This window comes from Cnephaeus nilssonii (genome assembly GCF_951640355.1).
Source record: "Cnephaeus nilssonii genome assembly, chromosome: 6".
NCBI classification, from domain to species: Eukaryota; Metazoa; Chordata; class Mammalia; order Chiroptera; family Vespertilionidae; genus Cnephaeus; species Cnephaeus nilssonii.
This window is the reverse complement of record NC_137077.1, coordinates 96151363-96439720: the sequence shown is the minus strand read 5'-3', so window position 1 is coordinate 96439720 and position 288358 is coordinate 96151363. Positions and strand designations below refer to the sequence as shown.

At 44.4% G+C, this 288358-nt stretch overlaps 6 protein-coding genes and 1 pseudogene across 15 annotated transcripts in view; 4 read left to right on the top strand and 3 right to left on the bottom strand.

The window, feature by feature from the left end:
* The window catches only part of PAN3 (poly(A) specific ribonuclease subunit PAN3), a 161990-nt gene extending 153773 nt beyond the window's left edge, over positions 1-8217 (bottom strand). For 3 of the 7 annotated variants that reach the window (XR_013813711.1, XM_079775195.1, XM_079775196.1), the window contains exon 1: positions 7009-8217. Coding sequence is in view for 6 of the 7 variants with exons in the window: in XM_079775195.1 (XP_079631321.1) it covers positions 7009-7432 (424 nt within the window). In the remaining variant the exon portion in view is untranslated. The remainder of the gene's footprint in view (positions 1-7008) is intronic. The other 4 variants (XM_079775197.1, XM_079775199.1, XM_079775198.1 and 1 more) reach the window with 3 other exon arrangements.
* A 63885-nt stretch (positions 8218-72102) lies between these two features.
* FLT3 (fms related receptor tyrosine kinase 3) lies at positions 72103-151118 on the top strand. Of its 2 annotated transcripts, XM_079775792.1 has the most exons (24): positions 72103-72252; positions 93123-93226; positions 99615-99817; positions 102564-102679; positions 109305-109434; positions 111968-112095; positions 113318-113457; positions 113553-113706; positions 114876-115044; positions 121456-121559; positions 122287-122395; positions 122672-122850; positions 123605-123711; positions 123809-123941; positions 124031-124135; positions 128006-128116; positions 128980-129133; positions 131364-131446; positions 132055-132182; positions 136339-136461; positions 138555-138666; positions 139395-139494; positions 139964-140069; positions 150578-151118. In XM_079775792.1, exons 1-24 carry the CDS (start codon positions 72210-72212, stop codon positions 150698-150700), a joined length of 2964 nt encoding a protein of 987 aa, XP_079631918.1. In that variant the 5' UTR covers positions 72103-72209; the 3' UTR covers positions 150701-151118. The 2 variants fall into 2 exon arrangements, with proteins under 2 accessions (XP_079631918.1, XP_079631919.1); XM_079775793.1 differs by lacking the exons at positions 72103-72252; positions 93123-93226 and having other exon boundaries at positions 99689-99830.
* An 11540-nt stretch (positions 151119-162658) lies between these two features.
* Positions 162659-171873, top strand: URAD (ureidoimidazoline (2-oxo-4-hydroxy-4-carboxy-5-) decarboxylase). Its single transcript, XM_079775942.1, has 2 exons — positions 162659-162863; positions 171265-171873. The coding sequence occupies exons 1-2, from the start codon at positions 162689-162691 to the stop codon at positions 171609-171611; spliced, it is 522 nt and encodes a 173-aa protein (XP_079632068.1). The 5' UTR covers positions 162659-162688; the 3' UTR covers positions 171612-171873.
* An 8038-nt stretch (positions 171874-179911) lies between these two features.
* Positions 179912-187483, top strand: CDX2 (caudal type homeobox 2). Of its 2 annotated transcripts, none has more exons than XM_079775412.1 (3): positions 179912-180617; positions 183835-183976; positions 184865-187483. In XM_079775412.1, exons 1-3 carry the CDS (start codon positions 180077-180079, stop codon positions 184986-184988), a joined length of 807 nt encoding a protein of 268 aa, XP_079631538.1. In that variant the 5' UTR covers positions 179912-180076; the 3' UTR covers positions 184989-187483. The 2 variants fall into 2 exon arrangements, with proteins under 2 accessions (XP_079631538.1, XP_079631537.1); XM_079775411.1 differs by having other exon boundaries at positions 183835-183980; positions 184865-187477.
* Positions 187484-204181: 16698 nt separating this feature from the next.
* Positions 204182-204961, top strand: LOC307101124 (small ribosomal subunit protein eS25-like; annotated as a pseudogene). The gene is made up of 2 exons: positions 204182-204204; positions 204576-204961. The product of its transcript is annotated as a small ribosomal subunit protein eS25-like (transcript).
* A 14279-nt stretch (positions 204962-219240) lies between these two features.
* Positions 219241-224765, bottom strand: PDX1 (pancreatic and duodenal homeobox 1). The gene is made up of 2 exons (XM_079775292.1): positions 224043-224765; positions 219241-220722 (listed from the first exon to the last, which is right to left on the bottom strand). The coding sequence occupies exons 1-2, from the start codon at positions 224443-224445 to the stop codon at positions 220277-220279; spliced, it is 849 nt and encodes a 282-aa protein (XP_079631418.1). The 5' UTR covers positions 224446-224765; the 3' UTR covers positions 219241-220276.
* A 47052-nt stretch (positions 224766-271817) lies between these two features.
* On the bottom strand, positions 271818-272174 carry LOC307101123 (large ribosomal subunit protein eL42-like; the record flags this gene model as incomplete). The annotated part of the gene is made up of 1 exon (XM_079773811.1): positions 271818-272174. The coding sequence occupies one exon, from the start codon at positions 272172-272174 to the stop codon at positions 271818-271820; it is 357 nt and encodes a 118-aa protein (XP_079629937.1).
* Positions 272175-288358: the final 16184 nt, after the last annotated feature.

The following is a 288358-nucleotide window of genomic DNA, read 5'->3' as shown; positions in this document are numbered from 1 at the left end:
ACGCAAAGATTCCCAAACTATTTCTACAGGCAGATCCAGCTAATCAAAACAGATCAGTTTATGACCTCTCAGCTAAAGAAACACTGTACAATCTTATATTTAAAGAGCAAACAAATAAAAGCAAAACAAAATTGTTTCAGGCTATATGACCAGGTCAGCAACTAACATTTAAATTTCTTCTAATAACAATACCTCTTAGAATGTGCCATTTTAATTGCCTCATATCCTTTTGTGTGTGTGTGGAGGGGGGGCGGGTACTGAAAGGCAAGTCTTTTTTTTTTTCTTTTTTGTATGTTTGTTGTTTTTCATCCATTCCTCACGCACCACCTCCCCTCATCAGCTTGTTCTCTATTTCTACGAGTCTGTTTTTGTTTTGTTTAATCATTTGTTTATTTAGATTCCACATATAAATAAAATCACATGGTATTTGTCTTTCTGTTTAACTTATTTCACTTAGCATAACCTCTAGGTCCATCCATGTTGTCATAAATGGCGAGGTTTCCTTCTTTTTTATTGCTGTGTAATATGCCATTCTATATAACTTATTCTTTATCCATTCAGCTACTGATAGATACCTAGGTTACTTACATATCTTTGCTATTGTAAATAATGCTGCAATGAACATAGGAATACATATCTTTTTTAATTAGTATTTTCATTTTCTTCAGATAAATACCCATAAGTGGAGTATCTGGGTTGTATGGCAGTTCTACTTTTAACTTTTTGAAGGACCTCCATACTATTTTCCATAGTGGCTACACCATTTTACAGATATAAGGTGATAACTCACAGTGGCTTTCATTTGCATTTCCCTGATTAGACAGGTTGAGCATCTTTTCATATGGCTGTTTGCCATCTATATGTCTTCTTGATAGAAATATCTATTCATGTCCTCTGTTCATTTTTTAATTGGATTGTTTGTATTTTTTATGTTGAGTTGTATGAGGTTTTCATATATTTTGGATATTAACCCTTAATGGATGTATCACTTGCAAATATATTCCCCCATTCAGTGGGCTTTTTGTGTTGTTGATGATTTCTTTCACTGTGCAGAAGTTTTTAAGTCTGATGTAGTCCCATTTGTTTAGTTTTGCTTTGGCTTCCTTTGCTTAAGGAGATTTATCCAGAAAGATATTGTGAAGACCCATGTCAAGGAGTTTACTACCTACATTTTCTTTTAGGAGTTTGTTTCAGGTCTTAAATTTAAATCTACTTTGAGTTACTTTTTGTATATGGTGTAAGAGGGTGGTCCAGTTTCATTTTTGTATGTATCTCTGCCAGTTTTCTCAACACCACTTTACTGAAGAGACTGTCATTTCTCCATTTTATAATCTTGCTTCCTTTGTCATAGATTAATTGACCATATAAGCAAGGTTTACATATGGGCTCTCTATTCTGTTCCAATGACCTACATATATGGTATTTTTATGCCTTCACTTGTGCGTGTGTGTGTTTTTCTGAAATCTGAAATCTTGAATCAGTCTCTTGTAGGCAGCATATAGATGGGTCTTGTTTTTGTTTTTGTTTTTTTTCTCCATTTAGTCACCCTAAGTCTTTATATTGAGGCATTTAGTCCATTTACATTTAAAGTAATTACTGGTAGGTATGTACAATGAACATTTTGTTCATTGTTTTTTTGGCTGTTTTGTAGTTCTCTGTTCATTTCCTCTTTCCTTTTGGTTTGCTTGTTTTCTTTAGTGTTTTGTTTGGGTTCCTTACTCTTTGGTTTTTTTTGTGTATTTTTTGTAGGTTTTTGTTTTGTGGTTACCATGAGGTTCCTATATATCCATCTATAGCTATAGCAGCCTATTTTAAGGAGACAGGAATTTAAATTCAAACACATTCTAAAAGCATTACATTTTTATTTTCCCCTCCACACTTTTGTCTTTGATATCATATTTTAAATCTTTTTGTTTTGTGTATCTCTATTTATTATAGTTAGAGTTAATCCTCATACTTTTTTAAGTAGCTGATTCACAAGTACCTATGAAATACCTGTGAGATTTTTTTCTTTCATGTGTTTTCTTATTTCTGGCCTTTTCTGATTAAAGAACCTCTAACATTTCTCGTAAAGCCAACTGAGTAGTAATAAACTCCTTTAGTTTTTGTCTGGGAAACTCTTTATCTCTCCTTCAAGTCTAAATGAAATATTTGCTGGGTAGAGTACGTTATAGATTCCTTTCTTTCAGCACTTTAAATATTTCCTACCACACCCTTCTGGTCATAAAATTTCTGCTGAGAAATCAGCTAGTAGCTTTATGGGGTTTGGGAGAGGATGGAGTTCCTTTGTTTATGAAATGCTGTTTTCTTCTTGTGGCTTAAAGATTATCTCTTTATCTTTAACTTTTGTCATTTTAATTACAATATCTTGGTGTGGGCCTCTTTGGGTTCATGTTGTTTGGAACTGTGCTTCCTGGAACTAGATGTCTGCTTCCTTCCCCAGATTAGGAAAGTTTTCAGTCATATTTCCTCAAATATTTTCTCCTTCTCTCTTCTCCTTCTGGGGTCCCTACAATGCATATGTTAGTGCACTTGATGTTGTCACAGATATTCCTTAAATTATTCTCTTTTTTCTTATTGCTGTTCTGATTTGGCAATTCCCACGATTCTATCCTCCATGTGGTTAATCTGTTCTTCTGTATTATCCAATCTGCTATTGATTCCTTCTAGTGTATTTTTCATTTCAGTTATTCTTCAGCTGATTGGTTATTAATTTTTTAAATCTTCTTTGTTGAAGTTCTGAGTTCCCCTATTCTACACATAATTTTGGTAAGCATACTTCTGACTGTTACTTGAAAATTTTGAAATGTTTTCAGCCTGGTTGGTTTGGCTCAATGGTTAGAGCGTCAGCCCGAGGACTGAAGGGTCTTGGGCTCAATTCCCAGTCAAGGGCACATGGATGGGTTGCAGGCTTGACTCCTAGCTGAGGCAACCAATCATTGTCTCTCTCTCACATTGGGGTCTCTCTCTCTCTCTCTCTCTCTCTCTCTCTCTCTCTCTCTCTAGCTATCTCTCCCCTCCACTCCCTCTCTCTTTCCCCGCCCTCCTCCCTCCCTTCCATTCTCTCTAAAAGGAAAATTATGTTTTTACTCATTTTAGAGAGAGGGAGGGAGAGGAGGGGAAGAAAGAAGAAAGGGAGAGAGGGGGGAGAGAGAGAAACACTGATGTGAGAGAGAAACATTGATCAGTTGCCTCCCATACACAGCCCAACTAGGGATTAAACCCACAACTGGGAATCGAACCAGCAACCTTTCGGTGCATGGGACGATGCTGAACCACCTGAGCTACATGGGCAGGGCTATTTGAATTCTTTTTTTTTTTTTAATATATTTTATTGATTTTTTACAGAGAGGAAGAGAGAGGGATAGAGAGTCAGAAACATCGATGAGAGAGAAACATCGATCAGCTGCCTCTTGCACACCCCCCACTGGGGATGTGCCCGCAACCAAGGTACATGCCCTTGACCGGAATCGAACCTGGGACCCTTGAGTCCGCAGGCCGACGCTCTATCCACTGAGCCAAATCGGTTTCGGCTATTTGAATTCTTTATCAAGCAAATTACTTACCTTTGTTTCATTAGGATATTTTTAAAGATATTTTTATTGATTTCAGAGAGGAAGGGAAAGGGAGAGATAGAAACATCAATGATGAAAGAAAATCATTGACTGACTGCCTCCTGCACACCCTGTACTGGGGACCAAGCCCACAAGCTGGGCATGTGCCCTGACAGGCAATCGAACCGTGACCACCTGGCTCACAGATCAATGCTCAACCACTGAGTCTCAACAGCCAAGCTATTAGGGTGTTTTTCTTGTTCCTTCATTTGGAGTATATTCCTCTGTCTTCTCATTTTGACTATCTGTATCTGTTCCTATGAATTAGATAAAATAACTTTCTCTCCCAATCTTAAAAAAGTGGTCCTATAACAAAGTAGCCTTTGTGTAGACTGTACCAGGTGGTTTTAGCAGGCCAGTTGGAATAAGAGTGTGAAGCCTGAGGTGCTGCCTGGCCGGAAAAAGCAGGTTCAGGGCAGGGCAGTCTGGTGTGCATGCACATGTGGTAGCTCCCTTTTGTTCTGGCTATCCACAGCTGGAATGGGGTTTAGTCGAGGCAGATTGGTGTCCCACCACTTCAGCATCCTGCTGATCTGAGTGAGGCAGCCTGGTGCACACACTGCAGTGTCCTGTTTGACCCACTGGGTCAATCTCCAGGTGGGATGACCCTATATATACACACCCTACAGCACCGTTGTGGCTGGTGAAGCTGGCTCCAGGAGTGGCCAGGAAGGCACTACTGCTGCCTTGCAGACTGGACAGTGCACCTGAATAGAACTCCTGCTGCACTATCCAAGTGGAGGGAGAATGTAAACAATGGCACTCACTGGCCTCTCTGATCCTGAAAAGTTACCTCAGATCCCAGAGAGCTCTAGCAGTTCCCCAATCCAACCCCTTCTCTCTCTCCTTTGGTGTGCAGCAGCTGTAGAAGCTGTTCAATTGGCCCTCAGTTGCCTCTCAGAAAAGACTGTCCTATATATAGGTATAAATTCAGCATGTTCATGGGAGGTGAGCTCAGCATCTTCCTGAACTGCCACCTTGGTCCCTCTCTTTCTATTGCCTCACACAGTATACTACATTAAGGTACAGTATAACATATTAACCTTTTGCACTCGGATGTTGAGTGTGACTCGACGCGGTTAGCATTGGTAGCAGCTCTTTTTATACTCTTTGAATGTATCAATAATTTGAAATATAAAAAAATCCAAATAAATAAGTTTGTATGAAAAGAAACTCCAGTTTTTTATTCTACTGCCGCGCTTTGTAAAATCTGGGGTATTTAAAAAATTAAATCCCGAGTAGAATAAAGGAATCGAGAAAAAAGCAAGCGAGTGCAAAGGGTTAAAGGAAGAAAGTAAAATAAAAATAATCAATTAATTGCAAAAATTTAAAGCAGTTAGCCATTAAATCAACAATACAATCCTCTTCCCTGATTTCCTGAGCAACTTGACTTACTACTTACTGATATGAAGCAATTTTCTTACCCATAAGAAGTCACAACCTAGGTACAACTGAGGATTATAAAAAAAAAATCTACAGCAAAAAAGAGAAGCCTCAGGTTTTACCCAGTCAAGTTAAAGCAAGCCTACTGAATCCAAATACACCATTCAGCTATTTAAGTAAATAACTGTTACATGACTAAATATTAATTTTTAAATGCTTTCTTAGCATTAACTGCCTGTCCTCTCAAGACCCTATATCCCAGGCAATTACATTCCCTTTTTGAGATATGAAGTGATCCCTCACCTTTGAACCATTGCTAGTATTTTTCTCCAACTCCCATCTTCACCTAGCATTCATGTCCCAAATCCACTACTTCTATGAAAACCCTAGAAAGGTCACAGATTAAATCAAACACTAGCATTTTTAAAGTCTCTCTTTTTGTAGGTGACAAAACTACTGTTCATTGCTTACTAAACATTACTCTTAAATAAATTTGAGCCACAATTTACACATCCAGCAAAGATTTATCCTGAAATTGTACAGTTTCTTCTCAAAAGTGATAAAATTCCACCAATAAAAAGTAACTATTTCTTACAAAACATTTTAAGTTACAAATTAATTTCTTAGCATATCAACCTTACCAAATAAGTTTCTGTTAAAGTCAAGACCATCCCAGCAAAAGAAATATGACTAGCCAGGCACAGTGCTTGAGCCTGGGCCTAAGAACCAGGAGGTCACATGTCCTGGTTGTGGACTTGATCCCCAAATAGGGGGCGTGCAGGAGGCAGCAGATCAATGATTCTCATCATTGATATTTATCTCTCCCCACACCCCCCTTCTTCCTCTCTGAAAGCAATAAGAAAAAGAAAAGAAAACAATCTTTCACACACACAAATCTCTGGGAAGACAATAATCCTTACAGGGCCAATAAGTGCTACAACATCAAGTTCATTTGCAGTCTTACAAAAAAAGACAAAAATGTTCTGACATCCAAGTTAAGTTACCTATCAAATTATCTGAAGATCCAAAAACTGTCTAGAAATACCAAAAAAAGCAGGACTTTCCCATTTGGTTTAGAAATGCTCAGTATATTCAGAAACAGAAAAGGAAAGTCTGACACCTGTTCTACTTCTTCCTTTAGGGCAACATTCTGTAAAATAGGTTACACTTAAACACTTATTACAATTCTAAATTCTACTCACAAACAACTAACAAGTTGTGAGTCAACAGAGAATAACAGATGATTTTAAAAGATATAACAACCCTAAAATTTCTGAACCCAAATCCCTACACAAGACATGCTTTCAAGGCTCCATGCTGAGAGCTCACTGGATACAAAGCTGTAGAAGGCACAATCCCCCTACTGACACCCAGCAAACTTACTCCAAAAACGATGCTGAAATGCAAGTCTCGTGAAATTCCTCCTCTACGTTCTCAACTAAACCTAAACACACGAAGAGCTGCTCTTGATTCACTCCCAATCCTTCGAAAGCGTTTTCTGCCTGGAAAACTTTTCTCCCATGAACCTTACACAAACTTTCCCGTTCTTTCAACCTACTCCAGGGAGCCTGAGCCCCGCCCCACTACCGACACACACCCACTAGGGAACCTCAACACGCTGCAGACACCACCCCACACGGACACGCACAACACAGGTGCCTGCGAACCCAGCCCCGGTCCACACACCCCGGAAACGACACCCCCTCTCTCACACACCGCACTCCACAGCCTATCCCCCTCCTTCCCCGCCCCCACTCCCACCACCCAGTCCACCCACCCACCCACGTTCCCGGGAACCCAGCCTCCCCTCGCTCCTCGGCTCGCCCGCGGCCGTGGGAAGGGGAAGCACGGAGGAGGAAGGAAGAAGCAGGCCCAACCCAGGCCGCTCAGACCGCCTAGGGAGGCAGGGCGAGAACCCGCGGGCCAGGCGCGTCTGCAGGGCCTCATCCGGCCTCCCCCGGCCCCTAGGCCTTCCGTCCGCCGCCACCCTCCCGGCCCCGACCACACTCACTTGCCAGCCGCGGTCCATCGAGTCCTCCGCCGCCGCCGCCAGCTGCGGCTCCTGCCCCCGGGGTCCCCAGGTCCGGCTTCTTGGACCCCGGGGGCGGCCCGGCCCCCCCGCCCGGGACCGCTCCGGGCGGAAAGCCTGCCACGGGCGCGCCCGCCAGCGCCAGGGGGACGCTGTTGCTATGGAGGCCGAGGCCCGCGGCCGCCCCGGCGGGGTCCTCGTGCAGGAACTGACACTCCTCCCCGTAGAAGCAAGTCTTGTCTTTAGCGTAGTAGCGGCAGTACTTGAGCTTCACTCCCGCCGCCGCCCCGCCGGGGACGCCCCCGACCCCCGGCGGGGCCACCACCGCCACCGCCGCCGCCAGTGCGGAGGAGGAGGAAGAGGAGGCGGCGGCCGGAGGGGGCGGGAGGCCGCCGCCACTGTTCATGGCAACGCCGCAGCCTCGTCTTCCGCTGCTGCCCGAGGAGCCGTCGCCGCCGCCACCATAGACTGGGAGGGAAGGAGGACGCCGCCGGTGCCGGAGGAAAGCCGGGCGGGTGGGTCTGTCCCGCTGCGGGAGCCCTGGCCGCCCGGGGAGAGGGGGAGGGGAGAGGGGAGGGAGGACGGGGTAGGAGGGCGCGGAGGGGAGGGGGAGTTGGGATTCTCTCACTCACTCTCTCCTTCTCTTTTCTTAAAGGGGCCGTGCGGGACGACGGGGTGGGCGCGAGGGCCCCGGCAGGGATTTCGAGAGCGCGGGCTCGGGGAGGGGGAGCGGCAGCCGCGAACAGGTGGGGAGGGCGGAGGTGCCGGTTTATTTTTAAATTCTGCCTCCACTCTCTCGCTCGCGCTCTGGTTCCTCCGAGTTGTTTATTCCATTTTCCTCTTCCTGAGACGGCCGTCGGCGCTGCGCATGCGCGGCGAGGCGCGGGGCCTTGTGGGTAGCGGGAACGCTAGGGGAAGCCCCGCCAGGCGTCCGGCCCCCGGGCGCCCGCGAGCCTGCGTCAGTGAGGCGGGCGGTCCGCAATGGCGTTCCCACACGCTCCTCCGGCTGGTGAAGTTCTCACGAGACGAACTGTTTTGGATACCCTCTTACTTGTAGAGCCAGATGTTATTTTTTGATGGAAAGGACAAAAGTTACTGCAAAACCGCGCTTTGGAGGGCCCGCACCTGGAGAGGGAGCCCAAGCCCTTGCTCCATTTGAAGAATAGTTTTATCCTGTTTGCCATACTTCCTCTCCCTGTTTTTTTTTACCACCCTACTTGTTTTCCTTCCCCTTGAAGGAGATGACAGCTACAGGACTGATTAAATTCTGGCGTTCTATTAAAAAAAAAAAAAGGTTGATTTAGGCAAACCCCCTGCTCGGTGCTGCACCTGTTTTCTCTGCGTCTATGTTACTGAAAGCCTTCAGCCAAATATGAAAAATAAGATGCTTCCTGGTGACAACACTGTCTAGGCAGCAACGGAAGATTTCATTTATAAATATATTAGGTTTTGTTTTTTTCAGCCTAGCCTTGACTTGAAATTCATTTTATAAAAGATACTTTTTCCCCTCAGAGCTCTCTGATGTTTTGGTCTGCTATATTAAAAAGTTTTCAGTAATTTTAAAGAATTTCTATGAAGGGAAAAGTAATTTTTAGCATTTTAATTTTTCTTCTCTGTAAAAGATTTTCTCAAAAAGCAGTATGGCAGTTATTAAGGGGGACGAGGGATGTTTGTTGGTAGTATTTAAGGAATTATGGCAAACAGAAGAGATCACAAAAGAACAGATATAAACAAGTGTGCCACAAGGCAAAAAAGGGGGAAAGTGGATTCCATAGACCATAAACTGGTTAGCCTGGTGATGTTCCTTAGCTAAATTTGAAAATAATTACATTGTGTTATGTCTTTGTTTTAAAACATTTTCCCATATTTATTCACCATATTTATTAATGCCTATTACATGTACAAGGAACTGTGCTAGTAGCTAGAGAAGTAAAAGTAAACAAGATGCAGTCCTGTCTGAGTTAAATGTTTTGTTTATCCTCTAGTTGAGAGGCAGTAAGTACACGGGCAATTATAAACCAGTGTCTTAAGTGCTAACCTTATCACATTGGCTGATAGGGGATCTTACAGATGTTATACTTCTTGGAGAAAGTTGATACCTTAATAGTAAGAGTTGAGAACATCTATTTTTAATTCAGAGAGAGCTGAGTTTGTAACCCAGTACTTACAATAGCTGTGTTACGCCCTAGCCGGTTTGGCTCAGTGGAAGGAGTGTTGGCCTGTGGACTAAAGGGTCCCGGGTTTGATTCCAGTCAAGGGCACATGCTGGGATTGCGGGCTCAATCCCCAGTGGGGTGCGTGCAGGAGGCAGCTGATCAATGATTCTCTCTCATCATTGATGTTTCTATCTCTCTCTTCCTCTTTCTGAAATCAATAAAGAAATATATTTTTTTAAAAAATTTAAAAAACAATAGCTGTGTTACTCTGGGTAAGTTGCTTCACTTTTCTATGCCTTATCTATAAAGCAGATAAGAATAGTACCTACTCCATAGAGTATAAAGGAATGTATATAAAGTATCCCATGCTTAGTAATAATTAAGTATGTTGCATCTATTGCTATTAGTAATATCGATAGTAGTAGTCAACCTATGGGAATACAGGAAAAAGCATTCCAGGCAAAACAAACAGCTTGTACAAAAGGCCCTGAGGAGAAAGAGAGATTAGACTGTTAGAATAGTGATCATGCAGGATTGAGCAGGGACCATATTACAGAAGTCCTTATAAAGCATGTTAAAGGATTAGATTTTTTCTTGAGGACAATAGAAAGCTATTAAAGGATTTTAAAAAGTCAAGTAATGACATGATCAGATGTCCCTTTAGAAAATAGCATTTGATCCATCTAAGAACCCTAGGAGAAAAGGAGAGTAGGTGGGTTACCACCATTTTGTCGATGAACAAACTAAGACCTGGAGTTAGACAAAATTACCAGCTGTAAATTGCAAAGCCAGAACTTAAACTCAGAGCTTCTAATTACAAAATATGTACTTTTCCCATTCATTACACATTTTGCCATTTCTAAGTGAAAGTATATGCCTATTGATGGCTTAGAAAGTGGTGTCTTATGGAGAGACAACAGAGGTTCATTAAGTTCATGCCAAATTAAGCATGTCATTCAAACCTTTATTGAGAATCTACTATATACTATGTACCAATCAAGTTCTGTTCTAGACTCTAATATACAAAAATGTGTAAGATATAGACTGTCATCAAGAATTACTGAGAATCATGAGGGAAACGCCAAAGATAAGTAACTCGTCCCTAAAAACCATATTTGACAAAGTTTTCTATTAAATCCTGTGAACAAGATGAGAGAAAGTAGACTGAGATACTAGAGCTAGGTGACTTCAGTACTCTGATAAGTCATTATCGACATGTTGATAAAACTAGCTTTGGAGCTCCTTGAACAATATCCATAGAGTATTGATAAATTGGTATATTTCAACATGGTCTTTACAATCTTCCTTTAGACAATCCTTAGCCTACTTTTTTGTGGGGGGAAAAATGGTATCTACTGCCTAGATGAAGAAATATATAGCATATTTAGTATGTTGCAAAAACAATGGGGATAAATAATTCAATAAATGACAGGATTTGTAAATCTCCATCAGCTAGAAAAATTTGCCACGGCTAACGAACAAAACCTGAATTAAATTGGGGAAAACAGAGCCAACAGTCACTTATTTTGTTATTAATCCTCGCCCAAGGATATTTTTCCATTGGTTTTTAGAGAGAGTGGGAGAGGGAAAGACAGAGAGAAACATCGATCTGAGAGAAACACATCGATTGGTTGCCTCCTGCCGGAGCCCCTACCAGGGCCCAGGATGGGGAAGAGCTGCAACCAAGGCACGTGCCCTTGATCAAAATCGAACCCAGGACCCTTTAGTCCGCAGGCGGACACTCTATCCATTGAGCCAAACTGGCTAGGGCCAAACAGTCACTTTAATACATTTTTGATGATACAATCTCTTATCCCACCCCACCCCAGGCAAGTTAGCAGTGTTTTTTCCAAAGCCCTTTAAAATGTACATTGCCACCCCCCAAAAAAATAAATAAAATGTACATTGCCTTTAAAATATTATTATTCTATTTAAATAATTCCTAAAAAATAACTATAGGTGTTATGCTCCAGTGTGGTCAATGCAAAAGAGAAAAGTTGTGAACAATCTAAATTCTGAAAACCAAGGGGAATGGTTAAATAATGGACTATCCACTTGTAATATTGTGCAGCCATTAAAAAAAGCATCAAGCCTGGCCAGAGTAGCTCAGTGGTTAAGTATCGATCTATGAACCAAGGAGGTCACAGATTGATTCCTGGTAAGGGCACAAGCCCGGGTTGCAGGCTTGATCCCCAGTGTGGGGTGTGCAGTGGGCAGCTGATCAATGATTCTCTCTCATCATTGATGTTTCTATCTCTCCCTCTCTGTTCCTCTCTGAAGTCAATAAAAAATATATGTTTTTTATATGATAGCATCAAAATGTACAACAATGCTTATGACACATTGTAAATATTTAACAAAAAATTATGCTGCATTGTTATAGTGATGTAAACAATTAAAATAAAGATTAACTCTCTCAAAACATTGTGTTTTTACTAAGATGGGAAGATAGAGTAGATTTTTCCTATACTTTCCAAATTTGTATCATAAACATTGTTTCTATAATAGAATAATAAGCATTAAAATTTACTGTAACTTAATCTTAACCTTTTAATTCTGAGGAGTACATGGATGTATATTAAATTGTTCTCTGTATTTTGGGGGTTTTTTTCCCAAATAAATTAATTTGAATACAAGTGGACACTCATTATTAGCATTTCTTCAAATTTTCATTAGTCTAGTGTTTCTCAAGATATATTTCATGGAAGACAGTTCGACAGTATATTAATTGGTACTACACAAAGAAAAACCTCCTATTGTTGAGAATGTTTGGGAAACATTTAAGTAAATAACTTTATTTACTTCAAGTTTTTTTCTACCCTTGAATATGTTCATGATGTGTTGTAATTCTCTAAAAGCAGGATATAATATGCAGAATTTACAAAAAAGTTTTGCCACAGGACACTTTTTTCTCTAGTCACTTTGTGGAGTTAGTGTTCCTGGATTTTTGAGAAATACTGTCCTAATCACATGCCTTCTCATTTTCCTGTTATAACCTACTAGAGGCCAGGTGCACGAAATTCGTGCACGGAGGGGGGGTGTCCCTCAGCCCAGCCTGCACCCTCTCCAATCTGGGACCCCTCGAGGGATGTCCAACTGCCCGGTGGGATTGGGCCTAACTGGGCAGTTGGACATCCCTCTCACAATCCAGAACTGCTGGCTCCCAACCGCTCGCCTGCCTGCCTTCCTAATTGCCCCTAACCACTTCTGCCTTCCAGCTTGATCACCCCCTAACCACTCCCTGCCAGCCTGATTGATGCCTAACTGCTCCCCTGCCAGCCTGTTTGCCCCCAACTTCCCTCCTCTGCCGGCCTGGTCACCCCTAACTGCCCTCCCCTGCAGGGTTGATCGCCTCCAACTGCCCTCTCTTGCAGGCCTGGCCCCTCTCAACTGCCCTCCCTTGCAGGCCTGGTGCCTCCCAACTGCCCTCCCCTGCTGGCCATCTTGTGGTGGCCATCTTGTGTCCACATGGGGGCGGGATCTTTGACCACATGGGGGCAGCCATATTGTGTGTTGGAGTGATGGTCAATCTGTATATTACTCTTTTATTAGATAGGATTTTAAAATTTGTCCACATTTTAAAAAATATTTTTTTATTGATTTCAGAGAGGAAGGGAGAGAGAGAGAGAAACATCAATGATGAGAGAGAATCATTGATTGGCTGCCCCTTGCACATCACACACTGGGGATCAAGCCTGCAAACCAGGCATGTGCCCTGACCAGGAATCACACCATGACCTCCCTAGTTTATAGGTCAATGCTCAACCACTGAGCCACACCCGCCGGGCTGTCCATATTTTTAAATTGATTTGAGAGAGAGAGAGAGAGAGAGAGAGAGAGAGAGAGAGAGATAGGGAAACATGGATATATTTTTCCACTTATTTATGCCTTCATTGGTTGAGTCTTGTATGTGCCCTGAGCAGGGATTGAACCCACAATCTTGGTATATCCAGGCAGACACTCTAATCCACGGAGCTACCCTACCAGGGCTGTCTGCATTCTTTAATCCACCCCATCCCAACCCTTCTAATGTGTTTTCTGATTTATACATCTATTTTAAAACAAAAACAAAACACTGTCCTAGCTTATTAGAACAGGAGCCCATTCTATCTAGAACTAACCTTTCCTCTCATGCTCTGAACTTCCCCTAACATTTCCTCAGGAATCTAGTCATTCTCCATCTTATCTTTTCTGACTCTTCTTTAAGTATATGTGCTGCTAAAGGAAGGCGCACTCTGACTCGCCTTTTAGTACATGAATACGAAAAGTCTCATATTTAAATAAATTTTAAGGCTGTCATTCTATTGTGAACCTTCCCTAGCCGGTTTGGCCTGTAGACTGAAGGGTCCCCGGTGTCATTCCGCTCAAGGTTACATACCTCAGTTGTAGGCTCGATCCCCTACCCTGGTTGGGGCACTTGTGGGAGGCCACCAATCGATGTGTTTCTCTCACATCGGTGTTTCTCTTCCTCACCCTCCCTTCCACTCTCTCTAAAAAAATCCATGGAAAAAATATCCTCGAGTGAGGATTAACAAAACAAAACAAAAAGAAAGAAAAATCCCAGGAACACACACTGCTGGTAGGAGGGCTAACTGATATAGCCACTTTGGAGGGCAATTGGTAACAAGTATAAAATTTTTAAATATTCATGCCTTATTACCCAACAATGCCACTGTTGGTATCTACTCTAGACGAACACTTGTGCACAAGGAGGCATGCAGAACGATGATCGTTTGAGACATTGTTGATAATAATCAAATAACCTAAATGTTCATAGAGAGATGGAATTACATGTGCCATTATTCTCTAAAATTTATTCTTGAATAAAAAAGTCATGATGCAGCCTGGTCAGTGTGGCTGTGGCTCAGTGTTTGAACCACCCATGCATGAACCTGGAGATCAATTCCCAGTCAGGGCCCATGCCCAGGTAGGGGTGATACAGGAGGCAGCTGATTGATGATTATCTCTCATCGTTGATATTTCTATCTCTCCCTCTACCTTCCTCTCTCTGAAATCAATAAAAACATTTTTTAAAAATGGTATGATGCAGATAAAAATTATCTAGTCTCTTCTCACATTTTGTATCTCCTAAAAACACATTTTGTAGGCAACTGCCTACCTCTATAATAGAATTGTCTCTTTAGGTAGGGTTCATTCTTGAGTATCCTAAACTAAAAATAAATCTTGAGTCAACTCTAAGTCACTCTTATGATAATGAAGATTGCATCCAAACCTGCAAATAATCCATCAATTATATTTACTTTGGGATATAGTGTGAGAACTATTTTTTGTCTGGGTGGCCTCCAGCAACATTCCCCTAGCAACAGATTGCTAAAAGCTAACGTTAGTATTCATTTGTATTAAGTACCAATAATTGGGAAGAAAACTTCACATTTTCTCAATGATTGATTATTGTGTTAGTGACAGTAACCTGAGTTTAAAAATTCTTCCCCAAGATAGTTTAGAGTGGAAATTACATGTGGATAAGGGATGGTTGACTATTTTCAAATCCCAGAAATGAAGTTTAAAACTTTTTATATATATATATCTATTGTATATTCATAAAGTTCTATGTCATCTTATGCTCTAAGTTCTGCTCTAAAATTCTATACAAGGTTATTTGCAGCTGCCTCGTGTTAATATAGGTTTTGGGTTTTTTTTGGGGGGGGAGGGTTGTTTTTGTTGTTTTTTTAATCCTCACCCAAAGATATTTTTCCATTGATTTTAGAGGGAGTGGAAGATAGAGGGAAAGACAAAGAGAAATATCAGCGTGAGAAAAACATCGATTGGTTGCCTCCTGACCAGGGCCCAGGAGAGGGAGGAGCCTACAACCAAGGTACATGCCTTTGACCCAAATCCAACAAATCCAATGCAGGTCCCTTCGGTCTGCAGGCCGACACTCTAACCACTGAGCCAGACCAGCTAGGGCTGACAAATTTTGGCTGCACCAAAAACAAAAACCTTCCTATTTGTGGTAATTATAAATAACTGTTACGTTGAAAGATTGCTTAGTGAATCTATGACACACTGCTAGACAAGATAGTCTGTTAGCACCATCATACTTCTATCCTTGTATATATTGTACAGATTGCTCATTCAGTCTTTGTGGTAGTAAAATGTGCTACCTTAAAGTTTCCAAAGGACTTAAAGAGTCTCATTTTTTTAGAGGATCACCCTCTACTGGGGATCAAGCCCGAAACCCGGGCATGTGCCCTTGGCCGGAATCGAACCTGGGACCCCTCAGTCCGCAGGCTGACGCTCTATCCATTGAGCCAAACCAGCTAGGGCGAGTCTCATTTTTTTAATTCCTTTGAGATTATATGATTTTAATATTAATTGCACTTTGGAAATAACCCTGATAATCAAGTATATCATTGTAATCCTCCCATACAGCTACCACCAACCTTACAGGAGTACCTTTAACTTAGCAAAGCCCACTGCCACCATTTCTGTTGGTTAAGCATGCTATTCCAGAAAACCACTTTAATATTTCCACTATGTATAATATGCTGTAATGTTATATTTTATAATTTAATTTTAAATCTGATATTTCAATATAGTTCAGCATTAATAATTGATTTTACTATTTCAAAAATCATATATTTGCTTCAGTTCAGATTTTCTAGTTTATACTCTTTGATGAAAAGCTTTAAATCAGAAGACTTACTGAAAAAAATATGTATTAAAGCAAGAATCTTAATAAGATATGCCATTAATAAAATTAAAATGATGCTCCTGGAAGCAAGAAATGTCTTTTACAGTCTGTTACTGACTTCATATTACCTAGTATAGAGCAAGGGTCTGGGTAATACAGTTTATTTAGGATTTTTGAAGTTTGCTTAAATGCAAGCAAAACTCAATCATGAAGGCATCCTGGTGTCCTCTACACCTACTCAGCAGTTCCCTGCTAAAGACTGGAGCACTTAGCCTGCCACGGGAGACTGGTCTGCAGCTCCCACTGAATGGGTAGGAACAACCACTGACTGGTCTTAAGCTGTCCAACAGACCCTCAAACAGGAAATGGAATAAAGGATTGTGGAAAATTAAACAATTTCTTATTTTTTTAAAAAAAAAAAAACAACTTTCAGGTTAGATTAAGGAAAAAAGACTATATTTGTATCAGGATTCAATCAGAGAAGTGCAACCACTCTGAGTGGTGTCTGTGCAGAGCTGGGCTGGCCTATTTAATAATGTAAAAGGAGTGCTGGATGTGAATAAGAATAGGACAAACTGGAGCCTCAAAGGACAACTGGAATTGTTTAGGATGAACTGGAATCCCCATCTGTTTCTCGCTGAGTTCAGAGGTTGTCATGGTGTTGCACATGCACTTGGCCCAGGAATCATAAAAGCTGAAAGAAACTGAAGCAACTTCAGGTCCTGGTGCTTCCCCACACCAATAAGGGCAGCTTGCAGATCAGCGGCCTTAATGCCTGGTGCCCCTCACCTTCCAGATTACATGCACATTCCTCTGTGCTCAGCATTAATTAAGAACCATATAGGAAATAAATTATGCTAATTACAACTTCCAGTATAGCTAATTTGACATAGTCCTTGACTTGCCAACTTGGTGTCTCTGTATGCTTTAAATATTTTAACATGAAAATAAAAATGATAGCAAAGTATGGTTCCAGCTAGGTTAATAGCTAATCTTCATAAACTTAAAAGAAACAACCCTACCCCCAAAGAAGGATGCAAAGTTTCTTTGTCCATGTTTGGGTGATATTCACACCTAATGGAATTACTCTCCTATTGATATCCTATCACTTACTATTAACGCAAATTGTATTAAATGGTAGGGGAATCAGAGAGGAGAGGAAAAGGTTGTTTAATATACACAAAGATATTCAAATCAAAAGAAGAAATTGCTATTCCAACTCTGTTTCTTCAACTTAACCACATAGTCATGGCTGTTTATATTACTACCTTCTTGTCCTGGCCGGTGTGGCTCAGTTGGTTGGAGTGTTGTCAGGTACACCAAAAGGTGGCAAGTTCAATTACCAGTCAGGGCACAGACCCAGGTTGTGGGTTCAATCCCCAGTCAGGGCACCTGCAGGAGGCAATGGATCAATGTTTCTCTCTCTCTTTCTCTTTCCCTCCCTCCCTTTCTTTCTTTAAAATCAATTAAATGGCCCTAACTGGTTTGGCTCACTGGATAGAGCGTCGGCCTGTGGACTGAAAGGTCCCAGGTTCAATTCCGGTCAAGGGCATGTACCTTGGAGGGCATGTACCTTGGTTGCGGGCACATCCCCAGTAGGAGGTGTGCAAGAGGCAGCTGATCAATGTTTCTCTCTCATCAATGTTTCTCTATCCCTATCTCTCTATCCCTCTCCCTTCCTCTCTGTAAAAAAGCAATAAAATATATTTTTTAAAAATAAAAATAAAAAATAAAATCAATTAAATGGCCTGGTTACAATTCAATTCCCAGTCAGGGCACACGCCCAGGTTATGGGCTCGATTCCCAATAGGGGGAGGTACAAGAGGCAGCCGATTGATTATCTTCTCTCATCATTGATGTTTCTATCTCTCTCTCCCTCTCTCTTCTTCTCTGAAATCAATAAAAAGAATTTCTAAAAAATACACACACACACACACACACACACACACACACACACATACACATACACATACACACACGCACACAACTAACTACCTTCTTCAACTACCCATTCCTTCCTTATTCCTCTGGCATCAGCAGGCACCCTTGACTGTCTATGATTCCTTATCTGTTGAGGTGACCCAAACCTTAATTCCTGAGGAGTGTGGATTTTTAGCAGTCCTGCCAGTATTAGGTAGCTGTAGTTTGCTCTTGACTTTTTAATCACTGGGTAGGGGAGTACTATGAAATGCCCCAGCGTATCTCCTGCATTCCAGACATACTCCCAACCTGTTTGTGTAGTAGCAATGCCATTTTCTCTTGATAGTTAGGATCAGTCCCCCGAGCTACCACAGTAATTCCCTTCTTTGAGTTACAAGCATGAAAAGCAAATATGGCCAGATGCAGCCTCAACCCCTAATTCAACATATCAGTTAACATGTGCCCCGACAGTGGAAACAGTAATTAATATCTTGAAACTTAATCAGATCAGAGAACTAAATCCAAATACTATAATCCAAAACAATACAGCTGATCAATCCATAAGATTCCATTCCACTGCTGCTTGTCAAACCACACTCAAAACTTAGTGGCTGAAAACCATAGCAGTCACGGATTTCTCCGCATAATCCACAATTTTGGTAGTATTTGTAAGGAATGACTCACCTCTGCCCCATGTCATCCGCTGGGACAGCTTGTCTGGGAGCTGGGGATCCACTTTCAGGATATCTCACTCACCTTGGTGGCAAGTTGAATAGTTGTCACATGGAAACCACCCAAGACTATGGGCCAAGATTCTCCACTCTGCCCCACCTGATCTTCAATATAGGCTGTTTGGGCTTCCTCACAGCCCGGTGGCTGGGTTCTCAGAGTGTGTATCTGATGTGAATCAGGCAGAAACTTCATGGTCTTTTCTAACTGAGCCTAGGAAGTCACACAGCATCACTTCCACTACAGCCTAACCATGAAAGCAGGTGGGGAATTACTCTACTTTTTGATGAGAAGGTCATTTCTAAGAGCATGCAGGATGGGTGATATTGTTGAAGCCATCTTTGGGAAATATAATCTGCTATAATATGCTAATTTAAAAATCAGACGCAAAAATTTGCAAGTAAAAGTATAGTAAAGTATGTACAACAACATGGCAAGAAGTACTTCCAAAGATAAAGCAGGACATTTCATATTGAGAGTTAAAGTCACCAAAAAGATTTAATAGTTCCAAATTTCTATGTATACAATATATACTCAAAATGTGTAATGTAAAATTGTCCAAACCGAAAGGAGAAAATAGATAAATTCACATTCAAAATGGGAAGTTTTGAACACATACCTCAATAAATGATAGACTAAACAGACAGAATCAGTAAGGGTACAGAAAATGTAAATATGATGAACCAACTTTCCCTGTTAGGCACTTCACCTGCAATAGCAGAATATGTACATTTTTTCAAGTGCATACAGAACATTTATAAAACTGACCATATGATGAGCCATACAAGCAGGTTTCAATGAATTTCAAAGGATTGAAATAATCTATAGTCTCTAATCATAATGGAAGTAAACTAGAAATTAATCACAACATCTGTAATCGAGTAACCCAAATGTATACCTTCAGTCTGACCTCTCGATGTGTATGTCATTATTACTTGAATTTTCATAGATATTTCAACTGTACCATGTCTAAAACTGCATTCTCACTATTTTCTCAAACTTCTTCCTCTGCCAGCCTTTTTCATCTTAGTAAAAGACATGTCCAAATACCCCGTTTCTTAGGGCAGAAACCTAAGATCCTGAGCACTCCTCCCTAACTCCCTTCACCCTACCTTCAAAATACATCCACCATCTTCTCTTCTCCTCCACTACCATGGCCCTGCTCATCACCTCTCTCCTAGAGGATTGTGTTAGCCTCCTACTTTATCTTGTGCAATCCATTCTCCAAATAGCAGCCAATCAACATTTTAAAAACACAAATTGTCAAAGGATACAAACATCCAGTTATAAGATGAATAAGTTCTGGGGATCTAATATTCAACGTGGTAACTATACTAATAAAAGGGTAATATGCTAATTAGACCGGATAGACTGGACGTCTTCTGGACGTCCTTCAGACGTCCTTCCGGACAAAGCCATGGTGACGGGGACCTACAGAGCGGTTAGGAGCGGTCAGGCCAGCAGGGGAGAGCAGTTAGGGGTGATCAGGCAAGCAGGCTGGTGAGTGGTTAGGAGCCAGCGGTCCCAGATTGTGAGAGGGATGTCTGACTTCTTTTTTTTTTAAATATATTTTATTGATTTTTTTACAGAGAGGAAGGGAGAGGGATAGAGAGTTAGAAACATCGATGAGAGAGAAACATCGATTAGCTGCCTCCTGCACACTCCCCACCAGGTATGTGCCCGCAACCAAGGTACAAGCCCTTGACCGGAATCGAACCTGGGACCCTTCAGTCTGCAGACCAATGCTCTATCACTGAGCCAAACTGGTCAGGGCTCGACTTCTGGTTTAAAAATATATATGTTTTTATTGATTTCAGAGAGGAAGGGAGAGGGAGAGAGAGATAGAAACATCAATGATGAGAGAGAATGATTGATTGGTTGCCTCTTGTATGCCCATGACTGGGGATCAAGCCCGCAACCTGGGCATGTGCCTTGCCTGGGAATATAACTGTGACTTCCTGGTTCATAGGTTTAGGTTCAACCACTAAACCACGCAGCCAGGCATAAAATAATTTTATTAGTTTACTTAGCATTTACCATTTCATGCTCTCTCCCTTTTCATGTAGCTCATTGGTAGTCCAGAAAATATCACTGGCATGGCCATTATTACAACATCTGGTGTCCTGTCCTAGCTGTGTCATTTACACATGTATAACCTTAGTAGGCCACATCTTTTTATTTTTTTTCAATTTTTCCACCTATATGGCTACTTCTAGCTCTGAATATGTTTTTTAACTCTAAAAAGTCTATAATTCAATAGATAGTAATTATTATTAGGCTGAGAAAACACAAAATATTTGGCATTGAGATACCTCACAAACAATACTGACATGAACCATGCCAAAAGATAATAGTAGGAGCAGAGATTATTTTCTTTGAGTCCTATACCATAATTTTAGTAGGCTTGCTCTAATTTTAATTAGGCATTACATTGTTTACTCATTCATTCAACAAATATCTGAAAATTTTGTGCATCCAACACTGAGCTAAACAGTCCTTGCCCTTATAGAGCTTATAGCCCAGTATGACAGACAAACATTAAACAATTTATAACTACAAATTATGGTGTATGCTAAAAGTATAGGATGCTAATGAAAGACTATATAACAGAAACCTAATTTAAATTGGATGGTAAGAGAAGTGTCTCTGAGGAGATTTAAACTGAGACCTCAGATTTATACAAGCTAGTTAGCCAAAGTGTGTGTGTTGGGGTAGGGGTCGGAGGCTGCATTCCAGGCAGAGGAAATGGTGTGTACAAAGACCTTGAAGTATAAAAGAGTTTGGTGTGCCAAGGAACTTAAATAAGACCAGTGGGGCTGTACTAACAGGAAATGAGCTAGAGAGATACATTGTATCATTCAAGGCTTTGATGGTCATGCCAAGGAGTTTAGATATATACTGAATTCAATGGGAAATGAATGCAGATTTTAATGGGGGTAGGGGTGGGCTATGATTGATTCTCCAGGTATAATTTTTTTAAATATGTTTTTATTGACTTTAGGCCCTGTGGGATCGGGCCTAAACCAGAAGTCGGACATCCCCCAAGAGGTCCCGGATTGGAGAGGGTGCAGGCTGGGCTGAGGGACCCCCTCCCCCCGTGCATGAATTTCATGCACCGGACCTCTAGTCTATATAATAAAAGCCTAAGTGACCCTTACGGTGGAACGACCAGAATGACCGGTTGCTGTGATGCGCACTGACCACCAGGGGGCAGATGCTCAACGCAGGAGCTGCCTCCTGGTGGTTAGTGTGCTCCCACAGGGGGAGCACCGCTCAGCCAAAAGCCAGGCTCATGGCTGGCGAACACAGCAGCAGTGGCAGGAGCCTCTCCCACCTCCGTGGCAGTGCTACAGAGCAGCAAACCAAGTGATAAGGAGCAGCGAGCAGGCGGGTGGTACAGAGCAAGGGGTTCCAGACTGCGAGAGGGATGCCCTACTGCCGGCTTACGCCCATGGACATCCCCCGAGGGCTCCCAGACTGCGAGAGGAGGCAGCCCAGGCTGAGGGACGCCCCGGCCCCCAGTGCACTAATTTCTTGCACTGGGCCTCTAGTAGTTAATACTTTGTTACAGCCCTAGCTGGTTTGGCTCAGTGGATAGAGCATAAGCTTATGGACCAAAGGGTCCCAGGTTTGACCAGTCAAGGGTGCATACCTTGGTTGTAGGCACGTACCTTGGTTGCAGGCTCAATTCCCGCTCCTGGTTCAGGTGCGTGCAGGGGGCAACCAACCGATGTTTCTCTCTCTGTGTCTCTCCTCCTCCCACTCTCTCTAAAAATCTATGGAAAAATATACTTGGGTGAGGATTAACAAAAAATAATAATAATGATGCTTTGTTACATGCTTGAAAATTGCTAAGAAAATAGCTCTTAAATGTTCTCACAACACACAAAAAATGTAATTATGTGAGGTGATGAATGTGTTAACTAACCTAATTGTGGTAATCATTTTGCAATACTGTATATACATGTATCAAATCATCAGATTATATGCCTTACACAATCTTACATGTCAATTATATCTCAATTCAGCTGGGGGAAAATAAAAAGTAAAAATTGTAACTGGAGCCCAGGCCGTTGTGGCTCAGTTGGTTGGAGCCTTGGCCAATACACCAAAAGGTGGAGGATTTAATTCCTGGTCAGGGCACATACCTAGGTTTCTGATTAGATCCTGGTTAGGGCACCTATGGGAGGCAACCGATCAATGTTTCTCTCTCTCTCTCTCTCTCTCTCTCTCTCTCTCTCTCTCTCTCTCTTTCTCTCTCTCTCTCTCTCTCTCTCTCTCTCTCTCTCTCTTTTTCTCTCTCTCTCTCTGTCTCTCTCCCTCTCTCTCTCCCATTCCCTCTCTCTAAAATTAATGAAAAATATATTCTCAGTGAGGATTAAAAAAAAATTGTAGCCCAGCTGGTACAGCTCAGTGTTTGGGTGTCAACCCATGAACTAGGAGGTTTGATTCCAGGTCAGGCAAATGCCTGGGTTGTGGCTCCATCCCCAATAGGGGGTGTGCAGGAGGCAGCCAATTGATGACTCTCATCATTGATGTTTCTCTCTCTCTCCCTCTCCATTCCTCTCTCTAAAATCAATTAAAACATATATTTTTAAAATATATTTTATGACATACTTTTTAAATTTTTTATTTTGGTTAATCCTCACCTGAGAATATTTTTCCATTGATTTTTAGAGAGAGTGGAAGGGAGGAGGAGAGACAGAGAGAAACAATGATGTGAAAGAGACACATCGGTTGCTTGCCTCCCTTGTGCCCCAACTGGGGCTGGGGATTGAGCTTGCAACCAAGGGACGTGCCCTTGACCAGAATCCAGCTAGGGCTAGGACACAGTTTTTACACCTATAACATTTCAAACTATTTTCAAGTCTGTTTATCAACTTTCCAAATAAAAATCTGTAAGATATTATTCTATAATAATTTTTTAAAATATATTTTATTGATTTTTTACAGAGAGGAAGGGAGAGGAATAGAGAGTTAGAAATATTGATAAGAGAGAAACATCAATCAGCTGCCTCCTGCACACTCCCTACTGCAACCAATGTACATGCCCTTGACCGGAATCGAACCTGGGACCCTTCAGTCTGCAGGCTGACGCTCTATCCACTGAGCCAAACCGGTTAGGGCTATTCTATAATAATTGAGCATTTTAATATTTTTGAGCATTTTAATATTTTAAACTACCTATAGGAATATATTACAACTTCACATATTTTAGAATATTTTTGTATTCAAAAATTACTACATGGATTAGATTATTATATTCCATCAAATATAAGGCCCAATGGTTGTAAGATACACTGTTATTTTATGTAATTCTAAGATAAAAAGTCTTGCCCGGCTGGCAAGGATCAGTGGTTGAGTGTCGACCTATGAACCAGGAGATCATAGTTCAATTCTGAGTCAGGGCAAATGCCTACGTTGTGGGCTCAATCCCCAGTATAGGGCGTGCAGGAGGCAGCTGATCAATGATTCTCTCTCATCATTGATGTTTCTATCTCGCTTTCCCTCCAAAATCAATAAAAACATATTTTTAAAAAAGAAAAAAGTCTTCAATACCCAATTAGAGAGCAAAAAGCCCACAGCAAGTCTTCTATCTTGTGGGCTTTCTGAGGCCCATTAAGAGACTGAGAATAACAATTAGCCTGCAGGCAGAAGCAATTGCCACACCCTGTTTTAAAACCTCTCACCCCACCTCTGGACAATTGCTTGAGGCTACTCAAAACTGAATCCAATCAGTCTGCAGGTTGAGGCAGGTCTATGGAGGCTTCAGTCTTTACCTTATCTAGTTAGTCAGAAACAGCATTTGGGTCAGTGCCAAAGACACCACTCCAGACTGCACAGGGAGGCAAATGCCAGAAGGACATCACCTGTAGCTCCACCACCACCACCACCACAGACACCACCCAGACCACTCTGTGAAGCAAAAGCCAGAGGGACCTCAAGTACCTGCAGCTGGCACCTGAGGGACCAGATCTGTGGGGGGAAGGCAGTACAGCTCAGACCAAGGACAATCAAAGTGTGAGACTCAAAGCAGACCCGGCCTCTGGGCTAAGGAGTCCCCAACCATTGGACAACTCAGGTCTTCAACCTCTCAGACCTTAATCAAGTTACCCATGGCCAGAAAGGGACAGTGACTCATATGCAGCTTCACTAGAGAAGCTCCCAGGGGACCTAGGGTAGACACCCCAAGGGATCACATTCAACAACGTCAGAGCAAAATCCAGAGAGCCCCACTTGACCCAAAGCACTTGTATAACAGCTGGCATTACAGCACTGGGGTTGAACCTCACTGGTAGCAAGTTGGAGGGGAGATCCCTCCCACAAACAGGACATCAAAAATCAAGTTCCAATTACAATAGGGAGCCTAAATTACTCACACAAGGGACCTTCCTAGAGTAGCCAGCTCAGGTGAACAAAGAGACTGCATCACTGGACCCCTCAAGACACTTTCTACATAATGCCATCCCACAAATACTGGGAGGCATAACAGTTTTATCTAATACATAGAAGCAAATACAAAGATACAGCTAAAATGGGGAGACAAAGAAACCCCAAATTAGAGAAAAGAATCTCAAGGGGGAAAAAACACTAAATGAAATGGAGGCAAGCAACCTATCAGACTTAGAGTTCAAAGCAATGGTTATAAAGATAATTAAGGGTCTTAGTGAAAATTACAACAGCATGAAAAGGGAAACAGAGGCCATGAACAAGAACAAATGAAGAATGATATATCTGACATCAAGAACACACTGGAAGGTACTCAAGTAGATTGGATGAAACAGAGGATTGAATCAGCAATTTGAAAGACAAGGTAGAAATAAATACCTAATTATAGCATGAAAGAGAAAAAACAGAAAGCTGGCTTAAGGGAGCTCTGGGACAACATGAAATGTAACAACATCATCATTATAGGAATACCAGAAGGGGAAGAGGGTGAGCAAGGAACAGAGAACCTGTTTAAAGAAATAATGACAGAAAACTTCCCCAACTTGGTGAAGGAAAATGTCACACAAGTTCAGGAGGCACAGAGAGTCCCAATCAAGATGAACCCAAAAAGACCCACACCTAGACACATCACAATTAAATGGCAAAAGTTAAAAACAAATAAAAAAATCTTAAAGGCAGCAAGAGAGAGAGAGAAAATTACCTACAAAGGAGTTACCATTAGAATGTCAGCTGACTTCTCAATAGAAACACTTCAGGCCAGAAGGGTATGGCATGGAGTACTCAAAGTAATGAAAAGCAAGGGCCTAAATCCAAGACTACTGTATCAAGCTATGCTATCATTTAAAATCTAAGGTAAATAAAAAGCTTTCCAGACCAAAAAAAAAAAAAAAAAGATTAAAGGAGTACATTACCACTAAACTGGCAATGCAAGAAATGTTAAATAGACTGCTTTAAGAAGAAGAAAAGAACAGAGAGAGAGAGAGAGAGAGAGAGAGAGAGAGAGAATCATAGGCATAAAGAAAATAAAAATGGCAATAAAAAAATACTTATGAATAATAACCTTAAATGTAAATTAATTAAATGCGCCAGTCAAAAGACATAGGGTGACTGAATGGATAAGAAAATATGACCTATATATATGCTATCTACAAGAGACACACTTCAGAACAAAAGATACATTCAGACTGAGAGTGAAAGGATGGAAAAACATATTCCATGCAAATGGAAAAGGAAAAAAAGCTGGGTAACAATAATAATATCAGACAAAATAGACTTCAAAACAAAGGCCATAACAAGAGACAAAGAAGGCCACTTCATAATTCTAAAGGGAATGACTCAACAAGAAAATGTAACCTTGTAAACATATATGTACCCAATATAGGAGCACTCAAGTACTTAAAAAAACTCTTGATGAACTTTAAGGGAGAGATTGATATACAGTCATAGTAGAGGATTTTAACACCCCACTAACATCACTGGATAGATCTTCAGACAAAAAATGAACAAGGAAACAGAAGCCATAAATGAGATACTAGATCAGAAGGATCTAACTGATATTTACAGAAAATTTCACTCCACACCAACAGAATATACATTCTTTTCAAGTGCACATGGAACATTCTCAAAGATAAACCACATGTTAGGACATAAAACAAGTCTATACAAATTCAGGAAGGTTGATATAATACCAAGCATCTTCTCAGATCACAATGGCATAAAGTTAGAAATCAACTACAATAAAAACAACAACTCAAAAACACTCATATACATGGAGGCTAAACAGCATGTTATTAAACAATGAATGGATTATCAATGAGATCAATCAATAAATTAAAAACTTCCTGGAAACATGAAAATAAACATGCAACTACCCAAAACCTATGGGACATGCCTAAAGCAGCCCAGAGCAGGAAGTTCATAGCACTACAGGCCTACCTCAAGAAACAAGAAAAAGGACTAATAAACTATCTAACCTTACAACTAAAGGAATTATAAAGAGAATACAAGAAAAGTCCAGAGGCAGTAGAAGGAAGGAATTAATAAAGATCAGAGTGGAAATAAATGACATAGAGACTAAAAAACAGTACAAAAGATCAATAAATCCAGGAACTGGTTCTATGAAAAGATAAACAGGATTGATTAACCCCTAGCCAGACTCATCAAGATACAAAGAGAGAGGACCCACATAAATAAAATCAGAAATGAAACAGGTGATATAACAATGGACACCACAGAAAAACAAAGGATTGTAAGCAAATGCTATGATCGACTATATGCCAACAAACTGGACAACCTGGGCAAAATGGATAAATTCCTAGAAACATACAATCTTCCAAAACTCAATCAGGAAGAATCAGAAAACCTGAGTAGGCCAATAACAACTGATGAAATTCAAGCAGTAATTTTAAAAATTCCAGTAAACTAAAGTCCTGGACGAGGTGTATTTACATCAGAGCAATTTACAGGTGAATTTTAGCAAACATTCAAAGAAGAACTAACACCTATCCTCCTCAAACTATTCCAAAAAAATCAAGAAGAAGGAACAATTCCAAGCTCTTTTTACAAAGCAAGCATTATCCTAATTCCAAAACCAGATAAGGACACTACATAGAAATAAAATTACAGGTCAATATCCCTGATGAACACAGATGCTAAAGCCCTCAACAAAATATTAGCAAATCAGAGAGACCCAGCATTATGTTAAAAAGATCATACACCATGATCAAGTGGGATTTATTCTGGGGATGCAAGGATGGTACAGTAATCACAAATCAATAAATGTGATACATCACATAAATAAATTGAAAGATAAAAATCACATGATCATATCAATAAATGCAGAAAAAACATTTGACAAAATCAAGCACCCTTTTTTGATAAAAACTCTCAGTAAAGTGGGAATAGAGGGATCATAGATCAACATAATAAAGGCCATATATGACAAACCTACAGCCAACATAGTACTCAATGGGCAAAAATTAAAAGCATTTCCATTAAGAACAGGAGCAAGACAAGGATGTCTGCTTTCACTACTCTTGTTCAACATAGTACTGGAAGTCCTAGTCCAAGCAATCAGACAAGAAGAAGATATAAAAGGCATCCAAATTGGAAAGAACTAAGTAAAACTGTCATTATTCGCAGATGACATGATGTTGTATAGAAAACCCTAAAGATTCCACCAGGAAACTACTAGGCTTAATAAATGAAGTTGGCCAATGCGCAAGAAACAAAATCAACATCCAGAAATCAATGGCATTTTCATATACCAATAATGAACTCTCAGAAAAAGAAACTAGAAAAGCAATCCCATTTACCATTGCAACAAAAAAAAAATATAAGATACCTAGGAATAAACTTAACCAAGGAGGTAAAAGACCTGTACTTGAAAAACTATAGAACATTGAAAAAAGAAATAGAGGAAGATACATACAAATGGAAGTGTATACTAGGTTCATGGATTGGTAGAATTAACATCATTAAAATGTCTACACTACCCAAAGCAATCTATAGATTCAATGCAATCCCTATTAAAATACCAATGGCATACTTCATACAACTAGAACAAATACTCCAAAAAGTTATATGGAATCAAAAAAGACCCTGAATAGCTGCAGTAATCTTGAGAAAGAAGAACAAAGTAAGAGGGATCACAATACTGGATATAAAACTATACCACAAAGCCATTATAACCAAAACAGCCTGGTACTGGCACAAGAACAGGCATATAGATCAATGAATCAGAGCAGAGACCCCAGAAAGTGACCTACACCATTAGGGTCAATTAATATTTGACAAAGGAGGCAAGAACATACAATGGAGTAAAGACAGTCTCTTCAACAATAGGTGCTGATAAAACTGGACAAACACATGCAAAAAAAAAAAATGAAACTAGACCACCAACTTACACTATACACAAGAAGAAACTCAAGATGGATAAAAGACTTAAATGAAACCATAAAAATTGTAAGTAGGCAGTAAAATTAGACATCTCATATGGCAATATATTTACAAATACATATCCTAGGGCAAAGGAAACTAATGAGAAAATAAACAAATGGGACTACATCAAAATAAAAAGTTTCTGCGCGCGCGCGCGCACGCACGCACGCGCACACATACACACACACACACACACACACACACAACCATCAGAATAAAAAGGGAACTCACTGTATGGGAGAACATATTTGGCAATGATAGATCTGATAAGGGGTTAATATCCAAAATATATAAAGTACTCATACAACTCAACAAAAGGAAGACAAACAATCCAATTGAAAAATGGGCAGAAAGAGAAACCAAGATGGCGGCATAGGTAAACACCTAAACTGCTGCCTCGCACAACAATTTCAAAACTACAACTAAAAGACAAAATGGACATCATCCAGAACCACAGGAAGGCTGGCTGAGTGGAAATTCTACAACTAGAAGGAAAGAGAAAAACACACTGAGACTCAGAGGAGCTGCAGGAGGCAGAGGTACTCAGACGCGTGCACGGAGAGGCCTGGCAACTGAGTGCGTGGCTGGATTTCTCAAGTGGGAGGGAGACACAAGCTCCCAACTGCACTGAACTCCAGTTCCGGGTGAGACTCTGGGGACCCAGACTCATTTGGGGAGAAACTGGTCTGTCTGGCAGCAGACGGAACTCAAGGGCGGCTTTCTCTCACAGGTGCTTGCAGCGATTACCATGGGACACTGAGACACAGGGGCCTGTTAGGGCAGGGCTGACGGAAAACCAAGACTGTCTGCTCTGCCCTGAGACTCCGCCCCATCCAAGCTGAGAACAGAGGCTTTTGCAAGTCTTGTCTCATAAGGATGTCTCCAGCACAGAAGTTCCCCCAGCATAGACACAGCTGGTCCTCACAGCCAATTGGCCTGGAGGTCAATTCCTCCCAGTGATACCAACAGCAATCAAAGCTTAACTACAATAAGACTGTGCACACAGCCCACAAAGGGGTGCACCAAGAGTGTCCACCTCAGGTAACTGGGGAGGCTGAGCCACTGGACCCTATAGGACACCTAGCACACAAAGCCACTCTATCAACTCAGGGAAGCAGCCAAAATGCGGAGACAAAGAAACAGTTCACAAACGAAAGAAATGGAGGAAAGCAAACGACTGGATATAGAGTTCAAAACCACGGTTATAAGGCTTTTCAAGAATTTTCTACAAAAGGCCAATAAATTTAGCGAGACCCTCGAGGATATGAAAAAGGACCAACTAGAAATTAAGCATACACTGACTGAAATAAAAAAATATTATACAGAGATCTAACAGCTGACTAGAGGATCACAAGAATCAAGTCAAAGATTTGAAATACAAAGAAGCAAAAAACACCCAACTGGAAAAGCAAAAAGCAAAAAGAATCCAAAAATATGAAGATAGTGTAAGGAGCCTCTGGGACAACTTCAAGCGTACCAACATCCGAATTATGGGGGTGCCAGAAGAAGAGAGAGAGCAAGTTACTGAAAACCTATTTGAAGAAATAATGACAGAAAACTTCCCCTACCTGGTGAAAGAAATAGACTTACAAGTCCAGGAAGCGCAGAGAATCCCAAACAAAAGGAATCCAAAGAGGACCACACCAAGACACATCATAATTAAAATGCCAAGAGCAAAAGACAAAGAGAGAATATTAAAAGCAGCAAGAGAAAAACAGTTAGTTACCTACAAGGGAGCACCCATATGACTTTCAGCTGATTTCTCAACAGAAACTATGCAGGCCAGATGGGAGTGGCAAGAAATATTCAAAGTGATGAATAGCAAGAACCTACAACCAAGATTACTCTACCCAGCAAAGCTATCATTCAGAATTGAAGGTCAGATAAAGAGCTTCACATATAAGAAAAAGCTAAAGGAGTTCATCACCACCAAACCAGGATTACATGAAATGCTGAAAGGTATTCTTTAAGAAGAGGAAGAAGAAGAAAAAGGTAAAGATAAAAATTATGAACAACAAATACATATGTATCAACAAGTGAATCTAAAAACCAAGTGAATAAAAAAATCTGATGAACAGAAAAAGAAAAAAGAAAAGAAAAATGAGCAGAAGACCTGAATAGACATTTCTCCAAAGAGGACATACAAATGGCCAAGAGACTTATGAAAAAATGCTCAAAATCACAAATCATCAGAGAAATGGAAATTAAAACCACAATACGATATCACCTCACACCTGTCAGAATGGCTATCATCAAGAAATCAACAAACAACAAGTGCTGGTGAGGATGTGGAGGAAAGGTCACTGCTGGTGGGAATGCAGATCGGTGCAGCCGCTATGGAAAATAGTAAGGAGTTTTCTAAAAAAATTAACAATGAAACTTCCATTTGAGCTCTTGATCCCACTTCTGGGAATATATCCTAAAAACCCCAAAACACCAATCAGAAAGAATATATGCACCTCTATGTTCATAGCAGCATTATATACAACTAGTGCCCCAGTGCACGGATTCATGCACATTGAAAAGAAATTAATTAGAAGGTGGCCAACAGGGCAGGATTGAGTGAGACAGGCCAGAAATGCCCTGGAGCCAACCTCCTGGGGTCCCTTCCTGACCGGTCGCACCTGAGGCAGTGCCGCGGCTTGAAGGGCATCTGTGGAGTGAGCAGGGTTCCTCCAGCAGGTGGGGTCCCTCGGCCTGGCCTGCGGGGATTGGGCCAAAACTGGCTCTCCAACCCCCCCCCCCCCCCCCAAGGGGTCCCAGATTGCAAGAGGGTGGTTCTCAGATGACACACCCCAGAATCGGGCTCCCTCCTCTCTGGTTCCGGGGTGCATCACCCAAGAACCACCACTGCCAAGTCACCACAGCTTGGCACTCCTGCATTGAGCATCTGCCCCCTAGTGGTCAGTGCACATTATAGCTACCGGTCGGACAGTCAGATGGTCATTTAGCTTTATATATATATATATAGATAGCTAAGCTTTGGAAACAGCCCAATTGCCCATCAGTAGATGAATGGATAAAAAAAGCTATGGGATATATAGAAGCGTGAATAGACTATTGAATCTCAGAGGGAAGGCAAGGGAGTGTGGGTGGGAAGAGATCAACCAATAAACTTGTGTGCATACTAGTATATGTATAACCTGTGGGCTCAGACAATTGGGTAGTGAGGGTCTGGGGGCAGGGGCAGACGAGAGTGGGCTGGAAGAGATTAAAGGTGGGGGGGGGGAGGAGGACCTATGTAATACTTTCAACAATAAAGATTTTTTAAAAAGAAAGAAAAAAAGCTATGGGACATTTACACTATGGGATATTATGCAGATGTAAAAAAAAAAGTGGGGGGATCTCTTACCCTTTTGGACAGTGCCAAGGCTGACCAGCAGACCCTGAGCAATGGATGAACAGATTGCTCTGACACACGTTTCTGTGAAAAAGAGGCTAAGGGACTGTTTTACTTTAGAAGTAAAAAGCAGTCCTGTTCACTTGTCTTCTTAGGCTTTTATTGTCACAACAGCTTGAACTAAAATTAATCTCTAGATACAATCAGCAGGGTATCCTTGAGGAATATGCTTCTACGAGGTCAGGTCTTTAAAGACTAAATATTCTAACAAAACACCCAGGGGATCGGACTTATTTGGAAAAGTCAAGGTAGGGGCTGCTGCCTTTGGCAAGTTCCCCTCAGAGGCCCCCGACCTTTCGGAGAATCCTCCTTACGACATTCCAACCAAGTTCCGTGCTTCCCCACAGGACAGCATGGGTGGACCCAGCAAACATTATGATAAGTGAAATAAGCCAATATGAGAAAAACAAATATCACATTATCTTACTTGTTTGTGGAATCTAATGAACAAAATGAATTGACCAACAAAATAAGACCTGAAGCATGGAGGAATGTAACAGACTGACATACCTTGATGTGGGGTTGGGGGGATGAGAAGAGATAAACCAAGTAACTTATGTACTACAAGTATTCTCTCTTTTACTGCATCCAGCACGGCTAGAGAGTGGTCCACGAATCCTGGAAGGGGGCGGCTGGGGATTGAGAAAATGAAAGAAAGTGACAGACACAGAGACAGAAGGGAAAAGCTGGGGTTGGGTGGAATGCTATTCTCTCCGATGGAGAGACAGTGACCCAGAGCCGGCGCAGAATGTTTATTTTATACAATATGATACCAGGGAGTTTTACTAAAGTTTAAGATAAAGGAAATTATATGAAATCATGGTTAAAGATCAAGCTGTAATTCTTCATTCTTGTAGCTTCTTGTAATCGTCACTCTGGCTGGGCCCGGATAATTGTGTACATTCCTGGCAACTGGCTGAACTTAGATAATGAAACCAACCCCCTGGTGCCTGAGCTAAAGGTCAGGCTGACAACACACCTGCCTCTGGCAAGGTATGTTCCCAGGGCATAGCTCTGCCAGACTCCACTGGATTTAGGTAACAATCAGCTCAGGGGCCTTTTCCAGGCGCTTTCTACAAGGTACTTATATGCATAGCCCATGGACATGGGAAATAGGGTAGTGAAGACCTGGGGCAGGGAGAAATTAGGGGCTTGGAGAAGAGAATAAAGGGGGGTGGGGGATTGGGAGATATATGTAATACTATCAATAATAACAAATATTTTTTTAAAAAGTATTTAAAATTATTTTATACTCATCATAAAAGCTCTTTTATACCTATTTGAACACGTTTTTCTTTAAATTATATACACTCTTGGCCTACATAAAAAGGAAAATAAAAGCAAACTTAGCACCCATTTATGATAAAAACTCTGAGCAATGTGGAAAGAGGAATCATACCTCAACATAATAAAGTTCATATGTGACAAAACCACAGCCAACATCATACTCAATAGGCAAAACTAAAAGCATTTCCCCTAAGATCATGAACAAAACAGGGATGTTTGCTTTCACCACTCCTATTCAACACTAGAGACCCAGTGCACGAAATTTGTGCACTCGGGGGAGTCCCTCAGCCTGTTCTGTGCCCTCTTTCAGTCTGGGAGCCCTTGGGGGATGTCTGACTGCTGGGGAAGCAGGAGAGGCTCCCACCACCACCTCTGCACTCACCAGCCGTGAGCCTGGCTTCTGGCTGAGTGGCGCTACCCCTGTGGGAGCACACTGACCACCAGGGGGCAGCTCCTGCGTTGAGTGTCTGCCCCCTGGTGGTCAGTGGGCAACATAGCAACCAGTAGCTCCATCGTTCAGTCAATTTGCATATTACCCTTTTATTATATAGGACTAGAGGACCGGTGCACGAAATTCGTACACGGAGGGGGAATTCCCTCAACTCAGCCTGCACCCTCTTCAATTGGGGACCCCTTGTGGGATGTCTGACTGCCATGTTAGGCCTGATCCCAGGGACCGGGCCTAAACCAGCAGTCAGACGTCCTTCTCACAATCTGGGACCACTGGCTCCTAATTGCTCACCTGCCTGCCTGCCTGATTGCCCCTAACTGCTTCTGCCGGCCAGCCTGATCACCCCTAACTGCCCTCTCCTGCAGGCCTGATGTCGCCCCCAACTGCTCTCCTCTGCTGGCCAATTTGGTTCTAATTGGTCGGTTCCTATGCCCGTGTCAAAAGCTACACCTCCTAGGCAGCCATTGGCTCCCCACAGCACCCAGATTTGGTTCTCATTGTTCGGTTCCTATGCCAGTCAGCATCAAAAGCTCTGCTTCCTAGACAGCCATTGGCTCCCCACAGCACCAAGATTTGGTTCTCATTGGTCGGTTTCAATGCCAGTCAGTGTCAAAAGCTCCACCTCCTAGGCAGCCATTGGCTCCCCACAGCACCCACCTTTGGTTCTCACTGGTCAGTTCCTATGCTAGTCAGCATCAGAAGCTCCGCCTCCTAGGCAGCCATTGGTTACCCACAGCACCCACCTTTGGTTCTGATTGGTTGGTTTCTATGCCAATCAGCATCTCCAGGCTTATCTCTGGGCCTGATCAAAGAGGCGGGGCTTAACAGCAGCCCCCCCCTCGGACCCTCCCTCCCGTGGAGGCTGGGAGAGAAAGAAAAGCCTGGCTGCTGGCGAAGATCAGAAAGAAAGAGGGAGAGAAAGAAAGAGGTAAGTACACTGATCATCAGCTTCCACTGAGACTGCAGATCAGACCGTGACTCACTTTTTGGGTCTCAGCCACCTGAGCAGTCAGTGTTGGGTCACCAGGCTGCAGCTGGACAACCCAGCGCTGACTTCCGGATGGTCTGTGTTTGGTCGCAGGCTTGGCCCCTTCCCAAACCCCAGGCTTTAGGCTTGGGAAGCGCCCCTCCCCCCCCACCCCGCCCCTCCGATCGCAGGCTCGGCCCCTCCAATGGCTTTCTGGGAGTGACCTGGGTGCCAAGGAGGTTCCCGGGACCCAGGTATGTATGCAAATTAACCGCCATCTTCGTTGGATTAATTTGCATACTCACTCTGATTGGCTGTGAGCGTAGTGGATGTATGGTCAATTTACATGTTTCTCTATTATTAGGTAAGATAGTACTGAAAGTCCTAGCCACAGCAATGGGACAAGAAAAAATACCATAAAAGGTATCCAAATTAGAAGGGAAGAAGTAAAACTGACATTATTTCCAGATGACATGATACTGTGTATAGAAAATCCTAAAGATTCCACCAAAACCCGGGACCGGGTGAGGCCGCACACACCTGGGTCCGGGTGAGGCCACGTGCCCCGGGGCCTGGGTGATGCTGGGTCCCAGGTCCGGGTGAAGCCGTGCCCCTGCGTCCGGGCGAGACCAAACCAGAGGGAGTCAGACCTGCATTACCACCATTTGTCCACCATCCAGAGCTGAAAAGTCAGTGCCGACATGTACACATAAGGAACTGGTGGACGTTGAAATTGGGTCTCAAAAGAACTGTTGGTCCAGAAAGAAACTTACTACAGACTGATTCATTTGCCTGTCAGCATAACTATTATTGCTCGTCTCACATTCAGTTCTTATAAGTATATTTCTAGTGACACATGATCTCGCTCATGTCGGGCCTCAGAGGGAGGGTAGGAGAGGGTGGGGGTCGGGGGGAGAGATCAACCAAGGGACTTGTGTGCATGCATACGAGCCTAACCAATGGTTAAGGACAACAGGGGTGTGGGGGCATCCGTGGGGAGGGGTGGGGGATGGGAATGGGGGGATGAGGACAAATATGTGACACCTTAATCAATAAAGAAATTAAAAAAAAAGACTCCACCAAAAGATTACTGGAACTGATAAATGAATTTAGTAAAGTAACAGGATAAAAATTAATATTCAGAAATTGGTGGCATTTTTATACACCAACTAGAGGCCCAGTGCACAAAATTTGTGCCCGGGGGGGCGGGGTGTGTCCCTCAGCCCAGCCTGCACTCTCTCCAATCTGGGATCCCTCTCACAATCCAGGACTGCTGACTTCGAATCGCTCGCCTGCCTTCCTGAATGATTGCCCCTAACCTCTTCTGCCTGTCAGCCTGACCATCCCCTAACCACTTCCCTGCCAGCCTGATTAACACCTAACTGCTCCCCTGCTGGCTCAATTGCCTCTACCTGCCCTCCCCTGCTGACTCAGTCATCCATAACTGCTCTCCCCTGCTGGCCTGGTTGCCCCCAACTGCCCTCCCCTGAAGGCCTGGTCTCCCCCAACTGCCCTCCCCTGCTGGCCTGATGGACCACAACTGCCCTCCTCTGCCAGCTATCTTGTGGTGGCCATCTTGTGTCCACCTGGGGGCGGCCATCTTGTGTTGGAATGATGGTGAATTTGCATATTACCTCTTTATTATATAGGACTAGAGGCCCGGTGCACGAAATTTGTGCACGGGGGTCCCTCAGCCCAACCTGCACCCTCTATAATCCAGGAGCTCTCAGAGGATATCCTACTGATGGCTTAGGCCCACTCCCCATGGTTCTCTGCTCTCTGCGAGGCCTGGAGGTTTCCCTGCAGCCATGGAGATGAAGCCCCCATGCCCTGCTGTTGCTCTCTGCCTGCTGCCGCCATGTGCCATGTGAAGGAAGCCCCAATGCCCTGCAGTGTGCTCTGTCTGCCGGGCCTAGGGGCTTCCCAGACACGGACACACTAAGGAAGCCCCCATGCCCTGTTGTCCAGGCTCTGTCTGCAGGGCCTGGGGGTGTTCCCACTGCCACTGCCCACTAAGGAAGCCCCCAAGCCCTGCTGTCTGGGCTCTGTCTGCCATGTCTGGGGACTTCACTGCCACTGCCCCACTGAGGAAGCCGCCATGCCCGGCTTTGCAGGGCCTGGCGGCTTCCCGGCTGCTGAGATCAGGAAGCCACCATGCCCTGCTCTGCTGGCACTGGAGTCTTCCCGATCGCCTCAGCGACCATTGGGAAGATGCCATGCCCTGCTCCTCCACAGGCTACATGTGCACAGGGCCTGGCGTCTTCCCTATCGCCGTGGTGACAGGCCCTGCTCTTCCGCTGGCTCTGTGTGTGCAGGGCCTGGCGTCTTCCTGATCGTCCCAGCGACAGGCCCTGCTCCTCTGGCAGCTCCATGTGCGCAGGGCCTGGAGTCTTCCCGATCGCTGCAGCGACCATCGGGAAGAGACCATGCCCTGCTCCTCCACCGGCTCCGTGTGCGCAGGGCCTGGCAGCTTCCCGATCGCAGTGGCGACCAATGGGAACAATCCACGCCCTGCTTCTCCGCCAGCTCCGTGTGTGCAGGGCCTGGCGGCTTCCCGCTGCCGCAGCACTAAGGAAGCAACCATGCCCTGCTCTCAGTGCTCTGTTTGCTGGTGGGACAGGCCAGACACTCCAGCAGTGGGGCTGAGGGGACTGGGCGCCGCCATCTTGTGGGTATGGGGCCGCCATTTTGTCACGGAGTGACACCTAATTTGCATATTACTCTATTATTAGATAGGATGATAAGAAACAATCAGAAAAAGAAACTAAGAAAACAGTTCCTGGGGTGGAAAACAATAATACAACATACAGATGTTATATTATAGCATTGTACATGTGAAACCTGTATAATTTTATTAACCAATGTCACTCCAATAAGTTCAATTTTTAAAAAATTTTAAAGTGTTGAACAAAAAAGAAAATAATCCTATTTACAATTGCATTAAAAATAAGGTGCCTAGCCTGGCTGGTGAGGCTCAGTGGTTGAGCGTCAACCTATGAACCAGGAGGTCACAGTTCAATTCCAAGTCAGTGCACATTCCCAGATTGCAGGCTCAGTCCCCAGTGTGGGACATGCAGGAGGCAGCTGATCAATGATTCTCTCTCATCATTGATGTTTCTATCTCTCCTCTCTTCCTCTCTGAAATATATATATATATATATATATATATATATATATATATATATATACATATATATCCTATATGTATATATCTCCTATATAATAAAAGCCTAGGTGGCGTTGCACGATGCCCTCGCACAACATTGTCACAAGATGGCTGCCACAATGTCATCACAAGATGGCTGCCACAAGATGGCCACCAAAAGATGGTCACCACAACATGGCTGGCAGAGGAGGGCAGTTGTGGGTAATCAGGCTGGCAGGGGAGGTGCAATTGTGGGTGATCAGGCCAGCAGGGGAGGGCAGTTTTGGGCGATCAAACTAGCAGGGGAGGGCAGTTGTTGGCATTCTGGCTGGGAGGAGAGGGCAGTTGGGTGTGACCAGACTGGACGGGGAGGGCAGTTGGGGGGGACCAGGCCTGCAGGCGAGGGCAGCTGGGGGTGACCAGGCTTGCAGGGAGGGCAGTTGGGTGCAACCAGGCCAGCAGGGGAGGGCAGTGGGGTGTGAGATCAAGCTTGCAGTGGAGGGCATTTGGGAGCAAGATCAGGCCAGCAGGGGAGGGCAGATGGGGGCAAGATCAGGCCAGCAGGGGAGGGCAGTTGGGGGCAATCAGGTCAGCAGGGGATTGCAGTTGGGGGCAATCAGGCTGGCAAAGGAGGGTAGTTGGGGGAGATCGGGCTGGCAGGGGAGCAGTTAGGTGTCAATCAGGCTGGCAGGGAGCAATTAGGGGGTGATCAGGCTGGCAGGCAGAAGCGGTTAGGGACAATCAGGCAGGCAGGCAGGCGAGCAGTTAGGAGCCAGCAGTCCAGGATTGTGAAAGGGATGTCCAACATTAGAGAGGGTGCCAGCTGGGCTGAGGGATACTCCCAGTGCATGAATTTCGTGCACCAGGCCTCTAGTATATCTATATAATAAAAGCCTAAGTGACCATTACGGCAGAACGACCAAAATGACCGGTTGCTATGATGTTCACTGACCACCAGGGGGCAGACACTCAATGCAGGAGCTGCCCCCTGGTAGTCAGTGCACTCCCACTGGGGAGTGCCACTCAGCCAGAAGCTGGGCTCACAGCTGGTGAGCGCAGCAGTGGTGGCGGGAGCCTCTCCTGCCTCTGCGGCAGCGCTAAGGAGCAGCAACTCAAGTGGTAAGGAGCAGCGAGTAGGCGGGTGGTAAGGAGTGAAGGGTCTCGGACTGTGAGAGGGATGTCCCACTGCCGGGGAGTGGGCCTACGCCAGCAGGCGGACATCCCGCAAGGGGTCCCGGATTGTGAGAGGGTGCAGGCTGGGCTGAGGGACACCCCCACACACACCCCAGTGCATGAATTTCATGCACCAGGCCTGTAGTGTGTGTGTGTGTGTGTGTGTGTGTGTGTGTGTGTGTGTGTATGGTTCCTAGCCCCAGCTGGGTAGCTCAGTTGGTTGGGATGTATTCCCTACACCAAAAATGTTGCGTATTCCATTCCTGGTCAGAACACATATCTAGGTTGCGGGTTCAGTTCCCAATCAGGTCACATGTGAGGGGTAACCAATTGATGTTTCGCTCTCACATCGATGTTTCTCTCACTCTTTTCCTTCCTCTCTCTCTAAAAATCAATTAAAACAAAACAAAAAAAACATATCATTAGGTGAGGATTTAAAAAAACAAACAAACCCAGCCACTGTGGCTCAGTGCTTGAGCGTCAACCCATGAACTAGGGGGTTACAGTTTGATTCCTGGTCAGGGCACGAGCTGGGTTGTGGGCTTGATCCCAGTAGAGGGCATGCAGGAGACAGCTGGTCAATGTTTCTCATCAACGATGTTTCTATCTCTCTCTCTCTCCCTCTCCCTCCTCTCTCTAAAATCAGTAAAAGCTAAGAGAAACCAAGATGGCGGCATAGGTAAACACCTAAACTGCTGTCTCGCACAACAATTTCAAAACTACAACTAAAAGACAAAATGGACATCATCCAAAACCATAGGAAAGCTGGCTGAGTGGAAATTCTATAACTGGAAGGAAAGAGAAAAGCACACAAAGAATCAGAGGAGCTGCAAAAGGCTGAGGATCAGAGACACGCATGCGGAGAGGACGGGCGGCTGAGTGCCTGGATGGCTTTCTCTAGCGGGAAGGAAACAAAAGATCCCGACTGCGCTGAACCCCAGTTCCAGGCGAGACCCTGGGGACCCAGGCTCATATGGGGGGATTCTGAACTGTCAGGCGGAAACTCAGGGGAGCCGTGAAGGGCAGATGTCTGGAGGCGTGCGGGCAAGAGTGCACGCAGAGAGGACTGACTGCTGAGTGTGCCGCTGGCTTTTTCTAGCTGGAGGGAAATGGAAACTCCGGACTGCACTGAACTCCAGTTCTGGGCGAGAATCTGGGAATCCAGATTCATTGGCGGAGAAACTGGACTGTCTGGCAGTGGGCAAAACTTGAGGGTGGCTTTTTCTCAGAGGTGCTTGCAGTGATTACCGAGGGACATTGAGACCCAGGGGCCTCATAGGGCAGGGCTGACGGGAAGCCACGGCTGTCTGCTCCGCCCTGAGACTTCGCCCCATCCAAGCTGAGCACAGAGGCTTTTGCAATTTTGCAAATCTTGTCTCATAAGGCAGTCTCCAGCACAGAAGTTCTCCCAGCGTAGACACAGCTGATCCTCACAGCCAACTGGCCTGGAGGTCAATTCCTCCCAGTGATACCAATAACAATCAAGACTTAGCCGAAACCAGTTTGGCTCGGTGGATGGAGCGTCGGCCTGCAGACGCAAGGGTCCCAGGTTCGATTCCGGTCAAGGGCATGTATCTTGGTTGCGGGCACATCCCCAGTAAGGGGTGTTCAAGAGGCAGCTGATCGATGTTTCTCTCTCATCGATGTTTCTAACTCTCTATCCCTCTCTCTTCCTCTCTGTAAAAAATCAATAAAATATATTTTTAAAAAATCAAGACTTAACTACAACAATGCTGTACACACAGTCCATAAAGGGGTGCACCAAGAGTGTCCACCTCAGGTAACTGGGGAGGCTGAGCCACTGGGCCATATAGGACACCTAGCACACAAAGCTACCTTACCAACTCAGTGAAGCAGTGAAAATGCGTAGACAAAGAAACAGTTCACAAACGAAAAAAAATGGAGGAAAGCAAACGACTGGATATTAGAGTTCAAAACCACGGTTATAAGGCTTTTCAAGAATTTTCTACAAAAGGCCAATAAATTTAGCGAGACCCTCGAGGATATGAAAAAGGACCAACTAGAAATTAAGCATACACTGACTGAAATAAAAAATATTATACAGAGATCTAACAGCTGACTAGAGGATCACAAGAATCAAGTCAAAGATTTGAAATACAAAGAAGCAAAAAACACCCAACTGGAAAAGCAAAAAGCAAAAAGAATCCAAAAATATGAAGATAGTGTAAGAAGCCTCTGGGACAACCTCAAGCATACCAACATCCGAATTATGGGGGTGCCAGAAGAAGAGAGAGAGCAAGATACTGAAAACCTATTTGAAGAAATAATGACAGAAAACTTCCCCTACCTGGTGAAAGAAATAGACTTACAAGTCCAGGAAGCGCAGAGAACCCCAAACAAAAGGAATCCAAAGAGGACCACACCAAGACACATCATAATTAAAATGCCAAGAGCAAAAGACAAAGAGAGAATATTAAAAGCAGCAAGAGAAAAACAGTTAGTTACCTACAAGGGAGCACCCATATGACTTTCAGCTGATTTCTCAACAGAAACTATGCAGGCCAGATGGGAGTGGCAAGAAATATTCAAAGTGATGAATAGCAAGAACTTACAACCAAGAATACTCTACCCAGCAAAGCTATCATTCAGAATTGAAGGTCAGATAAAGAGCTTCACATATAAGAAAAAGCTAAAGGAGTTCATCACCACCAAACCAGTATTATATGAAATGCTGAAAGGTATTCTTTAAGAAGAGGAGGAAGAAGAAAAAGGTAAAGATAAAAATTATGAACAAGAAATACATATGTATCAACAAGTGAATCTAAAAATCAAGTGAATAAAAAAATCTGATGAACAGAAAAAGAAAAAAAAAAAGAAAAATGAGCAGAAGACCTGAATAGACATTTAGAATTTAAAATCTGAAGAACAGAATAAACTGGTGAATATAATAGAATCAGGGGCATAGAAAGGGAGTGGACTGACAATTCTCAGGGGAGAAGGGGTGTTGGGAGTGCGGAAAGAGACTGGACAAAAATCATACACCTATGGATGAGGACAGTGGGGGGGAGGTAAGGGCAGAGGGTGGGGTGGGAACCGAGTGGAGGGGAGTTATGGGGGGAAAAAAGAGTAACAATTGTAAGAATCTGAACAATAAATATTTATTAAATTAAAAAAATAAAATCAGTAAAAGCATCATTAAAAAAAATAAAGTACTAGGAATAAATTTAACTAAGAAAGTAAAAGGCCTATACTCATAAAATGTGTAAGATATTGAAGAAAGAAATTTAAAAAGCTACAAATAAGTGGAAGCGCGTTCATGGATAGGAAGAATTAATATCATTAAAATGTCCATACTACACAAAGCAATCTATAGATTCAACATAATTCCTATCAAAATACCAATGACATATTTCACAGAACTAGAGCAAATAATCTAAAAATGTATATGGAACCATAACAGACTCCAACTAGCCTCAGCAATCTTGAGAAAGAACAATAAAGTTGATGGTATCATGCTTCCTAATATCAAACTATACTACAACACCATAGTAATCAAAATATAATGGTACTTCCCTGCTGGTGTGGCTCAGTAGTGAGCATGAACCTATGAACCAGGAGTTTACACTTTAATTCCTCATCAGGGTACATGTCTGGGTTGCAGGCTCCATCCCCAGTAGGGGATGGGCAGGAGGCCACTGTTCAATGATTCTCTCTCATCATTGATGTTTCTATCTCTCCCTCTCCCTTCCTCTCTGAAATCAATAAAGAAAAACCCCAGCATGGTGCTGGTATAAAACACATTCATATAGGTCAATGGAATAGAATATAGAGCCCAGCAATAAACCCACACTTATATGGTCAGTATTTGACAAAGGAGACAAGAACATACAATAGAATAAAGATAGTATTCAATAAGTGGTGTTAGAAAAATTGGACAGATACATGCAAAATAAAATGAAACTAGACCACTAACTTATGCTATAGATAAGAATAAACCAAAATTGATTAAAGACTTGAATGTAGAGTCCTCGCTGTTTGGCCTAATGGATAGAGCATCGGACTGTGGACCAAAGCAGCAGTCACCAACCTTTCGGACCTCATGAACCACCAGTGGTCTGTGAACCACCAGTTGGTGACCACTGGACCAAAGGGTCCCAGGTTCAATTCCAGTCAAGGGCATGTACTTCAGTTGCAGGCTCCTCCCAGCCTGAGCCCTGGTCAGGGCACATGCAGGAGGCAACCAATCGATGTGTTTCTTTCACATTGATATTTCTTTCTGTCTTTCCCTTTCTCTTCTACTTTCTAAAATCAATGCAGCCCTAGCTGGTTTGTATCAGCAGACAGAACTTCAGCCTGCGAACTGAAGGGTCCTGGGTTGGATTCTGGTCAAGGGCATATGCCCGTTTGTAGGTTCGATCCCCAGTGTGGGGCATGCAGGAAGCAGCCAATCAATGATTTTCTCTCATCATGGATGTTTCTATCTCTCTCTCCCTCTCTCTTCCTCTCTGAAATCAATAAAAATATATTTTAAAAGTAAAATAAAATAAATGGAAAAAATATCATTGGGTGAAAATTTAAAAAAGAAAAAAGACTTGAATATAGAGGCAGAGAACAAAGATGGCAGCGTAGGTAAACGCCTATACTCACTGCTTCCCACAACCACATCAAAATTACAACTAAAATACAGAACAACCATCATTCAGAACTGCCTGAAAGCTAGCTAAATGGAAGTCCTACAACTAGAGAAGTCAAGAAGAAAGCTCATTGAGACTGGTGGGAGGGGTGACGTGGAACAGGCCAGTCTGACACCCACGAGTGCCATTATTTATTTATTTATTTATTTATTTATTTCATATATTTTATTGATTTTTTTACAGAGAGGAAGAAAGAGAGAGAGAGTTAGAAACATCAGAGAGAAACATTAATCAGCTGCCTCTTGCACACCACCTACTGGGGATGTGCCCGCAATCAAGGTACATGCCCTTGACTGGAATCGAACCTGGGACCCTTGACTCTGCAGGCCGACGCTTTATCCACTGAGCCAAACCAGCCAGGGCTGCCAGTTTTGTTTTTTTTTTAATCCGGAGGGAGATTGTCTTTTCAGAGGACACCTGTGAGGAGCAAGGGGTCACAGTCCCACACCAGACCCTCAGCTCAGGATTCCAGAGCTTTGAAGAGAAGTCCCCATAACTTAGGGATGTAAAAACCAGCCAGGATTGTGGCTGAGTGACATGGAGGCTGCTGGAGACCTAGGTGTTCCATTAAAATGGCTGGCACATGAACTTACTCGAACTCCCAGCAGGGGACAGCTTTGGGAGACCCAGACACATACAGGAAGAAACTAGATTATCTGGCATGGCGAGGAACTTTGGGGCAGCTTTCTCCCAAGCTGGGGTGCTTACAGGGGTCATTGTTCCTATGCTGTGACCTCCCCTGTTGCAGGGCTAACTGGCAACCATATATGAGTCTCGATCAGCCTGGAGCACACTGCTCTGCCCTGAGGATTCCTTGAGACCCCACCCATCCAAGATATTTGCAGCAGCTTTTTCATATGAATGGCCTATCCTGGCTCAGGCTGTAGACATTGCTAAAACCTCTCAAACAAGCTTCAGCTGGTGACAGCTTGTCCTAAACCTATCAGTTAAAGGCCCAAGACCTAGCACTAGCACCAGCTTCACAGCTGGGCCTTGCCTGGGCACCTCCAAGCCCAATACAAATAGCAAATAACAACCTTCAAGCCCAATAAAAATAGCAAACAATAGCCATCTGCAAATTCCTCTGTAGCTCCTGATGGGTGGCCCCAGGCAGTGGTTGACTTTGAACCTCCTGGGAGGATCTAGAACCAGTGAAGCCAGAGGACAGCTTCAGACTATAGCAGATTACAACTCTCCACATCCATAAGAGACACACTCAAGGGGCAGACTCAGTGAGCACCAAATCCCACTGAAGAAAGTCCTGTTCCATAGAGGTATTTCCTGTACAGAAGCTCTCCCACTGTAGTCACAGTTGGTCCTCACAGCCAATTGGCCTGGAGGTCAATTCCTCCCAGTGATGCCAATAGCAATCAAGGCTCAACTACAAGACTGTGCACACAACCCACACAGTGTGCCTAGAGTGCCCAGCTTAGGGAACTGGGGAGGCTGAGCCACTGGGCCCTACAGGATACCTGCTACTCAAGGCCACTCTACCAATTCCAGAAGACATAGTAGCTCTACCTAATACATAGAAATAAACACAGAGAAGCAGCCAAAATGTGGAGACAAAGAAACATGTCACAAATGAAAGAAACTGAAGTTAGCAAACTACTGGATACAGAGTTCAAAACCATGGTTATAAGGTTACTCAAGGATCTTCATGAGACTTTAAAGGATCTTAGTGACAATGACCAGTCAGAGATTAAGCCCACACTAACTGAAATCAAGAATAATTTACAGGGATTCATAGTAGAATAGAGGATTCCAAGAATCAAATCAATGATTTGAAATATGAGGAAGCAAAAAACACTCAATCAGAAAAGCAAAAAGAAGAAAGATTCTAAAAATATGACAATAGTGTAGGGAGCCTCTGGGACAACTTCAAGTGTACCAATATTTGCATTATGGGGGTGCCAGAGGAGAAGAGAGAGAGAGAAAGATATTGAAAACCTATTTGAAGAAATAATGACAGAAAACTTCCTGGCCTGGTGAAAGAAATAGACATACACATCCAGGAAGCACTGAGAGTCTCAAACAAGAGGAACCCAAAGAGGTCCACACCAAGATACATCATAAGTGAAACACCAAAGGTTAAAAACAAAGACAGAATCTTAAAAGAGAAAAGCAGTTAGTTACCTACAAGGGAGCACCCATATGACTTTCAGCTGATTTCTCAACAGAAACTTTTCAGGCCAGAGGGGAGTGGCAAGAAATATTTAGTGATGAATACTAAGGACCCACAACCAAGATTACTCTACCCAGCAAAGCTCTCATTTGGAATTGAAGGTCAGCTAAAGATCTTCCAAAACAAGAATAAGCTAAAGGAGTTCATCACCACCAAACCAGTATTACATGAAATGTTGAAAGGTATCTCTATTATAAAAACCCTGTGGCTGTGACACCGTCATGCCATCACAACCAAACACCAAAAGGCACCTGCTGAATGTTATATGATTTCTTCATGGGAACAAGTAAGTGTTGCTCTGTTCAACAAAGTAAGTGTTGCTCTCATCTTCCAACGAAGGTCAATTTAAGTGCTCCTGAGAAGGAAAGGTTAGGGAAAGAAACTATTTTTATCTCCATCCACAACTGTCTTCAAGGTGGGTGGGGCTCCATGCACGCCGAGGCATGCTCGGGTGGGTAGGGACTTGATGCTAGGTCCCACAGCTCACTGGGTCTGGGTCTCACACAATTTTGCACGGTGGGCCATTAGTTCTTTAATAAGAGAAAGAAGAAGGGGAAGGAGAGGAGAAGGAGAAGGAGAAGGAGAAGGAGAAGGAGAAGGAGAAGAAGGAGAAGAAGGCGAAGAAGGTGAAGAAGAAGAGATAAAAATCTATAAAAATAAAAGCATAATATGCTAATTAGACCAGACAGCTGAACAACCTTCCAGATGACCTTCCAGACGAAGCTGGGGCTGTGATGGCCAAGCCCCTTGCACGAATTTTGTTTCGTGCATTGGCCTCTAGTATGAACAATAAATACATATCTATCAACAAGTGAATCTAAAAATCAAAATAAACGAACAAGAAATCTAATGAACAAAATGAACTGGAGAATAGAATAGAATCAGAGGCATGGAAGCATAGAACAGACTGATGAATCTCAGAGGGAAGGGAAGGGGGGCTGGAAGAGATTAACCAAAGATCTTACCTATGAACATAGACAATAGGGTGGTGAAGGTCTGAACCAGTTGGAGGGGGACAATGGGGAGGGAGAAGGGGAACACCTGTAATACTCTCACCAGTAAAGATTAAAAATAAAAGACTTGAATGTCAAACGTGAAACCATAAAACTCCTAGAAGAAAATATAAGCAGTAAAATTTCATACATTTCTTGTAGTAATATTTTTTTCTGACATATAGCCTTGGGTAAGGGAAACAAAAGAAAAAATAAACAAATGGGACTACATAAAGTTAAAAAGTTTGTGCACAGCAAAGGAAACCAACAAAATGAAAAGGCAACTTATTGAATGAAGAACATATTCGTCAATGAAATCCTATCTAATAAAGATGGAATATGCAAATTGACTGTCACTGCACAACAAAGGTGTCAGTGCCCACAGCCAATAAGGAGGGAATATGCAAATTGACGTGACAAAGATGGCGGCGGCTGGGCTGGGACGTGTGCATCGTTGCCATGGCGATGATGCAGGCATTCCACCCAACCCTGGCCACTCCGAGCCTCTGGGCAGTGTTCACACACAGGCGCAGAGCAGCCGGGGCAGGGCATGATGCCTGCTCTGAGTGGGGGCTCAGGGGGTGGAGGGAGCTACAGGAAGGCGCCAGGGCCAGAGTGAAGGTGGAAGGCAGCTCCGGTCAGACTGAAGGCAGAAGGCGGCTCTGGCCAGAGTGAAGGCCTGGGTCCTGGGTGCCGGAGGGAAGCCGGTGCCGGCAGCCAGGAGAAGGAAGGCCTATTCTTGCATGAATCTTTGTACATCAGGCCTCTAGTATCTGATAAGAGGTTAATACCCAAAATTTATAAAGACCTTAGAAAATGTAATACCAGAAAAACAAACCAATTAAAAAGTGGGCAGAAGACCTAAATAAACACTTCTCCAAGGAAGACATATACTGTAGATGGCCAATAAACATATGAAAAGTTGTTCAACATCAGTAAACATCAGAGAAAGGCAAATTAAGACCACAAAAAGATACCACCTTACACCTGTCAGAATAGCTGTCACCAATAAAACAACAAACAAGTGTTGGTGAAGATGTGGAGAAAAGGGAACCCTTGTGTACTGTTGGTGGGATGCAGATTGGTAGAGAACAGTAGATGTTGTAGAGAACAGTGCAGATGTTTCTCAAAAAATTAAAAATGCAATTGAGTCAGTGATTCCACTCCTAGGAATATATCCTAAGAAACCTGAAACAGTAATTTGAAAGAATATATGCACCCCTGTGTTCATTGCAACATTATTTACAATAGTCAAGATATAGAAGCACCTTAAGTACCCATCAATAGATGAGTGGATAAAAAAGCTGTTGTACATTTACACAATGGAATACTACTCCACCATAAAAAAGAGAAAATTTTACTTTTTTTGTGACAGCATAGATGGACCTGGATAGTATTATGTTAAGTGAAATAAGCCAGTCAGAGAAAGATAAACGCCATATGATTTCATTTATATGTGGAACAAAATAAACTAATGAACAAAATAGAACCAGAGGCATGGATACATGGAACAGACTGACAGCTGTCAGAGGGGAGGGAGGTTAGAGGGCTGCGTAAAAATGGTGAAGGGATTAAGCAAAAAAAAAGAAGTCATAGATACAGACAACAGTATGGTGATTACCAGAGGGAAGGGATGGGGAGGGAAGATGGGAGGAGGTAGAAGAAGGTAAAGGGGGTATAAATGGTAATGGAAGGAGACTTGACTTTGGCTGGTGAACACAAAATACAATATACAGATGATGTATTATAGAATTGTATACTTGAAACCTATATAATTTAATTAACTGATGTCACCCCAATAAATTCAATAAAAATTTAAAAATAAATAAATGAAAATAAAAACAAACAAATAAAAATGAATTGCCTTATGACCCAGTGATTCCACTTCTGGTGATATATCTAAAGAAACCTAAAACACTAAGTTGAAAGATTACATTCACCCCTATGTTCATTGCAGCATTATTTACAATAGCCAAGATATGGAAGCTAGAGAAGATGTGGAAATAACCCAAGTGCCCATCAGTAGATGAGTGGTTAAAAAAGCTGTGGTACATTTACACATGGAATGATACTCAGCTATTAAAAAAAAGAATGAAATCCTTCCTTTTGTGGCAGCATGGATTGACCTAGAGGGTATTATGTAAAGTTAAATAAGTCAAACAGAGAAAGACAAATATATGTGATTTCATTTATACGTGACATCTAATGAACAAAATAAACAAAATAGAAACAGACTTATAGATACAGAGAACAGACTGATAGCTGTTAGAGGGGAGGAGCGTTGGGGGGGGGGGTGCTGGATAAAACGGTGAAGAGATTAAGCAGTACAAATTGGTAGTTACAGAATAGTCACAAAGATATAGATTGCAGCATCGGGAATATAATCAACTAGAGGACCGGTGCACAAAATTCATGCATGGGGGGGGGTGTCCCTCAGCCCGGTCTGCACCCTCTCCAATCTGGGACCCCACAGGGGACATCCCTCTCACAATCCAGGACTGCTGGCTACTAACCACTTGCCTGCCTGCCTGCCTGTGTGCCTGATTGCCCCTAACTGCTTATGCCTGCCAGCCTGATTGCCCCCTAACTGCTCCCCTGCTGGCCTGATTGACGCCTAACTGCTCCCCTGCTGACAAGTTCGCCCTCAACTGCCCTCCCCAGCCAGCCTGATAGCCCCCAACTGACATCATGTGAGGGCATCGCGCGACACCACCTAGGCTTTTATAGGATAACTAGAGGCCCGGTGCACGAAATTCGTGCACAGAGGAGGGGTGTCCCTCAGCCCAGCCTGTACCCTCTCCAATCTGGGACCCCTCGAGGGATGTCCGACTGCCCGTTTAGGCCCGATCCCAGTGGGACATCCCTCTCACAATCCAGGACTGCTGGCTCCCAACTGCTCACCTGCCTGTCTTCCTGATTGCCCCTAACTGCTTCTGCCTGCCAGCCTGATCACCCCCTAACCACTCCGCTGCCAGCCTGATTGATGCCTAACTGCTCCCCTGCCAGCCTGTTTGCCCCCAACTTCCCTCCTCTGCCTGCCCGGTCACCCCTAACTGCCCTCCCCTGCAGGGTTGATTGTCTCCAACTGCCCTCCCCTGCTGGCCATCTTGTGGTGGCCATCTTGTGTCCACATGGGGGCAGGATCTTTGACCACATGGGGAAAGCCATATTGTGTGTTAGAGTGATGGTCAATCTGCATATTACTCTTTTATTAGATAGGTAGAGGCCTGGTGCAGGAGTGGGGGGCAGCTGGTTTGCCCTGAAGGGTGTCCCGGATCAGGGTGGGGGTTCCCTTGGGGCGTGGGGCGGCCTGAGTAAGGGGCCTGTGGTGGTTTGCAGGCTGGCCATGCCCCCTGGCGACCCAAGGGGAGGCCCTGGTATCTGGAATTTATTTACCTTCTACAATTGAAACTTTGTTGCCTGGAGTGGAACCAAGCCTCCTGCATGCTCCACGGCCACAGCCATTTCTGTTTGGGTTAATTCACCTTCTATAATTGAAACTTTGTAGCCTTAAGCGGAGGCCTGGGCCTGGCCAGGATATGTGGAAAGGTTTGCTTTCTCCATTGCCGCGGGCAACCCTGGCCTGGTCTCTCCAGCTGTGTGGCTGCCGCCATTCTGTTTGAATTTGTTTACCTTCTATAATTGAAACTTTGTAGCTTGAGTGGAGGCTTAGGCCTGTCAAGGGCAGGCGGAAAGCTTGTTTCCCTCTGTTGCCTGGGAAACTTTGCTCTCTGTGGCTGTAGCCATCGTGGTTGGGTTAATTTGCATACTCGCTCCTGATTGGCTGTTGGGCGTGGCTTGGGCTGTTGGGCGTGGCTTGGGCGTAGCGAAGGTGCGGTCAATTTCCATATTACCATTTTATTAGATAGGATGTCAAGATAAATATGTATGGGGCCAGGTGGGTACTTAAAGCAGTGGAGGTGGGGGTTGGGGGGAACCATTCTATAAAGTACATGATTTTCTAACCACTTTGCTGTGTCTGAAACTAATACTGAATAATATTGAATGTAAACTGTAATAGAAAAAAAACATAAATAAAAAATAAAAAAGAGACTAAAAAAAAAGAAAAGAAAAGAAAAACTGGTTATTCAGACCTTAGTATGTTGCAAATTTTTTTCTAATGAATTAAAAAAGTCCATCACTGCAAGGAAAACAATTGACAGTATTTTTTGCTAAAGATAAAATTCAAGCTTTCAAGAAACTTTTTAGATGACTTGTTTGCCATTCACGATTCATTAGTCATTTTGAGTTTTATCCCCATATTTATTATCAAGAATAATATTGTATTTTATTTTTTTAACCACAGGCCCAATGCATGAAGATTCGTGCATGAACAGGCCTTCCTTCCCCTGGCTGCTGGCACCCAGGACCCAGGCCTTTGCTCTGGCCGCCACCTTCCGCCTTCGCTCTGGCTGGAGTTGCCTTCCGCCTTCACTTGGCCCTGCTGCCCTCCTGTAGCTCCCTCCACTCCCCCCACCCCCCGGCCCCCGCATAGCAGGCATCCCACCCCACCCATGCCACTCTGCGCCTGCACGCTCATGCACACGTGTACACATGTGCATGTGCGCATGCGCGCTGCCCAGAGGCCTGGAGCTGGGGCTGGGTGGGACCACTGTCCTCAGATGGAGAGACAGGGACCCAGAGCCAATACAGCGTGTTTATTTTAGACAGCAAAAAAAAAAACACACAAAAAAAACAGTAAGTTTTTCTAAAGGTCAAGACAAAGGAGGTTATGTGCATTCTTGGGTGGGCCAGAGTGGTATTCATTCCTGGTGCTTGGTTGGATTTAGAAAATGAAACCCACCCCCTGGCTCCTGGGCTGAAGGTCAAGCTGACAACACTCCTGCCTCTGGCAAGAAGTGTTTCCAGGACATGGCTCTGCCAACGCCACTGGATTCAGCTGACAATAATTAAAGAAATGCTCATGTGCCTTCCCAGGCGCTCTCTACAGTTATGTATTTTAAAGTAGTTTCTATCTTTCTAGAAATGCGTATGAAATTTTTAAAGATAAAATGATAAGAGATGAGAAGGTTGAGAGAGAAACATCTATCAGTTGCCTTCTATATGCACCCTGACCGATGATTGAACCTGCAACCTAGGTATGTGCCCTGACCGGGAATCGAACCTTTTGGTGTATGGGACAGCACTCCAACCAACTAAGCCACCCGGCCTGGGCAAGGATTATATTTGTGATTTAAGAGAAAAAAACACACAAAATATATGAAATATGGCCCATCCCTAAAATCATAATTGTGTCATGAATATTATCTGAAACTTGGGAGGTGGAAGAGGGCAAAGGCGGGGAAGTGGGGATGAAAAGACACTTAACTTTGGGCAGTGAATGCACAATGCAGTATTCAAGTTGTATACTTGAAAACTGTATGCTCCATTAATCAATGTCACCCCAATAAATTAAAATTTTTAAAAGTATCTGAAACTTATATTAAAAAATCCATACTTAGAAGTGCTGAGGAATAGTTTGGTTTGTAGGCAAGTGATGGCCAGTCACCCTTCAAGACTTTTCCTTGTAACTGGCAAGGTTTAAGCATTCCTGCTGCTTTTCTCCAGTGTGAAACTTGTGCTGTTCTGAGGATGACATCCAATTCCCCTTTCAAAGTAAAGCCCTCATATAAAACTAATCCCCTTCCTTTTGTTAACTAACTCATTTCTCACAATACCCCAACAGGAGGTTTCCACTATGATCTGACTTCTCCACTGAACTCTCACTATAGGGCTATCACATAGAAGTCATCTTGATTAATAATAGAGCCTTTCTATTTCTCTCTATCAATCCACACTTGACCTCCTCCTTCCTATAAAAGTCTGCTGAGGTTCACCTTCCAGACTAACCCAGCAGATGGTTAACCACACAAATCTAATTAGACTTGAATTAACGTGCAGAACCAAGGAAGGGTTGAGATTTGCTGTTAGGTTGGTGTATGAAATTTAAGATTTCATAGGTAAAAGATTTTCAAGATGTAACCATAGAAATGAACTGATAAATTGTGAAAAAAGTTTGGCAGTGGCTAAGAGGAATACATAATGTACTGGATTTTAATTTTCGCTAATCCTCGCCTGACGATATTTTTCCATTGATTTTTATTTTTATTTTTTTATTTCGTTATTGATTAGGTGTCACATATTTGTCCTCATCCCCCCATTCCCATCCCACACCCCTCCCCACGGATGCCCCCACCCCCCTGATGTCCTTAACCATTGGTTAGGCTCATATGCATGCACACAAGTCCTTTGGTTGATCTCTCCCCCCTACCCCCACCCTCCCCTCCCCTCCCTCTGAGGCACGACAGTCTGATCGATGCCTCCTTGTTTCTGGGTCTGTTCTTGTTCATCAGTCTATGTTGTTCATCATTTCCCCGAGATGAGTGGGATCATGTGTTACTAGCAATATACTTATAAGAACCAAATGTGAGATGAGCAATAATAGTTATGCTGACAGGCAAATGAATCAGTCTGTAGTGAGTTTCTTTCTAGACCAACAGTTCTTTTGAGACCCAATTTCAATGTCCACCAGTTCCTTATGTGTACATGTCGGCACTGACTTTTCAGCTCTGGATGGTGGACAAATGGTGGTAATGCAGGTCTGACTCCCTCTGGTTTGGTCTCGCCCGGACCCAGGGGCGCAGCTTCACCCGAACTCAGGGGCGCGCGGCCTCACCCGGACCCGGGACCCAGCATCACCCGGGCCCCAGGGCGCTTGGCCTCACCCGGACCCAGGGGCGTGTGGCCTCACCCGGTCCCGGGATCCAGCCTCACCCGGACCCAGGGGCGCACGGCCTCACCCGGACTCAGAGGCGCGTGGCCTCTCCCGGACCCAGGGGCACCGCCTCACCCGGACCCGGGACCCAGCCTCACCCGGACCCAGGGGCGCGCGGCCTCGCCCGGACCCAGGGGCGCGCGGCCTCGCCCGGACCCGGGGGCGCACGGCCTCTCCTGGACCTAGGGGTGCAGCCTCACCCAGACCCAGGACCCAGCCTCCCAGGACCCAGGGGCACGTGGCCTCACCCGGACCCAGGACCCAGCCTCACTCGGACCCAGGGGCGCGCGGCCTCTCCCGGACCCAGGTCCAGCCTCACCCGGACCCAGGGGCACGGCCTCACTCAGACCCGGGACCCAGCCTCACCCGGACCCAGGGGCGCGTGGCCTCGCCCGGACCCAGGGGCGCGTGGCCTCACCCGGACCCGGGACCCAGCGGGGCTTCGTCTTCTTGATCCCAACTCCCATCGGTCAATTCCTTCTCAGCAATTCCTCTGGCCATTTTCTCAAAGCGGCAGCCGCCCCGGAACTCGCTGGGCGGCGGGCTTGGCGAGGCTCCGGTGCGCCTGGTGCACGGCGGCGGGCTGGTCTGAGGTCGCTGCGACAGTGCTCGGGCCTGCAGCGGCGGCCGGTCGCCGGGCGTGCGCACCTGGCCACTTCTGGGGCGCAGAGATTCTCGAATGACTCGGAGGTCAGCAAGCACAGAGTTTCCCACCCCATGACCCCCAGGGGCTCGTCTGTCTGTGCTCGGCAGCGAGCGGAGCCGTTCCCTCAGCTGGAGACTGCCCGGGGAATCGCGCCGATCATGTTCCAGGCCGCCATTGTGTCGCCAGAGCCGTAGTTCTTAAAGTGTGATCTTTGGCTCATCAGCATCAGCATCATCCCGCGTCCCCCTCTCTTTTATTCTAGTTGTAGAGCATCCGCTCAGCCAGCCCTCCGGTGGTTCTGGATGGTGTCTGCTCTGTTTTCCAGTTGTAGTTTCAAAATTGTTGTGGTAGGCAACAATCAGGCGTCTGCCCTATACCGCCATCTTGGTCCTCCAGAAGATTCTTAAGTAACCTTATAAATGTGGTTCTGAACACTATGTCGTCCATTAGTTTACTTTCCTTCATCCCTTCTATTCGTGACCTGTTTTGGTGTCTCCACCTTTTGGCTGCCTCCCTATGTTGATGGAGTGGCTTTGTGTGGTCAGTGACCTATAGGGGCCGGTAGCTCAGCTTCCCCAATCTCCCTAGGTGGTCGCTCTTGGTACCCCCCTTTGTGGGCTGAGTGCAAAGTCTTGGTGTTGTTAAGCCTTGATTGCTGTTGGTACACTGGGAGGATTTGACCTCCAGTCCAATTGGCTGTGAGGATCGGCTGTGTCTACGCCGGGAGACAGCCTTATTCAACTAGACTTGCAAAATTGTAAAAGCCTCTGTGCTCAGCTTGGATGGGGCGGAGTTTCAGGGTGGAGCCTACAGCCTTGGCTTCCCATCAGCCCCGCCCTATGAGGTTCCTGCGTCTCAGTGTCCCTCTGTACTCCCTGCAAACACCTGGGAGAGAAAAGCGCCCTGGAGTTTCGCCCACTGCCAAACAGTCTAGTCTCTCCCCGAATGAATCTGGATTCCCAGATTCTCGCCCGGAACTGGGTTTCAGTGTAGTTGGAACTGGGGCTCAGTGCAGTCTGGCGCTTTTGTCTCCTTCCCACCAGAGCAATTCAGCGGCACAGTCAACAGACCATCCTCTGTGCGCATTCCTGTGCGCGCCTCCGGTGCTCTGCCTTTCGCCGCTCCTCTGCGTTTCCACCTTACAGCCCAGATTCCCCCAGTATGAGCCTGGCTTCCCAGGGTCTCGCCCGGAACTGGGGTTCAGTGCAGTCGGAGCTGGGGTTCAGTGCAATCTGGAGCTTTTATCTCCTTCCCGCTAGAGAACGCCTGCCAGGCAGTCAGCCGCCCCGTCCTCTCCGGCTCCGTCCAGATCATGGGTGTGGTGGCAGGTCTGGACTAATGTACAGCTGGCACTTCTGTGCTAGCATGGGGAAAATGAACGAGGCACCTGGTCAGGACATTGTTTGGCTTAGGGAGAAAGAAGATCCACTACTTTGGTAATTTATTTATTTAAGCTTTCTTGGGGGAAGGTGAGAGGAGCAAGTTGGGGATCTCATACTAAGTACAAGTGGAAAATCAGAGACAAGGAATTATGACCTCCATTTTCAAGGTTTGTACCCTATGTTGTGGGGAAATCCAACACCTTTCTTAATAGACTAGCCCAAACACAGAATATGAAAAGAGGCCAAAAAAAAAATCAAGCAAAAAATTAAATTCTAAAATTTGTAACCATAAGTGAATACTAAGTAAAATAAAAAGACCAATAAATTGACCAACAACATGGATTGGTTACATAAATTGTAATTTATCCATATGATAACATTTTAAAAATGTTTTTATTGATTTTTAGAGAGAGAGGAAGAGGGAAAGAGAGATAGAAACATCCATGAGAGAGAAACGTCATCGTCTCTTCAAATTCAAGAAGATAGAAATCATATCAAACATCTCAGACCACAATGGCATAAAACTAGAAATCGACTACAATAAAAACAATTTAAAAAATCAAACACCTGGAGGCTAAATAGCATGCTATTAAACAATGAATGGGTTATCAAAGAGATCAAAGAAGAAATAAAAAGCATCATGGCAACAAATGACAATGAAAACACAACAATCCAAAATCTATAGGACACAGTGAAAGCAGTCCTGAGAGGGAAGTTCATAGCTCTACAGGCCTACCTCAAAAAAACAAGAAACAATGGTAATAAATTATCTAAAAATGCAACTCAAAGAGTTAGAAAGAGAGTAACAAGAAAAGCCCAGCGTAAGCTGAAGGAAGGAAATAATGAAGATAAGAGCGGAAATAAACTACATAGAGACCAAAAAAACAATACAAAAGAGCAACAAAACCAAGAGCTGATTCTTTGAAAGGATAAACAAGATTGATGAACCTCTAGCCAGGCTCACCAAGAAGCAAAGAGAGAGGACCCCCAAATAAACAAAATGAGAAATGAAAGAGGTAAAGTAACAACTGATCCCACAGAAATACAAACAATTATGAAAAAATACTATGAACAACTCTATTCCAACAAAATGGACAACCTAGATGAAATGGATATATTCTTTTTTTTTTTGAAATGGATATATTCTTAAACAATACAAGCTCCCAAAACTTAACCAAGAAGAATCAAAAAACCTGAATAGGCCAATAACTACCGAAGAAATTGAAACAGCCATCAAAAATCTTCCAGCAAACAAAATCCCTGGTCCAATCGGCTTTAGAGAGGAGTTCTACCAAGCATTCAAAGAAAAACTAAAACCTATCCTCCTCAGACTATTCCAAAAAATTCAAGAGGAAGGCACACTTTCAAACTCTTTCTATGAAGCCAACATTACCTTAGTTCCAAAACCAGATAAGGACATCACAAAAAAAGAGAACTAGAGGCCCATATCCTTGATAAACATAGATGCTAAAATACTCAACAAAATTCTAGCAAATCAGATTCAGCAATACATTAGAAAGATCATACATCATGACCAAGTGGGATTTATTCTGGGGATGCAAGGATGGTACAATATCCGCAAATCAATAAATGTGATACATCACATAAACAAACTGAGAGACAAAAATCACATAATCATATCAATTGATGCAGGAAAAGCATTTGGCAAAATCCAACACCCTTTCTTGGTAAAAACTCTCAGAAAAGTGGGAATAGAGGGATCATACCTCAACATAATAAAAGCCCTATATGACAAACTTACAGCCAACATCATACTCAATGGGCAAAAACTAAACCCAATTCCCCTAAGAACAGGAACAAGACAAGGATGCCCACTTTCACCACTCCTGTTCGACATAATACTGGAAATACTAGCCATTGCGATCAGACAAGAAGAAGAAATAAAAGGCATCCAAATTGGAAAAGAAGTAAAACTGTCCTTATTCGCAAATGACATGATCTTTTGTTAACTAAGGACATAAAAGACCTGTACTCGGAAAACTACAGGACATTGAAAAAGGAGACAGAGGAAGACATAAACAAATAGAAGAACATACCATGTTCATGGATTGGTAGAATCAACATCATTAAAATGTCCATACAACCTAAAGCAATCTATAGATTCAATGCAATACCTACTAAAATACCAATGGCATATTTCAAAGATCTAGAGCAAACTCTCCAAAAATTCATCTGGAATAAAAAAAGACCCTGAATAGCCACAGCTATCCTGAGAAAGAAGAACAAAGTTGGAGGAATCACAATACCAGACATCAAGCTATATTACCAAGCCACAGTTCTCAAAACTGCCTGGTACTGGCACAAGAACAGACATAGACCAGTGGAACAGAATAGAGAACCCAGAAATTGACCCAAGCCATTATACTCAATTAGTATTTGACAAAGGAGGCAAGAGCATACAATGGAGTCCAAACAGTCTCTTTAATAAATGGTGCTGGGAAATTTGGTCAGATACATGCAAAAAAATGAAACTAGATCACCAATTTACACTATACACAAAAACAAACTCAAAATGGCTAAAGGACTTGAATGTAAGATGGGAAACCATAAAAATCCTACAAGACTCCATAGGCAGCAAAATTGCAGACATATGTCATAACAATATCTTGACAGACACAGATCCTAAGGCAGTGGTTCTCAACCTTTCTAACGCCGCGACCCTTTAATACAGTTCCTCATGTTGTGGTGACCCCCAACCATAAAATTATTTTTGTTGCTACTTTATAACTGTAATTTTGCTACTGTTATGAATCGTAATGTAAATATCTGAGTTTTCCGATGGTCTTAGGCTCTACAGCAGAGGTTCTCAACTTGTGGGTTGCGACCCACAGGTTGAGAACCACTAGCAGGGTCGCCTAAGACCATCGGAAAACACAGATATTTACATTATTATTCATAACAGTAGCAAAATTACAGTTATAAAGTAGCAATGAAAATAATTTTATGGTTGGGGGTCACCACAACATGAGGAACTGTATTAAAGGGTCGCGGCGTTAGAAAGGTTGAGAACCATTGTCCTAGGGCAAGAGAGATTAATGAGAAAATAAACAAATGGGACTATCCTATATAATAAAGAGGTAATCCTACATAATAAAGAGGTAATATGCAAATTGACCATCACTCCAACACACAAGATGGCCACACCCATGTGGTCAAAGATGGCCACCACAAGATGGTCAGCAGTGTAGGGCAGTTGTGGGCCATCAGGCCAGCAAGGGAGGGCAGTGGGGAGTGAGCAGGCCTGCAGGGGAGGACAGTTAGGGGTGACCAGGCTGGCAGGGGAGGGCAGTTAGGGGTGGCTAGGCTGGCAGTGGAGGACAGTTAGGGGCAATTGGGCTGGCAGGGAACAGTTAGGCATCTATCAGGCTGACAGGAGAGTGGTTAGGGGTGATCAGGCTGGCAGGCAGAAGCAATTAGGGGCAATCAGGCAGGCAGGCAAGTGGCTGGGAGCCAGCTGTTCTGGATTGTGAGAGGGATGTCCAACTGCCCGTTTAGGACCGATCCTGATCAGTCCTAAACGGGCAGTCGGACATCCCTCAAGGGGTCCCAGATTGGAGAGGGTGCAGGCTGGGCTGAGGGACATACACACACACACAACCCGTGCACGAATTTTGTGCACCGGCCCTGTAGTCTATATATATATATAAAGGCAGCTACCCTAACAGCTATAACAATCTAACAACTGGTACCTATGATGCCCACTGTGGCCAAAGAACCACCCGATCGGGGGTAGGGCTGGTGGCCAACCTTGCGGCCCCTCCCCCCTGCAGGCCTGCTCCTGAACACACTCTCCCACCCCAATCAAGAGTGGGGCTTGCCGACCAAATGGCTCCTCCTTTCCCCCCTAGCCAGCCACGCCCCTGATCAGCCCATCCCACCACAATAGGACTGCAGCCCCTCCTTCTGGCTGTCCCCTGATCATAACCCCCACCACAAATAGGGGGCGGGGCTGGCCAGCCAACCTCTTGCAGCTTCTCACCCTGGCCTGCCACACCCCCGATAGGCCCCCACCACCCTAATCGGTCCACAGCCCTTCCCCAAGGGCAGCCCCCAACTCTGATTGTCACCGCACCTCAATAGGGTGTGGGGCTGGCCTGCCAACATACTGAAGCCCGTCCCCCTGGCCAGCCCTGCCCCTGATCGCCACCCCACCTCAATAGAGGGCGAGGCTGGCCAGCCAACCTCCCGCCATTTCCTCCTCCTAACAGGCCCAGCCCCGATCTGCCCTGATTGGGGCTGGGCCGACTGGACCCCACCTGTGCACCAATATGTGCACTGGGCCTCTAGTATCAAAAGAAAAAGCTTCTGCACAGCAAAAGAAACCATCAACAAAACAACAAGAAAGCCTACTGCATGGGAGAACATATTTGCCAATGTTATCTTTGATAAGGGTTTAATATCCAACATCTACAGAGAACTCATACAACTTAACAAAAGGAAGATAAACAATCCAATCAAAAATGGGCAAAGGACCCAAATAGACACTTTTCGAAAGAGGACATTCAGAAAGCCAAGAGGCATATGAAAACATGCTCAAAGTCACTAATCATCTGAGAGATGCAAATCAAAACAACAATGAGGTACCACCTCACACCTGTCAGAATGACTATCATCAACAAATCAACAAATGACAAGTGCTGGCGAGGATGTGGAGAAAAAGGTACCCTCCTTCACTGCTGGTGGGAATGCAGACTGGTGTAGCCATTGTAGAAAACAGTATGGCGTTTCCTCAAAAATTTTAAATGGAACTGCCATCTGACCCAGTAATACAACTTCTAGGAATATATCCCAAGAAAACAGAAACACCAATCAGAAAGGATATATGCACCCCTATGTTCATAGCAGCACAATTTATAATAGCTAAGATTTGAAACAGCCTAAATGCCTATCAGCAGATGAGTAGATTAGAAAACTATGGTACATCTACACCAGTGATGGCGAACCTATGACACGCGTGTCAGCACTGGCACGCGTAGCCATTTCTGATGACACGCGGCCGCTGAGGTGGCAGCATGCCGAGGATGAAACATTTGCAAAATAATGTTTTTTCCTCAAAGTGACACACTACCCTAGTTATGTTCAGTTTTTTGGCGAAGTTTGACACACCAAGCTGAAAAGGTTGCCCATCACTGATCTACACAATGGAATACTACACTGCTATAAAAAAGAAGTAATTCTTACCATTTGCAGCAGCATGGATGGAACTGGAGAGCATTATGCTAAGTGAAATAAGCCAGTCAGTGAAAGAAAAATACCACATGATCTCACTCATTTATGGATAATAAAGAACATTGTAACCTGATGAACAAAAAGATAGAAACAGAGGCAGAGAAGCATCGAACAAACTGTCAAATTATAGCAGGAAGGGTGGGGCAGGTTGGTGGGGGGAGGTAAGAGATCAACCGAAGGACTTGTATGCATGCATATAAGCATAACCAATGGACGCAAGACACTGGTGGGGGGTGCGGGGAGAGTGAGGGCATGTGCAGGAGGTAGGGGAGGCTGGGGGAAGGTCAACAGGGGAAAAAAGGAGACATATGTACTACTATTTGTAATACTTTAAACAATAAAAAAACAAAAGCCAAGCTCAAACTGAAACAAAGAACTATAGACATCTGACCCAATAAATCTACTTCTAAGAATCTATATTACAGAAAAAATAAACCTAGCATGAAAAAAAAGAAATATGTATGCAAATGTTTTTTAAAGTATTATTTAGTCTACCTGGAGGCAATCTAAATATTGAACCTATATGGATCAATTAAATGAATTACAGCACACTTTCCTGATGGAATACTATACAGACATAAAAAGGATGGTTATGAAGACCATTCAGCAATCTGGAATGTTAGATGGAAAAATATGCAAAATTAACATTATTATGATGAATACTAGAGGCCCGGTGCATGAAATTCATGCATGGAGGGGGTTGTCCCTCAGCCCCGCCTGTACCCTCTCCAATCTGGGACCCCTCGAGGGATATCCAAAACGGGCAGTCGGACATCCCTCTCACAATCCAGGACTGCTGGCTCCCAATTACTTGCCTGCCTGCCTTCCTTATTGCTCCTAACCGCTTCTGCCTGCCAGCCTGATCACCCCCTAACCACTCTGCTGCCAGCCTGTTTGCCCCCAACTTCCCTCCTCTGCCAGCCTGGTTACCCCTAACTGCCCTCTCCTGCAGGGTTGATCACTTCCAACTGCCCTCCCTTGCAGGCCTGGTCCTTCTCAACTGCCCTCCCTTGCAGGCCGGGTGCCTCCCAACTGCCCTCTCCTGCTGGCCATCTTGTGGTGGCCATCTTATGTCCACATGGGGGCAGGATCTTTGACCACATGGGGGCAGCTATATTGTGTGTTGCAGTGATGATCAATCTGCATAGTACTCTTTTATTAGATAGAATAGAGGCCTGGTACAGGGGTGGGGGGCAGCTGGTTTGCCCTGAAGGGCGTCCCGGATCAGGTGGGAGTTCCCTAGGGGTGTGGGGCGGCCTGAGCGAGGGGCCTGTGGTGGTTTGCAGGCGGGCCACGCCCCCTGGCAATGCAAGAGGAGGCCCTGGTATCTGGAATTTATTTTCCTTCTACAATTGAAACTTTGTAGCCTGCAGCGGAGCCAAGCCTGGGGCTCCCTCCGAGGCTGGTAGCCATTTGTGTTGGGGATATAATTGAAACTTTGTTGCCTTAAGCGGGTGGGCCCGGCCAGGGTGTGCAGAAAGCTTTGCTTCCCCTGTTGCCGCCGGCAACCCTGGCCTGCTCTCTCAAGCTCCATTCTGCCGCCATTTGTTTTAATTTGTTTACCTTCTATAATTGAAACTTTGTAGCTTGAGTGGAGGCTTAGGCCTGGCCAGGGCAGGCAGAAAGCTTGGCTTCCTCTGTTACCTAGGAAACCTTGCTCTCTGTGGCTGTAGCCATCTTGGTTTGGGTTAATTTGCATGCTCGCTCTGATTGGATGGTGGGCGTGGCTTGTGGGTGTGTCGGAGATATGGTCAATTTGCATATTTGTCTATTATTAGATAGGATGTTTAAAAATAAGAATAGTAGAAAGAGAAAGAAATTACATCAAGGTGCTACCAGTAGTGTTACAAAGATGAGCTTTAGGTAATTTTTTTCACTATTGTACTTTCTAATTATAGTCTAGTTATCTAACTTTTTCTATTCTAAAATTAATATAATTTCAAAATTAGGCTGTAAACTGGGTTTTTGAGTAAGAGAAGTCAAGAAAATAAGAGAAGGGAGGGTGAGTGAAGGCTGACTGGGTCACTGGTAGCAATCAAATCATATGAAGCTGTGTGTAGGCTCTGGTTAACCATCAGTTGAATACAACAGTAGACTGTTCTCCCTTTAAAAAACTAGATGCCTGGTGCACAAAATTTGTGCACAGCGGCGGGGGGGGGGGCGGGGGTTCCCTCATCCAGCCTGCACTATCTCCAATTGGGGACCCCTTGGGGGATGTCTGACTGGTAGTTGGAAATCCCTCTCGCAATCTGGGACTGCTGGCTCCTAACCGCTCTACCTGCCTGCCTGCCTGATTGCCCCTAACTGCCTCTGCCTGCCAGCCTGATCACCCCTAACTGCCTTCCCCTGCCAGCCTGGTTGCCCCCAACTGTCCTCCCCTGGTGGCCTGATCTCGCCCTCAATGGCTCTCCCCTGGTGGCCTGATCTCACCCCCAACTGCCCTCCTCTGCTGGCCAATTTGGTTCTGATTGGTTGGTTTCTATGCCAGTCAGCGTTAAAAGCTCCACCTCCTAGGCAGCCATTGGCTCCCCACAGCACCCGGATTTGGTTCTGATTGGTCAGTTTCAATGCTAGTCAGCGTCAACAGCTCTGCCTGCTAGGCAGCCATTGGCTTCCCACAGCACACAGATTTGGTTCTGATTGGTCAGTGTCTATTAGTCAGTGTCAGAAGCTCCACCTCCTAGGCAGCCATTCGTTCTTCACAGCATCCACATTTGGTTCTGATTGGTCAGTTCCTATTCCAGTCAGGGTCTCTGGGCCTATCAATGGGGCCTGATCAGAAAGGTGGGGCTGATCAGCAGCCCTGAGGCCTGGAGAGAAATGGAGGCACGGCTGCTGGCCAGACTGGGAGAGAGAGAGAGATGCAAGTGCTGATCAAAAGCTGCCAAGAGGCAATGGTTCAGACCCTGCTTCTCTCTTCAGACCTCTCTCTTGCCCTGATTCACAGCCCCCTCAGCAGTCAGTGCTGGGGCACCATGCCTGCAGGGGAAGTTGGGTTGCCATGGCAACCCAGCACTGACTGCAGGACTGACTTCCCATTGGTCGAGCCTTGGTCATGACTGGTCCTTATGACCCAGGGTTTTTATATATTAGGATGGTGCTATATTCTGTGAATCTTTGTCTCTCTTCCCCCTCCCTCCCAATCCTATATTCTGTACTACAGGATAACACAGAAGGCAAAGATTTAATACCCAACTAAGTATAGTTTCTTCCTTATTTAAAAAAAAAAAGAAAAGAAAAAGAAACAACATGAAGTATCAAGACATGGAAACCAGGTAGAACATAATGAGTTTGGAGTTCTAGTTCACTATAATTCTAACTTCAAGATATATATGGAAGAATTTTGGAAATAAAAATAGGGTACAGGCTAAGCTGTTGCTACAAAGAGACCTTAAGATCCAGTGGATTGAATACAATCAAAGTTTATTTCTCCGAAGTAGCACAAGTAGCATTCACATATGGTCAATTTTGACTCCTCCACTCAAGCTCCCAACATCAAATTATTTTGAAGAAAATCTCAGGCTTTAAATCATTTTTAACAGAATCTAATCGACATACCATGGAGTGCACCTATGTAGTGTACAATTCAATGTTTTTAGTATATTTACTTATGCAACCATCACCATAACCTAATTTTAAACCATTTTCATCATCCCAAAAAGAAGCCTTGTGTTCATTAGTTACCTTTCCCTATTCTCCCCCCTCAACCTTCTCACTTCTTATAATTTTATCTGTAAAAATTTCATACGCATTTCTAGAAAGATAGAAACTACTTTAAAATACATAACTGTAGAGAGCGCCTGGGAAGGCACATGAGCATTTCTTTAATTATTGTCAGCTGAATCCAGTGGCGTTGGCAGAGCCACGTCCTGGAAACACTTCTTGCCAGAGGCAGGAGTGTTGTCAGCTTGACCTTCAGCCCAGGAGCCAGGGGGTGGGTTTCATTTTCTAAATCCAACCAAGCTCCAGGAATGAATACCACTCTGGCACACTCAAGAATGCACATAATCTCCTTTGTCTTGACCTTTAGTAAAACTTCCTGTTTTTTGCTGTCTAAAATAAACACGCTGTATTGGCTTTGGGTCCCTGTCTCTCCATCTGAGGACAGTGGTACCACCTGGCCTCAGCTTTTTCCTTCCATCTTTGTGTCTGTCTCTTTCTTTCATTTTCTCAATCCCCAGCAGCCCCTACTCAGGAACCAGACTGCTCTCTAGCCACGCTGGACGCGGAAAAGAGAGAAATATTTATACACTAGAGGCCCAGTGCATGAAAATTCATGCACTGGAGTGGGGGGGGGGGTCCCTCAGCCCAGCCTGCCCACTCTCACAGTCCAGGAGCCCTCAGGGGCAGGAGGTGAAAGTGACATCCCTATCACACCTCTGCTGCTGCCACTGCTGGCAGAGCAAGCCTCGGCCAGCCCTGGTTACCTGAGCTTGGTGGCCCTGGGCAGCAGGGCAGCTGCCATCCAAGGCTTGCCTGCGCCTCTGGCTGGCCCTGGGCGGCTGGGGGGCTGAGGGTAGATTTGGCTGCACTGTGTGCCTGCCGCCCAACCCCCTCCCCCACCCCTGGCAGGGCTGAAAGGACTGGGAGACTCCAGCTGGGCTGAGGGGACTGGGCACCGCCATATTGTGGCTATGAGCACCACCATCTTTGTGACCGTGTGACAGTCAATTTGCATATTCCCTCTTTATTAGATAGGATAACAATAGTATCATTGTTACACATAGAAATGTTTAAACAATTTAATGTCAAAGATAAAATCAGTGGTCACACACACACAAAATCAGTGGTCACATTTTTATAATTATATATTTTTTCCAGTATGCTTACATCAGTATCCAAGTAAAATCCTTTTGCACACTGCAATTGCTTGATATATCTGTTACTAGAGGCCCATTGCAGGAAGATTCTTGCAAGAATAGGGCTTCCTGCAGCGGTCTCCGCCACCCCGCCTGCTTCCCTCCCATCTCCACCTCCCTGCCTGCTTCCCTCCCTTCTCCGCCACCCCACTTGCTTGCTTCTCCACAGCTTCGCTCCCTTCTGCAGCGCTTGGCTTCCTTCTACGTTGTCTTCAGTCTTCCCTCTGCACCTGGATATGCAAATTAACCACCATCTTGGTTGGGTTAATTTGCATACTCGCTCCTGATTGGCTTGTGGGCATGGCTTGTGGGTGTAGCAGAGGTACAGTCAATTTGCATGTTTCTCTTTTATTAGATAGGATGTTTCTTTTGATCTATAGGCTCTCCCTCAATTGCTTTCTTTATTTCTTACAAAAAAATTTGTTAAAGAAATTAGGTTATTTATTATATGAAGTTTCCTGGGGTCTGGAATTTCTGATTCTATTATTGTGTCATTGTTGACAATGCTCCACTATTTCCTATAAATTAGTAGTTGGGTCTGGGATCTTAATCAGATTCAAATATTGTTTGTTTAGATAAGACTACCTCAGAAGTAGAAATATTATGTCAAACTTCTGCTTAAGTTTTCTCTTATTGTGAAATATATCATACTCACAGAAGTATATAAAACTAATTATATTTCCCTAACCAGTTTTGCTCAGTGGGTAGAGCATTGGCCTGCGGACTGAAGGGTCCCAGATTCGATTCTGGTCAAGGGCATATACCTTGGTTGCGGGCACATTCCCGGTAGGGGGTGTGCAGGAGGCAGCTGATCCATGTTTCTCTCTCATGGATGTTTCTAACACTCTAGTCCTCTCCCTTCCTCTCTGTAAAAAGTCAATAAAATATATTAAAAAAAAATAAATTCCTAGAAAAAAATAAATAAAATAAAACTAATTATATAGTTTAAAGACTAATAATAAAATTAACACCCAGTTCCCATCACAGAAGTTTAAAAAACAATAGAGTATTGCTAGTGCTTTAGAAATCCCTTTTGCCTTCTCTAACTAAATCTTCTGTTCCTACCCCATTCTAGAGGTAAGGTCTATCCTCAGTTTTGTGACAATTATTCCTTCACTTTCTTTATGTCTGTTATGAATATCTTCCTAAAGAGAATATTGTTTGGTTTTGCCTTTACCTCTATTATTCTATGATTTGCTTTTTGCACCCTCCACATTATATTTTTGATATTCACCCATGTTGTTTCAGTTAACTGTAGCCCATTCATTTTCATGGTTATATAGGATTTCATTATCTATAATAATAAAAGCATAATATGCTAATTAGACCGGATGTCCTTCCAGACGTTCTTCCAAATGACCTTCTGGATGACGCTGGGGCTGCGAGGGAAGCCCAGGTCCCAGGTGCAAGAGGGAAGCTGGTTCTGGCAGCCAGGGGAAGGAAGGTCTACTCATGCATGAATTTCGTGCATTGGGCCTCTCCTATGAATATACTACAGTTCATGTTAGTGGACATTTACTGTCCTCTATATTTTTAAAAATATATTTTTACAAGGGAGAGTGAGAGAGGGATAGAAACATCAATGATGAGAGAGAATCATTGATCGGCTGCCTCCTGCACACCCCCTACTGGGGATCAAGCCAGCAACCCAGGCATGTGCCCTGACCTGGAATTGAACCATGACCTCCTCGTTCATAGGTTGATGCTCAACCACGTTCAACCACACTGGCCGGGCTTTCCTTGATGTTTTGAAATTATAAACAATAATGCTATGAACACTCTGGTACATATCTCCTCATGCATAGGAATTTCACTAAGGTGCATGTATATATATGTGAAACTTCTGGGTGTAAATGCACATGTTTAAATTGTTTTTAATATATTTTTATTGAGGCTGCCTTCTGTACTACCTACCTGGGATTGAGCCCACAACTTGGGCCTGTGCCCCAACCCCCAATTGGGAATCAAACCATGACTTTCTGGTTCATAGGTCAAAACTCAACCACTGAACCACGCTGGCTGGGCACATGTTTAATTTTGAAGTAAGGTCAAATTATTTGTCAAAGTGCTCATACCAATTTAGAGCTCCACTAGCAGTGAATGAAAGTTACCCATTGCTCTGAATCCTTGCTAACACTTGGTATTGTCAGATCTTGCCAATTGGTGGGCTCAAGCTATTAGGAAAAGATGTGTGAAATTGTACTATAGAGTTGATATTTCAACTGAATTCACAGAACTCCTATTCAAATATTCCTTTTCCTTGCACCTTATTTTAAGAAAAATATAAAGCTTTGTATTTTAAAAAATGACATGAAGACATTTCACCTATGGGTTGCCATTGAAAATGTCACAATTTTTGGCCGAAACCGGTTTGGCTCAGTGGATAGAGCGTCGGCCTGCGGACTCAAGGGTCCCAGGTTCAATTCCGGTCAAGGGCATGTACCTTGGCTGCGGGCACATCCCCAGTAGGGGGTGTGCAAGAGGCAGCTGATCGATGTTTCTCTCTCATCTTCTCTCTCATCGATGTTTCTAACTCTCTATCCCTCTCTCTTCCTCTCTGTAAAAAATCAATAAAATGTATTTTAAAAAAAGAAAAAGAAAATGTCACAATTTTTGAAGGGAGAAAGGAGATATTTGTGTAATTTAAAGCCTAGAAAGATGTTCATAAGATGAATGGCCATGTTACTCGTGGCTATGTAGCCCCTAAACTTCATGGGGTAAGAATTTAGATAAAATGTGTCATTTGTAAGGCTAAAGCAAGACATTCCAATCCAGAAACAAACTTACTCTTTTCTCTTCTGACTTCTTCTTTCCTCTTATTCCTCCTGGTTGCTTCTTGCCCCTGTAGCAGCTTTTATAATAGTCCTCATCCATATCATGAGCTCTGGAAAAAAAATTTTACACCTGGGTGTTCATAACTACCTATGCAATCTAAGGCTCTGGATAACGTAAAGCTACCTTCCTCAGAGTCTTATCAAGGGGAATCAATTAGGTACCATAATAGGCATGACTCTTGGCATACTTCAAAGAATGATGGGCACTATCTCACCTTTTAAATTGTAGCCTATACCTCATACTCCAAAACTTTTCAATCCATAAAATTTGTTTTTTCTAAAATTATTTTCCCCCACCAATTTCTAGAGAAAATCAGGTGTGCTTAGAAACCATTCCTAATTTCTACCATCGCTTCTCAGAGACTTATGCCTTGGGTCTAAGATTCTTTGAAAAAGCAGCAATAGCTTCATGATTTTGTGTCCTTGAACAGTGCCTCATCCAAGCTGCTATTTTGCAAACTTGGAATCATCAGACTTATTTTTTTTTAAGCTTGCAATAATCAAGCTCTGAATGAAAGGTAATACATTAGATCTGGGTAATTGGAAGGCTCACTAGCTCACTTCTCTACCTATCACCAGCCTGCTTCATGTCTCACTTAACTCATGTCTCTTCCTCTAGTTCTGACTTAAGATAGACACTTTAAATCTTTTTTTGTTGTTGTAAAATGCGCACAGAATTTACCATCTTAACCATGTTTAAGTATACAGTTCAGTAGTGTTAAGTACATGCACCTTGTTGTGTAACCATCACCACCATCCATCTCCAGAACTCTTTTCATCTTGCAAAACTGAAACTCTATACCCATTAAACAACGCTTTAGCCTCTGAAAATCACTATTCTACTTTCTATCTCTACAAATTTGACTACTCTAGGCAACTAATATAAGTAGAATCATATGGTTTTTGTGACTGCCATACTTCATTAGCAAAATGTCCTCAAGGATAATCCATGTCATAGCATGTGTCAGAATTTCCTCCCTTTTAAAAAATAGTTTATTGATTTTAGAAAGAGCGGCAGAGAAACATCGATGTGAGAAACATGATTGCTTGCCTCCTGTATGCACCCTAAGGATCCAATCCACAACCTGGGTAGTGCCTGAGTGGGAATCAAACCAGTGACTTTCAATGCACAGAATGATAATCAACTGAGCCACAAACCTCAGGGCAGAATTTCCCCACTTTTAAGGCTGAACACTATCCTATATAATAAAGAGGTAATATGTAAATTGACTGTCATTCCAACACACAAGATGGCCACCCCCATGTGGTCAAAGATGGCTGCCCCCATGTGGCTACAAGATGACCGCCACAAGATGGCCAGCAGGGAAGGGCAGTTGTAGGCGATCAGGCCTGCAGGGGAGGGCAGTTATGGGTGACTGGGCCAGCAGAGGAGGACAGTTGGGGGGGGGGGGACCAGGCCTGCCAGGGAGGGCAGTTGGAGGTGACCAGGCCAGCAGGGGAGGGCAATTGGGGGCGACCAGGCCTGCAGGGGAGGGCAGTTGGGGGCGACCAGGCCAGCAGGGGAGGGCAGTTAGGGGTGACCAGGCCAGCAGGGGAGGGCAGTTAGGGGTGACCAGGCTGGCAGGGGAGGGCTGTTAGGGCAATTGGGCTGGCAAGGGAGCAGTTAGGCATCGATCAGGCTGGCAGGGGAGTGGTTGGGGGTGATCACGCTGGCAGGCAGAAGTGGTTAGGGGCAATCAGGCAGGCAGGCAGGCAGGTGAGTGGTTGGGAGCCAGCAGTCCTGGATAAGCATCACCCAGTGGGATCGGGCCTAAATGGGCAGCAATCAGATATCCCTCGAGGCGTCCCAGATTGGAGAGGGTACAGGCTGGACGGAGGAACACACACACACCCCGTGTACAAATTTTGTGCACCGGGCCTCTAGTTCTATATATAGGCATATATATATATATATATATATAGATATAGATATAGATATAGATATAGATATAGATATAGATATGCATGCATTTTGTTTATCCATTCATTCAATTTTCTTTATCCATTTATCTGTGGGTGGACATTTGGGTTGCTTGCACCTTTTGGCTATTGTGAATAATGTTGCTATGAATATGGGTGCACAAATATCTCTTCATGACCTTGCTTTTAATTCTTTTGGGTATATTCCTGGAAGTGCAACTGCTGGATCATAGGCAGTTTTATTTTTAATTTTTTGAGAAACTGCCATGCTGTTTTCCATAGTGGCTGCACCATAGTAGACACTTTTAAAGTTTCTGTCATGCCCTGCGAGGGGGGATTATTTTACTATCAACTACAGCCGAGGAAAAGGATTGTATGTCCAAGAATGAACATTGTCAATTATCATGCTTTATTAGAAAATTATTAAAAGCATGGAATTCCTAGAATTTGAAGACATTGTAAACCACTTGGTCCACTCCCCTCATTTGAAGGTAAGTAAAATAGGACTTGGAAAAGAAAAATGGCTTGTGAAGGTCAATGGCTTGTGAAGGTCAAAGGGCTAGTTAACTGAGGAGTCATAACTGGCACTCAGGGCTTTCCAACCTTCAACTTACTGCATATAAAATCATTTTCAACTTGAAATATTATGCAGTGAATAACAAGAATTATGGAGTGGATAATTCAAAACATCCTCTAGGATGCACTGTCTGTGTTTTGCTTTTGTATCTTGGGCTGGTTCTCAGCCTCCCGAATTGCCTGGGTTGACATGAAAACCGAGCCTGTTTTTCTTGCTGCCACTGCTGACTGGGTTCTGGGCATCCAACCTAGAAGATGGAGGGGAAGACCGAAGACCATTGGTCAGTCAGGACCCACCGAGCGTGGACCGCGACCCTCTGCTGGCCGGACCGCTGGCCGAGGCCGCAGGTGCAGCGCGGATTTAGCTCCCATTCTGGGGCCTCAAATACCCCGCGCGCGGAGGGCGCTTCTGGCTCTCTGGTGTCCCCACGCTCTGACATCCAAACGAAGGTGTTCAGGGACTCCGGGGAACGAGGCAGCTCTGGCCGTGCCTTCTCCCCAACCCCCGCGACTGCCCGGCGGCGCGGCAACCAATTCCCACCGCCCCCGCCGAGGAGCCCCGCGCCGCAGAGTGCGGGCTGCGGACACGGCAGGCACGTGGGCTCGCCCGCCGCGCTGCGCCAGGAGCCGCTCCCGGCTCGGCCCGGCCTCCGCGCCCGCAGCGGCCCCGCCAGCGCGGAGAGAGATCCTCCCCCTGTCACTTCGCACCAGTCGGAGGGAATTTGCGGTCGGTGACGCCGATCCTTCAGCGAGCCACCTGCAGCGCGAGGCTCGCCGCTCTGGGAGGTGCCGCAGGGCTGGGCCGGCGCGGCGCGGGGACCCTGGGCTCCGGAGGCCATGCAGGCGTTGGCGCGCCTCGGCGGCCGGCTGCCGCCGCTCGGTAAGGCCCCGCTCGCCCGCTCGCAGCCCCCCGCGCGGCCTCAGCCCCCAGCCCGCACCCTGGTCGGCGCGCGCCTCCCCGTCCTCGCCGCCGCGCTCCTCCCGGCGCCTTCCCCGGCTCCCGCGCCCCTCCCCTCTGTCGCGCCCTCCGGACTCGCCCCTGACTGGCCTGGGGACCCCGCCCTGCCCACCCCATGTTCGTTCTCCTGCCTCTTCTCTAAATTCCTTGCCCGGCTCGGGCCGCGATCCGACCGGCGGCCCGGACTCCCGCGGGCGGGCTCGCCGAGGCTCTGCCCGGGCCGGGCCGGGCCGGGCCGCCCGCTGCTTGCGCTCCCCCTCGCCGCCCGCTGGGCCCGCGCACCCGGTGCTGGGCCTCTGCCCGCGTCTGCCAGGTGGCTCCGGTCCTCGTCGGGACCGACCCTGGATACTGTAGGCTCCTGGGTGGCGTCTTTCACTCTTTTGGGGTTTTTATGGATGAACTCTGGCAAGTGCGCCCGCGTTCTCTCCCAAAGCGAGTCATTGCGAATAATGACCCCCCAACCCCGCCGGGTTTCGGTTGGATTAAGGAAAAAATTACTTTGGGAATATTATGCAAATAGGATTTACACATTAAAGCACTAGCTACCCCTTCCTTCTCTACTCAGTTTTTATCCCGACATTAAACCCTAACGGAGTTTTCAAGGTCTCACGCATGGTTCCCAAATAACCTAATAATCTGCTGGGTAGCATAGTTGTTACTTCAAAAAAAATTATATAGATCCCTTTTAATGCACTTTATCTGTTTGGAAAGATGAGAGGGTTGACTCGAGTTTCTGGTGAAAGAGACAGAATTCTGGGAGCCCAGGAGCCTCAGGTTCCAGTCCTCGTTCTGCAGTCTTGGAACCAGCACTGTGTTCCCAAATTCTAGGATTCCATCATGAAGTCTCTGTGGTATATAGAGAAAAGATTTCCAATATAGAGGTGCAGGAATTATGTCCAAGTGTTTTTGCTACAAATCTTTCAGAATTACAGAGTAAGAAATGTAACAAGGGAGAAAAGCTTGGGAATGCAAAGACAATTGCAAACATTTTTACTAGTTGGTAAATAAGTATACTGCAAATGTATAGTACAATATGTTTTTCAGTCTATGAATACAAAAAGTTCACTTTCTATTAAGTATGACACTAGTGAGTGTTTCAGTGGCATATAAAGGCTTTCAAAAAGTATAAAGACAGTATTTGCAACTTATTTAAGCTGTATTGAGTTCTTGAAGAAAGAGCCCCCAGATTTCTATATCTCTGCAGATTGTTGTAAATGAGATATCATTTGCACACAGCAAATATGCACAAGTCTTAATAGTGCAACTCCATTAACTTTTGTATATGGTCTATGTTGGGTCAAGATATAGACCAAGTCTACCTCAGCCCTTTCAGCCACTACCCCGCAAAAGTAGCCACTATTTTGATTTCTAATATCATTGGTTCACTTATTTTTAACTTCATGTAAACCAGACCATCATTATGTATTCTTCTGTGTCCAGCTTCTTTCACTCAGCATTGTGGGTATGGAATTCAACCTTGTTCTCAGCAGCAGTGGTCATTTTCCTTGAACTGCTGGGTGCTATTTCTTAGTATGAATATACTGTACAATTTGTTTATTCTATCGTTGAAGAACATGTAGGTTGTTTTCAATCTTGTGTAATATGAATAATACTGCTGTGAACTTTTTTACCTGTTTTTGGTGTACACAACACCCCATTTCTCCTAGGATGATACTCACGAGAGGAATTTCTGGATTATAGAGGAAGGAAAACATTCAGTTTTGCTAGATACTGTCCAACAGTTTTCCTCAGTGGTCATACCAATTTACATTCCTACTACCAGCATATGGGAGTTCCAGTTTCTTACATCTTTGCCAACACTCAGTCTTACAGATTTTCTTGAATAGGCACAGAGTGAGAAGCTGAAAAACGAGGGCTTTAAAATATTTAAAACCTTTAAATTCCTTGGATTATAAATTGCAATCCCCATTTCCCTTATATTCTAAACTCTACTTTTTATGAATAATGATAACTTTTTAATGTAATGTGTAAAGAATGGAACCATACTCACCATGGCCTCAACTGTATTGTGTGCTGATACTGGATAAGGAGGGGAGAAATTCAGTCTTTTAATAGCTATGATATGATTTCTTTCACTAGTGTCAGAAAATTCATATTCAGAGCATTGAATTACACATTTTAGTTGCCATCCTTTGTCCTTATTGCTTATCTTTCTTCATTTGCCTTCTTGTGAACTGCTAGCCTAAGGGAGGTTTAAAGTCATGAGGAGGGAGACCTGGTAGAGAGAGGAGATGCTAGTCAAAGATTGGTTTGGATTAGATAAGATACCAGTGACCTGATGCTAAAGCCCCTTCAATTCTAAAAGTCTAGTTTGAATTTTTGCCATCATACAAGTTTAGATGGCTATGCATTTCTCCCTAGGTACTTCACATCTGTCTATAGTAAATTATCCTCTTAAATTTAACTGTGAACTCTTGCCTTCCATTAGGGATTGGCTTTAATTTTTACAACTAAAAGTTACTTCCAGTAACTCTTAGGTATCAGTAAAGGTTTTGTTTTTGTTCTCAAATTTTCCAGTTGTTTAACTGAAAAACAGCTAGGTAATGAGATATTAAATGTGAAGAAGGACCACGAAGACTTCAGATAGGAAAGACAGGAGAGAGCTTGCATAAGGAAGACATTTTTTCTTTGACAAGTTTTCATTGAATACCTATTTCTGTGCTTGGCCCAAAGGGGTACAGTGATGAAAGGGATAGGGGTGGGGCAACTTACATAGAAATAACAAATTCCATTCTATTTAAGTAAATGCATGGAGATTGCCTCTCCCGAGGAAAAGCATTTGGGCCCAAAGCTTGCTTTTAGTTAGTTCAACCTTCCAACACAGACTTTGTGATCATTCAGTACCTATGGATGAAATATATCATGCTTCAGTGAAGGAAGCTTCAACCAGGTCAGCATAGGAATCCAGGTGTTTTGTGCCCTAAAACTACACACAAACATATCCTGTTTCAGTGGAGACTGTACTTGGTGGTTGTGGGAGAGAAGCTGCTCTTCCACTCCCTAATGAAACAAAGGGACTGTTCCAGAGTTAAGAATGACCATTTTTTAGGTTTTGGGAAGAAGTTTCTGAATGGTTCTTTGAACAAATTTGTTGACTACATTTTACTCCCAGAGGCATGTCTGCTCACTTGAGAAGCCCACAGGATGGCTTGGTCTTATCACTTTCTGCACAGCTCTTCTTGCTCCTCTTCTCTTCTCATTCTCTAATGAAACTCAGAAAGCATGCAAGCAAGCCACAAAAGCCCTGACAGTCAGTGTTGAAGATTACAATCTTGCTGACCGACTCCTCAGATACCCACCAGATATTGTCCTAACCTTTGGGTCAAGATTCTGATTTGACAAAAAGCAAATAACCTCAAAAGTATTGTATTTTATGATTTTTCTTGATGTTGAAAGGGACCATGCAGAGAATTGAAGTATGAGGAGGAAGAAATTGGAGAAGGGAAATTGAAGAAGGGAAATTGAAGGGTTTAAAATTAGCCTTGCCTGTTTTATCATTTAGTTTTGCCTCTATGCTGTATCTTTCATTCAAAAGATAATAGCAAACTCTTGTGAATCTCACCGTAGGTGGATTGTTTGAGGAGAGCTTCTGGTTTTATCAGGTGACTTTGTGATCTTAAGATGTTTACCCTGACTTCCAAAGCTTTCACCACTTCTCCGTTAGGTAGCCACAGTGCGTGGCTGAAGGTCTTGCTGGCTTTTTGGGGTCTGTGAGCTTTACACACAGGTGATTTCATTACCTTTGGTTGGTACCTTCTATAACGATGTCATTAGTGGTCCTCAAGGGATGAAAATGTTGGTTGCACTTGCTGATGGTCATTAATTTGAATCATGCAGTTCTGTTCTATGGGTACCAACACATGTGGAGGAAATTTAAAAATAATATAAAGTACACACACACACACACTGTTCTTTGTGGCTAGAGGAATTGCATAAGACCCTAAAAGAGGAACTATTGTTATTTTTTTTTAGCTTAAACAGTAAAAATATTTTTTCATTGCTGTCATTATGTCAATTGGTAGCCAAGAATTCTCCATAAAATTATTTACAGCCTCCACTAAAATAGGATATTGTTATTATTTTTTAAAAGCTTTGTGTTTTGCTTATAAGATATCCACTCAATTCAGTTGTCAAATGCCTTGCCGTTTGAGTTCAGAAATTCCCAATGTGAGGGATTCTGCTTTTGGAGGGCTGCAGGCAGGACCAACAACATGGAAACGTGCTCTTTCCTCTGGCAGGGGATTTCTCTGCACTCAATTTCCTCATTTGTGAAAAGAAGATAAGCAGTGCCTTAGTCTTTCATCAGATAATATCTATGAGGTACAGCTGCATTCCTCTTAAGATGGGTGCTTTGCAGAAAGAAAAATGTACCAAGTCTGGAGAAATCATTAGGATTGACAATCACAGGATTTTCCTTCTTCCCTTCTTAGACACTTTGTGAGCACCAACTATGTCCAGAACTTGTGTTAAGTGCCACATAGGACTGGTTCCTTCCCTCCAAGGACTCCCAGTCTGACGGGGGTGTCAGCAGGAAGGGTCAGGACTGTAACAGGAAAGTGGCAGTGCCATTTTAAATGTACACACAGAGGTGGCGTCTCTGACCCAGACTAGGAAAATAAGGCAAGGCTCCCAAGAGGAGGTGGTGAAGCACTAGAAAGGTAAGTAGGAGTTGGCAGGGGAAAGGAAGGAAAGGACATTCCAGGCAGATAGGACAGCAAAGAAAAGATACAGCGGTAACAAGGAAACATGGAACAGACAGAAACGGTAATTCCCTTCCGGTTGCTGGGACACTTGTTTTCCCGAACAGAGTAACTATCATTTACAAACTGGTAACACAGAAATCGTCTGAAGTCGCTCAGTGGTTAGTGTTTTAAAGAAGTCCAGGTTGCCAGAGGCTCAATGTGTCATGTGTAAGTATTGTAGTGATGTAATAAGGGACTTGGCCTTTATCATGTAGACCTAGAGTTTCTGGATGGAATTCAGGGTCCATTGTATCCCAAAGGGTGTGTGTGTGTGTGTGTGTGTGTGTGTGTGTGTGTGTACCTGGTATTTTTTTGGAAAGAGAGTTAATTGCTTTCATCAGATTTTCAAAAAGGCCTGTGACTCAAGAAAGGATAAGGACCATTGCTGTGGGTTGTGGAGAGGTTTTAAGCAGAGGAGTGACACTCCCCGATGTATTTTAGAAAGACAGTTCTGGTATCTGCATGGAGGCTGGATGCCAGGCAGACCAAGAAGTTGGTAGTATCCAGGCCAGAGAAGATGAGGGCGGAATTGGGGCCACGTAATAGTGAGGCAGGGCTGCATATAGAATTGGGAATCAGCAAGAGGTTAAAGTGTCCAGGCTTGGCAACTGACTGGATAATGAAAAGTGAAGAAGAGGGAGGAGATAATGAAAAGTGAAGAAGAGTCAAAATGGCATGGTTTCTGGCTTTGGTGGCAGTGGGTGTGCTGCCACTGACTGAGAGGAAGAGAAGATGGAGGAAGGAGGAGGCTTCAGAAGGAAAAAGGCAAGGTTAATCCAAGTTCCTGAGGGCCACTGATACATAATTATACACACTGCAGGTCCGAATCAGAAACTCATGAGCAAGTAGACAGTAGTTAACATCATGAGAATATATAGAGAATGAGACCTTAGGGCTTCCCCAATTCTAAGGCAAAACACTCAAGTGTCTCCTCTCTACACACGTCACTACTAACACTGAACACTTCTGGCCACCAATGTATGTGGGCGGTGATTTCCCCACACCCAGCAATCCTGTAACACCAGCTGAGTGTTCTGTGATTTAACTCTAGTCAGACACTACCCAACTGGAGAGAGTGTCAGATCCCACAGGTCAGTGGTCGGCAAACTCATTAGTCAACAGAGCCAAATATCAACAGTACAACGATTGAAATTTCTTTTGAGAGCCGAAAACTGACTTCTGAGCATGGGCCACGAAGTTTCAATCGCACTGTACGTGTGCGCCCGCACGTGGTATTTTGTGGAAGAGCCACACTCGAGGGGCCAAAGAGCCGCATGTGGCTCGCGAGCCGCAGTTTGCCGACCACTGCCATAGGTTAAGGATTCAGGGACGCCCCTCCCCCTCCACTTCGGATGCCAATCACAAGTCCAGGCGTCGCCTGGGCCATGACTGTTGCAGGCGGTCGGAAGGCACCAGGTGGGGTCAGACCGGACCTGGGTTCAGCAACCTCGGTACTTGAGTTCTGGCTAGGAAAGAATTCCGAGTCAGAACTCTAACGATAAGAAAACATTTATTTAGAAAATCTTAGGGTAGAAAAAGTGATTTGTGGAAAAATGGGCTTAGAAAACAAGTCAGAGTCAAAGGGAGGGCCCTCGGAGCTTGGGAGTGAGGAAGGGAATGGGAATGCGCCTGGGGCAGGGGGAGGAGGACCTCATGCTCCCAGGAGGGAGAGCGAGCAGGTCCTGGGTCCTAAAGGTTTTAAGGGTGGAGATTTTAGGGGAGGTCCCAGGGAAAGATCTCAATAGAACAGTCAGCAGCTTTCCAGGTGTGTCCTTTCAGGGTTGTGGTCTCCGCTGATGGATTGGCCAGTGCCAGGGCAGGGGGTCATTATTCAATGCAGCTGATCCTAGATCAGCTAGTGGGGCCACTTGTCTGGTTTTGCTGCTTTTGGTGCCTGGAGCTGAAATACCACCGAGACCTAGATGTCATCTCTAGGGAGGGGAGGTCAGGGCGCCCATACCACATGACCAGCCCTACGCAAGGGGAGGAAAGGTCATCCTGGGGATGAAGTCCCACCCTATAATTGTCCTTTGCTAGGCACCCAGGGCAGAAAGGTGACCTTCTGCACCTGGCTCATCAGCCTTGCTCTGCTCAGGTCTGTCTAACTGCTTACCACATCACGACAGGCTATAACCAGAGGTTCCCTTGACCTACTCCTAAGATTCGATTAATTTGCTAGAGCAGCTCACAGAACTCAGGGAAACATTTTATTTACTAAAATAGCAGTTTATTATAAAAGGACATAACTCAGGAACGGAAGAGCTGCATAAGGCGAGGTATGTAGGATGAGTGTGGAGTCTCCGTGCCCTCCAGGCAGCCACTCTCCCAGCACCTCTACATGTTCACCAACCCAGAAACTCATCACACCTTGCAGTTGAAGAATTTTTATAGAGCTTAATCTGCAGCTCCCTGCTCCTTTCCTGTGGTCAGTGGTTGGGGCTGAAAGCTCCCACTTTCTAATCACCTGGTCTTTCTGGTGACCAGTCCCAGCTTAAGGCTTTCTAGGGGCCCCTCCCTATGTCATTTCATTAGCATAAACTCCATTGTGTTAAAAAGGAGCCTCTTATGAATAACAAAAGATACTCCTATCACTCTGGAAGTTCCAAGGGTTTCTGGAGCTTTGTGCCAGGAATCAGGACTAAGACCCAAGGTACCAAACCCATGTAACTGCTCTCTTTTACCAGATGAGGAAAATGGGTCCCAAAGAAGTTAAATGACTTGCTGAAATTCCACGTTATCAAAACCGATAACCCTCAGCGGAAGGACTTGAGACTCAGGTCTTCACATCTTCTGCAGTTATTTTTGCCTCAGGGAAGACTTGGCTGGGAGGGTTTGTCAACGAGGAGCTGTGACATTCTGTGATTTGTTTCCTAATGTCTAAATCCATCACTTTTCAGTGGAGTAGATTTTACTTTTACCTGAAATTTTATTTTAAGTTCATGCCAAATATTTTTCTCCAACCTCATTCCTGTCCCTTCAAAGGAACAGGACTTAGTAAAAGATTAAATAGAGGGCCGGAGACCGTGGGATACCAGGATATAGGCTTTATTGGAGATCACCCTGCGGGGCCGTCTTCCAGAAGGGAAAAGGGCCGGGCCGGGGGTGAGAGCGCCTTTTAAGGGGAGGAAGGAGGGGACGGGGCTTAGGGTACTCAGCCCACGCTGATTGGTGGTTTCATGTAAGGTACATGGTTAGGGGCCTAGGGATTTAGAAATTGGGGGCTTAGGGTATATGGCAGGTGCTGATTGGTGGTTCAATGTACAGTCCATATAAGGTGTTCAGGAATGTCCGGCTGCAGGTGGAGTTTACCTCATGCCCCGTCCATCAGTTGGGGGAAGGGAGGATCTATCATTTAGGAAGTCCTTTTCCAGTTCCACAGTTGTCGTCTTGTTCAGAATGGATTTAGAACTGGACTCTGGGAAGTGTCATTAGGGTTTGGGAATAAATTCTTGGAAAGAACCTTACTATCAATGGTGGCAAATTCTTCATTTGGCTTTTTTAAAAGGCAGGTTTGTTGAGGTACAACTTTCACATAGCAAGTCTCGCATAGCAAGTGTATGGTTACATGTGTTTAACGAACACATCCACTTCCGACAAGGTACAGAACATTTCCATTCTCCCCTAAACCTCCCTTATGCCCTTTCTAGTCAACTCCAATGCTCACCCCCAACCCCGGACAGCCAGTAATCTTTTTTTCTGTCCCCAACACTTTTCTTTTTCCAGAATGTCTATAAGTGAAATTTTAAATATGTAGCCTTTTGAATATGTTTCTTTTACATAGCACAATTATTTGAGATTTATCCATGTTATTATATCTTTCAGTATATTTTATGTGTATCAACGTATTTTTCCTTTCTATCACTGAGTAGTATTTGATTGTATGGATATTTATCCATTAACCAGCTGATGTTCATTTGTTTGCTCCTAGTTTCTAGCAATTGAATAAAGCAGCTATAAATATTTTAATATTGGTTCAGGGGTGGGCTTTAATTTTTTTTGGGGGGGGTAAATATCCAGGAATAGTATTGTATTGCTGGGTCAGATGTTAACAGTATTCAACTTTATGTGAAACTGCCAGTTTTTCAAAGTGATTTTACCATTTTTCACCAATGTAGAGTTGCAGTTGCTCTGCATCATTGTGAGCACTTGGTAAGGTCAGTTTTTTTTAAAAAAATTATTTATTTTAGAGAAAGTGGGAGAGGGAAACGGAGAGATTTGTTGTTCCACTTATTTATGCATTCATTGGTTGATTCTTATATGTTCCCTGACAGGGGATTGAACCCACAACCTTGACATATTGGGACGATGCTCTAACCAACTAGGCTACCCGGGCAGGGCTGGTTTTGTTTTTTAACAATTCTAAAAGGAAGGTAGCAATATGTCATTGTGGCTTGTTTCTTTTTCACATTGATTTTTAGAGAGAGTAGAAGGGAGGGGGAGAGACAGAGAAAAAGAAACATGAAGGTGAGAGACACATGGACTGGTTGTCTCCATGGGGCTAGGGAGGAGCCTGCAACCAAGGTACATGCTCTTGACAGGAATCAAACCCAGGACCCTTACGGTCCATGGGCCTACACTCTATCCACTGAGCCAAATCAGCTAGGGCTCATTGTGGTTTTAATTTGCATTTTCACAATGACGAGTGATGTTGATCATCTTTAGATAGATAGATGGATAGATATAGATCAATATATACATACTAGAGGCCCGGTGCATGAAATTCGTGCACGGAGGGGGGTTGTCCCTCAGCCCAGCCTGTACCCTCTCCAATATGGGACCCCTTGAGGGATGTCCGACTGCCCGTTTAGGCCCAATCCCGGTGGGATTGGGCCTAAACGGGCAGTCGGACATCCCTCTCACAATCCAGGACTGCTCGCTCCCAACTGCTTGCCTGCCTGCCTTCCTGATTGCCCCTAACCACTTCTGCCTGACAGCCTGATCACCCCCTAACCATTCTGCTGCCAGCCTGTTTGCCCCCAACTTCCCTCCTCTGCCAGCCTGGTCACCCCTAACTGCCCTCTCCTGCAGGGTTGATCACCTCCAACTGCCTTCCCTTGCAGGCTTGGTCCCTCTCAACTGCCCTCCCTTGCAGGCTGGGTGCCTCCCAACTGCCTTCTCCTGCTGGCCATCTTGTGGTGGCCATCTTGTGTCCACATGGGGGCAGGATCTTTAACCACATGGGGGCAGCTATCTTGATCTTGTGTGTTGGAGTGATGGTCAATCTGTATATTATGCTTTTATTAGATAGGATAGAGGCCTGGTGCACGGGTGGGGGCCAGCTGGTTTGCCCTGAAGTAGTGTCCCAGATCAGGGTGGAGGTTCCCTTGGGGTGTGGGGTGGCCTGAGCGAGGGGCCTGTGGTGGTTTGCAGGCCGGCCATGCCCCCTGGCGACCCAAGCGGAGGCCCTGGTATCTGGAATTTATTTTCCTTCTACAATTGAAACTTTGTAGCCTGGAGCGGAGCCAAGCCTGGGGCTCCCTCCGAGGCCGGCAGCCATTTGTGTTGGGGTTATAATTGAAACTTTGTTGCCTTAAGCGGGTGGGCCCAGCCAGGGTGTGTGGAAAGCTTTGCTTCCCCAGTTGCCGGCGGCAACCCTGGCCTGCTCTCTCAAGCTCCATTCTGCTGCCATTTGTTTGAATTTGTTTACCTTCTATAATTGAAACTTTGTAGCTTGAGTGGAGGCTTAGGCCTGGCAAGGGCAGGCGGAAAGCTTGGCTTCCTCTGTTACCTAGGAAACCTTGCTCTCTGTGGCTGTAGCCATCTTGGTTTGGGTTAATTTGCATACTCGCTCTGATTGGATGGTGGGCGTGGCTTGTGGGTGTGTCGGAGGTATGGCCAATTTGCATATTTGTCTATTATTAGATAGGATATTGATTTCAGAGAGGAAAGGAGAGGGAGAGAAAGATAGAAACATCAATGATGAGAGAAAATCATTGATCGGCTGCCTCCTGCACACCCCCTAATGGGGATTGAGCCCGCAACTGGGCATGTGCCCTTGACCAGAATCGAACCTGTGACCCTTCAGTCTGCAGTCCGACGCTCTATTTGCTGAGCCAGACCAGAGGGCTGATCATTTATTTTTATTTTTATTTTTTTAAATATATTTTATTGATTTTTTACAGAGAGGAAGGGAGAGGGATAGAGAGTTAGAAACATCGATGAGAGAGAAACATCGATCAGCTGCCTCCTGCACACCCCCCACCGGGGATGTGCCCGCAACCAAGGTACATGCCCTTGACCGGAATCGAACCTGGGACCCTTCAGTCCGCAGGCCGACGCTCTATCCACTGAGCCAAACCGGTTTCGGCTATTTTTATTTTTTTTAAAAATATATTTTATTGATTTTTTACAGAGAGGAAGGGAGAGGGATAGAGAGTTAGAAACATCAATGAGAGAGAAACATCAATCAGCTGCCTCCTGCACACAACCCTACTGGGGATGTGCCCGCAATCAAGGTACATGCCCTTGACCGGAATCGAACCCGGGACCCTTCAGACCGCAGGCTGACACTCTATCCACTGAGATAAACCAGCTAGGGCTGATCATTTTTTTGGGAGCTTAATTGCCAGCCTATATTTTGTTTGGTCAAGTACTCCTAAAATCTTTTGCCCATTTTTTAAAATCAGGATGTTTGTTTTCTTATTAATAGGTTTTAAGTGTTCTTTGTATTTTCTGCAGGCAAGTCCTTTATCAGATATGTGTTTTGAAAATATTTTCTTCCAATCTGTGGGTTGTCTTTTCAATTTTTAAGTAGTATTTTTTGAAGAGCATAAATTATTAACTTTGATAAAGCCTGCTAGTGGGAAAACATTAGCTCTACATATTGCTCTGGTCCCACCTAACCAAGCTTAAAAGCAAGGAATAAAGTGTTTACAATGAACTTAACTGAATCTCAGAAAAAAAGGTTCAAGACTATTTAACAATACAAAAATGCCTTACACCAGGTAAAACTCACAATGTGATGTACAACATGCTGACTATAATTATGAATACTCTATTATATATTTGAAAGTTGCTAAAAGTAGTTCTTAAAAGTTCTCATCACAAGAAAAAAATGTAATTATGTAAAATGATAGATATTAATTAAACTTATTGTGTAACCATGTTGCAAATAAACATATCAAGTCATTATGTTTTACATGTTGATAATATCTCAATAAAACTGGGAGGGGGGACTATAAGAACTCAATAAAAAGAAAATAAACAACAGAATTTAAAAGGACTTGATTTGGGCAAAACATGTGAACAGGCACACTACCTAAGGATACATAGGATGTCATGTAAGCATCTGAAAGGATACTTAACATCATTAGTAGAAAAATGCAAATTGAAACCACAAGGAGATATAATACACCTATTAGAATTGCTAAAATTAAAAATTCTCATAATACCAAGTGTTGGTGAGGATGTGGCACCACTGGAATTCTAAGAAGTTGTCAAGAGAAATAGAAAATCATACAACCTCGTTGGAGGACTGTTTGGTACTTTCTTAAAAAGTTACAGATACCTTGCATATAACTTACATATTCTACCCCTTGGTATTTACTAAAAAAAAAAATAAAAATGTAAGCATATGTCCATACCAAGCAGCTTTATTTGTAAAAGCCCAAAAATAGAAACAATCCAAATTCCACCCACAGGTTAATGAATTAAAATATTGTGTTATGGTGCTATCATAATAGACTACTACTCAGCAATTGAAAGAATGAACTAGCCCTGATCGGTTTGGCTCAGTGGATAGAGCGTCAGCTTACGGACTCAAGGATCCCAGGTTCGATTCCGGTCAAGGGCATGTACCTTGGTTGCGGGCACATACCCAGTAGGGAGTGTGCAGGAGGCAGCTGACCAATGTTTCTAACTCTCTATCCCTCTCCCTTCCTCTCTGTAAAAAAATCAATAAAATACATTTTTTTTTAAAAAAAAGAAAGAAAAAATGAACTACAGACCCAAGCCATTATGCTCAATTAATATTTGACAAAGGAGGCAAGAGCATGTAATGGAGCCAAGACAGTCTCTTCAATAAATGGTATTGGAGAAATTGGACAGATACATGCAAAAAAAAAAAGAAACTAGACCCCCAACTTACACCATTCACAGAAATAAACTCAAAATGGATAAAGGACTTAAACTTAAGACAGGAAACCATAAAGATCTTAGAAGAATCCTTAAGCAGCAAAATATCAGATATATGTTGTATCAATATCTTTACCAATACAGCTCCTAGGGCAATGGAAACCAAGGAGAAAATAAACAAATGGGACTACATCAAAATAAAAAGCTTCTGAACATAACCAATGGATACAAGACACTGGGGAGGTGGGGGCAGGTGAAGGCATATGCTGGGGGCTGGGGGGAGGTCAAGGGGGGGGGAAAGGAGACATATGTACTACTATTTGTAATACTTCAAACAATAAAAATAAATAAATAAAAATAAAAAGCTTCTGCACAGCAAAAGAAACCATTAACAAAACAAGAGAGCCCACTGCATGGGAGAACATATTTGCCAATGTTATATCTGGTAAGGGCCTAATCTCCAAAATTTATTGGGAACTCATACAACTTAACAAAAGGAAGATAAACAATCCAATAAAAAAAAATGGACAAAACTTAGACACTTTCAAAAGTGGACATACAGTAGGCCAAGAGATATATGAAAACATGCTCAAAGTCACTAATCATCTGACAGATGCAAATCAAAACGACAATGAGATACCATCTCATATCTGTCAGAATGGCTATCATCACAAATCAACAAACGACAAGTACTATAGGTTTGTCATATAAGGCTTTTATTATGTTGAGGTATGATCCTTCTATTCCTTTTGCTGAGAGTTTTTATCAAGAAAGGGTGTTGGATTATGTCAAGTGCTTTTTCTGCATCAATTGATATGATTATGTGATTTTTGTCTCTCACTTTATGTGATGTATCATGTTTATTGATTTGCAGATATTGTACCAGCCTTGTATCCCCAGAATAAATCCCACTTGGTCATGGTGTATGATCTTTCGAATGTAATGCTGGATCCGATTTGCTAGAATTTTGTTGAGGATTTTAGCATCTATGTTCATCAGGGATAATGGTCTGCAATTCTCTTTCTTTGTAGTGTCTTTATCTGGTTTTGGGATTAGGGTAATGCTGGCTTCATAGAAAGAGCTTGGAAGTGTTCCTTCCTCTTGAATTTTTTTTGAATAGTCTGAGGAGGATAGGTTTTAGTTCTTCTTTGAATGTTTGGTAAAACTCCCCTGTGAAGCCATCTGGTCCAGGGCTTTTGTTTGCTGGAAGTTTTTTTTATTATTGCTTCAATTTCATAGTTAGTTATCAGCCTATTCAGGTTTTTTTTATTATTATTCTTCCTGATTGAGTTTTGGAAGATTTTATTTTTCTAGGAATATTTTCATTTTGTATAAGTTGTCCAGTTTGTTGGAGTAGAGTTGTTCATAGTATTTTTTTACAATCCTTTGGATGTTTGTGGGGTTGGTTGTTATTTCACCTCTTTCATTTCTGATTTTGTTTATTTGGGTCCTCTCTCTTTGTTTCTTGGTGAGCCTGGCTAGAGGTTCATCAACTTTGTTTAGCCTTTCAAAGAACCAGCTCTTGGTTTTATTTACCTTTTGTATTGTTTTTTTTTTTTTTTTTTTTTTTTTTTTTTTTTTTGTCTCTCTGTCATTTATTTCTGCTCTGATCTTTATGAGTTCCTTCCTTCTGATTACTCTGGGCTTTTCTTGTTGCTCTCTTTCTAATTCTTTAAGTTACAGGGTTAGATAATTAATTACCCTTTTTTTGTTTTTGTTTTTTTGAGGTAGGCCTGTAGAGCTATGAACTTCCCTCTCAAGACTGCTTTCACTGTGTCCCATAGATTTTGGATTGTTGTGTTTTCATTGTCATTTGTTGCCATGAAGCTTTTTATTTCTTCATTGATATCTTTGGTAACCCAATCATTGTTTAATAGCATGCATTTAGCCTACAAGTGCTTGATTTTTTTTTCGTTGTTTTTCTTGTAGTTGATTTCTAATTTTATGCCATTGTGATCTGAGAAGATGCTTGATATGATTTCTATCTTCTTGAATTTGAAGAGATTTTGCCTGTGTCCCAATATGTGGTCTATATTTGAAAATTCCCTGGTGCATTTGAGAAGAATGTATAATCTGTTGCTTTGAGACGAAATGTTCTGAAGATGTCAATTAATTCCACCTGATCCAGTGATTCATTTAGCATTGCTGTTTCTTTGTTGATTTTTTGTTTAGAGGATTTATCCAGTGGTGTCAATGGGGTATTAAGGTCCCCTACTATGACTGAATTGCTGTTGCTCTCTTCCTTGATATTTTCCAGAAGTTTTTTTTTTTTAAATGTATTTGGGTGCTCCTGTATTAGGTGCATATATGTTTACCAGAGTTATATCTTCTTGTTGAACTGCTCCCTTTAGTATTATGAAGTGACCTTCCTTATCTCTTGTTATGGCTTTCACTTTAATGTCTATTTTTTCAGATATAAGTATTGCTACCCAACTTATTTTTTTCATTTCCATTTTCCTGAAAATTTTTTTCCCATCCCTTCACTATCAATCTGTGTGAATCCTTTGTTCTGAGGTGAGTCTCTTATAGACAGCAAATGTATGGGTCATGTTTTCTTATCAATTCAGCTACCCTATGTCTTTTGATTGGAGCACTTAGTCTATTTACATTAAGGTTATTATTGAAAGGTACTTGTTTGTAGCCATTTTTATTCTTTTTTTAAAAATATATTTTATTGATTTTTTACAGAGAGAAAGGGAGAGGTATAGAGAGTTAGAAACATTGATGGGAGAGAAACATCGATCAGCTGCCTCCTGCACACCTCCCACAGGGGAGGTGCCCGCAACCAAGGCACATGCCCTTGACCGGAATCGAACCCGGGACCCTTTAGTCTGCAGGCCGACGCTCTATCCACTGAGCCAAACCAGTTAGGGCGCCATTTTTATTCTTTATGTCTGTGTTCCTTCTTCCCTTTCTACTTCTTCTTTTTATAGCAGTCTCTTTAGCATTTCTTGCATGCTGGCTTGGTGGTGATAAACTCCCTTAGCCTTTTTTTGTCTGTGAAGCTCCTGATTTCACCTTCAATTTTGAATGATAGCCTTGTTGGGCATAGTATTCTTGGATTCAGACCCTTGCTTTGCATCACTTTGTATATTTTATTACATTCCCTTATGGCCTGATGTGTTTCTGTTGAGAAATCAGTTGATAGTCTAATGGGAGATCCCTTGTATGTAACTTCCTGTCTCTCTCTGGCAACCTTTAATATACTTTGTCATTGTTGTTTGCCAATTTAATTATGATGTGTCTTGTTGTGGGTCTTTTCGGGTTCATCTTGTTTGGGACTCTGTGTGCTACTTGGAATTGTGTGACTTTTTTCTTCCCCAAATCAGGGGAGTTTTCTGTCATTATTTCTTCAAACAGTTTTTCTATTCCTTGCTCAGCTTCCTCTCCTTCTGAAACCCCTATTATGTGGATGTTATTTTGTTTTGTGTTGTCCCAAAGCTCCTATTTAGGCTCTCCTGCTTTTTAAGTTTTTTTTTTTTTTCCCCCAGTTAGTGCTCTGTGTGGGTGTTTTTTTCTACCTTGTCTTCTAATTCACTGATGAATAGTCCTCAGCTTATTCTAATCTACTGTTGAAGCCTTCCATTGTGTTCTTTATTGAAGCTATGTCATTCTTCATTTCCTCTTGATTCCTTTTCATGCTGGTGAAATTCTCATTCAGCTCCTTATAATTCTCATTGAGTTGTATGCATTTGTCATCCAGACGTTTGAGCATCCTTATAACCATTACTCTGAATTCTTTCTCTGACAAATTATTTGCCTTCATTTCATTTAATTCCTTTTCTGGTGATTCCCCTTTTTCTTTTATTTGGGGATTGTTTCTTTGTCTCCTCATTTTTTTCTGTAATGTTTTAATTATTTCTGTGTCTTAGATCCAACTGCTTTGTTACCCAGGTTCTTTTGGAGGTTGTCCTATGTAGTTGGTGATTTGGGGGACCTAGTGGTGCAGTCTCTCAGATCTCCTGAGCTTGGTGTTCTAGTGGAGCCCCCTACTTGAGTTATTTGGGTTCTCCTGATGTAGTTGGGTCTTGAATGTTAGTTTCTCGTTTGTGGATGAAGTCTTGTTATTGGTTGTCTGACAATGTGACTTATCCCCGGCCTCATCATGCAAGCTGTTGTGAATGTGCTTGTGGTTTTAGCTCTTGTGGAAAGGGTTGCCTGAGGTCTCACTGGTGTGCAATCACTGTGAGATCCTGGAGTTCATAGCCTGGGAGAAAGTGGTCTCAGGGCCTGAGGCTCAGGTAGTGTGACTCTTGCCAGTATTGTGTGACTCTTGCTGGGGTAGCATCACTCTGCAAATCACTGTGAAGGTCCTGGAGTCCGTGACAGTAGGAGGCAGCTGTCCTGTAGTCTGCGGATGAGGCAGTGGGTCTCTGGCCAGGGTGATTTCACTCTGTGAATCATGAGGGGGTCCAGGAGCCAATGTCTGGGGATGTGGGAATCTCAGAGTCTGTGGCTGAAATAGCGTGACCTTGCCTGGGTATGCGAGCCCTTGGTAGCTCACTGCAGTGTCTAGATGCTGGCCACCAGGGAATGGGGAGTTGTGGTTTCTCTTGAGGGAGTTGTGTGCCTTTGGTTGGAGAGGCACACGCCCAGTGGTGGCTCACAGAGGGTCCCAGGAGCCGCCTGCTGGGGAGGTGGGCTCACGGGGCCCGCATGCTGGAGCTGCGCTACTACAGTGTACAGATGCTGGCCACCGGGGAGCGGGGCGTTGTGGTTTCTGCTGAGGGAGCCGTGAGCTCTTGGAGGTGGACATCCTGGGGTCTGCAGGTCTGTGGGCCAGGCTGTATGACTTTGGCTGGAGTGGCTTCAGGGTCCCGGGCAGTGTTGAAGGCCAGTCTCGGTGGAGGCAAGGCTGGGTTCCTAGTGGAGGCCGCTCTCCCCTTCAAGATGGTGTGGGCTCTGTGCCCAAGCCCGCAGCCTTGGGAGTGCCTGCAGCAGTGGAAGGGGCTCCTCATCCAGGAGAGCCTGGTCTGCCAGCCCCTGATACTCCTGCAGAATCTAACTCCCTCCCTCACCCAGGCACACATACACCCCTTTCACTCCCTCCCTCACTCATAACCTCTCCCTCACCACTGTCCTGCCAGCTGCCATCTTGCGAATCTCTTAATGAAGTATTTTAAAAGACAAGGGGGAAATGGTCAAATGTGTAATAAGTAAGAGAATGGCTGGGTCATTTTATATCCACTAAAAGAATGCAAATCAATTCTATGTAGCATCCTAAGAAATGCTTATATTGTGTTCAAATTGGTATATAAAAGGATTTCTATCTACAATTAATTGAAGACTATATATACACAGACTAGAGGCCCGGTGCACGAAATTCGTGTACTGGGGGAGGGGGTGTCCTTCAGCCCAACCTGCACCCTCTCCAATCTGGGATCCCTCGGGGGATGTCTCACTGCCTGTTTAAACAGGCAGTCAGACATCCCTTTCACAATCTGGAACTGCTGGCTCTCAACTGCTTGCCTGCCAGCCTAATTGCCCCTTATCACTTCTGCCTGCAAACCTGATCACCCCCTAACCACTCCCCTGCAAGCCTGATCAATGCCTAACTGCTCCCCTGCCAGCCCGATCATCCCCAACTGCCCTCCCCTGACAACCCGGTCACCCCCAAATGCCCTACCCTGCATATTCCCTCTTTATTAGATAGGGTTTGTTCTTTAACATATTGGACAGCCCTAACTGGTTTGGCTCAGTGGATGGAGCATCGGCCTGCAGACTCAAGGGTCCCAGGTTCGATTCTGGTCAATGGCATATACCTTGGTTAGGAGTACATACCCAGTGGGGAGTGTGCAGGAGGCAGCTGATCAATGTTTCTCTCTCATAGATGTTTCTAGCTCTCTATCCCTTCCCCTTCCTCTCTGTAAGAAATCAATAAAATACATGTAACAACAACAACAAAAATTTAAGACTTCTCCATATCTGCTTGGCTGGTGTGACTCAGTGGTTGAGACCACAGGCTGCCGCCACTGGGAGGGGGCTCGTGCCATGGGGGTGCCCGCCCCTCACAGGCTTAGACTTAGCCCAGGCTGTGGCCGCTGGGAGGGGGATCGTGCCCTGGGGTGCGTGCCTCTCGCAGGCTGAGACCCCAGCCCAGGCTGTCGCCGCTGGGTGGGGATCACGGTGTTGGGGTGCGGGCGCCTCCCAGTCGGACACCCCAGGCTGCCGCCGCTTGTTGGGGATCGTGGTATAGGGCGCGGTAGCCTCTGAGCTGGCCGACCTGCGCTGCCAAGGCTGGGAAGACTGGGGGACTCCGGCGGGGATGAGAGGACTGGGCGCAGCCATCTTGTGGCCATGGGCGCCGCCATTTTTGTTGCGGAGTGATGGTTAATTTGCATATTACTCTTCTATAAGATAGGATGGCAAAAGTTCTAGAGAAATGAAAATTGTTTATTTGTTAGAATATAAGGATTTACAGTGAATTTTCACTTCTAGTTCTACTAGTATTGTATAATGTGAGTTCTTTAGCAAATAATCCTATATAATAAAACCGTAATATGTAAATTGACCACACTGCAGGATGACCAGTTGCTATGATGCTCACTGACCACCAGGGGGCAGACGCTCAATGCAGGAGCTGCCCCCTGATGGTCAATGCGCTCCCACAGGGGGAGCACTGCTCAGTCAGAAGCTGGGCTCACGGCTGGCAAGTACAGCGGCGGTGGCGGGAGCCTCTCCCACTTTCGCTGCAGGCAGGCAGTAAGAAGCGAGGGGTTCTGGATTGCGAGAGCCCCAGACTGCGAGGGGGATGTCTGCCTGCCTGCTTAGGGCCCCACAGGGATCGGGCCCTAAGCAGCCAGGCATACATCCCTCGAGGGGTCCCGGACTGTGAGAAGGTGCAGGCCAGGCTGAGGGGACCCCCCCCCCCCAAAGTGCATGAATTTTGTGCACAGGTCTTTAGTGAAATAATAAAGACAGAATAAAATAAACCAGTGAATGTGTCTTAATATGTACTTCCCATAGCTGCAATACTGACATTTTAAAGCAGATTACAAGGCACGAAGGTGGCTGAACACATACATTTACCTCCTGTCCATTAAATGACAGTAAACAAAATTAAGACATAAAGTATAAGGACAAAGATAATGGGGAAGCAGGAAATAAACTTTTGAGAGCTTTAAAGCATGTGAAGAAAGCTGAATCATAAGGTGAGGTGGAGAAAGCTGAGAAGCAACCTGATTTCCACTTCAGGACCCCTAATATGGGCACCAGCTTCACTCCCACAATATGGGCAGCAGACAAGCGAGAGAAAAGTCTCTCTGGAGAATCTGACCAGTCCATGAGAAAACCTAAAGATAACTATACAGAGGAGATCAGGCAGCAGGTCAAACCATGTGCACAGAGCTTACATGATCATTTTGTGCTTCATTTTATATATGAGCAAACTAGCAAGGATCATCACTTATTTGGGAAAAACATCTCAATAACAGGAGAATAGAATGTGAAAGAGAGAGAGAGAGAAGGAATCAAAGAAATAATTCAAGAAAACTCCTCCAGAGAAGACAATGAATTTCTAGATTGAAAAGGCCCACTGAGTATCTAACACCATGGATGGAAATAGATGATCAAAAAATCACATAATTTTGAAAGTTTTAATGCACCAAGAGAAGATTCTACAACCATCGATATAGAAGAAGAAATGGCTTGTATACCAATAATCACCTCTGTAGTTGCACTAGCTTCATTTCAAATGCTTAATAGTTACATGTAGCTAATGACTACCATATGGAACAGCACAGGGGAAGAATATCTCCATCACTGCAGAGCATTCTGGTGAACAGCACTGCTCTAAGTATCACTGCTCCTGATTTCTAGTAAGACTCACCCTTTATGAAGTTATATTTCCTGCTGGCCACTTTTCCATGATGACATTGGTTTTTTTGCAAGATGAATATGTGTTTTCTTTTAAAGATGTACATGTATCAATATCACTGTTTTTATTTTGTTTTACAGTTGTTTTTTCAGCAATGATATTTGAGACTATTACAAATCAAGATTTGCCTGTGATCAAGTGTGTTTTAATCAGTCATAAGAACAATGATTCATCATATCCCACGGTAAAGTAATATTAATAGTATAAGTTTAGCTATATTTTCTGTTGAGACCTACCATGGCTATATGGGCTTTTCTTTTTATGTTTTTAAGTATATTATGTACTCATATCTGGTACATATGAGCATCTGTACTCATTGCTACCCGACACTCCACTCCATTAAAAGTCATGTTCTCTTTGAGTTTAGTTTCAAGGAAGAAGTAAGGGCATCTCACTTTCTTCTTAGAGAGCATCCAGACTTCTCTCTCAAGCCCGAGTCCCCAATTTCTAACTACCTCCTGGATATAGATAGATGTTGTCCATTTTCTCATTAATATTTATATCCATAATTAATTCCACTTCTATTTCCTCAAACCTGTTCCCATTCTTGTATTAATTGATTTCTGTTTATGGCCCTGTCTTGTTCCCAGGCTTGAAAGCTCAGTGTCATTTTGGAGTACTTACTCTCTTTTAACCTTCACATGTGCTCAGTACCAAGTCTCATCAATTTCCTTTCTTGACTAGTTCTCATATAATCACCTCAGATTCTCTAGTCTCACTGTCACTTCCCTAATTCAAGCCCTCATTAACTCCATCAAAACCAACAATAATATCTTGTGTAGCTTCTTCCTTCTGCAGCTCAGCTCACATGGGCTGTCAGACTGTTCTTCTGGAAGCACAGCTCCAAGCCTTTACTGCCGGCCTTGAGACCTTCACTGACCTTAGTTAAACTGACATGCAAACTGCTCCATAATCTGGCTCTGACTCCTTCAGGTTCCAACCTTGATTTTCATTACTCTTCTCCTTCTTGCTGTGCATCTGATATAGCCTGGGTATTTACATAAATAAAGGAAGCTTAAACAATAGTGAACTGAGAATATTGGAAGCCTGTGTACAATGAAGAGTAAACCTAAATTAGCCAACTTCATGGACATTTTCATTTAAGGATTTATACAAATATATAGTCACTATTTTCTTTTGCATAGGTATAACACATAAACACATGACATGATAACCCATGTGTCCCCACAAATAAAGATATTAGGAATATTCTCAAATCTTAAAATCAGTATGAAATAAGTTTTAATGACAACATTCTACCTGAATGATAACACCTAATTTAATGCATGATTTTTTAATGCCAGAAGCATGTTTGGTTTGAATTTGTTAATCACTATTGGTATAATTACACATTGGCTTATTAATATGTATTTGCAAACATAGTATTTAAGTGCAGATGAAAAACTAAATATTATTCTTGTATGTGACCTGACCAGGGATCGAACCCACAACCTTGGCGTATTGGGACAATGCTCCAACCAACTGAGCTACCCAGCCAGGGCTTAGTGTCTTTTCAACATAAGAAAATAATTGCACACATTTAAGTGTTTTCTTATAAAACACAATCTTTAAAAAATTGATGATTAGTTTTGGTTCCTAGTATTAAGTCCTGCATCATTATTTTTTCAAGTAGTATAAATTATATTTTTAATCAATATTCAGGATTATATTAAGATCCAGTAGTTCTTAAACAGCATTAAACAAATAACCATAGGACTTCTAATTGTGGCAAAAGTGAGCATTCCTCATCATGCATGTTCATCTCCTTGAAGTTGAAGCTGCTGTGTTTGGGTATTTTCACACTTCAATGTGAAGTGGATTATCAGGGTGTCTGTGGCCTTTTTTTTAAGTTTTTAAAAATATATATTTTTATTGATTTCAGAGTGAGAGAGAGATAGAAACATCAATGATGAGAGAGAATCATTGATTGGCTGCCTCCTGCACACCCCACACTGGGGATTGAGCCTGCAACCTGGGCTTGTGCCCTGACCAGGAATCAAACCATGACCTCCTGGTTCATAGGTTGATGCTCAAAACTGAGCCACACTGGCCAGGCTAAAAAGGGTTTTGAAAAAGATTTTTAAAATTTCTTCCACAGTTCACAGTTTTCAGATGAAATATCTCTCTGGAAATTTTATACCCAGGGGTGTTTTGAATAACCATGCATTCATTAGTAGGAAAATTTGTCCATGAAAACCTAATAAATAATCTTCTACAGCCCTTAGCTATATTATCTGTATATCCTGGACCCAAATTAAGATGGTTTTACTGTGCCCACAGTCTACTTAATTGTTGTTTAAAATCAGAATATTTTCATCATTCTTCATTTCTGTTTGAAGATGAAGTTGCTGTGTGCTGGGTTCTCCACTGCAAGTTACTATTTTTCCTTTGTAATTAACAAATATTTGGGGGGAGATGCAAATATCCCTTTTCTCTTCCAATTCTCACCTGCTGGTTTTAGCTTCCATTAGTGGACTTTGTCTACAACAGTTATTACTGTGATGTTTGCCTAATGGTGATTGTTCCTTTTCCCTCACTCCCTCTACATTTATTAATTGGCATTCTTCTGTGAGGAAGAGCTGTCCCTTCTCTCTGTTTTATTTATTTATTCAGTTATTTATCAGTATGGCCTCAAAGACATTTATTTGATTCTGTGGGTTATAACCCAGAACTATCACTTTTATTTTGTTGTGCAAATGGTTCAGCATTGGGAGCTACTTCAGATTGGCTCCTGTGTCCCTTCAACGTGTCCCTGTCTTTTTTCAAACACTTACTTCTTGGCATTATAACGTAGTTCAGGCTCTTCTTGTATTTTTCTCACCTCAGCCCTGGAATTAATCACTTCTCCAAAGAGCACTGGTTTCTTGGAGAACAGTATTTAGAAACCAAGATCTGAGAGCTGGATGTGCTCATTGCTCCTGGATGTCATTGCTTCTAGGCCCTCTCAGCAGGCAAAGCTAGGAAATGTATGTATGTGTATTAACCCCCCCCAACACACACACACACACACACACACACACACACACACACACACACACACTATATTGCTCTCTATCATCTCTGCATCTGTCTTCATCTGTCTGTCTGTCTATCTATCTATCTATCTATCTATCTATCTATCTATCTACCTATCTATCTATCTATCTATCTATCTATCTATCTATCTATCATCTCCATCCATTACAGTAAGTTCAATATGATAACTCTGATTTTAATTTGGCACCAAAGGTTTTATTCTAACTTTCCCTATTTTCTTATTAGTATTTCTCTCTCTGACAGTAGGAAACCTGGCTCTCATTATCTATAACAATTTACTTATATATTCCATTCTAGCATAGTGGTTTCAGAATTGTTAGCCCACATCCCAGTGAGAAACAGGACAAATAAGAAGAATGCTGTTGTTGTGTTATAATTATTTTTTTGACCTTATTGTATCCAAAGTATTATTTCTCTGAGTCCTTTACTTTTTAACCACCTTCACTATGGTTATGTTATTTGTTAGACATTAAGTTCATTTGGTTTGCGTTCCATTTTGAGTTCCTCCCATATCCCAGTTGGTTTTAATTATTATTATTTTTTTAGTATATGAAGCATGATATGGTCCTAAAAGCCAAAGCAATATAAAAAGGTATACTCAGTCCTGGCTAGGTAGCTTGGTTGGTTAGAGCATCGTCCCAATACACCAAGGATGTGGGTTCAATCCCCAGTTAGGGTACATACAAGAAACAACAAATGAATGCATGGGAACAACAAATCAATGTTTCTCTCTCTCTCTCTCTTTTTCCCTCTCTCTCTCTCCCCCTTCCTCTCTCTCTAAAATCAATCAATAATTTTTTTTTAAAAGTATGCAAGAGGTATCACTTCCTTCTCATTTCTATTACCAAGTTTCCATCCTTTTCCTACTTACCTCCTGTACTTAACCAATGCCTTTAGATTTTGGACACTATTCCTGTATTTCTTATGTACAAATGAGCAGATACATGTGCATTTTCTTTTTTTGTTATTGTTAATCCTCACCCAAGGATATTTTTCCATTGATTTTTAGAGAGAGTGGAAGGGAGGGGAGAGACAGAGAGAGAAACATCAATGTGAGAGAGACACATTGACTGGTTGCTGCCTGCACACACCCTGACCAGGGCTGGGGATCAAGCCTGCAACTGAGGTGCATGTCCTTGACCAGAATTGAACCTGGGACCCTTTAGTCTGTGGGCCAATGCTCTATCCACTGAGCCAAACCGGCCAGGGCTATATTTTCTTTTTTCTTTTTCTTTTTAAAAAAATATATTTTATTGATTTTTTTACAGAGAGGAAGAGAGAGGGATAGAGAGTTAGAAACATCGATGAGAGAGAAATATCGATCAGCTGCCTCTTGCACACCCCCCACTGGGGATGTGCCCGCAACCAAGGTACATGCCCTTGACCGGAATCGAACCTGGGACCCTTGAGTCCGCAGGCCGACGCTCTATCCCCTGAGCCAAACCAGTTTCGGCTATATTTTCTTATATTCCCTTCTTTTATACATGAATATATATAGATCATAATAATCTGGCCACTCACTGTGTGTGTGTGTGTGTGTGTGTGTGTGTGTGTGTGTGTGTGTATTTATATTTATATTTATATTTATATTTATATTTATATTTATACACATACACACTGAGTGGCCAGATTATTATGATCGCTGAACACATAATAATCTGGCCACTCAGTGTATATCCTATATAATAAAAGGCTAATATGCAAATTGTCCCCTCGACCAGGAGTTTGACCAGCAGGCAGGCCGGCCAACTGCCCATGTCCCTTCCCCCTGGCCAGGCTGGCTGGACCCCACCCATGCACGAATTCATGCACCGGCCCCTAATTAGAGGGGCCGGTGCATGGGTCTCCTCTCAATATATATATACTGAGTGGCCAGATTATTATGCATTCAGAGATCATAATAATCTGGCCACTCAGTGTGTGTGTGTGTGTGTGTGTGTGTGTGTGTGTGAGTGATATATATATATATATATATATATATATATATATATATGTTGTTGTTAATCCTCACCTGAGGATATTTTAAAAAAATATATTTTTATTGATTTCAGAGAGGAAGGGAGAGGGAGCAAGAGATAGGAACACCAATGATGAGAGAGAATTTTTGATTGGCTGCCTCCTGCACATCCCACACTGGTCATGGAGCCTGCAACCCAGGCATGTGCCCTGACTGGTAATTGAACTGTGACCTCCTGGTTCATAGGTTGACACTCAACCAGTGAGCCACACCGGCCAGGCCTATGCCCATCTTTTAAGATCCAGCTCCACTGCTGGACTCAGTGAGGCATGCCCAGCACCCCAGCTTGGAAGTCGCTTGTCCCTCCTCTGATTCCAGAGTACTTATATTTGCCTGTCAAAGTAACTGGTGCCTTTTTATGGGTCACATTTTATTTCAGTTTTACTTACTTCTTAATACTAGACTCAAAACTTTAAGGATAAGATGAGTATCTTTTCTTTTTAGATTCATAGTGTCTAGCAGATGGTCTAGCACTTATCAGATACTGATTAAGTAAACTTATCTGATACTAACTGAATAAGTGAACAAATAAAATCAAAAATATGACTTATGGTCAATAACAGAAGAGCTACCTTGCTTCTCACCTAAAGAAGCTTTTGTGTTTGTGTGTGTGTTTGCACACACGTGTGTGCACTAACTATATACTACATGTTAGGGGGTAGGAGGTGAAGGTTCTCGCATTAGAATTTGCTACCACACCCTCCTCTCAATATATCTCCATTTTTTGAAGCAGGCCAGGTATGTGGTGGTGGCATTGAACCTATGGGGAATATCTGCCCAGAAAATATTTTGGTTTTTAAATTCCCTCTAACACAAATACCAATTTACTATGTAGATTTGTATCTGCATACCAAGAATCACAAAAGCATTTACCTATGTATTACAAGTTTTGTGATTATTGTCTGTATATTAATTTGCTAGAGCTGTCATAACTAAGTATCATAGGCTGGGTGACTTAAACAACAGGAATTTATTGTTTCGTAGTTCTGGAGGCTAGAAGTCTGAAATCTAGATGTCAGCGGGGTTGGTTCTTTCTGAGGCTGTGAGGGAAGGAACTGTTCCAGGCCTCTCTCCCTGGCCTATAGGTAACCCTCTTCCTGTTAACATGGCATTCTCCCTGTATGTATGTCTTCTCCAAATTTCCTCTTTTTAGAAGGATACCAATCATATTGGATTAGAGACCACCTAATGGCCTCATTTTAACTTGATTTCTTCTGTAAAGACTATTGAAAAATAAAGTCACTTCGGAGGTACCGGGGGTTAGGACTTCAACATATGAATTCGGGGGTCGGGGATGGCACAGTTCAACCCATAACAGCCTGTAAAACATTTTAGAAATGCAGTCTAAAGTTATCTACCTTTTTGAAAGAGAATTATAATTAATGCAATTTTTCAGTCAGTGATACGTTCTCAATGGGTGCAGTACATTAATATGTATGTATTTGGAAAATGTTTCAACTAAGAGGCGGCATTAAATACACACTTGTAGTAAGTTGACGTTGTTTTGTATGTCTCACAGGCATCAGAATCCCCAGAAGACCTTGGCTGTGCCTTAAGGCCTGAGGGTGCAGAGGCAGTCTACGAGGCGGCCAGGGTCGAAGTAGATGCATCTGCGTCCATCACACTGCAAGTGCTGCTCACAACCCCGGGGAACATTTCCTGTCTCTGGGTCTTTAAGCACAGCGCCCTGAATTGCCAGCCACACTTTGATTTACAAAACAGGTCAGGGAGGGAGGTGGGTAAGGCTATTGGGAGGAATACTTTTTGCTGCTGTAAAGATACATTTTGCTTCATTTAGAGTTTATTTTCAAATTTCTGTACATGTCCATTGTAACTCTTATCTCCAGTGAAATAATGAACTACACATCTACTTAGGGCATAGATACATGACATTATATATTTGTCAAAACTCATAGGATGTACAACACAAAAAGTGAAGCCTAATGTAAGCTATAAACTTTAGTTAATATAAATATTGGTTCATCAGTTGTAGCAAACGGGTTGGGAGGAAGGATGTATGTAGAATTTCTTTTTACTTTCTGCTCAGTTTTTCTGTAAATCTAACATTGCTCTAAAAAGTCTATTAATTTCAAAAATTATAAATAGATAAATAAGTACCTATTGGTTGCCTTTCTTAGTTAGGGCCTAAGAAAGCAGTGAGTAGCTGGTAAGGTATAAAACAAACTAGAGGCCCGGTGCATGAAATTCGTGCTCAGGTAGGGTCCCTAGGCCTGGCCAGCGATCAGAGCCCATCGGGGCCTTCCGGCTGCTGGCCGGGCCTTCCTTCCAGCTGCCAGCTGCTGGTCGGGGCCTTCCTTCATTCCACATCACCCCCTGGTGGTCAGCACATGTCATAGTGAGCGATCGAACTCCTGGTCTCCTGGTCGAACTCCCAAGGGGACACTTTGCATATTAGCCTTTTATATATAGATAGCAAAAAGACTATTTGGGTGTCTTGTTTCTTAACTATCTTGAAGATAAAAAGAAAGTTTTAATTACATTCTAATTAAAGTGTCAAGAAGCTTACTAGTTAAAGTAGTAAGAAGCTTCTTCCTGAGAAATGCTTGAGGAAAGAACATTTGGTTTTATCTATTTTGTTTTACAGTATGATGAACATCATTGAAATGTGATATCCACAAAATATTTTAGTAAGAAATTGGTATGTGTGTGAGGAACACTGGTCTCATGATACATAAAAATATCTTAGCCAATATTTGTGGATTGACAACCAAGCCTGTATCTAACTCTGTCCTGATTGCTGTCACCTGTTGTCCCTGTCCTCTTGCTGAGACCTGATGGGGTCAGGAAGCAAGGGGTACAGGCCATTTAAATGCCCACTTAATAATTCCCAGGCTGCCTTTCTCTCTTATTCTTGGGGGTGTTCTGGAGCCCAAGAGCTGTAGAAGAGGTATTATCTTTCCAGAACAGAAAGACAGCAAATGGCACCCAAATGACCTAACGAGGGTATCAGGCCACTTGACTGAGGTATGGGAACATCTCTGTGATGGACTTGTACCAAGTATTTCTATTTGTTTCTTTAAGTTCAAGCAGACTCTTAAGTAATTTTCAGGACAGTGGTTCTAAATCTTGGAACACATTCATTTTCTTTTCCTCTTTTGAGACTATATTACTCACTTCTGTTTTTCAGTTACCTTTATCTTTGGCTTAAACTGAGGCACTCTCATATTAAGAATTTTGGCTTCAAGAAATGTTCTGGAAATCTTATTAAAATTTGATGCCACAACAGTTCCCGTTGGATTGAGACCAAAAAGCCAAGTAAAAAAAGTAGGGTTCTTTTCACTCCAAGAGAGTAGCCTTTTTCGCTTTGGAATAAATAGGCAGCTCTGTTTGTTAGCCAAAGACATAGATAGGTCTTGTGGATTAGTTAACTTAGCACCAAAACATTAGTTAACATTAGTTAACTTAACACCAAAACTTTTTCACAAGTTACATGAGAAGAGGGAATGATTCAGGGAAAGAAGGCCCATCACCACAATATCTCCAGAAACCAATCAAGTGTGTACTAACCCCGTGATTTGCTATGTGAGTGCAGCACAAATACTCCTGAACTCTGCTGTGTGGAGCTCTGAGCGTTGGATGGCCTGGGGGTCTTGTTTTCGGATTCTGGTTCAAGAGGTCTAGGTGGTGCCTGAGATTCTGCACGTCCATCATCTCCCAGCTGATGCAAACACTGTCAGGGAAAGACCACACTTTGAGTAGTAAGGGTCTAAGTGTCAGGAAGTGTACATTTACATATAATGTTACTCAACAGACGGCTAGAGAATATTTGAAGCTTTAATGAGAATGGGTATCGCCCAACACACACCAAAACTGTTTCTTTAAAGTGATTGCCCCTAGCCAAACTTATCTTTTCTGAATATCTGAAAAGTTAAAAATGCAAACATTGAGACATCTTCCTTACATCTATGTGATATGTCAGTGTCATTATTACTTTATAGGAAAATGCCTTGTGTCAGATTTTGCTTGAATTCTCTCATCCAGAGAGACACAAAAAGATTTATTTATGTTCAATCTCAGTATATCGCGCTTGTACAGTGATCTGGTTCTGGAAATGGGAACTGAGGCTGGTGGCCCCGTGACTGGGCCGATATGACTGTGGAGAGTGCTTGGTCGAAGAGAGTGGTACCCTATTGCCGACAGGAGCACAGCACTACACCTGTGTGTTTGGGATGGAAGGTCCTGTGTGTTTGGGGGTGGGGAAGCATGCAGGGAAGGTGTTGGAATGGAATTCCTTCCCTTGAGAGCGAGAGACTGGTTAAAAGTCGAGGTTAAACTGACAAGTGTTGGCCACATGACAGAAGCTGTGTTCTCCGTGGAGCAGCCGTCTGTGCCGCGGTCACAGACGGAATATGGAAGACATCGAAGCGCCTTCTGACTCAGTATGAAATTTTATGTTTTGAGTTTCACACGTTTTTCAAAATAACCAGTTCTCTTTCTTCTTTTTCAGAGGCGTTGTTTCCATGTTCATTTTGAAAATGACAGAAACCCAAGCTGGAGAATACCTACTTTTTATTCAGAGTGAAGCAACCAATTACACGATATTGTTTACAGTGAGTATAAGAAGTAAGTGCCACTTGCTACTAGGTCTTCACAGTAGGCCATGCCATTGTTTACAACCCAGGACCTTTCCCAGCTGCTCCAGACACAACGTACAGGTTTCCCTCAACATGGAGTTGGATTGATTGAATTCACTTCAACCGTCCATATATGTAACCTGTTGAGACTCTCTGACATGACCCGGGGACTATCAGAATTAGCGCTCTGAAAAAGCCAGATAGCCTCTATTGAGGTCCCCCATTTTTTTCAGTGACAGATGGCTGACATGAAGAAATGGAAAACATTTTAGTCTTGGATTCAGAAGATCTGGGTTCTTATTCTGGATCTGATATTACCCCCGCTGGCAGGTCGCTTAATCACTCGGAGCCTCAATTTCTGTATCTGTAAAAAAGGGATAAAAACACAGACCTCTGGATTGTAAGATCTTAGCCCTACTCATGGTCTCTGAGGCCATGAAAATGTCTGTGTCCGCTCTCTCCAGTATGGTAGCCACCAGCCACGTGTGGCTGTTAAGCGCTTGAAATGTGCCCAGTGTGACTGAGGAACCAAAGTTGTCATTTTAGTTAATTTTAATAAATTAAAAATTGAATGTACATTGCCACATATAGCTAGTGGCTATTGTGGTTAGACAAGTGCCAGGTCACTATGCAAACGGTAAGGAACAAGCTACATGTTCTTAACCAGAGACATGAGACAACTGTGTGGTTGGCAGGATCATCCCAGCATGCGTCTTCTGGATTCCTGTTTCCTCACTTGTGCACAGGCTTAGGGACTGCACAGGTTCACACTATGTGCACTGAGCACTTTCCCTCCCATGCCAGACTACACCAGAGATAGGGCATTCACACATAGGTCCTACTGCCCTTAGGGGCCAGGGCAGGCCTCCAAAAACTCTGGGTTTGTGCCATGTAGGTTAGGGTCCCGGGCTACACACACTGTAGGACTTGCTAGGCTACCTTCTTCCTTGTCAGTGACTGTGGTGTGTGTGAGTCCAGCCCACAGAGACGCCCTGGCCAAGGACTACCCTTGGTGAGGGTGTTCCGCACGTAACTTCTCCATCCCCACAGCGATCCCGCCTTCACGTAGGTGAGGAAATGGGCACACCGGGAGGTGTGGTAAAGGGCGCAGGTAGAGTTGAGTTTAGCCAGGTCTGCACTTCCTGCACCACACTGCACGGGGGCTTGCAGTCCAAGTTGCTAAGGGAAAAAACACTGCGGCCATTTAGGTTCCCAGAAGTGTCATTTTACTGGGGTTGGGGGTGGTGTTGTTAGGTTCTAAAATCAGCCTGTGAGGCAAAAATTAGGTAAAATCAAAATTTGTTCTGAAAAACTCTTTTATTACTCTGAAATTTATTGAATCAGACCCTAGAAGCTCAAAAGACAAGACTACGCTTTGTTGCTCTTTGATTTTGGTCCTGTTCTCCGTCCCCTCCCCAACCCCTGACTCCTCTGTGGGACAGTAAGTCTATGTGCTTCAGGTTGGAAGAGAATAAGAGATTTCTTCCCTTTTTTTTGTTGTTATTCTCACCTGAGGATATTTTCCCCATTGATTTTTCCGAGAGAGTGGAAGGGAGGGGGAGAGACAGAGGGAAATAAACATCGATGTGAGAGAGACACATCGATTGGTTGCCTCCTGTTCAGGGCCAGGAATCGAGCCTGCAACCCAGGTATGTGTCCTGGATGGGAACTGAACTCTCAACCCTTCAGTCCTCAGCTTGAGGCTCTATCCACTGAGCCAAATTGGCTAGGGTGTCCATTGATTTTTTTAGAGAGCGTGGAAGGGAGTGAGGTGAGAAAGAGAAAGAGAGAGAGAGATTGATTGGTTGTCTTATGCACCTGCCCTGACTGGGGCAGGGGGCAGGAGATCGAACCTGCAAGCCAGGTATGTGCCCTTGACTGGGAATGGAAGCCCACCCTTCGGTGAGCAGGCCAACGCACTGTCCACTGAAACCCACTGGCCAGGGCAGGGATTTCTTGCTTGTTCTCTTTCTCTTCCCAAGTGTTAATATTTGAATTTGTTTAAGGTAAGTGGGCATCTGCTGTGTGTCTCTATTATATTTAAAATCTCTCCTTTTCACTTACGATTTACAACATAAAAATTTTTAACAACGATCATTCAAGTACATTGAAACCTGTTTTTAGCAGGTGAAGTTCAAAAAAGTCAGGTGGAGGAGACTTGGCAGCAGTCAATGTGAAAAAGAGAAACCATTTAGTGAACCACAGGCTCTGTGTTCACTGGCAGTGTGGCATGGTTCCTAAAAAAGGAAATCTGGACCTTGACCGTGTTCATGAAAATATGATGTCTAGGTTAAGGAAATCAGTAGGTCTCCATTTGTTTTCAGATGAATATTGACAAAATAGAACAGTCAGCATGGCGATGAACTTGGAATTCCTTAAGTGAGGAACAGTGGAAGGAGTTGGGAATGGTTGGCATAGAGAAGGAAATATTTTGAGGAGAGGAGAAGATTGAGGGCAGTGTGATGTATAGGAAATTCTTCTGGCATCTGAGTCAGGAAACAGGGTCTAACTAGTTAGAGTAATTATCTCCCTTAACCTGTGTTTCTGATTTTTTTTTCTTATAGTAGCAAATATTTTCATTTTTCAATGACAGTTGACAGTATAACATAATATTAGTTTTGGGTATGAAGCACAGTGGTTAAACATTTATATGTTGGTAACTTATGAAGTGTTTGGTTTCTGATTTTAAATATATGAAAGATTTTCATGTGGAAGCAAAGCTACACTCTAGAGCAGTGGTTCTCAACCTTTCTAATGCCGCGACCCTTTAATACAGTTCCTCATGTTGTGGTGACGCCCAACCATAAAACTATTTTTGTTGCTACTTCATAACTGTAATTTTGCTACTGTTATGAACCTGTCGTGACCCACAGGTTGAGAACCACTGCTGTAGAGCCTAAGACCATCGGAAAACACAGATGTTTACATTACGATTCATAACAGTAGCAAAATTATAGTTATGAAGTAGCAATGAAAATAATTTTATGGTTGGGGGTCACCACAACATGAGGAACTGTATTAAAGGGTCGCGGCATTAGAAAGGTTGAGAACCACTGCTCTAGAGGGTAGAATTGGGACCAATGGTCAGAAATTACAGGAAGAGAATGCAAAAACCACCAGAAAATGCAATATTTGCAACTCACTAACCAACAAAGGATTAATAGTCATAATAGGTGGAGAGCTCCTATAAATCAGTAAGAAAAAAACAAACAAACAGAAAAATGAACAAAAGACATAGGCGGTCATTTCTTTTTCAGAACATGAAAACAAAATGGTCAATAAATATGTTAAGTTAATAATAAAAAATGCAAATACCACAACAAGATATCATTTTATACACACTAAATTGTTGAAAATTCGGAAGTCTTGGTGAGTACGTAGAGCACAGGCAATCTCATATCCTGCTGTTTAAGTGGGAATTAGTACATATAACCACTTCGGAGAACAGATTGTCATTATGTGTAAAACTGGATGTGCTCATACCATATAAACCAGCAGTTGTACTCCTGGGTATATTACTAAAGAAAGTTACACACTGCCTCAGTAGAAATGCACAAAGTATTCATAGCACCATTGCTGATAATACAAAAACCTAGAAAACACCCAATGTCCACTGCGAGGAAATGGAGTCATAGATTGTGATATATCACCAACGAACACTGTAGTGAAAAAAAAAAAAAAGATGAAGTATTAGTACATGCAGAACCATGGATGAACTAAAAACATAAGATTGGATGAAAAAATGAAGTTGTGTGAGACTACAAATTGAATGATACCTTCTGTTGAAGTTCAAAAACAGTCCAAAGAAACTAATATATTGTTTAGGGCAACATGTCTGTGTGGTGAAAACATATTTTTATTTTATTTTATCATTATTTTTATTTTTAATCTTCACCCAAGGATATGTTTCTGTTTGTTTGTTTGTTTGTTTGAGATAGATGTGAGAGATTAATGTGAGAGAGAAACATTGATTGGTTGCCTCTCATAGGTTCCTGGATTAGGGATCAAAGCTGCAATCTAGGTATGTGCCTTGCCCTGGAATCGGATCTGCAATGTTTTGGTGCAAGGGACAGTGCTCCAACTAACTAAGCCACCTGCCCAGGGCAGTGACAACATTTTTCAAAGCACTGGAATGATAAACACAAACTCAGGATAAAGGTTACCTAGGGTTCAGAGATGGGGTAAAGCACAAAAGTACATTCAAAGGTGTTTATTAATATTCCGTTTGTTAAGCGAGTATGGGTCTATGGGCATTAGTTTTTATTATGCTCCAAAATTTATACTTCATATATTCTTTTGTGTATATATGTAAACACATACACATATATATGTATTATATAATCCTATCTAATAAAAGAGTAATATGCAAATTGACCATCACTCCAACACACAAGATGGCCACCCCCATGTGGTCAAAGATGGCCACCCCCATGTGGACACAAGATGGCTGCCACAAGATGGCCAGCAGTGAAGGGCAGTTGTGGGCGATCAGGCCAGCAGGGGAGGGCAGTTGGGAGGGACCAGGCCTGCAAGGGAGGGCAGTTGGGGGCAATCAGGTTGGCAGGGTAGGGCAGTTGGGGGAGACCAGGCCTGCAGGGGAGGGCAGTTGGGGGTGACCAGGCCTTCAGGGGAGGGCAGTTGGGGGGACCAGCCCTGCAGGGGAGGGCAGTTGGGGGTGACCAGGCCAGCAGGGTAGGGCAGTTGGGGGAGAATAGGCCAGAAGGGGAGGGCTGTTGGGGGGGACCAGGCCTGCAGGGGAGGGCACTTGGGGGTGACCAGGCCTGCAGGGGAGGGCACTTGGGGGGTATCAGGCCTGCAGGGGAGGACAGTTAGAGGTGACCAGGCCTGCAGGGAAAGGCAGTTTTGGGGGGGGACCAGCCCTGCAGGGGAGAGCAGTAGGGGGCGATCAGGTCGGCAGGGGAGGACAGTTGGGGCAACCAGGCTGTCAAGGGAGGGAAGTTAGGGGTGACCATCCAGCAGGAGAGGGCAGTTGGGGGCGACCAGGCCTGCAGGGGAGGACAGTTAGTGACAACCAGGCCTGCAGGGGACGGCAGTTGGGGGCAACCAGGCCAGCAGGGGAGGGCAGTTGGGGGGGACAAGGCCTGCAGGGGAGGGCAGTTGGGGGGGACCAGGCCTACAGGGGAGGGCAGTTGGAGGTGACCAGGCCTGCAAGGGAAGACAGTTAGGAGTGACCAGGCCTGCAGGGGAGGGCAGTTGGGGACAACCAGACTGGCAGGGGAGGGCAGTTAGGCGTGACCAGGCTGGCAAGGGAGGGCAGTTAGGGGTGACTGGGCCAGCAGGGGAGGGCAGTTGGGGGCGACCAAGCCGCAGGGGAGGGCAGTTAGGGGCAATCGGGCTGGCAGGGGAGCAGTTAGGCATCAATCAGGCTGGCAGGGGAGTGGTTAGGGGGTGATCAGGCTGGCAGGCAGAAGCGGTTAGGGGCAATCAAGCAGGCAGGCAGGTGAGCGGTTGGGAGCCAGCAGTCCTGGATTGTGAGAGGGATCCCAGATTGGAGAGGGTGCAGGCTGGGCTTAGGGACACCCCTCCCTTCCCAGTGCACAAATTTCATGCACCGGGCCTCTAGTAGTATATATATCTTATGTAATACTTTAGGATAAAATTTATTATAAGATGGGAGATTAGAATTTAGCATAGGGAAACTTTCTTTTTAAAAAAGGTTTGTTAAAAAAATGGAAGGATCTGCTCAGGGAAGTAGTGAATTCCTGTCCGTAGAGGGGTCCAAGCAGAAGTAGAAAATAAGTTTATATATTAGGCATTGTGGGAGTGGCGGGGGGGGGGGGGGGGTGCGGGGGGAGAGGTGTGATGGTCCAGTGTAAGCAGCAGGCTAAACTGAACCTCTCAATTCTGTTCCAGTTCTTTTTAAAAGCTTTATTTTTTTTAAATTACAGTTGACATTCATTATTATTCAGTTCCAGTTCTAGCTCTGTCTTATTATATTTCTGCATTCTAAATTTGTGTATTTCTGCCTACATAAAATTATGGGAAGAAAGTTGGGTCTTAAACTATATAAGAATGGGTTTTAAACTTTGATATTTCCAGTTTTCTTTTTTCTATCTGTATCATTATTTGTATTTTCACATGGCCTCACTCCACTCATCTTTATTTGTCTGTGGGTTTATGAAACACCCAAGAAAACTAGCTAAGAGCATAAATGCTAAAGTTGGTGTTTCTACTACAGTTGAATTTAATATGTTGGTGAGGGTTATATTGTTATATATATTTGGACTGAAGCAGAAGACACTGCTATGTTATAAAGTACTAGCCTTTCTTTTTTTAAAATACTTTTTATTGATTTTATTTTTAGAGAGAGAAAGAAAGGGAGAGGGATAGAAGACAGAAACATTGATGATGGAGAAACATTGATCAGCTGCCTCCTGCATGCCCCCTACTGGGGATCGAGCCCACAACCTGGGCATATGCCCTGACCAGAAATTGATGAACCAGCAACCTCTTGGTGCATGGGACAATGATCAATCCACTGAACCACACTGGCCGGGCACTATTAGCCTTTCTTAATGATATAGAATTTTTTTGAGGGGACTGCTAATACAATTTTTTAAATATTAAAATATTAATAATTTGTGATGCTTTAGATACACTGCTTTACACATTAAGGAGACCATACTTTAGAAAAATGGAAAATGAGGACGCCCTGGTCTGCATATCTGAGAGCATTCCAGAACCAACTGTGGAATGGGTGTTTCGTGATTCACAGAGTGAAAGGTATGATGTGTATATAGAGGTAACTGTGATGATTCCTATACTTATTTGGTCTTTTTCTAACGCAGTTGATGTCATACTGGATGTACAGTTGAACTTGTCACCATGTTAACAGGAAACTTTGGCATTTGGAATGATTAGCATGGACTTTAACAGGAGGGGGTTGGGGATTGCTGTTTTAGTAAGGAGGCCTTTTGGAACTCTCCTGTGTTGCCTCACTAAACTGCAGGATTCTCCCTGAACATGACACAACATGAATAAAAGCCCTTTAAGCTACAGGATTGTTAGCTCCTTGAGTATCCGTTTGGGGAAAAAGAAAGGTATGGACTGTAGTGTATTGTTCCTTATAAGTAAGAAATACCCTGGAAATAAATGCTTAATTTGTGGTTGTTATGTTTATTCTGGAAGAGAGCAGTTTACTAGTAAATTGATTGTTTAAGGACAAAGAATCTGGCCTGAGTTCGAACCCTGGCTTGCTTACTAACTGTGTGGCCTTGAGCATGTTACTTAATCTCCTTTCTCATCAGAAGAATGGAGATGGTAACAGTACTTCCTTATAAAATTGCTATGGTGATTAAATGATTTGCAAATTTTGAAACACAAAGAACTGTGCCTGGAGATAGTAGGTAACACATAACTGTTTACTTTTGTTTTTTGAATGTGCAATAGCTAAATTTTCACAAAGTAAAAATGTATGCAATTTTAGCTAATTAAAATTTATTAAACAACTTTTATTCTAAAATGGGACTAAAGAGGAGAATAAGAAATGATATTAATGTGATCCCAAATTTTAGGTGGGAAAGAAAAAGAGATTACCTGTAGATAGGTATGTAATATATGCATAGACAACAAAAAAATTAGAAAGCTACACACAAAAATCTGGGTAATTTAAAACTCTTTTCTTTTTTTTTTTTCCCCTCTAAATTTTCCAAAATTCCTACAATGAACCCAAACTGTTGTTGTCTTATTGTCACTGGAAAGGGACTGGGCCCAGAGTGGGTCTGCCTAGGGCTGGCCAGTAGTGTGTGGGTTCTTGACTTTGTACAGAAAAGATTTTACAACATGAGTCTTGGTGATTTTGAGAGTATGTTTATTAAAGCTGGGACAATGAAACAATAAAGGGCTTAGGATAGAAGAAGCAACAGGAGAGAGACAGGGGCGGCTGCTTTGGCCTCTAGAAATGTTATAGGAAAGAAGTGAGTCAAGGCGGGGCTGCTGTTGCTCACTGGGGAGTCAGAAAAGGAGGCCTTAGGGACAGGTTTAGGGGGTTAGCTGGGGACAGCTGCTGCTACCCATTGCTCCTGTGGTTGCAAGTTTCCTAGGGACCTTGGAGTTTAGGAGAAAGACAAAAAAGTATACAACTGAGAAATGGAGGGGCATGGACATACTCCAAGGAGAGCACACACAGGCTTCCTTTATCTTGAGGGTTTTTATATCTGTTTTCTAAAGGCAGAAATTTTAGGGGAGATCGCAACAGAATATTTATCAGCTCTCCAGGTCTGCCCTTCAGTATGCTGATTCATTGAAATGAATGGATAGACGGGTCAGGGTCATTCTCTGGTCGGTTTCACCTTGAAAAAATGTCATCGAAGAGGGACCTGACTGAGGCAGGTCTGTCCCCCAGCACCCAGTCTGGAATGTGTAAACCATTTGCTCCTAATTATGCTTGGTTGGGAAAGATAAGACCTTGCCGATTTATTATCTGGCTGTAAATTGCTTGGCCGTTTCTCCATTACACATGCCAAGGAATTTTCCTAGCTTTTGCTATCCTGCCTCATTATAGTAAGAAAGGAAAAAAGCTCTAATGGAATGATGCATAAACAAAGAAAAAAACACACCTGCCTAAAATGATAAAGAGGCGAAAAGTGACTGTACACAGACTCCAAAAGCATCACTGCTTTGGGAAAGGTCATGATTAGAGGAGGACCAGTGGAGGCCACCGTCCATCCTCTGCTGAGGGAGGAGAGGTAGGGAGCTCCACCAAATCCCTAGAAGTGGCTGATGTCCCTCAGGGGGGACCCTCGACTCTCCCCTGTTAGCTCTGGGAAATCATGACGTTTGCTATGCTCCCCTCAACTGGTTGTCCCTTCTGTGCTTCAAAGAAAAGCTCTGTTAAGCTGTTTTATAAAACTTAATCATGCTTTTCCCTCCTTTCCTCCCCCAACTTCTGGCTTCTTTCTCAATTCTTTTTCTCTCTAAACAACAACAAAGGAGTCACCAAATACAAAAAATTTGAAACTGTTCTATTATGTACTTCTCTCGAGTGTCCTTCTCATTGTTGAGATAGTGTGTAACTAGTTCCCTATGAACTCGGCTGAAATGACAGATGTGGGTTTTTATCTAAAACCCCTTGACCTGCTCTGTCTTTGCACTCTTAAATAGACTCTTATTATAAATTACTTTATTAAGGTGTTACATATGTCTTAAATAGACTCTTAATAAAACAGGCTCTACAACCTGTAACTTTGTTCTCCTGAACATTCATTTGTAATTTTAAAATATGTTTAGTCAAATGACATTTATTTTCTAATTATAGCTATAAAAGAGAAAGTCCACCCATTGTTACAAAGGAGCAAAGTGTACTTCATGAGTTATTTGGAACAGACATAAGGTGCTGTGCAAGAAATGAGCTGGGCAGGGAATGTACCAAGCTGTTCACTATAGGTAAGACCATAATGGTACATATTTCCGTGACTACTCCTTAGAAACGATCTGGGACTTACTGTGACTGTTTAGGTAGTCATTCAACTTCAGAAATTCTATGTTCCCTTTATAACACTTTAAATGTAATATTATGGATTCTGTAAGTGCTACAAGATTTAATAAAAACTAAATATTTTAATTTATTAATTTTTAAAGATCCTATATAATAAAGAGGTAATATGCAAATTGACCCCACACACCCTCACAAGATGGCTGCCTACAACCAGGCCGGCAGGGGGTTAGTGAGGGACAACCGAACGACTGAACAAGCAGGCTGTGTGGGGCGACCAGGCCGGCGGGGGGGTTAGTGAGGGATGACCAAATGACTGAACAAGCAGGCTGCGTGGGGCGACCAGGCCGGCGGGGGGGTTAGTGAGGGATGACCAAATGACTGAACAAGCAGGCTGCGTGGGGTGACCAGGCCGGCGGGGGTTGGGGGAGAAGTTGGAGGCCACCAGGCCAGCAGTGGGGGGCAGTTAGGGGTTACCAGGCCAGCGGGGGGGGTGCAGTTAGGGGCGACCAGGCCAGCGGGGGCGGTGCAGTTGGGGGCGACCAGGCTGGCAGAAGGGGGCAGTTGGGGGTGATTAGGCTGGCAGGGGGGCAGTGAGGGGTGACTAGGCTGGTGGGGGGGGGAAGTTGGGGGCAACCAGGCCAGCTGGGGGGGCGAGCAGTTAGGGGCGACCAGGCCAGCAAGGAGGAGGCAGTTGGGAGTGTCCTGGCCAGCAGCGGGGGCAGTTAGGGGTGACCAGGCCGGCGGGGGGGGGGGGTGGGGGAGCGGGCAGTTAGGGGTCATCAGGCCGGCACGCAGAGGCAGTGAGGGGTGATCAGGCTGTGGTGGGGGACAGTTAGAAATGACCAGGCAGGCAGGTGAGCGATTAGGAGCCAGCGGTCCAGGATTGTGAGAGGGATGTCCGACTGCCAGTTTAGGTCTGATCCCCAGGATAGTGCCTAAACTGGCAGTCGGACATCCCTCAAAGGGTCCCGGATTGGAGAGGGTGCAGGCTGGGCTGAGGGGACCCCCCATGCATGAATTTCATGCACTGGGCCTCTAGCTAATAATATAATAAAAGATTCATGACATTTGCGATGATGTTAAAAACTTTATTCTTCAGAACGTTCGGAGTATACTTTATGATGAGTAAAAATCACTTTTTTTCTTACTTGGGATGTTTTCATCTTCTAGATCTAAACCAGACTCCTCGGAACACACTGCCACAATTATTTCTTAAAGTGGGGGAACCCTTGTGGCTCAGGTGCAAAGCTGTTCATGTAAACCATGAATTTGGGCTCACCTGGGAGTTAGAAAATCAAGCACTGGAGGAGGTAATATGATGCGTTTGCATTCTGAAAATGCAGAAACAGCCAACTGATAGTCCACGTTAAAATCATTAAATCCATGTTGTTTTATTAAAACCTAGGGCAACTACTTTGAGATGAGTACCTATTCCACAAACAGAACTATGATACGGATTCTGTTTGCTTTTGTATCATCAGTGGGAAGAAACGACACAGGATATTACACTTGTTCCTCTTCCAAGCATCCCAGTCAGTCAGCTTTGGTTACCATCGTAGGTAATGCAGGCTGCTCATGCAACCTTTATTCATATTTTTAGTTGCTTTGGTGTGGACTGTGAGGTATGTGCTGTGAATTCTGATTTTAATATAATGTTAGTATCAAAAGCTGAGAAAGACACTGAGTCAGATTAGCTTTGCAAACATAAGCTTCCTTTTCCAGTCAAGCCCGATTGAATGTCACTGCCTTCGTAATTGCCCCATTGTACTGTGACCATCTGCTTGTGGAATTTTGTCTTCCAGTAGAAGTTTCTTAAGGACAGGAGTAATTCCTTCTATCCTTGTAGTCCCAGGACCTGGAAGAGAGCCTGACACAAAACAGGCAGTTGATAAATGCTTGTTCTAAGAACTGAGAGGGCAGTGAACAATGAGAGATCTGGACAAGCACCTACCTGCATTGAAATTTGGGTGAAAGATGGAGGATTTGAAAATAATCATGCTTTTTAAGTAATATCAGATTAGGTGGCAGCCTTCAACTGTAATGAACAGGCAGAGAAATGAAATAATTCTCTCATCACACTGATAAGGAAGTGTTCTACAGGGAAGCCTTGTGAATATTGGTGCTAGACTGTTCTTTTTTTAAAAAACATATTTTTATTGATTTCAGAGAGGAAGGGAGAGGGAGAGATGGAAACATCAATGATGAGAATCATTGATTGGCTGCCTTCTACATGCCCCCTACTGGGGATTGAGCCTGGAACCTTGACATGTGCCCTTGACTGGAATCGAACCCAGGACCCTTCAGTCCGCAGGCTGACGCTCTATCCACTGAGCCAAACCAGCTAGGGCACATGTGCCCTGTGGTTACTTTCTGTAATGTGTGTCACTGAGAGAGCAGTTTGACTGAGGACCCCTACTCTGTTCACGGTTGGCGGGGCTGGGGGAGCCCTTTCAACCTTTTGAAATTGTCTGCAAAAATCTATAGGTTTATTGATACATTTGGGGAGGGAAAGACTCAATTATTTACATTCAATTCTTAGAGGAATCTTAATTCTGGAAGGGGATGAGCTCAGGCTTATAACTGGATAGGTCTCCTGTATTTCTTAGACTAGTGAATATAACCTGCAGCATGAGTTTTCTTGCATTAAACTGATGAATAAAAATGTATTTATCTTCTCCATATATTTCCATAAATATATATATATATATATATATTTTTTTTTTTACAGAAAAGGGATTTATACACGCTTCCAAAACAAATGAAGAGTATGAAATTGACCAGTATGAAGAGTTTTGTTTTTCTGTCAGGTTTAAAGCATACCCACAAATCAGATGTACATGGACCTTCTCTAGAAAATCATTTCCTTGTGAACAAAGTGGCCTTGACGATGGGTACAGGTGAGATGACACAGCTCCGGGTCTCGGCATCATCTTCACACAACTCTTTTGCCCCAGCAGAAGAGTGGTTTTGTGTCATGAATTGGTATATTATTGAGTTGACACTGAAGACAGCACCTGTGCAGACACAGTAACAGAGAGTTGTATAGTCAGTTCAGATAGTGTAACCCACTGCATGAAAAATGGAAAGATTCTGGCTGGTGTGGCTCAGTGGTTGAGCATCGACCCATGCACCAAGAGGTTGCCAGTTCAATTCCTGGTCAGGGCACATGCCCAGGTTGTGGGCCGATCCGCAGTGGGAAGTGTGAAGGAGGCAGCCAATTGATGATGTTTCTCTCTCGTCAATGATGTTTCTCTCTCTCTCTCTCTCTCCCTCTCCCTTCCTCCTTTCTTTCTAAAATCAATAAAAACATTTTTTAAAAGAAAAATGGCAAGAATCCTATTTGAGCAAGGTTCCATGGCATTTTCTGAGTCACCAGATTGTTACTTCCTGTTTGAGAGTGCATGCTGCAGTGAGTACACCAACTCTCCCGCAACACATTTGCAGAGGATTGAGGAAGTAAAGCCCTTAAAAACAGGAAAACATTACCTATCAGTGTATTGGTTTGTTTTCAAAAAATTGGTGCAGAAATTGCCCAATAATCAATGCTAAAGGAAAACTTCATTTTCCTGGGATTTGTACAACTGTACTTGGAATTCTCTTATGGGAGAAATTCTTCATTCCTTTTTCGGAAAACAGAGATTTTTTTTCCTTTGTCTTTTCTATAGCTATGACACCTTTTATCTCTGGAAAGGAATCCTATGCAACTTGGTTTCAGGCTAGACTGTGACTGAGAGGCACTCTGTTCTCCTGAGGCCTGATAAACAGTCCCCTAACTCAGGGCTTCTCAACAGCAGTGCTGTTGACATCTTGGGCTGGTAATCATTGTTCTGGGGGCCTCGCCTATGCATTGTAGGGTGTTTAACAGCATTCCTGGCCTCCACCCACTGGATGTCAGGAGCACCCCCACCCCCAATTGTGACAACCAAAATTATCTCCAGACATTGCCACACATCCCTAGTGAGGAAAACATTGCCTGCGCTGAGAAACACTGCTTCTAGGGATCTCCCCATTGTCATAAGCCCTTATTCTGAATCATCAAACATGAAAGTAGGAGGTCGGGAGTCAGCCCCCCTTCTCCTAGTTGAATTGACTACCACAGGCCTGTGTTCAAAGGCTCTCAGAGCTATAACTCTCCCCTCCCTCCGTGTTGTGGCCCAGTGTCAGGAGCACTTGACACTATGGGATTCTCTTTTAACCCAATTCAAAGAGATAAAAATCCCAGTTCAGTTTAGTTCAACGAATGTTTCCTTATTATCTTCTTGATGGGCTTGATTCTGTGTGGGGCTACAAGGGTGAACGAGGTAATATTTCTCCCCCCCCCCCTCAGTTTTACACAGGCACTTTTAAGTGCCAGAGGCCACCGGGGAGACCACTGCTACTGTGCTGGATGACATCAGGTACAACCTCTTCAGATTTTACAGATTCATTGATTAGAGGACCATGTTTCTGGTCATGGGCCAGTTAGTAGGCTAGTTAATTAGATTTCATTCCATGATCACAGTCTACATTCCTGACCCCAAGTAATTATCTTATAACTACCCAGCCAAGTGAATGACTCAGCACCGGTCCTGATTCCCATAGTGTTTTGTACCTCTCATTTGTCATGACCTGGTGATGAAGTGAAGCTCTGTGTGTGTTGAATCTCACCAGTGAGTATATAATCTCCATAAGGATAGGTTCTCTGTCATTTCTCTATCCTTGTACAATGCCTCCTTCAGTCAAGGGTGGTTTAATAAATGAATGAATTGTTGTCACCCCTCGAAAGCAACTCAAAGTGCATAACCTGGGCCAAAGATGTGTCAGTTCATCCTTTTCTCATGGCAAGGACCACACACATGAACTTAGCATAACAGCTGCACTCAGTGTTCAATTTATTTTAAAAAGTTATTGAAGAACTATAGTGTTTGTTGGTGATAATGATGCACCAGGGATGTGGACTACTTAATACAAATACATAGGGAAGATGGTGCCTCCTTCTTCCTGAAAAAGGTGGTCAAAATATTGCATAAAAAAATGAACAACAAAATATGTCCATACTAGTGCTCTAAATGTCTTGCTGTTCACACGAATCTCTGTTTAAGATAGGGCATGGCAGACTAAATTGTAATGAGTTCTTTTCAACTTTTTATCATAAAAAGTTTCAAATTTGCCAGTAAATTCAAAGAATAGTACAGTAAGTACCCTTTTCCCACCACCTAAATTCAACAGTTTAGTCAGACTGAATTTTGTTGTGAAGTACAGTATTTTAGTGTTGTAAGAGATGATACAAGTGTTTATATGTAACCGAAAGGTCTATGTAATAACTTTACTCCTGAAAAAGCTTTGATGTGGTTATGTGTGTGTGCCAGAAGTTTCTCAGCTTCCCTACCTTCACAGCTTCGTTTCTCCAATTTACTTCCTCAAATATTACCCCACGGCTGATATAAGGCTTGCCTGGATGTGTTTACACTTTATTAAACGGTAACTTTCCAGCAGTCCTGATATCCTGGTCTTGAGAAAAGGTTCGAGGACGTGTCATCTGTTTGTTTGTATAATTTCTTATCTCTATAGACTGAATTACAAACAAATCTTCCTTAGCTTTTCTTACTTTCATGATTTAAAAAAAAAAAACAACCCCAAATTTTTAGAATTTTATAATTATTTAATAAATTCCTCTGAAAGACTCTCCTTAGACCTCCGCAGAAACTTCCGTCTGAGGAAGACAGGATCACCCGCTTCCTGACCGGTGTCTTTCTGGGCTGGTCAAGCCACCTCAGTCCTGCCACCTCAGTCCTGCCAGCTCGGCTCTCCAGTTTCAGAAGCGCTCAGCCTCCCTAGTGCCCATTTTATTATCCTCTGCATTCTGACTTGACTTTGATAATCGCTTATTCTTTGAGTAAAACACTTTTTACTTTATTGTCAAATGACTCCCTGAGCCACTAGAAAGAGCCTGCCCTTTCTCAACTCCCTCTAGGGCAGTGGTCGGCAAACTCATTAGTCAGCAGAGCCAAATATCAACAGTACAACGATTGAAATTTCTTTTGAGAGCCAAATTTTTTAAACTTAAACTTCTTCTAACGCCACTTCTTCAAAATAGACTCGCCCAGGCCGTGGTATTTTGTGGAAGAGCCACACTCGAAGGGCCAAAGAGCCGCATGTGGCTCTCGAGCCGCAGTTTGCCGACCACGGCTCTAGGGTGCTAAATGGGAAATAAAAATGACCTGCATGTTGGTTGTACAGAGGGGAAAACCCTTTTCATAGCTGTAATGAAAATACATCTCCTTAGTCACCAAGATATGATGTCAGTGTAAATTCCAATTCACTCACCTCCCATCTCAGGCCAGCTGACCATTTTTAGAAAAGCACCAGGGGAAAGAGGAAGCCGCGAATCTCTCCGTCACCTAATTGGTTAGTCCCTTTGGAATTTCCAGGGAGGTTCAGTGACGCAGCTGTTTCTATTGCCAGGATTAGCTGTCTTAAGCAGGAGGTCAGGCAGTTTGAAATGACCTGGATATTCAGGCTGTTTAGATCACTTTCCTACCTGGAAGAGTGAGAGCATTTGAGATGATACGTGCTTGACACCATGGCCAGTGATACTCCATGAAGGCAGCACAAAAGCCTTAGGAGGGGAAGAGTTCACAAAACATTTTGCTGTGTGCAGCATATGACAATCAATAGTTGTGTCGGTAATTTTTTTCTATCACATTGATTGTAGCTTTTGGCATGGTCGCTGGCTACTTTTTTTTTTTTTTTTAATCTTCTCTCATTTCTTTTCAGGGCCTTTGGCTATTGTCCAGTGAGAATTACATTTCCCCTTATAGAGGCTCACATCTTTCTCTTCTTGGACCACATTAACGCCGTCTCCCTAAAGGCTGGAAATCACATATTTACTTTTCTCCCTAGTGTTACAGTTTGGCTTTTCTCCAGTCTTTCTACCACTTCCACTTGATCAGTCATGTCCTCCTTGTTGTCCAGAAGTAGGCTAGGATAAGAAATTCCCTTTTTACTTCTTTTTAAAAATTTATTGTTAAATTACAGTTGATATACAATATTATATTAGCTTCAGGTGTACATCAGTGATTCAACATTTATATGCCTTACGAAGGGATCACCACAATAAATCTAAGTACCCATCTGACACCATACCTAGTTATTACGTATCACTGATTCTATTTCTTGTGCTGTACTTTACATCCCTGTGATTTATTTTATAACTAGTAATTTGTACTTCTTAATCTCCTTCCCCCTTTTCACCTGTCCTCCCACCCTCTTTCTTTAAAATTGAATTTTAGAGAGAAGAAGGGAAAGGGAGAGAGAGAAAAACATTTATTTGTTGCTCCACTTACTTATGCATTCATTGGTTGGTTTTTGTATGTGCCCTAACTGGATATTGAAGCCTCTACCTTGGCATATCGGGATGACGCTCTAACCAACTGAGCCATATAGCCAGGGCTATTCCTACTCTGTTTTTACTTCTTCAGCCTTCTTGTTACCAAGGCAGACCAAAAACTTGTTAAGTGCTCATGGAGCAATGAATTCTATTATCGCTATACACAGTCAGAATTACCTTTTAGCTGCGGAGTTAAGGATACACAACATTGATGTCACGGGCTCACAGCTGCTCATCAGTTGCAAACTGTGCAATTTGAATCTTGCATCAACTGGTGTTCTAGTCCCTCCTTCATCTCCATATCCAATCAAACACCTGCTTTCTCTTTTTTTCTGGGTGCATCTTGGATTTGCTTTTTCCTCTCCTTTCCCATTTTCCCTACCTTAGGCAACACTCATCTTTTCATGCTCTGTTTAAGTCTGAACTTTTACTTCTCTCCTAAGACTTCCCACATTATATTGTAACTGCTTATTGACTTACCTGCCTTCACCACCAAACTGCAAATTCTATGAGAACAGAAATCTATTTTTTTCTAACTCAGTTGTATTTCTGATTCGGGTGAAGATTTAAAAAAACCCGCAAAAAAACAAAACCTAAGTCATCTTCGAAGACCTAGCTCAAGTCCCACTCCTATGAAGCTATTGGAACTTGGCTCATCTATATTGGCCTCTGATCCATTCATCTTTTCTTGGCCTTATTATATTGTTTAATGTTATAACTATTCTGTTTATATAGGTTTTGTCCATCTACCTGGATATGATATATTTGAGGACAAGAGCCATATTTTACATGTTTTTTTTTGCATCCTATATATCTCCTAGTTTATGGCTGGCCTCCATGCTGGGTCTTCCTGTTTATATTTCTACCCTACCCATATGTAGTCTTTTTTTAAAACAAACAAACAAAAACTTCAAGTAGTCTGTATAGAGGAAGCCTAATTAAATAACTTCTGAGAAAGCCTTAGATTTTTTTTTAATCTAAGGGAAACTTTATTTCTGTGAACAAACCTTCATTTTATTAATTTTAAAAATCAATTTTAGGGAGAGGGGAACGGAGAGAGAGACGGGGAGAGATGTTGATTTGTTATTCTACTTATTTATGCATTCATTGGTTGCTTGTTGTATGTGCCCTGACTGGAGATTGAACATGCCACCTTGGTGTATACATATGCTCTAAGCAACTGAGCTACCTGGCCAGGGCCTAAACTTTCTTTATCTTGTCAATGCATGAAGACATAATCAACATTATCCCTACCTTTCCTACACTATCCTATATCCCACTACAGTAGCCAGTGTCCTATACACATGGTAGACATGGTGGATAACCCCCAAGATCACGTTATCCATGTCAAAATGTGTTGAGTGGTTTATGAGCACTCCAAGTGGATACTAGAGCCTGCTGAGACTGCCCAAAGATTTTGTACAAACCCAGTTGATGTGAGCCTTCATCACTGTTAATTATTATTTAAGTCAAGGGCTCATCATAGGTCTTGCTTTGGACCAATGTTAGAGAGCCATTCTCTTAGGAAGTAAGGGAGTTACAGGCTCCTCTGCCTACAGAGGTTTTCCATACTTCTGGGAAGTGGGACTAGTCCGGAATGTGTGGAGCAGTAGGGTTGGGAACCTTCTTGTCTCTCTGAGGAGCCCACGTGTCTCAACTTTTAATTTGCATATGAACCACATTAAAATGCAGACAGTAGGTTGGGTTGGGGCCTGAGATTTTGTATTTCTAACAAGCTCCCAGGTAATACAGGTGCTGATGCTGCCTGTCCACAGACCCCACTGTGAGTAGCAAGGGTCTAGTATACAGACACCTCCTTGTCCATTGAACTTTAGAGAGTGAATGTCTCAAGGGAGTTCCCTCCCATGCACACCATCATTCGTTTCAACGTTTCCTGTAAGAGTTGGGCTAAGTTTGTTTTTAATTCTTTTCCAAACAGCATATCTAAGTTTTGCAACCACAAACACCAGCCAGGAGAATACACATTCCATGCAGAAAATGATGATGCCCAGTTCACAAAAATGTTCACGCTAAATATAAGAAGTAAGTTAAATTGTTAAGAAATTTAATTTAAGTCTTATAACTCCTTAACTACTTATTAACTATGACTAGAAAGAGCTAAGTAATGGCTTAGAAACAATGCTGTAAGACTTTTTATATACTGAAGTGTTTTGAAATTTTACTTTCATGCCTACTGGCTTTGTTTATACATATTTCTCTTTCTGTATTCATCCTTTGAAGCTAAGAGACTTACACATATTTATGAATATTTCTGTATTCATCTCTTTGAAGCTAAGAGACGTATTCCATATGCTCTTTAAATGTGTTTAATGTTGTGACTATTGACTTTAGTACTTTGGAAGAAAATGTTAAGGAAAGGCCAAAAGTCATATTACCTGCCATTTACTTGTTTTAATAATTTTTGTTTCTCTGATCTATGAAAAGATGAGAATATATTCATTGGAATTTTTACAGATGCTTCTGAAGCTAAGAATCATTTTGAGGTGTTCAGGTATTTCAGAGTATACCCCTTAGCTCTCTGTGGAGCCCAGCAATGGGAAAGTGGTGTTCTGCAGGTCAGCATAGGGCTGCCTATGCAGGGTACATGCCTGGGAAGGAGGGAACAACCAGAGGTCTTGCGTCATTCTGCACGAGACACGTTCCAGAAGCACAAACTGCTCAGAGGAAATGGGCAGCTTATATGAAACTGACTTGGAAACCATTTGGAAAGTACGATACTACCTGAGCCTATTTTCCCTATTCTCTACAGGGAAACCTCAAGTGCTGGCCAACGCATCAGAAAGTCAGGCCTCTTGTTCCTCAGATGGATATCCATTACCATCTTGGACCTGGAAGAAGTGCTCAGACAAGTCTCCCAAGTAATAAAGGCTCTGGCGTCTCTTACATTGGAAGAACATGAAACACATTCTCCCTGACATATTGGCTCTTTCTCATGAATACAGTTCAAGAAGAAATGACTAAGTGTTTAAAATGCTTCCCTTCTGGGTCCACCATAATCCTACACGGTCATAGATGATCTCTGATAACTTAGGATAGATGAATCTCTTTTTGAGCTCACTAGAGAAACCATGACTTCCAGCCTGAGGCCAGCCCCACCTATCTAACCTACTTCTCTGTCTGCCGTTTCTTTTTAGCTGCACAGAAGAAATCACAGAAGGAATTTGGAGTAGGAAGGCCGACAGAAAAGTGTTTGGACAGTGGATATCGAGCAGCACCCTGAACTTGAGCGAGGCCGTCAGAGGGAACCTGGTGAAGTGCTGTGCGTACAACTCCCTGGGCACATCCTGTGAAACAATGCTTTTAGGCTCACCAGGTAAACAGCCGCTGCTATTGTAACGAGCCACCTCCGGGAATCCCCCACTAGGAGTTAGGGCCTGTTCATTTTTATTGGGGGAATTTTACAAGAATTTACAGGTTCAGTGTGCGATGCAAGAAGACTTTCTGAGCCAGGCAGGAATCCCCAGTGAACGCACAATGCTGTGTGTTCGGAGGCAGAGTGACTGTTGTGTCAGGTTATTAAGACTCAGGAGTGATGTAGGTAGAACCATAAATTCCCAGAACAGTGAATATCTCCTGAAAGATTCAATTTTAGGAAAATAGATTTAGTAATTTGGAGTAGCTACTGTTTTCCCTTTTGCTTAATCTCCTTATTTGCCTTTAGCTTGCTGGTTTATAGTTTTTAGTTTTGTTTTTTAAAGCCATCCTAAGTTAATACTGAAAGCCGGCTGCCTACACTTATCGTGCAGAATCGCCAGCATCCTTTAACTAAGTTTTTCATATTCATAAAATAGAATGTCTTCAATATCTTTTTTTAATCTGACTTGTCTATCCTGTGGGTTTAAATAGATGTAATTCTTACAATCCTAAGAATGGGTTCAGGATCATTTACAATTTTCTAGGAAGGAAACTATTCCTTTATACTACCATTGCCTGATTTCCCATGGGGAGTGGAATATTTGCAGAGAGTGTGTAAGGTAGCAAATCCTAGTAACTCAAGCAGGATGCATGAGATCACGATGAGTGTTCACTATAATGTCAATCAGGAATCCTAAACTTTTTTGTTGCAGGCCCCTTCCCTTTCTTCCAGGACAACATCTCATTCTATGCCACCATTGGGCTCTGTGTCCCCTTCATTGCCGTTTTAACCATGCTCATTTGTCACAAGTACAAAAAGGTAAAAAAAAAAACCCAAACTCAAAGGTAAACGTTTGTCATGGTTTCCTATTTCTGAAGAGCTGCCTGTTACTAACAGACTCATTTCATCTCTGAAGCAATATAGGTATGAAAGCCAACTGCAGATGGTACAGGTGACTGGTTCTTTGGATAATGAGTACTTCTACATTGACTTCAGAGAATATGAATATGATCTCAAATGGGAGTTTCCAAGAGAAAATTTAGAATTTGGTAAGAATAGAATGTTCCAGATGTTTCCATAGCATTTCATTTCTGTAGGAAAATCTTGAACTTGTACTCATTCACTATTTCTCTTGCAGGGAAGGTGCTAGGATCAGGTGCTTTTGGAAAAGTGATGAATGCAACAGCTTATGGAATTAGTAAAACAGAAGTCTCCATCCAGGTTGCTGTCAAAATGCTGAAAGGTACAGTGGAATGATAACCACTGAGATGAGTGGTACAGGCTCCACCTCCCCTTCTCTTTCCCATCTTTTTGTGTGGTTACTGCTCTCCATTCTTCAAAGCTGAAAAGGAAGTGAGTCGGGGTTAGTATCAACCAAATCATGAATATAAAATGCAAATCAGAATCCAAAATTCCACCTTTTCTTCCTCTTCTCTTTGTTTAGTTTTTTTTTGGGGGGGGGCGGGGCGGGTAAACGGGGGCAGGGGGAGCTTCAGTATTTGGGAATACTGTTGCTACAGGCATATATCGTTTCTGCCATTTTGACATAGACTCTGGGTAGAAGAGAAAAGTGGAGCGCTCTGTATCATTTCTCTCTCCTTACTCTGTCCCAGTGGTCGGCAAACCACGGCTCGTGAGCCACATGCGGCTCTTTGGCCCCTTGAGAGTTCTAACGCCACTTCTTCAAAATAGACTCGCCCAGGCCGAAAACCGACTTCTGCGCGTGGGCCACGAAGTTTCAATCGCACTGTATGTGCGCGCCCGCACGTGGTATTTTGTGGGAGAGCCACACTCAAGGGGCCAAAGAGCCGCATGTGGCTCGCGAGCCGCGGTTTGCCGACCACTGCTCTGTCCACTTGCATCTGGCTCACACCTTCACCCCTCCTCTTAGTCTTGCTCACTTTGCAAGACCCCTTGCCCACCCCCCTGGCTTTTGCTAAGGTGGTCAGTGGCCTCCAATGAACTAAAGTCTAATGGGCATTTTTCAGTCCTCATGTGACTTGAATTTTTAATATGAATAGGCAGGATTGACTCTTCTCCATCTTTAAATGCCTTTTTTCTTTTGGTTTCCATGTCACCATTTTTTCCTGGTTTCCCTCCTGCCTTGCTGACTGCCTCACAGCCCTTTGCTGGCCGTCTTCTGCCCAGTTCTTTTTTAATATATTTTATTGATATTTTACAGAGAGGAAGGGAGAGGGATAGAGAGTTAGAAACATCCATGAGAGAGAAGCATCATCGATCAGCTGCCTCCTGCACACCTCCTACTGGGGATGTGCCCGCAACCAAGGTACATGCCCTTGACCGGAATAGAACCTGGAACCCTTCAGTCCCCAGGCTGACGTTCTATCCAGTGAGCCAAACTGGCTAGGGCCTGCCCAGTTCCTGAGTCCCCTTCCATTTTCATTCCACATGCTCACCACAGGCCATCTCAACCACACCTGGGACTTTACCCTTACACTAGTGTTCTCATGACTATATCTTTCTTCTAAGCTTCAGGATCATGTGTCCAAATGCTTGGCTGTCTCAAAAGTCCCTTTAATTCAGCTCATCCAACTGAACTCCTCCAACCCTTTCCACACAATTGGGCAAACCAGAAACCTAGGCCTCATCCTTGAAACTATCCCCATTCTAACACCCAGAAGCTGTTCCCACAGGGTTCTGCTTAGTGTCTTTCAGCCCATCCTCTCTTATCGTTATTACTACCATCCTAGTCCAACTTCATCTCTTCTGAATAACCGCCATAGCCTTCCAAGCAGCTACCCTATATGCACTCCTACTTCCTTTCAGATTCTCTATGCTGAAGCCCAGGTGATGGTGATGAAATGCAAAGCAGATCTTATCATTTTCCTACCTCACCTTTCCAGTTGCTTTCAATTACTCTTGAAATACACAACACAGCCCTGCGTGGTTTGGCATCTGCCCCCCCCCCCCCCCCCCCCCCCGCTCCACCCTGAACTCTCGGCCTTCTTTCAGTTCCTCCGGAGCCCAGTGCTCCCTCCCATCCCAGAGCCTTGCCCAGGCTGAGCCTCTCTGCTCACCCTTCCCCTTCCACACAGTGCTCGCCCACTCCTCCTTCAGATCTCAGCTTCAATATCACTTCCTCAGGAAACTTTTTCTCACACCAAAGATGAGATCAAATTTCTTGCTAGATGCTGTCCTAGATCTCTGTAGATGCCCTCTCCCACCCCCCACCACACACACACACACACACACACAGAATTTATCACAATATGTAATTATATCTATGTTTAATTGTGCAATTCATTTCTTATTTGCCACATTAGTCTGTAGCCTTACGAGGGCCGGGTCTGCATCTGTTTTGCTATGGTCTTTTCTTCCTTGGTTTTTGCCCTTTTTATTCTTTCAATGTAAAATATTCTCTCTACTTCCTCACTGTGCATTCACCTGATTAATTCCTATTTTCTTCAGTCTCAACATAGACATTGGTGTCTCTTCTTCCTCTTTTCGAAGGCTAGGTTCGGTATCCCTCTGGTGTGACCCCACAGCACCCTTACATGCATTTGCTGTATTGCATTTATCATACTACTAGAGGCCCAGTGCATGAAATTTGTGCACGGGTAGGGTCCCTAGGCCTGGCCAGCGATCAGGGCCGGTCAGGTTTCCCGCCTCCTGGCCTCCCTGCCTCCTCCTTCCCTCGCTCCCTCAGTGCCCCGCCCCTGCCACTGGTCGCCTGCCATGTTCCGTGCCGCCCTCTGGTGGTCAACGCACGTCATAGCAAGTGATTGAACTCACAATCTCATGGTTGCACTCCCAAGGGGACAATTTGCATATTAGCCTTTTATTATATAGGATATTATAATTGTTTGTTCATGTCTTCCTTTTCTAGGAGACTCTAAGCTCCAGGAAGGCAGGGTCTGTGTCTTGTCTATCATTTGTTTCCCCAATGCTTGACACATGCTTCATACACAGTAGGCACTCAATAATTATTTGTTTAATGAATGAATGTTAAGTAGTAGTATATTAAAGTGCTTTGAAAAAGTTAAGCATGCTACAAAATGTATTATTTTGGTTATGAGGAATAAGACACGAACATTCGAAAGCCACAAGTCCCTGTACAACTGGAAGCAGAAGAAGACATGAGGTGCTAGTGGGTCACAATGCACAAGTGAAGGATTTCACGCCCCAGACAAGATGTTGGAAATAAGACCACCTTGGCAGCATTGCTGCCCTCTGGGAAAGACACCATAAAGGCTAGGATGTTCTCCAGGACAAAATAATATCTAAAAAAAAATAGACCTGGAACTATCTAATACAATCTTCATTGAATGTAAAGAAAAGTAACTATATTTGTAAGAAATATTATTAAAGGGGTGAGTGGCTGGTGCCTGGAACCTGAAGAGGGAAGTCCAAAGACCCTGTCATTGCCTCTAGGGCTCCAGCATCCACCTGGGCAAGGGTGCCCTGACCAGCTGGCACATCAGCCTCAGTGAGACAAGACCTTTGAGTTCTTCAATAGCTACCTTCATGCTATGCATCTAAGCAAAATTATGGGTACAATTATGAGTACAAGCTATCTAGACTTTTCTCCAGGGAGAGAATGTATAGACCAGTGGATACACTCTAACCTATTCACCAGTTATATTTCTCATTATCAATTAATGAGTCTCTTGAGAACTTGGTTAGTGGGAATTGGTCCTTCTCAACATTGGGTCCACTTACAAATGTAAGGTTGTAGAGCTGGGGGCCAACAGCTAGAGCCAACCACCTTCACTGACATTCCTAGCTTGTTTCTCTATGAATTCAACAAATTTAAGAGGGAAAAAAAGTTTTCCCTTTAGCATATGTGTTAACTTCTGTGGAGGAAGAGCTATTTATTGTTATTTTGTTTTGTTTTATTTTGCTTTTTGAGGATCAATATTAAGGATTTTTATTTTGGTAGAGGAACACCCAATAGAAAGGCACATTATTAAATTCAACCTTTAAACTAGTGTAATCTTTGAAATTGTCTTAAAACACAGAAATTACTCAAAATTCATGTAGTACTTTACACATTTTTAAAATTTTTATGCAAATCTACTCTGAACTGAGAAAAGTTTTAACTTATTAAATGACCTAAAATTTCTGTTTTACATTGATGTTCTTCCATTGGCAGAGAAAGCAGACAGCTCTGAAAGAGAAGCTCTCATGTCTGAACTCAAAATGATGACTCAGCTGGGGAACCACGAAAATATTGTGAATCTGCTGGGGGCGTGCACGCAGTCAGGTAATCAATTCCCCCTCAGAACTCCTAGTCAAACACAGGTTAGCCTGAGGACAAAGAGGACATTCGTTCTCCTGTTTCCTCTTTTCTCAGTCACAGGGTGGGTCCTCACACCCTAGTGGAGTGAGACATGAGTAAGCAGATGGGTCAGTAGAGGATGCCTCTTGTTCTTGAGATATACCCCATGATTCTAACCCACTTAAAAAACACTCACCACACTGCAAGTACATTTTGTGGGTTCTCCCTCTACCTTTTCTCCAGCTGTGAAGGACTGCCGAACTTGGCCACTGCCCCAATGGGCTGCTTCAAAGAAGCACAGCCAAAACGAGATTTCAAACTTTATTTTCCTAGAATTCAATGGAACACGCACTCTGATTTTTTCACTTCTGCCTAGAAATACCCGAACAATGTGTCCAGGGTTATTTTTTTTTTCTGGGACAGCTGGCCTGGGACTGGGTCTAAAAGAAGAGCAAAGGAGAAAATGGAACTCAGAGAGGATTAGGGATAGTCCTCCCTCTTCAGGAAAACCGTAGGTCAGCGTATATTTACCAAGTGCTCATCATGCATCGGACATATTAGTTCCAATTGCAAACTGGAGAATCCGGGTGGACAGTGGTTATTGGTGAGGCTGCATGTACAGGGGCCCAAGTGGAAGGTAAGGAGGCACTATTTTACAAAGGAGTTTGAGTGAAAAGCTGAAAATGAATTTAAAGTATAAGAAGAGATAAGCTCAGAAAAAGTTTTACTCTCCCAAAATCAGGGGAGAAGTGAGCTCTCACAGAGTATAAAATGTTCCCTGCTACACAGACATCTGAAAAAATTCCTGGGTGTTTGTCTACCTACAATTAAAACTGTCACTATTTCAGGGCCAGTTTACTTGATTTTTGAATATTGTTGCTATGGTGATCTTCTCAACTATCTAAGAAGTAAAAGAGAAAAATTTCACAGAACATGGACGGAGATTTTCAAGGAACACAATTTCAGTTTTTACCCCACTTTCCAGTCACATCCAAATTCCAGGTAAGAGAATAGGTCAAGGGTTCCTGATTATGCATTCTAGGACACATACAAAGTATGATGGTTAAACACCTGTCCTCCCCCTACACCCCCCCCCCGCCCCAACACACACACACACACACACACACACACACACACACACACACACACATACACACACACACTCACACACACTCAGCTGGCCTCTACAGGCTACACTCCAGCATTGTGGAGTCTGGGTTCTAAGACCTCAAAAAGTCATTTATCTTTGATAAGAGTTTCCCTGTTGATTTGGAACGATGGAGCCTTTCCTTCATTACAGCCACTGTAGCTGAGCCAGTCTCTGTCCACCTGAGCCTAAATCACACCCTATATATACACATATTTAGTTTTGGAAAAGGTGAGTTATTCAATCCTCCCTGGCCTCTGGTTAACACGTAGGTATTGGTAAAAGAATGAACACATTTCCAAAGTCCTGAACATGTTCATAGGGGTCCCGGGAGTGTTGCACAAAAGCGCTCTAACCTCATAAGTTGGATTTAAAAAAATAGGCTAGATCCATTGACATAATGTGATGGGGACAGAATGAAGCTGTGGTAACATTTGTCTCAGTGCTCTGCGTTGTGTACTCCTCCATCCGTGGGAATCCTGACTCAGCACTGGCAGAGTCCTTGTTTTGGAGTGTATGGACAAGGGCTGGAGAAGTTTGGCGGGATGCTTGTCCTTATCCTTGGAAATGTCTTGCTGATTGCTTGAACATCGTAGCTCTATAACACCATTCTCTGAATGAATTCACAGGCATTGTGATGGAATCATTCCTGCATCCACAGCGCTTTCCTACTTCCCTGCGTATGTGAAAGCTCTCCGTTATCCGAAAGGCACATTTGTCAGAGGCTTTTATCATTACTGGGGGACTTTTGGAGGGTGCTTTTGAGATCAAGCTTTGTTTTCTTAGCAGGTGTTTCAGTGCAGGCCTTTGGCTTTCTAAGGTCTGAGACAGACCCAGCGTCAAAAGCTGTAAGGCCCCACGGAGATCCCCATGCACGTCTTTGTGCGGCTGCCCTTCACCGATTTATACCTGTCACACTAGTCTCCCTTTTATACTCACTTCTCAGCTTGTAATGTAAAACTGAGACAATTCTCATGTCATCCGCATTCTAGAACAGGGTCTGTCCTAATGAGTCAGATGTGTGTGGCCAGCAGTCCCTGGTTAGTAATAACCAAGGCTGGTGAACTCAGCGCCTTTGATTCAGTCCATCACTAGGCTATGAAATGCACTGAAACAGTTACTTTTGGAATATTTGTGCATTTTCAGAGATATGGAAACTATAAGTTGGGGTAAACTTGTATGCTGGAATAAATTGAATTATTGTCTGTATATACTAGTAATACATAGACAGTTCCTCAGTGAAGAGTTCTATATTATATACCATAAAAGAGATCGGCATTATTACTATTTATTAATTTCACAAGAAAAGGAAACAAGCTTTGCAAAGGTCACCTTGAAAAAAGGAGGATGGTAGAAAATGTAAAGTTCCCTGTAAAAGATCTGTGTTGCTTGAGCTGTCACAGGAAGGGGAGCCCAGTTTAGAAACACAAGACTGGGGTGCAGTTGCACTCTTCACAGCTCCATGATTTCAGCAAAGCATCTCCATCTCACCAAGGTTAAGTTTTTTGGTTAATCCTCACCTGAGGATACTTTTTCCAATGCTTTTCAGAGAGAGAGGGAGGGAGGAAGAGAGGGAGGAAGAGAGGGAGGGTATTTGAAGGAAGAGAGAGAGAGAGAGAGAGAGAGAGAGAGAGAGAGAGAGAGAGAGAAAGAGAAATGAGAGAGAGAAATGAGAGAGACACATTGACTGGTTGCCTCCTGCACACAACCCAACTGGGAATCAAACCCACAACCCTTCGGTACGTGGACCAATGCTCTACACACTGAGCAACACCGGCCAGGGCAAACCTAAATTTTCTTTTATAAAATGTGACTTTGACACTAGCTTATAGACTTGTGGTAAGGATTGAGTGAAGTCATCTTTGAACTGTGACTCCATACAGATACCAAACCCACTCTTCTCCCAGTTAGAACGGCTCAATTACACAGATGTTTTTAATTCCACAAAAAGTAGACAAATTGATGCTGTGCTTTTAATTTAAAAGCCCATTTATAATGGGAATTAATTTCTTTGATGAATTGTATTTTTAAAAATGTCTACTCAGAAGAACATAAATAATGAAATAACAATTTTTTTTTAAATAGTATGCCCGGTTCCCAAGAAGTTCATATACATCAGGACACAGACCATATCTCAGGATTCAATGGGAATTCCTTTCAACCCAAAGGTAATATTTTATTCTAATTAGTAGCACTTAAAAATAGAAATGGATAAATGAGTTCTGTTATCTTTTTAAAAAAATGTGTAGATGCAAAAGCATGTTTTACATTGCTACTGTTATCTATAGGCTCTGTGAATATATATTTGCTTTAAAAGTAGTTAAAAAACAACAATTTATGTATTGTGAATCTTATGTCAATATTTAACTAATGAACACTGGGGGCTACTTATTTGGTCAGATTATTCTTCCTAAAGTAATAAATTAATTAGAGTCATGCCATTACCTGGTAAGTGGAAAAGATGCTGAGTTCTGGAGTCAGACAGAAGTTGGGTTAATCTCTGGTTCCTTTACTTTCTGGCTGGATGACTTTGGATAACTTATTTAACCATCGGAGTCACAATTTTCTCATTTGTAAAATGGGCCAAATGATACTTCCCTCACAGACTATTAAAAGGATCAAATAGAAAACATCAAGTATACAATATGGCTCCTAAAATGGGCTGCCGTGCTCGTCTTGGCACCTCACCTAACTGTGGCCTTAATAATCTCATAGAGATTTACTAAGGCAACTTCTTAGAGTTTTGGCAAAAATGAGGACCAGTTCTATTTTACAGATGAAGTTGAATATGAAAACCAAAAAAGGTTGGAGGAAGAAGAGGACCTGAATGTACTTACATTTGAAGATCTTCTTTGTTTTGCTTATCAAGTTGCCAAAGGAATGGAATTTCTGGAATTTAAGTCGGTAAGCTTGTTGAAGAAGAAATTAAAACAACAAAAGATAATTTTGAAAAAGATGTATTTTTTTTCTTGTTTATTTTAACTTTTATCCCTTAGTCTTATCCACTGTTGGAATCATCTAGAATGTTATCTGGTTCTTGGCTAATCTATACTAATGAAAGGGTAACATGGTAATTAGACCGGCTCAACCAGACATCTTCTGGACGTCTGACTTGCTTCTGGACAAAGCCATTGTGGTGGGGGCCAAGGCAGAGACTGCTAGGGACAATCAGGCCGGCAGGGGAGCAAGCAGTTAGGGGGCAATCAGGCCGGCAGGGGAGGGCAGTTAGGGGCGATCAGGCCAATGGGGGGGGGGGCAGTTAGGGGCCATCAGGCTGGCAGGCAGGAGCAGTTAGGGGGCGATCAGGCCAGCGGGGGGGGCAGTTAGGGGCGATCAGGCCGGCAGGGGAGGGCAGTTAGGGGCAATCAGGCCAACGGGGGGGGGGGGGGGCGGGCAGTTAGGGGTGATCAGGCCAGCAGGGAGGAGCAGTTAGGGGGGCGATCAGGTTGGCATGCAGAGGCAGTTAGGGGCAATCAGGCCAGCAGGGGAGCAGTTAGGGGCATCAGGCTGGCAGGCAGAAGTGGTTAGGTGCAATCAGGCAGGCAGGCAGGCGAGCAGTTAGGAGCCAGCGGTCCCGGATTGTGAGAGGGATGTCTTACTGCCGGTAGTCGGACATCCCCCAAGGTATCCCAGATTGGAGAGGGTGCAGGCCGGGCTGAGGGACCCCTCCCCCTGTGCACGAATTTCGTGCACAGGGCCTCTAGTCTATATATAAAAGGTTAATATGCTAAGTGTTCCCTCCCACCATCCGACTGGTTGCTATGACGTGCACTGACCATCAGGGGGCAGATGCTCAACGCAGAAGCTGCCATGATGCGCACTTGCCATTTACAGAGAAACGGCACCGTGGACCTGGTGCTGACAAAGCAACACTCAGCTTCCCCCAAGTGAGACACATGCCCTGCCACCACCCCGGAGTGACAACCCACCAAATCACTGCCAATGCTGGCGAGACCCCGTGGAGCAAAATGCGGCCCACAACCCAGCTCAGCCCGGAAATGGTGGCTGTGGGTGCTGGGTAATGATGTCATGTAGCAACGCCCAGCTTCCTCTCCCTAGCTACTAGCCTCCTTGCAGTTTCTTCAGCCCAGGAACAAGACTTGCTTTATAGCCAGGTAGAAACATTTACACTTTAACCAAATGTCTGTGAAGGGTTTTCCTGTGCCTCATCTCATTTGATCCTCACAGAAATCCTGGAGTAGGTAGATAGGAGACTCAGTGGAATCCTATTTTCTTTTTTATTAGCCAGAAAACTGAGATTTAGAAAGCTTAGAAACTTGACCCGACTGAAAAGAAATAAGAAATGGTGAACCTTGAAAATGACTTCAGGTTTTCTCACTGTGCAGAATATAGTCAAACACTGCTGCAGTTAAATATTTTACCCTTTGTTCTCCCTCTGTGATCTACAATAATAATCTGCTTCATGTTGATATTTACTGCTGTGTTGCTGACAATTACCTGAAAGAGAAGTTGGGGTGCTTCACTGGGCTGGAAAAAGTTTAGCTACATCAGAAAGCAGGTCTAATTAAGCAAGTTTATTCTATATCAATAAAAGGTTAAGTTGACTCATGCATGTGCCATACATATAAAGCTCTTGCTGGCGCCAATCGCATGTGTGTGTTTCCATTTGCCATTGTCAATTGTGAATTTGGTTAACACTTCTATTATAGAGAAAGGACAAATAGTGATATTAAAATATTTCTTCAAATTGTTTCCCTTTCAATGTGCACGAATTTGTGCACTGGGCCACTAGTTATAGTATAAAGGCTCAGGAGCCCTTCTTAGATAATGGTTATTATAACTCTCCCAGGCTACCGTGACATGTCCAGACAGGAAGTCCTCAGGAATCCCTCCTCACAACAAGGTGTAGCAGTGTTGGTCCTTCCTTAGACACTTCAGGTTGTCAGGCCATGCCTTGCACATGGGCACTTGACCCAGGGGGTGAGAGGCTCAAGCACAGAGTTCCCTGCTTTCTAAGCCAGCCACCCTGGGTGCCTTTGTCTGTTTCACAGCATCCTGCTATGGGCAGCAGCCCTGGAGACCTGCCTACTACCTCCTTCGCTGCTAATTCATGATCCTTCAGGGCTATGAGGAGAAGGTCCTGGAGCCTGCCTCCAAACATGGCCTCTACCTCAATTTTGCAATCTTTCTATAACCGCCTTTCAGCCCTGCTGTTCCCTGACATTTCAAGTGTCTCCTGCCTATAAGCAGATTTAAGCCATTCCTCCAGCTACTTTCTGTCCTCATTTGCTTGCCTTCCATTATCTTCTCTTTATTTCCCAAACTTTTCTCCTCTTTTTTCTTTGAGTCTTTTATTTTCTTCCTCCCTCTCTACTCCACTTTCCTCCCTTTGACTCCTTTCTCCCTGAGTTTGGAGAGAATCATTTCAACTGTATTTTTTCCTTTAAAAAAAGTACTCTCTAATACCATGTTACATGTCAGTTACATCTCAGTTTTTTAAAAGAGTAACATGAAATAAACCAATAGCTTGGAAGACTAGAAAAAATTCTATGCATAATAGCAACTAAACCTATAAAACATCTTAAGATAAACATAACAAGAAACATCCTATATAATAAAAGCCTAATATGCTAAGTGTCCAGTCCACTGGTCGGCTGATTAACCAATCAAAGCATAATATGCTAATGATATGCTAAGGCTGCTCAACCACTCACTATGACATGCACTGACCACCAAGGGGCAGATGCTCCAACCAGTAGGTTAGCTTGCTGCTGGGGTCTGGCCAATAAGGACTGAGTGAGATGGACCAGACATGCCTTAGAGCCCTCCTGCGATTCCGCCCCGGCTGGCCAACCTCCCCAGCCCTTATCATACACTGGTGGGGTCCCTCAGCCTGGCCTGTGCCCTCTCGCAATCCGGGACCCCTTGGGGGATGTCAGAGAGCTGGTTTTGGCCCAATCCCACAAGAGCAGTGCTGCTCAGCCAGAAGCCAGGCTCACTGCTGGTGAGTGCAGCAGCGGTGGCAGGAGCCTCTCTCACCTCCGTGGCAGTCGGACATCCCCCAAGGGCTCCTGGACTGCAAGAGGTTGCAGGCGGGCTGAGGGAACGTCCCCCAAGTGCACGAATTTCATGCACTGGGACTCTAGTCTTTATATGAAAGAAACCTGTGAAACTTTACTAAAGGGCAAAAAACAAACTCCAGATAAATTAGTTCTACTATATTCATAGGAGACAATGTTTAAAGGGAAAGTCAATTTTCTCCAAATTAATTTGTATATAGGGATAGGCAAAAGTAGGTTTACAGTTATTCATCTGAGAAACGACATGCAGGTTATGATTATTACAATAGCCTCATTAACTATGTGTTATGAGTACTCACAACTGTAGACCTACTTTTGCCTACCCTGTATTTAGCACAACCTCAATTAGAAGTGCAAGAATTCCACCACCACCCCCTCCCCCCCCCCCCCCCCCGAGGATATTAAAAGTACTTATTACCTTCTTTGCTCTTCCTTTCCAAATTTGGACATCCTTGCTCAATAGTTTTTTAAAATTACTGTCTCATAGTATTTTCTTTTTTTTTAAAAAAAAATATTTTTTTGGTTTTTTACAGAGAGGAAGGGAGAGGGATAGAGAGTTAGAAACATCGATCAGCTGCCTCCTGCATACCCCCTACTGGGGCTGTGCCCGCAACCAAGGTACATGCCCTTGACTGGAGTTTTTTTTCTCCATCACCGTGATAAGAGTGCTGAAAGACAGCTCTGAAAATCCCTTTGGGAGCTCAGCCGAGGGCCGCGTTGTGTCTCTTATTTATAGCAAGATACGACATCGACTCCGTTTGATCTCCTTTCTCAGAACCCACCCCCTTTGGCCTCTGAGAATGTTCCATAAGCAGCCACAGTAGCTGGAGAATTGGGCCCTGGGTTCGCCAGCTGACGTGGTTACATTTCATGGTGCCTGCTTATGACCCAGCAAAGATAAGACACCGCACGAACTATGCATGTGCTCATCTGTAACTCCTGCTGAACTCAAAGCCAGAAGAGAGATTGCCACTGTGAGACTGCACCACAGCAGATAACTCCCGTATCGTTCCTTCCAGTGTGTCCACAGAGACCTGGCAGCCAGAAACGTGCTGGTGACCCGTGGGAAAGTGGTGAAGATATGCGATTTTGGATTGGCTCGAGATATTATGAGTGATTCCAACTACGTTATCAGGGGCAATGTGAGACTGCTGTTTCTTACACGTTTTCCTCCCATTATTTTGTGTTTTGTCATTGTCATGGTGAACATGTACACTCACTGCAGTGTTGATTAACATCCAGACGTTTCCTCTGAGCAGTTTGCTTTCTTATGCTGAACAAATTTTCTGCAACTTCAGGGAATAGTTTGTCTGTAATAAAATTTGCGCAAAACAGCAACACATCTATCTTGGGGCTCGTCAGAATAGGTCATTTAGGGTCTTTTGAGTACAAGCCACACTAAAAAACAAATCTCATTACTTGCATTTATTTCCCTTAACTATAAAGTGACTATTGAGTTATGTTTTCAATGATGGGAATAACTAATATTTACCATAAAGTACTTAATGTTAATCAAATATTAAATATAAATTTCTATAAGGCACAATATGTAAATTAAATATTAGTTAATGAATATCTTTTATCCTATTGCTATTACACAGGGAAACCTAGAATATGACTAAATTTACTTGTTTAAAAAATACTGAGGACAGGTGTGTTATTTATAAGAAAAGTATTAGAAATACTAGGAGATAACATTGAGTAGTTGAAAGAGTATGATTGTTAGGAATTACACCTGGATTCAAGCCCCTATTCTTCTTCTTTGGGGCTCTTCATTTTTGGGGTTTCTAGCTGCTTTATTGTCCCTACTTGTAAAATAATAACAAATGCTGATATCATGCTTACTGCTGTTCTAGGGGCTTTACATATATTAATTCAGTTAGGTCAGTTGTCGGCAAACCGCGGCTCGCGAGCCACATGCAGCTCTTTGGCCCCTTGAGTGTGGCTCTTCCACAAAATACCACGTGCGGGCGCGCACGTACAGTGCAATTGAAACTTCGTGGCCCATGCGCAGAAGTCGGTTTTCGGCCTGGGCGAGTCTATTTTGAAGAAGTGGCGTTAGAACTCTCAAGGGGCCAAAGAGCTGCATGTAGCTCATGAGCCGCGGTTTGCCGACCACTGAGTTAGGTCAAAAGTACCCATTTGTGGGTGAGGAAACTGTAGCACTGACATGTAACTTGCCCGTGATTACACAGTCCAAAGATGAGAGTGTGAATAGTCTGAGCCTGAGTCTCTGTATAACCACGATGTACAGTGTTTCCCATGGGGAATATACACTGATCTCAGTCAGCATCGTTGTGGGAATGAACCAATAAAATCCACATGAAAGCTCCTGTCCAGGGTAAACATCCAATAAATGTTAAAAATCAAATTCAACCATATTTCCACTAGACTCAAATAATCCTCTGAGCTGATGTTAGATCTGTGCTTCATTGTAGCTGACGTCACAAATATGATGAATGCTCACCTATGGCGATGCAGTTTCTGCCCTACTAATTGGCGGTCACTTCTGTAAGAAGCTGAGTCACATTGGCAACTACAATTCACTCATTCAGTTGATCACATTAGCCAGACTAGCCTGCTTGGTTCTATCAGTTCATCAGTTTGTGGAGGATTTAAGATAGGGTTTCTATCTTGAGTTTTTATTTTACTTGACAGAATAAACGTGCACTGCGAAGGGTTCCCTAACCCATGAAGAAAAACTATTGCACAATGCTCTTCGTCCCTGTCTCGATTCTAATCTGAGGCTGTGCTCATTTAAAACCCCCGTTTCATGCTACTGGAAATTGTTAAAGCCACAGAAGCCTGCCTGCTGTCATTTCTGGAAGTAATGACATATGCTTCCTTCACCACATTTTCTTGTGGAGAGCATTTTCACTGAAATTCTTCCAAGAAATGCTTTAACAAAATCATGCACTGATTCATTAGTATCCACTTACCTCCAGGCAACTGACTAGCTACCCCTTAATGGAAAGTATCTACTGTTAAGCTTTTCAATTGCAAGCACAAGTTTTTGTTCAAGTTACATTTTAAAGAAACATGGGCGGGGGTTTTCTTAAGGCTACTATGTTTGAATGCTAGTTTGATATGAAACACTGCCCATGAGGAGTATGATTTTCTCAATAAAGCATTAAGAGTGGCCTTAGGAAGATCAAATTTACCTTCTAGCTCACAAGAGACAAGAAGTGTTTGTCTTCATGGAAAACTCACCATTGATCTCTTGGATTTTACACAGGCCCGCCTGCCTGTGAAGTGGATGGCTCCTGAAAGCTTATTTGAAGGGATCTACACAATTAAGAGTGATGTCTGGTCATACGGAATATTACTCTGGGAGATATTCTCACTTGGTAAGTTTTGCAGTTTGCTGCCCTCTCTGGGCACTGGGCTTCTGGACAGTCTGTCTTTCTGTGCCCTCCTCAGCTCCTAAGTCAAAGAGTGGATGAAATGCCACCTGGAATGCGCCCAGAGCTCCCAAGTCTTACTTCTGTTGCAGCAGGTGCCACTTGATGTTTTATTTACTGGGGTCCATAGTTCTGTCGTCAGCGCATTGCCTGTTTGACAGCTGGAACCATGATTTGGCCCAGTAACAGCCCAGCACAATTTAGCGTCTGCTCATTGGAGCTCTCCATACATTTGTTAATTGAATGAATGAATGAATAAAGAAATGAAGAATGAGCCCTAGTTGGTTTGGCTCAATGGATAGAGTGTCAGCCCATGGACTGAAGGGTCATGGGTTCGATTCCCATCAACGACGCATGCCTTGGTTTCAGGGGTCCATACAGGAGGCAACTGATCAATGTGTCTCTCTCACATGGATGTTTCTGTCTCTCCCCCTCCCTTCCATTCTCTCTAAAAATCAATGGAAAAATATCCTCGGATGAGGATTAACAACAACAATAACAAAGGGAGGAAGGGAGGGAGGGAGGGAAGGAGGAAGGAAGGAAGGAAGGGAGGAAGGAAGGAAGGAAGGGAGGAAGGGAGGAAGGAAGGAAGGAAGGAAGGAAGGAAGGAAGGAAGGAAGGAAGGAAGGAAGGAAGGAAGAATAAATGCTTCTACTCCCCAATGTTTCCCTCAGGTGTCAATCCTTACCCTGGCATTCCGGTTGATGCAAACTTCTATAAACTCATTCAGAGTGGATTTAAAATGGACCAGCCATTTTATGCTACAGAAGAAATGTAAGTTCACACAGACTGTGAAGTGGCCGCAATCAGAAATGCTTAGTCTGTCTAGTTCCCAGTGCATGACAAGAAAAGTAAAACTCCTTAATGCAAAGCTCATATGATTCCTCTTTAGAAAAGAAAACCCCCCGTTGTGTTTGGGGTTTTCTGAACAAAACCGAACCTTTCCTGCCCTGAGGTACTCTCACTTCTGGGTTTCAGTTCCTTTGCTTGAGGGATCCTGAGTGATAAGACTCCATCTCCTGACTTCTCGTCCACCTCGTATTTTTAAAAATGCATTTCTGTCCATCATCAAATTTGTCCTTTCTGATAGGAGTTCAAAATCCAGTCAAGTACTTGCCACAAAACAAACATGCCACAAATACGCAGCTCCCTGGCAATCAGTGGCACTTCATTATGTGAAAAATTATCCCTTTTGCTCCATTCAGATTTCCTCATCTTGCTCCTTGTTCTGTTACTTTTATAGATACTTTATAATGCAATCCTGCTGGGCTTTCGACTCAAGGAAACGGCCATCCTTCTCTAATCTGACTTCATGTTTGGGGTGTCAGCTGGCAGACGCGGAGGAAGCGGTATGTGGCAACACGGCACTTTCTCAAGTGGGACTGTAAAGGAGGCAATGAGAACACTTGCTGCTGGCTTCCTAAGAACCCAAGGCACCAAGTTGCCTTCCTCACCCCAACTTGTCAGGGTTGCCCTTTAAAAGTTGTGTGTAGTGATACACTTGAATCTAATATAATATTGTAGGTCAACTGTAATTAAGTTTTACACAAAATTAAATTTAATTAAAAAAAGAAAAAGATAGTATGGGTGAGACATACTTATTAATAAGGGACTTTTTTTGGGGGGGAGAGTTTTTTTCTGAAAATTTCAGCCAATTGATTAAGGAATTAAATGATTTTAAGTGTCCAGTGCAGGGGACTAGACAACTAAATAAAATTTAATCCCTGACCTACCTTTCCTAATTCAACATGTGGCTTTGTACAATGCAATCATGTAATATAGTAGAGTGGTAAGAACATTGACCTGAATCTGTGAGTGTCTAATACCAGCTCGACTACTCTGCTCCCTAAGAGTAGTGTGAATTATAGCAAATCACTTTATTTCTCTGGCCCTTAGTTTTCTCACATGTAGAATGCGTTGCTAAGTTAAATGATCCTTGAACTTTGGGAACATGGAATTACTTTGATGATTCTTTGTCTCATCAGTACCACATAGTACAGCAAAAGGAGCCATCCCCTAGGTGAAGTGAATGAAAGGTGGCACCTTGAACTCCCCATACCTAGGTTTAAATCTTGGCTCCATAGTTTGCTTCTTATATGACTTAAGTCACTTAGCTTTTTCTGGGGTCTGTTTCCTTATCTGAAGTATGGGATTAACAAACCTTACTTCACATAATCTTAAGGAGTAATTAAGAAGACATATATGTACCTGGCCAGTGTGGTTCAGTGGTTGAACGTTGACCTATGAACCAGGAGGTCACGGTTTGATTCCCGGTCAGGGCACATGCCTGGGTTTCAGGCTTGATCCCCAGTAGGGGCGTGTGCAGGAGGCTGCCGATCAATGATTCTCTCGTCATTGATGTTTCTATCTCTCCCTCTCCCTTTCTCTCTGAAATCAATAAAAATATTTTTAAAAACTTATTAAAAAAAAAAGATGACATATGTGAAAAGTCTTAACACATAGCAGGCACTTAGTAGTTACTCAATAAATGTTAGTTAAATATGAATCTGATTCTTTAAGTGGATTATCTGTCCTCTGTTTTGAAATGATTAAGAGCCCATTTTCAATTCTGTGGTCTCTCTAGAGGCCTATGTAGATAGTGAGCGTCCTTTCCTCCTGCTATGATTTTTAAAAAATCGCGTATAGAAACTAAGATATTGTCAGGAAATTAGGTCAAAACGGTTGTGAGATATAGAAAGCCCCCAAGGGACTATAGGCTATTGGAAAATTACCTGTAAGCAGTTAATGACACCATGAAATAAACTGAAAGGAGCCCTGGCTGGTTTGGCTCAGTGGATAGAGCGTTGGCCTGTGGACTCAGGGGTCCCGGGTTCGGTTCTGGTCGGGGGCATGTGCCTTGGTTGCAGGCACATACACAGTGGGGAGTGTGCAGGAGGCAGCTGGTCGATGTTTCTCTCCCACCAATGTTTCTAGCTCTCTCTGTCCCTCTCCCTTTCTCTCTGTAAAAAATTAATAAAATATATTTTTAAAAAACCCCCAAAAACAAAACAAAAAACTGAAAGGAGAGTTATAGAGAGAAACAAGAAATGAGCTGGTGGAGTAAAGAAAAAGGGTTGAGTGATTTTTACTTGTTGGGAAGTTAGGTGCAAGTTTACAGAGTTGGTTTTTGAGCTGTGCTGTGAAGAATGTGTAGTATTTTGGCTACTGGGGAATGGAGGGTTAGTAGTGTGTTCCATGCTAGATGAGTAATATAAAGGGTCAAAGTTGAGAAATTAGAATGGGAAATAAATGGTTGTGACTACATTATAGGGTGAGTGGGGGGAAATGGAGGAACCAAGACTGTGAAGGTGGTGAGTGTAACCAGGTGGGGAGGGCCCACCGCTAATGAAGAGCCCCTGGGCTGTGGCCAGGATCACCTTGGTCTTGGTGTGCGGGTCTCCTTTCACGTCCCCCCACACACAGGATATCCAGATCCCCTTCCTTCTGTTCAGGGGGCATCAGGAATGGAATAGCAAGCTTTCCATAGATCGGGGGTGGGGAACATCTGGCCCTTGGGCCATATAAGGCCCCCAAAGCATTTGGTCTGGCCCTGCCAAAGCATTAGGGGTGAGTATATTAAATGTTGGACCAAATATAGCAGGCTCATTTTTAAGATGATAATTTTGTACGGCCCTTGAATGATGTTATAAATATCCAAATGGCCCTTGGCAGGAGAAAGGTTCCCCACCCTTGCTCTAGCTTCAGCTGAGGGTATCCATGCTCAAGGACAGTGCTCCAACGTTCCCCCCAATTTCTTCAGCTCTCTCCCTGACCCTCTGTGATGAAAAGTTGTTTTCTTACCAGTATCGGAGCCTCTGGTAGCAAGCGGTAGCTTCTTTAGGTAAATTAGGAGAAGGCGCCCCCTGTGGGTGGGATGAATACACCAAAAGAAGTCCCTGACCACTGGCTGGTGTATCCAGTCTAGACTCCTGGAGAGCAGAGCACATATGGGTTTCAGTCCCCACTTGCCCACTTGGCTAGGCACCTTTGAGCAAGGTGTAATCTGCACAACCATATCAGGCAGCTCTGCCCACTGTGAGCAAACTCTGTCCCTCCTCTGCTACCACTCCAACTTTTCACAACTAAGCATAGTCACGTCCAGTCTCTTTTTCCTCCCCAATATTTTTATTGATTTCAGAGAGGAAGGGAGAGGGATAGACAGATAGAAACATCAACGATGAGAGAGAATCACTGATCGCCTGCCTCCTGCATGCCCCCTACTGGGGATTGAACCCACAACCCAAGCATGTGCCCTTGGCCAGAATGGAACCTGGGACCCTTCAGTCCGCAGGTCGACGCTCTTCCACTGAGCCAAACCAGCTAGGTCATCATATCCAGTCTCTTGAATGGGAAGACAGACCTGGCCAGCATACTTTGCTTGGGGTCACCTTTCCTGGAACGCATGTGAATGGTTTTTGTAGAATCTCTGTTTCTGCTTTATCATGCATAGGGAAAGCAAGTGTCCTCAGAGAACAAGTGAAAAGGGAGGGAAACACATAGAGAAAATGTAGGCTAATACTTTTAGATATAACCCAACCCCAAAAATGTAGAGTTAGGGCAGGGTGATCATTGAATAACCTACTAAAGTATTATTTAAAGAGTGGTGAACCAATGAAGATTTTAGAGCAGACAAACATGCTTCAATATTTGTCTTAAAGACCCAAATCACTATGTATGGTGACAGATGTTAACTAGATTTATGTGATGATCATTTTGCAATATAGACAGATTTTGAATCACTGTTGTACACCTGAAACTAATATAGTATTATAGTGAATTATTCCTCAATTAATATAAAAAGTGAGCCAGGTCAAATATTCTCTCCTCTACAAAGACTCCCCTAACTTCCCCAGTCAATTTTCAGGCTCCTTCTTTCAGACTCTATAACACTTTTTATATGAGATGCACATCATATTATATGATAATTTTGTTTTGTGGTCCTCTTTCTCATCACTGGACTTGATGTATGAGGACAAGGATGGTGCTGCTCATCTTTACGTCACCTGATGGAGTCCCCTAGACAGGAGACAATAGCTGTCACTAAATAAATGAACAAATGTGGGTTGAGGCCACGTCTGTGCTGTTCACCATTATATATCCAGCTGCTAGCATAATGTTTAGTATATAGAAGTTGGATGTAAATATTTCTAGAAAGAAAGAAAGGAATCATAAAAGTAAATTATGGAAAACAAAGGCAAAGAGTGAGAGTAAGTATATCAGTTAAGAGGTGAGTGCAGCCTGGCCAGTGTGGCTCAGTTGGTTGAACGCCATCCTGTGCACCGAAAGGTGGGTTTGATGCGTGAGGGAGGCAGCTAATTAATGTTTCTCACTCACATCAATCTTTTTCTCTCTCTCTCCCTTCCCCTCTCTCTAAAATAAATAAAAATACAATAATAAAAATAAAGAGGTACCCAGCCAGTAGGTCTCAGCGATTGAGTGTCAACCTATGAACCAGAAGGTCACGGTTCAACTCCCTGTGAGGGCACATGCCTGGGTTGTGGGCTTGATCCCCGGTGTGGGGTGTGCAGGAGGCAGCCAATCAATGATTCTCTCTCATCATGGATGTTTCTCTTTCTCCCTCTCCCTCTCTCTCTGATATCGATAAAAATATATTTAAAAAATAAAAAATAAAGAGGCAAGTGCAGCAGTAGGTGCGTGAGCACAAATGAGGGAGCAAACTAGGAGAGTGGCTGTGGGGCTTGAACTCACATCATCTCTTCTCTCATATCAGCTCCCATACATGACAATATATACTTTAAAAGAAGTGAGGCAAAATTGTGTTTGAAAGCAAGAAGGAGATCCTTGTGGACCAGAAACCGTGGAAAATCCCTGAGACAATGCAAGCAGTTAAGATTGAATTGAAGAGGGAAAACCCACAACAGAAGGTGCTTTGAAAGAACAAGGAAAAAATGCTTTCACAAAAGGGTAGGAAGAGCCCTAGCCGGTTTGGCTCACTGGACAGAGTGTCGGCCTGGGGACTGAAGGGTCCCAGGTTCGATTCCGGTCAAGGGCATGTACCTTGGTTGCAGGCACATCCCCAGTGGGGGGTGTGCAGGAGGCAGCTGATCAATGCTTCTCTCTCATCAATGTTTCTAACTCTCTATCTCTCTCCCTTCCTCTCTGTAAAAAAATCAATAAAAATATATTTTTTAAAAAAACAAAAGGGTAGGAAGAGGTCCAATGGGATTCTGCAGAAGTTCTGCATTGGGAGCAGCCACACTGTTAAATATATGTAAGAATAAAATGGGTGTGAAAAATGAAAATATAACCACTGGTAAAATAGAAATCTACTGTATAACCTCAAGTCCAGTGTAGAGGAAATCAAGGACCATAGAAAACCTGATCAACCCAAAAAATGGGGGAGAAAGAACAAAGAGAATAATAGATATAGGAAAAACAAAATGGCAAGAACTAGTAAATCCACTTAAGAAAGAGAACTTTAAAATAAATAAAATTATTATCAGACAGGCCACATTCACTCAACTCAGTGTAGTGAAGTGAGAAATTACCATAGCAACCCCAAAAGCCCCAAAGGCATATATTAGAAATTACAAATCAAGTCTTTGATTAAAAAGGAGGAGGAGAAAAGGGGAAAGAGGAAAAAGAAATAAAAATGGACACTGCATATTTAAACTTTTAAACTTATGGGAGTTGGCTAAAATTTTAACTTTAAATTCATTTGTTAGAAAACAAAAAAGGAGTTAAAATAAATGACTGTATTTTCAACTGAAGAAGCTAACAAAAACATGAGGAATAAGGAGGAGGAAAAGAAAGAAGAGAATAAAAGCAAAAGGAGGAAATTAATAAAGACAGGATTAATTAAAACTGAAAACAGCATTAAAAACAAAATAATAGGTGATGATTAGAAAAACCAAACGTTGTTTTTTGAATGTTTACCACACACTCTACTAATATCCTATCTAATAAAAGAGTAATATACAGATTGACCATCACTGCAACACACAATATAGCTGCCCCCATGTTGTCAAAGATCCTGCCCCCATGTGGACATAAGATGGCCACTACAAGATGGCCAGCAAGGGAGGGCAGTTGGGAGGCACCAGGCCTGCAAGGGAGGGCAGTTGGAGGCGATCAACCCTGCAGGGGAGGGCAGTTAGGGGTGACCAGGCTGGCAGAGGAGGGAAGTTGGGGGCAAACAGGCTGGCTGGGGAGCAGTTAGGCATCAATCAGGCTGGCAGCGGAGTGGTTAGGGGGTGATCAGGCTGGCAGGCAGAAGCGGTTAGGGGCAATCAGGAAGGCAGGCAGGCAAGCAGTTGGGAGCCAGCAGTCCTGGATTGTGAGAGGGATGTCCAACTGCCCGTTTAGGCCCGATCTCGAGGGGCCCCAGATTGGAGAGGGTGAAGGCTGGACTGAGGGACACGTCCCCCCTCCATGCACGAATTTCGTGCACCAGGCCTCTAGTATTACCTATAATAACTCACTTAATCCTCATGTCAGTCTTCTGAGGTGGGTTCTAGTGTTACCTCTTGAGCAATAAGTTAAGGCACAGAGAGGTGAAGTCATTTATTCAAGGTAGCACGGTACACATCCGACTTAGGGTTTGAACAGCAATCTGGCTCTAGTGTAACTACACTAATAAAACATGCAAATATACCACTAAGCATATTCAGCATAGAGAAATAGTTATGGGAAAAGGGAAAGTGAAGATAATACTCAGAATGAAAAGGAGAACATAACTATGTATAGAAAAACCACTTTTTAAAGTATAAAAAAATCTTATGTACTTTATATTGAAAACACTTGATATATTTGAAAACCTAGGGTTTAAAATTTTTATAAGGAGAATGTACTCATGTATTACTTGTACAACTAAAAGTTCATTTAAAAGTCACTTAAAGAAATGGAAAGGAAGATATTAAAAGAAGTGATATACTCAGAACTAGATCCAGTAACTGGTTGGCTATAGGTATAGAGAGATCTTGAGGAGGTAGTTCTGAAATTTCTAGACAGTGGGACTGAATGAATGGCAGCATGTTAAGTGAAATTGTAAATACAGGAAGAAGAGAAGGTTTAGATGCCAAAGATAATGAATTCAGGTTTAGAAATGTTGAATTTGAAGTGTTATTGGTATTTTTGTCACAGTCTTCATTAGATAGTTAGAAATTCAGTGCCAGAGATATACATTTGCTTCAGCAAGTCCAATAGGTCATCACCAACTGCTGTATCCACTTCACAAAAAAGATGTATTGCCCTAGCCAGTGTGGCTCAGTGGTTGAGCATCGACCTATGAATCAGGAGGCCAGGTTTGATTCCCCGTCAGGGCACATGCCCGGGTTGCGGGCTCGATTCCAAATGTGGGACGTGCAGGAGACAGCCGGTCAATGATTCTCTCTCATTATTGATGTTTCTCTCTCTCTCTCTTCAACTCAGAAATCTCTGAAATAATGAAAATGTATTTAAAACAACACAACAAAAAACTAACAACAGCAACAAAGACAGTAGTGAGGAATGGGGGAATGGAGGAGTCTGTCAAACTTAACAAATACACCATCTCTGCTTCATAAGAAGTTCTTTTTAAAAATATATGTATTTTATTGATTTTTTACAGAGAGGAAGGGAGAGGGATAGAGAGTTAGAAACATCGATGAGAGAGAAACATCGATCAGCTGCCTCCTGCACACCTCCTACGGGGGAATGTACCCACGACCAAGGTACATGCCCTTGACCGGAATTGAACCTGGGACCTTTCAGTCTACAGGCCGACGCTCTATCCACTGAGCCAAACCAGTTAGGGCAGGAGTTCTTATAAAAAAATAAAAAAATATGCCAGCCCAATATAAAAGGGCAAAGGAAATAGACTGTTCAGAATGAAATGAAAAAGGTCATTGAATATAGAAAAAGATGCTTAACTTTATCATGAAACATATGCAGAGAGGGAGGGATAGAAAACAAGGATCTGGACTGTTACTACCCATGTTGGTAAGGCTCTGGAAGTAGTCTTCCCAGCACAGTGGATAGGAATAGAGATAAGGAACCCTTAAGCAGGTCAGCATAAGTCAAGTGTATCACAATTCAAATGTGTATCCCCTGCCCTAGCTGGTTGCTCAATGGTTAGAGCATCTGCCCATGGACTCAAGGGTTGCAGGTTCAATTCCAGTTCAAGGCACATACCTCAGTTGCAGGTTCGATCTCTGGCACCGGCCGGGGTGTGTTTGGGAGGCAACAATCGATTATCTCTGTCTCTCCCACTCCCTTCCACTCTCTCTTAAAAAAAAAAAATCAATGAAAAAAACATCCTCGGGTGAGGATCCTCTCTAATAAAATGGTAATATGCAAATTAACCATCACTCCGCTACATAAGCCATGCCCACCAGCCAATCAGGGCGGGTATGCAAATTAACCCCAATCCAAGATGACTACAGCCACAGAGAGCAAGGTTTCCCAGGTAACAGAGCAAGCCAAGCTTTCCATAGCCGTTGCAGGCCTAAGCCTCCACTCAAGCTACAAAGTTTCAATTATAGAAGGTAAACAAATTCAAACAAATGGCGGCAGAATGGAGCTTGAGAGAGCAGGCCAGGGTTGCCGGCGGCAACAGGGGAAGCAAAGCTTTCCGCAGACCCTGGCCGGGCTCACCCGCTTAAGGCTACAAAGTTTCAATTGTAGAAGGAAAATAAATTCCAGATACCAGGGCCTCCCCTTGGGTTGCCAGGGAGCGTGGCTGGCCTGCAAACCACCCTCACTCAGGCCGCCCCACACCCCAAGGGAACCTCCACCCTTATATGTGACACCCTTCAGGGCAAACCAGCTGGCCCCCACCCGTGTACCAGGCCTCTATTCTATCTAATAAAAGAGTAATATACAGATTGATCATCACTGCAACACACAATATAGCTGCCCCTATGTGGTCAAAGATCCTGCCCCCATGTGATCACAAGATGGCCACTACAAGATGGCCAGCAGGAGAGGGCAGTTGGGAGGCACCCGGCCTGCAAGGGAGGGCAGTTGTGAGGGACCAGGCCTGCAAGGGAGGGCAGTTGAGAGGGACCAGGCTTGCAAGGGAGGGCAGTTGGAGGTGATCAACCCTGCAGGAGAGGGCAGTTAGGGGTGACCAGGCTGGCAGAGGAGGGAAGTTGGGGGCAAACAGGCTGGCAGGGGAGTAGTTAAGCATCAACCAGGCTGGCAGCGGAGTGGTTAGGGGGTGATCAGGCTGGCAGGCAGAAGCGGTTAGGGGCAATCAGGAAGGAAGGCAGGCAAGCAGTTGGGAGCCAGCAGTCCTGGATTGTGAGAGGGATGTCCGGCAGCCCGTTTAGGCCCGATCCCACCAGGATCGGGCCTAAACGGGCCGTCGGACATCCCTCCAGGAGTCCCAGATTGGAGAGGGTACAGGCTGGGCTGAGGGACAACCCCGCGCCGTGCACGAATTTCGTGCACCGGGCTTCTAGTTGACAATAACAGCAAAAAATGTGCATCCACCTTGATTACTTCCCCCACCTCTTCCAAAGACATAGTCACATGTGCACTTTTTAACTTTATATTATACTAGAGGCCCGGTGCACGAAATTCATGCACTCGGAGGGGTCCCTCAGCCCTGCCTGCACCCTCTCACAATCTGGAAGCCCTCGGGGGATGTCCGACTGATGGCTTCCCATGGGGAGCTGGCCTAAGCAGGCAGTCAGACATCCTTTGTGCTGCCACAGAGGCGGGAGAGGCTCCTGCCACCGCCGCTGCGCTTGCCAGTCGTGAGCCTGGCTTCTGGCTGAGAAGCACTCCTCCTGTGGGAGCGCACTGACCACTAGGGGGCAGCTCCTGCATTGAGCGTCTGCCCCCTGGTGGTCTGTAAGTGTTATAGCAACCGGTTGTTCCACCGTTCGGTTGATTTGCATATTAGCCTTTTATTATATAGGATAACCAATTATGTACCAATTATGGTACATCTATGGTACTATAGAACTCTAGGCTGCCATTAGAAAGATGATATGTGTTCATGTTTAGTAAATAGTGGAAAGATGTAACACATGTAACATATGAACATCATAATTGACACATATAACATAGAAACAACATAGTATTAGTAATTCAAAATAAGGTGCTGAAACAGAATCTACAGTCTGAACCAACTGATACAAATTTGTGTGTGCAAAGCAAGCTATCTATAATGGTGGGTACCTCTGATGGTTTTAGCTTTTTACTATAGAATGTTCTATATTCCTTAAATTATCCATATGAATCTGTATTAATTTGATAACCAGACAAAAAAGTAGAGCTGTTTTTGTTTTTGTAAAAAGAAATTTAAAAGTCACTAAATCTCCACCCAGCTGGCATGGCTCAGTGGTTGAGCAATGACCTATGAACCAGGAGGTCTTGGTTTGATTTCTGGTCAGAGCACATGCCCAGGTTGTGGGCTCAATCCCCAGTGTAGGGCTTGCAGGAGGCAGCCCATCAATGGTTCTCTCTCATCATTGATGTTTCTATTTCTCCCTCTTCCTTTCTCTCTGAAGTTAGTAAAAATATATTTTAAAAATAAAATAAATAAAAGCATAGTTTAGAAAAGTCACTAAACTCCCAAGTGAGAAGTCAAGAATCAGTTCCCTGTATTAATTGCATAATGAACAATTGTCTTTTTTATTGGACTTTTTCTTTTGTGGTTTTTCTGCATGGCTTTAAGATTTCTAGATGAAGATGTTATATCTAAAAGTAGAAACAGTAATAAAATAAAATATTTGACTATGACTTGATTTCTCCATTAATAGATGGCAAAAAATTGCTTTATCAATGAATATGTAGAATAGCCACTAAAGCCTATGGGTAGTAAAAGTAAGCAATAATTTGCAGTATAGGCACATGACATGTAAGTGTTAACCAGATGATGACTGTTCTGTCTCTTTCCTGTATTCAGATGTATCAGAACATGGATGGCCATGTTGCTAAACATCCTTCCGGCTACCAAAACAGGCCACCTTACAGCAGAGAGACCGGTGCAGGGCAGCCCTCTCCGCAGGATCACGCTGAAGACTCATAGAGAAACAATTTAGTCTTAAGAACTCCTATCCCCCTCACCTTCAACTGGTTATTGATTACCAAAACAAGATTAACTTCATCACTAAAAATGTATTCTCAACTGCTGCTTTGCTGGACTTTTCTCTAGAAGCTCTCTATATTTACTGTTGTTTTCAAAGGAACTTTTGTAAAATTGAATTTGCACAAGGCAGGAAGAGCTGATAATTAACTTTATTGGAGCATCTACCTACATCCAAAGGCCTTCTCAGGCTGGCTTGAGTGAAAGTTGTGTACCTAAGTATAGTATATTCTTGTAAATACATAAAACAAAAAAAATTTTTGCTGAGGAGAAGCTGATATCATTTTTTAAATCTATGTTTTAAGATAATATGTAACTTTTTCAGCTATTTAGTGATATATTTTATGAATGGAAATAAAATTTCTACTATAGAAATGTTTGTTACTGAATTATTTGCACGGTATATTTAGGGCAAGACTTACCTGGAGTTCATGAACCTACTGAAATTGTGTGTGATGTTTTGTTTGTGCATGTGTGGGTTTTCTCCTGCTGAGAAGGCCCATTCTTTCTTCAGATTCTTTAAAGGACCCCTGACTCCTGCCCCCTGACTAGGAGAAGAAGAGCTGATGTTGGACGTCTGCTGTCTTCTCTGTAGCACTCTTGATGCAGTCCCTTTCATCCTTTGGAGCTTAGCATCCCCCATCCTACAGGCTTATAGACTTGGACTTGTCCTCCTCCTTATATGCCCAGTGTAGCCTTTTCTTTCTTCTTCTTAGCCTCCCTTTAAGTATAGTGGCTCCAAATAAGAGTTTTCCCACCACTTTTTAGCTGTGTGATGTTAGGCAAATAACTGAACTTCTTCAGGCCCCAGTTTCCTCTTCTGGAAAATGGATAATAATGGCGTCTATCTTACAGGGCTGTTGTAAGAATTAAGTGAATTACATACCATATTTTCCGGCATATAAGACGACTTTTTAACCCAGGAAATCTTCTATACGCCCAGTCGTCTTATACGCCGGAAAATACGGTATATCTTATATGTATGTTATAAATATATACATATACTAGGGGCCCGGTGCACGAAATTCGTGCACTAGGGGTCGGGGGTCCCTCAGCCCAACCTGCCCCCTCTCACATACTGGGAGCCCTCAGGGGATGTCCTACTGACGGCTTAGGCCCGCGCCCCACAGGGAGCGTACCTAAGCCGCAGTCTGGCCTCCTTTTGTGGGAGGCAACCGGGCTGATCAGGGGAAGGCACCAGCCCCATCACCCCGCTGCTGCAGCCACTGCCAGTCACCACAGCCACCAAGGTGTTTTCATCAACACGGACTCCAGTCCCTTCACCATGAAAAAATGACAACTTTCTTTAGGCATTTTCAAGATGTGTCTTTCATAGGATATGGATTTATTTATTTATTTTTTATCCTCACCTGAGGGTATGTTTCCATTGACTTTTAGAGAATGTGGAAGAGAAAGGGAAAGACAGAGAGAAACACTTTGATTGGTTGCTTCCTGCATGAGCCCTGATCTGGGCCCTGGCCAGGGAGGAGCCTGCAACCTAGGTACATGCCTTTGATCAGAATCAAACCCAGACCCTGCTGTCTGCAGGCTGAGGCATTATCCACTGAGTCAAACCAGCTAGGGCAGGATATGACATTTCTTAGCCCTCCAGCAGCGGACCTTGGTTTTTTTCTCCAGAAGTGTGGTGGAAAAGCCCTAGATCACCTCTTTGGATTCTTATTACCCAAGTTACTAAGAATATTACCATGGCATACAGGAAGCTTAGCCAATGTGCAGTCAGAAAAGGTGTTTCCTCTATAGTTCACACCAATCACGGGCTGGGCCCTGCCCAGGCCTAAAGCCTCTGGCCGAAGCTTTAGGCCTGAGCAGGCCTCTCCAGCTCCCTCTGATCACCGGCTCAGCCCCTGCCCAGGCCTGCCCAGACCGAAAGCCTCTTGGGCAGGAGTGGACCCTCAGCTCCTTACAATCAATCGCAGGGGGTCCGCTGGTGTACCAGGCCGAAAGCAGACCCCCAGCTCCCTGCCCAGGTGATCAATCGCAGGGGTTCCACTGGTGTACCAGGCTGAAGAAACCCCCAGCTCCCTGCAATCGATGGCAGGGGGTCCGCTCGTGCACCAGGCCGAAAGCCTCGGGCGGAGGCTTTTGGCCTGGAGCCGGAGCGGACACCCAGCTCCCTGCTTTTGATAGTATGGGGTCCGCTTGCCACGCTCACCATCCAATCAGAGCGAGGAGCTGGGTGTCTGCCACGCCCACCATCCATCAAAAGCAGGGAGCTGGGTGTCTGCTCCGGCTCCAGGCCAAAAGCCTCCAGTGGAGGCTTTCGGTCTGGTGCCAGAGCGGACCCCAGCTCCCTGCAATCCGTTGCAGGGGGTCAGCTCAGGGCACCTATGTATGCAAATTAACTGCCATCTTGGTCAGGTTTATTTGCATACTCACTCTGATTGGATGGTGGGCGTGGCTTGGCTGGTGGGCGTGGCTGGTGGGTGTGGCTTGGGCGTAGCGAAGGTGCGGTCAATTTGCATATTACCGTTTTATTAGGTAGGATTACATAAACATATAAATCATTTAGAACGATGCTTGGCCCATAGACATTATCTAATTGTCATTTGTGCTTTCTTTCCTGGTTTTAATCCTTTGCTGTAGACCAGCCCCCATAAATTCACTTAGATTACACTAATTTCTTTCTTGTTTATAATTGACTAGAGACCTGGTGTATGAAATTCGTGCACTGGGGGGGTGGTCCCTCAGCCCAGCCTGACGCCTCTCACAGTCTGGGAGCCCTCAGGGGATGTCCTACTGATGGCTTAGGCCCGCTTCCCACGGGGAGTGGGCCTAAACCACAGTCTGGCCTCCCTCTGTGGGCTGATCAGGGGAAGGCACCAACCCCATCACCCCACTGCTGCTGCCACTGCTGGCCGCCAAGATCTTTTCATCAACACGGACTCCAGTCTGTTTACCATGAAAAAATGACAACTTTCTTTAGGCATTTTCAAGATGTGTCTTTCATAGGATATGACATTTCTTTCTTTTTTTTATCCTCTCCTGAGGATATTTTTCCATTGATTTTTAGAGAAAGTGGAAGGGAGAGGGAAAGACAGAGAGAAACATCAATGTGAGAGGGACACTTCGATTGGTTGCCTCCTGCGTGAGCCCTGACCTGGACCCCGGCCAGGGAGGAGCCTGCAACCTAGGTACATACCCTTGATCAGAATCGAACCTGGACCCTGCGGTCCGCAGGCCGAGGCTCTATCCACTGAGCCAAACCGGCTAGGACAGGATATGACATTTCTTAGCCCCTCCAGCAGTGGACCTTAGTTTTTTCCTCCAGGAGTGAGGTGGAAAAACCCTAGATCACCTTCTTGGATTCTTATTACCCAAGTTACCAAGAACACTGCGAGTGGCATACTGGGAGCTGAGCCAATGAGCGGTCAGAAAAGGTGTTTCCTCTGCAGCTCACACGTAGAGGCGAGCCTGCTGGGGCTGGGCGGCCGCGGCGGTGGCAGCCTAGGCACGCGCTCCTGCCTCTCCGCTTCTGCTCCCGCTCCCGCTCCCAGGCCTGCTGGGGCCGGGCGGCGGAGACTTGGGCACGCTCCCCTGCCTTTTGCTCCTGGGGCTTTGCCATCCATGGCTTGGCTCACAGCGCAAGCAGTCCCCTCCTGCCCATCTGCGCGTGCAACCTCTGCCTGAGCTGGTCGTGACTGTTACGGCATCCCAGCTAATTTGCATATTACCTCTCTCTCTCTCTCTCTCTCTCTCTCTCTCTCTATATATATATATATATATATATATATATATAGTTTGATTTCTGAGAGAGAGAAGAAGGGGTTGGGGGCAGGGAGAAAGAGAAACATCAACTTGTTGTTCCACTTATTAATGCATTCATTGGTTGATTCTTGTGTGTCCTGACTGGGGATCGAACCCACAACCTTGGTGTATCTGGAGCATGCTCTAACCAACTGAACTACCTGGCCAGGGCTGGATTACACTAATTCCTTCTTCACCTAACCGCTCCTATTCTCTCCACCACCCAGTGTTTTCCCTGAGACATCGACAGATTCATTTTCCCAAAGTACTGATCTGCATCTGTCACTTCTGGGCTGGAGAGCTTGCAGTGGCTCCAGTGTCCATCTGCTAAAGTCAAATTCCCAGCATGCAGTTCCTTGCAGCTGATCCACTGCATGTCTTGTACTAGATAGCATACGCTCTATCTAGCCCCTGATCAGTGGACGTATTAGGCAGTCTCATCTCTTTTTTTTCTTTCCCTCACCCTCCCTCTACCTGGGACGCCAACTCCCTTTTCCTCTCCCTATTTAAGCCATTGCTTCGTGACCAGCCTGGCGCTATCTTCTGCTCGGGCTTTCCTCAGCTCTGTTCGCTGTTAGTGATGGCTTCCCCCACTGAAATCTTGGATGGACTTCATGTCTGTCTCATCTGGTTGGCTCTGAACATAGAGTCTACCTATCTTACGTAATGATTTATTTTCTTAAGTAAACATCCTTTCTTTTTCCTTGGATTTTAAACAAGTTAGAAAGTAGATATGATTTGTGCCAAGTTGTGCGCCACTCTTCTATTCATATGTACAGTCAGGACACAATAGTATACGTACTCAATTGTTTCTTACCTACTCAAAGCATGAAATATGCTTGATGTTAAAAATTCAAGTACTTTTATGTTTTTACTTATAGTAATAAGTGAAATTTCCCATTTGTGCACCCAAATCCCAAAATGCTTCTTCAGGGGAACCACTGTTAAACTAATTTCAGGTATATTTTCTCCACCTTCTTGTTTAAAGATATTTACATTACTCACAGGTACTTACACACAAGCACACATGCAGAGTTTCTGATTTTTACATAAATGGAATTACACTAGCCACACTGTCAAACATGCTTTTTGTTTTTCACAAGGGGTCAATATTTTCCCCAACTATGTAGTTGTTGTACTAAGCACATGGTAGGAATGACATATGCATTATCTCATTGAATTTTCAGAAATACCTTATGAAGTAGGTACTAAAATTACACTAATTTTTTTCTTGAGGAAATTGAAATGTAGATTAATAACTTGCAACCATCAAGCCCCTATTAACACTTACCTTGCAATTTCTCTTGGGTTCTACTAACATTTTATTTATTGTATTTATTTATTTATTTATTTATTTTTAATTGTGGTTAAAAAACACACATAATGTAAAACTTACCCTCTTGACCATTTTTAAGTTCAGTGGTGTTAAATATATTCACTTTATAGTGAAATGTATCTCCAGAACTTTTCCATCTTGCAAAACTAAACTCTCCACCCACTGAACAACAGCTCCTTTCTTGCTCCCCAACCCCCAGGAACCACCGTTCTGCTTTCTGTCTCTATGTATTTTAATACTCCACATATCCCATGTAAGTGGAATCATACAGTGTTTGTCTTTTTGTAACTGGCTTATTTCACTTAGCATAATGTCCTTAAAGTTTATCCATGTTGTGTTATATATATAACACATTTGTTTATTCATTTATCATTTAATAATGCTGCTATGAACCTGGGTATGACAATATCTCTTTGAAACCCTGCTTTCAATTCTTTTGTAAATATGCCCAGAAGTGGGATTGCTGAATCATATGGCAATTCTACTTTAAATTCTTGTGTTTATTATGTTTAATGACCCTGTTGTAATGACCATGTGTTTCTTTGACCATCCAGTATCAATTCTCTCTCTCTCTCTCTCCAATTCTCTCTCTCCAATTCTCTCTCTCCCTCTCTCTCTCCAATTCTCTCTCTCTCTCTCTCTCTCTCTCTCTCTCTCTCTCTCTCTCTCTCGTAACAGCACCATGATTTAAGGTGTCATTTCTCCCTATTGTATGCAGTGCAGTGGGACTTTAGTCAGGGGGCTTTCCCTTCTAGCCAAGGAGGCCCTTAACTCAAGGTAGGGAATAAACATCCTCTCTTATTGTGGAACTTTGTACCTTGATCGGATTCAGGCAAGAATGAAAACAGGAGTTGGGGCTTATACAACCTGATAACCTTGGTGCAAACACCTGCACTGACTTGGTCTCCTTGGCTGAACTGAGGGTTTCATCTGCTTTACCTTCTCTAGAAAGTCCTCTCTGATTTGGTTGGTCAATGGTCTTCCTAGCTTTAGTGCCATACTGATTTATCTTCACTGGCATATTCTTCTATCATCTTGATAGGATTTGAGGGAGTGGAATTACAGGCATTCGGTAAGCCCTCTTGAATGGCTTGTCCAAAATGTTGGTGATTAGAGGGAGGAAAATAAAAGTGAGTTAACATTTATAGGGATGGTCTCCTTTTCCTTCTGCCAGAGTGATGTTAGTCAGGACACACACACACATTCTGAACCTGCGTGCACTGTGGAGGGAGCCAAAAGAACACATTTATACATGGAATGGTCTACCCAGCACACCCCTTGTTGTTGCAGCATTAAAGGCTCCAACGAATTTTATTTCCTTGAAAATGAATATTCTCTTGTTCATGAACTTTACAAAAATGGCAGCATACTCTATGTAGAATTCCAAATCTGGCTTTATTAAAAAACAACAACATTATGCTTCTAAGATTCACTTATGGTGTTACATGAACCTAGGGTTCTTTCATTTCACTGTTGTACTATGTGAACATACAATCACCACTATTTAGTGATGACATGTGAAGTGTTTTGGATTGGGTGTGGTAATGAGTTCACAGGTATTCATTACATAACATTTGTTATACCAAATATGATATTTAAAAGGCAGCATTCTCTGAAAACGGATGACACAATGAAATTAGATTCTATTAAACCCAACTCTTACAACCGTTGCAGTTGTCTCACCAGTAGGTGGTGCCCTAGGACTACTGGTTTTTAATGAGCCCCAGCCATCAGGCCTGACTTCATTACTACACCCTACCCCTGAAAAGGCACCCTTCAAGCAGAATTAAAGAAAAGTTCAATCAGTTGATTAGAAAGGAAAACAACCCTCTATAGAGATAACTTCAATCCATTTATTCCGCATTCAATTGTTTATTGACTATGGTGACAACTGTGCATTTTATGTGTGTTATTTACCACATTCCTGTCATTTACTGAGCAGCCTAATGTCAGATTCTGTGATAGGATCTGGTTTTTACCCCTCTGTTCTGGAGTGCATTCATCTACACATGGAATTGACTTTTGAACTTCTTGTAGCACCTTCTATGCTGTGTTGTCTGAACGTGGACTGGCTTCCTATATTGAAATAAGAAGTCTATTTCCTGGCGATATTTTTGGAGTAAGAAAAACACCCAGGGCTGTTTGGCCTGCAGCAGGAAGATGTCCTGGGTGACCTCTTATCCCAGTTCCAGCCCTTCACTTATTCACCTTCCTTTCTGTCCCTCCTTCCCCCACCACTGCCACTTGTGTTTCTTCCTGATCTTCCTTCTGTCTCCTTCTTTCATGAAGGACTTTCTTAGTAACAGATTTATCTGACCTCCTCTATCACTCCCACTATCATTTTTGTTAAAAATAGATTTTTTTTCTATGCCACGATCACCATCAGCAACAACAACAACAAAAAAGGTGAGGGGAGATTGCACCTAAACAACTACATCTTTTTAGTAAGTAGGGATCAAACATGTATTAAATTCCAAATTATCTTAATGAGGCAGAAAAGGCTATGATGATTTTTTTTGGTAAAATGTACATAAAATAAAACTTCCCATTTTAACCATTTTTAAGTGCACAGCTCTGTACACTTAAGTACATTCATGTTGTTGTGCAACCAGCACCATCATACATCCTCAGAACTTTTCCATCTTTGCAAACTGAAACTCTGCCCTCATTAAACACTACTAGTGATTCCCCATTCACTCTTCCCCGAGCCCTGACAATTTTACTTTCTGCTTTTATGAAGTAGACTGCTTTAGGTATCTCATATAAGTGGAACGTACAGTATTTGTCTTTTTGTAACTGGCTTATTTCACCTAACATAATGTCTTCAAGGTTGGCTTTGATGCGTTCTTTATATTAGCATTTATTGATACATGTATCCTAGAGCTGTGCTAATGGCTTGACATGTGTTGTTTCACTTAACAAATTGTGAAGTAGGACCTTGTTCTGTAGTCACTTAACAGACAGTGAAACCAAAGCTTAAGAAGGTTAGACTCATGGAGGCACTAAGTGCAGGCCTGGGTTGGAGCCCACCCTGCCTGTCTCCCCACAGCCACACGGCCTCTGAGCTCCTTCCTGAAGCCCTTCGTCTTGCTTTGGCTCAGTCCTCAGCCCATGAAAATGGTCTGGTAACAGCAAGATTATAGGGTTTCCAGCTTCCTATTTGCCTCAAATCATGAATGTATATGTAGGAAAGCAAGCTGTCTTTCTGGCATCTTAATGAGAAAATACTCTTGCATAAAGCTCCATGCACAAAAAGTTAATAGCTATAGTTGAAGGGAGCAGACATATGAAATGTTTCAACTAAGAAATGGAGTAAAAATTTAACTGTGTCTATTTAAGAATTTTTCTCTAGCCCTGGGCAGAGAAGCTCAGTTGGTTAGAGCGTTGTCCCATTGCACCAAGGTTTCTGGTTTGATCCCTGGTCAGGGCACATGAGGGAATCAACAAATGAACGAATGAATGGGTGGCACAGAAAACTGGTGATTCTCTCTCTCTCTTTCTAAAAGAATCAATAAATAAAATATTTAAAAAAGGAATGTTCTCCATGTACTGCTAAAAGTCTCTTAAAAGAAAAATTATAATAAAGTCAACTATCATATTTTCAGCAATCAGAACATAAGACTCATATCTTGTATGGTTAAACACAAATTGTGAGGCTACATTTATATAGAAGTTAACTTAAAAAACTAGCCTTTGCCGGGACCGGTTTGGCTCAGTGGATGGAGCGTCGGTCTGCGGACTGGAGGGTCCCGGGTTTGATTCCGGTCAAGGGCATGTGCATTGGTTGCGGGCACATCCCCCGGTGGGGGGTGTGCAGGAGGCAGCTGGTCGATGTCTCTCTCTCATCGATGTTTCTAGCTCTCTATCCCTCTCCCTTCCTCTCTGTGAAAAATCAATAAAATGTATTTAAAAAAAAAAAAACAACAAAAAAAAACTAGCCTTTGATATATAATTCATATAGCATACAAGTCACCTATTTCTAGTGTATAATTCAATAACTTAGCTTTTTGCTTGGATAAAAATTGCCTTACCTCTGACCACCTTACATTAGTTTGATTGCTTTGATTGGTAAGAGTCAAACAGGGTAAGTTAAGCCTCTGAGAGCTCTGTAGCATGGGCTGCCATATTAGTTCCATATGAATAATTTTTTTTTTGTCAGTGTTGTTTCTATATCCATGACTATTTAATTCCTTAAAATCTTAGTGTCTTAAAGGTTCATGTGTTGTAGGTTATTTGGAATTCCATTATTATATGATAGAACAAAATAAAAGGAGGTTGGGGGGGGCGTTAGGGGACTGGGTGAAAAACAAACAACAAACAAAAACCCCTCATAGCCCTAGCTGGTTTGGCTCAGTGGAGAGAGTGTTGGCCTGTGGACTGAAGGGTCCCAGGGTTGATTCTGGTCAAGGGCACCTGTCCCGGTTTTGGTTTCGGGTTTGATCCCCAGTGGGAGGTGTGCAGGAGGCAGCCAATCAATGATTACCTCTCATCATTGATGTTTCTATCTCTCCCTTTCCCTTCCTCTCTGAAATCAATAAAAATATTTTTTTAAAAACCCCTCATAAACACAGTATGGTGACTACTAGAGGGAAAGGTTGGTGGGTAAGGTAGAAAAGGGTAAAGGGGGGGTGCGGAATGGTGATGGAAGGAGACTTGACTTGGGGTGGTGAACACACAATACACTATACAGATGATGTATTATAGAATTATAATATAATTTTATTGACCAATGTCACCCCAATACATTCAATAAAAATTTTTTAAAATAAGCGGAGGCTAGCTTTCCAGTCTGTACCAGAAATGCAGTGACATCAGTAGACAGCCCTTCCTACCAGGTGTATCAGCATTTCCTGGAGCCCAAGCATATTCCACTTGCAAATGCAGATGTCTATCTCCTGCCGCTGGCAGAGGAGCTGACCAGCCCCGGGCTCCACGCCCCAGGGAGGAGTTGCTGGGAGGGTGGGGAGACCCTCAGCGTGCAGAGATAAGAGAAGGAAATGGTAAGGGGGCCAGGCAAAAAGGGCGGGGGGGAGCAATGGAGCCAGGTCCCCCTTCTTCCTTGGCTTCTGCTCCATCTTCTTTCCCAGTCACTCAGAGCCTAGGAATAAGGCTGGGAGCCTGGACAGGCGGTAGTGTGGGCCCTAGACAATCTCGCCTTCCCTTTCCCCGCAGCATACTCTGCATTGCGGATGCTGCACAGGTCGGCTCTGGGATGAACCAAGGCTCAGGGTGGTGGCGGGGGCAGAAGGGGACAAAATGGATATTAGGCTGTTAACCGGGTCTGTGGCAAAACCTCGGGGGCAAGGAAAAGACTACGTGACTCTGGAGGCAGAAGGAAAAAGAAAGAAAATTCTGAGGTTAGTCCAACAAAGAGATTGTAATAGGAAATGTTGTATTAGCCAACACCTAGGTAGTGCTATGCAAAGGAGCCATTTTAAGCACCTTGGTATATTAATTTACTTAACCTTGGCAAAAATTCTATTAGGTAAATACTATGATGATCTTTATTTTACAGACAAAGAAACTGAGATACAGAAAAGTTCAATGACTTGCCAAATGTCAGATGGTGGGGGCAGAGCAGATCAGAACTCTCCTGGGTCCATGCTCTCCACCCTAGCCACAGGCTGGCAGCAGCAGGCACTCTGAGGATGCATAGGATGGTGACAGGTGGTGTTAATGCTCTATAGCTTCCTTCATATTGAAGACAAGATCGGTAAATGTGGTACTTCGGGCACCAAATTTTCCCCTTTGCAAAACAAATTTCATCAGTTTCTTTTCAAGGGATGAGGTCTCTGTCCATTCTTCAGACATGACTTTGGCCCAGGTAGTCAGGGTGAGTCCTGGCCTGGGGCACATCGACAGAGTTAGGACAAAATCTGTAGCTGCTGACAGATTGTCACAGGCCACAGTAGAGGCAGGGCACTGCTGTCACCTGCACCTCACAGAGCACAGGGACAAATGTGACTTATTGTTAACATGGTTGCTCTCTCTTGGAACTTGATCCAGATGGCAGCAAATGTGTAGCGGGATTGAGCCTGCAACCAAGGTACATGCCCTTGATCGGAATGGAACCTGTGACCCTTCAGTCTGCGGGCCGATGCTCCAACCACTGAGCCAAACTGGCTAGGCTGCATTTTAATTCTAACAGGAAATTGCAAATCTTTATTTTTAAAATCTGACCTCTCTTTTTCTTTGACTTTATTTCCCACAGTATTTTTGTTTTCAGCATCTGTGAAAGATATGAGGGTGAAAATTAATCTATGTGGTTATTTGGTCAACTGAGTCACCCTACGGGATTTATTGACAGCCCACCGCAGGCACAGTTCTAGGTCCCCTGTCTAACGAGCATTTACTCCATACCTATTGTGCTAAGCATTTGAGATACAGAGAAAGAGTAAAATATACTACCTGTCCTCCACAACAGCAACAATAGGTGGGAAATCAAATTCCCAGGGCGTTGGCTTGTGACCTGTCTTCGAGGTTCTCAGGGAAAACTTCCTTGGGATAATGTTGGCATTAAACTGTTAATGACACCAAAACTGTATGTGGCTTAAATGCTGAGAGTGAAATATGGCCCCTCCTGCCTTTGACGGTGGGAACAGTTTGAAAATGTTTGCCACACAGAGATCTTCACTCCCTGGATTAGAACCCTTGGCCTGTGTTTGCTCATTACACAAGTCCTCTGGATCTGCTTCTCCCGAGCATTGAAAACATGCCAACCTGGTGTCGTGTGCAAAACAAGCTTGTGTATTCAGCAACTACAACCTCGTGAGCAGAGTCACTATCACCCACTCTGCGTTAGGGGAGCCAACGTCCCGCTGCCTGCAGCGATGGACATGGAGAAGGTCAACTCCATGGACTTCGGAGAATTTGTGGATGTGTTTGGGAATGTCATTGAGAGATGTCCTCTGATTGCAGCTGCTGTTTGGTCCCAGCGCCCATTCTCTGACTTGGAAGATTTAGAAAAGCACTTTTCTGCCTTTATTGATGCACTGCCACAGTCAGGTAAGGCTTCATAGACCGGGGGATTCTCCACAAGGGGCTTCAACTGTTCTTACCAAAACATGGTTAGATCTGTTTAGTTGGTTATAATTGATATATTTATTTAGCTAGTTTTAGTGTAAGGGTCACTAAGTTTCCTTAAAATTAGTAAATGGGAGTCAAACACTTGCAAGGTGTTAGGCCAAAAGTCAGATGAAAGAATGTATGTTGGCTCAGGTAAAGTGGCTGTTAAATATTAAAGTTCTGAGGTCATGAGGAAGAGGATGGGCCTCACAGAGGCTCGGAGGCTGAAGGTCAGGCTGCGGGCCTACCCTCTTTCAGCTGAATGTGCTCACTCTGGGAATGTCCTGAATGCAGGAGAGAAGACAGGTCGATATCAGACTATCTCAGGAGCTCAGGGGAAAGAGCAAATGGCTGACATTTTTATCAGAAAGGGCCAGTTTGGACTGGATTGCTGAGGAAAGTAAACTCATTCAAATCAGCTTCTCCCGGAGGGAAGTAAAGGAGAAAAGACAAAAATCTGAATGAATTCCTCTGGAGAAAGGGAAAGAAATTGTTGATTTCCACTGGGTAGGGAGAGAAAGGAGGCACTTCAGGGTGTAGGATTAAATGCTAAGGTTTAGGCAAACCCCAAGTGACAGCCTCACAGGGATTTAGAAGCCAAGGGGGCCGTCTTGATACTCTTCAGAGAGGCCAACACCTCTTTGGGGTCTGATGAGCATAAGCATCAGGTGCCTTAACTGGGCGTTCAGGTCATCCCCAGTGCCAGGTCTGCCTACCAAAAGTGGCCCCCCCAGGCCACTCGCATTCCACACAGGGCTCCATGCCAGCGAGCCGGTTCTTACCCAGTTAAAGTTTGAGAATAGGTGGAGATAGTTTTGGCCCCAAGGCCTCTAATCATTCACTTTACCAGATAAAACTGCGTGCCCAGGAGCTGAAGGGCGGGGAGGGGGGCACGGGCTGCCTTCACAGGGGCCCTTCCACAGAGATCTGGGCCGGGAGGCAGAACTCATGCTCTCCTCTCTTCCGTGATGAGGCCAACACACAGAGTAGTCAGGGTGAGTCCCTGGGCTTTGACATCTGTGTAGTAATTTCTCATTGTCAGATGAACAGCTCCCAAGTAAGAAACTCATTTTAATTCAGTTTAAGCACGTCCAGGAAGAGTGGAGGGCAGTGTTACAAAATCAAACTGACAGAAATGTGGGGGCCATGTTGACTCCCATTTCTCAGGGCCTCTCCAAAGCTGAGCTCTCCCCTCCACCACTGGGCTCAGGCCTTAGGGGAGCTGATGGACACTGGAGCCTTCTGACTGATGGACCCCAGGAACAGCCAGCCCAGAGCCTGCAGAGCAAGCTGGAAAAAGCAAGGGGCCTTGGGAGCCCATGTTCAAAACATCTGGCAGGAAAATGGACGAGGCCAAATACAAGTCTTCTAAGCCAGAGGGGAAATGATTTTTAAAGGGTGTGATTGCCTTAGGAATGACATTTTTTTTTTTTCTATCAGGAAAGGAAAAAGAAAAAGGGGGAGGAAAATCCCATCACCTGTCTCAATACAGAGGTGGTAGGGCTGGGGAATGAATGTATTGAGAGAGAAAGCTATGATAGCATAAATAATTGCAATCTATTATTCATTGGCTTCAACAGTTATTCAACATTTGTTTGGAGTTTGCTCTGTACCAGGAGCTTAGACAATGCAATAAAAATCCCCCTATTTCTGTCTTCTTTTCCACCAGCAGTCACCCCAATCATCTTGACCAGAAGCTCTAGTGAAGGTTAGTTAGGTCTAGTTAAGGTATCTCTCTGCTGGTGGAGCCTGCTTCTCAACCCTATCCTGGTGTCCACGCTTCTCTGGGTCAGGCAGCTGGGAGCAGAACCTCAATGCAGTCTGGGTGGCTACTGCATATCTAATCACCTTAATGACATCAGAGAGGTGGTATTAGCAAAGGAATAATAATAACAATAGTTAAAAGGTATTCAACCCTTACTATCAGTGTGTTTCAGGCACTTTTCCAAACACTTAGCATTTGTTAACTCATTTGAACCTCATACTAATCATATAAAACAAATATTATTGTTATTGTCCCCATTTTAAAGAGGAGAAAACTGAAATGAGGAGATTAAGTAACTTGATCAAGTATACATAGCTAGAAAGTGGCAGAACTGGGGTCTAAACCCTGATAGTCAACCCAGCAGGCTTAGAAAGATTTTCCAGAGAATCAGAAATAAAGTCTAGAAACAGTTTCTAGGAATTTTATTCATTTGTTTATTAACGTGTTCAATTAACATAAATTCTTGATGTCACAGATCCCATTTTAGTTGTTTAAATAATCAAATAAAATGGGTTTACTGCATAGTCTAGTTTTATTCCTTGAATAGTAAGGAACAAACTGGGTGTATGTCTTTATGTCCTAAAACTAAAAGAAAGTTTAATATTTTTCCCTCACCCAAGGATATGCTTTTTATTGATTTTAGAGAGAGGAAGGGGGAGAGGGAGAGAAACAGTGATCATTTGCCTCCTACTTGCACAGCAACTGGGCATCGAACCTGCAACCTGGGTATGTGTGCCCTGACCGTGAATCAAATCCACCACCTTTTGGTGTACAGGACTATGCTCCATCCAACTGGGCCACACCGGCCAGCACTAAAAGGGACTTTAAAGAGATGTGCAGGCTCTGGTGATCTTCCTGGTCAAACATTTGTTTTTAATGATCTAAGAAAATTCTACTATTAGCAGGAAACTGAAAATCTTGTTTCTTGAGTAAAGCAAGGTTGACAATAATCCATAAATATTGTTAGCCAGTAGGTGGCAGTCCAGGATTAATAATTGGCTCCAGCAATAATAGGCTAAGTATCTTTTCAAGCCAATCTCTGGATTTCCAGGAGAGGGGAATAGCAATAGTAAAGGAAAAAGGTTGAAACTCTCTCTCTCTCTCTCTCTCTCTCTCTCTCTCTCTCTCTCTCTCTCACACACACACACACACAGCCAATAATGAACCAGTTCACTATTGATTTGTGTTAAAAATCAAAGAGCAATAAAACAGTCATAATAGAGCAATAAAACAGTTATAATTGTGCATCTCTGTGGAATTTCAGAATCGAAATTTGGCATAATTCATTATTTAATACTCACTTCAAAACATAGTTTTTGAATTAGTAGAACTACATACCAACAAATCCCTTGAATGTAGGCTAGATGGTAGATGAGACTATTAAAGAGATGAGACTGTCAAAGAAAATACTTTAAAAACTCTTTCCCAAGAGTGAAGTATTAGTCAATAAACACTTACAGAGTGGCCCTGACTGGTTAGTTCAGTTGGTTAGAGGGTCATCCTGATTTGCCAAGGTTGTGGGTTCGATCCCCGGTCAGGGCACATATAAGAATCAACTAATAAATGCATAAATAAGAGGAATAACAATCAATGTTTCTCTCTCTCTCTCCCTCTCCCTTCCTTCCTCTAGTGCTCTCTAAAATCAATGAACAAGGCCTAGCCAGTTTGGCTCAGTGGATAGAGCGTCGGCCTGTGGACCAAAGGGTCCCAGGTTCTATTCCAGTCAAGGGCACGTATCTTGGTTGCAATCTCCTCTCTGGCCCAGTGCCTGGACAGGGCTCATGCAGGAGGCAACCAATCAATGTGTTTCTCTTACATCTATGTTTCTCTCTATCTTTCCCTGTCTCTTCTACTTTCCCTAAAAGTCAATGGAAAAATATTCTCGGGTGAGGACACACACACACACACACACACACACTAAAATCAATGAATAAAAAGTAAAAAACTTATTGAGTGCCCATCATGCCCCAGGAATTGTCCCAGGCACTGGGAATAGGAACAGTGACCAAGACAAGTCCCTGCCTCAATGAGTTTACATTCTAGTGAAGAGAGATAGAATTAGCATCCTATATAATAAAAGCCTAATATGCTAAGTGTCCAACCGTTCGACCGTTCGACCAGTTGCTATGATGTGCACTGACCACCAGGGGGCAGATGCTCCTATCGGTAGGTTAGCTTGCTGCTGGGGTCCAGCCAATCGGGACTGGGTGAGATGGGCTGGACATGCCCTGGAGCCCTCCCGCAGTCCCTCCCCAGCCTCTAAAACATTTCTTCTAATTAATTTCCTTTCAGTGTGCCCGAATCTGTGCACCAGGCCTCTAGTAAATAAATAAGATCATATCAGATTCTAAAACTTATTAGAAAATATGTACCATTGTAGAAAATACATAATAAAAGAGCTCTTTCTTAAGAAATTATATTTGAGTTTAAAACCAAAAGATGAGAAGTAGTCAAATATATAGGAGATCACTCTAAGAAAAGGAACCTGAGAGTTTTGGCACTTGGGGGGCACAGAAAGACCAAGGTGGTTGAAGAGCAGTGAGGAGTGGAGGAATATGAGGAAAGAGAGGTCATGTGGAGGGATTGCTGTAGTAATAAAAGTGAGAGGTGATAGTTCTTTGGATGAGGACTGAAGGAGGGGAGATGGAGATATATGGCTGGATTCTCAAAATAGATTTTAGAATTAGAGCCAACAGGTTTTTTGGATTTGTTGGGGGAAGGCAGGTCAAAAACTAAGAGAAATTAAGTAAAACTCCTAAGTTTTTAGTATGAGCAACATGGTGGGTGGTGACACTGTTTTCTACAATGAAGAAGACTTAAGAATTGAGAGGACAGGATGGAGAATGGGAGTTTAAGTCTGAGATGCCTGATAATCACCTGGATAAAAATACAGGTGTTCAGGTGAACCATAACAAAGGTACTCAGTGGAAAGCTGAGGGCGAGGCTAAATCTGGGTGTCATCAAAGACTTGATGGCATTTCAAGCCATGGGATTAGGTGAGCACGCTTAGTGAATCATTGTAAATATAGAAGGGAGGAAATGTGAGTCCTGGGTACTTCAGTGTTAGTAACCTGGCCGAGCAAGAACCACGGGTGGAAGTAGGCTAGTGATGGTAATCTTTCAAGAAGGAGAGAGGGCCAACGTGGGAAATACTGCCAAAGAGGTTTTGGGAAAAGAGAACAGCACTGGTCATGGGCTTGGGCAAGATGTCCATCATCTGTGCCCTTGGTGAATGCAGACTGGTTGGTGGGTGGTAAAGTGAACCTGGAATGGGAGGTGAAGAAGTGGACATACTACATAGAAAGCTCCTTTGAGTTGTTGTAAAAAGGAGCAGAGACACAGGGAGAATCTAGAGGACATCAGGGACTCAATAAAGGGATTTAACTTTGTTTATGGGACAAGTGATTCTAAGGCATGTTTGTGTGTTGATGATAAGGCAGCGAGTTGAAGGAAGAGAAATTGATGTTTGAAATGGCAGTCTTTGAGATGGAAAAAGGGGCTGGCTTCAAGAACACCACTGGAGAGGTTGATCTTCAACAGAAAGAACAGATGATCCATTGTACCAAGAGGGAGCACACACTAGCTGGCACAGATGTAGGAACACGGGTAGATTAGAAAGGGGTTTTAAGCCAATTGCCTGCTCTTCAGTGGCCACTATTGCCTGCCCTGTCTTCTCCTATTGGGACAAAGAGTGTCAGCTCTTTGTTCCAATAGGAATTCTTCTAGATGCAAAGATTTCATGACTTGTGGCAGCAGCAACAATACATATCCACACCTACATCTCTACATGTGACATGCCAGTGGCATAGGCAGTAGAAAGACTAAAGAGCAGGCAACATTGAAATGGCCCTGAGAACCACTTTGGCGTTCCAGGTGGGAGGACCTGCAGGACTGAGGCAGGGAGGTGGGAAGCCCCAGCCCCAGCCCCAGCCCCTCTGGGGTTTAACGCCAGGGCTGGGAGTTCTTACAGGGTGCAGCATTGGAAAGGGTACTGAAGATTTGGTACAAGCCCGGGGTCTGGATCAGAGCCATCTTGGGCAGCAGTAAAGGGCCCAGTGGTTTGGGGCAATAAAGACAAGACTGGACATCAGTTTCTATTTCTTGCAGCTAAGGTGTGTGTGTGTGTGTGTGTGTGTGTGTGTGTGTGTGTGTGTGTGTGTGTGTGTGTAAGTTCCAGTTTATTTTTTAGTCTCTTTTCTTCTTCTCTTTGCTCTGCCTCTTTTCTCAGCCTCCTTTCTCTCCCCCTGCAAACAGTGGAAAGAAAACACATGCTTAATCCTAGGCAAACATTAACCCTAGGCACTATTTTTGAGAGAGAAGACAAACCCAGGAGAATGAGAAGAGAGGAGCAAGGGCAGAAGGAAAGAGGCATGTGGGGTGGTTGCGGGACGGCGAGGGGAGTCCCTTGGGGGAGGAGTAAGGGGACAGGCCCTGCCCCCACACCCGGGCCCCCTACTGTCCCCAAGCTTGAGCGGGGCTGGGCCTGGGAGAGTAAGAAATAGGGGGAAGGGAAGCGGAGAGACCTGGGGTCCGGTGAGAGGACTAGGGATCAGTCCCCTCCACTGGAGGCTGCTTTGAAAATCTGAATATGCAAGGAGGGAATATGGGGCTGGGCGGGTCCTGCCAGGTGGGAACCTGCAGAGCAGCCCAGGACTCACAGTTCCCCCCACCTCAGCCTAGTCCTCTGTGGGTCCTCGGGCTGGGTGAATGCACAGCGGATCCAGCAGCTGCGTGGCACAGCCAGCCCTGACTCAGGGCTAGGAGGTCACCAGGTAGGGAATTTAACCTGTACATTTTCACATCGCCTGGATGGGTGGGATGCAGGAAGCAGGAAAGAACCACCTCCTGTTTGCAGGACCTGAGGGACGGAGCCCTTGAGAGTAGTGGTACAGAGGTGGGATTATTGGTGACATGGGTTTCGTTTTAAACTCCCCTTAACCTTGTAGAGGCAGCTAGTGCCTCCAAAATGTCCATGATTTGGAGTTCAGGTGTGATCAGCTACTGGCTAAGTGACCTTGGGGAGGTCACCTAACCCTTTCTGAGCCTCCATTGAATCCTCTCTTAAGTGCATATGTTCCCCCACAGTTCTCCCCACCACTCAGGGCTGGTGTCATCTGGCGTTCGATGGCGTAATCACAATCATACTTTAATTGGGCAGAAATTATAAAGTTTGAGTAAAGAAATGAAATGTTTACATCACAATGAAGAAAGGTCTTTAAATTTTTATTGATTGACGAGAGAGAGAGAGAGAGAGAGAGAGAGAGAGAGAGAGAGAGAGATCTGTTGTTCCAGTTAGTTTTGCATTCATTGGTTGATTCTTGTCTGTGCCTTGACTGGGCCTGAGTCTGGGGATAATGCTCTAACCAACTGAGCTACTCAGCCGGGATGAAGGAGGGTTTATATGATCCCCCTTTCCAAAAGAACCCCCTGCCTATTCCTAGCACCAGAGTCAGTGCTTCCAGCTGCACCTCAGTCAGTTACCCAGAGTTTCCTGTGACTGAGAAGAGTGGCAGTTGGATGTTTGCTGGCATTAGGCACTGTGTTTTAGTCGGATGAGTTGTCTCTAATCCTTACAACTACTCAGCAAATTTGGCGGCACTACCTTCATTGTACAGATCACCGCTTCCTCTCACCATATTGGAAACCGCGCCCAGACTTGAGAGTTCCAATTCTCTCTGTAGAGCTAAGTGGAAAGACTGGCCAGGGCTCAAGAAAACCCCTGTATTAGGACTTAAACGCCTAGGAATCACACGGGGGGGGGGGGGGGGCGTCCCCATTTGAGGCCTAGGTGATTATGAGAAGCTGTCTCTCAAGAAAACCCTGTACTCTGCAGTGTGTTTGGGATCTATTGTTGGAAAAGGGGAATGAACCTCAGACAGGACGGATGGTGAGTGGGTGCTGTTTTTCTAAAAGGAGGAAAGCTGCTTTCATTCACAGGGCTGTGGAATTCCGGCTGGAAATTTATTTTTCCCAGTTAATCACCTGCAGGGCTCGTTGGATGCCAGATTCCAGTAGGGCCACAAAATTCTGGGCATTTATTTGCCACGCCCCATGGATGTTACCCCTGGGGACCCTCCCCGTCCTCCTTTGGGACGGAACGAACCCTACCCCTCGGCCTTAGCAGGAAGTCCTCAGGCCCTTCGCCCCGCCCTCTTCAACATCAAAGCCCCCCTGAGAGCAAAGGACTTTGAAAAGATACGAAATGCTCGGGCCTCTTATCGTGTCCCTGCTCCCTCCCGAGCAAGTCATAAATTCCGAGTCCCGGCGGCCTCACCTCCTCCACTCTTCTTGCCCCAAGGTCTCAAAGGACAAATTTGTCGCTTCCCGCCCCGCTCCTGGGTCCTGGCCGAGGCTAAAGGGAGCGGGGACGGAGGGGCGCAAGATTCGGGACCTGTTTGTGGGGCTGGTGCGCTGGACGCCCCTGCTCCTCCAGGACACTCCTTTTTGCCCCTCACCCTCTCCCGGGAACCTGGACCCCCTCCCGGAGCCTCTTCGGGGCGGGGCCGGCGGTAGTCTCGTCCGCCCGGTCGGGCCTCCCGTGACGCGCTCCCGCCGCGGGTCTGTGCTTCTCCGCAGGCCAGGAGGGCATCCTGCGCTGCCACCCGGACCTGGCGGGCCGCGAGCTGCAGCGGGGCACGCTCACGGCCGAGTCGCAGCGAGAGCAGAGCCGCGCGGGCCTGACGAGCCTGGGCCTGGAAGAGCGGCTCCGGCTGGCTGAGCTCAACGCCCGGTACCGAGCGCGCTTCGGCTTCCCCTTCGTGCTGGCCGCGCGCCTCAGCGACCGGGAGGCCGTGCCCCGCGAGCTGGAGCGCCGGCTGCACCGCCCGCCCGCGCAGGAGCTGCGCGCCGCCCTGGGCGAGGTGAAGAAGATCGGCCGCCTGCGGCTCGCCGACCTCCTCGGCACCGACCCCTCCCGGCTGTAGCGCCCGGGGACCGCGGCCCTGCCGGGTGCGCCCTACGCCGGAGGCTGGCGCGGGCCCGGACCCGGGTCCACACGCGCGCACAAAGGAGAGGAGAATTGAGGCGATCACACGAATAATGAGCCCTTTTGTTCACCCCGCCACCACACGCGCACGCTTTGCCAAAATAGCCACATAGCATCGCGCTTTGTCCCGTTCATCTACCCGTGCAGCCCGTGGACACCACCAGCTTGAGTGGCTTCCAAAGCGCTTATCCAGCTTTGGCTGCCCACCCTCTCCCGCTAAGCGGAGTTGTCCAGCAAAACTGACGGGAAAGAAATCTTTATTCTACAGCGGCTTGTCTGTCTGTCTGTTTTCCCCTCCCTTCACTTGCGGCGCAGACATTTCCGTGTGGGCGGAAGCGGCATTCTCACGCTGGGGCACCTACAGGAGCCGCTGCGGGGAAAGCGAGCGCTGGTCTCCGTCTTGGGCGCCAGGGACGTCGCGAGCGGGGACGGTGGGCAGGAGAGAGCCCCGCGCGGGGCAGGCGCCCCGTGGGGCCAGCGGAGTGGCGGCTGAAGTCGCTCAGAGGAGGGGGTGGGAGTGGGGCATCTCCGAGCTGGACAGGCCTGTAGGTCAGGGGGGGAGGCTTGCCATCTCTCGGAAGGTGGGCTCCTTAGAACGTCAGACTGCCTAGGAGACACAGTCGTTTAAAAAAATTAACAATAAAAAATCAATAATTTAATAGCACTCATCGAACGGAGCTGGATATTGTGCCCCCCCCCCCGGGGTGAAGGTGGGACGCCATAGTGCTGATAAAGCGGGCAATGGGAGAACATTGGTGCCCACAGACATCCTTTTGGCAGGGGAGGGGAGGAGGGCGGCTTGGCTGAGTGTGTCAGCCGTGGGGATCAGTGCCCCGGCGGACTGGGCGGCTCCCTGCACCGGTGGCCGGAATGTCCACTCATTCAGGCTCTCCCCCTGCTCTCCTCCCTCCCTCCCTCACACACACACACACACACACACACACACACACACACACACACACACACACGGGAAGGTCTAACAGACTCCAACAAACACTGCTTCGGTTTCTGGGTTTCTGTGGGCAGAGGAGAAGCTAGCCGTGTGTATCCTCTCCGTGAGGGCGGAGCCGGCCCTTTTAAAGCCAAGAGCCCCCCTCAGTGACCAACTGGTCTGGGTTAGCAGCAGCAGCAACAGCAGCAAGAAAACCCGTTTCCTTGCAAAGTGGTGTGGCTGCGCCCTTGGTTGGGGCTGAATTCAACAGAAAGAAGCCACTGGGAGTTAAAATTCCCTGTTAGTGGTAAGGGCGAAGGCGTCTGTGGGCCGGGTCTGTGCCAGGCGCCTTTTCCGGCTGTTGGAAGGCCGGCCCGGTGCACACCACAGAGGCACTCAGTGACTCAGTTTCTGTGCTCTGGGCCCAGCGGCGGCGATGGGGGAGCCCTTGGGCTCAGGGCGCTCCCAAGCCCGGGGAACTTGGGGGCTTTCCTGGGGACGCACAAGAAACCTGCATCTCAGGAAACAAGTGCCACAGGCTGGGCCGGACGCTCGGAATGATGCACTAGATCCAAGGCACTGTGTCCAAGGCTGGCTGAGGCCAGCTCCTCGATAACTGGGCCCCAAATGCAGAGTCTGGGCTCCTTCTGTAAACGTGCCCACCCTAAGATAGGGAGACCTCCCCAGAGCTGAGATTGCCAGTGGTGTTTTCAGAGGAGTGTAGATATGATCTGGGCCTCTCCGGCACGGCCATGTGTCTCCAATTTCACAGTTACATTTCAAGGGTTCAAAGCTTGTGGGGGAATTGTTTATTTCTGCAGGAGGGGATACACGTGGGGAAAGCCGCTGGACCCGCCCCTTCAAAGGAGCTGGTGGTTTAGGGGAGGGAGAGCTGGCTGAGTGGTGCCTCTTTCAAAAGATGCCAGAGCCTTTACAGCCCGGAGGGCGGACACAGGTCCGGGCGCCGGCGGGGAGGGCCCGGCCCAGCCGCTGGTGGCTCCTGCTTTCTTCCCCGGCAGGAGCAGGGCCAGAGGCCACTCCTCGCGCGGGCAGGTCGCCTGTGGCTGCCGAGTCTGGCAGGGGGCTTTTCTCCAGCCACGGTTTGGCTCAAACCGTGACGCGCCCCGGGGTTCTGCGGGCCGCAGCCTGGCGGGGACAGTTCCTGGTTTCCGCGCTCTGGTGCGCAGGATGCGGGGAATGGACCGACGGCAGGGCCAGGGGCTGGGACCCCCGCCTGCGCACCAGCCCTGGCGGCGCGGGTGGCCAGGGCACGCGTAGTTGCGTGTTGGGGGCGCCGAAGTGGTTGGTAGACGCCAGGGCGAATAAGAATACGTTACTTACCAGTTCGTTACAAAAGCAGGACGGCAACGCAGCGGCCAGGAGCTGTTTTCAGTTTCTGGAAGCCTTCAGCCCCTCCATGCACACGCCCTTCTGAGTGGGCCCCCTCACCGTGTGCGAGCCCAGCCCGCGCGTGGTGCGTGCTCTGAGTGAAGGGACCCGACAGCCCCCCGCTAGGAAATTCCGGGCCCAGCCGAGCTCGGCTTTCACGCGAACTGCGTAACCGGGAACCTGAATGGGGGCTCCTTTCCTTACCGGAGCGGGGAGGCTTTTTGTGCCTAAATGCTGTCCACCGACACTGATGCGGGAAGCAGAGAAGGAGGGGAAGACAACCCCATTTCTTTTCATAACCATTAACTCGTTTTACATGGGACACATTTCTGAGAGCAGCCACAGGATATCAGCTTTTATTAAAAAATAAAGAGCTCTTTTCAGAAGTGGGACAAAAATGGATGGATGTCTTCTTTGGAAATTGGAGAGAAATCTGGGATAGAATTTGTGGAAAATTCACCATCCAATAAACGAATAACCCGCAGTTAGCAGGTGCCTGTGAAAGGGAGAGTCTGAAATGTCCCAAAGCAGAAAGGGATCGTCCTGGTGCCGGTTGGAGTGGGGCTGGGTGGGGAGTTGGGGTCCCGCAGTCATGGGAGGCACTGTTTCCAGGGTGGCACCAGCAGCTTTAGGAATAATTAACACATGCACAGGATTAGAAGTCATAAATTATGAAAATTCTGCGGCACACCAAAAATATGCTATCCTTTTTGCTGATTTGGCAAAAAAAAAGTATAATTTAGATTCATTCACACCAGGAGACTATTGTTGTGTTGGCTGTTGTCATTTTTTAATTTGATAATCTCAGGGAAACAAGCTTTTAGTCAGGTATTGCATGTTTCAAAAACTCCTGCGGCACACCGGGCGGCACGGATAGCAGCTCATCAGTTTTAGCGACTGGAATAGCTAGACTCTTGGTAACGTCACCTAACCCTAACCGTTCTGGGCCTCTGGTTTCTCCTTGTAGGATGGGGGGACTGCACGGACAATACGCCCCTCTCCTCTTTAGGGCGAGTAGTTCCCATGGGCCCCGTGGCTCTGGAGAGCGGAACCTTTCCTTGCTCCCCCTCTTCAGGTCCCATAAAGCCGACTGTGTAGGGCTTCCTAGGAACATATTTTCATACGATAAACAAAGGTCACCTTAAGCACGAGGCGCTGGGGAGTGAACAAATGGTAACTGAAGGCTCGGTGATAACCTCTAGCTGCTGCTGGCCTGCGAGTCCAGGGCTCCCAGCATCAAGGGTTTTCCTCTGCGGTGAGACCCAAGTCCCTCCCTCTTGGGGCTTTAAATCGTTCTCTTGCATGAAGGGGGGGGTGGGTGCGGAGTAATGGGGGAATAAGGGCACATATGTAATACCTTAATCAATAAAGAAATTTTAAAAAAGTAAAAATAAATAAACAAACAAATCGTTCTCTTGTGCCCATCCATCACACAGAATTAGAGAGCATTACACAATATGCACACCGTGTCCACAGACTGATTTCAGCAGGAAGGGGGGAAATGGGTCACCCCCCCATTTACTCACATAACGTTCACCCAGTGAGCAACACCAGATTTCTGCCCCCAGATTCTGCCCCCTCTCCTGGGGCTCTTTATTTTCCCAGACCTCCTGGCTTTCAGAATGTAACTTGACTAGAAGAGCAGGGAAAGGTATTGCTTGCCTTGGTTCAGAGCGCTTGGAGAGGGCTAGGCAGCTGTTTTCTCCTCTGTCTGGCACACTGGTCCCTGAGTCCACGCGGCCTCCCACAAATTCAGGAACTTTTGCTCAGGCAGAGAGGACCAGACACTCAGTTTGACTCTGCTGGGCAGGGACAAAGCTGCTCCTGGGCAGCTTTGGCCAGCTGGGGTCCCTCCCTGCGTTTTGGGATGAACACATTGGGCTCCATGTGGCCTGATGGGGCCAAGCAGGCGGTGGATGCTGGGGAGACCCCACAGAGAGGACGCTGTGATCCATTTTTTTCCCAGTGAGGTTAGCTGAGTGGGCTGTGGCAGGCCAGGGTGGAGAAGTTGGGGTCAAACCAGCCATTATTGAGCCTTCATGTGTGTGTGTGTGTGTGTGTGTGTGTGTGTGTGTGTGTGTGAGAGAGAGAGAGAGAGAGAGAGAGAGAGTGTGTGTGTGTGTGTGTGTGTGTGTGTGTGTGTGTGTGTGTGTGTTGGGGGGTGTTGCTGTTTGAATGCAATGGCTGAGGAACTCCCTAAACTCCAGTGAAGTAGAGATTGAGTCATTTTCCCAACAGCAATATAGATTGCCAAGCTGAAAACTTTATCTGACATTTTCTTCCTTCTTACTCGTCTTTAATTATCCTGGGAACTCAGGCCAAGGCAGGGTGAGAGTTTCCTGTGCAGGGGTGGAGAGGGAGTCAGGAAGGGTGCATTATTTGGATGATTTTCTTGACCTTCAAAGGGATTTAGACAGTAGACTTGCATGGGAAGGTGGGTAGAGAGGGCCTGCCCTGTCTGGGTTACCAGGGTCACAGCCTCCCCAGTTTCCAGGAGCCACAAATATGGGGGAAAGCAGGGTCCCCCAAGGTGGAGCAAACACTTGGGACCTTTGAGCAGGGAGGGAGCCCTGTCAATGATCTGTGGATTCAAGGAGTGTCTCATCTGCTTAGAGAAGCCACCCGCCCCTTCCGGCACCTCCTGCTTCCCATCCCCCTCCGCACCCCTGCCCTTGCCACCGGGTGGAAGCCTGGAAGCCTGGAAGCCCCGACCTTCTCTGAGGAATGTGGAATGGCCTCCACACCGTCAGGAACAAAGAGAAGCCCCTGTGATAACTGAGCTGTGACCGCCTATGCAGTCTTCCTGACACTATTTACCTGGGTGATTCCTCTCACCCTCTCTTGAAAAGCCTGATATAGCTCTGGCTCCACGGGGCCACCACAGCTACAGCCCCAGTCCAAGTCCAGCTCCAAGCTTCCCAAATAAGTTGGCCTCGTCCAGAGTGATGTGCTGAAGGCTTCTCTGGCGAGGCAGCCGGGGGAGACCAGAGGCACCGGCTGGAAAGGAGCCTTGAGCAGCAAGGTTGGGATGACCTTGCGAGGTGCTTCTCAGCTCAGGCCAAAAGGCTCTGAGAAAACTGTCAAGCACCTTGGGTCTAGAACTACTGAGAAAGCACTGATTGGGGCCCTAATGCAGATGGCACCCTTCATTCTCCCAGGGCCACACACCTGCACCCAGAGGCTGGGGGAGCGCCCCCCCCCCACATCCGTAGGAGGTCTCGGAATAGGCACCCAACAATGACCTGCTAGAGGCTAAGCCATCAGGATAAAGAGATCCAGGCCCTCTTCCCATCAGCCACCTCCACCCCTCTCCGGTTGCTCCCACCGCCTTGCCCCTGCAGCACCCAAAGGGAGGACAGCCTGAACATGAGGGGGCACATCCACTCGGAGGAGCTGGTCCCAGACATCCCTATTGGCTTTCCCCTCACCCAACAGCCCAGACCCCAAGCTCCTGGGCGGGGTCATGCTGCTACTATGGACCTTTTTTTTTCCAGGAAGGAAATGAATTGGTTTTCACAAGCATTTCCTTTCTCCGAACCCCAAATGAGTGTCAGGCTTCCCTGCAGTCCGGCCAGTTCTGGGCCTGGCATGACCCCTGGGGCCAGAGCAACTCAGGCCACCCCCAAAGCATCTGGGTGGGCAGGCCAGAGCCCTTTCCCTGGTGCAGAGCACAGAGACACAGCTGGAAAACCAGGACAATTAGCCAGTGGCTTGCAGCCGGGCCATAAAAATGCAGGAAGTGGCCACCACAGGGCGGAGGGGACGGCTGTCCCCAATAAAGTGATTGTTACAAAGAATGCTCACATTCCGAAGACACAGGCTCAAGCCTGGGCCTCCGCTGACTTTCAGAGCTTGAGGCCTGGGAGGGGGTGCGGGACGGAAGGAGGGACTGTGTCTCCAGGAAGAGGAGGAAGATGTTTACTAGATCAAAAGTGCGCAGTGCCCATCACTTAACCTCTCACATTCCTGGCCCATCGGGACTGCAGGCACCCTTTCACACGCACACCCCATTCAATGATTTGAGTTTTGTAATGGGGCTTGCAATGTATTTTCTATTTATTTTCTGGAGAGGTCCGATGACTCTCAGCTGGCTGGGCCAGGCTCAGGGGTTCCAGATAGATGACCTACTCAGGTCTCCCACCTCTTGAGTGCTCAGCTTGCTGCACCCCCCACCTCCAATGTTAACCTTCTTCCTTAGGAAACAACAAGGAGCGGAGAGACTAGCAAGCAGGAGATCCCGAGGCCCTGGACCTCTTTGGGCCTGGCATCTCTGCACCCTGCAGCTTGGTGGATGTCATCTGTAAAACGAAGAGCATGGCAACACCAGCTTTGTTCCGGATCTAGGGAGAAGTAAGGATCAGGGGAGAGAAAAGACATTAGAGCAAACAACAACAACAACAACAAAGACATTGGAAAGGGCTCCAGAGATGACTAGATGAAGTGACAAATACCAGAAAGCACTTGACAAGGAGCATCAAGTGCAGACCTGGAGGAGAGCAGCCAGCACCCTGCTGGTTCCAGAGCCACCCAGTCAGCCTGCCCAGCCCAGCTGGCCCTGTGACTCCCAGCCTGGCACCGCCATCTGGATTCAGAGAGAAGGCAGACAGTCACCTCAGGCCCACTCCCTATAGTTGCTAAACCGAGAGAAATGCGTGTGCAGTAACCAGATCACCTTGGCCTAGACCCCTCCAGGTGCAGACCCCCAGCCAGGCCTTCAGCATAGGTCCCCACAGCCCACACTCCCAGCCCCTGGGTCCTTGGACACAATGCTTCAAAAACCAAGGGACATCCTTTCTCAACTCTCCCCCAGCCGGAGCTTTGCAGGGGCAGTCATTAGCAATGGGTCAGAGCTGAAAAACCATTTTCTTCCAAGAATGGTTTATCTACTTTGTAAAGTGCTTTTAGGATCTAGGTACACAATAGCAGACACTCTAGGCTCCCCTTTCCTTGATTTTTAACCACGTGTGTAAGTATAATAAATACATAAGTGTAGCTCGTGGAATTTTCACGAACACACGGTGTAACCAGTACTTCACTCTAGCAACCCCCTCCTGCTCCATCACTGTCCTCCACCAGCTTGATTTCTAACTTGGTTTGTAGCTAGGACTTTTGAGTCTTAAGTGTAATTTCTCAAAATTAATTGCTTTAAATTAAATCCCAAATGTTCGATGAACGGGAGATGCAGCCCACAGCTCGGGTCATAATTTATCTCATGCGGAGGAGGAACGGTTTCCTTGGGGGGGGCGAAATAAATGATCAGCGGTGACAGTTGTTGGGGGCTTACAGTCGTTCTGGCCGTGGCTCAAAGAGGGAAGGGACCTGCGCATCTCTACTTTCTCCGCTCTTCGCCTCCTGGTTAGGTTAGGCACGCTGTCATCAAAGCAATGGCTTCCCTTTTCTCTGAGAATAGAAGGAGCATCTTGAACTCCCCTTTTCTGCAAATGCATAAACACGGCCCTTTAGCCCCCAAGTTCAGATTCCCATCAAGACAGCTCTCCCCCCCCCCCTCTCTTTTGCAAGTTTCTTGATTTCATGCTTTGAACCTGTGATTGGAGGTTAAAGTGCACCGGTTGGAAGGAGGAAGCTCTTAACAATAAAGGTTTGAATATTTAGCTGTGATAGAGTCGCCGCCTCCTCGAGAGCTGCCCCCCACCCCTTATCTTTTAAAATGCAAATCATATTTTGGGGGCTGTGCGCAGGGTGCGCGCTGCGCCTCGAAGTCTCCGGCCATTGGTGTCTGTCATTGCTAATAGGGTCCGGTCAACACTCGTTAATCACGTAAGGCCTTTGGCCCCAGGCTCCGCACGCCAGCCAGTGGCGAGTCTTCCCCGCCTCTGCAGCCCGGTGGGAAGGAGGTGGGAGGAAAGAGGAAGAAAGGGAGGAGGGAGGGTGGAGACAGGCCAGTGGGAGGGACCGCCTTAGAGGCAGAAGCGCCGCGAGGAGCCAGCGGAGCACCGCGGGCCGGGGCGCAGCCACCCTCGGCTCCCGGCGTCCCCGGGCTCTTTCCCCTTCGCTCCCCGCGGCAGCCCCCAGCGTCCGTCCCCAGGCAGCATGGTGAGGTTGGCTGTCGGGCCTTCGCCACCATGTACGTGAGCTACCTCCTGGACAAGGACGTGAGCATGTACCCCAGCTCCGTGCGCCACTCTGGCGGCCTCAACCTGGCCCCGCAGAACTTCGTCAGCCCCCCCCAGTACCCGGACTACGGCGGCTACCATGTGGCCGCGGCGGCCGCGGCGGCCGCGAACTTGGACAATGCGCAGTCCCCGGGGCCGTCCTGGCCCGCAGCCTACGGCGCCCCACTCCGCGAGGACTGGAACGGCTACGCGCCGGGGGGCGCCGCGGTGGCAGCCAACGCGGTGGCGCACGGCCTCAACGGGGGCTCGCCGGCCGCCGCCATGGGCTACAGCAGCCCCACCGACTACCACCCGCACCATCACCCGCACCACCATCCGCACCACCCGCCCGCTGCGCCCTCCTGTGCTTCGGGATTGCTGCAGACTCTCAACCCTGGTCCTCCCGGGCCCGCCGCCGCCGCTGCCACCGAGCAGCTGTCCCCCGGCGGCCAGCGGCGGAACCTGTGCGAGTGGATGCGGAAGCCGGCGCAGCCGTCCCTCGGAAGCCAAGGTGAGCGCGGCGCGAGGGCGCCCTGGGGGGTGCGGACCGGCACCGGCTGCGGGGCGGGCCGCGTGTCCTGTGCGCACCCGGGGGTCGGGGGTTGTCGGGGGCTCCGCGCCAGGAAGGAGGGTCGGGGTGACAACATCAGGCAGCCCCGGCCCTCGGGGCTCCCCTAGCTCCAGCGCCTCGGCTGGAGGGGGTCGGGAGTGGATATTTTGTTTCACACCCCGGCTCAGTGGCTCCGTTTCGGGTAGGGGAGAAGCCCGGCTGTGCCCTGGAGTCGCGTCCTTCCCACTTGCTGCCTCCGCTCGCCCTCCGTGCGCAGCTTCCAGTCACCTGGAGGAGGGAGTCTCCAGCTCTGCCGGCGGGACTCTGACCCTCTCTCTCCACACCCTCCTTCCGCATCTGACTGCCCAGGAAGAGAGGTGGCCTGGGGGCCAAGCGGGCGCCCTGTGGGTCCAGGTCTAGCCTTTCGCGGCTAACTCAAGGGATCGGAGCTGCAGCAAGTCGGGAGAGGTTCTGTGTCTGGAAAGGAGGTGTTGATTCTAGGAACTAAGGTGAAGGGGGCGCGCCCTGGTCTTTGAACTTTTGATCTGCAAAAGGGTTATTTCAGCCTGAAGCAGGAGGGCAAGCAACCGCAGGAGGGAGGAGAAGCTGTGGTGCGGATTTAGTCTCCGCTCCAGGCAGGAATCGTTTGGTCATTTTTTCCGAATCAAGAGTCTAGGGGTGTGCGTGTGTGTGTGTGCGTGTGCGTGTGTGTGTGTGTGTGTGTGAGTGTGTGTGCGCGCGTGTGTGTTCCAGATGCTTGCTCAGGAGCTGTTCCTGCACAGGTTCTAGGTTTGCGGACGGTGGGACTCATCGGTTCCAGGTCTGCACTTACAGTGTCTGGGAGCGTGTTGGGGAGAGTTCTGTTGGCATCTCCTTTTTATTCCATGAGATCTCCCCAGCCCTCTGCACTTCCGCCTTTTTCTCGTCCCTCCTTTCTGCCTCAGCCGGGCCGCAAGCAGGTTACGGTCACTTCGCAGAAGTTTATAGCCAATTACAGCCTGTAAATCAGAGCAGCCGCTGGGGGCTGTCTCCGGGCATCGGTTTCTGTGTCACTGGGCACATGCCAGGATGGTTCGGTGGGAAATGTGACCGCCCAGGGAGAAGGCCACAGGACCAGCCTGGAGGCTTGGTTCCTTCCCCTGGAGGGGGCGCCCTGGTCGGAACAGAGTGCGCACCCAAAGGCTTTTTTTACAGAGCCTGCCAGGGGCGCCACAGGCGGGGCCCCGACGGCCCGAGGGGGGACCTTTGGCGGGTCCCGGGGGAGCCCAGAGCGGAGGGAGAGGGAGGGGAGACACAGGAGCCCGGGCCGAGGGGTCAGCAGATGAGAGGCCGCTGTGAAGTCCCGCGCCGAGGTGGTAAGGCCGCCGCGGGCGCCGGGCGCCCTTGTGATGTTAATGTGGGGAGGCCGCGGCCCGCGGGCCGGAGCCCGGCTCCTCTGCTGAGCGTCATCTGTCAAGGGGCGAGGGGGTGGTCCTGGGCCCGGCCCGCTTTGATATACACCTCCCCAGCCTTGCCATTGTCTCTTTTAGGGCCCGGAAAGAGGGTGGTGACTTTCGCAGTCAATAATGAATTCTGGCAAGTCCCTCTCATCTCTCCCCTCTTCCAGTGCCCGCCTTAGTTCCCAGGGGGTGCGGGGCGCCTCCAAGGCCCTTGGGCGCGGGCCGCAGGGCGCCACGGGGCCTGGTCGCCGCGTTTACCCGGCCCGGCCCGGGTATTCAGCACCCGAGCACCTCCAGGCAGGCTGGTGTCTCTCCTGGGGAGTTGGGCTCGGAGAACCCCTTTGCACCCCGCTCCCCAGCCCCGGAGGTGTGTTTTGTAGCTCCAACCTGACTTCAGTGCCAGCCGCGCCTCTGCTCTCTGCCTAACCTCGCCTGTTCCTCAGTTTCCTCATCTGTGCAAAGGGGCGACTACCTGTGAGGCGGTAACGCGTGGGAATGCGCCCGCCTCTCGCAGGCCCGGAGATGTGTTAGTTCTCTCCACTCTTTTCGGAGGCGCGGGGTCGGGGCCGCTGCTCCCATTCAAATGCGCCTGCCGGGCGGTGTTTATGTTAATGCGCCTGGCGGGGAGGGGGATGAAAGCGGGGGCCGCCATTTGCTCAGTAGTGGTAATTCAAACAGAATGCGGTTGTTATTAAGGCATTGAAAGGGCTTTTCTTTGATAAGATCGCCTTGTCCGGCATTGTTTGCGACTGTGTTCCGCTTTCAGCAGCTTAGGGGAGCTCCCTCTGATCCGGCCTGTATCTTCCCAGGGAGCTTTTGTTGTGGTTTGCAAAGGGTTTTACCTGAACAAAGTCGGCCTGCGGGGCATTAAACACCTCGGAGTAGCTCCCAGACCTTTTAGATCTTTCGGTCGGACTGGGCACTGGGCAACTGAACCAGTTCTGCTTCCAGAAGACCCCGGCCTGGCCAGGGCTCTGCCGAGGGTTGACCCAGGACGGGACAGACGCGGTGGAGACACCAGGCTCTGGTCTGCTCCAACTGCGGAGGCGCCGTTTGCCAAGGCTCTTCCGTAAAACAGTCAATCCGGGGGTTAATATGTTGACTTACCCAGTGAGTACAGACCCCTGGTCGGGATAACTCTGCAGGGTTTGCGGCAGATGTAAATGGGGAATTGAAGAACAGAGTGGAAAATGCCAAACCGGGTTTCACCGGGTATATATATATATTGTCCCCAGTGGGCGGGGCTTTCTGCTTGCCAGACCCCAGCTCAGAATTCCTGCAGAGGGGCCTAGTGCTGGGAGGTGGTCCTGGTGACTTGAGGAAACCAGTGCATCCTCACAATCCCAGCTGTTTTAGGTGGGCTTTCATCTCTGGTTGGCCTGAAAATCTGAATATTCCTGGGACTCTGTCCTGTTCTCTTTCCCTCTGGGCCTAGCCAGCTCCACCTCATATTTGGTACACCAAAATGGTGGCTGGCTTCTGCTTTCTTCTGTGTGTAGAGGTTTTAGTTTTTAGTTTTTAAAAACCACTTAACTCCCAGGTTGGTTTAGTTGCCCTGCAGAGTCCCCGCCCCCTGCCCCCAGGGCTCTCTGTTGGGGAGGGTCTTGTCAGACTGACAGGACAACCCCTGGCCCCCCTGGGTGGTGAGGAAGAGAAATGGCCCTTGGATTAGAGAGGTTTGTCATTACCCATGACTGATGGGCCTTGTAGTTCTCAGCTCTGACTTCTTTTTCCTCCAGTGAAAACCAGGACGAAAGACAAATACCGGGTCGTGTACACGGACCATCAGCGGCTGGAGCTGGAGAAGGAGTTTCACTACAGTCGTTACATCACCATCCGGAGGAAAGCCGAGCTGGCCGCCACCCTGGGGCTGTCCGAGAGGCAGGTGCGAACTGCCCTTCTCTCTCCTGACCTGGTCACTGCCTGAGGGAAGGGGGTTGTTCCTGTGGGGGATTTAGAAGCCAGGCTGCTGAATCCACCCAGTTTTGTGGGCAGGGTAAAGTAGCAGGATGGAAAGCATTTTCCTTCTGAATGCTAAAAAAAAAAAAAAAAAAAAAAAAAGGCTCCTTCTACCTGTGGTCTTTTGGGATGATGTTGAATATTTCTTTTTCTATTTGTTTGGGGGGAGGGAGATGGTGTCTGGGAGATGTAAGGAAAAAAACAACCCCACAGTATTGGTTTAATTCAGAATTCTAGCACTGTGCCTGCCCATAAAAACTAGAGGGGTGAGACTTGGCTCACAAACTCTGTATATAGTCTAGAAAAAAACAGGCCACAGTCGCAGCCAGGAAGCCCACATTAAATCTCATTCTCCGCCCCAAGGTGAAGACTATTACTTTTTAATTTAGCTTCGAGAGGCTAAAGGTCGTCATCTGAAGTCCATCTAGCCCTGGCTTCCTCTTGCTTGTTCCAGAAAGGGCCTGTGGTTTCTGTTTTTCTTGGGTCTGAGGCTCTGAGCTTTTCCAGTAAAGCTGTAGATAAAGGTTCCTTTGGAAAGAAACCTGGGGGGGGGGGGGCGGTGAAGGTATGTGTGTGGGTGAGGCCCTTCTCTCAGGATGCTGAGTTGGGCGTGAGAGGGGCTCCCTGGGCAGTTGGGGAGATTTCCCAAGGAAGGCCGAGGTAGGGTTTGGGGGTCCTTCCTGAAGAGAGGGCGCTTCTTTAGTTAGAGAGGGAGGTACTGATCCAAGTGCGGACACCAGTTCTCCACCCCTCTCCCCCTCACATTCTCTTCTTCACCACCCTCTGTTTTCCCCACCTGTCCATTTCCAGGTTAAAATTTGGTTTCAGAACCGCAGAGCGAAGGAAAGGAAAATCAACAAGAAGAAGTTGCAGCAGCAGCAGCAGCCTCCACCACCTACAGCCCAGCCTCCCCAGCCACAGCCGGGTCCTCTGAGAAGTGTCCCGGAGCCCCTGAGTCCTGTGTCTTCCCTGCAAGGCTCTGTGCCAGGTTCTGTCCCTGGGGTTCTGGGGCCCACTGGTGGGGTGTTGAACCCCACTGTCACCCAGTGACCCACAGTGGCCTGCAGCAGCAGAGCAATTCCAGGCTGAGCCATGAGGAGCATGGACTCTGCTCGAATCCTCAGGAGAGACCCCTCCCCTCCCACCCACAAATGCACACCAACTTATCCAGCTCTCAGAGGAAACATGGGGCCAGGAGCAAATACAAGTGGGGTCGAAGGCCTCAAGGAAGACACTGTCCCAGATTTTGACTTTTTTTGGTCTGACTCTTTCTGCCAGCGAGGAGACGGAAATACGACCACTGGGACTGCACGTGATACTGGCAGAAGCATTGTCCGGACCGGCTAAACAGACCAGGCTTTCAGCCCCTCCTCTCTAGTTCTTTACCTCCAAAATCTGCAGGAGGCACCTCTGGTTGGAGCTGAGGGGAGAGAGGGACTCAGGGGAATGCCAGTGGGTGCAGCCAAGGTGGCTACTGCCTACTCACGGTCATCCAAGGACCAGCTGGCCCCTCCAGCCTCAAGGGCAGGCAAGGTTTACACTGCAGAAGTCAGAGGCAGCTAAGATAGAAACCTGAACCGACCACAGACTGCAGAACCCCCAGGTCTTTGTCTTTTTTCTCTTCCCTCTCCAGACCAGGAAAGGCTTGGCTGGTGTTTGTGTGGTGGATGGTGTGAGGGTGGTTGGGGGACTCCAGGCCTGATGGGGGCCCGGGGACTGGGCCTTGTTTAGAAAGCCTGTCACCAGAGCTCCTCTGGGCTGAATGTATGTCAGTGCTATAAATGCCAGAGCAGACCTGGACTTCCTGTCCTTTTCACAATCTTGGGACTGATGAAGAAAGGGAGTTGTTGTTGCTGCTGTTTGAGTTGTTGGTCTGTGTAACATCCAAGCCAGTCTTAAAAAGCCTCTGGATCCGTGGGGAGAGAAGTGATATGGTGAAGGGAAGTGGGGGTATTTGAACACAGTTGAATTTTTTCTATAAAGAAAAAAAAAGAGATAAACGAGCTTTTCAGATGTCAGATTCTGTATTTATTGTCTTCAGATTTTTGTCAAGAGTCATTATTATTATTTTTTAAAAGAAAGGAACATCTTCTCTACTTGCCAAGGAGAATTAGCATACTCAGGGAGAGGGTGGGGAAGGTTATCTGGACAACCTCATTTTACCCCAGAGTGTTAGAAGCCGGAGAGAGCAGGTTCTGAGACCTTCCCTGCCCCCAAGCTTGAGCCCAGCCTAGATTGTGAAACTCGTGGTTCTCCTGGGGGTGCCTCTGGGCAAAATGCACATCTGAACGGGCCGCTGCTTCCTAGCTGCGGTGAGTTTTGGGGGGCTGGGCCTCAGAGAGCCCCTCATAGCATCTCATCACATGCACACCAAGGCAATTGCAAACATTCCCTTCACCAGTGATTCCCTTCTTCTTAGGAATGCCCCCCCAATCCAGCCAGTTAAACGTGAGCATTTAGAAAAAAAGGTTTATTTTCTGTTTTCCCAAGGAATATTGCCATGAATACAGTTTGTGAATCGTTGGGCATTGACAGGAGCCCTTTCTGCCACCCCCCCTTGCCCTGTCCTGCGCAGCTTCATCCCCACCCCCACCCCCCCCACCCCCACCCCCCCGCCATACCACCTGCCCCATAAACAAGAATTCAAGCACCAGTATGAGAAGATCCTTTTAGCGACGGTTGCTTGTTATCCGGCTGATTCGCTGGGGACCTGGCTGCTGTTCTTGAGGTTCCTGGTCCTAGGAGCCGCCGAGCTGGGCACTCTGCGCACGGCTTCGCCCTCCGTTTCGGTCTTCTCCGGAGTCCCTGGAGCCCTGCTCAGAGCCTCCGAGGAAGGAGGAGGTGCCGCAGGGCTGGGGAGGACGAGCGGAGCTGCGAGGCCTAAGTCCCCCCGCAGCACCTCCCCAATTCCGCGTTCTTTCCGGGGGGCGCACTCGCTCCGGGCTGGGGAAGGGGCTCTGGTGGCCGAGCCTGGAGCTGGGGGCGCAGTGCCTGGCCGCCTCGCCCACGGGAGAAGCCGAGTTGGGGTCCGCTGAGCAGGGGATCCCCGGGCCCCAGCGTGTGGAGGCGCCGAGAGGGGAGCCCAGCGCCCGCGCGGACTGTGCCCCTCGCCCCCCGCCCCCTCCCCTTCCCGCCGCCGCCGCGGTTGCTATGCGTTGCTGTGAAACGCCCGTCAATAAACCCTGTTTGGAGTGGAGCGAGAGCCCAAGGGTTGTTTGTTCAGTGGTTAGAGGTTCAAAAGTCGGCCTTGTCCCGCGGCCGGCGATTACGGCTCTTCCCCTTCCCGGCCGGGTCTCCGGCTCCAACGCCGGCGCTGGTCCGCCCGCGCCTGGCGCTTCCGGGCGAGGAGGGCGCTCGGCTGCTCCCAGCGCCGGGACCCGCTCGGGCCGCCAGCCGCCCACGGTCCCCAGGCCACGGACAAGGCAAGAAACGCGCGCCCGCCCGCTCCGACGCCAGGACGGCTCCTTGGGAGCAAGCCCGGAGCACGGGGCAGGGCGCGAGTGCGCAGAGCCGCTGGGGAGGCTCAGCCAGGTCGGTGCCGGGACGCAGGGGCTTCTATTTGACAGGACGGCTTCCGGGTGCGGGCGCCCCCGAGCGTGGCCGGCAGGGGGTCCCCGGAATCCCTCGGCCGTCTGGCACCCCGCTCCGGGATCCGGCCGCCAGGGGGCGCGCGCGCTCTGGGAAGAGCGGGAGCAGCCGCCGGCGCGACCGGGGCCCAGCTCCGACCCGGCGGGAAGGTGCCAGGCCCTGCACTCCCCCCCCCCCCCCCCCCCCCAGCCGCTTCCAAACCGGGGCCGGGCGAGATTTCCCCCCCCGCCCCCCCCCAGGGCCACGCGCCTGCTGAAAACGAAGTTCAACGTAGGCGGGCTCAGAGGATTCTTGGATCTGTTCGATGTTTAAGAAAAAACAAACTTGGCGGAGGGGAGACATCCACCATTCTAAAAGGGTCTTTGTGCACAGGACGTTTCCTTAAAAAGTTACAGTAGCCCTAGCCGGTTTGGCCCAGCGGGTAGAGCGTCGGCCCGCGGGCTGAAGGATCACCGGTTCGATTCTCCATTCCAGGCGCATGCGGGAGGCAACCAATCCATAACCAATGTGTCTCTTTCACTTCGGCGTTTCTCTCTGTCTTTCCTCCCTCCCTTCCACTCTCTCTAAAAATCAATAGAGAAAATATCCTTGGGTGAGGAATACCAAAAAAGAAAAGAGAAAAAAAATTACAGTACTTTGGGTATGATACTAATATAAGGAAAGACTGAGAACTTAGGATAAACAAGGGGAAGTACCAGCATTATGGGACTTACGTGTTTTTTTTTTTTTTTTAAAAAGGTATATGTGGAGAGAAGTCAGCCTGAGTCTTTTTTTTCTTCTGTGAACAATTCATGAGTTTATCATATTCATGCAATAAAGTTAACAACATGTACTGATGAAAGCAGAAAACGTTTCAGTGAGTTTCACTTCTTTCTGATAATATCTAGTAAGATGCCTACATTAGTCAAGAAACCAGTCTTAAACAGAAATCTGAATATATAAACAACAATATTCTTTTTTAAATACTTTTTATTGATTTTTTAGAGGGGAAGGGAGAGGGATAGAGAGCTAGAAACATCGATGAGAGAGAAACATTGATCAGCTGCCTCCTGCACACCCCCTACTGGGATGTGCCCGCAACCAAGGTACATGCCCTTGACCGGAATCGAACCTGGGACCCTTCAGTCCGCAGGCCTTCGCTCTATCCACTGAGCCAAACCGGTTAGGGCATAAACAACAATATTCTTGGTGTTATTCACAACACTCAGGAAAAAATAAGAGAAGGCTGACATGAAGGAAATCTCAGTTGCAGAATCTTAAGAAGAGATTACGTGGTTTTTAGGGGCCCTATTTTCACCTGGTTTTAGAGACGGGCTGCTGTTTGCCAGTTTAACCTCAGGGAGACCACAAGCTCTGAGCCACTACTTCTGCATTTGTAATACGAGATAATGTAATATGAGATAGTGTAAGCATACACTTAGGATTAGATCGCGATAATTACAGGAGCTGCTGCTTTTTTTAAATCACAATTTTCTCTGCAAAGTGCTCATTTTCTTTCTCTTACAAAGAAACTGTGAACATGGATAATGTCTCCAATCATGATGGTATAACCCCTTTCCAGAATTGTTTTTAATGCATTCAATTTGCCTACTTCACAATAGCCTCAAGTCTGTTGCTCTTATCTCCACAGCCTCAGAGTCTGCATAAAATCTCAAGTGGCAAAGCACTAATATTCCAGATGTGGAGATGACTTACTGATCTGCACAGCTTACTTGCCCGTTCATCTACCAGGAGATATGTCCCCCCTTATAGTTGTTCTTAGGAGACAGATTGGTTGAAGATGTAGTGGGAACCTCTTTAAGTTTCTTTATTTTGAAACAAGTTCCATCCCAGCATCTCAAAACCAATTCTGTACTCTTTAATTTAGTTTGTTACTTTAAGTATTTAAGTTAAAATGTAAATTATTTTCCTTTTAAAAAAATTATTTTTATTGATTGTAGAGAGGAAGGGAGAGGGATAGAGATAGAAACATCAATGATGAGAGAGAATCATTGATCAGCTGCCTCCTGCACGCCCCCTACTGGGGATTGAGCCCGAAACCCAGGCATGTGCCCTTGGCTGGAATCAAACCTGGGACCCTTCAGTCCACAGGCTGACGCTCTATCCACTGAGCCAAACTGGCTAGGGCTGTGAATTATTTTCTTCAACTACATTTAGACCATACAAACTTCTAACCCCCATCACTCTCACATTTAGCCATATTTTCCTTTCTTCTTTACTCTTGTTCTTCAAGATGATGGTTATGATTTAGGAAAACGAACAGGTTTTATTGGTAACTGGGATGAGCCAAAACAATCACTAAATTTACTTAGTTACAAATCAGAGAGAATATATACTTACATCAAGACTTCTTTGAAGGTTATGAAATTAGATCTAAGGAAAAAGCCCTTCAAATTCCAAACAAGGAAAGTAGAATCTGTCAGTCGGAGATTATACCAACATTTACCTTGAAGAATCAGTTTAGAAAAGGTGGGGGCAATTGCATAAGTGACCTTTGGTTCCAATGTTTCTAGTACCCAAACGTTACATTTGTTTTAACAATAGCTTTTCCAAATTGGAATTTGTCATTAATCTCAATGAATGTAGATAATATCAACTAACTTGCCAGAGCCCCAAAGTGAAATGACCAATTTGCTCTTCTTTCTGCAGGATCCTGGTGATTCTGTGCTAGAGATCTAATCCATAAACCAGAACACCACCAGTTTTAATCCATGAAAAAGAGTCCCCTGAGATCAAATGATAAGCAAACTGTCCCTTCACACACTCAAATTTACTTAATAGTATTCAGGTCATGTATTGGGTTTATATATACAATATTTTATTGATAAGACCCCAGGTATTCATGCAATTTAATACTTGTGTTTTAATTTCTAGGAAAGGAATTGTTTCCTAATTGTTCATGTGTTATCTCAGGACTTCCAGGATTGACAGTCTGCTATCATAACACTTGGTATCTACAGTATGACAATAATAGGTTTTATATAAGAGGTGGTTGATAAATTCCTCTCTAATCTCAGCAAACAATGAAAAACAATGTAAGAGCTAAAGTACAAATGTGCAATGGGTTGTTGTGTGGCACTTCAAAAGTTATTGTTGATTAGTAGAATCAGCAGCAGAGATTAAGTACCTAAACCACAGATTAGAAGTTGTTAAAAATGACCTGGGCAGGCTCTGTCTTTTCTTCATGAAAGACACAGTGTATTGTTCTTTACCTCTAATGTATTAAAAACAACCCCAACCAAAACCGAACAGAAAAACCCCTCAACATAACTAGATTCTATTTGCAGCCCCTCCTCCATTCTCCCGGGCAGGATTATGGTAATGTGTACGTGCATTGCTAAAAACAAACAGAAGATATAATTAAGCAAGAACCAGAGGCCATTGTCCAATAAGTAGTGATAGACAAGAGTGCAGGCAGAACAAAAAGAAAGACTGCTTATCTGGAATCCACACACATATAAAATAAAAATATAATTTTTCCTCTCAAACCACTTTATTGAAAATAATGTAAACTTCAGAAATCCAAATTCCTCTGATTATTTTTATTTGTTCCTACTATAATTTTCATCATACCTGTGAATTTCATATAACCATCTTTATACTTTTAGGTATCTGTTAGTGACATATTGTTATACACATTAGATACTATTCAGATCCTGTTCTTGGTCATGATCTTAAGGCCACAGAAAACCAACAATCAACATTTATTTCTCATTCCCTTGAGTCTTGAAATATACATCCAGTGTTAGTGTTGCTCCTCTTGGAGTGGATACTTGGCCAGAACTAAGAGCTAAAAGACCAAATGACCAAATGAACTAAATGGCCAACTGACCCTGCGGTTTGCAGCTGTTCAGGGAGTACGTTTTTAGATGGGCTTGGTTGACGGAGTAAGCTACTTTTGCAAATCTAAAGCCAGACAAAGCAGACAAGCAGCAAGCAGCGGAAACTTTCATTTATTCCTACCTCCCACCTCTACTTCAGAGAAACTGCTGTCTGGATTTGAAACTGAATGTTTTAGACAGAAAAAAATGGGAGAAAACGTTGCTCATGCCCACAGAGGCCCGTGGTTGAACACAGGCCCGGGGGAAGCATGGGCCCTGGCACCAAGGCATCTGCGCTCAGCCCAGCCATGAGGGGAGGCAGAGCTCAGGTGGCAGCGGCCGCCTTCCTTGCTCTGTGGCCCGGACGGAGGAGTCACAGGGCTCCCTGACGCTCCCCAGGGCCACCGGAGCCCACAGCCCGATCCCTCCAGCTTCCAGCCTTCCGCGCCTGGCCACCGAGAGCAAGCCCCCCGCCGGCCAGGCCCGCGCTCCGCCTGGGCTCCGGCCTGGGGCTCCGGGGCTGGCGGCCGTCTCCCGGGTGCGTCCTCGGGGAGCCGCGCCCCTAGGCGGGAGGCCCTGGGACGCCACCCCCGCGCCCCGCGCCGCCAGCGCCACCAGAGGTCACGGAGGTTGCAGGCACTTCCTTTTCCTTCTTTGGGAGAGGCTGGACTTCAGCAGTTCATTTTGTCATTACAGGTAAACATCCTACGACTTAAAATTTTCAGACTTGATTTTAGAGAGGAAGGCAGTGGGAGAGGGAGAGAGACATCTATCCAGAGAGAGAATCACTGATCAGCCGCCTCCTGCACTGGGGATCGAGCCCGCAACCCGGGCACGTGCCCGGACCGGGATCGAACCGCGGCCTCCCGATTCACAGGTTGACGTTCGACCCCGGAGCCGGGCCGGCGGGCGCCCTCCTGGGGTGTTTGAAAGGCGCGCCCCGCGGAGAGCGGGGAGGGGCGGGGAGCCCGGGCGCCGGCGGCCCCAGCGAGCAGCGCCCCCGCGGTTTCCGCCCGGCGCTCCGGCCGCGCCAGGTGTCCGGCAGGCGGCGCTGCTGCCCCGGCGGAGAGGGCTGAGCGGCCGCCCCGCCGCCGAGGGCCCCGTTTCGCGACCCTGACGCGGGCCCGAGAGGCGGGTCTGGGAGCCCCAGGGCTGAGCCGGGGGGCGGGGGGGGGGGGGGCCCCGCGGCCCTAGGAGACCCCGTGGCGCAGCCCGCCCCGCGGCTGCCTCTCCGGCCGCGGCCGGCGCACGAGCGGGGCCGGTGGCGGGAGGCAGCGCCCGAGACTGCGGGTGCGAGCGGACCAGCACCTGCCCGCCTTCCCCGCCGCGCTTTGCCCTGCCGCCCCCGACTCCCCTCGCAGCTGCCCGAGGGGCCCGCGGTCGGCTCTGGGGTCGGGAATGGGCGGAGGCCGTCTCCTCCGGAGCCCGTCGGGCCCGCGGACTCCGTTGCTCTCGCGTTCGTCTCGGCAACAAGTCAAGGCGGCCTGCCCTGAGCAGCCTCAGGCTCTCTCCGCTGAAGGGCCGGCGGTGGTGAGGCTGGCCCCAACCCGGCCCGCGTGGGGGTGTGGGGAAGGGGGCGGGGTCCCTTATCTCGGCTCACAGCTAAATAATTTACTCCAGGTCTCCCAGGCCTGCCAACCCCCGGCCCCGTCCCGGCCCCGGACTTCCTGCTCCGTGCAGCCCCGGACAGAGCGGCCAACGCCAATAAAAGTTAATATTACAGCGGGGGGAGGCGCTGTGCGGGCCCTTCTCCCACACTCCATCTCCCGCCCCCCGCCCCCCTCCTCCGAGCCCGGCCCCTTCCTCCGGAGAGGGCACTCCTACGTCGGGGTGCGTTCCTAAAAGAAGGACCCGGGGCCCCATTCTTTGCAAATCTCCTCCAGGTCGCGGAGCGCGGGCAGTGGCCAGGGGGCGCGCACACAGGAGCTGCCACTGCGGGGCGGCCAGCGGGGGACCCACTGGAAGGGAACAGGCAGAACAAACTAAGGAGAGGGAGCTGGGAGGGTTGGGGGGGGGGGGGGACATTTACCTGTAACAGTGTCAGTTGTTCAACAAACACAATAAAATAAGGCAACTAACCAATGCTGCATAAAGAATACTTAACGGCGTCAAGGACACATTGTTCTAACCTGCTGTCTTTCCGGCAGCGGAGTCTGTTTGGGCTTAAGCTTTCATTCATACAAGTTATTTTGTATTAAGAAATTACAATTCCTTCCAATGAATTTTAATATATATTGACTTCAGAGAGGAAGGAAGAGGAGAGAGAAATAGAAACATCAATGATGAGAGAATCATCCATTGGCTGCTGCCTCCCGCACACCCCACAGTGGGAATAGGGACCGCAGCCCTGGCATGTGACTGAAAATCGAACCCAGGACCTCCTGGTTCATAGGTGGCCGCTCAGCCACCGAGCCATGCCAGCCAGGCCCTTCCAACGAATATAAACCATGCAGAGAAGTGAAAACGATGAATAATTTCTCTTTCATTCTCTCAATCCCATCCCTCCGGGTTACCAATGTTAACGTCCTGGTCCACATCATTGCAAGATGTTTTTCCGCTTACACAAACATATATTACACATCACCTTGTTCTTCCTTTATTTTTCCTTTAAATAAATAGAGTAATATTTTATGTTGTGACTTGCTTTTATCACTTAATAATATATCATGGGCATTTCCCCAGCCCATTACATATAAATCCAACCGATTCTTTTTAATGGCCACCATATTGTATAAATTTGGATATACCAGAATTTTATTCAGTCATTTATTCAACAATTTCTTGAATGTTTATTATGTTCAGGTGCTGGGAAAACAGTTTAAGATCACAGATATGAATCCCTGTAAGCTTAAATTCTAGTGGGGAGAGATGTATTTCTTTAACTCCTTCCCTAATGATGGAAGAGGTTTGCTATTATAAACGGTACAGATGTAAATATCTTTTTACATATATCTTTTTGTATCTTTGTATTTTTTGAGTTTTTAAAAATATATTTTATTTATTTCAGAGAGGAAGGGAGAGAGAGAAACATCAATGCTGAGAGAGAAGCATGATTGGCTGCTTCCCAACTTGACCAGGAATCAAACCACGACCTCCTGGTTCATAGGTTGATGCTCAACCACTGAGCCACACCAGTTGGACTATTTTTTTTAAATTTATTTTTAATTATGGTAAAATACACATAACATGAATTTAGCATCTTAACTATTTAAAAATAATTTTAATTGTTTTTTTCAGAGAGAGAAGAAGGGAGAGGGATAGAGAGATAGAAACATTAATGAGAGAGGAACATTATTGATCAGCTGCATCGGCTGCCTCCTGCATGAACCCTATTAGGGATCAAGCCCACAACCCGGACATGCACCCTGACCTGGAATCCAATCAGTGATCTTTTGGTTCCTTGGATCTCTTGATGCTCAACCACTAAGCCACACTGGCCGGGCTTTTGCTTTCTTGTGGCAGCAGTGGGGTCTGAAGTTGACCATTTTTAAGTGTACAATTTAGTACTGTTAAGAACATTCACATTATTGTGCAATGAATCTACAAAAAGTTTTTCATCTTGCAAAATTGAAAATCTGTAACCACTAAACAACAGTCCCCAGTTCTCCCTACTCCCAAGTACTGGTAGCCACCATTTTACTTTTTGTCGCTATTAGTGTGGCTACTTTAGGTACCTCATGTAGGTGTAATCATACAGTATTTGTCTGTTGTGTCTGGCTTATTTCTTTTAGCATAATGTCCTCAAATTTTATCCATGTTGAGGCACATGGCAGAATTCCTCCCCCTTTAAGGCTGAGTAAATATCCCATTGTATGCATATGCCACATTTTGTTTATCTATTCATCCATTGAAGGACATTTACACCTTTTGGCTATTGTGAATAATACTACTGTGAACATGGGTGTACAAATATCTCTTCAGGACGCTGTTTTTAATTCTTTTGGCTATATATACATCATCTCCAGAAATAGATTTGTTGGATCATATGGTAACTCTGTGCTTAATGTTTTAAAGAACCATCAGACTATTTTTCATAGCAGTTACACCATTATACCTTCCCATAAACAGTGCACAAGCATTCCAATTTCTCCACATCCTTGCCAACTTAGTACTCAATTATTTTTTGACAGTAGCCATCCTAATGGGTTTGAGGCAGTATCTCATTGTGGTTTGAATTTTTATTTCTCTAATTATTAGTGGTATTAAGAGCATCTTTTCATGGGCTTATTGGCTGTTTGCATATCTTCTTTGGAATAATGCCTAGTCAAGTCCTTTGCCTGTAATTAATCAGATTGCCTTTTTGCTGTCATTGAATTGTAGGAGTTCTTTATATATTAACCCCTATCAGCATATGATTTTGCAAATATTTTCTCCCACTCCATAAGTTGTCCTTTCCCTTTGTTGACTTGTGTTCTTTGATACACAGTTTTTAATTTGAATGTAGCAAACTTACCCATTTTTTTCTTTGGTTGCTTGTGTTTTTGGTATCATATCCAAGAAGTCATTCCCAAATCTAATGTTATGAAGCTTTCCTCCTATGTTTTCTTTTAAGAATTTAATATTTTAGCGCTTAGGTTTAAATCTTTTATCCATTTTGAGTTAATTTTTGTATATGGTGTAGGGTTAGGGTCCAACTTTATTGTTTTACATGTGGATATCTTATTTTCCTAATATCCATCTGAGATTTTTTTAAAATAAGTTTGTATCATTAGCACTTAATGATATGCCAAACATCCTTGGTCTCAGCTTGGTCATCTTATTTAATATAAAACTTTCTTATAAACTGCTTCTTTAAAAAATATCATCTTCCTATATAGCCTGTATTTTCTGTAAAATTTTCCCCTGAGTTCTTCATAAGTACAGCTTCTTTCTTCTAGTGTTGAATACTGATGTGCTAGTTGCACTAATGTTCACAACTATAAAAATGGCCCCCAAATAAATGATGGTTCACATACAATAAAAATTTATTTCTTCTCACAAAATACTATGAAGCAGATGTTTCTGGCTGACAGTGAAGCACTCTGCCATGTGGTAATTCAGTGACTTAGGCTTCTTTCATAATTTGCCAGTCCTTAGAACCTAGTTTTTGCTGGCATCCAGTTGGCAGAGTGGAGTGCAAGCAGGGGGCAAAGCTGCTTCTTTAGAAGGCTAGGCCCCAAAGGGCACACATCACTCCCACTAACTTATTGGTGTCCAGACCTAGACAATACCCCACCTATCTACATGGTGTATTAGGAAATGTAGAAATGCTGTGTGCCCAGAAAGAAGAGAACATGAGATTTTCTTGAATATCTATCTGGCAGGCTCTACCATGGTGGCTTAGAAGTCCAAGTCAAGCCCTAGCCGATTTGGTTCAGTGGATAGAGCATCGGCCTGCGGACTGAAGGGTCCCAGGTTTGATTCTGGCCAAGGGCACATGCCTGGGTTGCGGGCTCGCTCCCCAGTGGGGGGCGTGCAGGAGGCAGCCGATCAATGATTCTCTCTCATCATTGATGTTTCTATATCTCTCTCCCTCTCCCTTCCTCTCTAAAATCAATAAAAATATTTTTAAAAAAAGAAGTCCAAGTCAAGTCTTACTATTTTACTCCTTTTAAGACAATTGATCTTTTTAAAGTAGATGCCCAAATTATTGTTCCTTTATTTTTGAAGTTTAAGTATTTTACCAGGTATGGCTCCATGATAAGTTTTCTATAGCATTCCCCCATCCTAATATATAAAAACCCAGGGTCTGTAATAACCGATCGAAGTCTCAACCGAACACTGAAAGTCAGTCCTGCAGTCAGTGCTGGGTTGCTGTGGCGACCCAGCACTGACTGCATCTGGTACAGGTGTGGTGACTCAGCACTGACTGCCAAGGGGGCTGCAGATCAGGCCCAGAGAGAGGCCCAAAGAGAGAGGCAGGGTCTGATCCGCAGCCTCTGTGGCAGCTGTTGATCAGCCATTGCCTCTCTCTTTCTCTCTGGGCTTAGCCAGCAGTCGCACCTCTGTTTCTCTCTGGGCGTATGTGGCGGGGATGGGGTGGGGGTGCTGATCAGCCCTTCCTCTCTTATCAGGCCCAGAGACGCTGACTGGCATAGAAACCGACCAATCAGAACCAAATTGGCCGGCAGGGGAGGGCAGTTTGGGGTGATCAGGCAGGCAGAGGCAGTTAGGGGTGATCAGGCCGGTAGGGGAGAGCAGTTGGGGGCAAGATCAGGTCGGCAGGGGAGGGCTGTTGGGGGCAACCAGGCTGGCAGGAGAAGGCTGTTGGGGGCGAGATCAGTCTGGCAGGGGAGGGCAGTTGGGGGCAACCAGGCCGGGAGGGGAGGGCTGTTGGGGGCGAGATCAAGCCTGCAGGGGAGGGCAATTAGGGGTGATCAGGCCGGCAGAGGCAGTTAGGGGCAATCAGGCTGGCAGGGGAGAGCAGTTAGTGGCGAAATCAGGCTGGCAGGGGAGGGCCTTTGGGGGCAATCAGGCCGGCAGGAGAGGACCGTTGGGGGCGAGATCAGTCTGGCAGGGGAAGGCAGTTGGGGGCAACCAGGCCAGGAGGGGAAGGTAATTTGGGGTGAGATCAGGCCAGCAGGGGAGGGCTAATGGGGGCGAGATCAGGCCGGCAGGGGAGGGCAGTTAGGGGTGATCAGGCAGGCAGGCAGGTGAGGAGTTAGGAGCCAACAGTCCCAGATTGCGAGAGGGATGTCTGACTGCCGGTTTAGGACATCCGGCAGTCGGACACCCCCCAAGGGGTCCCCAATTGGAGAGGGTGCAGGCTGGGCTGAGGGAAACCACCCCCCACTGTGCATGAATTTCATGCTCCAGGCCACTAGTGTAATATTTTTCTAAATCTGCAGATTTGATTCTTTTATTCCCAGAAAAGATGGAATAATTGTTTTGAATACTTTTGTTTTGAATAGTTTTGCAACTTTTGTTCTTTTCTTTAGGCAAATACACTCAATTTCCTGAAATAAATAATACTTGAGAGATTTGTTGTTGTCACAAAGTCACATTCCTGTAGATTCCAAAAGTATTTGTAACTTTAATTTGAGTAAGTCTGTGTTTTTCAGCTTGCAGGTTGCAAACTATGAATGGGTCATGAAACCCATCTAGTGGATTGTGACCCACTGAAAGCATCCATTTTCTATTGTTACATAAAAATTACCACAACTTAGCAGCTCAAAACAGCACACCTTTGAATCTCACAGTTTTTGTGGGTTAGGAGTCTGAGCACAGCCCGGCTGAGTCCTCTGCATGGGGTCTCACAGGCTGCAGTCTAGGTGTGAGCCAGGCCTCAGTCTCATCTGAGGGCCCAACAGGGGAATCATTTACTTCCAGGCCCACTCAGGTGGTTGGTGAAGGTGACTTCCTTGTGGCTTCGTGGCCAAAGGTTGGCTGAAGGCTGCCCTGGGATCCTAAAAGCCCCCAACAGTCCCTAACTCATGGGCTTCCTCAATATGGTCTTTTACTTTATCACCCTAGCAAGGAGACACTCTCACTCTAGTCAGAAGGAAGGAAGGAAGGGCCGAAACCGGTTTGGCTTAGTGGATAGAGCGTCGGCCTGCGGACTCAAGGGTCCCAGGTTCGATTCCGGTCAAAGGCATGTACCTTGGTTGCGGGCACATCCCCAGTAGGGGGTGTGCAAACTGGGCACATCCCCAGTAGGGGGTGTGCAAGAGGCAGCTGATCGATGTTTCTAACTCTCTATCCCTCTCTCTTCCTCTCTGTAAGAAGGAAGGAAGGCCCAGAAATTCTTGGGTGGGACTAAAGGAGGCAGGAGGCAGCTGTGGGATCAGCTGGTGGTTACATTGATTATGTAGTTCCCTCTGGTGGGTTTGCAGCTCATTTTCTTTCTTTTATTTTAAATTTTATTGATTTCAGAGAGGAAGAGAGAGGGAGAGCAAGACAAACATCAATGATGAGAGAGAATCACTGATCGTCTGCCTCCTGCACTCCCCCCAATGGGGATTGAGCCTGCGACCTGGACATGTGTCCTTGACCAGAATCGAACCTGGGACCCTTCAGTCTGCAGGCCAACACTCTATCCACTGAGCCAAACCAGCTAGGGCTCTTCTTTGTAAAATATATGTTTTATTGATTTCAGAGAGGAAGGGAGAGGGAAGAGAAATAGAAACATCAGTATTGAGAGAGAATCATTGATTGGCTGCCTCCAGCACGCCTCCTACTGGGGATCCAGCCTGCGACCCAGGCATGTGCCCTTGACAGGAATCGAACCTGGGACTCTGCAGGCTGGTGCTCTATCCACTGAGCCAAACCAGCTAGGGATGCAGCTCCTTGTTTTCATAACCAACTCTGGAGACTGCCGTGCAAGGCTGGTGCCCAGTCAGGATAGGGCCCCTTCCTTATCTTTGTACTTTAATTTTTTAATAATTTTTTATTAATACTCACCTGAGGATATTTTTCCATTGATTTTAGAGAGAGTGGAAGAGAGAGGGAAAGACAGAGAGAAACATTGATGTGAGAGGAACACATTGATTGGTTGCCTGCTGCACATGCCCGGGGGGGAGGAGACTGCAACCGATGTACATGCCCTTGATCAGAATTGAACCCAGGACCCTGCAGTCTGCAGGCTGACGCTCTATCCACTGAGCAAAACTGGCTAGGACTTTGTACTTTTAAAAGATAGATTACTTAAATTGGAAATGCTATGTCAAAGAAAATGCTAATTTTTACTTTAGTAAATATAGTAATTACTTTCCAAAACAGTTTAATAATTCACAATACTACCACAAGTGCCTATGAATGAGTTCCCTGTAGGTCTTTGTTCCAATTCTCTGAGTCATGTTCTATTTCCCATAAAAGATAGCCAGTGTTTACAATATTTAAAAGCTGGATTTCTGCCTAGAAATTTGGGGAGCCAAAGGCCTCATTTCGTACTATCTCTGTTCCTTTTAATTCAAGCTGATACAATTCCTTTAAAATCTCTGTGAATTTCTTTTATTTTTAAAAAATATATTTTATTGATTTTTTTTACAGAGAGGAAGGGAGAGGGATAGAGAATTAGAAACATCGATGAGAGAGAACCACCGATCAGCTGCCTCTTGCACACCCCCTACTGGGGATGTGCCCGCAACCAATGTACATGCCCTTGACCGGAATGGAACCTGGGACCCTTCAGTCCGCAGGCCGACGCTCTATCCACTGAGCCAAACTGGTTAGGGCTCTGTGGATTTCTTATGTTTCAATTTGTAGAAATCCATTCCATTAGCTAAAACTACCCACAAATCAGACATAAGCCTTCTCCTCCTTAAGCCCCCATGAAGCTTCTGTGTAACAACGCCTTTAAGATTTTTAGAAGCCCTATTGTTTAACAGAGATTGTAAGGCTTGACCTAAAATCCTTAGAAGGCTAAAAGGTGCAAAATATGCCATCTTAAAATATGCCACTTTGGCGTAGGAATTATTTTGAACGGAAGGCAATTGAAAGTCAGTAGATCCGGGATAGTTCTTTGCCCTCCCTTTTCCTGCCTAAAAGGGCACACATTTCCTTCCTCAAAGGCCCTTCCCCTCTCCTGTAGCAGGAAGAGGCAAGCAACTCTTATATCACCAAAGATGGAGAGTCAACACTAAGATGCGTCTGCATAAACAAACCTTACTAAAATAACCTTAATCTCCTATTAACCTCCATCATATATTTTCTAGTCACTTCCCCACAATTTATTATCTCTTGATGCCCAAACCCTCTTTCCTTTGTTAAAATGGTGAATAAGACCCCGAGTCTAGTCACTTAGAGCTTCACTTGTTTTTTGTGAACCCCCATGCAGGTAAAGTATTAATAAATTTCTTTCTCCTGTTAATCTATCTTTTGTTAGTTAAGGAGGGTAGAGGAAACAGTTTTCTTCCCTTACAAAGACTTTATCTGGTCCTAACAAAGGGCTTAAAGTCATACCCTTGGGTTCATTTTTATTCTGAAAACATATTTTCTTGACAGTGCCCTGGATTTGATCTTTGCTCAGAGGTCTTCTCTTATTTTGAAAATCCTTTACTTAATCGGTTGCTGCTGGTACACACCCCAATCCTGGGGACCGGGCCTACAACATGGGCATGTACCCTGACAGGGAATCGAACTGGCAATCTTTAGGTGCAGGGGATGACGCTCAACCAATTAAGCCACACCAGCCATGGTTACATTTCCTCTTAATTATACTTAAAAACTGAAGGGTTCATTCTTTAGTTCATCTTTATCCTTTCACATTTTATATAGTAAGGTAGAATAAGTTGGTGGCACCTTTAATACCCTGTTCAGATAACTGAAAATTTTATTAAGTACATTTCCTATTTTCCACATGACCTCGGATGACAGTGTTGCCAAAAGCTCTGCCAATACATAACAAATATCTTCTTTCCTCAGCTTCCGATAACATTTTCCTCACCATTTTTTTTTTTTTTTTTTTACCATCAGCTTTCCCAATGCCTGTCTGGCTTGTCATTCAGTCCCCAAACAAATACCACACGCTTTAGCCATTTTTAAGGCAGCAATCTCTTTCCAGGTACCAAATTCTGTTCCTATCATTTATTACTGTGTGGCACACTATCTCAAACCTCAAATAACTGTTTTAATATGTTAATGGATTCTGTGGGCCAACAATTCAAACGGAATAGTAACTTTCTTTTTTTAAAAATATTTTTTATTATTGATTTCAGAGAGGAAAGGAGAGAGAGAGAGAGAGGGAGATAGGAATATCAATGATGAGAAAGAATCACTGATCAGCTGCCTCCTGCATGCCCCCTCCCCCTACCCCCCCGGGGATGGAGCCTGCAGCCTGGGCATGTGCCCTGACCAGAATTGAACCATGACCTCCTGGTTCATAGAGCCATGCTCAGGCACTGAGCCACGCCAGCCAGGCAGTAACTTTCTTTTGTCCACTATGTCTGAAGCCTCAGCTAGGAATTCCTGAATGGCTGGGGGCTGGAATCACTTGGAGGCTTCTTTATTCATGAATCTGGCACCTTTTCTGAGATGACTCAAAGTCTAGGCTCATCTGGAGCTCTCAATGGGAGTCTCTCCACTTGGTCTCTACATGTAGCTTCCTCACAGCTTAATGGCCACACGGTAGTCAGACTTCTTACAGGGTGGCTCAAGGTCCCAAGAGCATGGCCTTTAATCACACTGAGTCACTTCCACCATATTAAATTGGTCCAAGCAGCCATACACTCATCCAGATTCAAGGAGGGAAGACACAGCCATACACTCATCCAGATTCAAGGAGGGAAGACATAGGCTCCATTTTTTTTATGGGAGGACTGTAAAAAATGTGTGGTCATGCTTTAAAATAGCCATAGGTACACACATGTATGTATATATGTGTGTGTATAGAACACAGACTGAAAGAAAACATACCAAAATACAAATGATCCTATATAATAAAAGGCTAATATGAAAATCAACCAAATGATAGAACGACCAGTTGCTATGATGCGCACTGACCACTAGGGGGCAGACGCTCAATGCCGGAGCTGCCCCCTGGTGGTCAGTGCGCTCCCACAAGGGGAGTGTTGCTCAGCCAGAAGCCGGGCTCATGGCTGGCGAGTGCAGTGGCAGTGGTAGGAGCCTCTCCCGCCTCTGTGGCAGCGCTAAGGATGTCCTACTGACTGATGTCCGTGGGAAGCAGGCCTAAGCCATCAGTAGGACATCCCCCAAGGGCTCCCAGACTTTGAGAGGGTGCAGGCCGGACTGAGGGACCCCCCCTCCACCCCCCAGTGCACGAATTTCATGCACTGGGCCTCTAGTTAAGAAATAATTACCGCTGTGTTGTTAGGGGCATTTATTTTTTTTATTGTTAATCTTCACCCGAGGCTGTTTTTCTATTGATTTTTCTTTTAGAGAGAGTGAAAGGGAGGAGGAGAAACAGAGAGAGAGAAACATCGATGTGAGAGAGACACATTGATTGGTTGTCTCCTGCATGCGCATCATGATTGAGCCTGCAACCGAGGTAGGTACCCTTGATGAATCAAACCCAGGACCCTTCAGTCTGTAGGCCAACTGTCTATCCACTGAGCCAAACTAGCTAGGCCCACAGGTTGAGAACCACTGCTGTAGAGCCTAAGACCATCAGAAAACACAGATATTTACATTACGATTCATAACAGTAGCAAAATTACAGTTATGAAGTAGCAACGAAAATAATTTTATGATTGGGGTCACCACAACATGAGGAACTGTATTAAAGGGTCGCGGCATTAAAAAGGTTGAGAACCACTGAGCTAGGGCATTAGGAACATTTTTTTCCTTTTTCTTACTCTTCTACTTTTCTATAATTACATTTATTTGCAATTATTTTATGTTTTACTTTTTATTATGACAAATTTTAAGGACATTCAAAAGACAAATGGTTTAACGAAGTCCTTGTACTCATCACCCAGACATAATACTGATAAACTCACTGCCAATCTTGCTTCATTTACATATCCCCAATATTCTAAACAAAATGCCAAGTATCATGTCCATTTATTTCTAAATATTTTAGAGCATATCATTAAAAGATATGGGCACTTTTACCATTATCATACCTTAAAAACAGAACCTCTGTGCAGCAAAGGAAACCATAAACAAAATGAAAAGACAATCTACTGAATAGCAAAAAATATTTGGGAATCATATATCTGATAAGAAGTTAATATCCAAAATACATAAAGAGCTCATACAACTCAATAGTAAAGAATCAAACAATCTAATTTAAAAATGAGCAAAAGACCTGAATAGATACTTCTCCAAAGAGGACATACAGATGGCCAACAGACATATGAAAAGGTACTCAATATCACAAATCATCAGGCAAATGCAAATTAATATATATATATATATATATATATATATATATATATATTATTGATTTCAGAGAGGAAGGAGTGGGAGAGAGAGACAGAAACATCAATGATGAGAGAGAATCATTGGTCGGCTGCCTCCTCCACACCCTCTACTAGGGATTGAGCCTGCAACCCAAGCATGTACCCTTGACTGGAATCGAACTGGACGCTCTATCCACTGAGCAAAACCAGCTAGGGCCAAATGCAAATTAAAACCACTATGAGACATGCAAATTAAAACCACTATGAGACATCACCTCACACCTGTCAGAATGGCTATTATAAAAAAGACAAGAAATAGCCTTTTTGCCTAAGATCTTACCGAGGTAGTAGTGGTAGCAGCTGCTCTCTGGGTTTCCCTGTGCCACCCAAGGATGACAATAAGCAGAAAGATACTGGAAAGTTGGCCAAGAAAGACAAAGATCCAATGAACAAACCTGGGGGCAAGGCCAAAAAGAAAAAGTGGTCCAAAGGCAAAGTTCGGGACAAGCTCAATAACCTAGTCTTGTTTGGCAAAACCACATATGACAAGCTCTGTAAGGAAGTTCCCAACTACAAGCTTATAACCCCAGCTGTTGTCTCTAAGACACGGGAGATTTGTGGCTCCTTGGCCAGGGCAAGTTTCAAAGCACAGAGCTCAAGTAATTTACACCAGAAATACCAAAGGTGGGGATGCCTCAGCTGTTGGTGACGATGTATGAACAACAGGTCTCACCAGCTGTGTATTTTGAAAAATAAAATTTTATTTTAAAAAAAGACAAGAAATAAAAAATGTTGATTGTACAACTAAACATTGCTGTTTGCACACAAAAGTGTTGGTGAGGTTAGGGAACCCTTGTGCATTGTTTGTGGGAATGTAGCTTAGTGCAGCCATTATGGAAAACAGTAAGGAGGTCCTAAAATAGAATTAAAAATAGAATTACCATATTACTCAGCAATCCCATTTCTGGGGATGTATCCAAAGAAAACAAAAACACTAATTTGAAAAGATATACGCACTCTCATGCTCATTGTAGTATTATTTACAACTAGAGGCCCAGTGCACGAAATTAATGCACTGGTAGGGTCCCTAGCAGCTGCAGGCTGTTGGCAGGGTACTCCCTCCCTTCCCCCAACCAGCCCTGCCCCTGCCCCCTGGTCAAACTCCCAGAAGAACTCTGGTCGAGGAGACAATTTGCATACTATGCTTTTATTATACAGGATAGCCAAGATATGGAAGCAACGTAAATGTCCATCAATGGATGAATGGATAAAGAAGATGTGATATATATGGAATATAAATAATGGAATATTATTCAGCCATAAAAAGAAGCAAATCTTGGCATTTGCGACAAGATGGATGATGTTTGCCTGAGCTGGGGGTGGATGTGGGCAAAATGGGAGAAGGGGATAAAAAGGTACAAATTTCCAGTTATAAAATGAGTAAGACCTGGGATTATAATATACAGCATGGTGACTATAATTTATAATACTATATTGCATTTTTGAGTAGCTAGGATAGTAGATCTTGAGGTTCTCATTACCTACAAGAAACCAATTTTTGTAACTATGTATGTGATGAATTTTAACTGGACTTATGGTGGTGATAATTTTGCATTATATATAAATACTGATTCATTATGTTGTACACCTGTAACTAATATAATGTATGTCAATCATACTGCAATAAAAATAGCAATTATTCCTTAATATCATTAAATATCTAGTTTGTGTTCAAAGTTACAATTGTCTCATAAATCTTTTAAAAGTTTTTATTTTATTGTTTTGTTTGTTTATACTAAACTACAAAGAAGTTTATAAATTATGATTGGTTAATATGTTTCCAATGGTTTTATTAATCTATAGTAGATATTGCCCTTCAATCTCTTTGTTTATTTTTAATCTTACAATTTATTTGTTGAAGAAAACAGGTTTGTTTGTCCCATGGAGTAGTCTACATTCTGGTTTGTTAGTTATATTATCAATATGTATATATTTCCTCTTTCTGAGATAAATGATAGTATACTATACATATACAAAGTTATTTTGAAAACACTTTTGTAACAGTCAGAATTGCAGGTCTCCTAAGTTTAGCCAGAAACTATATTAAAGAGGATCAGAAAGAAAAAGTGGTAGATAAAATAAAAAGCATAAAGAAATCCATGGATATTGGCATCAGGGAAAGAAAAGAAAGAAGGAAGCAAATATGTTGAAAATAATTATCCTAATGTATAAAAAGCCAGGGGCTGTCACGACCAAAACAACTGGACGGATGACCGAACAGCAGGCTGCGTGGGGTGACCAGGCCAGCAGGGGGGTTAGTGAGGGACGACCAAATGACTGAATGGCAGGCTGCGTGGGATGACCAGGCAGACAGGGGGGTTAGTGAGGGACGACCAAATGACTCAACAGCAGGCTGCGTGGGGCCAGGCTGGCAGGGGGGGCAGTTAGGGGCTACCAGATCGGCAGAGGGGGATACTTGGGGGTGACCAGGCTGGCAGGGGGGGCAGTAAGGGGCAACCAGGCTGGCAGGCAGAGGCGGTTAAGGGTGATTAGGCTGGCAGGGGGGATATTTAGGGGTGATCAGGCAGGGAGGCAGGTGAACAGTTAGGAGCCAGCGGTCCCAGATTGTGAGAGGGATGTCCAACTGCTGGTTTAGGCCCAATCCTGGGGATCAGACCTAAACCAGCAGTCGGACATCCCCCAAGGGGTCCCAGATTGGAGAGGGTGCAGGCTGGGCTGAGGGGACCTCCTCCCCCCCCATGCACAAATTTCGTGCACTGGGCCTCTAGTAAATTGATAATGAAAACAGTGAGAAGCATAAACAATAGGATGGAAGAAGGAAGATGTTAGTTATATTAAATTCTTGTGTATATTCTTCCATTTCCTATTTACTGAGCACCTGCCAAGTACAAGACACTATGTTATGTATTATAATGTTGATAAAACAAGTAGGGAAAAGTCAGAATGAAAAAAGGAAATATTTGGAAAAGAAGTGTAACAATTCTTTGTATAGTTCCCTGGACATTTGTTTGGCTTAGCATGTCCCAGAATTGGAGGCCAGGCAAGAGCGGGAGGAGTGGGATGCAGTAGGCTTTCCTGAATGGTGGCCCTTTGTCAGAGCTGATATGAGCTGTGATGTCCATGATTTACAAACCCTCTGGGGCAGAATCTTTAGTTTCAGGCTTGAAAACTGGCATTTATAAGAAACAAATTTAAGGGATTTTGATAAACTTCTATTGATTTATTTTTAAAATATACCGATATTTTTCTTTCAAATGTTACAGTCATTGAGAAAACTACAAACCATCAGAAACAGACCTTATTAGAAGTGAAAGGCCCACTATCAACCACTATTAAGTATCTTCTAAAATTTTATTCATATTATTATTATTTTTTTCTACTTGAAAACATTTATAAAGCTCTGAACAACTCTGACAAAAAAATAATTTTTTTCTTTGGAACTTAGCTAATGATAGATAGCTTTTTTTGAAAGAAGTAATTTGCATAGGGTCACACAACTAGTAAAAGGTGGACGAGGATTCAAACCACAGTCTAACCTTTGGAGCCCATGCTGTAAGGGCCTTTGAGGGCAGTGCTATAATCTGAATCACATATGTAATTTAAATTTTTTAGTAATTGATGCTAATATATTTCATTTCACCCAACATATCTTATTATCATTTTAACGTGTAAATAATATGAAAATTATTAATGAGTTATTTAATGCTATTTGTTTCATGCTGAGTCTTCGAAATTTGATGTGTATTTTGCACTTTCAGGGCATCTCAGTTTGGAATCACCACATTTTAGGTGCTCCGTAGCCATGTGTGGCTAGTGGCCACTCTACTGGTATTAGTTGATGCAGGACTAGGGAGTTTAATTTGTTCATTCAACAGGTGCTTAATGCAAGCCTACCATGTGCCAAGCCTCATGCTGGGTGCTGTGGAATCAGTGGTAAATGGTGCTTACATTGTAGTGAAGGAGGTGGAGGAAAAATAATAAAGTACACACCACATACAAAATAATGTTGAGATTGTGACCATGATTATGAAAAAAAAGAGAAAAGAAACAGAGATATGTAGAGAATTACTAGAGGGACTACTTCAGATAGGGTAGCTAGGAAAGATATTTTTGCAGAGGTGATACTGGAATAGAGACCTGGGTAACAAAAGCAATGACAGCAACAGGCCTTTTACGTTGGAGCTTTTAACATATACTCCAAGTGCTGCTTTCCGTACATTAACTCATTTTCTCTTCACAAAATCTAACAGGCTGGGTCTGTTATTACCCCCAATCCCAGATGAGGAGACTGAAGTGAGAGACGCTCAGTAAACTGCCCAGGTTTACACAGCAACTGCAAAGGAGCCACTTAAGCTGACCCGAGGGAGAAGAGCTGTCCAGGTAGATGAATTAGGATGTAAAAGTCTCAGGGTGACAATGGCGGGCTAAGTAATGGCCCTAACCATTTCCAGGTTGTAATCCCTGGAACCTGTAAATGTTGCCTTATGGGGCTAAAGGGACTTTGAAGACGTGATTAGATTACGGATCTTCAGATGGGAACATTATCCTGGATTAGCTGGGTGGGCCCAATGTCATCACAAGTGTCCTTACAAGGGGGAGGAAGAGGAGGATTTGACCTCAGAAGATGTAACGACTATGAAAGCAAGAGGCTAGAGTGATGGGAGAAAGGGGGAGGTGGGGCCAAGGGATGCAGGTGGCCTCCAGGAGCTGGGAAGGCAGGAAGCAGACTCACCCCGAAGTCTCCAGAAGTAACACAGCCCTGCCGACCCCTTGATTTCAGGCTTCTGACCACCAAACTACAAGAGAATAAATTTGTATTGTTTTAAACCACTGTGTGGTCACTTGATGGCAGCAATGTGGTAAATGCAGGGACTGCACGTGTCCTTTCTCCACGCTCTTTCGGGCCTCCAGGTCTTTGCCTAGCGGTTTTTTTTAGCACCAACTCCCTCTCCTCTCCCCTCTTCTTGGACTGCCTGCTTCAAACTCTACTACAATTTTCCTGAATCCCCCAGACTTGGTTTTTCCTTCCTCTATATTTCTGAGCACTTTGTATAAACCAAGATATATCACTTATGTTCCTGTATTGCAATGTATCCTGTTACTTGTCTGAGTCTTGCTTTTGATGATGAACTTCCTGAGGGTAGGAAACCTATATTATGCCTCTTTCTATCGCGGTAATCAGCACAGGGCCTGGTAAATAGTAAACAGTCCATTCAAGTTTATGGAATAAAGACAAACAAACAAACAGAAAAACAAAATAAGGAATCACATCATATAAAGTTCCCAAAACAAAGGCAACATGTTCGGTCCCTGGCATTCTCTGGCCACGTTCTGATAGCCACCAAAGAATGGGGCAGTGTCCCAGGAAGACTTCTCATTCCCTTCCCAGTCTGACCTTGAACTGTCTGGCCTGATGGATCCTAAGTCAGACAGCCTCCCCAAGTACTGTGCAGTGTGACCCCACCCCATTTTTCTGGTTACAGAGGCTCCCCAGACCCACCAATGGTTAATGAGGTGAAGAAGGTTTTACCACCTTCTAAGAGCACACTGCGTTGTAACTTAGGACACTTGCTGCACTTTCTGTAGGAAAAGTGACAACAGTGTAGTCAGTGTTCTTTTAAAGCATGCACGTTTTTTCTCAACAAAAAGTTCAAATAAGAAAAAAAATGTAAAAATCATCTGTAATTCCTGTACTCAGAGTTCATCATTGATAACATTTTAGAACGTTTATTGTTAATTTTGAAAATGCTATACTCCCATTGTACAAAATATAAGCAATTCATAAGAACATAACTTAAAACATAAAGGAATGATGCCTGATTCCACTCCCCAGAGTTAACTACCATTGATATTTGATTATAGTTTTGTCTAGCCTTTTAAAAAAATAATATAAAACAACTCATAAAAAAATCACAAGATCTCAACAATAGTAATAGAAGCAAATAACGCAATTCCACACAAAATGTCCCCCTAAAATTCACCTACTACAAACAACTTCTTTTTAAAAATATATTTGTATTGATTTCAGAGAGGAAGGGAGAGGGAGAGAAAGATACAAACATCAATGATGAGAGAGAATCATTGATGGGCTGCCTTCTGGATTAGGAATCTAGTAAAGATATTGATGGGCTGCACGCTCCACACTGGGGATCAAACTGGCAACCCGGGCATGTGCCCTTGACCAGAATCGAACCTGGGACCCTTCAGTCATTTTTAAAAAAATATATATGTTTTTATTGATTTCAGAGAGAGGATGGGAGAGAGAGAGGGGGATAGGAACAACAATGATGAGAGAGAATCATTGATAGGCTGCTTCCCACAGTGACTGGGAATCAAACTGTGACCACCTGATGCTCAACCACTAAGCCACACCAGTTGGGCCCTTGTCATGCTTTTTATGAAGAGCTAAACTAATCATGTGAGGGATGTGCTTTGTAACTGCTCATGAGCCCTGTGGGGGCTCAGAGATTCAGTATACAGTGTATGAGGATAATGGGATGGATGAGAGCTCACCCAATATTTTGTCAGCATTGTGTGATTACCCTGTAATACCTGCATTTTATAAATGGTGAAAAAAACAAAGGTGAAAATGATCTTAATCCATCTTTATAGTGAATGGCTGAACTAAGTAAAGAAACCAGAAGTCTTGAGTTCCTATTTCTGGTTTCTGCTCCACTTCTCATTTCAAAAAACAGCTATATGACACTGTAAGTGATAGCTTGGATAAATAAATAGTATTCATGAAGTGATTTTATTTAATCTCTAAGGTTAAACCAAGTTCAAAGTGAAGCCATAGAGTTTACCTGTCAATATGGCCTTCATTGTGACTATTTTCAAGAATATAAACTTTGAGGCCAATTTATTTTCTTTAAACATACGCTATGCATACTTTTCAGAATCAGCTACAGCACTGGTCTTAAAAAAGCAACCTCCTTACTTTTGCATTTGTGAAACAGGTGAAAAGGTTAGCATCTAAAATGAATTTTGTATTTGCCTATTGACTTTCATGAGAGTGCAGAAGATATGAAATTCACAGACAATAGTGAGAATGTTACAGTTCAGCTCTACCCTTGGATTTTGCTTTTGGAAAATATTTTTACCATCATCCTCTTGGATGTGGGATAGCAGTGGTAGCACAGCAGTTTCTAGACCTCTGTCTTACAACCATGGTGACATGACCTTGAGCCCAAAAGTCTAGCTGGTGGCATGCTTTTCAGTGATTTTTTAAATACCAAATTACTATTTACTTGAAATGCCTCAAGTGGTTTCTATTTTCTATACTGAATCTTTTCAGGTAAAAAAAAAAAAATAGAATGCAATCATTACTATTAGGGGAGACAGACAAAATTTGATTAGGATTCTAGTAAAGGTATGGATGGAAAAGGTGCTATGGGGGGAAAGAGTGAGAGCATGGTGTGGTGAAGGGGCATTGCAGTTATCTGTGCCACAGAGCAAACCACCCCCAAACTTAGGGGCTCATTTTTTTTTTTTCACTTTTGTGGCTTGACTGGGCAGTTCTGTTGGTCTCATGTCCTTGCAGTAAGATGGTGATTGTGGCTAGAGTTTTCCAGAGGCTCATCTGGGACCCTGGGTTAGTGGGCCTTGCTCCATCCCCGTGTTTTCTTAGAGCCTCTCCTCTCCATGCAGCCTCTTCATGTGGCACTTCAAGTAGTCTTCCCGGCACGGTGGTGGGGTTTTGACATGGTGTCTGGGGCTCCCTAAGCTCACACACGGGTCTTCCTAAGTGTCTGGCCCAGAACCAGCACAGCATCCGTTTGGCTTCCGTTTCCTGGTTAAAGTGAGTCCCAGGCCCAACCCAGACTCCACATGGATAGGGACTACACAGATGTGGATACTCAGAGGCATGCTTCATTGGGGGTTGTCTTGGAAACTAGCTGTCACAGAGGGACACTGTGGAAGCTGGGATGTTTCGGAGAACATTCAATGACTGATGATGAGGTAACAGACTTGATTAGAAGATCCAAAGCCTAGCATAGCTATTACTCAATAAATGTAAAGAATAATGGAAGAAAAGAAGGAAGGAAGGCAAACATAGAAATTATAGGTTGGTGGGCCCTTCTAGCCAGAGGCAAAAGAACATTGTTTAGTGGCAGTACACAGGGCTTCAGGACCTGCATGTCTGGGCTCAATAACGCAGAGGCCTGAGAGTCCAGGCTGGGGAATTTGACTTGGCCCTTCAGACTATGGGGGCTACTGACCAGTTTTAGGTAATGGAGAGGCACTGATCATATCCATATACAGAAAGAACTCTCTCCAGCCGAAGTGAAGTGTGGGGGTGGCCTGGGGAAGATGGTGCTAGAGATGAGACCAGTTAGGCTGTTGCAGGGACCTGGTGAGGAAGCAAGGGAGTGTTTGGAAAAACCGGGGCCAAGGGGAAGCAGAGGAGGACACAGACTGAGAGAGTCCTGAAAGAGAGAATGAACAGACCCGATAGTTTGTGATTTGTGATGTGACCAAAAGGGTTTGAATACATATGATGACATTTACCTTAGCTGCATTTTCCTCCATAAATTTATTATAAAATAACACATATGAATATGAATATGTATGTACATATTCATATATATGTGTATATGTTTATACAGTGTATATATATATATATATGTATATGTATATATATATGACTTTAAAATAAACACAACGTAAGAAATAGTATGTTTCCAAACTTTGTGATATAAAACGAAATGTGAACTTTGTGCTGCTAATGGAGTGAGCTGCCACTACCAGAAGCACTGCCAGGCTCTCACTGAAGGGAACAGGAAGCTGAAAGAAAGAAACAAGTCCTTCTCCCAGCCTTCAGCTTTCAAGCCTCCCTCTAGTGCCTCCTACAAATCTGAACCGTAGCAAGTTGTCAAAGGAGAAACGTACTAGTTTTCAGTCTCAGTTCAGCTCCCGCATTGTAAAGGAGAGCTCTGAAGGGTGGGTTTGAGGCTGATAAAGAAGAGCTCAACAAACACATCTGGATGTAAAAGTATTTGACTTGAGCTCTCTTCCCCCCCCTCCCCCCCGCCGCTTGCCCCCAATTTCTCTTTCATTTCTAGCTCAACTTTCTCCCCCCAAACAGTATTTGAGTTGGTTTCCAGTAAAGGCACATACTGAATAAGACATTTAAACCAAAAAAGCTTTAAAATAGATAAAGATCATGCACATTCAGAGCAGTGTTTTCAAAACTTTGTATGGCAACCAAAGTAGAAATATTATGACTTCTTAGACATAGACACATATAACCGAAAAAAAGTTTCATGAAGCAATCCTTATTCTCATTATGTGTAATGCACTCTGATATTTTTAATTTTATTTAATTTTTAAAGTCTGATAATACCTGATGGGTGTGGCTCAGTGGTCGAGCGTTGACCTATGAACCAGGAGGATATGGGTTTGATTCCTGGTCAGGGCACATGCCAGGGTTGCAGGCTGGATCCCCAGTGTGGGGCGAGCAGAAGGCAGCTGATCAATGATTCTCTCTCATCATTGATGTTTCTATCTCTCTCTCCCTCTCCTTCCCCTCTGAAATAATATATATATATATATATATATATATATATATATATATATATTAAAAAGTCTGATAATCCACTGAACTGACTTCATCAACTACTAATAGGTTGTAACCTACTGTTTGAAAAACACAGATTTATAGAAAGGGGAGGTCCAGTGTTTTATAATTACATAGAACATTTGGGGTCTATTTTTTTTTATCAGAAAGTACTTTCCACATACATTATTTTATTTAACCCTGATAACAATCCTGTGAAGTGGGTTTACTAATGAGAAAAGAGATTTAAAGATACCAAGTCATTTGCCACATAGTTCAGAAGGGTGGTTAATGGTGAACACAGAACTGGAAGTCAATTTTTCTGACTAAAAATCTCAGCCTCCCTCAATATGCTATGTCAGAATGAGAGACATAGTTCAGCTCTAATTGGACAGGAATGTTAGTCTTGCGCTTTCTGATAGACAAAGCAGACCACGGGTTGTGTAGCACTCATTGTCTGATTTCCATGTTAATTTCCTTATTTGGCCAGAGATCCTTCTCTTTCTCCTCCACTGGATCTGAAGACAAAAGGTAGCATGAATGTTGGTTTGTGTTTTACCAAACTCTGTTTGTGTCTCTGTCCAGAGAAGAAATAATCTGCTGTAGAAACTTCTGGTCTAGAAAATTAGGCTTTCAACATGAACAAAAATAAACCATGAACTTGTTTATTGAAATAAATTCAATTTCATAGACTTTTCAATATTAAAAAAGTTGAGTGTTATTTTGTACATTTTATTGGGGTCTAGAGCTGCTCAAGTAGAAATAGTTTCATGTGATACATCAATTTCAAATTGACAGTATTTCTAGACATATCTAGAGGTGTGAAGCTACTGAATTTTTTAGAACATGTATACATAAGAGAAATGATTTTTCAAATTCCCCTTCCATTAGAATTCAGACTAATTTAGAATTCAGAAAAATCGTACAACTTATTTAAATGATAGACAGCAGAATTATTGTTACAATTTCTGTTGTGTGATGGTCACTAGAAGTGAGAGCTCAGTGTGTTCTGTAATGCAGACAGGAATCTTGCATGCATGCTGATGGCATGGCACACACAGGGTGTCCCCAAAACATGTATATACATTTTAATAGCTGATAGCTCAATTAATGCTTTTTTCTTTTCAGCCAGACTAAGCTTTTTTATGGGGATACATTAAAGATAAAGTTTTCGGTACAAAACCGGCAACAGTTGATGAATTGAGGGTGCAGAATACCCAACGAAATGATTCTTGATGCTTGCAATTTCATTGCTTTGGGTTATCAGCAGTCCCTGACCCAGAATGGTCATTCATTTGAAAACAGGCATTGACAAAAAAAACATTTATTCATTTCTGTAGATGCTTTTAAATTTTAAAAACGAACTGTATACTAACAAACCTGACTTTATAATCATCCAAAGTGTGAATACATTTTTGGGGACACCCTATATCTAAGTGTTCATATGCTTTGTGTGGAATGACTTGAAGCAATTCAACTTGAAGTTGAATTATAAAATGTTTTATAAAATTATAACAGGCCAGAGTTATCTATGTTTTCAAAGGCCATGACATTTTGTTTATAGAAAAAAAATAATTTTAGTGAAACAAACAGTGATAGCATTTTATTATGCCCATTCTAGCTCTGATGATAAACATAGCACACTTTAATATCAGACCCTGGCATTGATGAATTATCACTAGGTAGCGCAAAAGATACACATCAGCCAGTCACTTTCTCTCTTAGAACAGCTGTTGGGAGCCACTGTTTACAGAGCTTGACCTCCGTTCCTGCCCAGAGTTGTCTGCAGGTCCCTTCCCGGCTGGCTCCAGCTGCCCAGGGAGCAATTTCCTGAACGCTGGCTACCACAGAGTCTGCACCACTTTCTTTGCTGGGAGGCCTTTATGCTTCTTGCTGCTCTGCCTCAGTTTCCCATCAGATTTATTGCTCCCACATCTAGCTTGTCCGAGTTGGGTTTAAGTAAAATTTGGTTCAGTGTCAACCCAGAATATTTCCTCTTTTGACCTTTCTTCAGGAGGGTTTCTAGGTGACTTGTTGATATGAAAGACCTCAGTTTTGAACTTGTTTCTTAGAAAGAAAAAAAAAAAAAAGGAAATTCTTCATGTCAGCTTCTACCAAAGTTCTAACCTATGTTTTCTAAAGACAGCTTTTCCTGCTTTAAACATGTCAACACAAAGACCCGAGGCAGTTACCTGAGTAGACGGTTTGCATCAGCAGCAATGTCATTAGACACTTGAGAGATGGCCGTTCTGAATGCATTGAACTGAATTAGTTGGAGGAGAGGATATAGAGAGGGTGACAGCACTAGATGAAGGGGGCCAGAGTTATTCTGGGAAATCAAAACCAACTGTCTTTGTTGTTCAAAAGGAGAAATTTGGGGAACCCAAGCGACTCCTATTTACTCTGGTAAATTCCCTGATAGTCAATCCAATCGCCATGACGGGGCTTATGAGCGCTCCCCGCAAGCACTGCACAGAGTAGAAGCCCAGTAAACGCTGCGGAATCCATTCAGACGCGGGTCTGAAAAGTGCAAGTGAATTACCCGCATGGAGCCTGCTAACAAACCATAGGCTGAACCTGAAACCATCAGCCGCTCTCAGATGTTATTGCCACGTATGATTTTAGCTTTTTTTTAAAAAACCTCACCCAAGGATATGTTTCTATTGATTTCAAAGAGAGAGGAAGAGAGAGGGAAACATCAATGTGAGAGAGAAACATTCTGCACGCACCTCAACTGGGGATGAACCTGCAACCTGGGTATGTACCCTGACCTGGAATCGAACCCGCGGTTCCGGGACTTTTCCGTGTGTGTATGGGATGACGCCCCAACCAACCGAACCACGCCGGCCAGGGCTGCATTTAGGTTTTAAGGTGAGAAATTCTTTAGTCAACCTACATGAAGAAATATATCGCAAAAGAAAAGGAGTTTTGTTGTTGTTTTGCCCGCACCATTTCCGGCACGGCTCCGCGCTGCTAGTACATTTCTCACAAGGAGTCCCAGAGCGCAGGGTCCCCCCGCGCAGCGCCCGGCTCCTGGGTCTCCGACCCCAGCTCCCACTCTCTCAGTGGCGTCTGTGGGACAGAGTGTGTGGCGGGGACCCCTACACACCTCTCCGCACCCCGGGACCAGCCGCTCGCACACGGCGGGCCCTGCTGCGGCGTTCCGCGAGCGCGGGGAGCGCGGGGCCGGTCTTGGAGCTCAGGCAGCGCCCCACCTTTCGCATCGCCCCGCGGCGTCCCCGAACCTACCTCACCTCCTGCCCAAGATCCGGGCAGCGATGATGGGGCTTGTGGCTTCAGCTCCGAGAGCCGACGGGAATGGAGGTGCAGGTCCCGGGGTCCGGCCGGCACGGGACGGGCGGCGCGACTTTGCGCCCGGAACTGCCCGCGCACACCCTGCGGGAATCTGCTCTCCCCCCAGCCTTGCGAGGTCTCCGAGAGTCTCTTTCCTACCGGAGAGGAGTGCGGTCAGCTGGAAGAGGGGAGGCGGCAGGTCACCCCTGCAGGTCTGGGAGCTGGAGAAGACCGTCTGGGTGGCGGCTTCCCGGCCTCCGGCCTCGGAGACCGCCCCGCCCGGTGCGGTTAGAGCTCCCGCGCTGCCCGTTGGCCCGGAGGGGCTGCGCCGAGTTGGAATTCACAGCCTGAGCGTCTTCCTCGTTCTTCTTCCCTTCAAGGCCCACCTGGCCAGCGGGGCTTCGCTTTCGGCGGCCTCCCTGTCTCCCGGCCTGTGCTGGCAACACCACCTCCCCTCCAGCTGCCCTACCCTGCCCGCTACGTCCGGCCGCGTAATAAACGCTCCAGACACAGCGTCTGATTTCATCCTCGCTATGGGCCCATTTGGTGGAAGAGGCGCCGGGAGATCTAAGGGCGGACACGGGTGGAAGGCCGGCCGGCACCCTTCTCCGCGGGAGGCGCGGCCCGCAGCCCAGAGGGCAGCCCCGCGCACTTGCGGTGAATCCTAGCGGCGAGGCCCTTCCTGGGCAGTTGGGGCACCTGCGCCCTCCCAACCCGGGGCGACCACCACTCCGCCTTGGGTTGGGGAACCCTGGAATCCGGGAGGAGAGGCAGCGCCCGGCCAGCAGTGCACTACGCCTTGGTGGGACCGGAGGCCCTGGGAGGACAGCGCGCCTCGAGCCCAGAAACCTCCTTGGCCCACCTCCCAGACCCGGAGGACCAAGCTCGGCTCCTCCACGGGGTGGTGGGCCGGGGGGGACTGCTGAGCTCCAGCTGGTCCTCCCTGCTGCTCAGCACCCGCCTCCCCAGTGTAAGACGGAGACAGTCTCTTACCTGGGAAGGTGGCTGTGGGAATCAGAGGAGGTTATTTCGGAGGGAGTGCGCATAAAGATCAGTGGTGATATGAACTACAGTCACATCAACAGCGATCGCTTGGGGGTTTGTCAAAGGAAGGCCCTGGGGTGGCGTTAGACCAGGCCAATCTCTGCAGCAGCACCCCCCCACTTCCGAAAATAATGGGGGTCAGAAAACAACAGTGACGTTGTGGAGGGAGAACTACTTTCCAGATACTGAATCAAGCCTTCACAGGGGCTCTTTGGTTTAACAATCCACCTCCACTTTACAGATGAGGAAACTGACACACAGGGAAGTTGGATAATTGGATGGGGTCATGGGCCAGTATCATAAAGTGCAGAGGCACATTTCCTGGACTCCAGAGTTCAGGGGTCGGGTGAGGGGTGGGGAGGCTGCGGTTTGAGGGCCGGCTCCCTGTGAGGCCTATCTGATGAGAAAGTTCCCCCTTTCTGATCCACCGATTTTCTTGTCCACCAAGGGGTGTATGATTTGATTTCTCTCATAAACAATAAACAACAAAACAAAAATAAAAGCAAAAACCAACAACTCACACAAACAAGTCCCGTGTCTTTTTGCAGCCACTCATGGGGGCCAGCGAAGGGTCCCCCAGGGTGGGAGGGCTCGGACCCGGGTGAGAACAGCAGGAAGGCCCAGGCCAGTTGTCCTTAGCACCACACTCGGGCCCTCAGACGCCAGGGGTGGGGACTCCTCCCAAGCAGGACTCTGTGAGGTGAGCTAAAGAAAAAGGCCTCTCCCAGACAGAACACCTCTTTGGGAAGAAAGGAGACTCAGCCAAAGCTCGGACCGGTTCTGCCGCTGCCCAACCACACCCCCACCCTCAGGCCTCTGGGCTATCTTACTGACAAAACCCATCTTGAGCAGTGACTCTTAAGTTAAAAATGAAACAAAACAAAACAAAACAAAACGGAGAATCCACATGTTAACACCTGACCCCAACCCCAAACCCAACTGTGGTGTTTCTTAAGTATGGGTTCTTCCCTAGTTAGTACCAAAAAGATAAATGCTGCTTTAATTTTTAAAATCAAGTGGAATCATTACACCATAATGAATTTTGGATATAAAGCAAAGGAATCAGTTTTCATCTTTTCCCACATTATCCGTATTTATTAAGCATTTTCCACAAACATCACCTGCATGCAAGGCCCAGACCCTCAAACCAAAACTGACTTGGAAACCACAGACCTATTTGTTAAAAAACTGTTACAGTTTTACAATATTAAATAAAAATAACCAGTTTCCCAAACTCCTCAACCACATGCGCTTTTATCATTTCTAAAGATGTGGAAATCATACTGGCTCTGTGACTAGATTCCAAGGAGGGTCAGGCCACCGTGCTTGCCTTCCACACAGCCTCCCTGCCCTGAGACCAGTAAGTAAATCCACATCTAAATAGAAAGCTCACTTGTGGGTCTATCTTTCTCCCCTAAACTCCTTGCTCCAGGCCTATCACTCTTTGCTCTCTCTGAAGTGTTGGACCAAGGGGGTATACGGGGACTCTCTCTCTGCCCCTGTACCCTAGCCCTGCTGCTACCCAGCTTCCCTTGCAAGATGTCTTCCTCAGAGGGAAGAGGTGCAGGTTGAAGAAAGGATGTGCGATGGGGATGTGGCTGTGCTAAGCAGATTAACAAAGAAAGAGGAGGAAGAGAAGGAGGAGGAGGGGCTTGGATTATTCAGGGGCATCTATGTCACCGGGTCTTTGAAACCTCCTTTCAATTATTTCTAAAATATTAAGGCAGAAACCTGAATCAAAATGGCTCTGTTCCTGTCAGATAGTAGCATCCCTTTAGCTGGCCTGCCATGTGTTGGAGGGTGTTCCAATTAGTATAGTTTTTCCTTTTGAAGAGTTGGTTTCTCTAAAGAGGTCCCTGGTTAGGGAGTTCTGGGACCTGCACAACAGTGGCAGACTTACAGAAACCTGTCCCTTCTCCCCAAGGTCAGCCAGCGTTACCCCACCGACCCCAACAGGCACAGGGCCTGGAGAGCGCATCTCCCCTCCCGTCAGGGTGGGCGCCGCCGTTCCTGCCCCAGCAAACCGCCAGCGCCCGTGGTCCTCACCGGGGGCCCCAGGCCCGCTCCCTCCTCTGTGAGTGGGTGGTCAACGCCACTGACAAGGAAGAGACCCCACTTCTCACCGGTGTTCCTGCGGCCGCAGGGGTGCCACACTGGAGGGCTGCGGCGAGGCACTCAGGCCTGGGGGCAACCGGCCTTCTCGGGCCGCAGCAGGAGCCGCCGGCGGCACCGCTCCCCCGGGGGGCGGCGGCGGCGGCAGCGCCAGCAGCTCCTCGCCCGAGGTCACCGCGCAGTCCTGCTCGGGCTCTGTGTCCCCGCCACTCCCAGCGGCTGTCCCGCAGCCGCGCTTCTTGTCCTCCTCTTTTTTCCACTTCATGCGGCGATTTTGGAACCAGATCTTGATGTGTCTCTCGGTCAAGTTCAGCATGACGGCCAGCTCTACCCTGCGCGGCCGGGAGATGTACTTGTTGAACAGGAACTCCTTCTCCAGCTCCAGCAGCTGCGCGCGCGTGTAGGCCGTGCGCGTCCGCTTGTTCTCCTCGGGCTCTGCCGCGTAGGCGCTGCCTGCGGGACACAGGACGTGAGTGTGGTCCCCCGACCCCGGCTCGCCTTCTGCGGGAGGGGGCGGGGGTGAAAGCTCTTAGGGACCCTGCGGTGGGCTCTCTCAACAAGTGGTTCTTGAACGGGTTCCCTTAACTTGCGTTTGTATTGATGCCGATTAAAATGTACATAATAGATTTCTAAATCTATTTAATTCTACAAAGGCAATAAAATGACTTTAATACAGAACTAAAAAAACCAAAACACTGTCTGCCAATGACCCACAAGAAAAATACATTTCGGACCACTACCCAGTTCATACAGATATAGAACTGAAACAAACATTTTTCAGGACATAAAACCAACTTTTACCACATACGATGCTATCTAAGTTTTTCTATTAATTACTATTTCGTTTTTTCAAAGAAAGGTCTCAACCCAGTAAACTGATTTCATCACCCACTAACAGGTGTAACGCTCAGTTTGAAAAACCTTTAGCTAATACAAATCTGAAAAACCTCGAGTTAATACAGCAACATCCATATATCCATATATTGTTATATCTGACCGTAATATTAGTTCTCTCTGTAGTTATAGAGAGGGCCAGTAAATTTCCTGTAATTGTCCTCATTTTAACTTGGGCTGGGCCCCTGTCCTGGAAAAGAAGAGAAACTATTCTGGGCCTCTAAGAAGGTCTCTGTCAGCCCCCGCCTGGGTCTGGATCCCAAATCCTGTTTGCAGGGAGGCTCAGAGGCCTGAACTGAATCCCGCTCGGCACTGGAGGGGATGGGGTGGCTGGCGTCAAGGGCTCCCAGTTCTAAGCAGGGTGAGAAGCAACAGTCCGGCCTGACCCTGTAGATCAGCTCACAACCGGTGTTTGCCGCCCGCGCTCCTTGAGGTCCTGTGCTTTTCCTTTCTGTTTGAGATACTGCCTGCGCACGGGGCGAGTTCCACCAAAACGCCGGGAAAGGCTAAGTCTGTCCGTGTTGGGGCAGAGGTCTGAAACGGCGCTCCCGGGCCTGTTGGCGAGGCCTTAGGGAGTTGAAAAGCTGGTGGTGTGCGTGTCTGTGGAGGAGGGTTAATGACACAATGGAACCTGCCGGGTTTCCCGGGGCTAAATGTTGGCTCCCAGCAGCCAGGGCGGAGGCTGGGCCTGAGTCAGCGAAGGACGCTTGCTCGCTTCAGGGCATCTCTGGGTCTTGCACTCCCAAGCCTTCCTTGGCCTGGGAGGGAAGCATGGAGGAATATTTCAAGCCTTTGAAAAGGCCCTCCAAGGTTCTCAGATTCCACCCACAGCCTCTCCAGGGCCCTCTTCTGTGGGAGGGCTGTGAAGGCTGCGCTGGGCCGCTACCCCGGGAGACAGATGCTTAGGAGAGTTGGCAGGAGATGGGGGTGGAGGCTATTGGTGCTGTTATTGGGAAGATGGCAACAGGAGAGCTGGCCAGTGAGGCTGAGACAGTTCACGTTTTAGGTCATTTTTTTGGAAGTTACTGTTGTTAGTCTTCATAACTGCATTACGAACAAAAGCCCTTTGGTCATTCTGCCTCCCAGGGGCTTGGAACCCACCAGGAGTGGGCAGGCCGGTTCCCTGCCCCTGGAAGTTTGGCTCCTTTGAAAATTTCCCCTGGGAGAACCCCCTTCCCAGGCAGCTTCCCGGAAAGAGGGGTCTGGGCGCCTTCCCCGCCGGCTGAGCCCGCAAAGGGCAGAGGGCGAAGGCAGAGGCACCCAGCCCCGAGCTCCAGCCTGAGGATGCCACCTTCCCAGGCCCCTCGCTGCTGGGACAAGGCCGCTGCTTTTCCTGCGGGTTTTCCTTTCTGGCTTCTTGGGTCCGCTGGAGCCCACGCTGCACCAGAGCTAGGGGAACACTCCTGCGGAGGCGGGTGGGGAATGTGGCCCAGCTCAGGGCCTCCCTCGCCTTTTCCCGGAGGAAGCCGCCGGGAGCGCGGGGAAGGCCAGAAACTCGTGTTCCCCGCGCCCTTCGGGAAGGGAGCACAGCTTCCTCAGGAGACTACAGACTGAGAGCCTCCTCCCCCCACAGAGAAGGATAGAAGGACGAGGTCTTCCTGCCTACACCCCCTCGCCCCCCCCCAAACTCCAGCCCTGGGCCCAGCCGCTGGGGACGGGTGTGCAGAAGCGGCGGGTTTCGCAGGAGGTGGGGAAGGCTGGGCTCAGTGGGGGCCCTGTCCTGCCTCAGGACCCGCCCCGGCCTTACACTCAGCTTCCGAGAAAAGTGAAGCAGGAGAGGCGAGCCCCGAGGACCCTGGGCGAGCCCGGACCCCCCAAAGTCCTGCTTGGCTGTGCCAAGGTCAGGGTCAGGTAGGGCCGGCCAGACTCCGGGATGGGGGGGGGGAGGGGCTCCAGCTGAGTCTGTCCCCCTACTCTCGTGAGTTGGGAGGAAAGAAAAGTCAACTATTTGCCATGCAGGTGTGACCAGAAGTGGCTGCGACACGATAACATTGTGTGGCGGGGGCGGCACGGGCCGCGCCGGAAACCTCGGCCAGGTTGGGGCGGGGAAGGAGCCCGGTCTGCTCGGCTCTGAGCCCCCGGCTCCAGGGAGCCTTTCTGCTGCCGCCGCGGACCGGGGCTCCCTGTGCCCGCACTGGCTGAGCTGAAAGAGCATCTCCTGCCTCAAACGGACTTCCAGGAAGCAGCGCGGGGAGAGAGAGCCCTTCACGCGCTTCCGTCTGGTCAAAAGGGAAATTAGCATCGCGGGCGCCTGGCCCAGCGGCCTGGCTCCTCGGTGAGCGGCCGTCCTCGGCCTCGCGGGGAGCCCCCGCCTTGCCTCGACCCCTGCCTGCAGCCTCCCCGCAACTCCGGCCTCTGGACCTCGCCGCTTCCCTCCGTCTCCTGGGTGCCCGAGGCGGCCGCCGTCCTGCAGCGAAGCCCACAGGCTCTGGGCCCAAGCGGGCCGAGACCCGAAGGCGCGCTCCTGCCGCTCAGAGGTACCCAACCCAGCTCGGCTTCCTCCACGCGGACGCCCGGGAGTCCGGGGCGGGCGGATCCCCGGCTGGAGGGGGATCCCCGGGTCCGAAGCCTTGAGTTCGGCCAGGCGGGCGTAGGCTCTCTGGGAGGGGCGCTGGGAGCACTGGGCCCCCGGAGTTGAGCGTACAGACCGGGAAGGGATTTAAGCTCCCAGCAGGAGAGCTGAGAAGCAAAGACGCTCCAAACTGGACCAGAAAAGCGCGTCCATGCGGTCTGGCCTCGTGGCTCCCGGCTACTTTAGTCCGACCCCGGGTTATCCGTAGGGGCCGGGGACAGGGGCGCGGAGAGGTGCTGCGGAGTGCTCGGAGGAGGGGGCAGCCGGGAGAGAGCGGTGAGGACCGGGAGGCCGGACCCAAGCTTACCTGCCCACTGGCCTTTCCACGCGTGCGCCTTGGTGGACTTCATCCACGGGAAAGGCAGCTGGACGCGGCTGGGCTCCTCCAGGGCGCCTGGCGCGGCCGCGTCCGGGAAAGGCCCGGAGGGCGGGTGGGGGAGCGCGAGCTGAGCGGGGAGGTGGTGGTGGAGGTGTGCCACCGTGGGGTCCTCCGCCAGCGGGGGCACCTCGTACGGGGAGATGTCTGGCGGGCTGCCCTGCTCCAGCGCGCCCAGGGCGCTGGGGAACGGAGGCGGCGGCGGCGGGGGCTGGCGGCCCATGTACAGGCACGCGGGGGGGCTGGCGCTGAACTCGGGCGCCGGGCCCCGCTGGAACGCGCACGTGTCCTTGTAAAGGTGCGCGGCCGCGTAGTATTGCTCTTCGCCGTTCATGGCTGCCACCCGGGCGCGGGGACCCCGAGCGGGGGACTGGAGCCGGGGACTCGGAGCTGGGCAGCTCTCCCGCCGCCGGCGCCACCCCTACTCTTTTTGACAGCTCCGCTCGGCTCCGGGAGAGGACCCGCTGCCGGAGGGGCCTCGCGGGCCGGCGGCCCCGCCATAGGCTCCGCCGTGGCCCACGTGGCTCGGCCGGGGGCTGTTATTGGCCGCCCGACGGCCTTAAGAAGCGGGGCCCGGGTCCCCGCGAGCGCCGCCGCTGTTTCGATTTTCTCTCCCAGCGGCGTTCACTGCACACACCTCAGGCCAAAGAGGGGCGCGCAGGGAAAATCTTAGCACTCTCTTCCGTTATAGAAAGTTTCATCAGATTTGAAACGACCTATTTTCCTTGTATGTTTGATAATGTTCATAATATATTAGTAAATATATTTCTACATGATGAGGCTGTACACTTAAACTTGTTCGGGAATATGGTCACCAAAGCGTACAGATCCCAGCTCTGAAGGTCAGAAGCAGTTCGTTCTATTTTATCTGCGCGTTTCGCACACAGCCACCAAGGGCTCCGGGAGCTCACACACCCAGATCCAGCATTCGTTGTGTGTTTTTATCGGTGGCTGTGCTGTGGAACTTCTGAAGAATAAACTAACGTCTGAAGCATCCACGGTGGCTTTTTAATTTAGAAAATCATTAGGCATTGTTAAGTTTGACAAATTGGGACTCATTTGGTCAGCTCAGAATGGTTTCTTAACGTGGCAGGGGGGAGAAGTAGCGTCCCCTCTTGTGGCTGAGAGACGGGGGCAGGGGGTTGACTCTTGACAGCTCTCCACCGATCCGGATCCGGACGATCCGGGCCCGCGGGGGGCCACCGGCTGGAGACGCACCAGGAGAGGTGGGCAGTGTTTACAAAAGCAATAAAAGCGTTTTTATGACAACGACAGCTTTTGGCTGCCACCGGCTGGGTAGCTTCTGGGCACTCTGGGGCCCTGACTTAAATAGTGACGCTGTTTTTGCGGCCCGAGGGTGCGGACTGACTCTCTCCGGCTCTCGGCGGCACCCACCCCGCGCCTGGGCTTGACCAACGCCTCCGATCATTTTGCCCTGAGGGTGGGTCCTGGGCGGCCTCAGACTGGGTCCTGCCGAAATGAACACATTCCTGGAACCACAACGTTGGGTTTTAGAAAAACTAGACACCTTTGCAGAAAAGCCCAGGCAAGAGGGAGCGCGAAGCACACGGAGCCAGCAAGAGAGAAATCACTTCGATGTGACCTTTCCAAAGCACTAACTAATCCATCCTTTAACAGGTATATCTTTTTTTTTTTTTTTTTTTTTTTTTTTTTTAATTTCTTTATTGATTAAGGTGTCACATATTTGTCCTCATCCCCCCATTCCCATCCCACACCCCTCCCCTTGGATGCCCCAACCCTCTGTTGAACTTAAGCATTGGTTAGGCTCATATGCATGCACACAAGACCTTTGGTTGATCTCTCCCCCCTCCCCCCACCCTCCCCTATCCTCCCTCTGAGGCCCGATAGTCCGATCGATGCCTCCTTGTTTCTGGTTCTGTTCTTGTTCATCAGTCTATGTTGTTCATCATTTCCCCTAGATGGGCGAAATCATGTGTCACTATAGATATACTTATAGGAATTGAATGTGCGACGAGCAATAATAGTTATGCTGACAGGCAAATGAATCAGTCTGTAGTGAGTTTCTTTCTGGACCAACAGTTCTTTTGAGACCCAATATCAATGTCCACCGGTTCCCTATGAGTACATGTCGGCACTGACCCCTCAGCTCTGGATGGTGGACAAATGGTGGTAATGCAGGTCCGACTCCCTCTGGTTTGGTCTCGGCTGGACCCAGGGGCACTGCTTCACCCGGATCCAGGGGCCCACGGCCTCACCTGGACCCGGGGCCAGGCTCACCCGGATCCAGGGGCCCGCGGCCTCGCCCGGTCCCGGGGCCCAGGGCTCACCCGGCTCCAGGGGCCCGCGGCCTCGCCCGGACCCGGGGCCCAGGGCTCACCCGGCTCCAGGGGCCCGCGGCCTCGCCCGGACCCGGGGCCCAGGGCTCACCCGGCTCCAGGGGCCCGCGGCCTCGCCCGGACCCGGGGCCCAGGGCTCACCCGGCTCCAGGGGCCCGCGGCCTCGCCCGGACCCGGGGCCCAGGGCTCACCCGGCTCCAGGGGCCCGCGGCCTCGCCCGGACCCGGGGCCCAGGGCTCACCCGGCTCCAGGGGCCCGCGGCCTCGCCCGGACCCGGGGCCCAGGGCTCACCCGGCTCCAGGGGCCCGCGGCCTCGCCCGGACCCGGGGCCCAGGGCTCACCCGGCTCCAGGGGCCCGCGGCCTCGCCCGGACCCGGGGCCCAGGGCTCACCCGGCTCCAGGGGCCCGCGGCCTCGCCCGGACCCGGGGCCCAGGGCTCACCCGGCTCCAGGGGCCCGCGGCCTCGCCCGGACCCGGGGCCCAGGGCTCATTAACAGGTATATCTTAATATATTTCTCCTGTAAGAAATATTTGTGTTTTAGTTTTTTAAAAAATTGATTGGAGAGAGGGAGAGAGAGAGAGGAAGGAAGGAAGGAAGGAGAGAGAGAGAGAGAGAGAGAGAGAGAGAGAGAGAGAGAGAGGAAGGAAGGGGGAGAGAGAGAGAGAGAGAGAGAGAGAGAGAGAGAGAGGAAGGAAGGGGGAGAGAGAGAGAGAGAGAGAGAGAGAGAGAGAGAGAGGAAGGAAGGGGGAGAGAGAGAGAGAGAGAGAGAGAGAGAGAGAGAGAGAGAGATCTGTTGGCTCCTGCGGTGCCCCGACGGGGATGGAGCCGCAGCCCCTTGGTGTACAGGAGGACGCTCCAATCCACGGAGCGCGCCGGCCCGGGCAGACACGTGTGTTTTAAATGCACACGGACTGAGTGCACTAAACAAAAACCCAGGTGGGATTTGACTTCTCTGCAGAGACCTTTTAGATGCTGGTGTCATCTCAGAATTGTGCTCTGTGTCGAGTGGTCCGCGTGAGTCTGGGAATTCGCGTAGGTGGGTGGGGGGTGGGTGGGGAGTTTCAGGGATTTCTTTAGGGAAAAGGACCACCTGCCGGGGGGGGGGGGGGCAGGGACTGAAAGGCTGTGGGACCTGCGCACCTAATCTCCGCAAGCCCCCAGTCAAAGAGTTCATTGTCCTTGGAGTCAGGAAGCGAGGAGGACCCGACGCTATCGCCCGAGCCGCGAGTGGCTACTTCGATCGGGAGCGCAGGGCCGCGGCGTGTTGACCCTCAGAGATAATCTGCCCGGTCGCTGTGGGTCGACTTGGCGACGCGGTTATGAGCCGGCGGCGGCGAGCTCCGCTCGGGACAAAGATCGGCCGCTCTCCCCCTCCCCTTCTTCGGTCTTCTGGTCCCCCCTCCTCCCCGCGGCGACAGGCCGCGCCCCCCTCCCCGCCTCCGGCCGCCCCGCAGCCCCCTCTCTGGCTGTCGGCCTCAGCTGCCACCCTCGACCCAGAGTGTTTACTTTGCACTTCTCGCTAATTGCACGTTTCTGTAAATTGGTCTCCATTTCGATGCTTCATTTGCTCCCATTTACTGTTTTTGCTCGGCCCTGCGGAAAGAAAAGAGGCGCTCAGCGGAAAGCAAACCCACTCACCGCGCAGGAGGGCGAAGCGCCGGGAACCGCGGCGCTGAAGGTGCGCGTTCTCCCCTTCCCAGTGGCTATCTTGCTCGCTACCTACAGAAGCGACCCAGGAAGCAAGATCTAACAGCCAGTCGGTGTTACTGTTCGGTGGGACAAAGCTAATTATACCGGGTTGGCTAATTACAACCTACATTCACATAGAAAGACCTCAGCCCCTGGAGCCCTCGCTAAGCAAGGCCCCGCGCTGTTGTCTCCTTGCATGTGGCTCCTGGGATCATAAAATCGTCAAGCCCATTCCAGGTGAAATGCGTTTCCGCTCCGCATCCCCGCTGACGCCTGCGCCGCTTTCACCTCCCACTGGCCCAGCGCGTCACAGAGCCATTAGCCGAGCGCCTGCCTTCCCGAGCCATTTAACAGCAGCTCTTATGGATAAACAAACAAGAAAGGCTGTAAACCAATTACAGTGTGGACAGTGAAAAAGTCGTTTATTAGCAGAACGTCCTGATAGCCCTCGCTGATGTTGGAGGTCTCCTCTACCCTCTTCCCGCTTAGAGTCCTTCCCGCGTGCGGTTCCGCCTGGAGAACACTGGCCGCCTTGTTCTCGTCTTCCTCTGCGGTTCCTCAAGCACGCCAAGGGCTGAATTTGCCTTGGTGTTAAGAATTTTTAAGCCATCTTATCCCAGGATAAAGGAAAAAACAAACAAACAAAAAAACACCAGATGAACCTTAACTCCAAGGATATGTTTATAAGGAATTTATTTTATTAGATCATATTTGTTTTTATAATTAATTTGCTGTTAAAATACAAATTAGATTATATCCTGAGTTGAAACACTAACGCGAACGATGTGATGTATGTAATGCGAATATTCCCATCATTTCCCTTGCATTTTGGCAGCTAGCCTTTCCTTCAGTGGGCACTTGGCAGGCCGCTTTTATTCCCCAGGGCGAATGATCCATCCCTCCTCCTGCTGTGGGAGTTCCTCAAGAGTCTGGGACAAACCTACCTCATTCAGGAAAAAGGACCTATTAAAGGCTCTCCACTGACTTCTAGGGCAAAACAATCCAGCAAAAATAAGTGGAAATCAGTTTCCAGAAAATTCAGCCACCCTCTATTCCCTCCCCCCCACCCCCAGCTGTGTAGATGAATGCAGCCTAAAAATCTAATTTACGTGGCACTTGTCTTGCTCTCTACCTCACTGGCTTTCTCTGTCCAGAGCACACAGCGGGCCCCAGGCTGTGTGCTGTTTACCTTCACTCCGGAGCGGGACTCCTAGATACCAGCCCCTGTGTCTTTTTTTGCTTGTTTGTTCCATCCTCTGCGGCTCCCAGTTTACTTTGCAGCTGAAAGGAAAGTGTGAAAGGAAGTAAAGACTCCAAAGGGTCTAAAAAGCCCCCAGCGTGTCCCTTCTCTGGAATCACTATGGCCATCCTTGCCCTTCTGGACCCATCCCTTCCACCTGCTCTTACCCAGGCTCCCATCTGAGCTCCACCATCCAGATACACAGTCTCCAGAAATCCCAACCTTTATCATTTCCCTCCTAGTCTTAGTCCCGGGTAAACTCCCAGCTTCCATCCAACTTCCCTTCTTTGCTTTCCACCCTCCTCCCATCACCATTTCCTGTGACTAATCCTTTGTTTTCCAGGGAACCATTTCTTACCTCCAGGTTCCTGCCGAAGCCCAAAGAAGACTTGACCCACACTTCACAGTCACTCCAGCTGCCTTCCTAACCCATCCTGCCTTTCACAGGGTTTATTAGTTGAAGGACGAATATTTTCAATAATATATTTATTTTATTTTTTGAAAAAATTTTTTTAGAGAGGGGAGGGGAGAGGGAGAGAGAAACATCCATGTGAGAGCAATCTGCTGCCTCTTGCACGCCCCTGTCTTGGGATCCAGTCCACAACCTGTGCGTGTGCCCTGACTGGGAATTCAGCCGGCAGGGATGACGTCCAGCTAACTGAGCCACACCAGCCAGGGCTTCGATACTATTTCTGATGAAACACGTACACAGCCCTTCCTGTGTGACTATCTGCAACCCCTTTGAGGGACAGAAACCCAGTAGTAAAAATATGTTTGGCTTTGGTGGGTGACGGAAAGCTCTTGGGAACTGTATATAGCCCTCTCCCGAATCTCTCTCTGTCCTGCACAAGCTGTGTGTCCCCTGACAGGTTATATCAGTCCACTAAGCTTCTCTGTCCTTATTTGTAAAGTGGACACAACATACTGCCCATAAGGGAGATCCACTGCATTCAGTAATAACAGCACACAAATGGAGCCAGGCTTTGTTTCAAGCATTTTACATATGTTAATCCTCATTAAAATGCTGTGAGGTAGATACTCTTAATTCCACTTTGCTGTGGAGGAAATAGGCATAGAAATGCAATTTGCCCAGAATCACACAGCTAACAAATGGCAGAGCCTAGATCCCAGCTGAGGTTTTAGGATTCATTTTCTTGAATGTGAGACTATACTATCTTTGTAGTAGGTAGTCAAGACATTTTAAAAATGTTGTTTTTGTGAGAATTCAGTGAGATAAAATGTCTCATGTTCTTGGCACTCCGTAGGCACTCAATAAATGGTCATCTCTTTCTTTCTCCCATAACATTACCTTCAATGCATCTACAAGCATTTAGTGATTGTTGGTCATCCTTGCATACAAGAGCACTGGGTTGCTATAGCCCTATGTTTTAGGGGAATATGCCCCAAAGTGTTTAAAGAGGGAGGGGCTGCGAGAGCTGGATGGCATTCTCCCAAGCCAGCCCTCCACACACCACAGAGAAACAGGTGCAGGGGCTTCTTTTCTACAGCTAGGAAAGCTGGCTAAAAAGGCTCGAAGGGTGAACTAATCACATCCCCATGGGATTAGTTATCCTAGTAGGTGTGGAATCCAGCATCTGAGCTGTGTCTTACAGCCAGAGACCACTCCCACTGCATTTTCTATGCTTCCTCCACTCCCCTGGTTAAAGATGAGGCTATTGCCATAAATCCAGGAGAAACCCTCAAATAGTCAGGAGAGAAGGGAATGATTCTAGTGTCTGGGTTGGAGCAGGGTGGAATCCTGCTCCATTCCTGCTTTCTCCAGGTTGCGAAGGTGGTCACGTGCAACCCTGGTTTTCCTTGTGGAGATGCAGGAACACCTTCTTCAAAGTGAGTCCTCTGAGTGTCCCTATATCTCAGACCCACACAAAAGTGTTGAAATTAGAAATCTGTGGGAATTAAAGTGGGAGAATTAGCTCCAAACTCAGAAGGGCACCACTGAAGGCCCTCACTCTGGACTTTCTAGCATGAATCCGTTCCCTTTTTTGCAGTGAATTAAGTAAAGGCTCATTGTTTGACTGTGGTGTCAACTTCAGTGAATTTTTCTATTTGTAATTTTTCCTATGGCAGAGATATCTTACCAGTATATTGTTGTGCTGAATTTGAATACATTTATTTTGTGTATTTTCTCCAATTACACATTATAACACATTTACCTTTATAGGCAAATGTCACAAAGTTACAGACTCCTACTATCAATGAAATAACCTGGAGTAGAGTTTCTGAAGTGTGATTGTTGGACCATGTGTGTCAAGATCATTGGGATGCTTGTGGTGAACAATATGTAGTATAGACAAATATTGAATTATGATGTTGTATACCTGAAATGTATAATCCTTTATACCAATTTTACCACAATAAAAAAATCACTGGTATTCTTATAAAATGCAAATTCCTGAGCCTAATCCCATACCTACTGAATAACCCTATGTAGGGTGTGGTGCATTTAAATATGCATTTAAACAAACCCTAGGTCATTCTCATGCCCACTACAAATTGAGAACAACAACAACAACAATAAAAAATAAACAATGAAATTATAATTTATTTGATATGTGAAGACTCATTGATACTCTTAAAGAATAAACGTGAAACATGGGAATTCAAATAAAAATATACTTCTATGTCATAAGGTTGTGAATAAACCAAATAACTCATATACTTATAGGCATAGCCCATGGACACGGGCAATAGGGTAGTGAAGACGTGGGGGTAGGTGGGTAGGGGTTGGGAGGAGAGTGGTAAAGGGGGAGGGAAATGGGAGATATCTGTAATACTATCCTATATAATAAAGAGCTAATATGCAAATGGTCATCATGCCCTCGCACCCTCACGCCCTCGTGCCCTCGCGCTGGGGCCAGGGGACCTGAGGCCGGGCCGGAGGACCTGAGTCTGTGCTGCCTACCTGGCAGGGCTTGACGGGGGACCTGAGGCTGTGCCCCCACCCAGCAGAGCTTGACAGGGGACCTAAGGCTGCGCCCCCCCCCTGCCTGTGGGGCTTGACGGGGGTGGGGCCGGCTGGGTCTGGGTCTCCCGTGATTTCGAGGTGCGTGCGGGTGGACGGGGACTTGACTCTAGGTCCTGCGGCGCGCCCAGGCTCTGACAGGAGGGAGATTTTCATATACATTTTACTAATTTTCTTTCATCTCTGACACTTCTATTATAAAGGGCAAATAGCAATATTAAAATATTTCCTCTAATTAATCCCCTTTTAATGTGCACAAATTTTGTGCACTAGGCCACTAGTCAATAATAAAAAGTATATTTAAAAAGTTTGTGAGATTTAAATGAAGAAATGTATGGAAAAATGCCTAAGTCAGTGCAGAAAACATCATTATTTTCCCCTCTTTCTATCCATCCTCCACCCCTCCTTTTTGGCAACCATCAGCTTGTTCTCTATATTTATGAGTCTGTTTCTGTTTTGTTTGTTTTTTAGATTTCACATGTAAGTGAAAATATATGGTATTTGTCTTTCTCTGTCTGACTTAATTTACTTAGCATGATACCTTCTAGGTCCATCCATGTTGTTGCAAATGGTAAGATTTCATTCTTTTTTATTGCTGAGTAATATTTCATTGTATATATGTACCACATCTTATTTATCCATTCATCTATGGATAGACACCTCGGTTGCTTTTATATCTTGGTTATTGTAGATAATGCTTCAATGAACATGGGGTGCATATGTCTTTTTGAATTAGTGTTTTAGGTTTCTTCTGATAAATACCCAGAAATGGAATCCCTGGGTCATATGGTAATTCTATTTTTAATTTTTGAGACCTTTCCATACTGTTCCCCATAGTGGCTGCACCAATTTACAATCCCACCAATTTACAATCCCATATCTTGCCAGCATTTGTTACTTGTTTTTAGAGAGAAAGGAAGGGAAAGGGAGAGAGAAAGAGAAAAACATCGATGTGAGAGAGAAGCATTGATTAGCTGCCTCCCACATACCCCTGACTGGGGATTGAATATGCAGCCTGACCAGTAATTTGGTGCACTGGAGGATGCCCAACCAACTGAGCCACACCAGCCAGAGCTGTTGATTTTATTTATTTACTTACTTACTTTATTTATTTATGGTGATAGTTATTCTGACAGGTGTGAGGTTGTATCTTACTGTTTGTTTGTTTTGTTTTTAGAGAGGGAAGAAGGGGGAGTGAGAGAAACATCAATTGGTTGCCTCTTGTACACTCCCATCAGGGATTGAACCCAAAACCTAAGTATGTGCTCTGACAGGGAATTGAACCTTCGACCGTTCAATGCATGGGATGATGCTCCAACCAACAGAGACACACAATCAGCAAGAGCCTTGCTGCAGTTTTAATATAGATTTCCCTGATGATTAGTGATGGTGAGCACCTTTTCATATGTCTGTTTGCCATCTGTATATCCTCTTTGGAGAAATATCTATTCAGGTCCTCCACCCAGTATGTAATTGGATTTTTTGGGGGTGTTAAGTTGTATGATTTTCTTATATATTTTGGATATTAACCTCTTATCAAAAATATCATTTGAAAATATCTTCTACCATTCAGTAGGTTGTCTTTTTTCCCCCAGTAGGTTATCTTTTCATTTTGTTGATGGTTTCCTTCACTGTGCAAAAACTTTTTAGTTTAATGTAACCCTACTTGTTTATCTTGCTTTTGCTTTTCTTGCCTAAGGAGACATATCTAAAAATTGCTAAGACCAATGACAAAAGTTTACTGCCTATGTTTTCTTCTAGTTTTATGTCTTCAGGTCTTACTTGAGTCTTTAATCCATTTTGAATTTATTTTTGATTATGGTGTAAGAAAGTGGTCCAGTTTCATTTTTTGCATGTATCTGTCCAGGTTTCCCAATAGCACTTACTGAAGAGACCGTTTTTGCCCCATTGCATATACTTGCCTCATTTAACGTAGATTAATTGACCATATAAGCAAGGATTTATTTCTGGACTCTATTGCATTCCATTGATATATATATCAACTAGAAGCCCGGTGCATGAAATTCATGCACGGCGGGGGGTTGTCCCTCAGCCCAGCCTGTACCCTCTCCAATCTGGGACTCCTGGAGGGATGTCTGACTGCCCGTTTAGGCCCAATCCTGGTGGGATCGGGCCTAAACGGGCAGTCGGACATCCCTCTCACAATCCAGGACTGCTGGCTCCCAACTGCTTGCCTGCCTGCCTTCCTGATTGCCCCTAACCGCTTCTGCCTGCCAGCCTGATCACCCCCTAACCACTCCGCTGCCAGCCTGGTTGATGCTTAACTGCTCCCCTGCCAGCCTGTTTGCCCCCAACTTCCCTCCTCTGCCGGCCTGGTCACCCCTAACTGCCCTCTCCTGCAGGGTTGATCACCTCCAACTGCCCTCCCTTGCAAGCCTGGTCCCTCCCAACTGCCCTCCCTTGCAGGCCGGGTGCCTCCCAACTGCCCTCTCCTGCTGGCCATCTTGTGGTGGCCATCTTGTGTCCACATGGGGGCAGGATCTTTGACCACATGGGGGCAGCTATATTGTGTGTTGCAGTGATGATCAATCTGTATATTATTCTTTTATTAGATAAGATAGAGGCCTGGTGCATGGGTGGGGGCCAGCTGGTTTGCCCTGAAGGGTGTCACAGATAAGGGTGGGGGTTCCCTTGGGGTGTGGGGCGGCCTGAGCGAGGGGCCTGTGGTGGTTTGCAGGCCGGCCACGCCCCCTGGCAACCCAAGGGGAGGCCCTGGTATCTGGAATTTATTTTCCTTCTACAATTGAAACTTTGTAGCCTGGAGCAGAGCCAAGCCTGGGGCTCCGGCAGCCATTTCTGTGGCAGTTAATTCACCTTCTACAATTGAAACTTTGTAGCCTTAAGTGGGTGGGCCCGGCCAGGGTGTGCGGAAAGCTTTGCTTCCCCTGTTGCCACCAGCAACCCTGGCCTGCTCTCTCAAGCTCCATTCTGCCGCCATTTGTTTGAATTTGTTTACCTTCTATAATTGAAACTTTGTAGCTTGAGTGGAGGCTTAGGCCTGCAACGGCTATGGAAAGCTTGGCTTACTCTGTTACCTGGGAAACCTTGCTCTCTGTGGCTGTAGCCATCTTGGATTGGGGTTAATTTGCATACTTGCCCTGATTGGCTGGTGGGTGTGGCTTTGGCTGGTGGGCGTGGCTTATGTAGCGGAGTGATGGTTAATTTGCATATTACCATTTTATTAGAGAGGATGCTACAAAGTATAGTCCCATACAACAAACGGTTGCTGGTTTGATTTATGTATGGTACTATTTTGTTTATTATAGCTTTGTAGTATAGTTTGAAATCAGGGGACATGAAACCTCCTATTTTATTCTTTTTCAAGATTTCTTTGGCTTTTTGGGGTCCTTTGTGGTTCCATATAAGTTTTATGATTAGTTGTTATAGTTCTGAGAAGAATACCATTGGTATTTTAGTAGGGATTACATTGAATCTGTAGATTGCTTTAGGTAGTAAGGACATTTTAACAATATTAATCCTGCCAATCCATGAACATGGCATTATCCTTTCATTTATTTGTATCCTCTTCAGTTTCTTTCATCAATGTCTTACAGGTTTCAGAGTACAGGATTTCCCCCTTCTTGGCTAACTTTATTCGTAGGCATTTTATGCTTTTTGATTCAACTATAAGTGGGATTGTTTTATTAATTTCTACTTCCAATTTGTTGTTATTGGTGAAGAGAAACTCAACAGATTTCTGTATATTGATTCTGTTTATTGATTTTACAGAATTCATTTATTAGTTCTAATAGTTTTTTGGTGGAGTCTAACAAGCATGTTATTTCAATCTCTACAGGGGAAAACATATAAATCCTGAACATTTTTATAGTAGGTTATAAATCCAAAACACTTTCATAGATTTTCTTTCCTCTCTTATGCATCCATTTTTTAAAAATCTTCACCAGAAGATATATTTTTGTTGATTTTGAGAGAGAGAGGAAAGGAGAGAGAGAAACATTGATGTGAGAGAAACATCAATTGGTTGCCTCCCATATGCACTTACCTGGGGATGGAACCTGCAACCTAGGTATGTGCCCTGACTGGAAATCAAACCAGCAACCGTTTGTTGTATGGGACTATACTCCAACCAACTGAGCCACCCACCCAGGGCTTACACATCCATTCTTTATGTGACTAAGGATTTAGAAAGTTCAGCTGGATCTTATTTTATTTTTGTGCTTACTCCCACTGAACTATTTAGAAACAGTGAGACTCTCCTTGGGCTGTTAATGTGGCTCCAATGTAGGTTCAGAGAAGTTGAGCTGAGCATTTCCAGCCACAGTAGCTAACACATTAGGGCAAATAAAGGGAGGCAATAAAACAAAAGCAAATTGATTCATCTCCTGGCGGTACCATTAACTTGTGTCTTAATGCCATACTCTCTCTACCCTGAACATGACCAAATAGCTTCCTTTAAAGGTAAATGAATTTTATATAATTTGCAGCTAATTCCATTTAATTCTGCCCACATGAGCATGTGATAAGGGAATGTTAGACTGGTTAACAATAACAGGCTAAAAGGGGCATTCAGGAGGAGGCCAATATTTGATTTCCAAGTGCTCTGGCTCAGCGCTGAGAAATCCAGATTATTATGAGTGTGTTGGTTTCTTGGTTATTTGCTTTCTGTTCTCCTAGCTCCTGAGTAAAGGGCAGTGAGAAAACACTAGGATCCCATCTGTCACAATGAGGCCAGTTACCACAATAACAGCTACTCCTTTTTATAAAATCATTCTTGTTCTGACAAACTCCCTTTGGACTGCAGGGAATCAGGAAGAGTAAAAATAATAGAATCAATAACAACTTTGTTATCTAGTAACTTAAACAACCCTCGTCTGCTGGGATGGCAGAACACGCTCTCTTATCTTGGAAACAGGAAAACTTTCTGGATAGGAAACTGTTTTTCACAAAATGTTTCTAACTGGATTAGGTGCCTAGAGAAAGTGCCTAAGGTAGGAATCATGCCAAATTCTAATCATTTAGACACAATATTTTAAAGCACGAAAAAGAATTTGCCTCTTTAAATCTAATACATATTATTTCTTCTTTTTATTTAAGAGAACATCAATGGTTGCACAATTATTTGAATGTTGAAAACCTTAATTGGAAAATTCTCATTTGAATATATGCATCATCTGGTCAACTTGGTTTTTGTTCCTATATCAGTATTTTTCTATATCAGTACTTGCCTCACACAGTGCTCTTCTGAGAGCTTTCATAATGCATGCCCGAGTCTTCAAAGTCAAGAAATGCTCCATCTAAAAAATAGCAGGGTTTGATTAGGTTATCCCATGTTTATCTCTTTGCCTGTAAATATTGATGTCTTAGTTCAAGAGTCATGAAATATATCTTGGTTTGAAGAGAACTATCTCTCCCACAGTGCAGGTGTTCATAACAACAACTAACTAGATAATACACACACCACAGAGATTGTCCTGTCTGACTGATTCATTTAGATAACTGAAGGGAAATAGAAACTGAAAAACTTAAAAAATCAAGTTCGTCTATCTTTACTGCTCCAATTTATACCCAAGTTCATCATTCATAGGCTGGCTTCCAGTACAGATTCAATCATTCACATTTACTCTAACACCTTACATAACACCTTCCTTAAAGTCTGGACATAGACGGCTACCGATAATAATTTGTATTCTATGTATATAAAATAAAATAAAATAAAATAAAATAAAATAAAATAAAATAAAATAATATTATCTATGCATCCCAGACTTTATGGCCAGCCTGAATATAAACTAACCTGATTTCCATTGGTATTTCTTGGGAAAGAGGCACCTAAAATTCAATTTAGGGAAAGAAAATCTTTTCTCTTTTTACTAATGCTGTATTGTAAAACATAATCAATCAGCGTTGTCTACTTCATTTACAAAGCAATTTATTAGACTCTGCCAACATAGTCACAGTCAAGCCTTGAAGTTTCTAAAAGTTGGAGTTAGAGATTGTTACGAATCCAGATAAATAGCAGTGTTTTCTTACCTTCCCAGCAAATTGTGACAGGTGATAACAAAAAGGCAAACAAAAGTCTCTAACCCCTACCCTGGTGTTATCTGTCTCCTGGCTTGTAACTACACAGAATTTGGAGTTTTCTCAAGAGAGTAGAGTGACACTATTTACCTTTTTGTATTTATATGACTAGTAGCCAAACTTATATATAATAACTAAAGAAATTCATTAAGGAAAAATACTTACTGGGAAACCTTCAAAATTTCCCCTTTTTCTGCTGCTGCATTTCCTTATAAACCTCTTCCCTGCAAGCCCTAGTGCCATTTTTAAAGAGCATACAATCATATTTCATCCACTATTTATAATACTCTAGGACTTTGGTTCTGATTATTGCTTGATATGAGGATAGAAAAGAACTGGAGATGGTTTATGTACATTTCAGCTGAAAAAAATTGAAAAATGTTGAGTGGTGTTTCAATGAATTTTTTCAGTATGTTGGGAAAAGGGCAGTGGAATCGTCTTGAAAAGAGGTACATAGGCACATGGCATGGCCAGTTCCTCATTCCTCATTGAATTCAAGCTCCCTTTTCTCAAAAAGGTACTTGAAAAGATACAATTTTGTTCTGTTTAACTTCTATAAAAAACACTAATTAGGGCAATACAAGCAACTAGCACCTCAGCACCAAATTTTGCACACAACCCTCATGACTATCAAGTTACTGGATGTTTCACAAATTTCATTTTCTTTCACTTACCTTCTCCATTCCTAAACAGCCTGAAAGCACAGGGCTTCAGTTTATACCAAGGAGTCATTATAATTTTTCCTCATTTGATGCCTGGGAGGAAAACATTGTACTACGATAGGTGAGAAGTGATTCTAAAGCCATAGCTCTGACTTTGTGGTTTTAGTCAAATGGCTCTTTGAGGTTATCATGAATGCTATGAATCATCTCTCCAGAAACACACACGTGTGTCAGCACACAAAATTCAACATACGATTTTAAGAAATTCAGTCTCCTGGGTCCTCAGCCCACCAGTTGCCATCCTTCACACAGCACAGTTTCCCTGCATCCAATCCATGCCAAACTTGTGTTTTTCATCTTCACTTGTGGAGTTTGGGTTGATGGTACTTTGCACTATCTGGAACTTTACAAAAGTTGCTTCCTTGTAAATATTCACAATGGCCATTGTTTGTTTATTTGATTGGATACTCATGCTAGGTACAGTGGATTTATACAATGGGTAATTATTCCTCAAATTTCTGACGGTAGGCACTTTCTCTGGAAGGATAATAAGCATAATGAGGTCAAATGGTGAGTTTGGAAGAGGTAAAATTATAATTCTAAGATTTATTGGAAATTCATAGACTTACAGGTACATTGAACTGTGGCATTGGTTCATTGCCGTAATGGTAGTTGGACTTAAGATTATTTTTCCCTTCCTCCCTTCAATAAATTCTTGTCTAATTATCTACTCTGTGTCAGGTACTATGACAGGCTTTGGGGATATAAAAAAGACATGATCTTTATCCTGGAGGTCTTGGATTCTAGCATTGGGAAGAAAGCATGCACATAAAAACACACACAGAACTCCATGTGCCCTGAAAAGTGTGGTTCTCCTTCTTCTTAGTGGAAGCTTATGAACACATTGCTCAGATTGAGACAGTCTGGCTTTTTCTTCAGGCCAAGTTTTCAGTTATTTGGTATGACCTCATCACTTACTAGTAGTTTGACTTTGGACTTTCAGCTGACCAGTGCTTCAAATTTCTCATGTACCAAACGACAGCTCAGTGAATGATTAAAAGCATAGACTCTGGAGCTGGACTGTCCTGGTTTGGATCTCAGCATCACTGCTTATGAGTTGGGTGACCTTGAGTAAGTTCTTTTAACCTCTCTGTACCTTAGTTCCTTCTTCTATAAAATGGGGATATGTTAATACCACCTAGCGTTGTGACCCGTAAGTTAATGTGTGGAAAGCACTCCAAAAAGAACACGTATATAGAGTGCCTAGGTTGTCCTTCCCCTTCTTCTTTCCTTGCTACCGACCTTCCTTCCTTTCCTCCTCCATATTCCATAAATATCTATGGAATGCCTACTCTGTGCCACACACTATGGTAGGTATAGGGGATGCCATAGTAAAGAGGTAACCTCTGCTTTAAAAACCCCTCTAGTCTAGTAGGGAGTCAGGCAACTAGAGAGGAAATTTAAATGCAATTAGATGATCTCTGTGATAGACACAAATGTAGGCTATGGTGGGAACACCATGGCAAGGGCACACCCCCAAATCTAGGGGTGCTTTCCTTCTTACTTTATTAATTCCCTCGCTAAGGCACATGCCTTCAGCTCCTTTAGGATTTTTCTCACAGAGTTTTCTTTTTTTAAGAAATTACAAAAGGGGGGAGGGTGTGTTTTTTGCACCCTCCCCTCGGCAGTTACCTCACAGGGTTTTATAACTTTCATGTGTGTTTTATATTATTTTAATTTCTCAATGTTTTGTTATTATAGTTACTGTCAATGAAATATCATCTTCCATCATGGATTCCACCTGGCTTGAGACTTTCCTTTAAAGTCATTTTGCCTTTCTCCTTTCCACTGTTTTCTTGAATTCTATGAATTCATTAACTTTGTGTCTTCTAAAAAAGAAATTGCTGTAAATTGAGCCATGTTCTAGGAACAACCTTGTTAATTACTGGGCTGAGGGTGGCGTTGACTGAGTGCTTACTGCTGACTCCTGAGCTCACCTCTGCAGGAAGATAAGAAGGGAGTGGAAGGCAGCAGGAAAGATCTGTTTCTCTGAAATGATAAGGAAACAAGTGTGAGAGGAAGCTCACCCACGTACAGATGTCTTAGCCGTACTTACCTGAGTGCCCAGCTTGTGCATATCAGGTATATCTAACAGGATGAAAGTGATCAATGATTTAGGAATACAAATCTGACAACATGGAGTATGAACAAGAATACACTAGACGAAAGTAGTTAGAACAGTTCTGAGGCTGCTAAAGAGTGGTTGAAAAATGAGAACATGTAATTTAGAATCATACTGGAAATGGAGAAAGAAGGGAAAATCCAGAATTTAACAGGAAAAGACTATAGGACTTGGTGACCTGTTGGATAAGAACGAAAGGAAAAGGTGTAGGAGTTGGGAACCAATATTTGTTGAGAGCTTACTTTGTGCGAGGTCCTGGGCTGGGCCCTTTGTCCATAGGGTCTCATTTACATTTTATAACATTCCTCTGAGTTTAGTATTATTACTCCCATATTCATATTGAAGAAGCAGAGGTTCAGAAAGATTGATTAGCTTTCCCCAAATCATATGATTAGTAATTGATTGAGTCATATATTCATCCAGAATGTCTGATTCCAAAATCTATGCTTTTTTTATTTCTAAGATGGTTTCAAGGCTGATAGTTTGGGAGACTGAAAAAAATGATAAGAGGGCATTAATAGAAGGGCCAGTTTTTGTGGAAAGGTAATGTATAGTCCTATTTGAATATGCTGAGTTTGGGGTGAAGGTGGGGCACCTAAATTGAAGGGCCTTATAGGCATTTGGAGATGAAGGTCTGAGTGAAAGAGCAGGGCTGGGCATGTGGATTAGCTAGAGACCTCAGTGTTGATTGGTTTATTGAAAGATTGGATGTAAAAAGGAAAGAGTGGCATGGATAATTATTTTTCTCTAATCTTCACCAGAGGAACTTATTTCACTGCGTCTGAAGAGAGAGATAGAGAGAGAGAGAGAGAGAGAGAGAGAGAGAGAGAGAGAGAGAGCAAAGAAGAAGAAGGAGGAGGGGGGGAGGGGAGAGAGAACAGAGAGAAACATTGATTGGCTGCATCTCAAGGGATTGAACAGGCAACCTAGTATGTGCCCTGACTGGGAATCAAACCCATAACCCTTTGGTACATAGGTCAACGCTCTAACACACTGAGCCAACTGACCTGGGTGATAAATTCTTGAGGGTATCTCCAAGTAGGGGGCAGAAAAGAGAAAAGGGAATCAGTAAAGTGAGAAAAGAAAAGTTCATGGCACCGTGATTTGGTAGAAAAACAGTTCTCATGCTTCAGTATAGAAAAGTGAAACAAGACATCAGGTTCCAGGTTGTCAATCATGATTCAAGAAAGTCATTTAAGAGTTCTGAGTAGCCTAGAGCACTATCCAATCTCAGTGCAAGTACCACAATTCATCTAATGTCCTTGATTTCTTCTTAATTCCAATATCCACAAGGTTCCCAATTTCTGTCCACTCTGCTGGTTTTTAAAAAATCTTTATTGTTTAAAGTATTAATATGTCCCCCCACCCTTTTTTTTTCTTCACTCTGCCTCTTAAATTGCTACTGAATTGGCCTTTCCTTAGTATCTTTGGCCACTTCTTTAGTGAAGATTGAGTCTCATTTGGGCTGTTGTGACAGGTGTCCACCAAGGCTCTCAGCTGCCTATTTCTTCACTAGATGTGTACTTTTTACCAGAGTTATTTTTCCTACAATATGAATTTTGTAATTTTCCCAATCTAAAAATAGATTTTTCTCCACTGTCTATAAAGTCAAATTCCTTAGCAAAGCCCAATGAGTCCTTTAATTTGGCACCAACCCTATCTTTAAGATGCCCTTTTCACAAAGCACCCCATATTAAGTCAAATGGCCCAGCATCTGCTGGCATCCTCCCCTCACAGCATCACAGCTACTGCCTAGGTCAGCCTGCTTTTGTGCTTGTTCCTGGCAAACTTCTATTTATCGTTTAAAGGCCAGCAACATGGAAAGTAGCATAAAAAGGATATTGGGATAAAGCAGAAAATAGTATTAGATTAAAATTTAAAACCGAGGCATAAGACACCTGTGATCCATGCTAATATGGTTATCATAAGAGAAACACATAAGAAGATCCACTATATTTTTCTATTTTCTTGTTAGATTTCTCAGGTTGTATTCACTTCTGGGATGCTGATATCCACAAAAAAGTTTTCCCCTTTGTTTCCATTGTCTTCTCATCTGAGAAAAACCACTTATTGTGATGAGCAGTTGTCCTCCTCAATCTTTGCTCAGGCCTTTGTTGAATGGTGGGTGCCCTTATTATTCTCTGATCCTTAGAATGAGTCCTGAAGGCTTGGATGGTAAACAGACAGATTTTGTACTTGACTGTTTCCTGGAGTCCAGGATGGTGCTACAGATGATCAATACACATGCTATGACACAGGAACTGAACTGGGAAAACGTGAGAAAACAAAAAAGCTGAAATGGTGCATTGCAGTTAGAGCCATGAGACCTGTATTTCAGACTTAACCCTGATACCTGGTGGCTATGATCTAAAGAGACAGTTATTTAAAGGTGGGTGTGGGTGGAATGTCTGGGACATAGAATCTAGCAGGAGTTTCCAACGTGGCACCTGCAGGATCAGCCATTAGCAAGACATTTGGTGGAAGACCGTCCCAACCCCTGAAGAAAGTATTTGACACTCAAGCATCTGGTGACCTTCATGAGGAATTAGTTAAAGCTGCTGCCCGTGGATGTGTTACTAAGGCAGATTTGCTAAAAAGAGCACATACGGGCTTAAGCTGTGTTTCCAACTGTCAGTAAATTTAGCTGAGTGTAAGAGTATTTAGACAACCACCAGAAGCCAGGAGGACCGTAGTATGGTTTCTCCCTCAGAGCCTCCAGAGGAAACCAACCCTGCTGATCCCTTGCTGACACTCCTGAGCAGTGAGAGAATATATTTCTGTTGTTTTAAGCCACCTAGTCTGTGGTGATTTATAATGTTAGCCCTAGGAAATGAATAGAGACAAATCTCGTTTTTCTTACCCATGGAATAATGATGATAATGATGATGATGGTAATGATAAAATAGCAATAATAATAATATTACCTCATGTGGTTGTTGTGAGGACTAAAATAAAAATTGTTTATGGATGCATATTGATATAATTTCCATAGTTTCTTCCCATTTTTATTCACTTTTGAGTAAATTAAAAAAAATCAGATGACTTATCTCATCAGTTTTCTGTACTTCATCATTAGCCCCAAAGATAAGGAAAAAACCTCCCAATGCAGAGGTAGATAGGTGAGTTTTGGACCATGAATGAGATCTTTTTGAACCCTCATCAGCTGAAAGATTCTAGTCTACTTCAAGGTGGGTGAATAAGTTCCTATGGTAGTTGCATAACAGTCCAATATTCATTTTCATAGCAGAGTAGCTCCACTTCTATGATGCAGGTGTGCCCTTCGATATACCTGTGAGCTATTTCTCATACTTGGAAGAGACATTCAAAGAATTTTAGTTTTTATTTTTATTTTATTTTATTTATTTATTTATTTAGTTAGTTAGTTTTTTTTTAATTTAATAAATCTTTATAGTTCAGATTATTACAATTGTTTCTCCTTTCCCCCCCCCATATCTCCCCACCACCCGCTTCCCACCCCCCACCCCCCGTGCTCTTACCTCCCCCCCCCTGCTGTCCTTATCCGTAGGTGTATGATTTTTGTCCTGTCTCTTCCTGTACCCCCCGCACAGACACCCCTTCCCCCCTGAGAATTATCAATCCACTCCCATTCTATGCCTCTGATTCTATTATGTTCACCAGTTTATTCTGTTCCTCAGATTTTTAATTCACTTGACTTTTAGATTCACTTGTTGATAGATATGTATTTGTTGTTCATAATTTTTATCTTTACTTTTTTCTTCTTTTTCCTCTTTTTAAAGAATACCTTTCAGCATTTTATATAATACTGGTTTGGTGGTGATGAACTCCTTTAGCTTTTTCTTATCTGTGAAGCTCTTTATCTGCCCTTCAATTCTGAATGATAACTTTGCTGGGTAGAGTAGTCTTGGTTGTAGGTTCTTGCTATTCATCACTTTGAATATTTCTTGCCACTCCCATCTGGCCTGCATAGTTTCTGTTGAGAAATCAGCTGATAATCATATGGGTGCTCCCTTGTAGGTAACTAACTGTTTTTCTCTTGCTGCTTGTAAGATTCTCTCTTTGTCTTTTGCCCTTGGCATTTTAATTATGATGTGTCTTGGTGTGGTCCTCTTTGGATTCCTTTTGTTTGGGGTTCTGTGCGCTTCCTGGACTTGTAAGTCTATTTCTTTCATCAGGTGGGGGAAGTTTTCTGTCATTATTTCTTCAAATAGGTTTTCAGCGTCTTGCTCTCTCTCTTCTTCTGGCACCCCCATAATTCTGATGTTGGTTCGCTTGAAGTTGTCCCAGAGGCTTCTTACACTATCTTCAACTTTCTGAATTCTCTTCTCTTCTTGCTTCTCTGCAGGAGTGTCCTTTGCTTCTTTGTATTCCAAATCTTTGAGTTGATTCTTGCGTTCCTCTAGTCTGCTGTTGGGTCTCTGTATAATATTTTTTATTTCAGTCAGTGTATGTTTAATTTCTAGTTGGTCCTTTTTCATATCCTCGAGGGTCTCATTAAATTTATCGGCCTTTTCTATGAAATTCTTGAAAAACCTTATAACCGTGGTTTTGAACTCTATGTCCATTTGTTTGTTCTCCTCCATTTCTTTCATTTGGGATCTGTTTCCTTGCCTCCTCATTTTTGCTGCTTCCCTGAGTTGGTTGGGTAGCTTTGTGTACTAGGTGTCCTATTGGTTCAACGGGTCAGCCTCCCAGTTACCTGAGGTGGACACTCTTGGTGTACCCCTTTGTGGACTGTGTGTACAACCTTGTTGTAGTTAAGTCTTGATTGTTGTTGGTGTCACTGGGAGGAATTGACCTCCAGGCCAATTGGCTGTGAGGACCCACTGTGTCTATAACGAAAGAATTTCTGTGCTGGAGACACCTTTATGGGGCAGGACTTGTTCCAGTAGGGCTTTGGTGCTCACTGAGTCTGCCTCTTGAATGTGTCCCTTATGAGAGTGCTTGAAATCTGGTGTCGTCTCACACCGACCACTATATACACTAGTGTCTGGATCTCCAATGGGGTGCAGGTCAGCTACTGTCTGAGGCCCCCCAGCAGGAGCTACAGCAAGAACTACAGTTTTCTCCTCTTTGCTTGGGCGGTTTTGGAGCAGTCTGACTGGAGCTGCAGTTAATTTGGTTAAGCTGTCACAGAACAGGCCATTTATATGCAAAAGCTGCTGTGTGGAGCCTGGGCAGGTTTGTAGAATGTGTGGGGCAGGGTCTCAGGACGAGGCGGGGTCTCAGGGCATCACTAGGCTAGGGCGTGGCAAACGGCGATGGCTGCCATCAGCCGTCTCTGCCTTTCCGCGTTTCCAAGTCCCTGCGTCCCGCGCTCCAGAGCAGTAAACAATGATTGCTGGAAGCACCGCTGCAAAAAAGTCACTCTCACTTTCCAACCCGATGGCCGAGAGTCCAGCTTCTCCCCGTAGGCGTCTGGGTCCCCTGCGTGTCCCCAGAAACTGGATTTCAGAGTGATCAGGAGCTTGTCTCCCTTCGGGTTGAAGAAAAGCCGCACGCCCAGTTGCCCACCACCAGCCCGATTCGAGCTCCTCCGTACCTCAGCTTTTCAGCGTTTGTGCTCCTTTCTCTTCTTAGTTGTAAATCTTCCACTCAGCCAGCTTTCCCGTGGTTCTGGGTGGTAGATGTTTTGTCTTTTAGTTGTATTTTTGAAATTGTTGTACGAGGCAGCAGTTTAGTTGTTTAACCTTTTGCACTTGGATGTCGAGTGTGACTCGACATGGTTAGCATCGATATTAAAATTACTCTTTGAATGTATCAATAATTTGAAATATAAAAAAATCCAAATAAATAAGTTTGTATGAAAAGAAACTCCAGTTTTTTATTCTACTGCCGCGCTTTGTAAAATTTGGGGTATTTAAAAAATTAAATCCAAAGTAGAATAAAGGAATCGAGAAAAAAGCAAGCGAGTGCAAAGGGTTAACTTTGCCGCCATGTTGGTTCCTCCTCAGAATTTTAGTGTTTAGACCTGTTAGTGCTAAAAGGGAGCATCCGGGCAATTTTAATGAGTTTTCTAAGGTTATAGAGCTATCTCAAGAAATTACCATTTGGCATTCTGAACGAACATGTCAGGTATTTAATATTACACAGATTTTTAAATTCTTCTTTTCCTAAAGCTTATTTTGTAGTTTTCTAAATTGCCAAGACTTTTAGGTCTGTTGATATTATTTGATCTCAGATCTTAACAAGCATTCTTTAGTTTAGGACTCCACCCTCCTACTGCTTTCATGAAAATATGTGCAACTCTGCTTGAACACTGAGCATTGGGTTAGGTTCTAGAAGGACCAACACATGAATCAGATATGGTTCCTTAGATTTAGCAGAGATAATACAACTTCCACATATTAACTTTCTCACACCCTACAGGAATGAGGAGGAAAGAGCAATTAAAGAATTCTGCCAACACAGATCGTTCAGTCACATGACTTTAACCTCCAGGTGAACCTAATTTTCTTTGGCTTAGTGGAAAGAGGGAGGACCCGTGCAGGGTGCTACAGACTGAATGTTTGTGTTCTCCCAACATTTGCGTGTTGAAAACCTAACCACCGATGTGAGGATATCTGGAGGTAGGACTTTTGGGGGGTGCTTATGTCATGGAGTGGAGGCCTCTGATGGGATTAATACCGTAATGAAGGAGCTCTCAGAGCGCTGCCGTGGCTCTTCCACCATGTGAGGACACAGCAAGAAGACAGCTGCCTGAGAACCAGGAAGCCAGCTCTCAGCAGACACGGAAGCTGCCCATGCCTAGACCTTTGACTTTCTAGCCCCCAGAGCTGTGAAAAATAGGTGTGTGTTGTTTATGAACCACCTAGTCTGTGGTATTCTGTTAGAGTAGCTTGGATGGACTAAGACACAGGATGAGGCAATCATCAGCCCACAGCACTCTCTCTGTGGAGCTGGGCTGGGAAGGGGTAGTGAGGACCAGCAGGAGGAGCGCATGCTTACAATGACTCAGTACTTTTGAAATCTATTAGCTGCTTGTGAATGGACCTGAGGCCCTTTAACACCATCAGATATGGATCCCACAAATGTAAAAGCCATGAGTTTGCAATTCTATTTCCTCAATGTTTAGCATATAGCAAGTGCCCAGTAAATGTCTATTGATTCTCCCTGTCTCTATCCCTTGTACCTTCCCATTCTCCTTCCTACCTTCTTTCTTATATTCATAACTTCTGTATATCAGTTGCTTTTGTGCAGAGTACTGGAGATTTAAAGATGAAGTAGACAACTGCTATTGGTTGTTTCATTGTTTTGGAAAATTATTGTAAAAATATAGATTTGCTTACTGATTGCTACTTTCCCCACACATTTATTTTTATCTGAAGTAGAACAGGTGTGAGGCTCAGAGCCCTGAAAGGAAGGCAAAACAAGTGAAGGAATGGGTTGGAGTTTGAAGGTCCAGGTTTTAGCTGGGTAGGGAGGCTGGCTGGGGACAGGAAAGAGAAGCAGGAAATAGTTTTTCCAGGGATTGATTTTTACCCCCCCCCCCTCCCCAACCCACATCAATACATCCTTCACAGAGCTGGTTAATTATCAATTTTCATGAGAAAGCAGAGCTGCCTTACTCTTTTAAAACCCTTGAGCACAAAGCAGGCTATACATAATATGCCTTTTGCTAAATTGAATGATTTGTTCATGGCTCTGTGTGCTCTGTGTGTCTTCAAATAGTGCAAGCAATCTATTTTGTGTTTTCCCTTTACCATATTTTTCTGATCTTGTTTCTTTTCCTTCTCCTTTTTCCTGCCTTTTAAAAAAAATGATTAAAAATTCTATATTTTCCATTTCCCTTATATACATGATTGAAAACTATAGTTTAAATAGCTATTCTTTTAGTAATTCCCTTAAAAAACTTAAATATCCATTATGATTGTAAATTTTCCAGCAGAAAAGTGGAAAGTCTAAACTTAGCTAAGACTGCTGTCTTCCTCTCAACAAGACAGGGACAGTATTACACTTTAACTACTCATTAAACCACTCGTGTTATTTTTATCTAAGGATTTAGTATCATCTCTAAACCCAAGATTTGGGTCTCTTGGTAGGTAATATGTTTAATTGAATATACCAACATATTTTATTCATTTCTAGGCTCACTTTCTTGAGTCTCCATCCTTCCCTGTGAGGTTACTTTTCTTCCTCAGATGATATTCTTTTAATGATGGTATGGGGCAGGTAAACACTTAGTCCTTGTAGATTTAAGAGTGTTTTGATTTTTTTTCTTCACAAAAAATGGTTGTCAAATGTTTTTTGTTTGCCTCTCCAGGTCACTTTTCACCCTTCTCCATTCTGCCCGGTGCTCTAGGCCGGCAGCCTGTGTGCATTGCATTGACATGCTCTTTCACTCGCTCACTGGCAGTGGGATTTAATCAATTAGAATCACTAAAAGGAGAGCAGACTAGCAGTCTAGAGGAGATGGTGTGGACTTATTTCTCTCTGTTTCCCTCCCTCTTAACTACAACTCTAAATTCTGGAAATAACATAAAGATACCAAACGATGGCTCTGAAAGGTGCAAAGAAGGTGCACTTGTTGGGGTCCCCAGGACAGGAGAAACAACCACCCAACCAACAGAAACTCATGACACGAGCCTGGTGTTTCCTGACCAACAATCTAGCAATAGAAGGCAGCCCAGGGAGACTCATTCCTCTCCTGGATCAAACAAGGGACTCACCAACAACACCAGCTGAACTCAGTAGCATCAGCAAGTGGGATAAATCAGAAAACCCATTGACATTGATTGGTCAGGGCACATGCTCTCCTTCCCTGTCAGGCCAGAGGTCCCACACCCCCACTGAGACATACCAGGAGGCAGGATGACACTGGTAATTTGACAACAAATTAACAGCTTAGGAAGTCTTATTGTTCTCATGTAACGGAGACTCCCATCCCCCACCTAGAGGTGCCAGGTGGCCTGGCCTACAAAAGCTCCTCTGCCCTATTAGGCAGCATATGCAGTGACAAGTAGAAGTTCCAGTTGCACAAGATAAATCAAGTAGACCAAAATAACACCCCAAGGGCTCTAAAAGTTAATTTATCATTGGAACCAGAGCCCGCAAAATTAGGCAGAACCTGTGTGCTAAATCTAAACAGGGTGACTGCTTGCTAAAATAAAAGATTTAAATAGGACCCAGAGACTTTTAACATAATAACTAATGTCAAGCTTATAATAAAAATCACCTATCATACCAAGAACCAGGAAAATCACAACTTGAACAAGAAAAGACAATCAATTGGCACCAATACCATGATGAAACAGATGCTGGAATTATCTGGCAGGTTTTTAAAAGCAGCCATCATGACAATATTCAAAAGGAATTACAGATTATCTTGAAACAAATGAAAACTAAAATTTAAAAAATCTCAGCAAAGAAGTAATAAAAATATAACCAAATGGAAATTAAAAGCTGAAAAACAAAATAATTAAAATAATAATCTTATTGGTGTAGTGCAATAGTTAAGTATTAATGACAGAGGATGGAATCAGTGAACTTGAGGACAGGGAAGTAGAATTCACACAATCTGAAAAAAGAGAAGAGACTGAAAACAAAAGCACAGAACCTCAGGGACTTGTGGGAGAATAATAAAAGATCCAACCTTCGTATCACCAGAATCCCAGAAGGAAAGGAGTAAAAAAAAAAAAATGGATTCAAAAAATATTTAAAGAAATAAAGGCTGGAAATGTTCCAAATTTGGTGAAAGCCATAAACCTACAGATTCAAGAAGCTGAATAAAACCAAAATAGGACAAATCTAAAGAAGTCCATGCTAAGACACATCATATTCACACTTATGAAAACTGAAGATAAATATCTTGAAAGCAGTCAGAGAGAAAAGATGTCACCTATAAGAAAATGCCTATTTGAATGACAACAGAGTTCTCATCTGAAACTATGGAGGCCAGAAGGAATTGGCACAAATTTTTCAAGTGCTGAAATGAAAGAGCTATTAATTGTGAATACTCTATCTGATGAAACTATCCTGCAAGAATGAAGGGGAATAAAGACATGTGCAGATGAAGAAAAACTAAAAATGCAGAAACACAAAACTTGTTGCTAGAGTACTGACCCTAAAAGAACAGCTAAGGAAGTTCTTTAACTAGAAATAAAATTATAAAAGAAGGACTCTTAGATTATTAGGAAGGAAGGACAACAGACAGAGCAGAACATGGGAACATACTCAAGACTAATTTTCTTATGAGATTTAGAAATCATATTTGATCATTGAAACAAAAATATAACAATACCTGGTACTTAAGACTAATATTTAACAGATTTTGTAACATATAAATCCACACATGAAACTTATATGTTCATGTCGACCAGTGTCACCCCAATCAATTAAAAAAAAAAGACATATATTTAAAAGTGGGGAAGGTAAAGTCACTTAAATGAAAGAGTTGTTTCCTCACCTTTCACAAAATGGTAAAACATTGATGGCAGTAGATGATGATAAATCACATATGTATGTTATGATATGCAGAGCAACCACTAAAGAAACTATACCAGAAGAAATACTCCAAACATGATAACTAAGTCAAGATAGAATCATAAAAAATGTTGAAGTAACCCATAGGAAGTCAAGAAAAGAGAAAACAAACAGAAAAGAAATAATAAAATGTCAGACTTAAGTGCTAATATTAATAATTACCTTAAGTGTAAATTGTCAAAATACAACAATTAAAAGGTATAGACTGGCAGAGTGGATAAAAAAAATCACAGAACTATATGCTGTTTACGAGACACTCACTTCAAATTTAGCAGCCATGGTAGGTCAAAACTAAAGGATGGAAGAAGATTGACTATGCCCTCATTAATAATAGAGGGTGGTTCTATCAATATCAGATAAGGCAGACTTCATAGTAAAGACACTTACTAGAGATAAAGACAGATATAACATAATGATAAAAAACTCAATTTACCATGAAGACACAACAATCTAAATATCTATTGAGCAAACAATAGAGCCTCAAAATTTGTGAAGCAATAGACAAATCCATAATTATATTTGGGGATATAAAGTACATCCTACTTTTAGCAGCTGTTGGAGCTATTAGATGAAAAACCAGCAAAATATAAAATATATGAACAACACAATAAACCAATGAAATCTAACCAACATACATTAAAACAATTTACCCAACAACAGCAGAATATACAATTTTGTTCAAGTGCCCTGGGACAGTCACCAAAATAGACCATATCCTGGTTCATTAAATAAACCTTCACAAATGGAATGGAATTGAAATCATACAGAGTATATTTCCAGCGTATGTTTTCTGAAAGTTTTATAATGTTATATTTAAGATCATGATGCATTTTGGGTTAAGTTTTATTCAAGGTATAAAGTTTGGATTTTTTAAAACTTATGGATGTGCTATTGCTCCATCATCTTTCATTGAAAAGACCATCCTTTCTCCATTAAATTGCTTTTGCATCTTTGTAAAAAATTACTTGGGTGTAATGGAATCAAACTAGAAACTAATAACAGAAAGACAACCAATAGCCACTATTACTTCAACAAATACCCCCTACCCCCATGCTCTCCTCATCCTCCACAAAACAAAAATTTTATTATTATTACTTTTTTTATATGCCCATTTGATTCCCAATTCTTGGATATTGCTCAAATTAATAGTGTTCCAGGCTATTATTGGGCTTTCCCTTGCCATATGTCTCATATTTCAAGGATCTTTAGTGTTCATAGTACACATTCCCAATCAATCATTATCCATTTAGATTAACCATACATATTGCAAAGTTCTTTGCCTACCATTGGCTCTTTTTCTGTTTCTTCCCTTTATCAATTTTTCTTCTTCTCCTTCTCCTCACCCCTCCTCCTCCTCCTTCTCCTCCTCCTTGACAGAGTCCTTTCTGGAACCTTTTCCTCATGACTTATGTGAGTGAGGAGCTCTGAATCTTTGCCTACCTTATAGGGCTTCTCTAAGGATGAAATAAAACTATATAATTACCACATCTATCCTATATAATAAAGAGGTACTATGCAAATTGACCATCACTTCAACACACAAGATGGCCACCCCCATGTGATCAAAGATGGCCACCCCCATGTGGACACAAGATGGCTGCCACAAATTGGCCGGCAGGGGAGGGCAGTTGTGGGTGATCAGGCCAGCAGGGGAGGGCAGTTGGGAGGGACCAGGCCTGCAAGGGAGGACAGTTGGGGTTAATCAGGCCTGCAGGGGAGGGCAGTTAGGGGTGACCGGGCTGGCAGAGGAGGGAAGTTGGGGGTGACCAGGCCTGCAGAGGAGGACAGTTTGGGGGGACCCAGGCCTGCAGGGGACGACAGTTAGGGGTAACCAGTCTGGCAGGGGAGGGCAGTTAGGGGTGACCAGGTTGGCAGGGGAGGGCAGTTAGGGGCAATTGGGCCGGCAGGGGAGCAGTTAGGCGTTGATCAGGCTGGCAGGGGAGTGGTAAGGGGGTGATCAGGCTGGCAGGCAGAAGTGTTTAGGGGCAATCAGGCAGGCAGGCAGGTGAGGGGTTGGGAGCCAGGATTGGGCCTAAACGGGCAGTTGGACATTCCTCAAGGGGTCCCAGATTGGAGAGGGTGCAGGCTGGGCTGAGGGACCCCCCCATGCACGAATTTCGTGCACCGGGCCTTTAGTATATATATATATAAGCCTAAGTGACCGTTATGATGGAACAACTGGAATGACCAGTCACTATGATGCACACTGACCACCTGGGGGCAGATGCTCAATGCAGGAGCTGCTCCCTGGTGGTCAGTGTGTTCCCACAGGGGGAGTGCTGCTCAGCCAGAAGCTGGGCTCACAGCTGGCAAGTGCAGCAGCGGTGGTGGGAGCCTCTTCCACAGCACTAAGAAGCTAAGGAGCAAGCAGCGAGTGGTTGGGAGCACCAAGCCCAGCGTGGGCTCTTCCCTGGGCCGCCAGCCACTTCGCACACTGCTACATCCCCCAAGGGGTCCTGGATTGCGAAAGGACGCAGTCCAGACTGAGGGACCCCAACTGGTGCATGAATCCGTGCACTAGGCCTCTAGTATTAGCATAATGCCTGACCTGAATAAATGTTCCTAATACATCAGCTGCCATTATAATAAGTGGTTCAGACACCTGAAGGCTTGAACTTTTCTGTAGGTGACTCCCAACCGATGTTTTCAGGCTGAGTTATAGTATAACATTTTCCATTTCACCTGGATAATACTAGTTGGCTATTCCATTGGAATTTAAGGTCCTCTACTGAATAGCCCAAGCTGACCTTTTTAGTCATACTATTCTGCTCTGAATATACTTTTGTCAATCTGTACAGTTTTTGACCACTTCCCCTTTGTTCTATCCATCTGAATGTTCTATTGTCCATTTCTACATATCAAGATTTAACCTTAAGAATAAACTCAACTGGTATGGCTCAATTGGTTGGAGCATCATCCTGTGCACCAAAAGGTCACTGGTTCAATTCTCAGTCAAGTTGTGGATTTGATCCCCAGTTTGGGGGTGGCGGGGAGGGTTGCGGGAGGCAGCTGATCTCTCTCCTCCCTTCCTCTCTCTCTAAAAATCAATAAAAACATATTTAGAAGAACAAGCTCAAATGCCACTTTTTTTTCCTGAGCTTCCCCAATGAAAGAGAACCCTCCTAACTCTTAATTTTTGTAGAAGCATGTTTTATTTTCTTGTCCTGGTGCCACTTATTTATTAGTTATTAGCTCCCTGTGTGATTCAGTCGCAGGTGGCAAATTCTCCATGCAAATTAGCAAAGAGGCAATTTTTAGGCTCAGATAATCTGAAATGTGGAGGAAACTTTGGACACAACTAGATCCAAACCCTCAGACTAAATTATCAGGGCTCAATTGTTACATCTAATTTTACTGTATTTCGTAAATTGGCTTAGTTCTTACCTAAGTCTAATTGGTTTCCTCTATGGAAGACAATGGGCCTCAGTTAGCCCAATGCCATCTTTACAGCTTATCTACAGTGCAAGAGAACGTCCCATCTGCTTCCAACAGAGAAGCCTCTGGGAGGAACTCTGGCCTGGCTGTGGTGGCCTGTCTATTTCTGTACCATTTAGGAGCCAGTGGGATGGAAGAGTTTGACTGTCCAGGTCTGGGTCATGTGCCCTCCACAGATGAAGGGGGAGGGAAAGCTTCTGGGAAAGATTAGAAAATCAGGTATTACCGTCACTCTCCTCCTGTGTTAGATTGTAAGTCCTGGAAGACAAGAGCCACACCTTATCCTAGAGCCCCTTGACTACTGCCTTGTTTAGTATGCTTAGTAAATTTTTGTTGAATAAATAAATATACAAATTGTACTAGCACCAAACCAGAAGGTTTAGTAGGCTATTTTTGAACAGACTAGACAAGCTTTGGGGAAAAATTTAAATTCTTGGACTGAGGTGTTGCTTATTGGTGGGCAGTAAATATGCAAAAATACCCTGAAGATGGTAGTAAACCCCTCTAAAGGCAATAGTTAGAAAAAAGATTTGTTACTTATAAATAAAAAATTGACTTATTTGTCTTTCACCTTAAGATAATATTTCATTTTCTTTAAAAATTTGTACACCAAGAGTAACTTAGTTCTAGCCAGGACAGGGGCAATAAAAATGTAAAAAGGGACTTAATTATGACAAACTTCATGCTATTGCTTCCACTAGAACAATGTGCCCTGGAAATGTAAGCATATCCTCCTATCGGAGTACAAAATGGGGGATTAGCCTGGTTTTCTTGGAGCTGACTCTTTGGGGGAGAGGATTAATGATTAAAAACTAGGAAACTTGCATGACAAGTGTGGATTCAGGAAACATAAAGGGTTGAGAAGCTGAAAGCAAGGGCTGACTAAAGGAAGGCGTGACCAGGAAAAGGGCAATGGGGTTCAGGAAATTCTGTGGGGAGAAAACAGGGAAATCACCAAGTGCAGGCTCAGGTGGCCTTAAGAACAACAGTTTTTACAGAGAACCAAGATATAGACTGCAGGTAAAGGCAGAAAAAAATCTTAACTTCTCAATGACTTGAAGAAATGACATGGAACAGAAGATAGATGTATAGGTGAACTAGAAAGTAGAACTAGAGTCAACCATTAGAATACTCATTATTGGTTCAATGGTGCAATGGGAAGTAATTAGATTTAGATTGTAGAGCCCTTATGATGGAATTAGTGTCCTTATAAGAAGAGAAAAAGACCAGAGCTTCTCTCTGCCATGTGAGAACACAGCAAGAAGGTGACCATCTGCAAGCCAGGAAGAGAGCCCTCACCAGAAACTGAAGCTGTTGACACCTTGATCTTGGACTTCCAGCCTCCAAAACTGTGAGAAATACGTTTTTTATGTAAGCACTGCTATAATAAGAGTGATTCCTTTTTCTGATTCATTTATGTATTTATTATTGTAATAGGTTCATGCATTCCTATTTTTGAATGGCTTATAATTAATTGCTATACTAATTATTTGGTGCTCAAAAATTACACCATATTTGGCCATTGGGAGCCCTTTTATTCTGCTTTCCATGACATGCATTTATAATTTTTTAAAAAGTATTCTCTTACTTTATTGTATAACATGATATTCCAGGCTCATTTTAAATCTATCCTGTGAAGCCCTGGAATTAGCCATTTTTCCAAGATGTTCTATTTCCTTCTAGTGGGGAATGGTGTTAGAGATCAAGTTTTGGGCTCCAGGGTGCTCATTACTACTGGGGTATCTTTGCTTCTTATCTCTTTCATCAGACAATCCTGGGAGATATACACATGAATATCTGGATATATATCTATATATCTCTATCTCTATCTATCTATCTATCTATCTATCTATCTATCTATCTATCTATCTATATCTCCTATCTAATAAGAGAGTAATATGCAAATTGACCATCACTCCAACACACAAGATGGCTGCCCCCATGTGGACACAAGATGGCTGCCACAAGATGGCTAGCAGGGGAGGGCAGTTGGGAGGGACCAGGTCTGCAAGGGAGGGCAGTTGTGGGTGATCAGGCCAGCAGGAGAGGGCAGTTGGGAGGGACCAGGCCTGCAAGGGAGGGCAGCTGTGGGCGATCAGGCCAGCAGGGGAGGGCAGTTGGGAGGGACCAGGTCTGCAAGGGAGGGCAGTTGTGGGTGATCAGGCCAGCAGGAGAGGGCAGTTGGAAGGGACTAGGCCTGCAAGGGAGGGCAGCTGTGGGCGATCAGGCCAGCAGGGGTGGGAAGTTGGGAGGGACCAGGCCTGCAAGGGAGGGCAGTTGGGGGTGATCAAGCCTGCAGGGGAGGGCAGTTAGGGGTGACCAGGCCGGCAGAGGAGGGAAGTTGGGGGGACCAGGCCTGGAGGGGAGAGCAGTTGGGGGAACCAGGCCTGCAGGGGAGGGCAGTTAGGGGTGACCACGCCTATAGGGGAGGGCAGTTAGGGGCAAACAGGCTGGCAGGGGAGCAGTTAGGCATCAATCAGGCTGGCAGGCAGAAGCGGTTAGGGGCAATCAGGAAGGCAGGGAGGCGAGCAGTTGGGAGCCAGCAGTCCTGGATTGTGAGAGGGATGTCCGACTGCCTGTTTAGGCCCGATCCTACTGGGAACGGGCCTAAACGGGCAGTCGGACATCCCTCGAGGGGTCTCAGATTGGAGAGGGTGCAGGCTAGGCTGAGGGACACCCCCACCCCCCCATGCACAAATTTCGTGCATCAGGCCTCTAGTATATATATATATATATACATATATATATATATATACACACACACACACACTATATATATATATATATATATATATATATATATATATATATATATATATATATATATATACTTGTGCCCATAATCATTCATATACACATTTTAGAAAAAGAGTTTACACCGGTACCTCAAATCCCCACAGAGTTATTTCTCATCTTCCCACATTCCATATTGTATGAGCTTCTACAATGAGAACTAGCTCCCAACAACATCAACATTTTTGCTCATTTGTTTAATCCTATAATATAGCTCAAATAGTTTCAGGTTTTATTTTATTTTGTCCATAGGACTAAATCAACTGCTAAAAAGAGTTAAGGATTTGTTAATAATTTTTCATCTTCCTTCTTCTCCACTCCCAACTCTATCACACACAGGTTGATGTGTTTTATGTTATGGACATTTAACACAATTTTAAATACTGGTTACTTGTGTTAGTTCAATCCCACTCCCACCCCCAACCCTTCCCCTGATTGTTATGTTATTCATTTGACATATGATTAGGTTCATTTTGTTTGTTGCCTTCAGTTTTAGCTTTTTTATTTCCCTCAAAAGAGGCATTTTTATTGATTTAATTTTAGTTTTGAATATGTAGAATACTAATATGCTCTTAAATGTCAAACCTATACCAAAAATTATATTTAGAAAATTGTTATCCTCTCTTGTGTCCCTTCCATTTCATTCTCCCCTCCCTCTTGGTCACCAGCTTCATTGTCTTCTGGTCCTGTGTTTCTTTTTTTATAATGATAAACAGATACATGTGTATTTTCTAATTTTCCCTTCTTTCTGTACAGGAAAGATAGCATATTATCTATGTTCTCTTTTGCTTTTTAAAAAACTTAATAATACTGTATATCCTGGAAATCACTCAATATGGGTTCATAAATATCTTCCTCATTCCTTTTTATCTAGGGCATTGGTCATTTGTTATGGTGTATTTGATTTCTAGCATTTCCTTTCCATTCTTTCTTAAAGTTCCATCTCACTGTTTAAATCACCCATCTGTTCTTTCATGTTGCCTACTTTTCCCATTAGAACTCTTAGTATGCAGGGTGGGGCAAAAGTAGGAAATAATACAATCTATATATATAAAAGTCTAAGCTACCAACCGACCAGCCAGTAGCTATGATGCACAATGACCACCAGGAGGCAGACGCTCCGACTGGTGGTAGTTATGATGCGCACTGACCACCAGGGGCTGCCGAGCTGTGGTGACTTGGCGGCTGCAGTTCAAGATGTTGGAGAGCCGGTTTTGGCCCGATCCCTGCAGGCCAGGCCAAGGGACCCAACCAGTGCATGAATCTGTGCACCAGGCCTCTAGTAATTAATAAATAATAATACAAGAATGAACTCTCTGTTTTGGGTACTCACAACTGTAAACCTACTTTTGCCTCACCCTATATTAATCATTGTTAGTTTAAATTCCTGGTCTGATAATTCTAAAAATCCATGATATATACTAGTATGTCTGGTTCTGAGGCTTGCTTTGTTTATTCAGACTCTATTTTTTTGCCTTTTAGCATGGCTTGTAATTTTTGGTTGAAAGACAGACATGAGGTATTGGGTAAAAGAAATACAGGTAGAGTTAAATAAGCCTTTAGTTAAAGTGAGGATGCAGGCGGTATTTACTCTTTGCTGTAGCTGTGGTTTCCAAGGCTAAAATTTCTTCTAATGTCCTTGTTTTTTGCCTTCCCTGCTGCCTTTGGGTTCCCCTAGAGACTCCTTCTTAAATAGAGTCTGAGGTTTGCTGTTCTTTCAGCTGTAATCTCCAGGAGCCCTATTGATGTGGTGGTGTGGGATGGGAGGAGCGAACACTATACAACACTATAGAGTCCCATGATTACGTTTCAGGCTTTTAATGATCCTTGGGTTGTGACATTCACAAGTGTTTTTCAGTCACCCTCCGATCCCTGTTAGGTGAAGAGAACTAGAGGGAGCTTAGATGAATATTTTCCTTCCCCCAGGTCTGTTAGGTTCTGGTGAAACCAAGTGGGTTAGGCTCTGGTAAAACATCTTGTGTTGAGGACAGGCCATTATTAAGGAGAACAGAGTGCTCTGGGCTTATTTCAAAGTGGTTTCATTTCCCCTGTCCTCTCAGGACCTGTTGGGACTCCTGGATGTAGAACTCAGGAAAGAGTGAGGTACCCCTAAGACTGGCCTTTCAGGAGTTTTTATCTTTCAAGCTAGCCCATCTCAGGCTCTAAAAATGAGTCATTTACCCTTAAGGTATTCCTACCAGGCTCCAGGCACTTTTGCTTCCTGTAAGTTATAATTTTCTGTGTCTGCCTGTCTGTCTTTCCAGTTTTCAGGTTGTCAGTTTGCCCCGTAACCTCAATTCTTTGATGGGTCTAAAGAGAGTGTTGGTTTTCAGTTTGTTCAGCTTTTATTCCCCTTATGAGTGATGAATTCCAAGCTCTTTACATGTTGAACCAGAAGCTGGAAGTCAACGCTATTGATTTTTGCATGTTAATTTTATATCCTGCTATCTTATGGAATTCTTTTATTGTGGGATTGCTTTATTGTTGATTATCTAGCATTTTCCAGGTATGCTATTTTGTCACCTGCTAGTAGACCTATTTTTATTTTTGTTTTCATATGACTTTGTTTTCTTTAGTCAAATTATTCTGGCTAGCACCTCCAGAACAATGTTAAATAGTTGTAGAGATAATGGACATCTTGCCTTGTTTCTGACTTTAATGGGAATGTAACCCTATTAAAAAAGGATTGAATTTTATGTATGTTGCTATGTGTTAAAAAATGTAGGTTTTATTATTAGGAGATGACTTCCATTAAAAAGATAGCTTGCTCTACTCACAGATACCAAAAGGAAGGGACATGCCGCACCGTGGGGGCCATGTGGGGAAGCACCAGGGTCAGTCAGGAGGCAGAGGGAGCAAGGGGAAATGTGGTCAGGAGGAAGAAGTGAGGCAAGGTGTGCGGGCTTAGGGTGGCTAGCTTGAATAATTTCATCAGGCACTTGAGCTGAGGGGCAGTCCCTCGTTGTCTCTTAATTGGCTCTGGGGTGATTCCAGCAGGTAGATAGTGGCCCGAATGTGAGAGTCCCATAAAAGAGATGGCCTCACCAGGGACTTTTTACTATGTCGAGGAATTACTAGTAACTAACTCAAACAGAAGTAGTCCTTTCAGGACCAGTGAAGCCCCAGTGTCAAAACATCAAAATACAGAAAATAACATGATATGGTTAATATAGCATGTTAAAGAAGTATTACTCCATTTCTACTTTCTCAATTTTTAGAGATGGGTATTAAATTTTATAAAAGTCTTTGCAGCATTTATCTAGGTAATTATGTGATTTTTCTTCTTAGATATATTAGTACTGTAAATTATATTAAACTATTTTCTAATATTGACCAATTTTTGATTTCCTGGTATAAATTTGATCATAAGGCATTAATAGTTTAACATGTCAAGACCCTGTTTTTATGCCAATGTTTTGCAATTTCCTTTTTACTATCTTCAAATGAAATTTATAGACAATATAATCTAACTATATTTCAACAACAACAATAATAATCACATTAAAATATGTTATCTTAAGTTTAATGCATAGATAAATAAAAAGCAAACACTCTGTTATAAGCTGACATGTATTTTTACATGTAAATGTTTGAGCATGACTACATAGAAGAGTCTGTTATTTAGTCAGATTCCTTCACTGTTCTTAGATTCATTGTGGATAAGACAGCAACAAAAACAGACTGAGAATGACTTGCTGTATTGACACATAATGTCAATGATATAAATGCTGCTATCAGTGGCATAATTTTCAAACTAAATTGTTGAACAATTCTTGTTAATAACCAAACAAATCAAAGTAAAATTCTGTCTTGATTTATATCATAGTTGCTTGACTAGAAATTTCAGTGTATAGCAAAATAATGTGTGTGTATACAACAGAATTGGATTATGACAGATAATTATAAATATATCTTCACTCACAACAATGTTCTGTATGACATTTGTTATTATTATGCAGGACTGTCCCACAAATTGTGAGACATATAGCATTCCTGATACCCACCCACTAAATGCTAGTAGTACTCCCAATTATTTCTGTCACCAAACATGCCTCCATCTAGTTTATCACTGGACTGGATGATCTCTGGATCAGCTGATAGCATTTGAGTTCTACAAATATAATCTATATCCATGGTGATGTTTTTATGCAGACTGAAAAATAGCTGAAACTTACGGGAAAACTTCATCTTCACAAGTAGTAAAAAAATAAAAATTAAAGGGCAATGATATACCATTTCCCTCAAATTAATTATTGACTTAAAAAATGATACTGCATAGTTCAGAGTGGTATGAAACAAGTACTATTAAATATTTTAATTGTGGTTTGAAAAATTTACAGCAATCTGGCAAGAGTCTTTCAATGCAGAGTGGATAAAAAAGTTGTACATTTACACAATGGAATACTACTCAGCCATAAAAAGAAGAAAATTTTACCTTTTGCAACCTGGACAATATTATGCTCAGTGAAATAACCCAGTCAGAGAAAGACAAATAACATATGATCTCACTTACACGTGAACAAAATAAACTAACAAACAAAGTAGAAACAGACTCATAGGTACAGAGAATAGACTGATAGCTGTCAGAGAGGAGGGATGTTGGAGGGCTAGGTGAAGTAGGTGTAGGGATTAAGCAAAAATCCCACAACTCATAGACACAGACAACAGTATGGTGATTATCAGAGGAAAAGGGGTGTTGAGGCAGGCAGAAGAAGGTTAACGGGGGATAAATGGTGATGGAAGGAGATTGACTTTGGGTGGTGAACACACAATACAACATACAGATGATGTATTATAGAATTATATACTTGAAACCTATAAAATGTTTATTATCCAATGCCGCCCCAATAAAGTTAATAAAATTTAAAAAAAGAAAAAGAGTCCTTCAATGTCTCAATAGTCTTATACCAAGTTATCTCATTTCTTGATGTCTATCCTGAAGACACAATTTGAAAATACAGGAAAAAATGCTTATACCCAAAGTGTCATTACCAACAATAAATGATTAGAAATGCAATAAAATGATTCAATATATAATTACAAAATAATCAAGGGATAAATTTTATAAGAAATATGCAGGACCTGTATGAAAAAAACTATAAAACTATTATATGTCAAAGGACTTAAAAGAAGGCTTGAATAAATTTTATGGATGAGAAGACTCAATATTTTAAAGCTGCTATTTTTTTTCCTAGTTAATATGTACATATATTGATACTCAAAAATCGAGTGGGATGCTTTCTTTGGAACATGACTGAATGTTTCTAAAGCTTATCCAGATAAATAAATGTATGAGATTATTTTGTTCTTTTTTTTAAAAAATTAATTTTTACTCGAAGAAATGTTTATTGATTTGAGAGAGAGAGAGAGAGAGAGAGAGAGAGAGAGAGAGAGAGAGAGGAGGGGGAGAGGAGAAACATTGGCCAGTCATCTCCTGTATGTGACTGGGGCTCAAACCTACAACCGAGTTATGTTATATGCCCTGAGCAGGAATGGAACCCGAGACTTTTTGGTTTACCAGATGACACTCCAATCAACTGAGCCACACCAGCCAGGGCGAGACTATTTTTTTAAATTCTAAATAAAAAAAGAATGTAATAAAGAGAAATTTGCCCTATTAGATATTTAAATATGCTATCCTACCTAATAATAGACAAATATGCAAATTGACCATACCTTCGCTATGCCCGCAATTGGCCAGGAGGCGCGGGGGGGCGGGACTCGGGGTGGCCGGGGTAGCCGATTGGGCCAGCGGGACGCTGAGCTTGCGTGCCAGCGGCGGCTCGAGCTCAGCGTCTGCGCCATGGCTGTGCTGTGGCACAGAAGGGGCCTCTGGGACAGCAAGCTCACATCCCACCACGGACCATCAAAAGTGGGGGAGCTGGGTGCCTGTCCACTCAGGCACCAGGCCTTTCAGAAGCCTTCGCTGCGCCAGAGGCTTCTGAAAGGCCTGGTGCACCAGCGGACAGATACCCAGCTCCCCTGCGATCGAAAGCAAAAGCGTGTAGGGGACCCTACACGTGCATGATTCAATCATGCACTGGGCCTCTAGTATAGCTATAATTAAACAGTATGATTTTGGGGCTAACATAGAGAAAAAGATAAGTGGGATAAAAGAGATTTCAGATATAGATCAAAATATATATTAGACTTTATTATGTGATGCAGGTGGCACTTTATTAATTTTGTGGGATATGACTATTTAATAAAAGGTGTTGTGTTAAGTGGATAAGCATTTGTTAAGAAAATAAATATAGATACTTCCTCATTCCTTGTACCAAATAAATTCCAGAAGTATTAAAGATTTTAAAAGAAGTAATATTAAACTAGAAGAAAATATAATGTTGAAGTTGGGAATTCTTTTCTAAGCATGAATAGAAACAACAACAAAAAAAGATTGACTATATAAAAATCAAAATACATTGAAAAAATAAAAAATCTCAATACCTGAGATAAGAAAAGAATTAATGCCTTCAAAATACAAAAAGTTCTAAAATATCAATAATAAAAGGGACAGCCCAGCCAGTGTTGTTCAGTGGTTGAGCATCGACCCATGAACCAGGAGGTCATGGTTTGATTCCTAGTCAGGGCACATGTCCAGGTTGAAGGCTTAAAACCCAGTAGGGAGCTTGCAGGAGGCAGCTAATCAATGATTCTTTCTCAACATTGATGTTTCTATCTCTCTCTCCCTCTCCCTTTCTCGCTCTGAAATCAATAAAAACATATTTAACAACAACAAAACATATTTTAAAAAGGAGAGAAAAAAGAAAAGGGACGAATTCTTTTTTATATTACATTTTCAAATTAATAGAAAACTTAATTAAAAAATAAACAGGAAATGTATAAAAGGAGTAACATAGACTATCAGTAAGCATATGAAAAAATGTTAACTCTAACATGTAATATAAGATAGAAAATAGGGAAAAACTCAAGATAATAAGACTTGCACACCATTTTTGCAAATATTTAAAAAATCTTTATACCCAGTAATAAAGATGTGTAAAAGTAGGCATTTTAATATTTTATTGGTGGATGTGTTAATTGATGCAATCTTTCAATAGATCAATTTGACAACAGGTAGCAAAGCCTTAAAAATCTGTACATTCATTTTTTAAAAAATATATTGATTTTAGAGAGGAAGGGAGAGAGAAAGATAGAAACATCAATGATGAGAGAGAATCATTGATCGGCTGCTTCCTGCACGACCCCCCTAGGGATCAAGCCCACAACCCAGGCATGTGCCCTGACTGGGAATTGAAACTTGACCTCCTGGTTCATAGGTCAATGCTCAACCATTGAGCCATGCAGGTCTGGCTCTTTTTTTTTTTTTTTAAATAGAGAGAGGGAGGAAGAGAGAGAGGAACATTGATGAGAGAGAGAAACATCAATTGGTTGTCTCCTGTACGAGCCCCAACTGGAGTTTGAACCCACAACCTAGGTATGTGCCCTGACCAGCCTCTGGTGTATGGGATGATGCTCCAACCAGCTGAGCTGCCTAGCCAGGGCTGCACATTCGTACCGGGGATTAAATTTTGTTTAGGAAGTGTTTTTATTAACATGAGAAATAATTTCTGGGTGGAAAAAATTTTATATAATAAGATTTATAAATTGAGGTTTTAAAAACCTTTAGAGAAACTATTTAGATTGAGTACTCCATAATGTTAACAGCAGTGGTTGTATAATGGGTGTTCCCTCCTCCTTCTCCTTCTCCTTCTCCTTCTCCTTCTCCTTCTCCTTCTCCTTCTCCTTCTCCTTCTCCTTCTCCTTCTCCTTCTCCTTCTCCTTCTCCTTCTCCTTCTCCTTCTCCTTCTCCTTCTCCTTCTCCTTCTCCTTCTCCTTCTCCTTCTCCTTCTCCTTCTCCTTCTCCTTCTCCTTCTCCTTCTCCTTCTCCTTCTCCTTCTCCTTCTCCTTCTCCTTCTCCTTCTCCTTCTCCTTCTCCTTCTCCTCCTCCTCCTCCTCCTCCTCCTCCTCCTCCTCCTCCTCCTCCTCCTCCTCCTCCTTCTTAATTTTCCAATGTTGCATGACCACTGTTATAGCTAAAATATAAAACTTATTCTATTTTAATAGAGGCTGCTTAATTTCTAACCTTGTGACTGATTCAGAGGGGGCATTCAATAAATGTTTGTTAATTGAATTGTTGCCTGGCTACCAAGCCCACCCACAATTTTTTAAACATTTAGAATTCTCTTTTTCAGGAAGGGATTTAAAAATTGGTTCATATAACACTTAATCCCTGGGTATATATGAGTCGAGTAATTCATTAATTACCCAGGCATTAGATTTTTCCAGGAAATATAGATAATTTAGATATCGGTGTAGCTAGAGGTCTTTTTGGCACCAACATCAAATTTTAAAACTTTCAGATGTTTGGAAATATTTCTCAATCACTCTACTTAGGTTTTTTAATTTAGAAATTTATATTTTTCCCACATTAAAGTATAAGGCACTTTCATATTCCTATTATTTGAGGTCTGTGCATAGTTTTATTGTAATTTTACTAGATGGTCATTTAGACACAGCTTTTTATAAAAGGAAAGTTTACTTTTCTTAATTAACCATGGAAAGAGTTATTGCCTCCACACAATGGAATAAAGTTCGGGCTCTAAAAACTCACAGAAAGGGACTTTTTATTAACAGGTGTACAGGTGTATCTTTCCCCCAGTACCCATGTGAGTATTAGTCAGTAAAGTTGCTTTTGTGGTCTAAAAGCCTCTGTGCTCTTAGGTTTCTTTTATCAAATAACCCAGATATTTTTTTCTTTAGCTCAAAAAGAAAACATGGCGCCACCTACAAGCACTCTCTAGTATTACATTATGACCAAGTCTGAATTTTATTTAGCAAACACTTTTTGAACTCCAATATAACTAGTAGTCAGGCATAAACACCAGAGCTCTGAAGATGAATGAGACAGTCCTTGCCATGACCAAATTTTCAGTCTAGTTGAGAAGACAGACATTATTTGGGGTGTGTGGTGCCAGAAGAACATGTCATAAGTTCATGTGTCATTTTAGCCCTGGTGTTCAGTATGGACATTGGGGAGATCAGACTCCAGACAGGGAGACCAATTAAATTCCCTTTAAAATTCAAAAGTAGTATTTATTTGTCCAATAGGGGGGGGGGGGAAACTACCATATTTGACATCTGTTGGCTATCCTCAGGCCAATGGGAAATATCATACCAAAATCCTTTATTTCAAACAAATGATCATATTTGCGATTTTGAGAATTGTCTCCCAATGTGAGGTCAACTTATTGATGGTTGTTCTCAAGCATTTTTAGCTTCCTACCATTATGAATAAACTTAAATTGGACCACAATTTCCACTTTTCCTTGCACTTCTCTCATAAGCTGACAGAAAAATCAATGGGAATCAATTACAAATTATATTCAAGTGATTCTAGCCAAAAGGCTTAGGAGAGATAATTTATAAATAGGATCATCTAGATGTTGAATTAGTTGTGAGTTTTGTTTGTTCACATCACCTCTACAGGTATGATCAGGTCGTTAGCCCATTCAAACTTTCAGTTGCCTTAAAAATTCTCAGTTCAAACAAGAGATTCTGGTAGTTTTTTCTCTCATCCAATCTTCAAAGTTGTTTTAAAAATGTAACAGGTAGCCCTAGCTGGTTTGGCTCAGTGGATAGAGCCTGCAGACTGAAGGGTCCTGGGTTCGATTCCAGTCAGGGCACACGCCCCAGTTGCGGGCTCGATCCTTAGTAGGGGGTGTGCAGGAGGCAGCTGGTCTGAGTCTCTCTCATCATTGATATTTCTATCTTTGTCTCCCTCTCCCTTCCTCTCTGAAATCAATAAAAAAATATAAAAATAAAATAAAATAAAAATAAATGTAAGAATCACCAACTGCATTACAAAAAAAAGATGTAACAGATAAATTTCCCAGGAGGAAATTTTTCAGAAAAAAATATGTAATCTCACTTTTAAATTCTCTTATTAATCTTCTAATTCTTCTTTAGTTGAAGGATTCAGCGGTCTGGACACATGTTCCTAGTTTTCCTAGTTGATGATATTTTATAATTTTGAGGGGTATCCCTGTGGATGGGTATAGGTACAATTTATTCATTTTAACTGATGTTTAGTGTTCTGTTGTGTGACTATACCATAATTATTTTCTTGTTAAATATTTAGCCTCGCTGTTGTTTGGGAAATTGTTCCTTTTATGATGTAAATTCTCCCTATATTCCTATAAATGCAGGACAGGTTCAATGCTAAGAATCTGGGTTGTGGAGCTAAGGTTGTCTGGGTATGAATCCCACCTGTGGAATCTCAGGAGAACTGCTGAACACAGGAATGTCTTAGTTTTTCCTCCATTGATATTAATAGTACCTACACAGTCATTTCTCTCAGCACTTTGGAAGATATTACCTCATTCTTCTGGCATTTACAGTTCTGATAAGAACTGTTGAAATTCCTTAAGATAATGTATCTTTTTTTCTATCATGGCTTTTAGGATTGTCCCTTTACCCTTAGTGTACTCAAATTTCACTATAATGTATCTGTGTGTGGAATTTATTTTATTTTTTCCTGTTTAGTATCTGATGTACATGAGAACATGTTTCTTCATTTCTGTAAAATTATCTGCATTACTTTTATAAATATTTCTTCTCAGTCATGCCCTTCATTGTTTTATTTTGGCACTCCTGTTAGACACTTCTTAGAATCTCTCAATCTTATTCCCAAGTCTCTTTAATTCTCATTAATTTTTTTTTGATTGCCTCTCTGTACAAGCATCCTGAGTTAGTCTCACTATTATTTTTCAGTGCACTGATTTATCCTTGCTATGTCATGTCTAGAGTTTGTCCCATCTATTGCATTAAAAATATTTTTATTGATTTCAGAGAAAAAGGGAGAGAGGGTGATAAAAACATCAATGATGAGAGAGAATCATTGATCAGCTGCCTCCTGCATGCCCCCCACTGGGGACCAAGACCAAAACCCAGGAATGTGCCCTGACCTAGAGTTGAACTGTGGCTTCCTGATTCATAGGTCGACACTCAACCTTTGAGCCACACCGACTGGGCCCATCTATTGCGTTTTTATTTCAATGGTTGTATTTTTCATTTCTAAGATTTCTAATGATTTTCTTTTAAAAATAGATCGATTTTGATTTTGTTTCTGCTTGTTTTTGTTTTATATTTTCTTCTTCATTTTCAGTTGAAATTATTTTTTCACTTACCTCTTTAAAAATTCTAAATGTATTTATGTTCATGTCTGTCAGAATATTCTAAAATATTAATTTTATATAGAGTGATTTAATATTCTGATTTTGTTGACTGATTTCTGTTTCTTCTTAAATATTTTATTGATTTTTTACAGAGAGGAAGGGAGAGGGATAGAGAGTTAGAAACATCGATGAGAGAGAAACATCGATCAGCTGCCTCCTGCACACCTCCCACCGGGGATGTGCCCACAACCAAGGTACATGCCCTTGACCGGAATCGAACCTGGGACCCTTCAGTCCACAGGCTGACACTCTATCCACTGAGCCAAACTGGTCCCGGCTGTATTCATGCTTTTTAATGACTGTGTAATGTTCCATGGTATGGATACACTTCCATTCACTAACGAATGCAGGTCCTCTGGATTTTACTCTGGTGGGCTGGGTTGTGCTGAGTCTGACTCAGGGTAATTACGTTGGAGTCAGGACATGTAAGGTGCTTGGTCCAGGGCCATTGCCAGCACTCGAAAAGGACTCTGAGGGGCCAACAGTGGGTGAGGTACAAAGAGCTGGGGTCTCGGAGTGAGGGATAGCCCATTCTAAACAGGGCCCGGACCCTTCCAGAGAAAAATCAGTTTGTAGAGAGATTTCTCTTGGACCCCAGAATGTCTTCTGAAGCAGTGAGACCTGTTGACCTCAGAGAATGCTGACCACCTGACTGAAATGGCACCGTCTGATTTGGGGTCACAGTGTTTGTCTGAAATGTGTGTAAATGGGTGGCTGGCTTTAAGCAATGTGCTTTCAAGGACTCAGTCTGTGAATGTCTAGGCACCCCCACTGTGTTTAAGCTACTAAACCCTTTCTTTACTTTTTTTTAAAAAATATTTTTTATTGATTTCTGAGAGAAGAGAGAGAGAGAGAGAGAGAGAGAGAGAAACATCAAGGATGAGAGAGAATCATTGATCAGCTGCCTCCTGCACACCCCACACTGAGAATTGAACCCACAACCTGGGCATGTGCCTGACTGGAAATCGGGCCTGACCTCCTGGTTCATAGGTCGAGGCTCAACCACTGAGCCACGCTGGCCAGGCCCTTTTCCGACTTTTTAAATCAATGGTAAGCCCACACCAGCCAAGCCTTTGCCCAAGTGGGCAGTGTCAGTGGCCTGCCTCTCTCTGACCTGGCCAGAGAAGACCTCTGTCTGACTAGCCAACAGCTGCCCCTTCTCCGCGGCCAGCGGTATGGAACTCTGGAGGGAGAAATAATTACTCCTCTTCCCTCTTTGGCTGCGATTCCAGTTCTTCTCCCTTCCACTGGGTCTGAGGAAGAAGGAGAAGAACCACGAAAGCTGGCCGTGTCTCCGTGAGAAAATGCACTCACCCACAGGGGAAGGAAGCAACTGTGCTCTATCGTCAGCCTAATCAGACCGGTCAGGAGAGCAGCCTCTAGTGGTATTGTTTGCCACCATGCATCTGAATCCTGGTGCGCCATATCCATAAGGAGTGGTTTGGTTCATTTTCTGGCCTGATTCCTCATAGCTGGATGTAGGGGTGAGGCTTTCAGGAGCCCTAACTGGCGGGGTAGGGGTGGGGTGGGGGAGCTTCCAACAGGGAAGTTCAGCATCCTGGGCACCTATCATAAGCCCAACACTAGGCTGGTGCCGTGGAGGTGCAGGTGAGTCACAGGAAAAGTGTGGGCTTTTGGGGCTTCTATACCAAGTTGTGGGTAGACAGATGGTCTCTCAGGTTGTCAAGTGTGTTCCACACAGACAAGAACAGGGGGCTGGGGAGCCTAGAGCAGCACTGGAAGCTTCCATCAGAGTCGAGAAGAAAGTCTATGTGTTGGTGAGACAAAGATGGGGAGGAAGGGTGGAAGGGGAGCTAGAGGGGCCCAGGCGCAGAAATGTGCAACAGAATGGGGTGTTCTGTGAGAGCAGGGAGCCTGGTTGGCACAGAAGCCCTGTCCCTTCCAGGGTGGGCTCCTCATGTTGCTGACAGGGAGCCCAGGAAGTGCCAGGCTCAGCGTCGCCACTTAGGGGGCTTTGTCTTCCGGCAGCAGTGGGAGAAGCAGGGGCTTGGGGTGAGCAAGAAGGACATAAGTGACCAGAGGTGAGGCTACTGTCATGGTTCAGAGGCTGGAAGTGGGGGAGGAGAAGCAGGGAAGGTGCGGGCAAATTGGCAGCACTTAGTTTTCCAGGCGCCTTCAGTGTCCCATAGGGTGTGACGAGAAGCCCAGCCCCTAAGGGCCACCTTCCATAGAGCCCTGCAACCTGCCTGCAGAGGTGGTGGGTGATTAGAGTCATGGGAACTGGATATGCTGACACTGGTTAGCTCTTGGCTGTACTTTTTCCCTTTTTTTCAGTGGAGTTCAAGTTTGTTGGTCTTTAGAGCAGGATACAAGGCCTCTCTGTTTACTCAAATGGTGGCTGATTATGAGCTTATTGGAGATACTCCAGTATTATTATTATTGTTGTTATTATTATTTGGGCCATTGTTTGAGCCCAAAGGTAAATGATTAAGGGCCAGAGTGGGGCCTGTATTTTCCACTGGAATATTTTCCAATATTTTCAATCAGTTTTTCTTCTGTGTAGATGCTGATACTTTGTCTTTCTTTCTTTCTTTCTTTCTTTCTTTCTTTCTTTCTTTCTTTCTTTCTTTCTTTCTTTCTTTTTTGAGAACATCACTGCATTTATTTTCATACAGATATTTTTTCTACAGCTTTAACATTTTCCTCTCAAAAATAAAAGAATCCCAAAGGATCACTTGGCCCTTTCTCTTCTTACCTCCTCCCAGTTCAAAATGCTTGCATCTCTTGATGGCCAGCATCCTCTCTGATCTGCAGTTGGGTTCTACACTTTCAAGCCTCAGCACAGTCTTCTTTGTGGTTTTAGCTTTCTTTCGGAAAATTGGCTTTGTCTGCCCACCGTAGTCACTCTGCTTCCTATCGTAGCGCCTCTTCCCCTGGGCATACAGGGAATCCTTGCCCTTCTCATACTGGGTCACTTTGTGAGGCCGATGCTTCCCACACTTCTTACAGAAAGTCCTTCGGGTTTCAGGCACATTGACCATCTTGGCAGTAGAGATGGAAACGGAAAACCCGGCGTCCACACTCCCCGCTTCGCTAAGCTCGCACCTCACCTAGATGCTGATTCTTGATGGTGATTATGAAATACCTCAGTGGTAAGTAGTTTTTAATCTTGGTGGTAATTAAACCTTTTACGAGACAACCAATTTCCTTCCCTCTGTTCCTTTAATAAGAATGACATCAAAATGTATAACCAAGAGCCTTACCCCCTAAAGGAGCTGTGAGTCAGCAGAGGAGACAGAGGGGACACATGGCACAGGGAAAACAAAGAAGGTGGCAAAGTGGGAGGGAGCCTTAGGATGGAAGCACCAGCCTCCAAGATCCATCTAGCCAGGTGATGAAGGAGCATAATCTCTCTGTGTGGGTTCCAGTGTGTTGTGGGTGGCAGGGCCTTCAAGCCCTAGAGTGAGACTGATTGTTTGGGTTTAAATCCCAACGCAGGCACTTACTTAGCTGTGTGATCCTGTGTAAATTACCGAAACTCTCTGTGCCTCAGTTTACTCTTCTATAAAAAGGGGATAATAGCATCTTATCTCTTAGGGTCTTTGTGAAGATGAAATGAGATACTACAGGGTAAGCATTCAAAAATACTCTCTCTCATAATTATTAGTATAGATACTATTTTCTCTGACAATCAACCATGAACATGAATGTGAGCCAGACATATATTAAATGGACACTAATTTTCCCTCATGTTCACAAAAAATAAAGCAAGTAAAAAAGTAAAGCAAAGTTCTTCCAGAATCAAGAAATTAGGAAAAAACTCTGAACAAGGGAGGATATTCAAACGGCCATTAAACTTATAAGAAGATATTAAACATCAATTATCTTCAGAGAAACACAAACAAAAACCACTACACGCCCATCACTATCTGGCTGATACAATAAGGAAGACAATTAATACCCAGTGTTGTTGAGATGGAAATATAAGTTATAGAACCACTTTGAAAAATCCATTGGCAGTACCCTAAAGCAAAATATATGCATATTCTATAACCCAGAAATCCCAATCTTGGGCACATATTAACAGATACATTTGCCTCATTCATCAAAGATGAACAAGATGGTGCATAGATGCGCCATTTGTGATAGCCCTAAAGTGGAAACTATCCAAGAACCCATCAACAGTAGAATGGCTACCGCACACCTGTCAGAACTGCTATCACCAATAAATCAGCAGACAACAAGAGTTGGCAAGGATGTGGAGAAAAGGGAACCCTTGTGCACTGCTAGTGGGATTGTAAATTGGTGCAGCCACTATGGAAAACAGTATGGAAGGGTCTCAAAAATTTAAAAATAGAACTCCCATATGACCCAGCAATCCCACTTCTGGGTATTTATCAGAAGAAATACAAAATACTAATTCAAAAAGACATATGCACTCCATGTTCATTGTAGCATTTTTTACAATAGCCAAGATATGGAAGCAATCTTGGTGTCCATTGATAGGTGAATGGCTAAAGAAGATGTACATATATACAATGGACTATTACTCAGCCATAAGAAAGAATGAAATCTTGCCATTTGCAATGAAATGGATGGACCTAGAGGGTATCATGCTAAGTGAAATAAGCCAGACAGAGAAAGACAAATACCATATAATTTCACTTACATGTGGAATCTAAAAAACAAAATAAATAAACAAGCAAAACAAAAACAAACTTATAAATACAGAGAACAAATTGATGGTTGACAAATGGGGGTGGGGTCAAGGGATGGGCGAAAAAGGGCAAGGGATTAGGGTGTACAAATTGGCAATTATAAAACAGTCACGCGGATGTAAAGTACAGCATCCCCGTGACTGTTTTATATTGGTCATAATATTGTAATAACTATGTATGGTACCAGGTGGATACTAGACTTATAGAGGGGATCACTTTGTAAGTTATATGAATGTCTAATTACTACGTGTACACCTGAAACTAATATATTATTGAATGTCAACTGTAATTAAAAAAACAACAAACCAGTAGAATGGCTACCTCAGTCCTGGTACGCTAGAACCAATGGAATACTCCATGGCAATGCGGGTGAAGGAATGAAATACAGCTATCTGCAAAACTATGAAGGGATCTCATTAAGATCACGTGGAGCAAAAGAAGCCAGAGGCCGGAGTGGATAAATTGTGATCCATGTATACGACGTTTCATATTGTTCAGAGATAGAGTGTAGGGGAAGTGAAAGTGGCTGAAACAGTGACTTCTGTGGGTGCTGGTCATGTTCTTACCTGGATGTCCACAAATGTGGGCATTCCTCAAGCTTATGAGTTGTGTCCTTCTCTGTGTGTTCGTGCATAAAACATTTAGGCCATGTTTGCCCAGTTGTCCCTACACCTGGAATGTTCCTCTCATACTAGTATACAGCTTCATCCCAAGCCAAGGGCAAAATGCCACTCCCTCCCTTTCCTGCGTGCAGGATCTTAGGCCAAGGCCAGAGAACGAGGCCTCTGGGAACAATGGTTTTTGGGGAGCAATTGGAGTGTCTATTCTTAAAATCCAGCTGAAAGTTGGGCACATGGTGATGTTCCATGAATTCTGTAAAAGGAAGGAATGGAGTGATGAAGAGAGGAAGGGAATCAAGGAGGGAGGATGGGGGTTGAGTAGTAAGGAGGAGCTAAGTACAGATTGCAAATAGCCTTTGGGTTTAGTGCAGCCCAAGCAGAGGTGTTGGGTCATTTAGAATGATGTACCTCAGTCAGTGAGGGTTACTGCACAGAGAGGTCTGTCCTGAGGGCAAACTTGCAGTGTTTCTATTTGTCCTGTATGAGACCTAAAAAGTCGTTCATGTACTCACTCAAAACGCTTCAGTGGAATCCGGACTCTGTTCCACAAAGGCCTGCAGGAGGGAGCAGGGGTGGGGGTGGGGGCGCTCCGCTGCCTGCAGGAGGGAGCAGGGGTGGGGGTGGGGGTGGAGGAGCTCACCACAGCACATTCCCGCCTACGTGACCAGCTGCCAGCACCGGCTGGAATGGAGGCTGTGCTGCATGAGGAAAGGTCACTTGAAAGTACAGGTGGGTGTGGTGAAGGGACTGGGTAAATGAAAGGGAGCACAGATTGAGGGAAGTCCAGGGTCCTTCCCAAGGAGGATACTTGAAAACACACGCAGGACTTGATTGGAGAGAAAATAAGGGTAAAAAGCCACCTCTGCTTGTTGTACTGATGTAGAAAGCAGGTGATTGAAGTGGGCAAACCAGCTTTTCCTTTGTCATTGCTTTTAGCGGCTGCAAGAGCACCCTACCTACCCGAAGCTTTTCTCTGGTTCATTTTTTTTCTTATATATGCCTGCCTGCACCTTCTTCTTGAAAGTATGTACACATTCTTGTGCCCTAGGGAGAATCTGTACAGTAGCGTCAGATATCAAGGCATCGCGTGTGAGTGTGGAGGAGATGGTGGTGAGGGCCACTCACGCGATGTGGGAGAATCCAGCTCACCTGGAGAAAGATCAGGCTGAAATACCACCATTCCAAACCTACTCCCTTGTGTTAGGAATTGTTCCCTCCCTCCTGTTTCTATATCAGTGACTCCCAGGAAGAGATGATGGCGGAGGTGAAAGTGACGGAACTATCTGAAGGCAGGACCTGGACAGTGAGAACAGTCTGCAGGGGCCTGGACAAGGGAAAGGCTAGAGTGTTGGGGTGAGAGGAGCAGAGGCTGAAACCCGGTTTTGCTGATGGACTCTGAACAACCATCACTCGATAGCCCAGATCAGTGTCACAGGCTGCCACGTGGTTCTCAAAGGGGGTCTCTGGGCCAGCGAATCAGCTGGGAGCTTATTGGAAATGCACATTGTTGGGCTCCAGCCCAGGCCTCCTGAGAAGACCATGAGCGGGGCCCAGTGATCTGTGCTCAAACAGTTTGTCCAGGTGATCTGCTACGTGCTTAAGTTTGAGAACCTCTAGGGAAGGGCCATTTTCTTAACCAGCTCCTCTCTGCCCCTCCACATTCTCTCCCTTTGGAAAAGAGATCAAAACAAAGTGGTGTTGATTTAAGTTTACACATTTGGGATGTTTTCTGGGAATCTTCACCCAAGTCCAATGAAGGCCTTGTCCTCCTATCACTGTAAGCATCTAGGTTTTGAAAACACAGTGAATTGGATTTATTATCTTGACCCTGATGCTCACCAGCTGTGGGAATTCAGCAATTACTTCACCTCTCTGACCTTCACTTTTCCCATTGGTAAAATGAGGCTTACAATAGGGTCTTAAAGAAATCATTCCATAGATTGTCATGGTGGGTAGGGGTGGGTGGGTGGGTGTTTTCAGGCTCTGAGACAGGAGTTGCTACTATCCCGTGACCCTGAACAGTGTGGAAAGAACACAGAAATATGAAAATATCTTATAAATAAGGCAATAATCAAGCTTCTAAGTCTGGCGAGTTGGCTCTGCCCTGTCTGCCAGGGTGCAGGACCCAGCAGAACGACCCGTGGGCTCTAGCGGCCACAGCAGTCTGGGCGGGTCAAAGCCTGCCGCCTTGCACATGGAATGAAGGAGACACCAGGTTGGCAAGCTTCCAGACAGAACCACCCCTTGTCCCCCACGATTACCTACCCAGAGCATGATTTATGGTCATTCCATTTTCACTTATAAAACTGACAATATTCCAGCTGATAAATATTGATAGATAGGAAATTCAGCAGCGCAGGATAAAAGCCACTGGCCCTGTGGCGACATTTGGCCGCCTTGCAAAGACGTCATTCACGCCCTTCACCCTGCGGAGTGCTGACTACGGTTAGATGTAATAAAGAGTGTTTAAGGTCCACGGGAATATGACAATAGGATTAAACTCAACCAGTAGATTCCACACCTGGGGTAGATCCCAAGTTGAAACATCTGGAGTCAATCTTCATGAAGAAATACTCTGCAATGTGATCCTCATACAGCCACGTGGTTTTGCAACATGGCCTGCGGACGTTAACTGGGATAATCAATGACTGTATGATAATTGTTGGCTGTGAAGGGACTGGCCTTTTCACTTATAGGTGGTCTGCAAAAGCAGTGGCCCTGATTTCTTCACAGGAGAACTTCCCCTGTGACAACGGTTACGTGAGGGGACCAGCATTCCCTTTTTATCTGTAGATTTCAAAGTTCTTGACATGAGTCAGTCTTTCCCAATACCTTGTAGAAGGTGATAGTGCTCATTTTTCCAGACAGGGAGCCTGAAGCACACACTGTGCAATGCACCTTGGGTCACGGAGTGACTAAGTGCTCACCTGTCCCTGAGTGTGTGCCCTGACTGTCCTGTTCTCGGGGGCCCAACCAGCATGGGGCAGGGAACACCAGGAAAGAAAACCAGGGTCTGGAACAAAAAAAGCACGGAGTTCTCAGCACCTTGGTTCCCAAACTTGATGCTGTAATCTGATTCACCCCTTAAGTATGGTAAAAATTCAAATCTCTGGTCAAACTGGTTTGTCTCTTAAAAAATTTAAGGTCGGGAGTGGAATTCTGTATGTTAACAAATTCCACAGGTGACTATGATGCACAACCAAATTTAGCTGTTAAGGATCAATAAAAATGGGACCATTTAACCAATGTCACCCCAATACATTTAACTTAAAAATGTTTAAAAGGGATTCCAGAAGGAAACTTGGGACAGAGGGGGCCGGGGGCCCTCAGCAGAATGAGACACTTTGGGGATTTCTGTCTTCACAGCTGCCACACTATCCCGGGGACGCCATTTCCTCTCCACTTGGGCTGAGGGTGGTCATGATTGGACCCCACCTCTCTTCCCACAGTGTCTCAACCTTTTGGGTTCTTGTGCTCCTTAGAGAAGCTGGTTTTTAAAAACCTCCCTGGAAACATTCACATGCCTGCACAATATAGGCTGAGGTCTCAGAAGTGTCCATAGCAGTCAGATTTAGCATTGGGGGAGGCAGACGACAATATGCAAGAATTTAACAAAAGACGAATAGAATTTCAAAAGAAATGAAAAGCACAACATTGGTCTCTCTTAATTTTACTACAAATAGTGCTCCTCAGGGCTGCATGGCCATTTTCAAATTTTGAGGTTCCTAGTATATTCAAGAATTGGGAAATGCTTACGTTGGATGCTTCATTGGCACTTGCCATCAAGTTCCAGCTCCTTCTAGTGTTGCCCTTCTGACCACAGAGCCTGGAAACCCCATTCTCCACACTCCGTTGTAGCTGAATACGAATCAGGTTACATTCCACACATGCTTGCAGATGGCATCGAGGGCAGAAGTGAGGCGGAGGACCCCTTTGACTGCTCTTGGGTAACTTTCTGCGGTGGATGAGGCTGCTGCTGTGGGGGATTTTTAGCCCAGCCGCCAGCGTTTCAGGTGCTGGGACTAAATAGTGGAAGGTTCCTTTTTTCTCTTCTCTGATATCACTGTAGGCCTGCAAAAATAGAGATTTAAATAAGATCTAAAGTCACATACCATAATATTCCACATGTCCAGGACACAAGAAAAATCACCCATCATACTAAGTGCAGAAGCTTTTTAGTTTGATGTAGTCTCACTCATTTACATTTGCTTTGTTTCCCAGGAAACCATTATCACAATGAACATTCAGAACATTTCCCTCACCTCCCCAAGTTTCATCGTACTTCTTCCCAGTCTATCCCTCCTTCTACTCTGGCCACTGATCTAGAATTTTATATAATTGGAAACAATTATCTAAACAGTGTACTCTTTTTTACCTGGCTTCTTTCACTTGGCACAATGATTTTGACATTCATCCACGCTGTCCTGTGTGGCAGTAGTTTGTTTCTTTTTATTGCTGAGTAGTATTTCATTGTATTTTGTTTCTGCTCTGACCTTTAATATTTCCTCGCTTCTAGTTTCTTTGGGTTTACTTTGTTCTTCTCTTTTTGTAGCTCCTTATGGTGGAACTTCAGGTTTCTAGTTTTAAAATGTTCTACTTGCCAATAATAAGTAGTTAAAACTATAACATTCTCTGTAAGCACCATTTGTTTACATTGCACAAATTTTGACTTTTAAAATCATCATTTATTTAAAAGTATTTTTTTTAAATCTTTATGGTTGAAAGTATTACATATGTCCCTCTTTTCCCCCCTTGACATTTTCCAGCCAGCCCCGGCCCCCGCCTCCCCGCACCCAAGGCCTCCACTACCCTATTTTCTATGTCCATGGGTTATGCATTTACGTATACAGGTTCTTTGGTTGATCTCTTTCCACCCTCCTTCACCTTCCCTCTGAGATTCTGCAGTCTGTTCCATGCTTCTATGTCTCTAGATCTATTTTGTTCAAAACTTTATTTTGTTCATTAAATTCACATATGAGTGAGATCATTGATACTTGGCTTTCTCTGACTTAGCATGATACTCTCCAAGTCCCTCCATGTTGACTCAAAGGGTAAGAGATCCTTCTTTTTTACTGCTACATAGTATTCCATGGTATAAATGTACCAGAGTTTTTATATCCACTCAGTAGATGGGTATTTGGGCTGCTTTTATATCTTAACTATTGTAAATTGTGCTTCTATGAACATAGGGGTGCATACATTCTTTCTGATTGGTGTTTCGGGTCTCTTAAGATATATTCCTAGAGTGGGATCACTGGATAAAATGGCAGTTCCATATTTAATTTTTTGAGGAAACTCATGCTATTTTCCATAGTGGCTGCACCAGTCTGCGTTCCCACCAGCAATGAAGAAGGGTTCCCTATCCTCCACATCCTCACCAGCACTTATCATTTGTTGATTTGTTAATGATAGCCATTCTGACAGGTGTGAGGTGATGCCTTTGTCATTTTAATTTGCATTTCTCTGATGATCAGTGACTTTGAGCATTATTTCATGTGTCTCTTGGCCATCTGTATGTCCACTTTGGAGAAGTGTCTATTTATGTCCTTTGCCCATTTTTTAATTGGATTGTTTGACTTCATTTTGTAAAGTTGTATGAGTTCCTTATATATTTTGGATATTAACCCTTTATCATATGTACTAGTATCATTGCCAAATATGCTCTCCCATGCAGTGGGCTCCCTTTTCATTTTGTTGATGGTTTCTTTCACTGTGCAGAAGCTTTTTATTTTGATGTAGTCCCATTTGTTTATTTTCTTCTTAGTTTCCTTATCCCTGTGAGATGTAAAAGCAAACATATTGCTATGAGAGATGTCTGAGATTTTGCTGCCTATGGTTTCTTCTAGGATTTTTATGGTTCCACGTCTTACATTTAAGTCTTTTATCCATTTTGAATTTATTCTTATGTATGGTTTAAGTTGCTGGTCTAGTTTCATTTTTTTGCATGTATCTGTCCAATTTTCCCAACACCATTTATTGAAGAGACTGTCTTGACTCCATTGTATGTTCTTGCTTCCTTTGTCAAATATTAATTGAGCATAATGACTTGGGTCGATTTCTGGGGTCTCTGTTCTGTTCCATTGATCTATATGATTATCCTTGTGCCAGTACCAAGCTATTTTGATTATGGTGGCTTTGAAGTGTAACTTTATATCTGGTATTATGATCCCTCCAACTTTGTTTTCCTTTCTAAAGATTTCTGTGGCTATTCTGGGTCTTTTGTGGTTTCATATAAATTTTTGGAGTGTTTGCTCTAGATCTGTGAAATATGCCGTTGGTATTTTAATAGGGATTGCATTGAATCTGTAGATTGCTTTGGGTAGTAGGGACCTTTTAATGATGTTTAGTATACCGATTCATGAACATGGTATATTCTTCCACTTGTTTATATCTTTTTCTATCTCTTTTTTCAACATCCTGTAGTTTTCTGAGTACAAGTCTTTTACCTCTTTGGTTAAGTTTATTCATTATTGGTGTATAAAAATGCCATCAATTTCTGGGTGATAATTTTGTATCCTTCTACATTTCCCAATTCATTTATTAAATCTAGTAGTTTTTTTTGTAGAATCTTTAGGGTTTTCTATGTACAATATCATGTCATCTGCAAATAATTAGAGTTTTACTACCTCATTTCCAATTTGGATGCCTTTTATTTCTTCTTCTTGTCTGATTGCTGTGGCTGTGACTTCTAGTACTATGTTGAATAAGAGTGGTGAAAGCGACATCCCTGTCTTGTTCCTGTTCTTAGGGGAAATGGTTTTAGTTTTTGCCCATTGAGTATGATGTTTTCTGTAGGTTTATCATAAATCGTCTTTACTATCTTGAGGTATGATCCTTCTATTCCCACTTTTCTAAGAGTTTTTATCAAAAATGGGTGTTGGATTTTGTTTCTGGGATGCAGCAAAAGCAGTCATGAGAGGGAAGTTCATAGTGCTACAGGCATTCCTCAAAAAACAAGACACATTTAATAATTAACTATTTAACCCTACAGCTTAAGGAATTAGAAAGAGAATAACATGAAAAACCCAGAGTAAGTAGAAGGAAGGAAATAATAAAGATTAGAGCAGAAATAAGTAACATAGAGACTTAAAAAAACCCACACACACAAAACAACAACAAACAAACACAAAAGATCAATGAAACCAAGAGCTGATTCTTTGAAAAGATAAACAAGATTGATGAACCGTTAGCCAGACTCATCAAGAAACCAAGAGAGGAAACCCAAATAAATAAAATGAGAAACAAAAGCAGTGAAATAACAACTGATACCACAGGAATACAAAGGATTGTAAGAAAATACTGTGAACAACTATATAACAACAAGCTGGACAATATGGATGAGATGAACAAATTCATAGAAAAATACAATCTTCCAAAAGTAAATCAGGAAGAATCAGAAAACCTGAATAGGCCTGATGAAATAGAAGCAGTAATCAAAAAAACTTCCAGCAAACAAAAGTCCTGGTCACATGGCTTCACAGGGGAGTTTTACCAAACATTCAAAGAAGAACTAACACCTATACTCCTCAAACTATTTCAAAAAATCCAAGAGGAAGGAACACTTCCAAGCTCTTTTTATGAGGCCAGCATTATCCAGATTCCAAGACTAGATAAAGACACTACAAAGAAAGAATTGCAGGCCAATATCCCTGATGATCATAGATGCTAAAATCCTCAACAAAATACTAGCAAATCGGATCCAGCAATATATTAAAAAGATCATACAGCATGACCAAGTGGGATTTATTCCAGGGATGTAAGGTGGTAAAATATTTACAAATCAATAAATATCACACATCATATAAACAAACTGAAAGACAAAAATCACATGATTATATCAATAGATGCAGAAAAAGCATTTGACAAAATCCAACACCCATTTTTGATAAAAACTCTCAGCAAAATGGGAATAGAAGGATCATACCTCAACATAATAAAGACCATTTATGACAAACCTACAGAAAACATCATACTCAATGGACAAAAACTAAAACCATTTCCCCTAAGAACAGGAACAAGATAGGGATGTCCGCTTTCACCACTCTTATTTAACATAGTAATGGAAGTCCTAGCCACAGCGGTCAGACAAGAAGAAGAAATAAAAGGCATCCAAATTGGAAAGGAGGAAGTAAAACTTTCATTATTCACAGATGACATTATATTGTACACAGAAAACCCAAAAGACTCCACAAAAAAACTACTAGATTTAATAAATGAATTTGGCAAGGTAGCAGGATACAAAATCAACACCTAAAAATCGATGGCTCTTTTATACATCAATAATGCATTTTCTGAAAGAGAAACTAAACAAACAATCTCATTTACCATTGCAACAACAACAAAAATTAAGATATTTAGGAATAAACTTAACCAAGGAGGTAAAAGACCTGTACTCAGAAAACATCAGGACATTGAAAAAAGAGACAGAAAAAGGTATAAACAAGTGGAAGAATATACTGTGTTCATGGATTAGGAGAATCAACATTTTTATTTTTATTTTTTTATTGATTTCAGAGAGGAAGGGAGAGGGAGAGAGAGAGAGAGATAGAAACATCAATGATGAGAGAGAATCATCGATTAGCTGCCTTCCTCCTGCACACCCCCTACTGGGGATCGAGCCCACAACCCGGGCATGTGCCCTTGATCAGAATCAAACCCGGGGCCCTTCAGTCTGCAGGCCGATGCTTTATCCACTGAGTCAAACCGGCTAGGGCAAGAATCAACATTTTTAAAATGTCCATACTATCCAAGGCAATCTACAGATTCAATGCAATCCCTATTAAAAATACCAACAGCATATTTCACAGATCTAGAACAAATACTCCAAAAATTTATATGGAACCAAAAAAAGATCCTGAATAGCTGCAGCAATCTTGAGAAAGAAGAACTAAGTTTGAGAGATCACAATACCAGATATCAATTTATACTACAAAGCCACTGTAATAAAAAAAAAAAAGCCTTGTACTGGCACAAGAACAGGCATATAGATCAATGGAACAGAATAGAGTCCCCCAAAATCCACCCAAGCCATTACACTCAATTAATATTTGGCAAAGGAGGCAAGAGCATACAATGGAGTCAAGATAGTCTCTTCAATAAATGGTGTTGGAAAAATTGGACAGATACATGCAAAAAAAAAAATGAACCTAGAACACCAACTTATACCATACGCAAGAATAAACTCAAAATGGATAAAAAGACTTAAATATAAGCCCAGCCGATCTGGCTCAATGGTTGAGCGTTGACCTAGGAACCAGGAGTTCACGGTTGGATTCCCGGTCAGGATACATGCCTGGGTTCCAGGCTGGATCCTCAGTGGGGGCAAGGCAGACGATCAGTGATTTTGTGTGATCATTGATGTTTCTATCTCTCTCTCCCTCTCCATTCCTCTCTAAAATCAATAAAAATATTAAAAAATTAATAAAGTATTCAAGCAGGCAGTTCATATAAAAGAAATACAACTAGTCAGAATTCAGATTAAAAAAAGTAAGATGTGGAACCATAAATATAAATGAGCAGCAAAATCTCTGACATCTCTCATAGTCATATGTTTGCCGATACATCTCCTAGGGCCGTGGTCGGCAAACAGTGGCTCGCGAGCCACATGCGGCTCTTTGGCCCCTTGAGTGTGGCTCTTCCACAAAATACCATGGCCTGGGTGAGTCTATTTTGAAGAAGTGGCGTTAGAAGAAGTTTAAGTTTAAAAAATTTGGCTCTCAAAAGAAATTTCAATCGTTGTACTGTTGATATTTGGCTCTGTTGACTAATGAGTTTGCCAACCACTGTCCTAGGGCTAAGGAAACTAAGAAGAAAATAAACAAATGGGACTACATCAAAATAAAAAGCTTCTGCACAGTGAAAGAAACCATCAACAAAATGAAAAGGAAGCCCACTGCATGGGAGAGCATATTTGGCAATGATACTAGTACATATGATAAAGGGTTAATATCCAAAATATATAAGGAACTCATACAACTTTACAAAATGAAGTCAAACAATCCAATTAAAAAATGGGCAAAGGACCTAAATAGACACTTCTCCAAAGTGGACATACAGATGGCCAAGAGACACATGAAATAATGCTCAAAGTCACTGATCATCAGAAAGATGCAAATTAAAATGACAATGAGGCATCACCTCACACCTGTCAGAATGTTTACCATCAACAGATCAACAAGTGCTGGTGAGGATGTGGAGGATAGGGAACCCTTGTTCACTGCTGGTGGGAACGCAGACTGGTGCAGCCATTATGGAAAACAGTATGGAGTTTCCTCAAAAAATTAAATATGGACCTGCCATTTTATCCAGTGATCCCTCTAGGAATATAACCTAAGAGACTCGAAACACCAATCACAAAGAATATATGCACCCCTATGTTCATAGCAGCATAATTTACAATAGCTAAGATCTGGAAGCAGCCCAAGTGCCCATCAGTAGATGAGTGGATAAGAAGGCTGTGGTACATTTACACCATGGAATACTATGCAGCAGTAAAAAAAAAGAACAATCTCTTACCCTTTGAGACAGCATGGAGGGACCTGGGGAGTATCATGCTGAGTGAAATAAGTCAGTCAGAGAAAGTCAAGTATCACATAATCTCACTCATATGTGGAGTCTAATTAACAAAATAAACTGATGTACAGAGAGGATCCAGAGACATGGAAGCATGGAACAGAACGTGGAATCTCAGAGGGAGGTGGGGAGGATGGGTGGGTAGGAGGTAATCAACCAAAGACTTTGTATGCATATATGCATAAACTGTGGACATGGACAATTAGGTGGTGAAAGCCAGGGGGAGGGGGTGAGGAGGGGCGTGGGCTGAAGGGGATTAATGGGGGAAAAAGGAGACATATGTAATACTTTCAACAATAAAGATTTAAAAAAGAACAAAATGACAATAAATAAATACCTATCAATAACAACTTTAAATGAAAATGGCCCAATCAAAAGACATAGGGTAGCTGAATGTATAAGAAAACAAGTCCCATATACATGCTGTCTATAAGAGACCAACCTCAGAATAAAAGATTCATGCAGACTGGAAGTGAAGGGATGGAAAGACGTATTGCATGCAAATTGAAACTCCCAAAAGTATTGGGGTAGCAATACTCATATCAGACAAAATAGACTTCAAAAGTAACAAACAAGGAAGTGCACTACATATCATAAGGGAGCAATCCAACAAGAGGATATAACCTTTGTAAACATTTATGTACCTAACATAGGAGCACCTAAATATACAAAGCAAATCTTAATGGACAAAAAGGGATATATCTACAGTAATTCAATCATGGGGTTTTAACACCTCATTGACATCAATGGATAGGTCTTCCAGACAGAAAGTCAACAAGGAAACAGTGGCCTTATATGATACACTAGATCAGATTTATTTAATTGATATCTTCAGAGCATTTCACCCCAAAGTAGAAGAATACACATTCTTTTCAAGTGTACATGGAACATTTTCTAGGATAGACCACATGTTAGGGCACAAAACAGTAAATTTAAGAAGATTGAAATAATATCAAGCATCTTTTCTGACCATAATTCTATGAATCTAGAAATCAATCACAAGAAAGAAACTGAGAAATACTCAAACACATGGAGGCTAAATAATATGTTATTAAACAATGAATGGGTTAACAACAAGATAAGGAAGAAATCAAAAGCTACCTGGAAACAAATGAAAATGAACACACAACAACACAAATATATGGGACACAGTGAAAGCAGTCCTGAGAGGAAAATTCATAGCATGATAGGCCTACCTCAAGAAGCAAGAAAAATTTCAAACAATCTAACTCTACACCCAATAGAACTAGTTAAAGGACAATGAACAAAGCCCAGAGTAAGTAGAAGGAAGGGAAAAATAAAGATTAGAGCAGAAATAAATGACATAGAAACTAAAATAAACAAACAAAGAAGCAAAAATATCAATGAGACCAAGAGCTGGTTCTTTGAAAAGACAGACCAGATTGACAAACCGTTAACTAGATTCATCAAGAAAAAATGAAAGGACCCAAATAAATAAAATCAGAAATGAAAGAGGAGAAGTAACAACTGACACCACAGGAATACAAAGGATCATAAGAAAATGGTACTATGAACAACTATATGCCAACAAATTGGACAACCTGGGTGAAATGGATAAATTCCTAGAAACATATAATCTTCCAAAACTTAATCAGTCAGAATCAGAAAACCTGAATTGACCAATTACAACTAATAAAATTGAAGTAGTAATCAATAAACTCAGCAAACAAAAGTTCTGGACTAGATGGCTTCACAGATTAATTTTATCAAACATTCAAAGAATGTCCATACTACCCAAAGCAATCTATAGACTCAACACAATTCCTATTAAAATACCTATGGCATATTTCACAGATCTAGAACAAATATTCTGAAATTTTATGTGGAACCACAAATGACCCTGAATAGCCTCAGCAATCTGAGAAAGAAGAACAAAGTTGAAGGTATCACACTATGATATCATTGTAATAAAAAGAACCTGGTACTGGCACAGGTACAGGCATATAGATCAAAGGAACAGAGCAGGGAGCCCAGAATTAAAGCCACACCTTTATGGTCAATTAATATTTGACAAAGAGTCAAGAACATGTAATGGAGTAAAGACAGACTCTTCAATAAATGGTGTTGAGAAAATGATATATGCAAAAAAATGAAACTAGACCACCAACTTACACCATACACAAGAATAAACTCAAAATGGATAGAATACTTAAATATAAGTCACAAAACCATAAAAATCTAAGAAGAAAACAGTGGTAAAATCTCAGACATCTCTCCTAGCCATATTTTTGCCGATATATCTCCTCAGGTAAGGAAAACAAAAGAAAAAATAAACAAATGGGACTACATCAAACTAAAAAGCTTTTGCACAGCAGAAGAAAGCATCAACGAAATGAGAAGGGAATCTATTGAAAGGAAGAACATATTCACCAATGATACATCTGATAAAGGGTTCATTTCCAAAATATATAAAGAACTTATACAACTCAACACCAAGAAGACGAACAACCCAATTTACAAATGCACAAAGGATCTGAATAGACACTTCTTCAAAGAGGATATTCAGATGGCCAGTAGACTTATAAAATGATGCTCAATGTCACTAATAATCAGAGATGCAAATTAAAATTACAATGAGATATCACCTCATACCTGTCAGAATGGCTGTCATCACTAAATCAACAAACAAGTGCTGGTGAGGATGTGAAGAAAAGGGAACCCTCATGCACTGTTGGTGGAAATGCAGGCTGGTATAACCACTATGGAAAACAGTATGGAGTTTCCTAAAGAAATTAATAATGGAACTGCCTTTTAACCCAGCGATCCCATTTCTGGGAATATATCTGAAGAAATCTGAAACACTATTTTGAAAGAGTATATGCATCCCTCTGTTTATTGTAGCATTACTTACAATAGCTTGGATCTGGAAACAGACCAAGTGCCCATCAGTAGATGAGTGGATAAAAAAGCTCTGGTACATTTACACAATAGAATACTATGTGGCCATAAAAAAAAGGGAAAGCTTACCTTTTGCAACAGTATGGATGAACCTGAAGATTATCATGCTAAGTGAAATAAGCCAGTCAGCGAAAGACAAATACCATATGATCTCATTTATATGTGAAATCTAATCAGTAAAATAATTTAACAAACAAAGTAGAAGCTGTGGGGGTAAGCCTGATGTCACTGTAGATATTTAGGACCAGCAGATGGGAAGAAAAGCTGGATATGAAATTGGAGATAGCAAGACAAACTGGACTGCAAGGATTAATTTGAAAAGGAGCTGGTGCCTGCTGGCATGGAGCTGCACACACACCTGGTCCAGGATATGGAGACCTTCTAGGAGGAGTCCTG

Coding starts and splice junctions, on each gene's coding strand:
- CDX2 (XM_079775411.1), top strand. CDS start 180,077: ATGTACGTGAGCTACCTCCTGGACAAGGACGTGAGCATGTACCCCAGC. Junction 180,618..183,834: donor GCCGTCCCTCGGAAGCCAAG/GTGAGCGCGGCG, acceptor TTTTTCCTCCAG/TGAAAACCAGGACGAAAGAC. Junction 183,981..184,864: donor TGGGGCTGTCCGAGAGGCAG/GTGCGAACTGCC, acceptor GTCCATTTCCAG/GTTAAAATTTGGTTTCAGAA.
- FLT3 (XM_079775792.1), top strand. CDS start 72,210: ATGCAGGCGTTGGCGCGCCTCGGCGGCCGGCTGCCGCCGCTCG. Junction 129,134..131,363: donor CAGTCACATCCAAATTCCAG/GTAAGAGAATAG, acceptor TTTTTTAAATAG/TATGCCCGGTTCCCAAGAAG. Junction 136,462..138,554: donor ACTACGTTATCAGGGGCAAT/GTGAGACTGCTG, acceptor GATTTTACACAG/GCCCGCCTGCCTGTGAAGTG.
- PDX1 (XM_079775292.1), bottom strand. CDS start 224,445: ATGAACGGCGAAGAGCAATACTACGCGGCCGCGCACCTTTACAAGGAC. Junction 220,723..224,042: donor GTGGAAAGGCCAGTGGGCAG/GTAAGCTTGGGT, acceptor TGTGTCCCGCAG/GCAGCGCCTACGCGGCAGAG.
- URAD (XM_079775942.1), top strand. CDS start 162,689: ATGGACATGGAGAAGGTCAACTCCATGGACTTCGGAGAATTTGTGGAT. Junction 162,864..171,264: donor TGATGCACTGCCACAGTCAG/GTAAGGCTTCAT, acceptor GCTTCTCCGCAG/GCCAGGAGGGCATCCTGCGC.